Below are 206,716 nucleotides of genomic sequence, written 5' to 3'. Positions count from 1 at the left end.
TTCATAGCAAATTTAAGGGTAAGTTACAGAGATAGCCCCAAAAATTCTGCCCCTACACATGCATAGCCACGACCATTATCAATATCCCTCACCAAACCACCAAATGGTACATATGTTACAACTGATGAACCTACATTGACGTATTATCACTCAAAGACAATAGTTCACATCAGAGTTCCCTCCTGGTGTGTACTTTTTATGGTTTAGACAAATGTATAATGTCATGTATCTGTTATTGTAGTTCAGAGTAGTGTTACTGCCCTAAAAATTCTCTGTTCTGCTCTACATACCCATGAAGCAATATAAAGATATAGATATCTCTATATCTAGATAGATGATAGATAGGTATACTGCAATGAAGTACTACATGGTCCTGGATTTTCAAGCAGAAAAAATTACATTAAGGTAACATTCTATGGAATGGAAATAGGTGTCAGGAAAAAAAAAGAGAAATGAACAAGTGTTAAAAAATAACCTGTAGGGGCGCCTGGGTGGCTCAGTTGTTAAACTGTCTGCCTTGTTAATGGTCCTGGGGTCCTGGGATTGGTCCCGCATTGGGGGTCCCTGCTCAGCAGGAAGCCTGCTTCTACCTCTCCCACTCCCCCTGTTTGCGTTCCCTCTCTTGCTGTGTCTCTCTCTGTCAAATAAATAAAATCTTTAAAAAAAAAAGCTGTGTATTTTTGTTTGTATTGTTTTTAAAGATTTTATTTATTTATTTGATAGAGAGTGAGAGAGATCACAAGTAGGGAGAGAAGCAGGCAGAGAGAGGGGGAAGCAGGCTCCCCACCGAGCAAAGAGCCCGACGCGGGGCATGATTCCGGGACCCCGGGATCACGATCTGAGCCGAAGGCAGAGGCCCCAACCCACTGAGCCACCCAGGCACCCCGTTTGTTTTTTTTTTTTTTAATGGATGATGATGGATATCAAATCACTCAGTATTTCCAGTCCATTGGATAACTTTTTTTTTTTAAGATTTTATTTATTTATTTGACAGAGACAGCAAGAGAAGGAGCACAAGCAGGGGGAGTGAGAGAGGGAGAAGCAGGCTTCTCTTAGAGCAGGAAGCCCAATGTGGGGCTGGATCCCAGGATCCCGGAATCATGACCTGAGCCAAAGGCAGATGCTTAACAACCGACCCACCCAGGTGCCCCCATTGGATAACTTTAAAGGAGTGATGTTACAGCTTTATTCTAAGATGTACACAACAATCAAGCAAAATTATTGTGAGTATACATATTCAAAAGAGTTTGGATATTACTGCATTGAGGAGAATAATTATGCCACAAGGCAAAACAGTCCAGTGCAAGGAAGCAGGCTCTGGGTTGTGAGGCTTTAAAGAAGTGCCTGATCCAAACCAAATAATAATAATAATAATAATAATAATAATAATAATAATAAATAAAAATGAAAACCTCTCAGTTACCTAAAAAAAAAGAAAAAGAAGAAATGTCTGATCCTATGCAAGCCTATTTCTTCATATGGATAATAAGGAGGTTGGATTTCACGTGTGCTGCTTCCTGTTTCATGAGTCACTAACCGGGTGCGTCTGGCCATTTGGGATATAATGTGTCTACTAATAATTACACCATTAGCAGCAATAATAAGACCCACTATGACTATTTGAGCAGTTAATGTGCACTTACATGCATCATCTCTATAACCAAATGCCTGCCCCTCTCATGCGAGGAAATGTATGTTATTTATTCTTCCATCAGTCACCAGTGCCTACCCTATGTCAGACCCTGTTCAGGGCAATGACAGAGAAAGGAAAAAATATGTGGCTTCTGCCCAACAAAGCTCACAGACAGGAGAGCCAGATTCAGATTCAAAGACAACCAACCCTGATAAAGGGCCAGACAAAAGTACTAAATACAAGTGCACAAAGCCAAGCTGATTAGAGCTCAAAGAGTGGCGCAACCATTTCTGACCAGGGGATTGAAGTATTTTGTAAGAAGTTACGCTTTGGGAAAAAAATGAAAAAGAAAAATTTGATAAGGGAAGAGCAGTCCACAGACAGGGCAAGGTGTGTGTGCAGAAGCCCAGAGGCAAGAAAATACAAGTCTCTTCAGAGAAAGGCATGTTGGCTAGAGCACAAGGAGAAAGGGGATGTGGCAAGAAAGGAAGGGCAAGGAAGTGGAGATCCACGTCATCAGGCCCTGTGTGCAGGGTAGAGATGGGTGGGGCGCTGACCAGGAGAGGGGGATGAGCAAGTGTACCTTTCAGAGAAAGACCAACCAGCCACGCTATCAGCATAGGAGTATCTGAGCCTAGCAAGGCAGGGTAAGAACGGTGCCTCTCTGGCGGCAGAATGGATGCCCGGATGTCAGCACTACATGAGGCTAAGTCATCAGTGGGAACAGGAGACGAACGCTTCAGTCCATTCACAGCAACTAAGTAAGTTAAGTAAGCCCAGGTTAGACGAACTCAGGCTACAAACCATGTCTTGATTCCTGTCTACAATCAAAGAGAAATTGTGAAGCCACACAAAATCAAGTTTTGGGCCATAGTCCTGCTAGAAAAGGGGATAGCTCTAACAACAACAAAAAAGCCTATTGAAAATACTTCAGGGGCACCTGGATGGCTCTGTCGGTTAAGTGTCCAGCTCTCGGTTTCAGCTTGTCATGATCTCATGGGTCGTGAGATCAAAACCCCATGTTGGACCCTGAACCCGGCATAAAGTCCGCTTGGGATTCTCTCTCTCTCTCCCTCTGCCCCTACTCTCCCTCTCAAAATAAATAAATAAATCTTTAAAAAAAAATACCTGAGAAATCTGAATTCAAAATCTACTTTGGAAATTTGTAAAATTTCCTAATTTTGATCATTGAACCTGTAGTTATGTAAGAGAATGTCCTTGTTCTGGGGAAAAAAAAGAGGGAGAGAGAATGATGATGATGATGATGATGATAAAGAAGAAAGTGGTAATGATGATAGGACAAAATGTGGAATTAGTGAATCTGAGTAAAAGGTATGTGAGAGTTCCTTGTTCTGTTTTAGTCTTGCAACTTTCCAATAATTTTGAAATTGCATCCAAATAAAAAGAAAATAAAAAATGTCAGGAATACATTTCTTCTTTTAAGATTTATTTATTTATTTTGGGGGATGGGGCAGAGAGAGACAGAATCTCAAGCAGAGGGGCACCTGGGTGGCTCAGTGGGTTAAGCCTCTGCCTTCAACTCAGGTCCTGATCTCAGGGTCCTGGGATCGAGCCCTGCATCGGGCTCTCTGCTCAGCAGGGAGCCTTCCTCCCCCTCTCTCTCTGCTTGCCTCTCCGCCTACTTGTGGTCTCTCTCTCTGTCAAATAAATAAATAAAAGCTTAAAAGAAAAAAGAATCTCAAGCAGACTCACACCAAGTGGGGAACCCATCATGGGCTCACAACCCTGAGATCAGGTTGCAAGCCCAAACCAAGAGTCGGACACTTAACTGAGTGGGCCACCCAGGTTCCCACGTTTCTTAACTCTTTTTATCCTTAGCACCTATCACAGGATCTTAACATTGTTATAAATAAATAGTAGTTTATCTCTTAAGTTTCTATTCTCTGCTAGACATAGTACTAGGGGTTATAGATACATTATTTCTAATCATGCAGAGTAGATATTCCTATTCCCATTTTACAGATGAGGAAACTGAGGCTCAAGAAGTTTAGTTATTTGTTAAGAAACAGAGCCAGGGATTCAAAGCCCAAGCTTTTTCTGCTATAGTTTAGTTAATGTTTGCCGAGTTGAACATGAGATACATTTGAACAATTAAAGTCTAAGGTACATATAAATTTAAGAGACTTTACAAATTAATACAAAAAATAATGAAATGCTCTGATCAAAAACAGCACCCTCATCAATAGCCAAAGCTAAATAGTACATGTTGGAATACTATGCAACCAATTTTTCAAAAGAATTAGGTAAATACACTGCCCTTAGGGTTGCCAGGTAAAGAAATAACATATAGGAACATATTTAAAATTTGTTAAAGATTTTTATTTATTCATTTGACAGACAGAGATCACAAGTAGGCAGAGAGGCAGGCAGAGAGAGAGAGAGGAGGAAGCAGGCTCCCCGCTGAACAGAGAGCCCGACATGGGGCTCGATCCCAGGAACCTGGGATCATGACCTGAGCCGAAGGCAGAGGCTTTAACCCACTGAGCCACCCAGGTGCCCCTACATCTTCTATTTTTAATTGCTATATCTAGCAACCCTAAATGCCATGGAAGGATGTCTGCCTTTTAGGTGAAAAAAATAAGCTACTTATATAGGTAAATAGTACAGCCCCATTTTGGTTTAGAAAAATGTGTAAGTATAGGAAAATGTCTGGAAGGATATATGTTGTAGTGTTAACATTCCCTCTAGAAAATGGAATTAGGGTATGTAGAGGAGACATTGTTTTTACTTTCTATGCTATATTACATATATTTTTATTTGAAATCTTTATTGAGATAATTATAGACTAACATGCAGTAATAATAAGAGAGAAAAGATCCCTTCTCTGCTTTGCTCAGTTTCCGTCTAAATAAGGGAAAAAACCTCTTTTCTTCTGTGTTACTACTCACACTAAAGTAGCACTCTGACACCAGCTTAATGTTCACAACTCAATCCAATTCTGACACCATCTACCTGGGGTTAGCATTAGACAACACAGGTTAAGGGTTCAGTCCCACAAAACTACACCCACTTCATTTGCCCATCTGGAGTCCAGACCAACTTTCTATAAATCGGGAGTTCCCATGACCCCTCGTCAGGTTTGATAACTTGCTAGAGCAGATCATGGAACTCAGGAAAACAGTTTACTTACTATATTACTGCTTTATTCTAAATGGATACAATTTATGAATGGCCAAACGAAAGAGGCGCATGGGACAAGACATGTGGGAAGGGGCTCAGAGCTTCCATGCCCTCTCCAGGAGAGTCACCCTCCCAACGCTTCGATGTGTTCAGCAACCTGGAAGCTCTCTGAATGCTTGGCTTAAGGTTTTCTATGGGGGCTTCACTATGTGGGTATGATTGATTAAATCACTGGCCACTGATCATTAACTCAACTTCCAGCCTCTCTGCTCTCCCTGGAGGTTGGGGGATGGGGCTAAAAGTTCCAACTCTCTAATCACAATGTTGGTTCCTCTGGCAAAAACCAACCCCTCGGGGCGCCTGGGTGTCTCAGTGGGTTAAAGCCTCTGCCTTCAGCTCAGGTCGTGATCCCAGGACCCAAGCCCTGCATTGGGCTCTCTGCTCAGCAGGGAGCCTGCTTCCTCCTCTCTCTCTGCCTGATGCTCTGCCTACTTGTGATGCCGCTCTGTCTCTCTCTGTCAAATAAATAAATAAAATCTTTAAAAAACAAAACAAACAAAAAAAACCAACCCCTCCATCCTTAGGGGCTTTCCAAGAGACTCCAGCCAATAGTCACCTCATTAACATATAAAAATACACTTACCACCTCAGAGTTCCAAGGGTTTTAGGAGCTGTGTGCCAGGAAAGGGAGAGAGGGGAAGGCAGACAGCAAATTTATATTTCTTATTATGCCATATTCCCAATGGTAACATTTTGCAAAACAAATTCATCCAAGGTGTTGCATGTATTAATAGCGTGTTCCTTTTTATTGCTGAGTAGCATTCCATGGTGTGTTTGTATGTTTATACATTTATATGTATGTATATACACATTCACATGTTGAAAGACATCTGGGATGATTCTGGTTTGAAGCTATTACAAATAAAGCTGTTATGAACATTTGTGTGAGGGTTATTGCATGCATTTTTAAACTAATTTTTAGATCTAAAAATAATAGACTACATAAAAATGTTAAAACATCAACATGACAAAAAAAAAACACACAAATAAAGAAAAGCAAGCCACAAACTGGGAAATATTTACAACTTATTCATAGACATAATAAACTAGGAGCTGAGATTACCTCTGGGGAGAACTGACTGGCTAGAGGAAAGAAGACTTCTTTTTCACCACTTTGGCTCTGTACTGATAAACTTCATTGGTGCATCTGTACTGTGTGTCAGGACCCACAGCACGGAGGCCACCCCCGTGGTGAGGCCCATATCACAAACCTAAGCTTAAATGGGCCTGCACTTAGAGGAAACACATCGTGGCAACCTAACATACAGCAACCCCAGTCCTCCAGCTCAGCTTTAGCTAGCTCACCTTCCCCAGGAAAACGGGTCCTGTTAGCCTTACAACGAAATCCCCAGCCTTCTATCCAGTCATGCCCCTGTTTCCGTGTTGCCGCTTTTAATGCTCTATAAAATCCACTCTTGGCCCAGAGCCTCACTGCTGGTGAGGCTCTGTACTCCCCCAATCCATGGATTGTTTTCCTTTGCACAGAGAACATGAAGCTTGTTACTGAATTGTCTTAGTTTTGTCATTTGACAGTGCCTTTTGAATTTTATACCAAACTTGTCTATTACCTTTTCAAAGCTGAATTGCTTTTTAAAGTAATACATGCATTTTTAAACTTTTGCAACAGATGTAATTATTTCGAATTAAAAAATTTACAAAATGATTTTCTGGATGAAACAAGCTGTATGCTGTGATTTCAGAACTATATAATCCTCTTCCAAAGGCCTGGGGACATGCACAGGAGGTGTTTCCCTGATGAAATTAGCGAGAATGAACAAAAATCTCGGAATCTTGCCCACCCCAGGAGCTAATGCGTATGTTGTGACAGAAATAAAGATGGTTCTGCAAATCTTTACTGGGAGGGCAGGAACAATAACCCAGAAAACTAAACAGTAGGTGATGGAAGTGGGCAAAGAAAGGGACCTACATGGAACAATGAGAAAAAAGGGTCTTCTTTTAAGAAATGGACACTGTAAGGGAGGCTGGCTGGCTCAGTCCATGGGCCATGCGACTTGTGATCATGGGGTCATGGGTTTGAGCCCCATGTTGGGTGTAGAGATTCGTTTTTTTTTTTAAGATTTTTAAAAATTTATTTATTTGACAGAGAAAGAGAAAGAGAGAGAGAGCACAAGCAGGGGGAGCGGCAGGCAAAGGGAGAAACAGGCTCCTCACTGAGCAAGGAGCCAGATGCAGGACTCAGTCCCAGGACTCTGTGATTATAACCTGAGCTGACGGCAGGTATGTAACTGACTGAGCCACCCCAGCATCCAAGGTGTAGAGATTATTTAAAAAAAAAGAAAAAGGAAGAAAAAGAAACAAGAAAAAAGCAAGCAAACAAGAAAGAAAAGAAATGGACACTGAATTCAGTCCCTAGAAATGGAGGGCTTGTCACCAGGGAGAGACGGAGCAAGGCAGCAGAGAGAATTCCCCAGGTCTGAGCCCTTTCAAAGGTGGCAGGAGGGGACCATGTCACAATAACATCCGGGCACCTGGCCTCACTGGAGGCTTGCATCCTCTAAACAACCTTCTGGGAGCAGAGAATGGCCAGTTCCTGAAGGTTTGTTGTTCTCATGGGAATGAATCCACAGGCTCTGGTTTTCCCTAGTAGTCTTCTGGGAGTTTAGTGACTATGGTGAGCACCCCGAAACTGGGGTCTTCTGAGTGTGTGAAGCCTGAGCTATAACTCCCAGGAAAATGCACACTTTGCCTCTGTGGTCACACAGCCTTATCCACACACTTCAGTAGTCCCCTGAACACCAAGACTCAGAGCCAGCTCTTCCCAAGTTGCTGGAAGACTCAGTAGTACTGGAGGCCAGCGATCATGTCTGGGAGCCTTCTCCCAGCCTGGCACACAGTAGGAACCCAATAAACTTTCTTCTTGAAGTGGAACGTGCTTGTGTATCTGCAAATCTGTGTCTGCGTATCTGTGTGTGTGTGTCTGTGTGTGTGTGTGTGTCTGTGTGTGTGTCTGTGTGTGAAGGCTTAACTTAATTTTGAGTTTGAATTCACCTTCTGCCAAAGGAGCAGAAACTTAATCTCAGGCTTTTGGAGTCCACCCTACAATTTCTCTTCCACCTCATTAAGATGATGCAGGTGAGGACCTCACCTTCAGTCATCTGCCCATGAGAGTGACCATCACTGTTTCTCTCATTCCTGACAGCCAAAAAGACCCTTCTGGCCTGGAAGCTCTCTTCCCTTCTCTGCCATCTGAGAGTGTGAGAATCAGACTCCTTCACCGGAGTGAAAGACTCCCCAAGCTTCAACTCTGCCTCATGAGTCTCTGTCCAGAAGGCAGGCCTTGTCCCTCCATATACCAAGGTCTCTATCCCCACCACCTTTGTCTTTTCTTTCTCCCAGCTGCAGGGAAACCTCTTCTATGTTTGAGGGTGGGATTTGGGAAGCCCTGCTCTCAGACAGATTTTGTCTATTCTTGGAGTCTTCTCTATTTATGGAAGGGCATATATTTTTGGACACCAAAGCAAGAGAGACTCCTTTGATTTTTCTTTCATCTCTATCACGTCCCTTTCCTAGGAACATAGATGACCAAAAAGGCAGCCCCTTGAATGGAAGAAGGGTAGGGGAATAAGTTGAGAGGAGGGTGATAAAGCACATGGTAAAAGGAATACAGTTAAACATCTCAAAAAATGGTATTCCAGAACACACAACAGCTCACTACATTTTTAATGACATTTAATGACACGTGAGCGAATGAGCATTCACACCTGCCAGAGAAAAAATTTATCTTGCATTGTGTCCCGGCTTCAACCCTGCTGCCATACTGATGAGGGAGCAGAAGGCTGGCTAAGGACAAAGCAAAAGCTGGCACCTTGCACCCACTCTCCACCCGCTCCCCTCGTTAATATGTGTGACATTCCTCAGGCACCCCTGGCTGCCCTAAAAGAAAAACAAATAGTTCACTGGGGCACCTGGGTGGCTCAGTGGGTTAAAGCCTCTGCCTTCGACTCAGGTCATGATCCCAAGGTCCTGGGATCCACGTCAGGCTCTCTGCCCAGCAGGGAACCTGCTTCCTCCTTTCTCTCTGCCTGCCTCTCTGCTTACTTGTGATCTCTGTCTGTCAAATAAATAAATAAATAAATAATCTTAAAAACAAAAACAAATAGTTAACTTGCAGAGATCACAATCCTGCAAGACAGGAGTCTCCCTTGGTTTACAAATGTCCTAACAATAGCCCAATTTCCAGAGGCAAATAACTCAGTTCCCCAAGCCCTAATGTTGCCCTCCCCACCATAAAAACTGAAGGAGGCTGAGGCAGAAGGAAATGTAAATAAAGTTAAATTTCTTCTAAATCTAAATCTCACTAACAAGGACACTTGAACCTCCAAAATAGTGTCAGCGATCATTCCCAAGCATATGACCCACTGATATACATCCAAAGGGTCTCATGAGAAGATTTTTTACCAGTAATAAATAACCTTTCTCCCAATAGCTAGCCTCCCAAGGTCCTGGAGACCTTGCTTCCAAAATTCCTTAGAGACTAACATCACCCCCTTTGTCCACACCTGCCCAACTCCTGTGTATATAATCAGCCACTCCTCAGGATAGCTGGGCAGCATCTCCATCTGCCCACGGGTCCTGTCCCTGTGCTTTAATAAACCACCTTTTTGCACCAGAGACGTCTTAAGAATTCTTTCTTAGCCGTCGGCTCCAAACCTCACCCCACCGAACCTCACCTAGGTTCTAGAACTTCATTAATACTGTGTATGCCCGAGAGCCACAACTATTAGAAGATGTCGTCTATGGTAACGGAGCCCACAGATCACCCTCCTTGCGTACAAATACATCTTGAAATAGCTTTCACTCCCAGTTTGGAAGCTATGCATGCTGGCCAGGATTCCCATAATCCCTGAAGCTGGGTTGGGAGATGGAAAGCCCAACCTGTTCACTCTGAGGGGAGTTTCCAAGTTAAGGTGAGACAGCAAGTTCAAGATCAGAAAGTTTTCGGCCAGAATGCTGGAAACAGATGGATTGCTGATCAGACACCTCTGGGCCTGGCTGCTCTGCCTCTGTTGTGCAACTGTGATACCTGCTGGAGACCCCTCCTTGCCCTGAGTTTGTTTGTTTGTTTGTTTCTTTCTTTCTTTCTTTTAATTTATTTATTTGACACAAAGAGAGAGCCCAAGTAGGCAGAGAGGCAGGTAGAGGGAGAGGGGCAAGCCGGCTCCCCGCTGAGCAGAGAGCCCGATGTGGGGCCCGATCCCAGGACCCTGAGATCATGACCTGAGCCGAAGGCAGAGGCTTTAACCCACTGAGCCACCCAGGTGCCCCCATGCTGAGTTTCTTGTAGCAAAGCTTCCTTAACTCTGCCACCCCTTGGCAGGGCCAGCAGAGGACTCTGTGTAGAACCGAAGTAAAGGACAAACAGGAGGGCTTAAGCTAAGAGTGAGCCATGTCCACCGTAAGAAGGCTCACTGGAAATTCTTTAAAACCCCCAACTCCAGGGCCAAGATATCAGCATTCCCTTGAGAAGGGCACTGTAGAGCGCTCAGGGGATCACAGTAAGGTCACATAGCTTCAGCCCCCAAGGCTGGGAGAAGCCTGTATGGGCCATGGAGCCTTTGGAATCAGGGCTGGGATTCCAAGGCTCTCCAGCAAACATCTACCAAACACTTGCTGTGTGTGAAGAAAGAGATAAAAGTGATGCCACCCAACAAATGTTTAGTGGGCTCCCACAAGCCCCTGCTCTCACAAAACTTCCCTTCTAGGAAGAGACAGAGAACAAACACGTGAACACATAAGTGATTTCATTTCAGAACATGACACTTGCTGGCTAAGAAAACTAAGCAGGGACAGGGATTGGAAAGTGACATGGAGGGAGAGTCACTATTACAGATAGGGGTCTGAGAAGGCCCCTCTGAGGAGATGACAGGAGAGCAGAAATCTTCAGGATGAAAAATAGCTGCGTGAAGGTTGAAAAAAAATTCCACACAGAGGGAGCAGCAGAGACAGGTTCTGAGCAGGACAGAGCTTGGCATGTTCAGAGAAGGTCGGCATTGTGGGTGCAGAGAGAGCAAGAAGGCAGGTGGTTAGGTGGGGGGGGGGGTGGGAGCCTCCAGATGGCATAGTATTCTGCAGCCCATGGGAGCCCTTCAGATTCCATTCCAGGTGTGTGGTAAGGTCAACAGATGAACAGAGGAGTGAAATGACCCGATTTACATTTTTAAAAGACCAGAAGGCAACTGTGTGGAGAACTGACTGGAAGGGAGAAGAGTTTAAGTAGTAAGACATGTCAAGAAAGCTACTGCTGTCCTGGTAGAGGACAGTGGCTTGGGTATGGGTGGCAGTGATGAATGGCAAAAAGCTATTGGGATCCTGGATATATTCTGAAGGCAGACCCCACAGGACTTGCTAATGGAGTGGATCTTGGGGAGTGAGGAGAGGAGTCAAGAATGACTCTAGGGTTTTGAGCTGAGCACATGGGTGAATGGTGATGCCATCAACTAAGTGGTAGGTAGTATATCAGGGTGGGTAGGAGGAGGCCTAGAATCAGGAATTAATTTTGTGGTGGCAGGTAGGCGATTAGATATGTGATTCTGGAGCTCCGTGGTAGGTAAGGGCTAGAGACTTGGGGAGTCATCTGTGCAGAGGTGGCATTTAAGTTCCAGGACTAGATGAGATGAATAGGAAGAGAGTAAAGAAAGAGAATAGGTTTGCAAATTGAATGCTAGAACATGCCACCAAAACAGTGGTCAGGAGGAGAAGGAGTGGCTGAGAATGTACAAAGGTCAACCATGTCTGAAACAAAGCCTAGGAAGGAAGTGCTTCAACCAGGACATCAGAAACAGCTCTTGCACAATCAGACCTTTAACTACAGAAAACAACCTGATGGTTGCCAGAGGGGAGAGCGGTGGTGGATGGGCAAAAAGGAGGAACGGGAGTGGGAGGTACAGGCTGCCACTTATGGAATGAGGAAGTGACAGAATAAAAAGCATAGCACAGGGAATATGGTCGGTGATGTTGTATTAGCCTCGAAGGGGGAGAGATGGTAGCCACACCTGTGGGGGTTGCAGCACCATGTGTATGAGGCTATCCAATCACTATGCTATATGTTTACACCCAAAACTAATGTAACATTGTGTGTCAACTATATTCAAACAAAAAATTTTCTTTAAAGCTACTAGTAGATAAGGGTGAGGACTGAGAGTTAACCCCTTGCCTAGGAAAAGTGGAAACTGGTAACTTTTCAGTGAAATGCCAGGGTGCTTGCCTCACTGAAGTGGACTGAGGAGAAAATGAGAGGGGAGGAAGTGAATGAAGAGCATTAGAGAATCCCCATGAAACAGCCAGTGCCCTCAGCCCAGGGAGGGGGGGAACAAGGGTTGCTTTGCTTTTGCTATTTCTTTGGGTTTTGTTTTTTTAAGTAGGCTCCATGCCCAGTGTGGAGCCCAGTGCAGGGTTCGAACTCACGACCCTGAGATCAAGACCTGAGCTGAGAATAAGAGTCAGAGGCTTAAATCAACTGGGACCCTCAGCTGGGATTTTTTTTGCGATGTCTTTTTTTTTTTTTTAAGATTTTATTTATTTATCTGAGAGAGAGGCAGTGAGAGAGAGCATGAGCGAGGAGAAGGTCAGAGGGAGAAGCGGACTCCCCGTGGAGCTGGGAGCCCGATGCGGGACTCGATCCCGGGACTCCGGGATCATGACCTGAGCCGAAGGCAGTCGTCCAACCAACTGAGCCACCCAGGCGTCCCTTTTTTTGCGATGTCTTAATGAAGGTGCTAGTGACTGGGGTAGGTAGAGGAAGGATACTAACAGGGAAGCTGAGACTCCCAGGGAACAGAATAGAGGGAAGTGTTAACACCCCGAGGCCTGAGGGAGAGAGGAGAAAATTGTATTAACTGTAGCTAGGTGAGAAAGCTTTTGAAGTGGGCCACCTGGAGCGGAAGTTGTAGCTATGAGGGAAGTAGCCATTGAGAAACACTGCAAAGTAGGGTAGAAACACAAAGAATAAATTGGGCTGAACTCAGTGGGAAGCCATTGGAAGGCACTGGGTCAGACAGCCACAGAAGCCAGTTTCCCAGAACAGAGATGGACAATGGTTTGGTGTGTGGAAGGGAACAGGACAAACAAATAAGAATCAGCACAGGTGTAACCCGGGGGTGAGGGGACAGCAAGCACAGGCAACTCCAAAACAGATCAAAAGGGAAAGCAGGAAGGTGCAGAAATCGTTAGGAAAACAAACCGAGACCTCAAATCTCAGCCTCACCACTGTTTTACCATGGACACAATGATTTAATATTCTTGGGTATTGTGAGAATTAAATGAGATCACGGATATAAGGTTCCTCGACTCAATAAATTGTAGCTATTATTAGTTGCTATAAAAGCACTATAAAGACACAGCATTCGTTTATTTTAAAAGAGGCTTTTAAGTATCATATTTAAGAACTGTGGTAATTTAATAATGTTTCAATGACAAGAACAAGTCCAGCCTTCTGGCACCTTACATGAAAAATGTTCTCTTCTTTTACTGCTTGAACCTATGGCTATGTGTGCTGTTACCACTCGGTGGCAGCATACCCCAATCATGGATTCCATTGTTTGGAGGGATAACTTCATTTAAAAGACCATGGGTAGAAAGGCGCAGACACTCTGTATATCCTGAGGAAATGCACAGCATCACCCATGAAGAAGCCTTGCCAAAAAAATCAAACCTGAATTTGAATAAGGTTCTGGATCTAACTACCAATATACAGAAAATTGAGGAAGAGGGGCACCTGGGTGGCTCAGTCCGTTAAGTGTCTGCCTTTGGCTCAGGTCATGATCCCGGGCTCCTGGGACTGAACCCCACATCAGGCTTCCTGCTCAGCAGAGAGCCTGCTTCTCCATGTCCCTCTGCCTGCCGCTCTGCCTACTTGTGCTCTCTATCTCTGTCAAATAAATAAATAAAATCTTTTAAAGAAAGAAAATACAGGAAGAGACATTAAACAACTTCATGAGGTTATGAGCAGTGAGTGAGAGTATGGAAAATCTCTACCAGACAAAAACCTTACCTTCTTTAAAAAAAAAAAAAAAGCTGGAAGAGGACTCCTCGGACTAAACAAGACTGAAGAGACAAATTAACATGTCACAATAAAAAAGCGTTGCGGGGGCAATGGGGGAAATGTGAATGCTATCTGGAGATCGATGCTATTTAATAATCACTGTCAGAGGCAGGTCCAAGATGGCGGAGGAGTAGCAAACCTAAATTTCATCCAGTCCCAGGAGTTCAGCTAGATAGCTATCAAACCACTCTGAACATCTACAAACTCAACAGAAGATCGAAGAAAAGAATAGCAGCATCTCTATGAACAGAAAAGCGACCGCTTTCTGGAAGGTAGGACGTGCAGAAGAGGGAATCTCAGGCGATATATGAGCAAATAGACTGCGGGGAGGGGAGGGAGCCTCCATCAGCCACTTACCAGCAAGTGATAGAGTAGAGAAGCTTGAAATTAGAAGTTTTAGACATCTGCTCCAGTGAGGGATGTTGCTCTGGTGGTTAAGCAGGGGGTAGAATGCTCGCTGGGAGAGAGTGGTCCCAGGACCCTGGGGTCCCAGAGAGGCTGGGGGTGCATGAGTGTGGCAGAGCTTCCAGGTATCGGAGCAGGGAAGCCAGCTGCAGAGACGGAGCCGAGGAATAGGCTTTCAGCTCAGGGTTCCCTTAAACTGGGATCCCCGGCACAGTTGAACCACTGCTTTTCAAGCACGGACCCCACCCGTGGCAGATCTGGGGAGACCCCCTCCTTCCTCCTCTGAGGGAAACAGCGCAGGAGCACATAGCAGGAAACTGCTGTGTTTGGAGACTCCAAATGGGGCCCTGCGCTGGAGATAGAAACCGGTTACGACAGAGCCATAGAGCTTGGTCACAGGCTGGGCAAACATGGAGTGCAGCTGAAGACTAGGGAGACGGGAGTGATTGACTGCTTTTCTCTGAGGGCTCACTGAGAAGTGGGGCCCGAGCTCTCAGCTCCTACAGGGTCGGAGATTGGGAGGCCACCATTTTCATTCCCTTCCTCCAAAGCTCTACGGAAAGCATTCAGGGAACAAAAGGTACAGAAACCTAATTGGAGCACATGACTTTGTCTGGCCCCTGGCAAGGGTGGTGCAATTCTGCCTCAGGCAAAGACACTTGAAAATCACGGCAACTGGCCCCTTCCCAAGAAGATCAACAAGAACAGCCAGATAAGATCAAGTTTACTGATCAATGAGAACTGCAAAACTCCAGTGCTAGGGGAATAGAGCACATAGGAATCATGGCTTTTCCCCCATGACTTTTTAGCCCTTCAACCTTAATTTTTTAAATTTTCTTTCCTTTTTTCTCTTTTTGACTTTTTTTTCTTTCCTTTTTCCACTAATTTTGTATCACTTCCTTTTTAAAAATCTTTTTAAATTTTCATTTTGAATAGTCATATTCTATCTCTTCATTGTATTTAACCTTATTTTTTGTATGTATATAAGTTTTTCATTCTTTAAAATTTTGGGATGCCGTTTCTTCTAACAGACCAAAACATATCCTAAATCTAGTATATGGCTCAGTTCTATTCATCTACCTGATCACATTCTTTCTCTCTCTCTTTTTTTCTTCTTTTCTTTTTTCAACCAACTTCTTATCAGTTCATTTTTTAAAATCTTTTTAAAGATTTTATTTATTTATTTGACAGACGGAGATTACAAGTAGGCAGAGAGGCAGGCGGGGGGAGGGGGAGAAGCAGTTTCCCCACTCAGCAGATCAGCAGAGAGCCCGATGCAAGGATCTATTCCAGACCCTGAGATCATGACCTGAGCCGAAGGCAGAGGCTTAATCCACTGAGCCACCCAGGTGCCCTTAAAATCTTTTTTAATTTTCATTTTTAAATTCATGTTCCATCCCTTCATTGTATAAGTTTTTCTTTCTTTACAATTTGGGGAGGCAGTTTCTTCTAGCAGACCAAAAACACACAAAATCTAGTGTATGGCTCTGTTCTAGTCACCAACCTGATCATATTCTTTTTTTTTTTTTTTCCATTTTCCCCTGGTTTTGGGTATTTTCTGATTTGTTTAGTGTATATTTTTCTGGCGTCTTTGTTACCTTTTAGCATTTTGCTCTCTCATTCATCTATTCTTCTCTGGACAAAGTAACAAAATGGAAAAACTCACCTCAAAAAAAAGAACAAGAGGCAGTACTGACTACCAGGGAGCTAATCGATATGGACATTAGGAAGATGTCAGAACTAGAGTTCAGAATAACAATTTTAAAGATACTAGCTGGGCTTGAAAAAGGCATAGAAGATACTAGAGAATCCCTTCCTGGAGAAAAAAAATCTAACCAAGTCGAAATCAAAAAGGCTATTAATGAGGTGCAAGCAAAAATGGAGGCTCTAACTGCCTAACTCAAAAATGAAGCAGGGAGAGGATTAGTGATAAAGACCAAATGATGGAGAATAAAGAAGCTGAGAAAAAGAGAGATAAACAACTACGGGATCACAAAGGGGAGAATTCAAGAGATAAATGACAGATTAAAAAAAGATCTTTTTCTTCTGGGTAATTGGAATCCCAGAAGAAGAAGAAAGGGGGGGCAGAAGATATATTGGAACAAATTATAGCAGAGAACTTCCCTCATTTGGGGAAGGAACTAGGCACCAAAATCCAGGAGACACAGAGAACCTGCCTCAAAATCAATAAGAATAGGTCAACACCCTGACATCTAATAGTAAAACTTACAAAACTCAGAGAAAAAGAGAAAATCCTGAAAGCAGCTTGGGACAAGAGATCTGTAACCTACACTGGTAGAAACATTAGATTGGCAGTAGACCTATCCACAGAGATCTGACAGGCCAGAAAAGACTGGCATGATACATTCAGAGCACTAAATGAGAAAAATATGCAGCCAAGAATATTTTATTCAAGTAGGCTGGCACTGAAAATAGGAGAGATAAAAAGCTTCCAGGACAAACACAAACTAAAAGAATTTGCAAACACCAAACCAGCCCTAAGGAAATATTGAAAGGGGTCCTCTAAGCAGAGAGTCTAAAAGAAACATAGACCAGAAAGGAGTGCAGTCAGTAACAGTCACCTTACAGACAATATAAAGGAACTAAATTCATATCTTTCAATAGTTACTATGAATGTAAATGGGCTAAATGCCCCAATCAAAAGACACAGCATATTGGATTGGATAAAAAAGCAAGATCCATCAATATGCTGTCTGCAAGAAACTCATTTTAGGCCCAAAGACATCTTCAGATTTAAGGTGAGGGGTTGGAAGTCCATTTACCATGCTAATGATGCTAATGAACATCAAAAGAAAGCTGGTGTGGCAATCCTTATATCAGACAAATTAGATTTTAAACCAAAGACTGAAATAAGAGATGAGAAAGGACACTATATCATACTTAAAAGGTCTATCCAAGAAGATCTGACAATTTTAAGTATCTATGCCCCTAACATGGGAACAGCCAATTATATAAACCAATTAATAAAAAGGTCAAAGAAACACATCAACAATAATACAATAACAGTAGGGGACTTTAACACCCCCCTCATTGAAATGGAGAGATCATCTAAGCAAAAGATCAACAAGGAAAGAAGGAATTTAAATGACACACTTGACCAGATGGACTGCACAGATATATACAGAACATTCCATCCCAAAACAACAGAATACACATTCTTCTCAAGTGCACATGGAACATTCTCCAGAATAGATCACATCCTGGGTCACAAATCAGGTCTCAACTGGTACCAAAAGATTGGGATCATTCTCTGCATATTTCAGACCACAACGCTTTGAAACTTGAACTCAATCACAAGAGGAAAGTTGGAAAGAACTCAAATACATGGAGGCTAAAGAGCAACCTACTAAAGAATGAATGGGTCAACCAGGAAATTAAAGAAGAATTTAAAAATTCATGGAAACAAATGAAAATGAAAACACAACTCTTCAAAATCTTTGGGATGCAACATAGGCAGTCCTAAGAGGGCAGTATGTAGCAATACAAACCTTTCTCAAGAAATAAGAAAGGTTAGGGAGCCTGGGTGCTCAGTGGGTTAAGCCTCTGCCTTCGGCTCAGGTCATGGTCTCAGGGTCCTAGGATCGAGCCCCACACTGGGCTCTCTGCTCAGCGGGAAGCTTGCTTCTCCCTCTCTCTCTCTCTGCCTACTTGTGATCTCTGTCTGTCAAATAATTAAATAAAATCTTAAAAAAAAAAATAAGGAAGGTCTCAAATGCACAACCTAACGCTGCACCTAATATAACCCTAGATCTAAAGGAGCTGGAGAAAGAAGAGCAAATAAAGCCCAAACCCAGGAAGAGAAGAGAAATAATAAAGAACAGAGCAGAAATCTATGAAATAAAAATCAAAAGAAGAGTAGAACAGATCACTGAAACCAGGAGTTGGTTCTTTGAAATAATAAGATTGATAAATCCCTGGCCAGACTTAGCAAAAAGAGAAGTGAAGGGACCCAAATTAAAAAAAAAAAAAATCATGAGTGAATGGGGTACCTGGGTGGCTCAGTGCATTAAGCCTCTGCCTTCGGCTCAGGTCATGGTCTCAGGGTCCTGGGATCGAGCCCCGCATTGGGCTCTCTGCTCAGCAGGGAGCCTGCTTCCCCTCTCTCTCTGCCTACCTCTCTGCCTACTTGTGATCTTTTTCAAATAAATAAGCAAAATCTTTTAAAAAATAAATTAAAAAATCATTAGTGAAAGAGGAGTGATCACTACCAACACCAAAGAAATACAAACAATTATAAGAACATATTATGAGCAACGACATGCTCGAAGAAATGGAGACATTCCTAGAGACTATAAACTACCAAAACTGAACCAGGAAAAAATACAAAACTTGAACAGACGCATAACCAGCAAGGAAATTGAAGCAGTCATCAAAAATCTCCCAAAAAACAAGAGCCCAGGGCCAGATGGCTTCCCAGGGGAATTCTACCAAGCATTTAAAGAAAGGTTAATATCTGTTCTTCTGAAACTGTTCCAAAAAATAGAAATGGAAGGAAAACTTCCAAACTCATTTTATGAGGCCAGCATTACCTTGATCCCAAAACCAGACAAAGACCCCACCAAAAAGGGGAATGACAGACCAATACCCTGACGAACATGGATGTAAAAATTTTCACCAAAGTCCTAGCCAGTAGGATCCAACAGTACATTAAAAAGATTTATTCCTGGGATGCAAGGTTGGTTCAACATTTGCAAATCAATCAATGTGACACATTACATTAATAAAAGAAAGGACAACAACCATGTGATCCTCTCAATAGATGCAGAAAAAAACATCTGACAAAGTACAGCATCCTTTCCTGATCAAAACTCTTCACAGTCTAGGGATAGAAGGAACATACCTCAATATCATAAAAGCCATCTATGAAAAACCCACAGTGAATATCATTCTCAATGGGGAAAAACTGAGAGCTTTCCCCTAAGATCAGGAACACAGAAGGGATGTCCACTACCACCACTGCTGTTCAACATAGTACTAGAAGTCTTAGCCTCAGCAATCAGACAACAAAAAGAAATAAAAGGCATCTGAATCAGCAAAGAAGTCAAAGTCTCACTCTTTGCAGATGATATGATACTTTATGTGGAAAACCCAAAAGACTCCACCTCAAAACTGCTAGAACTCACACAGGAATTCAGTGAAGTGGCAGAATATAAAATCAATGCACAGAAATCAGTTGCATTTCTATACATCAACAATGAGACAGAAGAAAGAAATTAAGAAGTTGATCCCATTTACAATTACACCCAAAACCATAAGATGCCTAGGAATAAACTTAACCAAAGGGACAAACAATCTATATTCAGAAAACTATAGAATACTCATGAAAGAAACTGAGGAAGACACAAAGAAATCGAAAAATATACCATGCTCATGGATTGGAAGAACAAATATTGGGGAAATGTCTATGCTACCTAGAGTAATCTAACATTTACTGCAATCCCTATCAAAATATCATCAGCTTTGGGGCACCTGGGTGGCTCAGTGGGTTAAGCCGCTGCCTTCGGCTCGGGTCATGATCTCAGGGTCCTGGGATCGAGCCCCGCATCGGGCTCTCTGCTCGGCAGGGAGTCTGCTTCCCTTCCTCTCTCTCTGCCTGCCTCTCTGCCTGCTTGTGATTTCTGTCTGTCAAATAAATAAATAAAATCTTTAAAAAAAAAAATATCATCAGCTTTTTCCCTAGCTCAAATAATCCTAAAATTTATATGGAGCCAGAAAAGCCCCTGAATAGCCAGGGGAATACTGAAAAAGAAAACCAAAGCTGGCGGCATCACAATTCCAGACTTCAAGCCCTATTACAAAGCTGTCATCATCAAGACAGTATGGTACTGGCACAAGAACAGACACTCAGATCAATGGAACAGAATAGAGAGCCCAGAAATGGACCCTCAACTCTATGGTCAACGAATCATCGATGAAACAGGAAAGAATGACGATTGGAAAAAAGTCTCTTCAACAAATTGTGTTGGGAAAATTGGACAGCCACATGGCAGAAGAATGAAACTGGACCATTTCCTTACAGCATACACAAAAATAGACAAAATGAATGAAAGACCTAAATGTGAGACAGGAATCCATCAAAAAATTTTTTTAAGATTTTATTTATTTATTTGACAGACAGAAATCACAAGTAGGCAGAGAGGCAGGCAGAGAGAGAGAGAGAGAGAGAGAGGAAGGGAAGCAGGCTCCCTGCTGAGCAGAGAGCCTGATGCGGGGCTCGATCCCAGGACCCTGGGATCATGACCTGAGCTGAACGCAGAAGCTTTAACCCACTGAGCCCCCCAGGCACCCCATCCATCAAAATTCTTGAGGAGAACACACCCAACAACCTCTTTGAACTCAGCCTCAGCAACTTCTTTAAGATTCTTTTTTTATTTACTTGTCAGATAGAGCGCACAAGCAGGGGGAGTGGCAGGCAGAGGGAGAAGCAAGCTTAATACACTGCAGTATAGTATAAAAATGACTTTTATATGCACTGGGAAACCAAAGAGTTCATTTGACTCACTTTATTGCAAGATTCACTTGATTGAAGTGGTGGGGAAATAAATCTCAACATCTCCGGGGTACGACTGCATCTCTTCTTAAAGAGGTAATACTAAAATATAGGTGTAGTGAGTGATAGGAACCTGAGATTTACTTCAAAATAACTGGAGTGGGGGTAGATGAAGAGGAGACAAAGACAAAATTGGCCCTCAATTAATTACTGTTGAAGTTGAATAATAGTGCTTAGAAGTACATTATATCTTGTGTTACGAACCGTATGTTTGTGCCTCCCTGAAATTCTTATATTGAAACCCTAACTCCTAAGGCCATAGTATTAGGAGGTAGGACCTTTGGGAGGTAGTTAGGTTTAGAGAAAATCATGAGAGTAGAACCCCCACTTTGGATTTGTGCCCTTAAAGCATGGAAGAGACACCAGTTTCCTCTCTCTCCCATGAGAGGATACAGCAAAAAAGAAGAGTCTGCAAGCCAGTAAGAGGGCTCTCACCAGAACTGGACCATCCTGGCACCCGGATCTCAGTCTTCCCAGCCTCCAGAACTGTGAGAAATCTATCTCTGTTGTTTAAGCCACCCAGTCAAGGTACTTCGTGATAGCCACACATATGTATGGCATTTGTGGTCTGCAGACCTGAGTGTCCCAGGGAACCTTTTCTAGAAATGCCGAGTCTCAGGCCCCACTGCAGATCTACTGAGTCAGAATCTGCAGTTTAACAAGCTCCCCAGGTGAATCACAGAAACACTAAAGCTTGAGAAGCACCAAATTAAACGATTCTTTCTGCTTTTGTGCATGCTTGCAATTTCTGCTACAAAAACAAAGAAATTATGAAAATAAAATTGATATGTATAGGAATATTACATCAAAGATGCTCTTTAAATATCAGTTGGGGTGAGTTGGTTGCTGCCCAGATGGCAAATATTTCTAATTTTTTACCAATCATAATTATATCTTAAGTGCCATGTATTATAATTAAAAGTATGGCACATATCAACATATTTAATCTTTGCCCAAAAAAGCCACTACAGTAACCATTGTTACAGTTTTCAGATGAATAAATCAAAGTTCAAAGAGGTCAAATGACTCATCTAAGATCCCAGAGCTCTTAAGTGGAAAAACCAGACTCCAAACCTGGACCTCTAACTCCAAAACCCATCCTCTCTCCACCGTTACACCATAATGCTGGGAATTAAAATGTGGCCTAGGCATTTGTGGTTTATTTTTATATAATTTGGTCTGGGTTTTAGTCTTTTATATGTCTCTAAAAGAAGTTTCTTCTTATAACAGGGCCTGTTAGGCTGTGCTGACTTTTACTGCCCGCTCTGAGCTCTCCTGACCTTCTGCTGGGAAAACAATGCAGCTCTGGCTTTTAAATCTGACTTTATTCAGAAGAAAATTATCTCAGCCCTTGGATTTATCTCATTCATAGGATCCTGAAACTTCAGCACTAAAATGATTGAAGCATGAGAAAGGTTATCAGTGGTTCATGAATTTGTTTGTACATTGAAATCACCTAGGGAGGGATGCCTGGGTGGCTCACTCAGTTAAGCATCTGCCTTCGGTCTGGGTCATGATCTCCGGGTCCTGGGATCGAAACCAGCATCAGGCTCCCTGCTCAGCAGGAAGCTGCTTCTCCCTCTCTCTCTCTGCTGCTTCCCTCTGCTCATGCTTTCTCTCTCTCAAACAAACAAATAAAAATCTAAAAAAAAAAAATTTTTTTTTAAATGACTTGGGGAACTTTTAAAATTCCCAGTGGCTGGGTCAAACACCAGGCCAATTCAACTAGAATCTGTGAGGGATGGACCCAGGCATGGGGTCCCTCGGCAATCTCAATATGTAGTCTAGTTGAGAACCCATGACCTAGCAATTCAGAGCAAGGTTCTTATTTTACAGGACTAACTTTCCAACATGAATATAAAAACTTACACATCAAATTTCAACCACATATTCTGCATCACTCCCAAAATTCTGGCAAGTAGACTGTAAAGCAAAGACTGAGTAAACTTTGCCACAAGACCGCCTTATATAGCTGAGCCATTTCCAGTGATCACGATATACATGCAAACTGCAATTTAGAAGACCCTGGTCAGCAGGCCTCCGGGCCAAGATTGGACTCCATATCAACATATCCATTCCAGCTGGAGAAACTGGATCTACAAAAGGAATTCTGAAGAAAGACCTGCCAAGCCCATTTATTCAGTTTATGAAATTCTTTTGACCCCTCCCATGGCTGTCCTTCGTACCAGACCACCCATGTGCAGAACGCATCTCACAGTAAGCCTTCCCAGAGACTGGAATCAAGCCACAGCTGCAACAAGAGTACTAAAACCTAATATAATCCCGAGTCCCCTGCAAATCACAGGTACCATTTAGGACCCCAATAGCCTGAAGGGGAACCCCTAAGTTTTCACTGCTCTGAGAAGTAGCTTGGAAAAAGAAGTGGCATCCATCACTAAGAGATGCCCACAAGGAAGTATTCTTGGAGAACTATGTGGATGTGCAAGGTGAATAATGCTAGGACTGTGTGAACTAGGAAACCACAGAGAGAATCCTGCTTATAGGATTCTGGGTCTTCCTTACCTTGCTTGCAATGGTGGTTTGCTGGTGCCTACCAGGAAGTTCTTCCTTCCCTCCCATTCTCCTTCTCCATCATACAGTGGTGATGAACAGGTAGAATCCCTAGAAAGGCATTTTCATGGCCCAATGAATGCACAGACATGAATATGGGGACCTGTCTGTACTAAGAAGGAAGAATACAATGAGGAAAGCAGCCCCTCTATAACAATACACTACAAAATATCATGCAAGCAAAATCTCAGTCATCCAAAATAGTTTTAATATTTTATTCACCCACAAAATACTGAAATGCTTTTGTAAAGACTCAAAGTATTTTATTGGACAAATAACCATGACGTCTTTCAAATAAATGTTATTACTCTCTCAAGAAGCCTTTTAAAAAAAGCAAGATTTATTACTTTGGAAAAATTGAAACATCTACAAGAGTGGACAGAAAGTATAATGATGGGAGTCTACTGGGAGGGAGCCAAGGCCAGGTCACCTTCACGGGTCCAGGAATGATTATACATTATAAAACAGGTGTTTATACTTTTTATACTTTCACAACAGTTGACCACCAGCTGACTGCATAGGATCTCAAACTTTCTGCTAGAGTAGTCCCTATATCCCCACATTTCCCCTAAAACAAACAACCCACATTTATTAATGATACATACAGCAAGCACAAATCTCAGTTCACATATTCGTATTTCAAGAAGTGAAACTTTATTCCAAAGAAGACATCCACATGGCTAGCAGGTATATAAAAAGGTTTCAATATCACTAATTATCAGGGAAATGCAAATCGAAACTACAATTACATATCACTTCACATCTGTTAGGATAGCTATTATCAAAAAGTCAAGAAATAACAAATGCTTGTGAGGATGTGAACAAAAGAGAAAGCTTGTTTACTTTTAGTGGGAATATAAATTGGTACAGCCATTATAGAAAAGCATGGAAATTCCTTTAAAAACTAAAAATAGGGGGCGCCTGGGTGACTCGGTGGGTTAAGCCTCTGCCTTCAGCTCAAGTCATGATCTCAGGGTCCTGGGATGAAGCCCTGCATCGGGCTCTCTGCTCAGCGGGGAGCCGGCTTCCCCCCTCTCTCTCTCTGCCTGCCTCTCTGCCTACTTGTGACTTCTCTCTCTCTGTCAAATAAATAAATAAAATATTTTTTAAAAACCCTAAAAATAGAACTACCATATGATCCAACAATCCTACCTCTAGGTGTATATCCAAATAATTCAAATCAGAATCTTGAAGAAGTATCTGCACTCCCAGGTTCATTGTGGCGTTACAATAAGCAAGATACGGCAACAACCTAAGTGTGTGTCAACTGATGCATAGATAAAGAAAATGTGAGATATATATGTACATATATAAATGTTTACAAAATGCATAACGGAATATTAATCACGCATTGAAAAAGGAAACCCTTCCATTTTCAACAATACGGATAAATTTGGCACACTTTATGCTCAGTTTATTTATGAAATAAACCAGAAACAGAAAGACCAGTACTGTATGACCTCATTCCCATGTGAATCTAGGAAGTACAATTCACAGAAGCAGAGAGTATATTGGTGGCTGCCAGGGGCTAGGGGGAGGGGAAAATAGGGAGGTGTTGGTCAAAGGGTATAGACTGGATTGTAAGATGAAAAAATTCTGGGGATCTAAGGTACAGCATGCAGACTACATTTACTAATACTATAGTGTACACTTGAAATTTTCTGAGAGTAAATCTTAACTGTTCTCACCAAAAAATAATAATAATAAAACAATAATGAGGAACCTATGTGAGGTGATGGATGTAGTCGTTAATTTATTATAGTAATCATTTCACAATGTATACTCTAAGGGCCTGTTTAGCCAGAGCGGCTCCATCTGGTTAAACAGTGATTTTGTTGTTTATGCAGTAAAACTTAATCTGACCCTGACCCCCCTCAGGGAACTTACTTAAAAGCAAGTCCGGGAAACCAGTCCCAGGTAACAAAGCCCAAATACAAGGGTGGGTCAGGCCAGGTGGAGGCATCCAATCAGTGGAGTGCACATACTATCTCCCTAGCTACCAAGGAGCGTGAGTCCCGCCTTTTGGGCACCAATTCTGACCAAGGTGATAGGCTAGTTCAAATATCTATAGGGTGAATTGTAATTCAATTGGTCACTTATGTGTGACCTAGCATGACTGTGCAGCTTTCTCTGTGCATTACAATCTCATTGACCACCTATGTTGGCCAGGCCCAACCACATGGCCTTTGCCCTTAAAAGCTAGTCTGTAAGGCAGAGAGAGGTCACCTCTTTGCAAGACCGGTCCCGGCCGGTCAGTTTGGTTCTTGATGCTTGGCGTGAAATAAAGCTTTGCTTGACCTTCGCTTTGTATCAGTCTCGCTCCTTTAATCACGGACCCATTATTGGGGGACCTTTCATATACATGTATCAGATCATCCCATTGTACACCTTAAATATATACAATTTTTAGTTGTCCATTATGCCTCAGTTAAGCTTGATGGGAAAAAAGAAGTTAAACTTTATTTTTTCCTGTACCTTCACTTCTGTTATTTCTGTAGTATGGCGAAAACCAATCTCACTCATTTGGGGATCCTGCCTCTTTCATCTGTGTGGCTTCTAAGTGTTAGCATCACTGAAGCGTGCTTCTCCCCAGCTGGTCTTCAGGCCCTGTTCCAAGCTTTGCTATCACATCTTCCTTTGATCCCAATCATGTGACTTTGAGCTCAGCTCTCTTCCAGCTACTTCTGTGCCCCTGTTAGGTGTGTGGGATCATTCGGCAATGCTAGGCAGAGTCACAGGACTTCAGGCTGCGGTCTGAAGCCCTGCCTGCCTGGCTTCTCCCTGCTTTAGCACCACCTGGGGGAATTGCTCAAATGCCAAGTGCTGGGCCCCACTCCCAAAGCTTCTGATTCAGGGTATCTGGAGTAAGCCTTGGAGAATGTACATTTCAGGCAAGCTCCCAGGTGACGCTGATGCTGTAGGTCTGAGAACCAGGCTCTGAGAACCTGGCACGTAGATTTACCATGCAGCCCCTCTCTGGGGCTCTAACCTGGAAGGAGGTCAACCCTCTACCTTCAGATTGCCCAAACAAATCGTAAGTTCTGTTATGTACTACTATTCTAGCCCTGCAGTCAGCTAATCTTTTCTGTCAAAGTCCAGATAGTAGATGTTTTAGGCTTGTGGGTCTTAGTTTCTGTTGCAACTACTTAATTCTGACACTAGAGTACAAAAGCAGATATAAACAATATGTAAGTAAATGATTATGCATATGAAAGAGTGATTGTTCCAGTAAAACTTTATGGAAACTGAAATTGGATTTTCATATGATTTTTCATTGTAATTTCATATAATTTTTTTTCTCATTTTAACTTGTTCCATCATTTAAAGATGTTCACAGTTTACACATTGTTTACAAAACAATCAGTAGACTGGAATTAGCCCATGGGAAGGATTTGGACTATGGATCAGAATTTGCTGACCTGGGGGCGCCTGGGTGGCTCAGTGGGTTAAGCCGCTGCCTTCGGCTCAGGTCATGGTCTCGGAGTCCTGGGATCGAGCCCCGCATCGGGCTCTCTGCTCGGCAGGGAGCCTGCTTCCCCCTCTCTCTGCCTGCCTCTCTGCCTGCTTGTGATCTCTCTGTCAAATAAATAAATAAAATCTTTAAAAAAAAAAAATAAATAAATAAAAGAATTTGCTGACCTGTACCCTAGATTATCACTTCTGCATAACCTTTTCCAAATTTGAAGTCTGGCTTTTTGGGGGATGGAACTTGGTAATTAGTTACAAATACATGCGATGTCTCCACATCAGCTTAAGACAAGAAATAAAGAGAATTCTTATATATTTTAACTGTTGAGTGAATGTATCTCAAATTGTGACGGTGAAGTCCTCATTTATTTCAAACATGATTATTATAGTTGAGATGAGGGTTTGAGAAAATCATGAAGCCGGTAAAGAAGAGTAATTGATCATGGTCCGTATTCTGCAGTTTGATGCTTTATACTGATAAATGAATTAAAATCTCTAGCTTCTCCAAACAATTTAGCTATTTGAAAAAGTAGTTTAAAATGTTTCATAAATCAGCTTGATGGTTTAGCAAAAACAGGATAGCAGATGCCAGTAACAAATGAATGTCTTTCATTTTAGACAAGTGATTCTCAACTCTGGCTGCATGTTAGAATCATCTGGAAAGCTTTTAAAACTCCCAGTGCCCAGACTGCACCTCTACCAGTTAAATCAGAATCTCTGAGGAATGAGAATTCCATAGGTGATTATAATTTGTATCCGTGATTGAGAACCACCACTGTAGTATAATATTCAGAATTTCTGCTCTTTGTCCAGATGCACTGTCTCATATCCAATGCCAAATGACACAATTTGCAACACTTGCATAATCCTATGTAGCTTAACTCCAGAGTACATTCAGATGCTTTGAGTATAGACACCTGGCCTTGAACCTGTGTGCCAGGGCCAGGTGAATTCCAGGTTGGCTTCTGGATCCTGTGTCTGTAACCTTGGCAACAAAGAATTTTGCAGGTTCAAATCAATTTTGAGAAATAGGGACACCTGGGTGGCTCTGTTGTTAAGCATCTGCCTTCAGCTCAGGTCACAATCCCAGGGTCTTGGGATCGAGCCCCATATCTGGCTCCCTGCTCCACTGGGAAGGCTGCTTCTCCCTCTCCCACTCCCCCTGCTTGTGTTCCCTCTTTTGCTGTCTCTGTCTGTCAAATAAATAAAATCTTGAAAAAAAAAAAATCAAAAGACTTGAACAGACACTTCACAAAAGAAAAGATATGAATAAGCACATGAAAGATTCTCGGTGTCTTTAGTCATCAGGGAAATGCATATTAAAACCATAATGAGAGGGTGCCTGGGTGGCTCAGTGGGTTAAGCCGCTGCCTTCGGCTCAGGTCATGATCTCAGGGTCCTGGGATCGAGTCCCGCATCGGGCTCTCTGCTCAGCAGGAAGCCTGCTTCCTCCTCTCTCTCTCTCTGCCTGCCTCTCTGTCTACTTGTGATCTCTCTCTGTCAAATAAATAAATAAAATCTTTAAAAAAAAAAAAAACGTAATGAGATACAATTTCACACCCACTGACAACTCCAAAAGACTAACAATACCAAATATTGGCAAGGCTAGAGCAACTGGAACTCTCATACACTGCTGGTGGGAGCATGAAATGGCATGACTTCTTAGATAAACCGTTTAGCAGTTTCTTATAAAGTTAAATATTCACTTGTCCAATGACCCAGCAGTTCCACTCCTAGGAAATAAAAAAAAAAAAATGCCCGCTAGGAATGTTCAAGAATGTTCTTAGTAGCTTTAGTCATCATAGTTAAAAACTGCAAATAACTCCAATGTCCATCAACAGGGAAATGAATAAATGAACTGTGATACGTTCATACAATGGAATGCTACTCAACAAGAAAAAGGAACAAATGATTCATGCACACAAGAACACAGATGAATCTCAAAGTTGAGTGAAAGAAATATGACACAGAATGCATATGGTGTATTCCAATTATATGAGGCTCAAAGAGAGGCAAAACTAGGTGTGCCCGACTGGTTCAGTTGGTAGAGTGTGCAACTCTTGATCTCAGGTTTGTGAGTTTGAGCCCCGTGTGGATGTAGAGATTACTTAACAATTAAAAATCCTGGGGTGGGGCGCCTGGGTGGCTCAGTGGGTTAAGCCTCTGCCTTCAGCTCAGGTCATGATCTCAGGATCCTGGGATCGAGCCCCGCATCGGGCTCTCTGTTCAGCAGGGGGCCCGCTTCTCCCTTCTCTCTGCCTGCCTCTCTGTCTACTTGTGATCTCTCTCTCTGTCAAATAAATTAAAAAAAAAAAATCCTGGGGTGCCTGGGCAGCTAAGTTGGTTGAGCATCTGACTCTTAGCTTTGTTTTGTTTTTTAAGAGTTTATTTATTTGACAGAGAGAGAGAAGGAGAAAGAGAAAGAGCACAAGCAGGGGCAGGCGCAGCAGAGGGAGAAGCAGACTCCCCACTGAGCAAGGAGCCTGACTCGGAGCTCAATTCTAGGACTCCAGAATCATGACCTGAGCTGAAGGCAGACGCTTAACTGACTGAGCCACCCAGGTGCCCTGACTCTTAGATTTGACCCAAGTCGAGATCTCATAGGTTGTGGAATTGACACCCACTGCCCCCACCCTGGCTCCACACTCAGTGGGGAGCCTGCTCGAGAATTCTCTCCAAGCCCCTCCCCCCACTATGTGCTTGTGCTCTCTCTCTCTCTCTCTAAAATAACAAATAAGTCTTAAATAAATAATCTTAAAAATAAAATAAAGAGAGGCAAAACTAACGTATGGTAACAGAAATCAGAAAGTAGTTGTTTTCTGGGGATGGGGAGGCGAGGTGCACAAGGATTGACTGGAAAAGGGCAGAGGAATGAAAGAACTTTTTGGAGTGATAGAAATATTCTAAAACCTCATTGAGGGGTGCCTGCGTGGCTCAGTGGGTTAAAGTCTCTGCCTTCGGCTCAGGTCATGATCTCAGAGTCCTGGGATCGAGCCCCGCATCAGGCTCTCTGCTCAGCGGGGAACCTGCTTCCCCCTCTCTCTCTGCCTGCCTCTCTGCCTGCTTGTGATCTCTCTCTCTCTGTCAAATAAAGAAATAAAATCTTAAAAAAAAAACCACCACCTCATTGGATTGGTAATTAGGTGAATCAGGTGAATAGTATTGTCAAAACTATATGCTTAAGATCTACGCCTTTTATTCTATATAAATCATACTCCCATAAATTAGATATTTAAAAATCATATGAGAAGAAGGCTGGAGGATCTATGACCACATGGTTGATTCCCCTTTCCAGGAGGCTTCTTGGCTTTGGCTGAGGTGAGAATGAGCACAAGCTCCGAAGAGCACGTGACCACAACTAGTGCCCCAGTGCCTTCTCCCCCTAGGGTAAAGGCTCAGAGGTGACAAAGTGAAGGAGACTTTGGAGAACATCGAGTAGTCTTGTTTGGTAGCCCTGCGGTTCTGCTGGAGGGTGGGGTATGTGAAGGAGACTTTGGGAAACAGAAATGTTAAGGAAACCCTCGAATGCCAAGAGGAAGTGTTGGATCTTTATGTAGGCAGTCCTCTGGAGGTTCTGAATGGGGAATGCTTCTCAGATAAATGCCTTCTCTTTGAGGGTTTCACTGATCCACTTGCGATTCTTTCTTTCTTTTTTTTTTTTTAATCAAGTGGGCTCTGCGACGTGGGGCTCAGTCTCACAACCCTGAGATCATGACCTGAGCCGAAATCAAGTGTCATACTTAACTAACTGAGCCATGCAGGTGCCCCAAACCTGCGATTCTTTCTCAATGCCTTCTGGAATCCAGAGGAGTGCACAAAACCTGTTAGCAGAAGCTCCTCCTCCTGGACCCTATCAAACTCATCACCTTAGTCCTCTGTTGATGACCAGAAGCATGAAGTCAGCTGTTCGCTTTGGATTCAGACTTGTTTTATCCTTTCCTAATTCCAGGGACGTACTTTCATGGACGTTTTCCAGAATAGCTTTCTTTCCAGCCCTCACTCTTCATCTTCAGTTCACTCCTCACACTCTGCAATCTTATTTCTCATGCCACTATCCTCCTTAAAACACTCTCACACAGAACACCAATTCTAGTAGTTAGAACTCTGTATTCATTTATCTATCACCGTGGAACAAACGAGCCTAAAACTTATTTTGCGTGAAAACAGTGATAATCATGTATCATCTCTCACGTTCTTTGTGGGTCAGGACATGAGACAAGGCGCCCCCAGAATGGCTCTGCAGTGTCTCTGCTCTGCACCGTCTCTGGTCTTCACTGGGAGATCTGAAGACTGGAGGCTGGAATCATCTGAAGGCTCAGTCCCCCACATCTCGGGATAGATTCTGGCTCCCGGCTGGCACCTTAGCTGGGATTGTGGCTTACAGCTACATGTGCCATCTCTAAGTGGGTTAGGCTTCCTCAGAAGGCAGTGGGTGGGTTCCAAAGGCAAGTGTTGAGAGAGAGAAGGAGTGAAATGGAATCTGTACCTTTTTATGCCTTAGCTTCGGAAGTCCCAGAGCATCACCATGCCATCCTCCACGGGTTAAGGCAGTCACATGCCCCAGCCAGACTCCAAGGATGGGAACCCAGAACCCACCTCAGCGGGAAGGGTATCAGTCACATCGCTCACAAGCTCATGTGTGCTGGGATAAATATATTGATGCAGCCATCTCTGGAAAACACAATCCGCTGCAAACTCTCCGTTTCGAGTTACAGAAAACCGAAGACCGACTAGCTTGAACTAAGAGGAAGTTAATTGACTCGCATATGTGAAAACTCCAGGGGTAGGGGTGACTTCAAATAAGGCTTGAAAAGATCTCAAGCTCCATTACCAGAATCTGGTTCCTCTGTTCTTCATCTCTGAGCTCAGCTTCCTCCCTGCTAGCTCGCGTCTCCGACAGATTCTCCCTTCGTGGTGTCAAGATGCTACCACAGCTCAACCTACACATCATCTCTTGCTCAGTTACTGCAGGAAGAGAGAAGTCTGCTTCTCTGATGGTTCACACAAACGTCCTAGGAGCTGAGTTTCTCTGGCTCTGATTGTCCTGACTTTGCTCTTGGGTCCATCCCCGAGCAATTTGCCAACATCAAGGGCAATGTACTGTATGAACTGCCCTAGGCCTGAGTCATATAGCTGCCTCTGGAACCACAGGCAAGGTCAGCGTCACCATCACAGGTCTTCTTCAACAGAGACTGCTTCAGCTACTAGGGCAGAATTTACATCAGGGATCTGTATTTCTCACATCACAAAATGTCTGGGATCATATAGCTACTGGTGTCTGTCCCATGTTTCAATGATTCAGGGCTGGTTGGAGCTGTGATTCTCTTGATCTTCCCACTTTTTTTGAAAGATGGATGCCCCAGTTCTAGTTATCATGTCTGTCTGGATATCATGTCTCTTTTGTGCCCTATATCACATTGCCACTGCTTGCTGTCAGGTGGTTGGGAAAGTGAGGACAACTGAGAAGAGGGGTGGGGATGGTGTTAAGTTATCCAGCCCATTGCCGGCCATGTCAGCCCCTGGACATGCAGATGTGGTCATAAGAAGGGACGTCTCTTTCATAGAAAAATTGGAGTGCACTTACCATAAGAAAGCTAATGAGATGCTGAATAGCAAATGTAAGATATGACCACTATCTCAAGGTCCTTTCTTTGAATTCTGCAAAAGTCTTTTCTTTCTGTGGGAAGTATACAGGAAACCCTAGTGACCTCATACTAGTAATCGGCAAATTCCATAGTAATTTTCTTATTGGCTCTCTCTTTTGCATTTGATCATTCCTTTCATCTACAACTCATTGCTTCTTCATTAAAACTGTTTCCCGGGGAACCTGGGTGGTTCAGTGGGTTAAGCCTCTGCCTTTGGCTCAGGTCATGATCTCAGGATCCTGGGATTGAGCCCCACCTCAGGCTCTCTGCTCAGCAGGAGCCTGCTTCCCCTTCTTTCTCTGCCTGCCTCTCTGCCTACTTGTGATCGCTCTCCCTCTGTCAAATAAAGAAATAAAATCTTAAAAAACAAAACAAAAAAAAAAACTGTTTCCCTTGCAGGACACCTGGGAGGATCAGTCAGTTAAGTATTTGCCTTTGGCTCAGGTCATGATCTCAGGGTCCTGGGATCAAGTTCTCCTTGCTCAGCGGGGAGCCCGCTTCTTCTGCCTGCTGGTCCCCCTGATTGTACTCTCTCTCACTCTCTCTGACAGATGAATAAATAAAATCTTTAAGAGAGAAAAAGAAACCTGTTTCCCTTGTTTCCTTGTGACACTGACCTCTTTGGGCTGTCCTTGAACTTCTCTGACCCATGATCTGTGCATTCAAGATGCCCTTCTTCCTCCCCCTATTCCACACCCACGGACCCACCTGCAGCCAGACACTTTTCTTATTCTGTCTACTCCCTTCTCTTTGTCATGTTTCTTAATTTGACTGCGCAGTTCAGGTATTTTCATTCTTATTTCTAAAGGAAATTTAAGGTTGTTAATCTTCTTGTAAGTAGAGATTTGGCATATTCCTACGAACTTTGTTATGTAGTACTCTCCCTTTAGTAAATATCTGAATAGAGTTTGCTTTCCTTGAGTTTATTTTGTAATATGAATAATGCATATTCTGCTTTCTTTTTGTTTGCACTTGCCTGTTGTCTTTTGCTAAAGGTTGTGTTTAATGTTTCTGCTCATTCATATGTTGCACACACTTGACTTAAATATACACGCTTGACTTCCATCTAGTACACACGTGGACCCTCTTGATTCTCCATGTTTATTAGTTTAAATGCCATAGCTGCACACCCAGAGATTTCTGAACTTGTGGCCCACAACTGAAAGAAGTTTGGATGCCCTTGATATACTTTATGGCAGAGATATTGAGGGGACTAAATCAGACAGGGTTCTCTGGTTGCTAGCAAGAGAAACCAGCTCTGGCTAACTTTAAGAAATATATATGAGCTAGTTCACAGAAGAAAAGGAAAGGCTGAAGAACCAAACCCCCCATCACCTGCAGGGAAACATTCAAATTCATTAAACATGGTAGAAATATTCTTTTTTTTTTTTCTTCCCTAAGCAAAACACTGGTCTAAGCACCAGAAAATCAGTGGGGGACATAATGGACACAACTCCTGCTTTCAAGACATATATGTCTAACATGGATCTAGACCCAAGACTAGGTCTAGTCTAATGGCCTCTTTTCCTGCCGCTTTCCAATATGCTCCTTAAATACTATAGTTGGGGGCGCCTGGGTGGCTCAGTGGGTTAAAGCCTCTGCCTTCAGCTCGGGTCATGATCCTGGGGTCCTGGGATCGAGCCCCACATCGGGCTCTCTGCTCATCAGGGAGCCTGCTTCCCTTCCTCTCTCTTTGCCTGCCTCTCTGCCTACTTGTGATCTCTGTCTGCCAAATAAATAAATAAAATCTTTAAATAAATAAATAAATAAATACTACAGTTGTGCATTCCTCTGGTGCACCAGGTTCTTTCCTTAATGTTTGCACAACTTCTATTATGCTGCTCTTTCTGCCTGTGATGTTCTCTCCCTCATCTTTACCTGATGACCTTTTATCCAGTTTTCAAAAATCAAGCCAAGGGCACCTGAGTGGCTCAGTGGGTTAAGCCTCTGCCTTTGGCTCAGGTCATGATCTCAGCGTCCTGGGATCGAGTCCCGCATCGGGCTCTCTGCTTAGCAGAGAGCCTGCTTCCCCCTCTTTCTCTGCCTGCCTTTCTGCCTACTTGTGATTTCTCTCTCTGTATGCCAAATAAATAAATAAAATCTTTTTTAAAAAATCAAGCCAAATGTCGTCACCATTATGGGGTCAATAAATGACTCCCACTCTTTCCTTGCTCAGTTGAGAACTATTTCATATGTAGACAGAGGAATTGGCTGATTGAGATAAAACTGTCATTTTTATCATTAACAAAGTCTGGGTTGGAGGGACACCTGGGTGGCTCTGTTGGTTAAGTGTCTGCCTTTGGCTCAAGTCATTATCCCAGGGTCCTGAGATCGGGTCCCACATTGGGTCCCTTGCTCTGTAGGGAGCCTACTTCTCCCTCTCCCTCCACTTCTCCCTCTTCTTCTGCTGCCACTCCCCCAGGCACCCAGTGATTCTCCTCTCATGGTAGTCACTCCTTCCCACAATGAATAAGTTGAACTGTATAACCTATAGGATATTATGGTAATGATGTAGGGTGACTTCCAAGAAGAGATCATAAAAGACAGTGTGGCTTCTTCCTTGCTCTTCCTTGGATTGCTTGCTCTGGAGGAAGCCAGCAGCCATGTTGTAAGGGTACCCAAGCAGCACTATGGAGAGGTCCACATGGCAAGAAATTAAAGCTTCCTGAGCAGCTCTGTGAGGGAGTCCAGTGTAAGGCCAGCATCTTTTTAAAATTTTTTTAAAGATTTTATTTGACAGAGAGAGATCACAAGTAGGCAGAGAAGCAGGTGAGAGAGATAAGGGGGAAAGCAGGCTCCCTGCTGAGCAGAGAGCCTGATGCAGGACTTGATCCCAGGACCCTGAGATCATGACCTGAGCTGAAGACAGAGGCTTAACCCACTGAGCCACCCAGATGCCCCTAAGACCAGCATCTTAACTGCAAGCTCATGAGAGACCCTTTGCCAACCAATAGCTCATGCTTTGCAAACTGTCTGGTTACTTAGCTGCCTCTGTGTTGGATTCTGAGCTCCTAGAACACTGAAACTTGGACTTGCTCATTTAAGTCTGTCCTTATCACAGCAGGACGACTAAAGGCTCAGTGAAAGTGTGTTGGATGTACAATGGTTGCCCTCTAATCATGAATGAATGAGGAGAGGGAGATATTCCCAGGGTCCTTTAAGTCAAAAGGCACAGACTTCATCTACAGGTGTTTCTGAGAAAAGTAGACCTAGGTCTCACAATAGCAACATGCAAGAGACTACTTTCACATGGACTAGGAAAGACTGCCAAACCCTCAAAACAATGGGCTGGGGGCATTGTCTGGTATTTCACTGATATACATCCATTTGTGCCCCCATCTCCATGCTCCAGACTTCTATCATAGGGCTCATCCACCCACCCCAGTCTAAATTGTATAAACTTGGGTGCCTGGGTGGCTCAGTGGGTTAAGCACCTGTCTTCAGTTCAGGTCATAATCCCGGGGCCGTGTGCTTGAGTCCCACATCAGGCTTCCTACCCAGTGAAGAGCCTGTTTCTCCCTCTCCCTCTGCCCCTCTTCCCTGCTCGCGCGCTCGCTCGCACGCACACACTCTATTTCTATCTCAAATAAATAAATAAAATATTTTTAAAAATAAATTATATAAGCACTTTTCTGGGGTGTTTGACAAGGAATGAAGGATTTCTGTAGTTTCTCAGTAATTACTCTTTAAATATTAATAATTGAATTAAGGACAAAAAAGGGAACACTAAATGTAAGTATTTACTAATACTCTGCCCTCTCTCTTTACCCTCAAAGCAGGAGCATAACAGAAGCTGAGAGCAGGCCAGACTGCTTTCCAGGAGAAGGAATGGGAGTAGGAAAGGGGAGGAGGTAAAGAGGTAGAAGCTGGTGATGGGGAGAGATAGAGGAGATGAAATGAACTGTCACCCTGAAGAGTGGAGCTGTGAGGAGAGAGCTTAGCAATGAGAATTTTCATGAAATAATCGTATGTTTTGTGATGAAATTCCCAACTTGTTTCCAAGAGCATTCAGTGAAGATTTCATAGAGTCCCATTTGTATTTCTCCTAGATGAACCAATGATCTAATTTTGCCCTCAAAGTGGCAAGATACATTTCAGTTAACTAATAATTTTATTTCTACAACTAGTAGCAACACATTTTTAAAAAAATATTTTATTTATTTATTTGATGTGGGGCAGGAGGGATATGGAGGCACGTGTGGAGAGAGCACACAAGCCCAGGGAGGGGCAAATGGAGAGGGAGAAGCAGACTCCCCTGTAAGCACAGAGCCTGACCTGGGGCTCAATCCCAGGACCCTGAGATCATGACCTGAGCCGAAGGCAGACATTTAATCAGCTGAGCCACCCAGGATCCCCTCTCTGAAAATTTTTAAATATAAATCTTTAGGGTTACTAGCTTGTGGCCTATCTCTACTAAAATGGGCCAAATAAGAAAAGATAAAATTAATGTCATTTGGGAGTTCCTGGGTGGCTCAGTGGGTTAAAACCTCTGCCTTAGGCTCAGGTCATGATCCCAGGGTTCTGGGATCAAGTATCCCATCGGGCTCTCTGCTCATCAGGGAGCCTGCTTCTCTATCTCTCTCTGTCTGCCTCTCTGCCTAGTTGTGATCTCCGTCTGTCAAATAAGTAGATAAAATCTTAAAAAAAAAAATTAATGTCATTTGGTCAGAAAAGTTTAAGCTACTTGGCTCTTGATGGGGGGAGGGGAAGGAAACCAGAGCAAGGACAGGGTTTGTTGCAAAGCTTTTGTAAAAACTTGGTTTCTTTATTACCCAGTTTATATCCTTTTAGGTCTGTAGTTCTCTAACTCAGCTGCTTCCCTGAAGGAAACTGGGTACTGGCTGGGGATGACACAGTGAAATCATAAAGAAAAGTGCTCAAATTTTAAAGATAGGCTGTGTTCCAGCTGAGTGAGGTAACCAGAGCTGTTCTGGGCTTCCTTACATTTCCAGATACAGCAATTTCTGGGACTGGTTCCTATTGGGGGTCCAGGGGAAAAAACTATTTCTTAAATCCTTCCACCTGCTGAGTACACACTTGCTGAATTCTGGGTTCTAAGGCCAAAGACAGCTTGAGAATGGAGGAAGGGCAAGACTGGAAGGTTGGGATTCCCAGGCTCAAATAACTTCAGTGCAGGAAGGGACCTTAGATAGCATTCTAATACAAATTTTATAAATCCTTTCTTTCTTTACATTACAAAATTAAGATAAACTTGTGGTAACAGATTGCTAAAAATAGAAAGCAGACACTCCTTCCTCTCCCGCTTTCATTTACAGATGGAGAAATGAGCTCAGGGAGGGAAGTGCAGAGGCAATGTCATCTAGTTAGAGTGCAGGGAAAGTTTTCCTGGAGCCAGACACTGGGATTGAGCAGGATTGTTTCCCATAGAAAGGGAAGAGGCTGGAATGTTGAGGAGAAGGTTTAGTCAATTATCTCTTTTTAGATCTGAGAAAAGACTGGAAGAAAAATAAAAAGACCAGGGCTGATTTTTTTTTTTTTAAGGTATATATATGTTGAGTACTTATTGTGGTACTGTGCTCAGGGTTTTATTTTGTTTTTGTTTGTTTGTTTGTTTTTACTTGAGTCTTATCACTCCCCTAGAAGGGAGGTTAGCTATGCTTATATTAAAAATGAGGAAACTCAGAATCAGGGGGTTAATTAACTTGCCCAAAATCGCACTGCTAGAAAAATGGAGTAACTAGAATCCAGGTCTCCATAACCCTCAAGTTTCAATCCCACATGTCACCTGTGTAAATTAAAAAGAGGTGCCTCTACCTCTGGGCACATGAAGCCTTGTGCCAGAGCTCATGGGTGTGGTGGGCACATTCTGCAGCACTGCTGTGTGTGCTGCGCCAAGCTTAAGGCCCTTAACCACTATGCAATATGGTTTATCAAGAAAAAAGTGACATTTTCATTATGATAATTTTGTACTAATTCTGCAAATTCTCTGAATTTTTATTCTGACGTGAGAGAATGGGGAATGGAGTACCTGTAAGATGCAGTACAAGAAAAGGGAGGAGAGTCATACTGCTCAGACACAGGGGCACCGTATCTTTTCTTTTTTCTTTTCTTTTTTAAGGAGGCGAGGCGTAGAGGGAGAAGGAAAAAGAGAATCCCAAGCAGGCTCCACACTCAGTGCCTCAGCATGTAGCTGATGTGGTCTGAATCGCACCACTCTGAGATTTTGCATGACCTGAACTGAAATCGGGAGTCTCCCGCTTAACTGACTGAGCTACCCGGGCCCTCCCACAAGAACACGCTATTTAGGTCACCCATGGAGTGAACCCTGGAAATCTGGGTTCTGGGGCTCTCTTCCACCATAATCTGGGTATTTGACTTGGGTCTTGGCTTTCACGGTGGTACAAAGAAGGGATTGGACCAAATGAATTCTGAGGTTCCTTCCCGCTCTGAGGTCTCTGGTTCCAAGAATAGACAGAGATGCCCAATGAGGCAATGTTTTAAAATCAGCCAAAAACTTAACAAGCAAAGAGAAGAGTCTCATATGAAGAGTTGAAGACGGGCAGACTACAGAGATCATTTAATCTAGTGTCTGAAACATTGAAAAATGGCATCTAGTCTCTGCGGCAATAAGCTCTTCCTCTTTGAGACAAGCTGTATCATCGCTGGCCAGTTCTGATGGTTAGAATTTCTAGTGAGTCACAGTTTGTGTTCTGAGACCTAACTGTGCCATGGGGACCATAGAGCCCATATTAAAGGCTTTTCTTCAAGATAGTCCTTCAGATATTGGAAAACAGTGAATATATCTCCCCAGAGTTCTCTCTTCTCCAAGTTAAGTGTTCCCTGGACCATTATTCATCCCTTAAAGGACATGGTGTTACATCCCTTGACCCAGGCTCATTCATTCAACAAACATTTGCCAAGCATGTAAGTGCCACGTTCCATGGGGAAAATTGGGAATATACAAGGTGAAGGAGACACAGTCCCCGCACTCAAGGGGTTTACTATCTAATGGGAATGACAGACAAAGAAGTCCCTAAATCATTCATTCCACCAACCCTAGTAGAAGGTGTGTAAGTGTAGTGGGGGGTCTAAGAAGGAGGCAGTCAAATCTACCCAATAGGTTAGGAAGAATTTGTGGAGGAGGTGAGACTTCTGTCTCTGTAGGTCCATACATAAACCACTTTATCTTCCTCTTCATCCAAGGACTTTACCTCCTTCTGCCTTCTTTTCTTGGCATTTCTCTAACACATCCTGTTAGAGTGTTATGTTTCAGGAAATTTTTTAAAAATATATTCATCTGCCACCTTAGAAATGTTTTCATAAGAAGAGAATCTAGCAGCTTGTGACAAGAATGACTATTTCAGCACATAAAGTCTGAGATAATTTCACCAGCTCCCATTCTTCTTATAGTCTCTCCAGCCTAGCTTCCTCTCTTTCACCATTCTTCTCTTTTTCTTCCCCTTTCCTCCAGGATGTCTCTCAGTCTCCCTTTCAAAGCATTTTTACATTCATGGTTAATCCTCACCACACAGACTTTTTGTAAACTCAGACAGGTTAAAGGACATGACAGAGAGCACAAGCTGGGGACTAGCAGAAGCAGGATTTGAACCTAGCTTGTCTGATAAGTATTCATATTCAGTTACAGGAAAAGAGGTCACAGGGTTTCTGTCTGACTCTTTGTTAATGCAAGAGTACATATTTGAAAATATAATCATTTCCAAGACACACTAAAATCCAGGTGTGACTCTCCCACCTGGTTACCCTCTATCCTTCTTGAATAAAATATAAAATATCCTCTCCTAACTGCTTTTAACCTGTTTTCTGCTATTCAATCATTGCTTTCACATTAAAAAGTTGTCTTCTCAAAAAACAAAACAAAACAAAACAAAAAGTTGTCTTTTCATAATATCCTGAGCAGGTACATTTGTCAAAGTCCTTTATTTATCTTAGAGGATGCCGTATGATATAATAAACACAATGTTTCCTAAAATTTGGTAATCTGCATACCACTTTCATTATTTTTACTACATTCTTGTACTAGTTACATTATTTTGAAAAATATTTTAGGGGCGCCTGGGTGGCTCAGTGGGTTGAGGCCTCTGCCTTCAGCTCGGGTCGTGATCCCGGGATCCTGGGATCGAGCCCCACATCGGGCTCTCTGCTCAGTGGGGTGCCTGCCTCCTCCTCTCTCTTTGCCGGCCTCTCTGCCTATTTGTGATCTCTGTCTGTCAAATAAATAAATGAAATCTTTAAAAAATAATAATAATAAAATAAAAAAAATTAATTTCAATTCATTTACTTTTTTTAAAAGATTTTATTTATTTATTTGACAGAGAGAGATCACAAGTAGGCAGAGAGGCAGGCAGAGAGAGAGGAGGAAGCAGGCTTCCTGCTGAGCAGAGAGCCAGATGTGGGGCTGGATCCCAGGACCCCGGGATCATGACCTGAGCGGAAGGCAGAGGCTTTAACCCACTGAGCTACCCAGGCGCCCCTTCACTTACTTTTTTAATCTAGATTTTTTTTTTTTAATTTGACAGACAGAGATCGCAAGTATGCAGAAAGGCAGGCAGAGAGGGGAAGGGAAGCAGGCCCCCTGCTGAGCAGAGAGCCCTATGCGGGGCTCGATCCCAGGACCCTGAGATCATGACCTGAGCCGAAGGCAGAGGCTTAACCCACTGAGCCACCCAGGTGCCCCTTTAATCTAGATTTTAAGGGAAAGGGAAACTTTAAATCATTATATAATGTCCCTATCCATAATACCAAAGTTTGATGTGTTTTTATGTTTTCTAAACATTAAAATAAATGCATAAGAAGCACCTGGGTGGCTCAGCCTTCAGCTCAGATTATGATCCCAGAGTCTTGGGATCTAGCCCTGTGTCAGGCTCTCTGCTCAGCTGGGAGTCTGCTTCTCCCTCTGCCTGCTGCTCCCCCTGCTCTTGCATTTACTCTCTCTCTCTCTCTCTGCATCAAATAAATAAAATCTTTTTTTTAAATAAAAATAAAAAATAAATAAATGTATAATTATTAGTATCTATAAACATTTGTTCCAAACTACTTAAAATAATCTCAAGTGCATGTCAGTGAGATCAGGGCTGCAGTGTGCAAAACTCTATGGGTGCCGTTTACCTCATGGTCATGTCAGAGCTGTTCAAAGCTGTGGTTGGACACATTAACCCTGCCTGAGGTAAACCTTGGAAACTTCAAGAAATAGTGGAAAATTGGGGTGCTGGGTGGTTCAATTGGTTGAGTGTCTGACTCTTGATTTCAGCTCAGGTTATGATCTCAGGGTCAGGAGATCAAGCCCTGTGTCAGGCTCCCCGCTCAATGCGGGGTCTGCTTGAGATTCTCTCTTCCTCTCCCTCTGTCCCTCTCTCAGTTCACGCACACACATACACACACTGTCTCTCAAATAAATAAATAAATAAATAAATCTTGAAAGAAAAGAAAAGAAACAGTGGAAAATAGAAAGAGTACTTAGCAAGAGCCTGTAAACCTCGGCTCAAGCCCTGGCACTGCCCCTGGTTTGTGGTGTGACTGCAGATAGATCCTTTGGTCTCTCTGGACCCTGGCTGCCAGATCTGAAATTTGAGGGGGATGGATGAGAAGAGCTATAAAGCCTCCTTCCAGTTATTATAATCTTTCTTTTGAGTAGCTTTAGTCATTTTGGATATCATTCTGAGGCTTTCCCTTGCTTTTAATCCCAGAGGAAAACCTTGCTGTTATTGTAATTCAGCCAGATACAGTGGGTACTTACAGACTGAGGAAAATAATTTCCTTTTCTCCTATACTCAGGAGATAAGATCAGGAAAATTTTCCAAGATAGGGATCACATTGGGCAAGAGGGCAGCTCTGGGGAAAAGTGTGGGTTTCATGTTATGGTACAAAGTCAGATGTTATCACTATGGTTATAGATATTGACATCTGTGAACTTTTTTTTCCCTCTTGACTAGAGAGTAAACTCTTTGAAAGTAGGGGATGAAATCCTCATAGTACATTAATGCAGTAGGATCTCAGCTGTTGCTTGAAAATGGGAACAGAAGGGGAAGGAGAGAAAGGAGAAGGGAGAGAATGGAAGAAAGAAAGGGAAGAGAAAAAGATAGGCCTGGAGGGCTTGCCCTTTTATTCCTTAGAATAAGCTAAATCATTTTAGGGACACCTGGGCGGCTAAGTTGGTGAAGTATCTGACTCTTGGTTTTGGCTCAGGTCATGATCTCAGGGTTGTAAATTGAAGCCTCTCCCTCAGGGGCTCCTGTCTTCTTCTCTTTCTACTCTTCCCTCTTCCCTCCCCCACCCCCAGGCTTATACACTCTCTCTCTTTCTTTCTCTCTCTCTCTCTCTCTCTCTCTCAGATAAATAATTTTCTTTTTTTCAAAGGGGTGCCTGGTGGCTGAGTTGGTTAAGCTTCTGTCTTCTACTTGCGTCATGATCATAAGGTCATGGGATGGAGCCCGAGTTGGGCTCCCTGCTTCTCAGGGGATGTCTGTTTCTCCCTTTACTGCTGCCCCTCTTCCCACTCGTGCTCTCTCTCTCTCTAGAATAGACAAATAAAATCTTAAAAATAAAATAAAATAATGAGCTAAATCATTTTGGCTCACCACAGAAGTAACAGCTAGATGTAAAGGAGGATTATTTCACTATTTCTGTATCTTGTGTTAATTTTCAAGAATGCATTATTTCACACAGTAGAAATGGCACATAGGATGTTTTTCTAATCTTTTCACCGTAGTTAAGACTATTTTGAGATTTCCCTTATGTATCTTTGATCTGTTATTCATAAATGTAACATATTTAAATGATTTAAATGCAATGCTAATTATTGTATATTTTTATTAATTCATTTATTTATTCCAAAAATAATTTTTGAGCCCCTACTATGTGTCATGGCCCATGCTAGACATTGATAAAAATATAATGATGAATAAGATATAGTTCCTGGGGGTGTCTGTGTGGCTCAATGGGTTAAAGCCTCTGCCTTCGGCTCAGGTCATGATCTCAGGGTCCTGGGATCGAGTCCCGCATCGGGCTTTCTGCTCAGCAGGGAGCCTGCTTCCCACTCTCACTCTCTGCCAGCCTCTCTGCCTATTTGTGATCTCTGTCTGTCAAATAAACAAATAAAATCTTTAATTAAAAAAAAAGATATAGTTCATGACTCAAAGTTTTTATAAGCTATTTTGGGAGAACACAGGTAAATTAGAAAAGACCCTTGACATTTGTGAATTACTATTCATTGTTTCAGTTATCCAATTCACAAACAGCCTCAAAGATCCATGACATGAATTTCATTGTAATGAGAATAATTATACTGATCTTGTGGGCTGTTGAGAAGATTAACTGAGATAATGCATTTTTAAACACCCAGCATGAATTTGAATCAAGAGCACTCTAAGAATCTTGTACAGGAGGGACTCACTTGGCTAGACAAACCAAACAAAGCGTGAGCAAATGGGATGGGCTGCAAGGAGGAGGGAAATGAAGGTAGAATATCCCTCTCTCCAAATTTGGGGAAGAGAAAATATTTCTTGTAATCAATGAAAAAGGTACATGAAAGCAGCTGCACAAATTGTGAAACATAAGTCATAGTCCAAGTTCTTGTGTGGCACTATTTTTTTAGAAATTACAAACTATTTATCAAGATTGAAAAAGAAAAAAAGAAAGATTGAAAAGAAAAAAACATGAGCATGCTGGTGTAAATCCAGTGACAATCACTCCTCCTGCCATCTCCACCTAGGTGACAATCTGCTTCCCTTCTGCACAAATATAGTTGTTCATATCAAATTGCACAGTTTGCATCACTTAGAACACAAATTTATGATGCATCTTTGGTTTTCAATCTTTGTTAACTCTGATGACAATGTTCGAGATTGTCAAAAGCTTTTTCATTTTTCCTCCCTGGTCCCTTCTCAGTGACTATGTTCAGAGCAGCTTCTCTTCTCTGTCTGTCTCTGTCTTTCAGCTTGTATTGTTTTCTCCTGCTATTGTCTCTTTGCCTCATTAGGTTTTGTGAGGTTGGTCAAATAGAATTCGTCTCAGAGACCGGACTGTCCTGGGGTGTTTTGAAGGTTCAGGACCTTGGACAGCAATATGGGGGCCCTCCCCATTTAAACATTCTCATCACGCTACACCTGTGCAACCAATAGTGAGCAGTAGTCATAAATGTATATGTCAGGGACCTGCCATAAGACTCAGTTTAGTAAGTGTTATCCTAGCAGAGTTAGCAAAGTGTTGTAGGAGAACCAAGAAGGGAGAGATTGAATCTTCCTCAAGATCCTGGGAAAGTTTCCTGCAAAAGATTACAGGATACTAGGACCTGGGAGAATAATACTCATAGTATCCACCTGTTTGAGCTAAAAGGTACCTCAGCTGTCATTGTATACAATTTTAGTTTGAAAAAAGTTTTGCCTAGTGTATCAGGATTAAGATGAACTGGGGGGAGGGACAGAAGGAAAGAATCTCAAGCAGTCTCCCCACTGAGCACAGAGCCTGATGTGGGGCTTGATCTCAAGGCCCTGAGATGATGACCTGACCGAAAGCAAGAGTCGGATGCTCAACCCACTGAGCCACCCAGGGACCCCCTAAGTCAGCCCTTTTTAAGTAGATGTCCTGGAAGTTAGACCCTATAACTTCCGTTCACATTTTACTGGTCACTCCCTGCTGCAAGAAGTTTGGGAATCCAATATTTTAGCGGCCCATAACAAAATGAGAATTCTGTTAGGAAGAAAGAAGAGGAGAATAAATATTAGATAGACAAACTGTAGTATCTGTCACATTTAATAAACTCTGGAAGGGAACTTGCCTCCTGTGTATCCCAGAGCTTATCTCAGTGAATGAATAAACCGCACTTCAGAAAAGTTGCAAAGTCTCCAATTCCTTATGAAAGTTTCTTCCCATTATACTCTATTTTCCAGAATTTCCACTCACTGGTCCTTATTTCTCCTCTGAAGTCACCCTGAGCAGGTCTGCCTTTGTCTTACATGACAAACCTTCACATACCTAAAGACGCTTCTCATGTTCCATCTCTTTCCCAGAACAGACTGGGCCACCCAGGAGTCTCTGCCTTTACATATCTCAAGACAATGACCTTCATCTTTTCAGCCATTGCTGTACAATCTCCTGGATTCTCCTTTCCAGTTTGCTTCCTGGCAGAAATTTTGTCCCAACCTGGAGCCAGGAATTAATTAATCCGTTCCAACCATAAGTAGAACCTAATTTCAGGTGCTGTCTAGACTCCATACTGACTAAAATAAAGCCTTATAAATTATTTTATTAAATTCCCTTGCAAATAAACCTCTTACGGGGCACCTGGGTGGTTTAGTTGTTAAGCATCTGCCTTCAACTCAGGTCATGATCTTGAATTTTTTTTTTTAAAGATTTTATTTATTTATTTGACACAGAGAGAGAGAGAGATCACAAGTAAGAAGGGAGGCAGGCAGAGAGAGGGGGAAGCAGGCTTTCCGCTGAGCAGAAAGCCCGATGCAGGGCTGGATCCCAGGACCCTGAGACCATGACCTGAGCTGAAGGCAGAGGCTTTAACCCACTGAGCCACCCAGGCACCCCATCAGGTCATGATCTTGAGATCCTGCCCTGTGTTGGTCTTCCCACTCAGCAGGGAGTCTCCTTCTCATTCTGTCTCTGCCCCTCCCCCTGCTCATGCTTTCTCTCTCTCTCAAACAAATAAATAAAATCATTAAAAATGAATAAATAAAAGACGACAAAAAACCTCTAACAAAGTAGGTGGGGGAGAAAAGAGAGACATATGAAAAGTAAAACACCATCCCCAAAGTTGTCACTTGATATTCACAAAATATTACTTCCCTGTGATTTTATTTTTGTTTTCTTTTAAAGATTTTATTTGTTTATTTGATAGAGAAAGATCACAAGTAGGCAGAGAGGCAGGCAGAGAGAGAGAGAGGAGGATGCAGGCTTCCTGCTGAGCAGAGAGCCCGATGCGCGACTCGATCCCAGGACCCTGAGATCATGACCTGAGCCGAAGGCAGAGGCTTAACCCACTGAGCCACCCAGGTGCCCCCCTGTGTTTTATATTAATAGCTCTTGGCATAAGTTTGCCCTTCTCTCTCTGCCTACTTTTGATCTCTGTATCAAATAAATAAATAAAATCTTTTAAAAATTTTTAAAAATAAAGATTTTATTTATTTCCTTGATGGGGGCCAGGGTGTGGGGAGAGAGCACAAGCAGAGGTAATGGCAGGTGGAGGGAGAAGCAGGCTCTCCTCTGAGCAAGGACCCCAATGCAGGACTCCATCCCAGGACCCCAGGATCATGACCCGCGCCAAAGGCAGACACTTAACAGACTGGGCCACCCAGGAGTCTCTGCCTTTACATATTTTATGAATATATGCACCTACCCATGTAGCCAATAAAAGACCAAGATACAGAATTAAAAAAAATTTTTTTTTAGTATAGGGGCACCTGGGTGGCTCAGTGGCTTAAAGCTTCTGCCTTCAGCTCAGGTCATGATCCCAGGGTTCTGGGATCGAGCCCCGCATCGGGCTCTCTGCTCAGCAGGGAGCCTGCTTCCCCCTCTCTCTCTGCCTGCCTCCCTGCCTACTTGTGATCTCTCTATCTCTCTGTCAAATAAATAATTAAAATTTTGAAAAAAAATTTTTTAGTATAGTTGACATATGTTACATTAGTTTCAGGTGTACAAATAGTGATTCAACATCCCTATATGTTATGCTATGCTTACCACAAGTATAATTACCATCTGTCACCATATAATGCTATTACAATATCATTGCCTATTTCCTATGCTGTACCCTTTATTCCCATGACTTATTCATTCCATAACTGAAGGCCTGTATTTTCCACTCCCTTTCACCCATTTTACCCATTCCTTCCATCCCCCCTTCCCTCTGGCAACAATTAATTTATTTTCTGTATTTATAAGTCTGATTCTACTTTTTGTTTATTTATTTATTTTGTTTTTTAGATTCCACATATGAGTGAAATTATATGATATTTGTATTTCTCAATCTGACTTATTTCACTTGGCATAATACCTTCTAGGTCCTTCCAGGTTATCTGGATGACAAGATCTCACACTTTTGTGGTTGTATAATATTCCATTATGTATGTGTACCACATCTTTTTTATCCATGCATCTATCAATGGACACTTAGTTTGCTTCCATATCTTAGCTATTATAAATAATGCTGCAATAAACATAAAGGTACATATAACTTTTCAAATGAGTGTTTTGCTTTTCTTGGATAAATATCCAGTAGTGAATTATTGGATCATATGGTATTTATATTTTTAATTTTTGAGGAAACTCCATACTGTTTTTCACAGTGTCTGCACCAATTTACATTCCCACCAACAGTGTATGAGGATTCCAAGATAAAGAATATTTATAGCCCCCTAGAAGGCTCCTGTGTGCCTCCTTTCAGTGAATATTCACTCCTCAATGACAGCCACTATTCTGGTGAGTTTTGCCTGTTTTTGAACTTTAGATAAGTGGAATTATCCAGTATGTATTTTTTTTTTGCATTTGACTTCTTTCCTTTATCATTACATTGGAGAGATTCACTCATGTTGTGAGTAGCACTGTTTTGTTCTTTTCTATTGCTATGTCCATTGTAGCAAATGATTTCAATATCATTTTAATTTGAGTCCAATCTATAGCCAAGACTGAGAACTCTAGAGTCAGAAAAAACAGCATTTGAATCTTATCTTCAGAACTATTTGACCTGGGTTTGCTCCTGAAATGTCCACTCTCATAGTCATTGGGCTCAATTAGCTACTGAGTTTCAGTTCATTACTATAGCCCTTACTGGGCATCACATTAACTCATCAAGGTCAAGATAAGAAAAAGCATGCCAACAGAACAGTGTCTGGTACTTCTCTTCAGTAAGAGTTCTTGTAGTAATCCAATGATTAGCTTTCTTTTGCCACCTCCCCACCCAAGGTGACAGCTCAGGTGCAAGAAGTTAAGATCACATCAGTGAATGTGGTGACAACCTTAGTTTAGAAATGACCTTTTTTAAAAAAAATTTTATTTATTTATTTGTCAGAGAGAGAGAGAGAACAAGAGAGCAAGCACAAGCAGGGAAAACAGCAGGCAGAGGAAGAAGCAGGCTCCATGTGGGACTTGATCCCAGGACTCTGGGATCATGACCTGAGCCAAAGGCAGACGCTTAACAATTGAGCAACCCAGGCATCCCTAGAAATGACCTGTCTTAAATAAGAATCAATATTTTGTGTCCTATGGGCACAGCTTTCAGGTTCCCTGCGGGAGATGAGTTTATTGCACTCAGGGAGATCCAAAGCCATGACTTCCTACCAGGACTTAAATACCTTGACCCACATGCACTTTACCAATCAGGAGTTATTTTTACCATAAACAATGCTGCCTAATATCATAGCCCTCATTGCACCTTTATTAGATTTCTGGGGAGACAGAACTATAAAGTTAACCCGAGTTTGTCCTAAGAGAAGGAGAAAGGGAAAATGCTTTATTCATACTCCCCTCAGATGATACATTACCAAGCAGATTAAGTCTGAAAATGTCTCTGCTCTTTGAGTCAAAAACAGTATTTGGCATATGAAAATGCTTAATAGGTGTTTTCTAATGAGTAAATTATGACAAACATTGAACAACATTAAAGAGTTACATTCATCTAAAACAAAACACAATGACTTGACTTTTATGTTACCTAGGTGAGTCTTAATTTCTCCTAATTCCTGCTACCTCTTTTGTGAAATGGAAATAAAAACTTTTCCCGGGACGCCTGGGTGGCTCAGTTGGTTAAGCAGCTGCCTTCGGCTCAGGTCATGATCCCAGCGTCCTGGGATCGAGTCCCGCATCAGGCTCCTTGCTCGGCAGGGAGCCTGCTTCTCCCTCTGCCTCTGCCTGTCATTCTGTCTGCCTGTGCTTGCTCTCTCTCCCTCTCTCTCTCTCTGACAAATAAATAAAATCTTTAAAAAAAAAAAAACTTTTCCCATTTCATTGGGATTGTTACGAGAATTAAATGAGATACTCTACGTAAAAGATGTTACAAACAGCTATGCTTAATCCTCATTATTACAGATGGAGAGAAGAGGTCTAGAGAAAGGGAAAGGGATTTGTAGCAGGTCACATAGGGCGGTGGAACTGTCCAGGTCTCCTGACTCCAGACCAGTGCCTGTCCACAATACTATGCAGCCCCTTTTCCCAGGTTGTTTCACCCAGTTATCGTTTAGGAGATCAAAGATATCACACCAATCAGGACTTTTGTCCGAGAGAGAAGACTCTTGTGAAAGGCCGCTTTTCACTGTAGACTGCCCACCCATCCTTCCTTCGCAGGACACAGTCCACTCATGGGCACTTTTCCTGGTGTTAAGAGTGAAATTAAGATTTTCTCCAGACCGTAAGAAAAAGTGAAAATTATGTTCTCAGCTTGCTGCTGACTAGCAGAGGAAGGGCAAACAGAACCTCTAAGCATTCATTCTTGAAGGCTCTGACTCCTTTTTCCTTTTCAACAGCCACTGCAAGGAGGGAGATAGGAAAAGCAATGTGATCAGAATGTAATGAAAGAACAAATCTCACTGGGAGTTAAATACCATTGTTTAAAAAAAAAAAAAAAAAAGTCACCATGGGCAGAAGCCCAAAAATCAGAGGCTTCCCCCAGTGTTCTTTGAATCCATTTTTTTTAAGCTGTTAAAAACACCCTTAAAATAAACCTGCCATCTTGTGAGGACAGGAAGAAGGTTACCCGTCTTTCCATCACCATCTGCAGGGCTAGCTCAGCTTTAGGCTTCCTTGAGCCACACTCCCCCGCCTCCAGCCTGTTCTTTACAACATGGCAGGGTAGGGTTGATTATAGTCTCTTTCCCTAACTTAGCAAAATTCAGTGACAATTAAAATTTGAAGTGAATCGAGGAGAGGCTATATAATAGTTCACTTCACAATACATTTTATTGTTGCAATTTCATATCCTCTAATGAGTTCCAACATTATACTTAGCCACTTGTATTGATCGGGATCAATTTGGGTCGGGTCAGTTTATGAGTTGGGTCAGGGTTCAGGCTGCTTTTAAGATTAGAGCTTGATCGGCTACTGGGGTCACGGCTCCTATTTTGGTTGAGATCAGGGTTTACCCTGTAGCTGTGATCAGGCTCAGTCCGTGGTGGGCTATAAATATAGTCTGTGATTACGGTAGAGACCTGTCTGTGATTTGCATGTGGGCTCTGTCTGTGCTGGAATCAGGTCTTAGCCTGTGATCAGATTTGTTGGTGGTAAGCACTAGGATTCAATCAGGGGTTGGAGTCAGAGCAGGGCAGGGCTCTATTCCAGCAAAGAAGGGCAGGAAGTGCTGGTCAGAAGTACCGAGTCCATTGAGGAGCTGTCAGACCAGAAGACTGAGCAGATGGGGGAACCAGAGAACTCATTGTTAAAATAGACTTGGTGACCGCCAACAAAATGGCCTACATTAAAAGAACTGACAATACCAAGTGTGGGTAAGGATGTGGAGCACCTGGAACTTTCTTATGTTGCTGGTAGAAGTATAAACTGTAATACTGTGTTGGACACTCTTGGGTAGTATATATAAAGACAGGTGCATGTATGTAGACCATATGGATCAGTACTTCCACTCCTGGAACTGACAAACAACTGCTATGCACAACAGGGACAAATCTCATGGAATAGTGTGAAGCAAAAGAAGCCAGACACCCAAGAGTTATGTTATGATTCCATTTATAAGGGGTTCAAAAACAGACAAATTAATCTATGAAGATAAGTGCCAGATAGAGGTTACATTTGGAGGGGGTATAGATGGGATGGAGCATGAAGGAGCCTTCTTTTTTTTTTTTAATTTTATTTATTTTTTTGACAGACAGAGATCACATGTAGCTGGAGAGGCAGGCAGAGAGAGAGAGGGGGAAACAGGTTCCCCGATGAGCAGAGAGCCCGATGCGGGGCTCCATCCCAGGACCCTGGGATCATGACCTGAGCTGAAAACAGAAGCTTTAAGGCTTTAACCCACTGAGCCACCCAGGTGCCCCATGAAGAAGCCTTCTAACAAATGGTATGGATGCCTGGGTGGCTCAGTTGGTTAACCAACTGCCTTTGGGTCAGGTCATGATCCTGGAGTCCCAAGATCCATATCCATATCCATAACGGAAAAAAAAAAAAAAAAGACTCTTTCCCTCTCCATCTGTCCCTCTCTCTGCTCACTCTCTAGCTCTTTTTCCAAAATAAACAAATAATATCTTTTTTTTAAGAAAAAGATGGTGCAATCTATGTTTTGAACTGGATGGTGGTTACATAGGTGAACAAATGTAAAAATTTGCTGAGGTGAACATTTCATATATGTACATTTTACTACTTGTAAGTTATACCTCAATGAAGAAAAAAGAGAGCAAGTGAAACCATATAGAAGTGTAGTTGGCTAGGGGCACCTGGCTGGCTCAGCTGATGGAGTATGTGACTTTTGATCTCAGCGTGGTGAGTCTGAGCCCCACACTGGGTGTAGAGATTATTCTTTAAAAATATATACATATTTTTAAATATGTACATATTTTTAAAACATGGTTGAGGGATGCTTGAGTGGCTCAGCTGGTTAGCATCTTCCTTTGGCTCAGGTCATGATCCCAGGGTCCTGGGATTGAGTCCCACACTGTGCTTCTTCTCCCTCTGCCTGCCACTCCCCGACTTGTATTCTCTCTTTCGCCTTCTCTCTGACAAATAAATAAAATCTTAAAAAAAATAATTGTGGTTGAGGGGCACCTGGGTAGCTCAGTCGGTTAAATTTTTTTTTTTTTTTTTTTAGATTTTATTTATTTATTTGAGTGAGAGAGAGAGATCACAAGCAGGGTGAAGAGTAGAGGGAGAAGAACACTCCCCACTGAGCTGGGAGCCCAATGTAGGACTCAATCCCAGGACCCCAGGATCTGCTGAAGGCAGATGCTTAACCAACTGGGCCACCCAGGTACCCAAGTGCTCAACTCTTGATTTCAGCTCAGTTCATGATCTCATGGTTGTGAGGTAGAGCCCTGTGTCAGGCTTCACGTTGGGCATGGAGCCTGCTTAAGAATCTCTCTTCCCCCTCCCCCTCTGCCCCTCCCCTTTCCTCTCTCTCCTTCTCTCCCTCTTAAAAAATTTTTATTTTAAAACACCTGGGTGTCTCAGTTGGTTAAATGTCTGCCTTCAGCTCAGGTCATGATCCCAGGGTCCTGGTATTGAACCCTACATCAGGCTCCCTGCTCAGGGAGCTCCTCCCTCCGCCTCTGCCCCTACCAGCCCCCCGAGTCTCTCTCCTCCTTTCACCCTCTCTCTCAAAGAAATAAATAAAATCTTTGAAAAAAATTATTTAAAAAAATGTAGTTGAAAAAAATTGTCTAAAGACTGGTTGGAGAATTAATTCCACAGTTATGACTACTCTGCCATGTCAGTTGTAGCATCACTACTGTGGCTTGTTGAGCCTGGGAGTGGACTTGGACGGTGCCGGAGGTGAGAGGCTGCAACCTTTGAAGCAATAAGACTGGTCAATGATATAAAAAAAAGCCACACACACGGGTGCCTGGGTGGCTCAGTGGATTAAGCCTCTGTCTTCAGCTCAGGTCATGATCTCAGGGTCCTGGGATCCAGCCACTCATTGGGCTCTCTGCTGAGTGGGGAGGCTGCTTCCCCCTTTCTCTCTGCCTGCCTCTCTACTTGTGGTCTCTCCCTCTCCCTGTCAAATAAATAAATAAAATCTTTAAAAAAAAAAAGCCACACACTTGGGAGTCAGAAGTCCTGTGTTTGGATTTCAGTACTCTGCTTAGTATCTAATCCAGTGGGAAGTACTGGTGTGTTGTGATCGGTTGTAAGGTACACCACAAATCATTCATTGGTAATTATAAGCCACTGAAGCTTTTAATAATTTTCTCTTAATTCAATTCTTAAGACATGCATTTCGTTAAAAACAAATTAAGTCTTACAGAACGGTATACAGTGAAAAGTCCATTTTGCTCCCATCCCTGACTCCAAACATCAGTTCCTCAGTCTCCCTCTTAAGAGTCAGCCATTGTCATTGCCTCCTTAAATACCATTCCAGAGATAGTCTATGCATATTCATGAATTATTTCCTTGAAGAAAATCAGAGCAGACTCAAGGTACGCCTGACATTATGTTACTTGCATACTGAATATTTTATTTTCAGAATGGGATTAAGTTTTTGTTATAAAAAAACAATACATGCTGGGGCGCCTGAATGGCTCAGCGGGTTGGGCCTCTGCCTTCGGTTCAGGTCATGATCTCAGGGTCCTGGGATCGAGCCCCACATCGGGCTCTCTGCTCAGCGGGAAGCCTGCTTTCCCTCCCCACTGGCCCTCCGCCCCCACCTCTGCCTGCCTCTCTGCCTACTTGTGCTCTGTCAAATAAATAAATAAAATCTTTTAAAAAAAAACATGCTTATTTAAAATTGCATAAAGTAAAAAGTGAAATCTCCTCCACCCACTGTATTGCTTCTTACTCCTTAATTCTAGAATCAACCACTGTTAGCAGTTTCCTGTGTGGCCTTCCTGACAACTGTATGCATGTGTAAACATACATAGAATATTACTATAAATGGTAAATTTGCAATCTGATTTTTCCATCAGCAATACATCAGAGATATCTTCCTACATCAACTACATATGGCTCAACTTACCCTTTTTTTTAAAAAAAGATTTATTCATTTATTTGAGAGATAGAGAGCAGAGGTGAGGCAGAGGCAGAAGAAGAGAGAGAATGTCAAGGCAGACTCCCTGACACAGGGCTCTATCTCAGATTGTGACCTGAGCTGAAACCAAGAGTGGGCCATTCGACTGACTGAGCCATCAGGCACCCCTCAACTTACCCTCCTTTTTTTTTTTTTTTTAAGATTTCATTTATTTATTTGACAAAGAAAGACAGTGAGAGAGGGAACACAAGCAGGGCGAGTGGGAGAGGGAGAAGTAGGCTTCCCATTGGGCAGGAAGCCCACCGCGGGACTTGATCCCAGGAACGCTGGATCATGACCCCAGCCGAAGGCAGCCGCTTAACCACTGAGCCACCCAGGTGCCCTCAACTTACCCTTTGTAATGGCTACAGAGCATCAGATATTTTCCACTGGGAGAGAAAGGGGTAAGAATGGGGAAAGAATTACCCATGGTATATGTCCATCTGAAAAAATCATCTGTCATATGTGTCCCAGAAGAAAAAGTATGGAAAACCACTGACTTAACCCATCTGGGTCTCAGTTTCCCATCTGCAAAATGGAGACAATAATGAGATCCTGACCACCTCACAAGATTGTTGTGAAGGTTGCATAGAGAGGAGAATGGGTGACAGAGTACTTTGAAAACTGAGAAGTGCTGTGCTTCCTGGAGGGGAGGAGCGATCCGTTCCACACTCTAAAGCCTACAACCAGTACTAATAATAGTTTTTTCTGCCCTCCTTCTCCAAATGCATTGATCATCTTTGCATAATAACTGTGAACATTTGCGGAGTTCTTTGCTAGCCATTCTTCCAAGATTTATATATGATAAGGGACACCTGGGTGGCTCAGTCCTCAAGCCTCTGCCTTTTGCTCAGGTCATGATCCCAGGATCCTGGGATCAAACCCCACATCAGGCTTCCTGCTCCCCAGGGAGCCTGTTTCTCCCTCTCCCTCTCCTTCTCCCTGCTTGTGCTTTCTCTCTCTCTGTCAAATAAAGAAATAAAATCTTAAAAAAGAAAAAAAAAAAAAAAGCCAAGCTCCTCAGACTGGTGTTCCAGGACTTCCTTTGTCTAGTCAAATAACATTTGGAAGCCTTTGTCTTATACCACAGGAACTTCTAAAGTCAACTTCTTGGGGCCCCTGGGTGGCTCAGTTGTTAAGCTTCTGTCTTCAGCTCAGGTCAGGATCCCAGCGTCCTGAGATTGATCCCCATAGTCCTGGAATCGATCCCCATATCGGGCTCTCTGCTCAGTGGGAAGGGTGTTTCTCCCTCTCCAGCTCCCCTGTGTCTGTGTTCCCTCTCTCGCTATCTCTCTCTGTCATAAATAAATTAAAAAATAAAATAAAAAATAAAATAAAATAAAATAAACTTCTCCATTATTTCATATCTATCTAGGAGCCTGCTATGGGTTGACTTGTGCCCCCCTCCAAAAAAAAGATATGTTGAAGTCCTAACCCCTAGTACCTCAGATCATGCCCTCGTTTGGAAATAGAGTTGTTACAGATGTTAACTAGTTATGGTGGAGTCACACTGGAGTTGGGTGGACCCCTAATCCAATATGACTGGTATCCTTATAAGAAGACGGCCATATAAAGAGACAGTGAGAGTGCCATGTGACCATGAAGGCAGAAATCGCCATTATGCAACTGCAGGCCAAGGAAGGCCAGAGATTGCCAGTAAACCACCAGGAGTTAGGAAGAGGGAAGGAACAATTCCCCTACAGATTTTGGAGGGAGTGCGACCTTGCTGACAACTTGATTTAGGACTTGTAACCTCCAAAGCTTTGAGACAATAAATTTCTGCTGTTTTATGCCACCTGATTTGTAATACTTTGTTACTACAGATCCAGGAAACTAATACAGAGCCTCAGCCATTTAACCCCCACACTGCAGATCTGGGCCCAAGATGAACCAGGCCTTCTTTCGCCTGTCCTATTCCTGGTGTCTTAGCTGGCCATAATGTCCTTGGCGGTCCGCTTGTGACAATCACACCAATGACATTCCCCCTTCTCTTTAGGCCGGCAACACACCAGTGGTCTGTTTACTTCCCGGCATGCCCTGCGCTAGGCCAGCCAGGTTCCCTGCCCCCTGCCTCTTCCTGGCTCAGGGCCAGCCCGGCCCCTCTGGGGAGACAGTAGATTGAAGCCCCCTTCTGGGTTGCCTAGGCGACAGCGCCGTCTGAGTGCCCTGGAGCCAGGCAGCTGTGGCTGCAGGGAAGGGAGGGACCAAGGGAAGGGTGTGGGGGGAGGGGAACTGGGGGAAAGACCCAAGGGTAGTCCTTAAAAGTGGCTCTAGTACAAACCCAGAAGGTGAAATTAAAACTGCAGCCTTGCCATAACCAGAATTATAAAGCAACATGTAAGACTTGAGATGGAGAGGAAAGACTTTACTCGGGGAATTCTATAATGGAGCTCGGCTCTGTGAGTCTTTGACCAAACCCCATGCAAACCTATGCTTTGAGGCCTTTTGACAGCATGAAAGATCAAAAGATAACAAAATTCAGGCAAATGGGGACTGGCACTTTGTACAGCAAGGGCAAATCCTCTATAAACTGCCTTAAGCTGCACAGTAAATAAAGAAAAGGATGCTTGTGATTTTAGCTTAATAAGCAATGCCTGCTGCATGCAGGGAAACACGCAGGGTGTTAAGTATGTGGGGTGGGAGTACAGGGAGGACCAAGACCTTATACTTGCCCTCCAGCATCACATAGTCCTTCTTTATATTATTACTGCAGGAATGGGCTTTTCTAACAGCATCCTGGAACTCTCCAAGGTAATTAATTCTTCTTGGTCCATGGGGTTATATAGGACTTCAGGGAGGCATGGGACTCCGTCCTAATCCATCAGGTCATCTATGACATTGTCCTGGCCACAGATGGGTACAGAGGTGAGCATGTACCCAGTCTCAACCAATGACAATATTGAATCTTTTGCTAGAATTGCTGAGAGGAATACATGTTCTCTCTTCTGGGCTAGAAGCTACAATCACCACCTTGTTACTGCTTAGAACCTATATGAAGCCAACATGGCGGTGAGCAAATTGGGAGGAAAATTGGGAGCTGATGATGTCATTTGAGCCCCTGAATCAAGTCATGCCAGACTTGGGGCACCTGGGTGGCTCAATTGTTAAGTGTCTGCCTTGGACTCAGGTCATGATCCCAGCTTCCTGGGATCAAGCCCCACATCAGGCTCCCTGCTCAGTGGGAAGCCTGCTTCTTCCTCTCCCACTCCCCCTGCTTATGTTCACTCTCTTGTTGTGTCTCTCTCTGTCAAACAAATAAAGTAAATTAAAAAAAAAAAAAAAAAAGAAAGGCATACCAGACTATCCTAGATTTGGGGGTATAAGAACCAATAAATTCCAAGTTTCTTAAGGTGGTTTATGTTCCTTCCACTTCAAAAGATTCAATGGGGTGCTTGGGCAGCACAGTCAGTAGGGTGTCTCTCTTGGTTTTGGCTCAAGGCATGATCTCAGGGTTGTGAGACTGATCCCCACCTCAGGCTCCATGCTGAGCACAGAGTTCGCCTGCGACTTTCTCTCCCTTGCCCTCCCTCTCCTTTCTCTCTTAAAATAAATAAGTAAATCTTAAAAAAAAAAAAAAAAGAGAGAGAGAGAGATTCAATAAAAGATATATTAGGAACTCTTTTTAATTGGTTAATGCTTTCCATTACCTATGTAAAATATGCCAGTTTATGCCTCTGTATCCTGAACATTCACACCCAACAGGCTGTTTTCTGCTACTTTGCCCTGAATTTGTTAATTGTATTTATTTCTACAATTATGTTACTTAATTAAATATTAAGTAAACTGCAGAAATACAAGTGCAAAAGGAAAGACAGTTCCCACTTCTATGAAAACTAAGTTAAATGTTTTCAAAAGACTGGGTAAAAAGTGAGTATTTAAAAATTACTTTGGGGGGGCGCCTGGGTGGCTCAGTGGGTTAAAGCCTCTGCCTTCAGCTCAGGTCATGATCTCAGAGTCCTGGGATCGAGCCCTGCATCGGGCTCTCTGTTCGGCGGGGAGCTTGCTTCTCCCTCTCTCTCTGCCTGCCTTTCTGCCTACTTGTGATCTCTCTCTCTCTGTCAAATAAATAAATAAAAAAAAAAAGTTTAAAAATTACTTTGGGGGCACCTGGGTGGCTCTGGTGGTTGAGCATCTGCCTTTGGGTCAGGTCATGGTATCGAGCCCCATGTCAGGCTACCACTCAGAGTGGAGTCTGTTTCTCCCTCTCCCTCTGCCTCTCCCCTGCTTGTTCTAAGTCTCTCTATCTTTCTCAAATGAATAAACAAAAAAAAATTTTTTTAAATAAAAAGTAGGGCGCCTGGGTGGCTCAGTGGGTTAAAGCCTCTGCCTTCAGCTCAGGTCATGATCCCAGGGTCCTGGGATCGAGCCCCACATCAGGCTCTCTGCTCAGCAGGGAGCTTCTTCCCCCTCTCCCTCTGCCTGCCTCTCTGCCTACTTGTGGTCTCTCTCTGTCAAGTAAATAAATAAAAATATTTAAAATAAAAATAAAATTAAAAAATAAATAAAAATTACTTCGGGGGGCACCTGCGTGGTTCAGTCGGTTAAGGATCTGCCTTCAGTTTAGGTCATGATCTCGGGGTCCTGGGATCAAGCCCTGCATTGGGCTCCCTGCTTGGCAGGGAGTCTGCTTCTCCCTCTTCCGCTCCTCCCACTCATGCTCTGTCTTTCTCTAGAAAGGAAAAAAGAAAGAAAGAAAGAGAAAAAATGTACCTTAAAAATAAAAATGACTTTGGGGTTAGATATGGATACATACATAGTTAAAAAAAAATGAAAATAAAAACATGGACGAGTTTTACACTTGGCTTTGGAGGAGTCTTTGGTTCTTTTTCCCCTCTAAAGAAAAATGGAAAAAATACACGATGCATATTAGGTGAGAAATGGGCCATTGGTTGTTTCATGAAAAGCCTGGCAGCTTCCACCTGGGACAATTGGAACAGTTGCTCTGGAGGAAGCCAGGTACTAGGTAAGAAGTCTACCTGGCCTGAGACCACAATGTTAGGAAGTCCATGCTAGTGGCATTGAGAGTGAGATGCCCTGCTAACCCCAGCATTTCTAGCCACATCAGTGTAGGTGCCAGCCAAGTGGCGAAAAGCCATCTGGGATATCTAGCCTAGGTGAGTTTTCAGATCACTCCAGCCCTTGCCTCCATCTGACTGCAACCTTATAAGAAATTCTAAGTGAGAACCACCCCACTGAGCCGAGTCTACCCATGGAAGCACAAGAAATAATAACACATTTTTTGTTTTAAGCCACTTTATATTAGTTTGTTTTGTTATACTACAGATAACCAGTCTCTTGTGGATGAAAGGCGAGAATCACAAGAAAAGGGAGGCAGCCACTAAAGTCAAATACCATAAAGAGATCACGGAGGATGAGAAAAGACCATTGTATTTCACAATTGAGAAGTCAGCATTGTCCTTCAAGCATTGCAGTTTCAATAGAATGGTAGGGGCGAAGGCAAATTGGAAGTGTTCCGTAGGGCAAGTGAGTAGTAGGAAACAGATACAATGACAGATTCGTCTCTCCTCTTTCTTTTTTAATGGTTTAACATTCACTGATGATTCTTACCTGAATCAATTATCTCATTGGAGATGGCAGAATGGAGAATTTCTAATTCTATCAGTCCTTCTACATTTATTAGCTGACATTCTTCTGCAAAGAAGAGTTTTCCCTCATCAATTGGGGATGAACCTAATTTCTTCCTAAAATGACACATTAAATGCTTCATTCTTTCTCTTTAATTACCAGTTACCTGACAAAAGAGTTAGTGTCACAGTATTTCCATTGATGGTAAATGAGGTTCCCCCCCCCTTTTCTCTCTCATTCTCTCTTTGAGTATCATTATGGACTCATGTGTGGACTCATGTATCACATTTTTTCAATGTGTTACAATCAATTACAGACTAAATTAGTCTTTAAAAGAAGCAATGAAGGATAGGGCTAAGATGTGATCAGAAAATTCCTGGAAGAATACAGTGGTTAAAGAAACACACACACACACACACACACACACACACACACACACACACATCCTTATCAATGATCAAAAAATGAAAATCAGAACTATATAAAAGAGAAAAAAAAACTATAAAATATTCAGTTCTGGTACTGGATGTATAACCCGGAGAAATTCTCACATAGATCTCATAAGGGGCGTGTATGAAGATATTCACAGCATTGTTGATTTGGGTTGTGAGGAGCAGTTTGGACATCCATAACTGGAGAAGTCCTTAAGCAAAATGTGGTGGGTGGAGTACTATTCAGTAGTTAGAAGTAGTGGGCCAGATCTTAAAAACCTGTTACTGCAAGGAAGAACAAAAAGAAAAATATATGTATTTTATAATATTATTTATGTAAGAAAAAATACATGAATCTAAAATAGTAATACACATTTTAAATAAATATCTACAAATAATAGTTTTTTATTTCATTTTATAAAATTTTTTTTTAAATAAATATCTACAAACCAAAGGATATATGCTTAACATACTGGAATGATTTCCAGGGGTGAGAAAAGGGAATGAGATTAGAGGATATGGATAAAAGTGAATAATAACTAAAATCAATGTGAGAGGCTTTGTGAGTGAATAATAGGATCAAGTCAACCCCCTATATTTAAATAAAAATAAATGATTACATAAATAAATTGTGATAGTTGTTCTGGAAAGGAAAACCTTTAAAAACATTGACCTAACAATTTTTTTTAGGAATCTAGCCTAAGGAAATAGAAACTTATGCTTATTAGCATTATAACAGGAAGAAAAATGGTCAGCCTGTGTTTTATTGCTCTCATCCACAGCCTCCAACGTACATCCCCAGGTGTTTCAGGGAGGAGTCTGGAGTGTTTCACAGTGTTTGTGATGTGCTTGGAACAAGTAGAGGCATGTGATATTGGGGGTTAAATGCATCATCTCCTGCTCCAGCTCCTTCCATATGGCTCTGCTATATATCCACTGCCTTTGCTGGGAATGGTTACAATGGTCATTGAGTTCTGCCATTTCTGGAGTCCTTCAATTGCTAAGGCTCCAGAATGTTATTCTGTACTGTAGCTGAGACTAGCTGGCTCTTCTTTTGATTTTACACACTATTAAATTTTATTGTGTGTTACAATTTTTCTGGAACTCTTTCGTTGTTTTCTTATCTTCTTCCTCTACTCCTCCCCCTCCAGAAAAACAAACAAACAAACAAACAAACCAAAAGACAAAGCAAAAAAGAACACCAGCAAAGCATGCTGGAAGACAAACACAAATAATAGATGTGCTGGGCTTAAAAGTGAAATGAGAAATGCAAATCGAAACCACAATGAGATACCACTTCATGCCCAATAGATGGCTGTGTTTAAAAAAAAAAGAGAGAGAGAGAGAGAAAGAGAGAGAAAATGACATGTGTTGGTGAGGATGTGGAGAAATTGGAACCCCTGTGCATTGCTGGTGGGAATGTAAAATGGTGCAGTTACTGTGGAAACCAGTTTGGTGGGTTCTTCAAAAAGTTAAGTATAGAATTACCCTATGATGCAACAATTCTCCTCCTAGGTGGAATTGAAAAGAACCGAAAACAGGGACTCAGATACTTGTATGCCAATGTTCAGAGCATATTATTCACAATAGCAAAAAACAACATAAATGTCCATTGATGAATGAAGGAATGAAATGAATGAATGAACGAAACATATATATATATAGTGAAATATTATATATTTATAGTGGAATATTCACTTTAAAAAGGAATGAAATTCTGATACACACTACAACATGGTTGAACCTTGAAAATAGTATGGTAAGTGAAATAAGCTAGACACATAAAGACAGATATTGTATGATTCCATTCATATGAGGTACCTAGAATAGGCAAATTCATAGAGACAGAAATTAGAATAGAGGTACCAGGGACTGGAGGGGAAGAGAATGGGAAGGTTATGGATTAAGAAGTACAGAGTTTCTTTCTTTTTTTTTTTTTTTAAGATTTTATTTATTTATTTGACAGACAGAGATTACAAGTAGGCAGAGAGGCAGGCAGAGAGAGAGAGGAAGGGAAGCAGGCGCCTTGCTGAGCAGAGAGCCCGATGCGGGGCCTGATCCCAGGACCCTGGGATCATGACCTGAGCCGAAGGCAGAGGCTTTAACCCACTGAGCCACCCAGGCACCCGAGAAGTACAGAGTTTCTGTTTGGGTTGATGAAAAACTTCTGGAATGGATAGTGGTGATAGTTGAATACCTTTGTGACTATAACTGCTATCGATTGAATTGTGTCCTGCTTAGATTCATACATTGAAGTTCTAACCCTCAATGTGATAATATTTGGAGATGAGGCCTTTGGATGATAATTAGGTTTTGAGGTCAGGAAGATAGAGCCCTCAAGTTGAAATCAGTGTCCTTATAAAAAGAGACACCAGAGAGAGAGAGACAGCTTTTAACAGAATCTGACCAAGTTGACATCTTGATCTTGGACTTCCAGTCTCCAGAACTGTGAGAAAAAAATTTCTGTTGTTTAAGCCACCAGCCTATCATATTTTGTTATGGCAGCCCAAGCTAAGACAGAGGTTAATGCCATTGAATTGTATACTTGAAAATGGTTAAAATGGTAAGATCTATTATGTATATTTTACCACAATAAAAAAATAGAAACAAAAAATGAAATAGGCAATTCTGTTATCTTGCCTCTCCTTTGCAAATCTCTAGATGCCAGTCTGGGAAAGACATTAGTAATTGTACAGCAGTGACTGTTGTCCAACTCTCTCAGCGCTTCTGCCTTATATGGATGAGGAAAGAGAGGATCACCACAATAAACTGATTTAACTGGGGTCATAGTTCTCTGTTCCTCACCATGTATACCTTACCTTCAAGAATGGCACTACTATCACCTAGCTGCCCAAACCAAAAATCTTTCTCATCCTTGATTCTCTCTCATCTTCCTCAACAGCTACATCTTGATGATTCTACCATCTTAATACATCTGTATTCCTACCATCTCTGCCTCAATTTAGGTCACTGTGGTCGCTTGCCTATTAGCTTCTTAGCTGGTTTTATTGCTTCTCTTCTTGTTCTCCTCCCATCTTTTCTCAGAGTCTTTCCAAAATCCAATCAGATTATTTTATTCTCCTACTAAATCTTTCAATAGCTCCCTTTACTTACTTGGGTTAAGTTCAAATGCCTCAGGATGACATTCAATACTCTTCAAGGTCTTCTGGTCTCCCCTTAACTCTCCAGTCTGGTCTCTTCTCTCCACTTATCACCCAGACTGTGCTCCAGCCCTATTAAACTTGTGATTCCCTCAACATTCATACTCATTTCTCTTCCTGATCATTGCTAGAGAATGGACATTTGCAGAGATAAAGGTCACAACACACATGGATATGGTTCTTTCTTTCTTTCTTTTTTAATTTTATTTATTTATTTATTTGAAAGATTTTGTTTATTTATTTGACAGTGACAGAGATCACAAGTAGGCAGAGAGAGGAGGAAGCAGGCTCCCTGCTGAGCAGAGAGCCCGATGTGGGGCTTGATCCCAGGACCCTGAGATCATGACCTGAGCTGAAGGCAGAGGCTTTAACCCACTGAGCCACCCAGGCACCCCTTTCTTTCCTTCTTTAAAAAAAAAAAAAAAAGATTTTATTTACTTACTTGAGAGAGAGAGAGCATGAGCAGGGGGAGGAGCAGAGGGAGAAGTAGACTCCCACTGATTGGGCACCTGACATCAGACACCAGCACTGGGCTGGCCTCCAGAGGTTGATCCCAGGACCCCGAAATTATAACCTAGCTGAAGTCAGACGCTTAAGAAACTGAGCCACCCAGGAGTCCCTGTGGTCCATTCGCTCTTTTGTACCCCTTAACTGGTGGGGTGAGGTGGCCCCAGGCCTAACCCAGTCCTCTCTCTTGTTTCTTCCTGGCCTCCAAGGCAGCCTCAATGGGGTCTTTTGGTTACTGGATTAAACTGCTTGCCTGTCCCCTTTCTTCCAGGGCTGGTGGGAAAGGCATTTGACCAAATTGGAGTTTTAAGAGTTGAAACTGGGATTTGGGCATTGGGGTGTAAATAGGCCTCATTTTTTTTTTTTTAAAAGATTTTATTTATTTATTTGACAGAGAGAGATCACAAGTAGACAGAGAGGCAGGCAGAGAGAGAGAGAGAGGGAAGCAGGCCCCCTGCTGAGCAGAGATCCCGATGTGGGACTCGATCCCAGGACCCTGAGATCATGACCTGAGCCGAAGGCAGCGGCTTAACCCACTGAGCCACCCAGGCGCCCTCATTTTTTTTTTTTTAAGATTTTTTTTATTTATTTGTCAGAGAGAGAGCACAAGCAGGCGGAGTGGCAAGCAGAGGCAGAGAGAGAAGCAGGCTCCCTGCTGAGCAAGGAGCCGATACGGGACTCGATCCCAGGACTCTGGGATCATGACCTAAGCCAAAGGCAGCCGCTTAACCAACTGAGCCACCCAGGCATCCCTAAATTGGTCTGATTTTGTTCAAGGATGCTGAGACCTATTAAAGGAGAGATGCATGCCATAGTTTATGGGCATTCTACAGAAGGCATTGGGACTAAAGCCCCAACTAGTAATATGTTACCTGCCATGAGAAAGTGAAGGATAAGATTCAGGAAATACTAGGATCCTGAGATCAAGACCTGAGCTGAGATCAAAAGTTGGACACCTAAGAACTGAGCTATCCAGGTGTCCCTGACCAATTACATTCTTAAAGTCTTCCCGGTCCACTTTCCTCAGGCTGTTTCACCTGGTAAACTCCTCATCATCCTTAAGCTATTAATTTTTTTTTTTAAGATTTTATCTATCTATTTATTTATTTGAGAAAGAGAGAGAAACAGCAAAAGAGGGAACTCAAGCAGGGGGAGAGAGAGAGAGAAAGAAAGAGAGCGAAAGAGAAACAGGCTTCCCGCTGAGCAGGGAGCCTGATGCTGGGCTTAATCCCAGCACCATGGGATCATGACCTGAGCCCAAGGCAGATGCTTAACGACTAAGCCACCCAGGCACCCCTAAGCTCTTAACTTCTAAGAATTGATCTCACCATCCTCCAAGGAGACTTGTAAACTCTTTGAAGTCTGGGCCTATACCTCCTTCATTGTATCCCCAGGGCCTGGCATTGTTGATGACTGAAAGATCGTACCTAGTGACTGTCAAAGCAGAATTTAAAATGTCCGTTGCCACAAATTCATCCACACGTCCTTCTCATGGGGCCAGCCTAGCACTGTAGCACTGTGCCTTGTCAACGTGTAACCTGCTCTCTCTCTACTCAGTTCCCGGTTGGTGATTGCGTGTGGGGAAAGGCTGAGGATAACGCTTTTTGGAAACGATCTAGTCAGCAGTTAAGCTGCACCCTCACCCACACGGCTGTACTTAACAGCACTCCTAGCACGTGGTTGAGTTTTATTCTGCTCCTCTGTGGCTTTGATATAAGAGTAAGAAAAACATGAAAAGGAAATGGGTTCAGTATCCAATATCCTATCCAAGGAGAGGAGGGCCGCCAAGAGGGTCATGAATCTGCAGAATTCTTCTCTCTTAGAACACCGTCAGCACAGCTCAAAAGCCTTTCCTCACCTCCTGGCCTCTCTCTGAGACTAGGCCCAGCTGGGTTAGATGGTTTCCTGTAAGTTTTTTTTTTAACAAGGGCGTTTAAAGTAAGAAAGAGGAAGAGAAAGTCGGAGGAAGGGGTAAGGGGCCAAGGCCGAGCCAGGCCGGCTTCTGCTTATAAGTCAAGATGGGTTTCTAAATTCAGAGAAGGCAGCACATCTCCCTCCATCTCTTTCGTTTCTGCCTCTACTATCCTCTCTGGGTCCGTTGATTTATCACTGAGACACAACTCAAGAAGGGCAGACAGTTTCTTTCCTAAGTGTCTGAAAGGGAAAAAACTTTGAGCAAACAGCCAAAAGAGGGAGGAGGGTAGAGAGGAGACTGGCTATAGTGTGGGGAAGAGAAGGAGGGAGGCCGAGGAGGCACTGGCCGCGCACGGGGAGGCCAGCCGGCGGGCGCGCCGGCAAGCTACAGCTACCCGGGCCGATCCCCTAGCAAACTCGCGGGCGCAAATACTGGCGCCAGAGGCAGCCGAGCAGCTGAGCCCCAGGCGCAGCGGGGCCTGGGTGGCGCGGGGCCGGGCCCGGGAGGCCCGAGTCTGTGCCCGGGAGGCGGACCGGGGGCGGGGCCGCCCCGGGAGCTGGGTTCTCTCGCGGGCGGCCCTTAGTCTCCCCGCCTCCGCTAGCGGCCGCGGCAGAGGATGCCCTACGGCGCCGCCTGTCCTGCCCCTGAGCCGCGGCTCATAAGCCGGCTGCCCATTGGCGGCGGCGGCGCGGCGTCTCCGCCCCCTCCGCGTCCCCGCCCCCTCCGCCGCCGCCGCCGCCGCCGCCGCGGCTTCCCGGCTCCGCCTCCTCCCCCTCCGGGAGCCGCCTCCGTCGCCGCCACCGCCGCTGCTGCCGCCGGCCGGGGCCCAGTCAGCGCCCGCCGCCGGAGTCGAGTCGCAGTCGGAGCCGCTGCCCGCGGCCCCGCCATGAGCGGAAGCGCCGCCGCCGCGGTTGCCGCCGCCGCCGCCTCAGCAGCTGCGGCCGCCGCGCACTTCCAGCCTCAGTCGTCGTCTCCCAGGCCGGGCGCCGCCGAGCTCGGGCCCCTGCGACGCCCGCGCCCCCCGCCGCCGCCGCCCCGGCCCGAGCCAGCCGCTGCCGGCCGCCTCAGCCCTCCGGGCCACGGGCCTCTCCGGGCGAGCGCCCAGAGTGGCGGCGCCTGCGGCCGAGCGCCGGGAGCAGGTACGGGGTCCAGGAACCGGCTGGGCGGGGAGGGGCGTGGGTTGGTTTTGGGGGTGGGGGGGCCAGAGGCTTGCGGTCCAGCAGCCCGACCCGGCGCAGGGGGTGGAGCGTTGTCCGGGTCAGCTTTGTCCGGCCCCGGAGCCCCTGTGAGCCCTGTGGCCCCGTCGCGCCGAGCGGCTCACAAAGCGTTTTCCCACCCGGTGCGTAGCCCCCTCCCTTAGGGTGGGCAGGGCAGGACCTCTTTAGGTCTCCGCTTGGCGGAGGAGGAAACCGAGGCGTTCAGGGGAAGTGACTTGCCCAAGGTCACGTAGCCGGTGAGAGTCGTAGCCTGGCTAGGACCCAGGGCCACCCCGAGCTGGCGCGGGCCCGGAGCAGGGGTCTGGGAGGAGGAAGAGCCCCTAGCCGCGGAGACCCGAGAGACATAGATCCGGAGGAGGGGGCGCTAGGCCCTGCTCTCAGACACGCCCACCCAACGCTTTTTAGGTAGGCTTAAGAAATGGGATCTCTTGCGGGGTGGGACAGAGGAGCTGGGGCCGCTTTGGGGGCTTGGTGGTACCCTGCGGAGCCGATTTGGGGAGCCTCAGGGGGAAAGAGTCGTATGGGGGGGTGTAGTCTTTGGGAGAGGGCTTTCTTGAGTGAATGGGGCAGAGCTTCGGAAACTTCTCATCGTGGGGACCGTTTGGTCTCTGCCAGGCCACCATTGCCCGGACTAAACCAATCCAGCTGAAATTAATAGGAGGGAGGCCTTCCCGCTTTTGTGGAGACACCCACAAGGTGTCTGTTTTCATGAAATTGTCCAAGTTTTGTTTGTGCCCCAAACAGAAGTGCGTATAAGGCCCTAGTAAAAAGCATTTCTGCTATAGAAGGCCGAATTAGTTTTTTCCCGGGTGGTCTGGATCTGTCACCCGTGGAGAACCCCTAGAGAACAGCTACCCCAAGCGTGAAGGGGGAAGGAGGCGGGAGGATTGGGACAAGTCACCCGCCTGCCTGGTATGTTAGGCAGGGCCCTATACTGTATGGGACTCCCATTTTTCTTTGGGGGCGGGTGCCTCAATGTGTGGTTTTGACTGTGGATGCATCTTGGAAAGGGAAGGAGAGCACTTGGAGTTCTAGAGACAGCGAGAGGAGAGCAATGAAGAGGTTCCTGTGGCGCTGGGAAATAGAAGCTGTAGAATGGGGGAAAAGAAGATATTTAGTCATTGCGGGGGAAGGGAGATGAAAGGATTTCCGAGGGGAAGGGGGCAGTGTCTAGTCCTGAGAAAAGTTGGGATGTTTCAAGGAAGGAGTCAAGGGTGATGAGTTTGCAAGGAATCTGTTTAGAGGTGGATGGTATCGTAAAGGTTGAGTAATAGGTATTGGTCTGCAACAATCACTTCATTTTCTTCTAGTAAAGACAGTTGTACTTTCATATAAATGTTTTAGCCTTCTCATTCCCCACCTCCTATTCTCTCTCCTGTTCTAAGGCTGTTGGCTCTCAGTATTGTCTTGGAAGTAAGGCTTGACAAAAGAGGAAAGGGGAAGACTAATTAGCAAACGCATTAATTAGGGCCCTTTGTCCGAAATGATTCCTTGTTTAAGTCAGCTGTTTTCTTGCTGCCCTCCTGCACTTTGGCTTTCCAGCTGTGGTGGCTGTTGGACGGGTGCTGTGGAATACCTGCTGTGATTTAGACAAGATAGGTTCGATTTTTCTTAAAAAATGGAGGAAAACCTATTTGATAAATATGTATAAAAACATGAAAAATTTCTGGTCAAAGATTTTAATCAGGAAAATGCAAATGGAAACAATATTGAGGTGCCATTTCACACCCTTCAGATTGGCAAAATTTTAAATGCTGTGATAACCAAGTGTTAGTGACCTTGTGGGGAAATCAAAAGTTTATTTCCTGTTAGTGGGAGTGTAAATGAATACAACCACCTTGGAGAGTAGTGTGGTGGTGTGTTATTGGAGAGCTAATACACCTACTTACCCAAAATGTCTGTTTCTGGCTCTGAGAAATCCTAGTACAAGTGTCCAAGAAAAGAAGTATGAAAGAAATATAAGCATTCTCCTTGCAGCTTAAATGGCCACCAAGCACAGGAAGTGCATAAATTGTTAGATAGTCCCATGCACTTGAGTCTTAACAGCACTGAAAAATAAACTATAGCCACATGCATTAAAATGATGGATTCTCACAAACATAATATGGGGTGGGGGAACAGGTTACAGAATTCTTTTTTTTTTTTTTTAAAGATATTATTTATTTGACAGACAGATCACAAGTAGGCAGAGAGGCAGGCAGAGAGAGAGGGGGAAGCAGGCTCCCCACTGAGCAGAGGGCCCGATGCAGGGGCTCCATCCCAGGACCCTGAGATCATGACCTGAGCTGAAGGCAGAGGCTTTAACCCACTGAGCCACCCAGGCGCCCCCAGGTTACAGAAGTCTTAACAAAATGTTTTCACTTTTATAAAATCTGAAAACATGCAAAATAATGTTGTTTGTGGCTATGTGCATATATGGTAATAGTATAAAAACATGCAACAACTAACACCAAATTCAGAGTAGAGATTATCTCTGGGAACAGAAGACAAGGAATGAGATTGGACTGGGGTACACTGAGGGCTTTAATAATATCTAATATTCTATTACTAAGAAATCTGAATCAGATAATTGCAAATTAGGATTTGCTTACTTTGGGTGTAGGGTCAGAGATTCAGTATCTTATTTTAAATATTTTTCAGATGTTTGAAATATTTCTCACATGCAAAAAATTTGCTTGTTTATAGAGTGCAGGATTTTTGTCTCATGATGATGAAACTCTTGCTACAGACTCCGGTCCAGCACAGCCTGGTAGGCATGCAGGCTGGTGATCCTTTTCTCACCCTTTTCTGACCTGGGAAGCCTGGTATATTGCACTGGATGACTTTTATTTTGGAACTGCTGATAGGCATGGAGGATTTCTCAGTCTTTATAAATTTTCTAGTGGACCTAGGTCAGCAGTTTGAGCTTTGTCAAAATATAAGTGCCCCAGGACGTTCAGTCTTTCCTGTTGTAGGGAGAGCCCCAGAAACCTGATTCTGAAAAAGTTCCCCAGTAGATTCTGATGCCCACTAAAATTTGAGAGCCACTGCCTTCAGCTCCTGTCTCTGGGCTGTACTCCATCTCAACTTTGCCCTTTAGGCTACCTTCTCTTGCCCCTCCTGCATGACTAGGACTAATTTGGGCCCATGTGATACTTAGCTCTTTTGTAGGGCATAAAAGAATGATAGGGTTGGAAGCTATTGAGTGTTAAGTCCTTTATAATGGGGACATAGTCCCATAGAGGACTAGACATAGTCCTCTTATTTTCATGCAGGTAGCTACGGGGCCCACTGCCCACCAAGGCTATTTATCAGGTTTTATAAACTTTAACCACTTGTGTCACAATATGGGGTTTTATAATTAGGATGGGAGCAAAAAAAAGGGGGGGGTCTTACAGAAGGAAAACCCAGCAAATTCGGAGAAAGGAAACCCCCAACAGTAAATGTATGTGATGGTGCTTTTTTCCACAGATGATGGTGATTGTTTTAGTGCTTTAGCTTATGACATTGATTTAGATTTCAGCTATTGAATCTACGTTCAAAGATTAGGGTCTCAGATAACAACTGATTATCCCCCTCAAGATGGAAGAATTTCCTTTCTCCAAATTTGATAGTTTTACTTCTCTGCCAGACCCTTTTTGCTCTAGTCCTGATATGTTTAGGAATGAATTTATATTCAGAGATGTGAGGACTTGTGGTAATGAGATCTGTGAAATGCCTGCTTTGGAAGTGCAGTGCTTGTCCAGGTAGACTGCCGCAGGGCTGCTGTGCTGGGTTGTATGGGTTGTGCCCAACCTGAGGGTCACCTGTTTTGTGTGGCTAGTGGGAGTGGAAATTCATTTGTGCTCCACTTACCAAATGAGCATTTTGTAGGGGTGCCTGGGTGGCTCAGTTGGCTGAGTGTCCGAGTCTTGGTTTCTGCTCAGGTCCTGATCTCAGAGTTGTGAGATTGGTCCCTGCATCGGTATCCAATCTTAGTGTAGAGTCTGCTTAAGATTCTCTGTCCCTCTCCCCCTGCCCCTCCCGACCCTGCGCGCTCACTCTCTCTCCCTCTCTATCTTTGTCTCCCTCAAATGAATTAATAAATCTTTAAAAAAAAAAAGTGCATTTCTTGTGGAAATGTGTCCCCTCTCTGAGGCAGAGAGGGGACACATTTCTAATTCCCATCAAGTGCTTCATGAACTAGCATGGCCTTGCAACTTTGGAAGGCTTTGTCCCAGGCAGCTTTGTTGGTCCATGTGTAATGAACTGTGCCATCCATAGTTAAGGACTTTGTGAAGAGGGCAGGTCAGTTTTGGGCTTTGAGCTCTGAGAGTTTTGTCCATGTGAACTTTTAAATGGAAGGAACCTACCCCGCCCCCCGCCCCGGCTTTTCATCACCCTGTTCAGTTGAACCAAGATTCCAGCTTAAAATTGTAAAATTTGTTATGGAGCTGGAGAAATAGGCTCAATTTTGAAAATACCGTTATTTATGAAAAGACAGAATGAGAGAAATATTAAAAGGACAAAAGCGTCTGGTAATTGAAGATGAGAAAGTAGCTATGCACCACATTTGTTCTTGCATTCTTGGAGTGCTCACTTTGAGGGGGAAATACAATGTTTTCTTCTTCCTATTCCCCCTACACTAGCATTCCTCAATTTCTTAAGACCTGAGGCTTTTTAGCCAATTTTGAAAATATTTACCCATTTGTATTTTCCATTAAGTGGTTGTTTACACTTCCTGCTGTTTTATTTTTTTCTTGGAGAGAGAGGAGGAGGGTAGTGCTGAACTAAGGACGCGACTGGACTTCCTACTGCTTTTGCAAATAATGGCAGTGTGTTTTTCAGAACTGTTGTCATGGAAGAGTGCTGTTCTGTGGACTCAAGGGAGAGGTACATTTGAAGTGGTTTCTGTTGTCTTTTTTATTATCATTTTTAAACAAGATCGAGGGTGATGGTTACAGAGTTCCATTGTGCTTTTGCTGCTGTCTTGAAGGAGTTTGTTTTTTTTTTCTTAATATTTTATTTATTTATTCGACAGAGAGAGATTCAGGGAGAGAAGGAAGGCAAGCAAGGGGGAGTGGGAGAAGGAGAAGCAGGCTTCCCGCTGAGCAGGGAGCCTGATGCAGGCTCGATCCCAGGACCCTGGGGTCATGACCTGAGCCAAAGGCAGATGCTTAACAACTGAGCCACCCAGGCGCCTCAGGTTTTTTTTTTTTTTTTTTTTTTTTAAGAAAATCTGCTTAAAACTAAAAATGTTTAACAAAAATAGTCTTAATGCCCACACAAGGAAAATAAACCGTTATCACCTATGGGCCTTACCCAAAGCAGTTTGAATTTTTTTTTCCCAGTTCTGTTTAAAGGGGTATTAGTACTATTTTAGGGACGGCTTGGAACAGTTAACTGGAGTGATGTTGGGGAGGTGGAGGGTGAGAATGATGGGATTATACTGGAGTTTTATCAGTGACTGCCTCCAGTCTTGATATGGAAAACTATCACTGTATTGTCTGCTTTTGTGATAAAGTATGTGTAGAAGTAAGGGAGAGATTGGGAGTTTTGATATATGTAATGATTTGACCCCGTTGAAAGAAAAAGCAGAGGAAAGAAGTGGTAAGAGGAAGAAACGTATGAGAGTAGCAAGCAATTAAATAGGACGTTTTGTAGTGCTTTTGGAATGTTCTTTGAGTTGAAAGTTACCTGTCCGTATCCATTCTGCTTTAGCACCTTTGGTTTTAGTGTGTGAAGGGTGCTTACTGATCTTCACGTGAAACCTGTTTTATTGTCATGGAGCTGGAAAGTGAGCAGTTTTGAAGACTAGGCTGAGGTGGGAGGCTAGGCTAAAAGTAAAAACAAGTATCCATTTTGTAATTGCTTTTGTAAGTAGGAGTTGAGACTCATAATTAAAAAAAGTATTTTTCATTTGGCTTTTAGGCTATCTTATTTAAAAATTGTTCTAATATATTTGTCTTCCTATGTAGATTTTTGTTGCTGCCTCAGTACATATTTGAGCACCTACTGGGTGCCACAATCCCAGTACCAACCACTGGTCCATGGGGGTGATGCTTTCATTTTCCAAGACTTTTTCATTACCTGAGGCGCTGCTTCAGCTTGTGCTTTCTTTTCTCCCTTTTATCATGGCTCCTTCTCCCTGGTCTTTGGGCTTGGTGGAGGTCCACCTATCTGTCGGGTGATCTCACCACATGTGAGGGGTGCAGAGGCCTCTCAGAACCTTTTGACTGGGCGTCCTTCAGTAACACCCCTCGAACAGTTTTGAGCTAGACTTGAGGGCCATCATAGCGGCCCCACCGCCTCTTCCTTCTCTGCCGCCTGTGTTGCCACCACCCACCCTTCGCTGTGGAGCCTGGAAGGCGCCCCCCTCACCCCCAATCATACAAAGAGTCTTTGTGCTCGGAGGATGTTCTAAAGGCGGGATCACTGCAATTATAATTCCCCAAGCACAACCAAGTAATGGGGGCAGGCAGGGTAAAGATGGTATCCAAGTTCTCGTTGGTAGGGAGAAGTCAGGCGGGGATTAAAATCATCTGGAGACAGTACCGAAATGGATAATGGAGCGTTGTTGGTAATGCTGATGGGAATGTGTTTAATTGAATGCATTTCAGATTTTTAAATTCTAATACTTGAAAGATACTTGAAGCTTTAAAAAGCAAAAGACAGCCTGAACTTTTTTTTAGTTATTTTTTTAATCTAAAATTATAACAAAATTACTTTAGAAGAAGGTATGTAGAAATCACAGTCTACTTTGCTTTATGTTTATGTTGCCAGAGTGACTGATTGCCCAAGAAAGCCAAATACATATCTTACTTACTATCCAGGGGGTGCTCTTACTAATCCAGCTCTTTTTGTTTATTTCTAAAAGTAAGCTCTGACTGACATTTTTGGGAAGCTGATTTTCTCCTTCCACCGCAAGAAGAAAATCAGTGCGGGGAAATGTGCTTAATAAACTCTTATTATCAACCATCCTATGTCATGATGTGCTTCCAAGCTCTATTGGTAATCTCTTAGTGAAGACTTTTTTCTTACTGTGTCTTTTTCTTTTAAAGATTTTATTTATTTATTTCTCTCTCTCACACACACACACACACACACACACACAGTGAGCACAAGCAGGGAGAGCTGCAGAGGGAGAGAGAAAGAGAGAGAAGCAGGCTCTTTGTCAAGCATGGAGCCGGATGGGGGACTCCATCCCAGGACGCTGGGATCATGACCTGAGCTGAAGGCGGACGCTTAACCGACTCAGCCACCCAGATTCCCTTACGATGTTAACTATTAGTATATTACTCTGATTAGTGTCTCAAACAGACTTTTTTGTTTTTCTAAAAAGAATTGCACCAGACAATTGACTGCAGAGGTTATCTTTAGACTTTAGGATAGTGGACTTCAGTCCTCTCCAGGTGAGGGGAGAAGATCCTTTTTGTTGTCATGGTTAGCATTGACATCTGTGCTGAGTGAAGCAGCCAGGGACTGTGTGTTCCATATGGAAAGCTATAGGTACTGTAAGCTGGCCCTTCATCTAATTACTTGTTGGAGTCAGGTCAAGAGTTGGACACTTATTTTTACTGTTTTAGTGTGATTTTTGTCCTGTTGGAGGAAATCTCCCTTTTTTTATTGACAGAAGTGTGCAGTGTGATGATTGATAAATAAATACATTTTGAAATGATGACCACAGTCAGGTTTATTAATACAACTATCACCTCATATAGTTACTTTTTTTTTTTTTTTGTGAGAATGTTTTAGCTCTCTCTTAGCAAATCTCAAGAATATGAGGTATTATTAACTTAGTCACCATGCTTTACATTAGATTCTCAGAACTTTTAATTGAAGACTTGTGCCTGTGACCAGCATCTTCCCATTTCCCTACTTCCCAGATCCTGGTAACCACCATTCTGCTCTCTTTCTGTGAGTTGACTTTTTAAATTAAAAACTTTTTTACTTTTTTGTTTTTTTTAAAGCTTCCACGTATAAATGAGATAGTTCTGCATTTATCTTTCTCTGGCTTATTTCACTTAACATTATGTCCTCCAGATTCATCCATGTTGTTGCAAATGGCAGGATTTCCTTCTTTCTAATGGCTGAATAATATTCTCTTGAACATATATTCCAAATCTTCCTTCATCCATTAATTTGTTGGACACTTAGGTCCTTATCTTAGCTGTTGTGAGGAACACTGCAAAGAATTTGGGAGTACAGATAGCTTGAAGAAATCTACCTTAAATTAACCTTCACATAAGACTACTGGGTAGTCTATTACAAAGATATTGCTGATTCGATCCTTAGAAAAGACTACTAATTTGACAGCCAAATTTTATGAGATTTAAAAATAAACAAGGATTGGGGCACCTGGGTGACTCAGTGGGTTAAAGCCTCTGCCTTAGCTCAGGTCATGGTCCCAGGGTCCTGGGATTGAGCCCCTCATTGGGCTCTCTGCTTCAGCGGGGAGCCTGCTTTCTAGTCTCTCTCTGCCTGCTGTTCTGCCTACTTGTGATCTATGTCTGTCAAATAAATAAATAAAATCTTAAAAAAAAAACAAACCAAACAAGGATCCATTTTATATGCTTTCAATGAAAAGTAAGGTTGATCTCTCACTTCTCACCCACATTCTACTATTGTTTGATTTAGGCAAGTACCTTGTTCAGCAGTGACTTCATTTTAGCTTAATTATAAACTGTTATTTGGCTAGTTCATTTACTTCATTTATAATATTTATTTACCTTGGGCAGTAACCTCTGACTTCTTACTTCACTGCTCTCTAGTGGCCACTGAAAGTAATGGTAAAACGTTTATTGAATGCCTACTGTGTATCAGGCAGTGAGGATTTCAGATACAATTCAGGTAGTAAACAGTGATAGATTCTGACCATATGTTAGCAGAAAAAAATGCATTTTGGGGTATGCTAACCCTTAATAAAAGGGGAGAGAACATCAAAATTGCATTAATAATAGTGATATATAACCATGATAATTAATGTTTCTAAAGCACAGATTTAACCAGACCATAAATTTACGTGGTTTCCTTCTAAGTAGAAGAAATATTTTTTCATCTGGCATTCAAGACCAGCATAGTTGGGTCTTTATTATTTCAATCTCTATTTTTCCTCATGAATATTATTTTCCAGGGAAATGGGATGCCCTGTTGTCTATATGTGTATCACTTTTTGACTTATTTCTTTGATTTTTCAGCTTGGAATGCCTTCAGTTTTTCCAAATCCCACCTTTTTTTTAATATCTAGGTGTTTTTTTTAATATCTAGGTGGTAGTTGTCATTTATTGTGTGCAAAGCTCTGTTCTGAGTGCTTACCTGGATTAATTCATTTAATTTGTGCTAGGGTCCTTTAAGGTTGATGCTATTATTATCCTTATTGTGCAGATGAAGAAACTGGAACACAGAGAGGTTAAATACCTTGCTAGAGATGATGCAGCTATTAAGAGTGTTATCTGGGATATGAACTCAAGCTGTCTAGTTCCAGAGTCTATATTTTTAGCCATCATGCTTTACTGGATCTCTCTCTCTTTTTTTTTTTTAAGCAAACTTAGCAGTTAGTTTTGGTAATAAGAGGTTGAATATAAGCAAAGGTGATCACTGCTTTAGCCACTGAAAGGAATTTGCAGTCTTTAGTTTTTACCTTTGCTCCTGAGAAATATACTCCTCTCTTTTTTTAAACTTCTGAATTATTGCATTAGGATTATTTAATTGGTTTTTTAAAGTCATTCATTACTTTTTTACATAAGGAGTAGGAGTACCTGCATTGGTGGGTGGATCCACATTAGAATAGGCATATTTAAATCCCTTCTTAGAAAATCTCTTATGTTCTATGATCCTGAACATTAAGGTTTTAACTGAGTACTTGTTTGAACACTTAAGCGGATAAAAACATACTTAAGGGAAAATTTGGCCCTACTCGGAGGAACTTCGGAATCTCACCTTTTTGTGGATATGGATATCTTCCCACCAAATATCGCAAGAACGGATGTTAGACTTCTTTTTAGTCTTTTTTTTTTTTAGCCTTCTTAATTTCCATAATAAATTAATTTGTCACAAGCTAAAGCATAGACGTATCTATTCAGTAGCATAGAATATGAACATTTCAGGTATTCGTTTGGAGATGCTAATGTGTTGGGTTGATGCTGTCTGAGACAGTTGGATTATTTGAGGAAGATAATGTGGCATTGTGGTTACCAAAGGAACTACTTCAAAATTGGTTGGAATGCTTGTTAAAAATTCTGTGTGTAGGTGACTTAGAATTGGAACTTGAGATTGAGTAAATTTCCTTATAAACAGTTATAGGTGATGTTTTTAATATTGTTTGATTTATATTGTAGGCTTAATAGGCATTGGTGGGCCATCAGTTTAGAAAATGTGCTGTGGGAAAATGAGATTCTAAGGTCAAAACCAGGTACAGTACTTACAGACTTTTGGAACATGGCCTGTTTTTGAGTGGAGCACTGCCAACAGTCTTTCTCTCCTATTTTGCTTTTGGATACCTAGAAAGGAAGGCGGAATTCTTCACTTTTCAAATTACTAAGCGATATGGAATTAATTTATCAGAGGAAGATATTCTTTCTATTCAGACGGGATAAAGACTGGTTAATCCACATAACTGAGGAATTTCCACTCATTTACTTGTTTGGGTTTCTTTAAAACCCTTAGTTTCAGAACCAATCAAGAGTTATGTTTGGGAGCTCCAATGGAAGACATTATTGTTGACTATGTTTGCTATATGTCAAGAATGAGTCATGAGCTCTTGTGATTTAATTATCCAGTTTTTTTTTAATTGTGCGTGTATTGTTGAAAACAAATTATTTCTATTTTATGATATTTTTGAGCCTTAAATAGAAGCTACATTGTGTGCTAAAAAAACAAAACCAAAAAACCAACAAAGGCGACGAGTCAAAAGATTTGCCTTCTTAAAATGAATTTGTGTGCAACTCTTAATGTTATTAATCTCTATGTTAAGGTCAAAACGAAAGTCAGAATTTGACTCTAGAATGTTTAGAGTCTATACATACTTTGAATCTTAACTTTTGGTAGAACAAAATCTTCTAAAAAATGAACTCTCTGATTCAACTGACATAAGTGATTTTATTTTATTTTATTTATTTTTTTAATAAATTTATTTATTTACTTATTTGACAGTGATCACAAGCAGGCATAGAAGCAGGCAGAGAGAGAGGAGGAAGCAGACTCCCTGCTGAGCAGAGAGCCCGAAGTGGGGCTCAATCCCAGGACCCTGGGATCATGACCCGAGCCGAAGGCAAGGGCTTTAACCCACTGAACTACCCAGGTGCCCCGACATAAGTGATTTTAATTTAACATAAACAGTTTTTTGGGGTGGGGAGCGAAATCAAACTAGTTTTGCCATACCAAACTCTTTCTCTAGCACATTGGAGATGTGAATATGTTTCCTTTTGAAGTATAATTATTTGATAGAATAGTTAGGTTATTTTTCCTGGTACTATGTAGTTAAAATCCCAGGGCCTAAATTCATTTTAAAGTTTGATTAAAACTTTGTTTCTGTGGAAGAAAAGTTACCAAATTGAAAAGGGCCTTCGAGGGACACCTGGGTCGCTCAGTTGGTTAAGCATCTGCTTTTGGCTCGGGTCTTGGTCCCAGGGTCCTGGGATTGAGTCCTATGTGGTACTTACTCCCTGTTCTGTGGGGAGCCTGCTTCACCCTGTCCCACTGCTGCTCTCCCTGCTTGTGCTTACGCTCTGGCGCTCTCTCTCTCTCAAATAAATGAAATCTTAAACAAAAAGGGGTGCTTTCAAAATTTTAATTCCAAATTGAAAAGGGGCTTTAGAAATCTTGGAATTAAAATTGCTTTTAAGGGGGGAGAGGCAAATCAAATTGGATATGGGCCCCACACAATTGTCTGTGCTACTTGCTGGGTCAGGAAAGCTCAGAGAGGGGGCCTGTGTTGCAGTAGGGCAGGGCGTAAACCTGGTAGGAACTAGAAGTGAAACTGGAAGTGCCTTTAAAACAAAACAAAACAAAACAAAACAAAAACCACAGCAAAAAATCCAGATTGTTGTATTAGATGGAGTCAGGCTGGATTGAGCAGTGAGACTGTGATTCTCAAGCACAAATGTGTATGTAGTACCCCTTGGCAGATTTCCTGATTAAGTCAACATGTTTGCATTTGACTTAGGACAGACCTTAGTCCCAATGGAGGAAAACGAGAGAAGAGCAAAGGGAGGGGCTGAGGCAGGGGCTTTAAGGTGCGGGTTCTGGAAGAAAATTAAAAAAAAAAAAAAAGAAAGAAAGAAAGGGGAAAAAAGAGAGGAAGAAGAAAAGAAAGAAAAAAAAAAAAGAGATTTCTGAGCCTTTGAGAGAGATAGCAGGAAGTTAAAGGTGGAATTCTGGGGACATTTTCTGCTCCCCACAAGCTGTATGGAGGTAAAAGGCTGTGGCTTGGAAGTGGTGGATAAGTAGATTTAGAGTTGCTGGTAAAGATATCTTTGTTGGAGCAGAAAAGATGTATCACTGTGGTTTGTTTTAAAACAGTAGAACTCACTACAATGTTAGCAATACAAAGGTAGCGAGTCTTTTTTTTTTTTTTTTTTTACAAAGGTAGCCAGTCTTACATAATTTTATTACGCCTAGGGTTAAAACTGAAATTCACTTATTTTAAAAGAAAAATGAGAACTTAACAGTTGACTTACAGTTGACAGGAGCATTACATTTCCAGGGTGGTTTAATGGGAGTTATGTGCCATCCATCACAAACAAAAGTTGACAGTGCTAACATGCTCTGGTTAACTAGGGCATGCACTACTAACGTTTTTCCCGCAGGAGTGATAGGTTCAAATTCAAAGACATTAGACATTGCTCTTTCTGCTGGCCTCTCCCCTTCCCATTCCCAGAACCATTTATAGATGCTCTCTGTGGATGGATGTGTGTGTGTAGTATGGATTGAGATTGGGCTCATGGCTCTGAAGGTGTCCAGCATCTCTCACACTTTAATGCATCACCTGGGAATCTTGCCAAAATGCAGATGTCTAGCAAGGGCACAGGTGATTGTGGAGTAGCTTGGAGTAGCCAGGAGGTGGAGTAGTGGTTCTCAAACGTAAGCCTGTGTGATAGGCATTCGAAGGGCTGGTTAAAAGAGACTACTTGGCCCCACCTTCCTGAGCTTTTGATTCACCTCACTAGGGTGGGGCCTGATATTTTGCATTTTAAACAAATTCCTAGGTGATGCTAATGCAGCTGGGGAGAGTATATTTTGAGATCTCTTGAGGTAGAATATAATTAATATTGAGAATCAAACCATCTGTCTTGGGTCTTGAACATTATTTTATAACTGAAAATGGTGAAGAAAAGTTTGCTAAGAGTAAATTATTAATACTGTTCATGGTGAAATAGGTAATGAGAATGAAGGAGTGCCCTTGCGATAACCACCACCGGGTGTTGTAGGAAGTGTTGAACCATGGTATCATACCCTTGAAACAAATACTACAGTGTATATTAACTAACTGGAATTTAAATAAAATTTAAAAAAAATGCTGTCCATGTTAGGCAGATAACACCTCATTAAATAATTCTGTGTTTTATTGTGGTGAGTATATGTCTCTGTCTAGAAAATAGCCCCAGTAGACCCAGCCAAACGGTAAGAAAGATGATTACTTCTGGAGAAGGATCCAGCATTATGGAGGATGGGATTTTAGCTTTCTTTATAAGGTTTTAATTTTTGCTGAAGAGATTGTATTTCTATTTATGTAATTAATTTTATAAAAAGGGATAAGAAACTGGGCCAGATAGCTTCACATTTACTTTTCCAGATTTGTCCACCCTGTTCCACCTGGCTCTCTGCCCCAGGGAAAGAGCTCCCAGATCCTCTGGCTTCTACCGGGTTCAGCCTTAGGAGATTTGAAGGGAAGGAGAATGAAGTCAGAATACTTATCTCTTCTGTTCTCGTGCTAGCCTGCATTTTATTACCTGGGTTTTAGGAATCACTGTCTCCTGTCTTTTTTGGGGGCCAGAGCAATAATTGTCCTCATAGCTCTTCTACCCTCTCTGATTTTTGTAGGCCTCACCTAATTTAGTAATTACTCCTTTTACAAACAGACCCCTTTCAGTTTATTCTCATTTGAGTTTGTCATCTCTTTTCGCTATTGGAAGCCTGAGTGATGGACCCTCTAGTCCTATTCCTCTCTTTACTGTATTTTCCTGTTTATTTAACACCCACCCCACCCTATCCTCTCCACTATAATCCCAGGGGTAGTGACAGTACTATATTTTGGTAGGTGTAACCTTTCAGACAATTTCTGTATATAGTGTGGCTCTGAAATACATACACACATTTAACATACGAGGAATCATACTGCATTTCCTATTGAATAAATACTTTTTCATACTACATTATGACCATCTTTTTTTTTTTTTTTGAGATTTATTTATTCCAGAGGCAGCGCAGGGGGGAGGGGCAGAGGAAGAGGGAGAATTGAGCTGAGCTTGGAACCCTGAGATCATGACCTGAGCTGAAATCAAGAGTTGGATGCTTAACTGACTGAGCCACCCAGACATTCCGCATTGTGACCATCTTTCTATATGAGTATAATCTACCTCATTCTTAGTAGCTGTACACCATTCCATTGTATTTGGTATGCACAAAGTACAATTTAAATAGTTCCGTATATATTTAACATGATAGTTTATTTATTATTATTATTTTTAAAAGATTTTATTTATTTATGAGAGACAAAGAGAGGCAGAGGAAGAAGCAGACTTCCTGCAGAGCAGGGAGCCTGATGTGGGACTCAATGCCGCGGGACCCTGGCATCATCACCCGAGCTGAAGGCAGCTTAACAGCCACCCAGGCTCCCCTTAACATAATAGTTTTAATTATATACTGGATTTCCGTTAGTACTTGATCTGTTTCTGCATTCTGTTCTATTGATCTGTCTCTGTTTTGGCACCATTATGATACATTTTACTGATTGTAGTTTTATAGAGCTGAATTCTTGGTAGGGCAAATCCTCATAGTTATTTTTGTTTTGGAGAAGATTTTGGCTTTCATCGCATACTTTTTTCCCCTTCCAGATAACAGTTTTTAAAAGTATTTGTTAGGATTCCTTCTGATCCCACTGATACCTTAATTGGAAGTTTTGTAGTTTAATTTGCATTTGTCAATGTATTTCACGTTCTTTTTGCTTTTGACAGTGGGGCATTTTCATCATATTTCTGGAGTTTTGCTGATGTTAGAAAAAGCTGTTGGTTTTGTATATTTATTTAAAAACCTTCCTATTTCCTAAGCTCTTGTAATAGTTTTTAGTAATTTTTCACAGATTTTTCTTGGATATTCCACTTGGACAACTTTATTATTGGTAGAGATTGCTAAGTTAGACTCCTTTTCAGTATTTTCCTCTTTTTTTTTTTTTTTTTTCCCCTTGTTTCATTGGCTGGGCTCTGACATTGGGAAAAATGTCATCTACTTGACTTTAATGAGGCTGCCTCAGGTGTCCTTCACTGTTCATTGTTGGGCTGACTGTGGGTCTGAAACCTAAAAAGTAAAAGGAGAATTTTTATTTATTTAGTGTTTTTCTTAGAAAGGATAAATTTATCAGATGCTTTTCAACTCAGTTATCTGTCTGTTGGAGATTGTTTCTTTCAACCTATTTATGTGCTGAATTATATTAATCAGTTTTCAGTATGGAATTATCTTTAAATTTCTGGAGTAAATCTCATAGTACTAGATTGATTTGTTGGTATTTAGGGCTTTGGTATATATTCAGAAGGGGGAAGGCCTATAATTTTCCTTCCTTGTGCTATCCTTGACATCAGGATTTTGGTACCATGGAAAAATGGTATTTTGGTTGGAGGAGTGGGAACCATTTCTGTCTTGTTTTTTAGTTTATTCCACTCAGGTTTCTTATTTGTTGTGTGTTTGAGGCAAGGTGGGGGGCAGGTATTCAGTTTTGGTGAATTAGATATTTTTTGTAGAAAATTAAATTCCTTTTCCAGCTTTAAAAAAAGTATGAGTTCATTATGTTCTTTTTAAATTTTCCTCTGTAAATACGATTTTATCAGCTTTCTTAATCTTTTTTTTTTTAAGATTTTATATATTTATTTGACACAGAGAGAGAGAGAAATCACAAGTAGATAGGCAGGCGGAGAGAGAGGGGGAAGCAGGCTCCCCGCTGAGCAGAGAGCCTGATGTGGGGCTGGATCCCAGGACCCTGAGATCATGACCTGAGCCGAAGGCAGAGGCTTTAACCCACTGAGCCACCCAGGCGCTCCTATTCTTTTTGATTAGATTAAAATCTGTCTTTGTCTATTTACTCATCTGTAAAATAGGTATAATGAAAATAAGTTAATATATGTGCCTTTCCACATAGTAAGCAATCAAATGATGGTCATTATTTTTAATTTTTTAAATTTTTACTTATTTTTAGAGAAGGAGTGGGGAGAAGCAGAGGGAGAAGGTGAGAGAAAATCTTAAGCAGACTCCCCAACTCTGGGCTAGATCTCACAACCCTGGGATCATGACTGGTTCCCAAATCAAGAGTCAGACACTTTACCGGCTAAGCAACCCACGTGTTAGGGTTACTGGTTGTTATTTTTTAAAAAATGGTTTGTCTTTTATTATTTTTGTATTTTTCTGTGTTTTTGTGTACTGATTAAGGAATTTATTTATTTATTTATTTATTTTTTAATTTATTTGACAGAGAGAAATCACAAGTAGACAGAGAGGCAGGCAGAGAGAGAGAGAGAGAGAGAGAGAGAGAAGCAGGCTCCCTGCTGAGCAGAGAGCCCAATGCGGGGCTCTATCCCAGGACCCTGAGATCATGACCTGAGCTGAAGGCAGAGGCTTAACCCACTGAGCCACCCAGGCACTCTCTTTAGTGTCTTTATTATTTTTAGACGGCTTCTAAAATTTCAGTACATCTATGCTTCTCTACTTTCACTTATATTACATATTTTGAGAATGATTTTCAGAAATGTTTTATGTAGTTATATAGTGAGACTTGCAAGTTATTTAACTATTTATTTTTAAATATTTATTATTGTTATTATTATTATTTTTAAAGATTTTATTTATTTATATGACAGACAGAGATCACAAGTAGGCAGAGAGGCAGGCAGAGAGGGGAGAAGGAGGCTCCCTGCTGAGCAGAGAGCCTGATGCAGGGCTCTGTCCCAGGACCCTGAGATCATGACCTGAGCTGAGGGCAGAGGCCTGACCCACTGAGCCACCCAGGTGCCCCTAAAGATTCATTATTATTATTATTATTATTTTAAAGATTTTATTTATTTATTTATTTGACAGATCACAAGCAGGCAGAGAGGCAAGCAGAGAGAGAGGGGGAAGCAGGCTCCCCGTTGAGCAGAGAGCCCAATGCTGGCCAATCCCAGGACTCTGGGATCATGACCTGAGCCGAAGGCAGAGGCTTTACCCACTGAGCCACCCAGGTGCCCCCAAGATTTATTTTTTAAAAATTGTTTTTATTAACGTAGAATGTATTATTTGCCCCAGGGGTACTGTTGTGTGAATCATCAGGCTTCAGATTTCATAGCACTCACCATAGCACATACCCTCCCCAGTGTCCATCACCCAGGCATCCTATCCCTCCCACTCCTCTCCCCTCCAGCAGCCCTCAGTTTGTTTCCTGAGATTAAGAGTCTCTTAGGGTTTGTCTCCTTCCCCATCCCATCTTGTTTCATTTTTTTCCTTCCCTACGCCCCACAACCTCCCACCGTGCTTCTCAAATTCCTCATATCAGAGAGATCATATGATAATTGTCTTCCACTGATTGACTTATTTTACTCCGCATCATACCCTCTAGTTCTATCCAGGTTGTTGGGTTTATCTGTATTTTTAACTTGTTTGCTTTTGCCTTCCATTCTTAGCTATACAGTAAATGGAAGTCAGTTCATTTGTTGTGTGAGTTTACAGTTCCCAGGATCTGTTTCCATATTTTTTTTTAAAGATTTTATTTATTTATTTGACAGATATCACAAGTAGGCAGAGAGGCAGGCAGAGAGAGAGAGAGAAAGCAGGCTCCCTGCTGAGCAGAGAGCCCGATGCGGGGCTCGATCCCAGGACCCTGGGATCATGACCTGAGCTGAAGACAGAGGCTTTAACCCTCTGAGCCACCCAGGCACCCCTCCATATTTTTTTATAATATGTGAGTAGAGATCTGTATGATTGATAAGCCTGATAAGACATTTCAAAGGTGTGATTAAGGTTTGCATTTCATTGGCAGAATCCAGAGCTTTGTTCCTCTTAACTGATAAGGAGTTGCAAGGTCGTGTTTTTCATTTAGTTACCTTTCCGGGAAGCACAACCTGAGGTTGGGAGTTTGTAGGAAAAATGATGTAGTCTGTTTCTTGGTGATCAGAGAGTGACTTGGTGATCAGATGACTCGGGAAACTAGATGGACAGAATGGAGTGTACAGTTCTATTATTTGGAAGGATCATCATGTGTATTGCCTTTGTTTAAAAATAATATGTACATATCTTCATATTTGTGTAATTTATGAGTACCACTACTTTCTCTGTTACCCCTTTGAGTTATTACAAGTAATTTTTGTATGGTGTACTTTGCTTTACCCAAAAGGGAAACAAACAATTCATTTTGAAATCTGAATGGAAATACTTCTTTTTTTATTTTTTATTTTTTGTTTTTTTTTTAAGATTTTATTTGTTTATTTGACAGACAGAGATCACAAGTAGGCAGAGAGGCAGGCAGAGAGAGAGGAGGAAGCAGGCTCCTTGTGGAGCAGAGAACCCTATGTGGGGCTCGATCCCATCCTGGGATCATGAGCAGAACGCCGAGGTTTTAACCCACTGAGCCACCCAGGCGCCCCTGAATGGAAATACTTCTTGAGGAATCTACAGGAGATGGGCCACAGGATGATATTAATGTGAATTTTCCAAGGCCTCGGGGCCAGTATTCAATTTCATGGGCCCAGAAACTGGGCTTTTCCTGCATGTCTGTAGGTGATCAGACTCACACTGTCTATAGCAGAAGATTTGTATCCAAACTGAGAGTACCAGTTTATAATGTGAGATTTCGAATGACTTAAATACAACAAAATAAATGAGTGTCTGCTTTGTACCAGTCCTGCTTACTACTGGGTATGCAGTAGTGAACATAAACAGGTAAAGCCTCTGCTCTTTTTTTAATTAATTATTTTTATCAACATATAATGTATTATTTGCCCCAGGGGTACAGGTCTGTGATTCATCAGGCTTACACACTTCACAGCACTCACCATTTCCATATAAAACCTCTGCTCTTATGGATGTTATAGTCTCGTGATGTGAGACAGACTATAATAAATACATAACATGTCATGAAGATGGTTAAGTACTAAGAAGATAGAGTAGGGCAAGGAAAGATAAGCAAAGCGTGAAAGAAGTGGGTGCTATTTAAATGTTGGCCAAAGAAGACATCTTTGGAATGGTGATACCAGCTGAGACCTAAAGGAAGTGAAGAGTCGTCCTCTGCGAGGGCAGAAGCTCTGAGGCGGGAGGAGCCCTCCGGCTCCCTCTCTTCAGGGAGCCAGAGAGGAGGAGCAGAGTGGCAGGAAGTGGGATGGTCACCTTCACCGTTATACAGACTTGTTGAGATGAGATTACTGAGCAGATGAGTGATGATATGATGTAACTTCCTTTTTAGCTGCAGAGCTGAGAATGGTCTGTAGGTGAGGGGAAGGGTTGGAGTAGGAAGAGTGGTTAGGAGGCAGTTCTGGTAGAGCAGAAGATGAAGTGATTCACTGGCTTCTTGGTTATAGCTGGGATATGTGGGCTAAGTCAGAAACAGGCTGCTTGCTGTGGAGTCTGTCACCTGTCAGCCCTCGTCGTCAGCTTGACCCTTTCTTCTTCCTTAAACTGCTCTTGCCAAAATCATCAATGATGGTGAGTTGCAAACCAATGGACCCTTAGGCCACATCTCACTGAGCATCTGACCATAATACTCCATAAAATTGACTCCTTTTTTTTTTTTTAAAAGATTTTATGTATTTATTTGATGGACAGAGATCACAAGCAGGCAGAGAGGCAGGCCGAAAGAGAGGAAGGGAAGCAGACTCCCTGCCAAGCAGAGAGCCCAATGTGGGGCTCCATCCCAGGACCCTGGGATCATGACCTGAGCTAAAGGCAGTGCTTAACTGACTGTGGTACCCAGGCTCCTCTATGATTTAGTTTTTAAAAATTTTGTTTATTTATTTGAGAGAGAGAGAAAGAAAGACAGCAGAGTAAGAGAGAGAGAGCACGAGTTGGGTAAAGGGCAAGAGGGAGAGGCAGAAGCAGACTCCCTGTGGAGCAGGGAGCCCGATGTAGGGCTTCATCCCGGGACCCTGAGATCATGACCCGAGCTGAAGGCAGATGCATAACTGACTGAACCAGCAAGCAAGGAGCTTGCTTCTTTCTCACCTCCTTGTTTCTGCTCCCTCTCATTATCTGTATCTCTCGCAAATAAAATCTTAAAGATAAAAAAAATTACTACATTTGTATCTTTGGAGTAAAAGCACAATCACTGGGTCATAGGATGGTTCTGTTTTCAACTTTTTGTGGAACCTCCATCTCTCTCTCTCTGCTTTCTCTATTTCTTTCAAATAAATAAATTTATATATTAAGATTTTATTTATTTATTTGACAGAGATCACAGGTAGGCAGAGAGATAGGCAGAGAGAGAGAGAGGAGGAAGCAGGCTCCCTGCTGAGCAGAAGGCAGAGGCTTTAAACCCACTGAGCCACCCAGGTGTCACCCAGGTGCCCCAAATACATAAAATATTTTTAAAAAGTAGATCATAGAGGAGCCTGGGTGGCTCAGTCAGTTAAGCCACTGCCTTCAGTTCAGATCATGATCCCATGATCCTGGCATCAAGCCCCATGCTGGGCTCCCTGCTCAGAGAGGAACCTGCTTCTCCCTCCCTCCCTCCTTCTCTCTCTGCCTGCCATTCCCCCTGCTTGTTCTCTCTTTTTACCCTTCTCCACATCCTCACCACTGTCTGTCATTTCCTGACTTGTTAATTTTATCCATTCTGACTGGTGTGAAGTGATACCTCATTGTGGTTTTGATTTGTATTTTCCTGATGCCAAGTGATGGGGAACATTTTTTCATGTGTCTTTTGGCTATTTGGATGCTTTCTCCAGAGAAATGTCTGTTCATGTCTTCTGCTGCCCATTTCTTGATTGGATTATTTGTCTTTGGGTGTTGAGTTTGGTGAGTTGTTATTTTTCTCCTTCTTTTTTAAGATTTTATTTATTTATTTGACACAGAGAGAGAGGAGGAGGGAATACAAGCAGGGGCAGAGTGAGAGGGAGAAGCAGGTTCCCCGCTGAGAAAAGAGCCTGATGTGGGGGCTTGATCATAGGACCCTGGGATCATGACCTTAGCGAAAGGCAGATGCTTAATGACTGAGCCACACAGGTGCCCCTGATAAGGTCTTTATAGATTTTGGATACTAGCCCTTTATCTGATAATGTTGTTCGCAAATATCTTCTCCCATTCTCTCCATTGTCTTTGGTTTTGTTGAGTGTTTCTTTTGCTGTGCAAAAGGAAGTTCATTTTTGCCCTTGTTTCCCTTGCCTTTGATGATGTGTCTAGGAAGAAGTTCAAAGAGGTTGCTGTGTGTGTTCTCTAGGATTTTAATGGATTCCTATCTCACATTTAGGTCTTTCATCCATTTTGAGTCTGTTTTTGTGTGTAAGATGGTGTAAGGAAATAGTCCATTCTTTTTCATGTGGCTGTCTAGTTTTTCCAGCACCATTTATTGAAGAGACTGTCTTTTTTCCATTGGACATTCTTTCCTGCTTTGTTGAAGATTAGTTGACTATAGAGTTGAGGGTCCCTTTCTGGGTTCTCTATTCTGGGTTCTCTATTCTGCATTGATCTGTGTGTCTGTTTTTGTGCCAGTACCATACTGGCTTGATGATTACAGCTTTGTAATAGAGCTTGAAGTATGGAATTGTGATGCCGCCAGCTTTGGTTTTCTTTTTCAACATTCTTTTGGCTATTTGTGGTCTTCTCTGGTTCCATACAAATTTCAGGATTATGTGAGTTGGGAAAAAAGTTGATAGTATTTTGATAAGGATTGCATTGAATATATAGATCACTCTAGGTATTATAGATATTTTAAAATATTCTTCCAATCCATGAGCATGGAACATTTTTTCATTTCTGTCTTCCTCAATTTCTTTTATGAGTGTTCTGAAGTTTTCTGGGTACAGATCCTTTGCCTTTTTGGCTAGGTTTATTCCTAGGTATTTTATGGTTTTGGGAGCAATTGTAAATGGGATCGACTCCTTAATTTCTCTTTCTTCTGTCTCATTGTTAGTGTATAGAAATGCAACTGGTTTCTGCGCATTAATTTTATATCCTGCCACTTGGCTGAATTCCTGTATGAGTTCTAGCAATTTTCAAGCCACAGTTTTTTCCATCAATAATGGCTCCATCAGTTGCTTAAACTGGGAACCTAGGAGTTATTTTTGGCCCGTTGTTTTACTCTCATGCCCCTCCCCCACATCCTTCACCAAATCATTTTCACCTTAATCAAAAATATATCTTGTATCCTTTCATTTTTTTCCCCCCTTTAATTTCTTTACATCAAAACCATCTTGTCTCTTCCCCAGAACTATTGCTTAGAGTGTTTTAGTTGGTCCTCCCCCTTCTCTGGTTTCCCTCCCATTTTCTCTGGACGACAAGTTTTTAAAACAATGGGTCATATAGCTACTTAAAACCATTTCTTGGCCTCTGCTGGACTTGAACTTACCCAGAATTTCCTTTCTTTTACAAGCTGTTTTCTGTATATAGAGTACTCTCTGCCCTTTGCTCAGCTTCTACTCATGTGTTAGCTCTCAGCTTTCCTCTGAGGTTTTCCTTGACCACCTTGTCTGAAAGAAGGTTCAGCCTCTCTCTTCTCGCATTGCGCACTGTTTTCTTTTCCTCTTGTTACACTTTGTAATTATTTAGTCATGGAATTACATATGTGGCTCCAGGCACCTGTCCCTCTGCATCTGGCAAGATGGTTGAGTTTGTCCTTTAGCAGAAGAGTTTGGTCTTGATTGTAATTGATACCAAAAAAGGTGAATTCAGAAGAGGCTGCAAATAATTTTATACTTTATCTTGGGTCAGTTCCCAGAAGCCCGTTCTCTTTTGATGTTCCTTCTTCCTTGCTTTTCTTTATCCCTTCCCTTTCTATTCTGATGACCTTCTTTTTGTCCAAGACAGGGAAAGTCTTTGACAGCTTGTGTTGAAGCCCAAGTTGATTTGTCCTGCTCTATCCCATAAGGTAGTTTTGGATCATCATATTCTTTAGAACTGAACATTTATAGGAGAGACCAGACCTCTCTTAAGTGGTCATCTTTCCTAATAAACTTTTTTTTTTTTTTAAAAGATTTTATTTATTTATTTGCCAGAGTGAGAGAGCACAAGCAGGGGGAGCAACAGAGGGAGAGGGAGAAGCAGCCTCCCAACTGGGCAAGGAGCCGGACTCGGGACTTGATCCCAGGACCCTGGGATCATGACCTGAGCCAGAGGCAGATGCTTAACTGACTGAGCCACCCAGGCATCCCTCTCCTAATAAACTGTGATGTGTCATCCTAATGTACCTCTTTGTGACCAGGAATTTGGTATTCAGAAAAATTGAGGGAATGAAGGGGAATAGGGTTCCCCTGTCCCGCTCCTCCCGGATCCACTTTAAGTTTTCTTCCCTGCTTCCCATGCAAGCAGCATGAGCAGATAAATCTGTCCCTGATGTTCACCATCGTGATGTACCCAGTGCTTCTGTAGTGCCTGGCACTTAATAGCTGCTCACTATATATGCACAGAATGGAAGTGGAACAAAAGCAAATTCTCACCTTGTGAGAATTTCACCTAAGTGATGGGAATTGATAAAAATCTCTAGCTATCAGCAATAGATGCCTGTAGTATCCAGAACATTTATGTGCTCCCCTTGCTCCCTGAGACTGTCTTTCTTCTGGGTAGAGCTAGACATGACCAGAGTTTGGTCTCAGAACCTGTTTCTTATTGCTGATTGCCACCTTCAGGTGGCCCTTTGTTTCTCTGTATGTGCACAGGTCGCTGATAAAGCTGGTTGCTTCTCTCTGTCATTAAGTCTTCTTGGGCCTAGTAAAAACCTGTTTCCTACCACTGTTTAGATTTGTTTCATTTTCCTAATCAACCCTTGTGGTGGTGGTGGTGGGGGTGAGGTGTTTTGGGGCAGGAACACGTGGACATACACACACTTTGTTGTTAACTGCATTTAGTCCATAATGTACGTGTATATAATAGTTTGATTGAACCAATGTAGGTAAGTTTTTTGTTGTTGTTGTTCTTTGTTCTCTGAATTTCCTGTATGCTTGCTTAAATTTTGGATTAGTTTTAGTTTCTTTTTTATAATGGTCACTTTTGCTAGAGAAGTAAGCCATCAGTTTTGCAAACTGAGAGCAGCCTATTTATATAATACTTTCCACTACTTTCTTTGCTAGACATCCACATGGAGTTCTGAGGAAGGTGTGTGGATAATTAACTCTGTGTGCTTTTATCAAACAATTATGCTGTGCCTGTAAATGGGAGACTTGGAATTTCTAGTATATTTATTGGTCATTACTGTTTTTAATCCTCAGCATTGCCTTTTAGGCAGTTGACCATCATCTTAAGAAACCATAAGAAAAAAGTTTTTAATTACATTTTTTTTAAATTTTTTAAAGAAGATTTTATTTATTTATTTGACATACAGAGATCACAAGTAGGCAGAGAGGCAGGCAGAGAAGAGGGGGAAGCAGGCTCCCTGATGAGCAGAGAGCCCAGTGCGGGGCTTGATCCCAGGACTCCGAGACCATGACCTGTGCCAAAGGCAGAGGCTTTAACCCACTGAGCCACTCAGGCGCCCCTTTAATTACATTTTTAATTTAATTACATTTGTCATCTCTAATTGGAGGCACTGATTTTGGCCTTGAGTACAGTTTCAGATATTAAGAGACATGGTTTTGGTGAAGGGATTTAAGTCTCTGCCTTTTACATTAAAAAAAAGTTTTTTTGCGTTAAATTAAAAAATTTTCCCCTAAAGTTTTAGATGGCAATATCCTAAAAATACATAGGTATAAAATAGCATTTGTGCTATTGTTACCAATTATCATGGAGAATCTTGTGTTCAAAGATTCCCTTTTTTGTTTGTTTTTTTTTAAGATTTTATTTATTTGTCAGAGAGAGAGGTTGAGCAAGAACACAAACACGCAGAGCAGCAGGCAGAGGGAGAAGGAGAAGCAGGCTCCACTGAGCAGAGAACCCGATGTGAGACTTGATCCCAGGCCCTTGGGATCATGACCTGAGCCAAAGGCAGACACTTAACTGACTGAGCCACAGAGGCATCCTGTGTTCAGAAATTTCCTAAGTAATCTTCCTTCATTTTCTTTTGGAAGAATACTGCAATTAGTTAAAAACTCATTCTTAGTTTTGTGCATGGTGGAGGAAGATAAATATGAAGATAAAATTTTTCAAGTTCACACACCTCTGACGTGAACAACTAATAGTATTTAGTGGTGGTGGAAGGAAAGAAGTATTTCTGTGTAAGCAGCATACAGTGGTTAGAGTTAATATTTTATGTGGTCTATATGTGATAGAGTATAGAGTAAGTTCTGTTTCTCCTTCTTGCTCTCTTTCATGCATCCAGGGTATTAAATATAAAGGAATTCTTCAGTATCCGAAAACACTAAGGAGATTTGTAATCAAAGCTTATGAAGCCACAATAATGGATTTATTCTCAAAATATTAAATACTCAAGAAACTGAGGGCAATACTTTAACATAGATTAGTAAATTTAACCTAAGAATAACTTCAAGAATAAATACCTATTAGAACAGAATGGCTAGTGTGAAAAAGAGAAGTAGCAAGTGTTGGTAAGTGTTGGCTCGGTCAGTTTAACGTCTTAGGATCCCACGGTCCTGGGATCGAGTCCCGCTTCAGGCTCCCTGCTCAGCGAGGAGTCTGCTTCTATCTCTCTCTCTCCCTGCTGCTCTCCCTGTTTGTGCTCTCTTGTGCTCTCTCTCTATCTGGCAGTAAATAAATCTTTAAAAAAAAAAAAAAGGGGTGTAGAATAAAGGGAACCCTTATGCACTGTGTGTGGGAAGGTAGATTAATGCAGCCACTGTGGAAGACAATGAATGATCCTCAAAAAATTAAAAATAGAATTAGCATATGGTCCTGTAATTCCACTACTGGGTATTACCCCCCACATGTGAAAATATTATTTTGAAATGATGTAGGTACCCCTGTGTTTATTGCAGCATTATTTGCAGTAGCCAAAATACAGAAAGAACCTGTGTCCATCCATAGCTGGATGGACTAAGAAGATGTAATATACATACAGTGGAATATACTCAGCTGCAAGAAACCAATTTTATCTTGCCATTTGCAACAACATGGATGGACATAGTGGGTATTATGCTAAGTGAAATAAGCAGCATAGAGGAAGGCAAATACCATGTGATTTCACTTGGCATGTGGAGTCTAAAAAACAAAAACAAACGACTTTTTTAAGAGTTTATTTATTTATTTGACAGAGGGGGAACACTGTCAGGAGCAGGAGAAGCAGGAGAAGTAGGCCTCTCTCTGAGCAGGGAGCTCCATGTGGAGGTCAGTCCAGGATCCCAGGATCATGACCTGAGCCTAAGGCAGAGGCTTAACGACTGAGCCACCCAGGTGCCCCTAAACAAACTTTAAAAAAAAAAAATTGCATTTATTTATTTGAGAGAGAGAGAGAGAGAGAGAATGCATGCATGCATATGCGTTAAGTGAGCCAGGAGAGGGGTAGAGGGAAAGAAGCCCAAGCAGATTCCTGGCTAAGCGCAGAGCCCCCACATGAGGCTCGATCCTGTGACCCCAACAGAAATCAAGAGTCAGAAACCCAACCAACTAAGCCACCCAGACACCCCTAAACAGATTCTTAAATATAGAGAGCAAACTGATGGTTGCTAGAGGGGAGGAGTGGGGAAGGGGCAAAATAGGCGAAGGAGATTAACAGGTACAAACTTCCAGTTATAAGATAACTAAGTTGAAAAGTACAACACAGGGAATATAGTCAATAATGGGGTAAAGTTGTATGGTGGCAGTAACTATACTTACTGTGTCACTGTGTTATACACCTGAAACTAAACATTGTTTGTCAACTGTACTTCAGTAATAAGAAAAAAATTTTGCCGAAATTAAAGTAATTTCAGGGAGGATTGGATCATGAATGCTGGAAGATCCTTTACCTTAGGGACTTCCCTCTCACATTGTCACCCCTTCCCCCATCTCTTCATTGTGTGGCCATGGAGGGCAATCTGGCTTTCTTATAAAATAAATATATATATATATTTTTTTTAAAGACTTAATATTTAGTGGCTCGTGGGTGGCTCAGTTCTTTAAGCAGCCAACTCTTGATTTCCGCTCAGGTCATGATCTCAGGGTCCTGGGATCGAGTCCCGTGTCAGGCTCCCTGCTCAGTGGGGATTCTGGTTGTCTCCCTTTCCCTTTGTCCCTCCCCCTCGTGCTCTCTTTCTCAGTTTCTCTCAAATAAATAAATAAATCTTAAAAAAAAAATTTTATTTTTAAGTAATCTCTAGATCCAACATAGGGCCAGGTGCCACTAAAATATCTTGGTGTTCTGTGGCCAAGAGACCAAATATGGCAATATGCTGCTTGGAAGTTGTAGTGAACTTACTATATATGGTAGACTTTTCTCCCCGGCTTACCACCACGAAGCTTCTGGTCTCTCAGGAGTACTACTGTGTTGAGGTTCTGCATTCCAGAAAGGTTGGTATGTGTGGAGAGAGCAGACCCTTGACCATTGGTGTTGAGCATTCTGCAGCCAGCAGAGAGCTGACCTGCCTTCACAGCCTGGAAACTTTGTTTTACTAAAAGTCGTGATTCTGAACTGATAAAGCTATGTAGATCTTCTGTCCTAATACATGCACGTATGCACATACATGAAGAATTTTATATATGGTTTTAGGAGTTCATGGACATCCTAAAGTCCATTGATAAATTTTTAAGGGCCTGTGGACTCCATTTTGAGAACCTCTGCCTTGGGGACACCTGTCTGGCTCAGTTGGAAGAGCACCAGGATCGTGAATTGGAATCCCACATTGGGCATGGAGCATACTTTAAAAATAAATAAATAAATACATACATACATACATCATAAATAAATAAATAAATAAATAAATAAATAAATAAGAGAACCTGTGCTTTAAAGATTAACATCAACAAAGTTTCCCATAAAACTTACACATAAGGGTGTAGAGCTATTCCAAACGAAGGCTATTTAAATTACTATTAATGTCTGCGCCCATTTACAGACTCCCAAAATCTCATGGTGAGCAGAGCTCCATTGAAAGGATAGGTGCATGTCATTCTCCTAGAACTCAGTAGAGAGAAGGTTAAAAATTAATAATATATCAGTTGTCAATTAAATGGTTTAAATTCATGCAGAGTCTTTTTCAAGCACATCTTACTCTGAGCAGTTACTTGGACATAGTATGTATAGTTCCACAAGATAGTTTTATCTTATGTTCGGTTTAAATGAGATTGATTCCTAGGAGTACAGTGCCTTACTGTTCTGGAAGAAAGCAAGCTGGTCCTACTTTAACACAAGTTTCATGAGCAGAAATCATATTTTAAGGTTTCATTGTCTTATTCCTGGAAGGACTGTTGTCCATGAATTTAAAGAATTTGGGTAAAATTAGTCTGCCTTAATGGTTTTATCAGCTTGTTTCTTAACTGTATGGTGATCTTACAGGTTGTGAGTGTTGATGTAAGTAGTGCAAAAAGCACTTGGGCTAGAGTACAGTAGATCTGACTACTAATAGATTTCTGCCACTAAATAACCTTGTGACTTTGGGTAGGATCACTTAATCTTCCTCAGCTTTACTCGTCTATAAAACAGGGAGGTTGAACCGATTGCTAAGTTTCTCATAACTTACACTTGTAAAACACATCCACCATTGAACAGGTCAGTACAGTGTTCAACACAGTCCAGTCTCTTGGCCTTAGTAGCTGACAATGTAGGATGTAGCAGTTCTAGAACCAAAGAGGTGGTGCGTTTGAGCTAGTCAGGAACCCAGAAGCAGTGGGTATTCATTCATTCCAGTCAGTAAGTCCAGTAGGCTGAGAGCTAAATGGCAGGAAGAGGCCAAGAGAAACCCTCAGGCCAGGAGGAGAGGCAGTTTTCTTGGCAAGTTAGAGCCTAGGACAGATCATTGAAGAGAAAAACCAAGAGTTTGGCATTCAGGTAAGCAGATGTCTAGTTCTGCCTTGATTCTATAGTAGCTGGCATCAGAGTTTTTGATAATTGATGTTAATGGTGGTTGTATATAAGAACAATTTTTCATTGACTTGGGTTTAATGTTTTATAAAGCAGAGGACTATATATTATATATTGGAATAATATCAGGAAAGATGGTTGAAATAAAAATTGTTGGATCAGTTGTTATCCAGAAAGTTCGTCCAGTGGAGCTTTTACTCCCTACTGGTACTAAAAAATTTCGAAATTACCGGGCTGAATTCTGCGATCTGGTCAAATGGCGATTTATGAAACCGGGAAAAAAACAAAAAAAAGGAAACTGATTGGAGTTTTAAACTTGACTTGTTTCTTTCTTAGTTTCTTTCCACTACTGATACTTGAAAGTTGGCTCCTTTGTATAGTTTATATTAAAGAAACAAAACCTTAATTGAGGTAAAGTACAATTACTACATTTGTAGCTCCTTTGAACTTATTTCTGAATACATGCGGAAGTTGAATGCATATAATTTGATTTTTCACATTTGTAGTTAATGAGTTTTAGATGGATACAACACAGAGTTTTTGCTAACTAGCATAAAAATGTAACCTTGAAAATCTGCTGTTTAGTTACTAAAAGGATTTAAAATTAACATATAGGGGCACCTGGCTGGTTCAGTTGGTAGAGCATGTGGCTGTTGATCTAGGGATCCATGTTGTGTGTAGAGAATACTCTCTTTAATTAATTAATTAATTTAGATTTCATTTATTGGGGCGCCTGGGTGGCTCAGTTGTTTAATATCTGCTTTTGGCTCAGGCCATGATCCCAAGGTCCTGGGATCAAGCACCACATCTGGCTGCCTGCTCTGCGGGAAGCCTGCTTCTCCCTTTCCTACTCCCCCTGCTTGTGTTCCCTCTCTCCCTTTGTCTCTGTCAAATAAATAAATAAAATCTTTAAAAAATAAATTTATTTATTTAAGAGAGTGAGCCTGAGCACGGGGAGGGTAGAGGGAGAGGGAGAAGCAGACTTCCTAGTGAGTGGGGAGCCTGACGTGGGGTGTGATACCAGGATCCTGAGATCATGACCTGAGCCAAAGTCAGATGCTTAACCAACTGAGCCACCCAGGCACCCCAGAGAATATTTTAAAAATTAAAAATAAAAACATTAATGTATAATTGATACTTTTATTAAGCATAACATGTTTTCAGCTTTAAAAAAATACTTGAAGATGGGGTGTCTGGGTGGCTCAATCAGTTAAGTGTCTCTTGATCTCAGCTCAGGTCTTGTTCAGGTGGTGAGTTTAAGCCCTGCATTGTGATCTTGGGAAATAGCCTCCTGTCAGGGCTCTCTGCTTAGTGGGGAGCCTGCTTGTCCTTCTCCCTTTGCCTGCCACTCCATCTGCTTGTGCTCTCTCTCTCTGTGTCAGTGAATAAAATCTTTTAAAAAAATGTACGAAATCTATATATTTGTGATACTGTAGGCACGTTTTTAATATTTATTAAACAACATTTCGAAATGTACAGATGGGGAGAAACTAGTACAATTAACCCCTGTATACCTATCATGCAGGTTACTGGATTATGACAGTTTTATTTCAGTTACACTTCCATTCCCCCCATATCTATCTATATCTACCTTGAATTATTGTGAAACAATTTCCAATTTTGGGCAGCCATGACACTCTCTAGCCACTTGGTGGCAGTATACCATAATTTCAAAGTTATTAAGTCTTTGGGGAATATAATCCTAGAAAATAAAGCACAGGGGATGGGGAGTTATTGCTTAATGGTTTCTGTTTGGGGTAATAAGAAAATTTTGGAAAAAGATGGTTACACAATGTAGTGAATATAATTAATGCCACTGAATTATACACTTAAAAATGGTTAGGATAGTAAATTTTATGTTGTATGTTTTGCCATCATAAAAAGAAGGACAACCTCATGACCACTTTTGTTAGCATATAAATACACGAAGAAATTTAGTAATGTGGTTCTTGTGAAAAGAACTAATATGTGTTTGTTACACTGTCACCTTTTTGGGGAGAAAGACCTGGACCAGCCTTTATTGTTTATTTTTATAAAAAATATTTTACTTATTTATTTGACAGAGAGAGAGAGTGACAGAGAGGGAACATAAGCAGGGGGGAATGGGAGAGGGAGAAGGAGGCCTCCCGCTGAGTAGGAAGCATGACGTGGAGGTCCCTGCCTCAGACACTAACGACTGAGCCACCCAGGCACCCCCTGGACTAGCCTTTAAATCAGTGAGCTTCCAGAATTACTTTGAGCAGCAAAACCATGATAAATAAAACATTAAATTGGAGCTGCTGAGATATAATGAGGGGTCTTGGAAAGCTGCTTCCATCTAGTTGAGCAACCGTCCCCATTCCCATACCATTTTAGGGCTCCTAAGTGTCTTAAACTGTGGCAAATCCCTGTGCAGCTCCTCATAAACCAAAAAGCTAGTATTTGTTAGAGTTACGAGTATTTGTAGAGGAGATCTAGGTATCAGGTTTTTTGTTTTTTAAGTAGGTTCCATGCCCACCATGGAGCTCATCATGGTGCCTGAACTTACGAGATCAAGACCTAAGCTGAGATCAAGTCAGACGCTTGATCTCAGTCACCGACTGAGCCACCCAGGTGCCCCTCAGTTGGGTGTTTTAACTGGTCTGAGATAATCACATGCTCAGACCTTTTTTTTATAGGGGGAAATATAGGCACTTTCTGGAGAACATTGTAAATTATAAGAAAGCATGCTTAGTGTTCTAGATGTTCTGAATATCAGAGCTGGAAGGGATCTTGCATTATTTAGTTCGACCTGTTCTTTTTAAAGATGTGAGAACTGAGTTCCGGAGAGGTTGGCTTGCATGATACCGCCCAGCTAGTCAGCAGTAGGGCTTTGTGCTGTGCCACCACTACTTGATAGCAAAAGGATATCAAAAGAAAATGGCTCTCTTCGTATGTCTAGAGATAGGATTGGTGTTCATTCTGATTTTATCCTTTTTTCATGTTCTTTTCCTGATCATTGTGAGGTTCAGTTATCAAAACCAACCTTTGGTAACCAGAAAATGAAGTCCGCTAGAAGATTCAGTTCTTCTGAGAAGCCTGCTCAGGAAGGTTTTGCTATATTTGATCATTTCAATTTGCATTTGTACTTGCATAACACTTTAGTATAGTTTATCACAGTGAACACAGATCTGATAGCTGCAGGGACATGGTTTGGGGTAGCAGATCCCTGGCCTCAGCTTCAAGATCTTCAGCCCTTGCTCTGCCATTAACTTTTTGTAGGCCTGGGGCAAGTCACTTCCCCTCGGTGGACCTTAGTTATGTGCTCATTGTAAACTGGTAGAGAGAGATTTGCTGGGTCATAAAGGTTCCAGCCTTTCAGAGCTGTTGAGCTGTATGTGGGTTTCAGTATTGCAGTGAAGAATCACCCTCTTCCATGCTGTTAGTTAAACAGAATTCACAGGGTAGAAGCTGCTGCTCTTGGTTGCCCATGACAGTTAATGCACATAAGTGAAAACAAACCCAATTACAGAGTTCACATGAGTGAATTTTTATTTAGGTCTCTTAACACAGTTAATAAATTTGAGTGTTGAAATCTCAGGCTTCTTCTTGGCCTTCATCCTAAGGTCATTGGATTTGAAAAGAAAATAGAAAGCAAATGGTAGTTGGCAAGACCATTTCCTTTCTGTTTACATTTCTGTTACTTATTCAGTAGTTATTTTGAATACTAAGTATGCTAAGAGGGCTCAAGAATTCAGAATCTTTTTTTTTTTTTAACATTTTATTTATTTATTTGACAGAGAGATCACAAGTAGGCAGAGAGGCAGACAGAGAGAGGGGGGAAGCAGGCTCCCCGTTGAGCAGAGAGCCCCATGTGAGGCTCGATCCCAGGACCCTGAGATCATGACCTGAGCTGAAGGCAGCGGCTTAACCCACTGAGCCATCCAGGCACCCCAAGAATTCAGAATCTTAAAAATTTGTATTTTCTTTCCGGCTTTGGGGACGTATGCCTCTCCTTAGTCATCTATTTTAGCAGGTCATTTGTTACTAAAACATTTACTAGCATCACATTACCAAATGCCTACACATCTAGGGCTTGAGGTTGGTGGCAAATTTGAATCCTTTGGAGATAGCAAAACTTTTAGTTAGAAATTTATCTCCTGGATTCATAACGAGTATCATATCTTTCCATTCAGAAGTGTTTATTTAATACCTACTATGTGCCCAGTGATGCACTGGGTTCATTATATTAAAACATGTTGTAAGGTGTGGCTTCTGCTGTCAACAAGCTCTTGGTCTAGAAGGAGAAGCGAAGCAGTTTGATTTTTTTTTTTTTTTTTTGACATGTTATGCATAGGTCTGTGGCAGCAAAGAGGAGTGTGTCTCAGTTGTGCTCTTCAGTCACAGGGATGGGACCCTGGACTCAAAATTTCTAGCTACACTTAATCACAGGAGCTTCATCAGTCTAACTTGATGTGCATTTAAAGTTAATGAACAGGTTTTAGATTATATTTTTATTTTAATACAGAGAAAAAAGTTGTTTCTAAACCATTTCCTTATTCTGATTTTTTTTTTTTTTTAAGGCACGGGACGATGAACAAAGCATTTCATGTAAACTGTTGTACTGATTTCATGTTGTCATTCACTTTTAGAGATAGTCAGGAAAACCCACACTGTGTATGTGAGCCCTATATATTGACTCCTTGCCCTCAAATTCCAGGAACAGAAAATAACCCTTCATGTGATGAAAAATCAATTTAACATTGGCAGAGTCTGTACTTGAAGGGCCAGAAGTCCTGCCTGCAGGCTTTTAGCATAGTTAGGACTTCAGCAGGGCTAGCCTACAGAGACGCTCTCTAACCTGAGGAGAAGGTCCAGTTTTTCGTGCGGACCTCACAGAGCAGCGGGAGAGTTTTAGCGCATCGCAAAGCTTGGTAGGCTTCCCTGTGCAAGAGCCAAAACTTCGGGGGAAGGGGAGGAAGGAAGACAAAGATTAGATTAGAGCGGAATGAGTGTGGGAGAACTAGACAATTCAGTTTCTAAGTGTTACAGTAAGTGGGACTGGCTCTCATGTTCCATCTCAAGGTGAAGTGCTCAAGCCTGGATGAGAGTTGAAAGGGAGAAGAGTTTCAATATATCTTTTCCTAGGCTGTCACTTCAAGTGACATGTTGAAGCTGTGAGTTGCTTTTGTAAAGGAGAGTGTTCACTGCTGGTATTTTGCTGTTTTGTGACACTCGTTGAGATCAGCTGACACTCCGAAGTACTAAATTGAAAACCTGGATTAAGGAGCTGTAGCCCTGCTTTCACAGAGACACATACCTCCATGCTTAAGCAGAGTCTTTCACCAGCTGGTTCTCTCTCTCACCCTCCCCAGGTCTTTCTGGTCCATGGTTTGGTTCTTCTGTCTTAGCGTGGGCTGTCTGCTTATACTGCCTTTCATCCCAACTCCTTAATTTATTCTCAAGCATCTTTGTACCAGTGTTGTAGGTTTTATTGCTTTGATACATATGGCTAACAATGATCCAATTTCTTTCTTTTTTTTTTTTATAGATTTTATTTATTTGACAGAGAGAGATCACAAGTAGGCAGAGAGGCAAACAGAGAGAGAGAGGAGGAAGCAAGCTCCCCGCTGAGCAGAGAGTCCGATTCGGGACTCGATCCCATGACCCTGAGATCATGACCTGAGCCAAAGGCAGAGGCTTAACCCACTAAGCCACCCAGGTGCCCCTAATGTACCTACTATTCTTAGTAGTAACTGTTTCCTGATCTTACTAATAATCTTACTGTAACTGTTTCTTGCTTTGATTATGCTTTGGTAAATTAAAATATATTCCACACATAATAAAAGGAAAGTTGGATGTAAATAAATCTAATATGATAATTTGGAATATGCTATGTAAGTATTTTTTTTTAAAGATTTATTTATTTAGGGGCACTTTGGTGGCTCAGTCATTTAGGTGTCTGCCTTCAGCTCAGGTCATGATCTCAGGGTCCTGGGATTGAGTCCCACAGTGGGCTTCCTGCTTAGTAGGGAGTCTTCTCCTCTCTCTCTCCCACTGCTCATTCTTTTTCAAATAAATACATTTTTAAAAATTAAAAATTTTTTTTTAAGTAATCTCTATATCCAATGTGGGGTTCGAACTCCCAAGCCCGAGATTAAGAGTCACACACTCCTCCAGTCAGGTGCCCCTAAAATATGCTATATAAGTCTATTATTATTATTTTAATAATGGGGAGGCTTCTTTCAGAAAAGTTGCTGACTGGTTTAGGTCTTTCCAGACTGAATTGAGATCTTCCTTCATTTGGATTATCAGTTAATGTCAGCTGTCCCATTAAGATGATTTGGCTTCCCCAGATATTTTATAATGTACTTTCCCAATATTTTACTTTTCTACCAACTCTTCATATTTTTGGCACCCCCTTCATAAAAACAAAACACCCTGCTACCACTGAGATGTGATAAAAGCCTAATTTCAACAAGATTCCTCCACAAAACTTTATTACACAATTATGAATACACATGCAGACACTGTCCTTAGCATTAGGAGCTGACAGCATCATCTGGGAAGCTTAACATTTAAATGAATTGTTTTGCGATTTTGGAACCGGTGATATTTTTTAGGAAATAAAAATCTCCAAGTTTTGGTAGCTATGAAAACACAGAGTTGCAAAGTACTAGATTATATTTGCTGCCTAGAAAATTTTACTAAGGCCAAGGCATCAACAGTTGTCTCTGAATATTTAAAAATCAGAACTGATGGTTAACTATTGTTTATTTTTCAAATTCAGCTTCTCCCTCTGAATGATGCCCTGTTATCCAGCCAGCAACTATATAGATTTCAGAGAATAATATAAATTACTAATTTCATCCCACCTACTTTCTTTTCTTTTCTTTTCTTTTTTTTTTAATATTTTATTTATTTATTTGACAGAGATCACAAGTAGGCAGAGAGGCAGGCAGAGAGAAAGGGGAAAGCAGGTTCCCCGCTGAGCAGAGAGCCCGATGCGGGGCTCAGTCCCAGGACCCTGAGACCATGACCTGAGCGGAAGGCAGAGGCTTAACCCACTGAGCCACCCAGGCACCCCTCCCATCTACTTTCTGCTTTTGTTTTGGAAGGTATATAATTCTTAGGTACAAGTTAAATCTCTCAAAAATTATGACTCTGGTGTTTGCCTCATATTTCAACTTGCTAACCTCAAGTGTATTTAAGCATTTGCTTCATTTTACAACCATTGTAATTTAGAGTAGGACTGGTCTCTTTTCTAAAATTTATTTATTTGAGGGGCACCTGGGTGGCTCAGTGGGTTAAAGCCTCTGCCTTCGGCTCAGGTCATGATCCCAGGGTCCTGGGATCCAGCCCCACATCTGGCTCTCTGCTCAGCAGGGAGCCTGCTTCCCCCACTCTCTCTGCCTGCCTCTCTGCCTACTTCTGATCTGTCAAATAAATAAATAAATAAAATCTTAAAAAAAATAAAATTTATTTATTTGAGAGAAAGAGAATGCATGCATGTGTGAGTGCACGAGTGGGAAGGGCAGAGGCAGAGGAGAGAATCTGAAGCAGACTCCAGGCTTAGCACGGGGCCCACTGTGGGCCCGATGTCATGATCCTGAGATCACTACCTGAGCTGAAACCAGGAGTCCGATGCTTAACTGATTGTGCCGCCCAGGCGCCCCTAAAATTTATTTTTTTGAAGAGATAATAGATTTATGTGGTTCAGAATTCAAAAAATGTAAAAAAGCATGCAGTAGAAAGACTTTCTGAGGCACTGGGTGGCTCGGTCAGTTCTGCCTTCTGCTCAGGTCATGGTTCCAAGGTACTGGGATTGATCCAAGCCTCACATCGAGGGGCTTCTCTCTCGCCCGCTGCCTGCTGCCCCACCTGCTTGTGTGTGCGGTCTGTCTCTGCGCCAAATAAATAAAATCTTAAAAAAAAAAGACTTTCTTTGACACCTGTCCTCCAGCCTCCTACTTCTTCCTAGACCTAGAGACATTTGGTGTAATCAGTTTCTATACATCTGTACTGCCCCATCTTTTTTACACAGTGGTGGTCCACTATGCTTTCCACACATGGCCTTTTTTCCCTTAACAGTATACAGTGGAGCTCATTTTTTATCAGTACATAAAGAACTTTCTTCCCCTGCCTTTACAACTTTACAGTTGTAGAGTGTTCCTTTATTGATAGACATTTAAATTCTTAAAATCTTAGCTTTTACTCAGTTGACCAAATATTTATTAAGTACCTGCTGTATGCTAGGCACTGTTCTTTGCACATAGGATCACAAAGTATAAAGTAGAGGGAATTAACTACCTTCATGGAGCCAGTTCTGATCTTGGGAGACATGTAATAAATTATGATGCATAATTTGTGTCTATATGAGTTTGCCTGAGTGCTAGTGTATTTGTAAAATGAACACTTAGAATTGGAATATGTGGTTTAAAGGATATGTGGCTTTTTTTCCCCCCATTGGCAAATTCTCTTTTTAGAAAATGTACTTGTTTACATATGTCTTACTAGCAATTTTTCAATGCCTATTTTTTCATACGTTTTCCAACACAGTTTCTTATCAAACTTTTTGATATTTCTCAGCCTGATGAGTAAGAAAGGTTTGTCAGTGTAATACTCATTTGCATATTTCTTTGAGAAAAGCTTACTGTTTGTATAATCATTTTTTAGGGGTTCTTTGTAAGGTCTATTCTTTAATACTTTATTTAGTTATTTATTGCTTTATTTATGACCCTGGAAAAATGAGAATTTTTCTTATCAGTCCTTTTCATATTGTCAGATATAATGTTATATGTGAATATCAGTGTTGTGCCTATACTAGAAATCATAGCAGTAATTAATTTAACCTCTCACTTTTCTCTTAGGGAAGATGTTAGAGATTTCAAGTGTTTTAGCCCCAGGATTTGAATTTATAAGAACTGAATTGTAAAATAAGTGTATTATGTTACTGTGTTTGGTTAAGATGATTACCCATGCTTAGATAGGTGTCTGGCATTTTCTACTCAGTGGCTGAAATAGTATTTTTTAAAAAATTTTTTATTTTTTGGGACGCCTGGGTGGCTCAGTTGGTTAAGCAGCTGCCTTCAGCTCAGGTCATGATCCCAGCGTCCTGGGATTGAGTCCCACATCAGGCTCCTTGTTCGGCAGGGAGCCTGCTTCTCCCTCTGCCTCTGCCTGCCATTCTGTCTGCCTGTGCTTGCTTTCTCTCCCTCTCTCTCTGACAAATAAATAAAATCTTAAAAAAAATTTTTTTTTTAAATTTTTAACTAACATATAATGTATTATTAGCCCCAGGAGTACAGGTCTGTGAATCTCCAGGTTTATATACTTCACAGCACTCACCATAGCACATACCCTCCCCAGTGTCCATGACCCCACCACCCTTTCCCTACCCCCCGCCCCCCTGAAACAGTATTTGTTGAAGTTTACCTTTATCCCTGTAAAATGGGTGGTAATGAATAGACAAGAAAGTAAAGACTTGGATTAATTAATTAAAGATTAAAAAAAAAAGAGTATTTGAGAGGCAGGCAGAGAATATAAGCAGGGCAGGGAAGAGCAGAGGAAGAGGGAGAAGCGGACTTACTGCTGAGCAGGGAGCCTGACGTGGGGCTCAAACCCAGGACCCCTGAGATCATGATCCAAGCAGAGGCAGATGCTTGACTGACTGAGGCACCCAGGTGCCCAAGTTCTAAGACTTTTTTTTTTTTTTTTTCAAAGTAATCTCTGCACCCAATGTGAGGCTCAGATTTGCAACCCTGAGATCAAGAATTGCATGTTTCACCAACTGAGCCATGCAGACACCCCAAGACTTGGATTAGTTTAAAGTTGAGTGAGAGTGCCAGGAAACACTAGTTAGATTATTTATTTTACAGTGCAAGGAATGGATTGCATTCAGGCCATGTTTTTGTTTGGATTCACAATTTCTTTATTCTCTTTATGTCCCCTCACAAAGAATAAGGAGATGCTCTGGAAATTGAATCTCTCCCCGCCCCCACCCCCTTCCTATCTGAAGTCCTATTTTCACTCAAAGTAAAAAGTGGAACCATTCCCTTTACTACTTAGCCTCTTATTAAAACTTAAGAAAACTGATCTAATCAGTCCCTTCCTCCTTACTCTTCCTGTAGTCCCCAATCTCTCACCTTTTTATTTTCTTCTGTCTTCTTTTTCTTCTTCTTCTTTTTTTTTTTTTTAAAGATTTTATTTACTTATGTGACAGCGAGAGAGAGAGGGAACACAAGAAGGGAAGTGGGAGAAGGAGAAGTAGGCTTCCTGCCAAGCAGGGATCTTGATGCAGGGCTCTATCCCAGGACTCTGGGATCACGACCTGAGCCGAAAGCAGATGCTTAGCAACTGAGCCACCCAGGTGCCTCTGTCTCCTTTATTAACTACTCCTCATCCCTTCCTGTATATTTCATTATTCAAAAAATTTTATCTCTTGGTCATCTGCTTTTCTCTGGCTACAACTTCTTAAGAGATCTTACCTATTTCTGAAATTTCAATGACCATAATTTTGATTCAAATTCAGATGTGATGGGGTGCCTGTGTGGCTCAGTGGATTAAAGCCTCTGCCTTCAGCTCAGGTCATGATCCCAGGGTCCTGGGATCGAGCCCCGCATCGGGCTCTCTGCTCAGCAGGGAGCCTACTTCCTCCTCTCTCTCTCTCTCTGCCTGCTCTCTGCCTACCTGTGATCTCTATCTGTCAAATAAATAAATAAAATCTTAAAAAAAAAATTCAGATGTGATGTAATTATGTTGGAGGACTGAATGAGAGGGGAAGTATAGAATAGGAGGGATGGAAGAGTCTTGTAATAGTAGCATGACAGAAATTCAATAAACAGTTCATAAAATTGATAACCAAGAAATAGTCATATAAGCATGTTACTTAGAAAAATTGATTAGTACTAAAGGAAATACCTTAAAACATTTGAGAATACTTGCCTCTGTGAAGGGAGCCTGGGGATAGGGCAGAGGAGTTCTTTTTTCATCATAAACCATTTCATTATTTTTTACTTTTTTTTTTTAAAGATTTTATTTATTTATTTGACAGAGAGAGAGATCATAAGTAGGCAGAGAGAGGAGGAAGCAGGCCCCCTGCTGAGCAGCTAGAATGTCACGGAATTATTGACTGGGAATTCATCTTTGTAGAATAGGTTAAAATATAAGATGAACTATAAGAGCAGAAACTTTGTCTTATTTATTTATTCCCATGTCCCTGGTGCCTGGGATAGATCTGACATATAATGGAGGTTTGATAAATATTGACTGAATGAAGCAACTGCAGAGATAAAATTTCTGGAGTAGGAATGAGATTAGAACCTTCAGGATAGAAGGCAAGTGCTCTCTACTGAGCTATAAGCTCCAAAGAACAAGGAATCTTGCTTGCTTTTTGCAGTGTCTTATACACAGGTGTCTGGCACAGAGTAGGTACTCAGAAATGGCTCAGGGCTCTCTTTAGAGTGGACCATTCAAGACTTAATAGCCCTGAGTATAAGAAGAAAGCATAATTCCTTTCCCGGTGTCTTATTTGATCTGTCTACTTGTAGTCTACTTGCTTCTCTTGGTTGATTCCTTTTTGTTAGGCATAAAATCAGACTTACTTGATTGCACAGTTTTTATTCAGTACTTTTTTAGTAGGGTCTACTGTGAACAAAACTTGGCATTGGGCTCTACACAGGTAATAAAGATGAATAAAGGTAAATCTCTGACTCTGGAAAATATAGTCCAGCAGGGAAAATAGAATTTATCTGTATTTAACTATTATATATGAGGCGCCTGGATGGCTCAGTGGGTTAAACCTCTGCCTTCGGCTCAGGTTATGGTCTCTGGGTCCTGGGATCGAGCTCCGCGTTGGGCTCTCAGGTGGGGAGCCTGCTTCCCCACCCCGCCGCCCCCGCCTGCCTCTCTTGCCTACTTGTGATCTCTGTCAAGTAAATAAATAAAATCTTTAAAAAAACTATTATGTTTGAGACATATTATGAGGTGTAAGCAGCTTGAATGGGAGAAGGAAGGAAGGAAGGCATAATTATATCTCACCGAGGCTGGGAGGGTAGAGGGAGTGACTGTAGTATAGGTCAGAGAAGGGAGGGAGATGATGAGGAAGGCTTTTTTCCCTTTCTTTCCCATTTTCCTTTTTTCTCCCTTTTTCTCTCTCATTTTTGCAGTTCCTTTCAACCTTCTTTTGTTTCTGCATTTTGCCTGTCATGAATTGGGAAATGTACTCCATGCTAGAATATGAAAGAAAAATTAAGGAGCTTATGATCTGGTTGAAGATACAGACATGCAACCAAAAAATTACAGTATGATGAGTGCAATGAGAGAGTTCTAGCAAAAAGTTAAGGAGTTAGGCAGTGTCTCACAGGCAAATCAGCAGCCTTGTTTGAACAGAAGTGTTAATTATTTACCATTTCCTGCATTGTTATGGGCCAGGCACTGTGCTGTGAGCATTTTCATACATTTAATCTTAATAATAACTCTCAGAACAACTCTAAAGTCTATGTAAGTAGATTTTATTATTCCCACTTTATGGATGGGAGGTATATGATTTGTTAAATGACTTGCTTAAGATCACATACTTTAGTAAATGACTCAGCTGTGTCTAAGCTTGGCTTCAGTGGTCCTTCTACTCAAGAAACAACCAGAGGAATCCTTACATACTACTGGTAGAATTGTAATGTGATGGCAGCCACTTTGGGAAACACTTTGTCCGTTTCTTAAAAGATTGAATAGAGGTACCATAGGATCCAGCAGTTCTACTCAAGAGAAACAAAAAGAAACATCCACACAGAAGCTTAAATAAGAATGTCATAATAGCGTTATTCATAATATTACTGAAGTGGAAACAACCCGTATAACCCATCAGTTGATAAATGGATGAGCAAAGTATGGTTATCCATATACAGGAATATTATTTTGTTATAAAAAGGAATGAGTTGATACGTTCTGAATATGGGTGGAGCTTGCAAACAAGGTGCTAGGTGAAAATCCATTACAGAGACCACCTACTTAATGATTCCACTTACAAGAAATGTCCGGAGTGGGCATATACACAAATTAGATTAGTGGTTGTCAGGGGCTTGTAGAGGGAGAAAATGAGGTAATGGCCTTGGATTTCTTTTCAGAGTGAGAAAATGTTCTAAAATGGATTGTGATGATGGTTGCATAGCTTTGTGAATATACTAAAAAATTAATTTTACACTTTTATGAATGAATTTTATGGTATATGAGTTGTATCTCAATAAACCTGTTTAAAACAACCCGACACTGAGATTTAATTTTCTGCCCTACTTAGCTAGATGTAATAGTAAGATCTTATTGTAATAGTAAATAGGCAGCTGATCCTCACAGAGTAAGATTTTTCCTCACTTGTTACTTACCTAACATTAATAGTGTCTTAAAGTATATCATCTGGTAGAGCCAGTAGTAAGATTTAAGTAAGATTTCTAAAAACAGTGCAGTCTATTTTGTTAAGTTCACTTGGAGAATGCTTACAACATTGAGAATTGGTGAATAAATCAAGTTGGGTTTAAACAGTTGGGTACTTGAATCTTTGGAGCAGAAATGCGGACCTTGTTAGTTGGTTGTTAAGACTCAGAAGTCTCTTAGCATATTTCTTTGCAGCTGTGCCATGAATCTGCTATCCCAGTAGTAATTGTGAAGGCTATTGTGAGTGATGTGATTAAAACCCAGAGACGTCGTATTCCAAAATTTAGCAACCTCTGGGCCAAGTATTGGGTAAGATGCAGTATGTTTTCATGTCATGCTATAAAAATCAGGTACTTAAAAAAAAATTCTGCTAGAGTGAAAGGAAAAGACCCTAAAAGAACAGTAAATGGGAGCAGAACCAAAAAAATTAGACTTTAGTGCTGAGTGTGTCTTTTAGACAGTAATTATAGTGACAGTTACTTAAGAGGTATAAGCAGGAGAAAGCGCCTAGCATGTGAGTCTTGATCTCAGGGTTGTGAGTTTGAGCCCTGTGTTGGTTGTAGACATTTCTAAAAATAAATAATAAAACTTAAAAAAAAAGTACAAGCAGGATTCTTGGGGCTGGATTTTTTTTTTTTTTAAGTCTACCTGTCACTCTTCGTGTAGGATGAACAAAGATACATGTTTAGTTTTATATGCTTTGTTTTCTTTTTTATATTACTGATTGAGTTCGGATGATTTTTAGCATCTGTATCAATTATTTGGATTGTGGTGGCTGGTAGGCTACTTTAAGTTTTCAAAAGACTGATTTAGAAGGGCTGTTAATGCCTTTACAAAACAGGACCAGGTTTCAGAACTTCAGAACAAGCAATTAAACACGTGTAGAGGCCTATGTGCAGGGGCCTATTCCAGTGTCCTAAAGGATCTAAAAGCAATATAAGACTGTTTATAGGTTGGTCTCAACTGCCTTCTCCAAGGTACTTTTCTCAGAAACCATCATGGGTTTGGACTGGATCTTATTAACAAAAGGAATGGAGTAAAAATATTTGTCCCTACACGTATGCTAACAATTGATTCTTAGCAGAGCAGAGTGTCTTAACAGTTGCCACCAAGCTATTTTTGTGAACAGGGTCTCAAAAGGAGAAAGAAGAAAATGGGATAGTTCGCCTCAAGAATGCTGTTCATGGTCGTGAGGGTGCTCCTGGAATTCTCTGGTTGTCTTTGCAGAAATGTCTGTTCCTGTCTTCTGCCCATTTCTTGATTGGATTATTTGTTCCTTGGGTGTTGAGTTTGGTGAGTTCTTTAGAGATTTTGGATACTAGCCCTTTATCTGATATATCATTTGCAAATATCTTCTCCCATTCTGTCAGCTGTCTCTTGGTTTTGTAAACTGTTTCCTTTGCTATGCAGAGGCCTTTTATCTTGATGAAGTCCCAATAGTTCATTTTTTGCCCTTGATTCTCCTGCCTTTGGCAAAGTGTCTAGGAAGAAGTTGCTGCAGCTGTGTTGGAAGAGGTTGCTGGATGTGTTCTCCTTTAGGATTTTGATGGATTCCTGTTTCACATTTAGGTCTTTCATCCATTTTGAGTCTATTTTTGTGTGTGGTGTAAGGAAATGGTCCAGTTTCATTCTTCTGCATGTGGCTGTCCAGTTTTCCCAATGCCTTTTGTTGACGAGACAGTTTTTTCCACTGGATATTCTTTCTTGCTTTGTTGAAGATTAGTTAACCATAGAGTTGAGGGCCCATTTCTGAGTTCTCTGTTCTGTTCTACTGATACGTATGTCTGTTTTTGTGCCAGCACCATACTGTCTTGATGATGACAGCTTTGTAATAGAGCTTGAAGTCCAGAATGGTGATGCCAGCAGCATTGTTTTTCTTTTTCATCATTCCTCTGGCTGTTTGGGGGCTTTTCTGGTTCCATAAAATTTTAGGATTATTTGAGCTGGGAAAAAACTTTATGATATTTTGATAGGGATTGCATTAACTGTCTAGATTGCTCTAGGTAGCATAGACATTTTCCCAATATTTGTTCTTCCAATCCATGAACGTAGTATGTTTTTCCATTTCTTTATGTCTTCCTCAGTTTCGTTCATGAGTATTCTGTAGTTTTCTGAGTTCAGATTATTTGCCCCTTAGGTTAGATTTATTCCTAGGCATCTTATGGTTTTGGGTGCAGTTGTAAATGGCATCGACTCCTTAATTTCTTTCTTCTGTCTCCTTGTTGATGTGCAGAAATGGAACTGATTTCTCTGCATTGATTTTTTATATTCTGCCACTTTACGGAATTCCTGTGTGAGTTCTAGCAGTTTTGGGGTGGAGTCTTTGGGTTTTCCACGTAAAGTATCATATCATCTGCAAAGAGTGAGAGTTTGACTTCTTTACCAATTCAGATGCCTTTTATTTCTTTGTGTTGTCTGATTGCTGAGGCTAGGACTTCTAGTACTACGTTGAACAGCAATGGTGGTAGTGGACATCCCTGCCGTGTTTCTGATCTTAGGGGAAAGCTCTCAGTTTTTCCCCATTGAGAATGATATTAGCTCTGGGTTTTTCATAGATGGCTTTTATGATATTGAGGTATGATCCCTCTATCCCTACACTGTGAAGACTTTTGATCAGGAAAGAATGCTGTACTTTGTCAGATGCTTTTTCTGCATCTTTTGAGAGTATCACATGGTTCTTGTTCTTGCTTTTAATGTATTGTATCACATTGGTTGATTGCGAATGTTAAACCAATCTCGCAGCCCAGGAATCCCCTCCTTTTTGGTAGGGTCTTTGTCTGATTTTGGGATCAAGGTAATGCTGGCCTCATAAAATGAGTTTGGAAGTTTTCCTTCCATTTCTGTTTTTTTTTTGGAACAGTTTCAGAAGAATAGGTATTAAGCCTTCTTTAAATGTTTGGTAGAAATCCCTTGGGAAGCCATCTGGCCCTGGGCTCTTGTTGGAGTTTTTTTTTTTTTTTTTTTTTTAAAGATTTTATTTATTTATTTGACAGACAGAGATCACAAGTAGGCAGAGAAGCAGGCAGAGAGAGAGGAGGAAGCAGGCTTCCCACTGAGCAGAGAGTCTGATGCGGGGCTCGATCCCAGAACCCTGCTATCATGACCCGAGCCAAAGGCAGAGGTTTTAACCCACTGAGCCACCCAGGCGCCCCTATTGGAGATTTTTGATGACTGCTTCAATTTCCTTGCTGGTTATGGGTCTGTTCAGGTTTTCTATTTCTTCCTGGTTCAGTTTTTTTTTTTTTAAGGATTTTATTTATTTGACTATGAGAGAGAGAGACAGCGAGAGCAGGAACACAAGCAGAGGGAATGGGAGAGGGATAGTAGGCTTCTTGCTGAGAAGGGAGCTGAATGTGGGTCTTGATCTCAGGACCCTGGGATCATGACCTGAACCAAAGATGTTTAATGACTGAGCCACCCAAGCGCCCCCTTCCTTGTTCAGTTTTGGTATTTTATACATCTCTAGGAATGGATCCATTTCTTCCAGATTGTCTAATTTGTTGGTATATAGTTGCTCATTATATATATATATATATTTTATTTGTCAGAGAGAGTGAGCGAGCACAAGTAGGGGGAGTCGCAGGGAGAGGGAGAAGCAGGCCCCCTGCAGAGCAAGGAGCCTGATACAGGGCTTTATCCCAGGACCCTGAGATCATGACCTGAGCTGAAGTCAGTTGCTTAATGGACAGAGCCATATATCATAATGTGTTCTTATAATTGTTCGTATTTCTTCAGTGTTGTTTGTGATTTCTCCTCCTCCCAGCTTCGTTGATCTGTTCTATTCTTTTGGTTTCTATTTCACTGGTTTCTGCTCTAATCTTTATTATTTCTCTTCTCCTGCTGGCTTTAGGCTTTAGTTTCTGTTCTTTCTCTGCTCCTATTAAGTGTAAGGTTCGGTTGTGTATTTGAGACCTTTTTTGTTTCTTGAGAAAGGCTTGTATTGCTATATACTTCCCTTTTAGGACCGCCTTTGCTAAACCTTTCCCAGAGGTTTTGAACAGTTGTGTTTTCCTTTTCATTTGTTCCCATGAATTTTTAAATTCTTTAATTTCCTGGTTGACCCATTCATTCTTTAATAGGATGCTCTTTAGCCTCCATGTATTTGAGTTCGTTCCAAATTTCCTCTTGTGATTGAGTTCCAGTTTCAAAGCATTGTAGTCTGAAAAATATGTAGGGAAGGATCCTAATCTATTGGTACTGGTTGAGACCTGATTTGTGACCCCAGGATATGAACTATTCTGGAGACTGTTCCATGTGCACCAGAGAAGAATATGCTTTAGGGTGGAATGTTCTGAATATATCTGTGAAGTCCCATCTGGTCCAGTGTGTTAATCAAAGCCCTTGTTTCAAAACCTTGTTGATCTGCTTTGGTGATCTGTCCATTGCATTGATGGGGGTGTTAAAGTCCCCCACTATTAGTGTATTATTATTGATGTGTTTCTTTAATTTTGTTGTTAATTGCTTTATATAATTGGCTGCTCCCATTAGGGGCATAAATATTTACAATTGTTAGATCTTCTTGTTGGATAGACCCTCTAAGTATGATACAGTGCCCTTCCTCATTTCTTATTACAGTCTTGGTTTAAAATCTAATTTGTCTGATATAAGGATTGCCAACCCAGCTTTCTTTCAATGTCCTTTAGCATGATAAATGGTTTTCCACCCCCTCATGTTAAATTTGGTGTGTCTTTGGGTCTCAAATGAGTCTCTTGCAGATAGCATATTGATGGGTCTTACTTTTTTATCCAGTCTGATACCTTGTGTGTTTTGATTGGGGCATTTAGCTCATTTCCATTCAGAGTAATTATTGAAAGATAGGAATTTGATGCCATTGTATTACCTGTAAAGTCACTGTTATTGTCTCTTGTCTCTTTTCCTTTCTGGTCTATGTTTGTTTTTGGGCTCTCTCTTTGTTTAGGGGATCCCTTTTAATATTTCTTGTAGGGCTGCTTTGGTGATCACAAATTCTTTTAGTTTCTGTTTTTCCTGGAAGATTTTTATCTCTCCTAATATTTTGAATGATATCCTAGCTGGATAAAGTATTCTTGGTTGCATATGTTTCTCATTTAGCACCCTGAATATATTATGCCAGTCCTTTCTGGCCTGCCAGGTCTCTGGATAAGTCTTCTGCCAGTCTAATGTTTCTACTCTTGCAGGTTATGGACCTTTTGCACCATGAGCTTTTTGTCTCTGAGATTTGGGAGTTTCACTATAATATGTTTTGGTATGACCTATTTTTACTGATTTTTGAGAGGGGTTCTCTGGACATGGATGTCTGTTTCCTTCACCAGATTAGGGAAGTTCTTGGCTATAATTTGCTCCAGTATACCTTTGGCACCCCCTCTCTCTTTCCTCTTCTTCTGGGGTCCCAGTTATTCTAATATTGTTTCTCTTTTATGGTATCACTTATCTCTCAAATTCTCCTCTTGTTGTCCAGTGGTTTATCTTTCTTTTTCTCAGCTTTTTTTTTTTAAGATTTTTAAAATTTATTTGACAGGCAGAGATCACAAGTAGGCAGAGAGGCAGGCAGAGGCAGAGAGAGAGAGAGAAGCAGGCGCCCCGCCGAGAAAGGAGCCCAATGCGGGACTTGATCCCAGGACCCCAGGATCATGACCTGAGCCAAAGGCAGCTGCTTAACCGACTGAGCCACCCAGTCATCCCTCTCAGCTTCTTTAATCTTTTTTTTTTTTTTTAAAGATTTTATTTATTTGACAGAGATAGAGAGATCAGAAGTAGGCAGAGAGAGGGGGGAAGCAGGCTCACTGCTGAGCAGAGAGCCCGATACGGGGCTCAATCCCAGGACGCTGATATCATGACCTGAGCCGAAGGCAGAGGCTTAACTCCCTGAGCCACCCAGGCGCCCCTCAGCTTCTTTAATCTTAATCATTTTGTCTTCTATATCACTAATTCTTCTGCCTCATTTATTCTAGGAATTAGGGTCTCCATTTTAGTTGCATCTCATTAAAAACCTTTTGATTTTTACTTGATTAGATTTTGGTTCTTTTATTTCTCCAGAAGGGGATTCTCTGGTGTCTTCTGTGCTGTTTTCAAGCCCAGGTGGTATCTTTATAACCATTAGTCTGAACTCTAGTTCTGACATTTTATGCCATCTTATGCCCATATCGATTAGGTTACTGGTAGTACTGTGTCTTGTTTTTTTTTTTTTTTTTTTTAAGATTTTTATTTATTTATTGGAGAGACAGAATAGTGAGAGAGAGCAGGAGCAGGGAGAAGAAGGAGAAGCCTGCTCCCTGCTGAGCCAGGACTTGATCCCAGGACCTCAGGATCATGACCTGAGTTGAAGGCAGGTGTTTAACCCACTGAGCACCCAGGCGTCCCTCCTGCTCTCTTTTTTCAGGTGAGTTTTTTTACCTTGTCATTCTCTCCAGAGATGAATAGATGAACAAGAGAACCAAAGAATACAACGTCAACAAGAACCCCAGAGGAATATACACTAAACAAATCAGAAGAGTCATGAAACCAAAGAATAAAATATAAAATAAAATAAAACAAAAAAGATAATATGGGCCCAGCATGCTTCTGCTGTGCTACTCTGCTTAAAAAAAGATAATATAATCAGACACCTGGACAGAATAGAGCAATACACTGGATATGTGTATTGGTACGTGGATATGGATACACACAGGAGTGTGTATATTGGTCCGTTTGTTAGAAAACTAGATCTCAAAATTATAAAGAAAGAGAAACTTATATATGTAAAAATAAAATTAAATACAGTGAAAGGATAGAATGTAACTGTAAAAATGAAAATTAAAAGGCAAGAAAAAAGAAAGGAAGAAAAAGGAATATAGACAGATGGATAGAGCAGGGCAATATACTATATCCTGATGTATTTTTTTTTTTTTTAGAAGAAACTACACCTCAAAATTGTAAAGAAAGAAAAACATATGTATACAAAATATAAAAATAAAATACATTGAAAGGGTAGAGTGTAACTCTAAAGATGAAAATTTAAAAAGACTTTAACGAAACAAAACAAAAAAAAGAAAATGAAGGGGGAAAAAAAAAAGAATATGATCATACAGGTGAAGAGAATAGAGCCATACACTAGATTTTGGGTGTATAACTGGTCTGTTAGAAGAACTTGTATCCCAGAATTGTAAAGAAAGAAAAACTTAGATATATAGAAAATTAAATTAAATACAGTGAAAGGATAGACTATAACTATAAAAATGAAAATTTAAAAAAGATTTTAAAAAGTTGATAAAAGAAGAAACTGGTTTAAAAAGGAAAGAGGAAAAAACATTGAGAGACTAAAGAATCATGGGGGGAAAAACATGAATTCTATATGCTATTTTCCCCTAGTGATAGAGTTTTGCAGTTCTCCGTGATCGGTAAGCTTGGTCTTGGCTGGATGTTCTTGCTGATCATCTTGCGGAGGGGCCCGTCGCACTGATTCTCAGGACTGTACCCCGTTGCCAGGGGCCCAGGCTAAGTAATCTGTTCTGGTTTGCTCTATGTGGCTTTTGTTCCCTGAAGGGTTTCCACACAGCTTTAGAAGATGAGAATGAAAATGGCAGCTTCTCAATCTCCAGCCGGGAGGCGAAATCTTGGGGCCCCACTCTTCAGTATGCCCTCAGAGAAAAGTCAGTCACTCCTGTCTCCCTGGTCTCTGTCCATACTCCGTGCTCACCCAGCCTGTGACCAAGTGTTTCTGTCTCACACACAGGACCCCCTGTTGAGTCTTCAACCGCTGTAGACTCCTTTGGTGCACTCCTGCACATCTCCTCCCAGGCTTGCTGGGCCCTTGCTCAAAGAGCAGTCCACCCACTGACCATGCCATGGTTTGTGGTTTATGGCAACCCTGAGCTGGGAGCCCATTTCTGGGCTCGCTGATTGCAGCCCTCTTCCTGCCTCCAATGCCTGGGAACTCTGTTGCACTCAGGTACCCCCAGTCTTCCTGTGACCCTGAGTATCTTTAGACCACACTGTCCCACCTAGGCTTTCGTCCCTGCTTTGCTTCTTGAGTGCCTTTCTGGCAGCTACTTGCCTCACTGGAGCAGTTCTGAGAGTTCTGATTTTGTGCTCTCCTGCCGTATCATTTTCTAGTGCCAGCTGATGGAGGCTCCTTTCCTCTGCAGTTTATCTTCCCATATATCGCCAGGGATTCACTTCTCCACACCTCCTACCTTGCAGAATGTGTGCGCTTTTCTGTTTGTGGAGTTGCAGCTATTTTCTTAGATTGCTAGTTGAGTCCACAGGTGTTCAGAGTGAGGTGATAGCTATCTAGCTGATTTCCTGGGACCAGACGAAACTAAGGTCTCCTACTCCTCTGCCAATTTGGACCTGCCTCAGACCTTCATTTTTATTTTATTTAGTTTTGTCTTTTTGTTCAACTTTTTATATTTTATTTTTGTTCAATTTTTTAAGAGATTTATTTATTTGAGAGGGAGAGAGTGAGAGCACATTAAGAGGGGGGCAGTGGGAGAGGGAGAGAATCTCCAGTGGACTTCCTTCTGAGGGTGGAGTCAACACAGGGCTCAATCCCCTGACCCTGAAATGACCCTGAAATAACGATCTGAGCTGAAACCAAGAGTCTGTTGCTCAACCAACTGAGCCACCCAGGAGCCCCCTTTTTTGTTTCCTTTTGAGAGCATATTTTACTTATTTATTAAAAGAGAGATACTTTATTTTTTATTTTAAACTGTTAGGCTTTGACCTAGTTAGTTCCTTGTTGGCAAATGAATACATTAATAAATTCAAGAGTGTAATTTTTACTTATTTGGGGGGAGGGGCAGAGGTAGAGGGAGAGAGGGAATAATAAGCAAGCTCCATACCCACCTTGTAGCCTGATTCTAGTCTTGATCTCGCAACTCTTGAGATCACGACCTGAGCTGAAATCCAGAGTGGGACACTTAATGGACTGAGCCACCCAGGTGCCCCAAAAGTGCAGTTTTTAAAAATAGCCCTTTCAGCATAAAGTGTTAGATCTGGAAAATTCTTTATGAACAAAAATCTAAACAAGTGCACATTTTACTAATATTTTTATTGAAGTACAGTTGACATACAACGTTGATTTAGTTTCAGGTGTATAATGATTTGACAAGTCTCTGTGCTATGCTCTGCTCACAAGTGTAGCTACCATCTGTCACCATACAATGCTGTTACAATGCCACTAACTATATTCTTTGTGCTGTATTTTTCATCCCTTTGACTTTGAAACTTCTATTTTTTTTTTTAAGATTTTATTTATTCATTTGACAGAGAAATCACAAGTAGGCAGAGAGGCAGAGAGAGAGAAGGGGGGAAGCAGACTCCCTGCTGAGCGGAGAGCCCGATATGGGACTCGATCCCAGGACCCTGAGATTATGACCTGAGCTGAAGGCAGAGGCTTAACCCACTGAGCCACCCAGGCGTCCTGAAACCTCTATTTTAATTAAAACCCTCAAATCTTCATTTCTGAGGTGACAGGCAGCTGGCTATTGAGTCTAGGAAGTTTTAAGAGGAGCCCACTTTATATGTCTGCATTAAATAATGCAAACCCCCATCTCAGATGTATGCACTGAGGAATAATCCTCACAGTGCTCAAAATGCCACACTTTTATTACAACTTAAAGAGCTACCCACCTTTCAAGATAAGTGCATCCTTCACCCAAGTCTGTGTAGTTTGGTTTCGTGGTTTAATGCGTCTTGTTTTTTATGTCCAAATTTCACGGAGTATGCTTATGTCTCAACAGTGTTATTCTGCTGATGTTTATATAAGAAGATTGTTGTATTTCACAAACTCAGTATAACCTCCCCCCTCTCCTCGAAGCAGTGTGTAGAAGAGTCTCACTTACATTCCAGATATCCTTTTTAGAACTTGTCATTTGGAAAATCATGCTGAGTGTCAACAAAGGGGAATCTGAGTTCCAGATAGGCCTGGGACTAAAGCCATTTTACTGCCTACAAAGAACAGTGGTCTTTGGCAGTGTTTTATGTGTATTATATTGTAGTATAATTTGCTGTGTGTGTTTTCTGTGTTTTAATTTCCCCTTTTAGGAAAGGAATTGTGGCGGGAGGTAAGATCAGACAGGTATAGGATAGTCAGGTCATATGGGACCTTGTAGATGTTTAGGTATAAGGGTATAAGGACTTTGGATTTTATTTTGTGTGAGAGAAGGAACCAGAGTTTTCAGAGGAGGAATGACAGGATCTGTCTGAACATTTAAAGGGTCATTCATGCCATTGTATAGAGAACATATTTGGTGCTGGGGGTGGTAAGGAAAGTTCATAGGGAAGGAGTAGAGCTAAGGAAACCGGTTAAACTTTGCTTCAGTCTGCGCTTTAACTTAGGTAGTAGCAGTGGAGAATATATGAAGTAGTTATCTTTCAGGCATATTTTGAAAGTGCCAACAGGATTTGCTAATTGATCAAATGTGGGATATGAGTGAAAGAGAGGAGCTGAGTATGATGCCAAGGGTTTTGGCAGAGTAGCTGGTGAATAGTTTTATCATTTACTGAAACTGGAGGAGGGGTAATTTTGGAGGGGAAGATCCAAGAGCTCAATTTTGAGCGTGTTATGTGTGAGATGCTAGTTGGACATCTAAGTGATACTGAGTAGAAAGGATATAGAAATCTAGATTTCCTTGCCATGGGAGGTGGGGGAGTCAGGGTTTGGGGATATAGCCATGGGACTAGTTGGGATCACAAAAGGAGTAAATATAGATAGAAAAGTGAAGTTGGAGGATTAATCTTTGGAACATTCCATAGAAATTGGGGAGATGAAGAGAATCTAGCAAATAGGACTGAGATGTTGGCAGTCAGTAATGTGGGACGTTTCCATGAAGCCAAGTGAGGAAAAGGGTTTCAAGGAGAGTAGAATCAAGTGAGTCAGTTGCTGTGAATAGATCAAGAAAAATGAGGATTCAGAATTGAGTACTGGATTTTTTTTTTTTTTTTTTTTTTAAGTAGGCTTCACACCCAGTGAGGAGCTCAGTGCAGGGCTTGAACTCAGAACCCTGAGATCAAGAGCTGAGCTGAGATCACGAGTCAGCCACTTAACCAACTGAGCCACCCAGGGCCACCTTGACTAATGGATCTCTGGTAGTGTGGTGGTCTCTGGCAACATGGCAAATAGTGTCTTTGCTTTACATCACTACCTACTTCTGTGGATTAAAGCACTAGCTCACATTCTTGGCGGTTGCTCTGAAACTTCTCTACTTCATTTCAGTGTTTCACCTTTGACCTCTTCATGTTCCCTAGTTCTAAACATTGGGCTTCATACCCTGACTTTAATCTTCATTTCTTTCCTTTTTTTTTTTTTTTTAAGATTTATTGATTTTAGAGAGTGAGTGAGTGTGTGTACTTGTGCGGCTGCGGGAGGGTGGTGAGCAGAGGGAGAGAAACTTAAGCTGACTCCCCACTAAGTGGGAATTCTGATGATGGGCTTGATCCTACAATGCTGAGATCGTGACCTGAACTGAAACCAAGAGTCAGATGATCAACTGACTGATCCACCCAGGTGCCCCTAATCTTCATTTCTTTTCTCTTCCTTCAGGTTCCTACATTTTTTCTGACTCTCCTCAAGATGTTCCATGTCTCTTTTCCCTTACAAAGCTTCTGATGTGGTTTGTTCTCCTGGGCCCAGCAACTTTGCTGGCTGAAGTAGGATTTTTAACTGTTTTTGTTGTGTGTCTTGGACTCCTTTGGTAGTCAGATGAAGTTTATTAGGCCCCTTTCCAGGAGAATATTTTTAATTGCATAAAGTAAAATGCATGAGATTACAAAGAAAATAAGTTATGCTGGAATGTGGTTGTCAAAACAATGAAAGCTAATTTGCAGTAAAAGTACATTTGCCTCTTTATTAATGCATTTAGATAACATATTTTAGCAGTGTTCCTAGTAGCTATCATAAATTCAAAATAGTGGTATGTGTGGAAAAAACCCCACAAAACCTCAGAGTATTGATATGTGTGACATTTCAGTATACGTGCAACAACTATTACATGAAAATATATGTGGTTTTTATTAGCGTTGGAGTCACGAATACTGTCAATACTACTGTGATTTGTTGCTAGATTCATAAGAGAATGAATTTTTTCTATTTGATATTAAGTTAATAATAAAGTTAAAATTTTATTCCCATAAAAGTCTTGGGTCCCAAGTTAAGAACCTAGAGTGAGAACTGTAATGTTGGTATTCGCAGACCGTTGAATGGGCCACCAGGTGGAAGAACAAGCCTTGTCTGCCTGGAAGCATACTGTCACTTTGGCCCCCTGGCCCCTTCTCTGCCTATGGGTGGCAGGGTAGGTTCATGAGCCAGAATAATAATTTTGTAAAATGTCTTTGAAAAGAACCAGAACACTCATTGTAAGCACTGTCACTAATACAGTATGTTTGGTTTATTCTCTACTAGATTCTTTCTCAAGTTTCAAAAATTGGCCCCCTTGTTTTTTCTTTTGCTGCTGTGTACTTCTTTTTCTGATTAGCTTACCCATAGCTGTGTTAAGACCTGTTTTTATTCTTCAGGAATTCAGTTTGAGCAGTCTGTCTACATCTTTGTCTTATGGGGCAGGGGAAGCTGGTAGTTTTGTGCATTCTTTCACTTCTCGGATGCTTCTGTTTTCCAGTAGTAGCAAAGGATTGAGTTCTGATATTCGGGGCCAAAGGTCAAAGAGAAACCCTGCCCATTTTAAAATTGGTTGTATGTTTTCTAACTGTTGAGTAAGTTCTTTTTTTTTTTTTTTTTTTTTAAATTTGGCAGAGAGAGAGCACAAGTAGGCAGAGAGGCAGGCAGAGAGTGGAGGGAAGCAGGCTCCCCGCTGAGCAGAGAGCCTGATGATGCGGGACTCCATCCTAGGACCCTGAGACCATGATGTGAGTCGAAGGCAGAGGCCCAACCTGCTGAGCCACTCAGGCGTCCCAAGTTTTGAGTTCTTAGAATACTTCTAGATACCAGTCCTTTACCAGACATGCATTTTGCAAATATTTTCTTCCAGTTTTGGCTTTTTGTTTGTTTGTTTATTCTCTAAACGTCTTTCATAGAGCAGAAGTTAATTTTAACTAAGTCCATCTTACCAATTTTTTTTTCTTTCATGGATTATGCTTTTGCTGTTGTACCTAAAAACTCATTGTTAAACCTAAGGTCTCTTGGATTTTCTCCTTTGTTATCTTCTCTAAGTTTTATAGTTTTGTGTTTTACATTTAGTTCTGTGATCCATCTTGAGTAATATCTGTAGAAGGTGTTTATTTGTTTGTTTATTTTAAAGATTTGGTTATTTGAGAGCCCACAGGCCAGGGGAAGGGGGTAGAGTGAGGGGGAGAAGCAGACTCCCTGCTGAGCAGGGAGCCAGACATGGGGCTCAGTTCCAGGACCCTGAGATCATGACCTGAGCTGAAGGCAGGAATTTAACTGACTGAGCCACCCAGGTGCCCCTATTTTTAATTTTTTGAGGAGCCCCCGTACTGTTTTCTATAGTGACTGTCCCAACTTGCATTCCTGCCAACAGTGCATGAGGATTTTTTTCCTCACATCCTCACCATTTGTTATTTCTTGAGTTTTTGATCTTAGCCATTCTGACATGATTTTCTTTTTATCAGCACGTAATAATAATATATAATCTACCTTTAAATGAGTCTTAAAAAGTTATTTCAGTAAGTATGAAATAAAAAATGTTTAATATTTTAAAAAAATGTGTCAAAGTTTAGTTGGTAGCATTCTCAGTTGCACATGAAATAGTTGGACATCTGAATTGATGGCATGGTAAATTTAAGGAATATGGTAGGTAGCAGTGGGATATCTTAGGTTTACCAGACTGGTAAAACCACTGTAGGTCTCACTTGGTACCACTTTCTTCAGGAAGATTTAGGACAGAAACTATAAGTAAGATAGTGAGAGTCCAGGAACACCTGGCTGGCTCAGTTGGTAAAGCATGGGACTCTTGATCTTGGCGTTTTGAGTTCAAGCCCCACATTGGGTATAGAGATTACTTAAAAATAAAATCTTAAAAAAAAAAAAATAGTGGGAGTCCTTGCAGTAGTCCATGTAGCAGTTCATATTTTCCAAAGTGCTTTTTTGAAATTTAAATTCCTATTTAAATTTTGGTGCTGTAGAGAACTCCACAGGCATAGTTTCTAGGATCCTCTGCAAGGGACATGCCTTCATTACATGTCACCAGACCCAGAGAAGCTCAAAAACCTGGCTTCCTACTAAGTGTCTGTTGTACTTCTAGTCCAGATGCAGCTTACTAGTTTGGCAATTTCCATCATAAGCAATGTTCCCAAGTCACCTACATGGCATATTGTTTTAATCAGGTTAACAGGGATTATCCCTAAGTCAAATTCTCATGCTTGAGGAGAAGGGATTTTGCTCACCTGAGGTAGATAGTCATGCCTGCTAACCTTTTTTTTTTTTTTTTTGGCCTGCTAACTTTTTTTTTTTTTTTAAATTTTATTTATTTATTTATTTGACAGAGATGACAAGTAGGCGGAGAGGCAGGCAGAGAGAGAGGAGGAAGCAGGCTCCCTGCCGAGCAGAGAGCCCTATGCGGGGCTCGATCCCAGAACCCTGAGATCATGACCTGAGCCGAAGGCAGAGGCTTAACCCACTGAGCCACCCAGTCGCCCCTGGCTTGCTAACTTTTTATTTGTAGTTTTTGTTTTGGCTATCTTTCAAAAGGGTTTTCTTACTCCAAGATTATATTTCAAGTCTGTATTTTCCTTTTTTTCTTTTAGTCTGCACTTTCTTTTAAAACTGACGTCATGTTTTTTTTATATTTGCCTATATCTTTGAGCCACCATTTTCTGTATGGTATGACATAGGAACCAAAACTTTTTCAAATTAGTTGTTTTAATCGTTTCTTGAATAACCATTTGTTTTCCTATTAGTTAGAAATATCGCTATTAAAAGCAGTTATTATTAGGAGATAGTTCTTCAAATTAACAAATATGTCTATTAAAATACATGCTTTTAAGGCACTAACTTATTTGTAATCGTATATGATTGTGTATTAGATTGTATTATCTGTATGCTAAGAATTTATAGGGCAATCTTTTTTCCTCAAAGAAAGTTTGTGTAGTCTGAAGATGGGTATATATCTTTCTTTCTTTCTTTCTTTTTTTTAAGATTTTATTTATTTATTTGAGTGAGAAAGAGAGAGCATGAGAGAGGAGAAGGTCAGAGGGAGAAGCTGACTCCCTGTGGAGCTGAGAGCCCGATGCAGGAATCCATCCCCAGACTTAGGATCATGACCTGAGCTGAAGGCAGTTGCTTAACCACCCAGGCGCCCTCTAGAAAGGTTTGCCTTATTAAAAGCTGTTATGCTGAGTTAGGTGGCCTTTGAAAGCTAAACTGCTCAGTATAGTAGAAAATGGTGAATAAGGAGTTTGAACAACGAGAGCTAGTTTCAGACCCACTTCACTGACTACTACTTTGTTCAAGTCAGCCTCTCTGTTTTGTTTTGCTTAATTAAACTGTGTGAATAATAACCCCTATCCAGCGTACTTCTGAGTATTGTTGAGGATTAGATGGGGTAATAGATATAAAAGCACCTTTAATTGGAAAAACAGTTTAAATGTAAGGACTTATTGCATCTTAACTTTTCCTCCCTTTTTCTTGTAGGTAGTGTTGGTGCTTCTTTTCAGTTCCAGTCCATCCATCACGACCACATTTGTCATGATGACAGTGACAAGGTGAGGTCTGTGTTGATGTCTATCATGGTGAAAATGCATGCTGCCCTTATATTGTTGGATTCATTTGCATAACTGTGGACATAGGGCCAGGAGGGTGTGTACAATGTTGAAATCCAGGGTCTTCCTGGTTTATGTGTCATATTATTAGACTGTTCTAGAATACTTGGGCATAATTTTCAGGTGGTGGGCTGGACTCTTGATAAACTCTTCATTTTTTTTTTTTTAAGATTTTATTTATTTTTATTGGACAGAGAGAAAGAGAGACCACAAGTAGGCAGAGAGGCAGGCAGAGAGAGAGGGAGAAGCAGGCTCCCTGCTGAGCAAAGAGCCTGATGCGGGGCTCGATCCCAGGACCCCGAGATCATGACCTGAGCTGAAGGCAGAGGCTTAACCCACTGAGCCACCCAGGCGCCCTATAAACTCTTCATTTTCTTACCCTTCGTTCCTGTCACTCCGCTTCCTTTTCTTGCACAGATAAGGATTATCTTAGTATATGAACAGGTGCTCCCAACACTGCTAATTATCTCAGGAATTTATGTCTGTTTCTAGTTTGAAATATCTTAGCCATTTCAGTTTGGTTTGTTTTTGTAGTTGATTGTGTTTGGTTATGCTTTCTTCTCATACTTTTTTTCTCTGTATCCAAAACCCAATTTAATGGTGAGGATTGAGAACAGAACCTGTTTGTTTCATGCCAAAGAAACCTGCTTTGGGCCCCCTGTTTTTGGTTTGTTTTTAAAATCAGGTCCAAACCGTTGGTAGTTTTGTTTCATTTTGGTGTTTTGTTTCTTCTGTAAAGAAATCTGATCTTGGGGGCTTTCCAGTACTCATCAGCGCCCTTGATGGCCTAGCCCTTGGAGTAGATACTAATGTGGGCTTGGCGCTTGGAACATCTGGCTGCTGATGTTGGATGGGCTTAAATTTAGTCTTTTCCATCATCAGTTTCCAGTGGCTTCCCTCCCATTTCCTGTGTCTTACATGCAGGAATGTATCACTCCCTTGGTAGTTTTCCCAGGCAGACCAATCCAAGTGATCCTTTTCTCTGCTGTTTTAATCACGATCCTCCTCCCTCATCCTGTTGGAGCTAGATCAAGAAGTTGGTTGGTCATTGGGATTTTCCAAATGGCTTTCTTTGTTCTGTGCATTGATCTCTCTGTCTTTGTGAGTTTTGCTCAGACAGATTTCAGTCTGTTTACAGAGAGAGAGGTATGCTTTTAGCATTCCAGAGTCTCTTTTATTATTATAGTAATCCAGAGGCATGGATTTAACTTTTAACTTATTTTAGAAGCAAGCCACTGAAAGAGATTATACCAGACTATACAGTTGGTGCTGTAAAATTCAGTATACTCTAGATTGTAGATGGGAGCATGGGAAAATGAAAGCTGATGGAGGGAAAGACAGAATCACTTTAGGCCCTTAATATTGCATACATTTGTGCTTTGTAATTGTGAAGATGTTTTTGGGTTAAGTTTTCTTTACCCTGCTTATAATATGCCTTTCTCCGTTTGTTCATTTGTGGTGGTGATGCCAAACTGTGCTCTCTTCTGTCTCTAGGTTCAAGGGTCTGGAGATGAGCTTTCTATCCACCTCTACGAAAAACTTGGCAGCTACTTTAAAGTGTATTTGCTCCTAATTTCTGAATCTTTGTATGACCAATTTTGTGCTTTTAGGAGATGAGATTTTTTCCAAAATATGTGGAGAGAGGGAAGAGAACTTAAGGACTTTGGTCACTTGATCAGCCCAGTTCTCAAAGAATTGTGAGAAACTGCTCTTCCCTTTCCTGCTTGCAGCGTGTATACTAACGATTGTTTCCCAGAGGGAAATGGAGAGAATGGATTTGTCTTTTTTGTTTTTTTTTAAGATTTTATTTATTCATTTGACATAGAGAGAGAGAGATCCCAGGTAGGCAGAGAGGCAGGCAGAGAGAGAGGAAGAAGCAGGCTCCCTGCTGTGCAGAGAGCCCGATGTAGGGCTCGATCCCAGTACCCTGAGATCATGACCTGAGCCGAAGGCAGAGGCTTAACCCGCTGAGCCACCCAGGCGCCCCTGGATTTGTCTTTTGGCTATGTATTTATACTCAACTGGTTCAGTCAAATGTATTGATTGGCATCTATGTGGGTAGGCACTTAGGAAACAGATACCAGAATACAAAACAAAGATTGCTGTTTTTCATGAGTGTACAGTCTAGCTGGCGAGCAGACAATAAAAATAAACAATATGTAAATAATAGACTATGTTAGAATAAGTGCAGTGGATTAAAGAAAATGTACAGCAGAATAAGTGGGATGAGAACCACAAAGAGTTGGATAGTACAGAATGCAGCTTTGAGTGGGATCATCAGGCATTATTCTGGGGAGGAAAACAGTGTGCTTAAAAATCAGATCTTTATGTTTGCCACAGCTGCTGACTTCTTTCTGTAACAAAATGAACCTGCTACCCGATACATACCACTTGAATGGGTGTGCACACATAGACACTCACACATACATTCTCTCACTTTGAGAATTGAAGGGATTATAGGCACAGCCAATTCAACCCTCTTTTTGAAATAAACTTGGAAGCTGTGACCCTACTGGAAGAAATGACCTGTTCAGGAGTCACCCTGTAATTCTGGGTCTAGAATACATCTTCTATCCCCTGTACCATTCATGTAAAATATTTGCTTAGCTATTCTGATTGTACAGACTGTCAAAACACATGTTGATGCCTTGCTTAGTATCCCCGCTTTCAGGCATGATCCATTTCTCAGGTCTTCTGGGAACCAAAGGTGATTTTTCTTGAAAGTTGCCTCAATTTAACTAATCTGTGTGTGACTGGGGATGGAACCAGGGGTGAGATGAATTAAAAATTTTTTAAAAAGACTTTATTTATTTATTTATTTATAAGAGAGAGAGCACAAGCAGGGGAGAAGAAGCAGGCTCCCCGTTGAGCAGAGAGCCAGATTGGGGGTGGGGGTGGAAATCCCAGGGCTCTGGGATCATGACCTGAGCCCCAGGCAGACACTTAACCAGTTGAGCCACCCAGATGTCCCGAGATGTATTAATTTGTAGTCTCAATGGTACACTTTCCCAGAGTGGCCTGGAGCACTCCCAGGAAGGCTGATCACTTGAGACAGGGAAATGGGAGAATTCGTTCTAAATTGGCATGTATGTGAACAGCTACTCAGAGCAGAAGTCTTTTCTAGACAAAACTTTCTTATGCTAGCCTTAAGGTCCATTTGTCATGGAAGAAGGCATCAGTCCAGTTTGTGTACGGATAATGCCATGCAGACTACTTTTAGGGAAGGTAAGAAATGTGTTACTGGTTCTTTCATGATTGTATACTTTCTTTTAATCTTGATCTTTTACATTTTTTAGTTTTGTTTTTTTTTAAAGTTACATGTTGGTTATAAAAAGATATGTGGCTCTACTTTTAACCCCTCTACCCAGAAGTAACAATTGGAATTTAGTAATAACAATAGTAATTGAAGTTATATTTGTATAAAATATCTTTCATTTTTGTTAGTAGTGGCTATTAGTATATTCAGAGTTGTACAACTATCTCCACCATCTAATTTTAGAGCAGTTTTAATATTCCTCACTCAAAAACCCATACCCATTAGCAGTCACTGCCCATTATTCCTTCTGTCAACTCCTGGCAACCACTGATCTTTATGTTTTAATGGGTTTGCCTGTTCTGCACATTTATATGTGGAATCACGTAATATGTGGCCTTTGTGTCTCTGGCTTCTCTCACTTAGCATGATGATTTCAAGATTTGTCTATGTTGTAGCATGAATCAGTCTTCTTTTTTATGGGTGAATAATATTCCATTGTGTACATCTAACACATTTTGTTTATACAGTCACAAGTTGATAGATCTGTTTTCTTATTTGGGTTATTATGAATAACACTGCTAGGAACATTTTTTGTTTAAGTACATTTTTGTTCAGTTGGTCACAGGATATATGTTTACATTTTGAAGATCTACCAAACTGTTTTGCAAAGTGGCTGCACCATTGTGCATTCCAGCACATGCATGAGGGTTCCACTTTATTCACATTTGCATGTTTACATCCAGTACTCTCCAGTAGTCTTTCAAATTGTAGCTGTGGTATACAATGTGCGACATCTCAGTAGTTGTTCATAATGGACATGTTTTAATTTCTGTTTCTCTGATGACTAAGTATGCTGAGGATTTTTTTGTATGCTTATTGGCCATTCCAAATCTTATGGTCAGTTAAAAAAAATGTCAGTTAAAGAGCTCTTTTAGGGGCGCCTGGGTGGCTCAGTGGGTTAGGGCCTCTGCCTTTGGCTCGGGTCTTGATCTGAGGGTCCTGGGATTGAGCCCCACGTGGGGCTCTATGCTCTGCGGGGAGCCTGCTTCCTCCTCTCTCTCTGACTACTTGTGATCTCTGTCAAATAAATGAGTAAAATAAAATCTTTAAAAAAAAGAGCTCTTTTATTTTTGGAGATTTTGTTTATTTTTTTAAGCACAGGGGCAAGAACAATACACAGAGATTTATTTTATAAGAAAACTCACTGTCTGCATTCTCTTCATGGTTAAAACTAAATTGCTCTGATTATCTTTGACTATGTAATTAATGACCCTAAAGTTGATTTGGTATAGAACACTTGTATCTTTCATGATTCTGGGTTTCCTGTGCTCAGCTAGGTAGCTCTTGCTTCGGGTTTTCTCATATGGTTGAAGTCAGATGGGGGCTGAGGCTGGTGTCATATTGAAGTCCTCAATCGCATGTTAGATGGTTGATGCTGGTTGTCAGCTGGTACTTCAACTGGTACCCTTGGCCTGAGCACCTAAATGTAGTGTGGGCTTCCTCACAGCTTGGCAGCTTGATTGCAAGAGTGACTGCAACAAGAGGGCCAGACAGATGCTGTTATGGCCTTTTATGACCTAGCTTAGAAGTCACAAAGCATCACTTCCAGCATAGTCACAGGCCTGCCCAAATTGAAGAGGTGGGAACCTCAGTCTCACCACTGGGGAGTAATGTCAACATAAGAAGAAGAGAATGAAGGGTGGGAGAATTTACTATGTATGGTCATCTTGGGAAATATAATCTGCATACTATATATACTTGAACATCAGTTAAAATGGCTGCATAATGTTCTATCATAAGGATACATGGTAATTTATTTAACCTGCCTTTAATTGTAGAGCTTTAGGTCATTTTAGAAAGCTATTATGCATTTATTCATACAGTGTATATTTATTAAGTGCCTACTATGTGCCAGACACTGTTGAGTCACCAAGATAGAGTGGTGAGAAGATGAGCAAGGAAGGTTCTTGTTCTTCTGGTGCTTATATTTTTGTGAAAAGGGCAGAAAATGAACTGCATATGTAAATCAGTAAATAATCAGATATTCTTAAGTGCTGAACAATTAATTGGCCAGTTGGCTACTCTGGGTGTTAGCGAAGGCCTTTAAGAAGGTGACACTTGGGGCACCTGGTGGCTCAGTTGGTTAAGTGTCTGCCTTCAGCTCAGGTCATGATCTTAGAGTCCTGTGATAGAGCTCTGGTTGGGCTCCCTGCTTAGCGGGGAGTCTGCTTTTCCCTCTCCCCCTCCGCCTTACTTGTGTGTGTGCGCTCTCTCTCGCTCTCTCTTGCTCTCTCTCTCTCTCAAATAAATAAAATCTTAAGAAGAAGAAGAAGAAGGCGACACTTAAGCTAAGTTCCGAATAATAGGAAGGAACAAGTTGTAAAAATTTGGGTCATGAGGGGAGCATCCTAGGGAGAGGGAAGGGCTAGTGCGAAGGCCCTGGGGCTAGAAAGATGTCCAAACAGAAGGAAGGCTGATGTGTACCAGCAAGGTTAATGAGGGTAGAAGGGTATGAGATGAGGCTGAAGAGACAGGCACAGGACAGGTCATGTAGAAAATTTGGTAAGCCAGGGAAGGTTTAGTTTTTGTTCTGCCTGTCACAGGAAGCCTTTGGAAGGTTTTAAGTGAAGGAATGACATGGTCTGGTTTTTATTTTTAAACATTCCTTTTGCTGCTATGATGAGATTTTTTTTCTAACTGTGGTAAAAATACACCTAGAATTTACCATCTTAATCATATTAGGTCTGGTACAGTTCAGTAGTGTTAAGTACATTCACATTTTTGTGCAGCCAATCTCCAGAGCTCTCTTATTTTGTAAATGGACACTCTGTATCCATTAAGTAGTAACCTCTTGTTTTCTCCTGCACAGCCCCTGGCAACTACCATTGTCCTTTCTGTCTATGAATTTGGGTGCTCTATGTACCTCATATAAATGGAGTCATAAAATATTTGTATTTCTTTTTTAAGATTTATTCATTTGAGAGAACGCAGGAGCATGCGCAGGGGGAGGGGCAAAGGGAGAGAATCTCAAGCAGACTCCCCTCACAACCGGGAGATCACTGCTAGAGCTGCAACCAAGAGTACGATGCTCTTCCGACTGAGCCACCCAGGTGCCCCATATTTGTCTTTTTGTGACTGGCTTATTTCACTTAGTGTTGTCAAGTTTCGTTCATGTTGTTGCATGAATGTTGGAATTTCTTTACTTTTTTTTTTAAGATTTTATTTATTTATTTGACAGAGATCACAAGTAGGCAGAGAGGCAGGCAGAGAGAGAGGAGGAAGCAGGCTCCCTGCTGGCAGAGAGCCTGGTACGGGGCTCGATCCCAGGACCCCAGAATCATGACCTGAGCCGAAGGCAGAGGCTTTAACCCACTGAGCCACCAAGGCGCCCCGGAATTTCTTTACTTTTAAAGGCTGAGTAACATTCCATTGTATGTATGCAGCACATTTTATCTATTCTTTCATCCACAAATGGATACTTGGGTTGCTTCCACGTTTTGGCTTTCGTGAATAATGCTACGAGGAACATAGGTGCACAAATCTCTCTTAGAAACTCTGCTTTCAATTCTTTTGCGTATATACCCAGAAGCAGAATTGCTGCATCATTTATATTTTTATGGTTTTGAGGAACTGCTATACTGTTTTCCAAAGTGGCTGCACCAGTTTACATTTCACATCCTTGCCAACATTTGTTATTTTCTGTTGTTACTGTTTTTAATAGTAGCCATCCTGTTGGGTGTGAGGTCATATATCACTGTGGTTTTGATTTGCCTTGTCCTACTGATTAGTGATGCGAAGCATCTTTTCATGTGCTTATTGGTCATTTATCTTCTTTGGAGAAATGTCTGTTCAAGATCTTTGCCTGCCCCCTCCCCCCCTTCAGAGAGAGTACACAAGCAAGTTGTGGGGGTGTGGGAGGCAGAGGGAGAGGGAATCTTAAGCAAGCTCCATGTTCAGTGTGGAGCCCAGTGCCGGGCTCGCATGACCTCAGACAGAGTCAGATGCTCAACCGACTGAGACACCAAGGGGCCCTAACCTTTGCCCATTTTTAAAATGAGTTTTTATTAACTTATAATGTATTATTTCCCCCGGGGTACAGGTCTGTGAATGGTCAGGCTTACACATTTCACAGCACTCACTGGAACACATAACCTCCCCAGAGTCCATAACCCAACCATTCTCTCTCTCCCACCCCCCACCCCCCAGCAACCCTCAGTTTGTTTTGTTAGATTAAGAGTCTTATGGTTTGTCTCCCTCCCGATCCCATCTTTTTTCATTTTTTCCTTCCCTATACCCCAAACCCCCCATCTTGCCTCTCAAATTCCTCATATCAGAGAGATTGGTTTTTGTTTGATTGTAGGAGTTCTTTGTGTGTTCTCTATATAACCCCTTATCAGACAGATGATTTGCAAATACTTTCTCCCATTTTAGAGGTTGCCTTTTTACTCTGTTGGTTGTGTCCTTTGCACAAAAGTTCTTATCTTGGGGGTTGCCTGGGTAGTTCAGTCAGTTAAGCATCTGACTCTTGGTTTTGGCTCAGGTAATGATCTCATGGGTCATGGATTGAGCCCAGCTCAGGCTCCCTGCTCAGCAGAGAGTTGACTTGGGGATTCTCTCCCTCTACCCTTTTCCCTCCTTGGGTGTTCATCTTTTTCTCTTACTGCCTGCGCTTTGATGTCATAGCCAAGAAATTATTGCCAAACCCAATCTCATGAAGGTTTTCCCCTATGTTTTTACCTTTGAAGTTCTATAGTTTTAGTTCTTAAGTTTGGATCCTTCACTCATTTGAGTTAATTTTTGTATGATAGGGTAAGGTAAGAGTTTATTTTGCATTTGGATATCCAGTTTTCCCAACACCAATGCTGAAAAGAGTGTTCTTTTCCCACTGAATTGTCTTGGGACCCTTTTGACCCTTTGGGGCTCGTTTGAGCATGTACACAGGGATTTATTTCTGGGCTCTCTATTCTGTTCAGTTGATCTATGTATCTGTCCTTATGCTGGTACCACAGTGTTTTGATTATTGTGCTATGTAATAAATTTTGAATGATGTATTTCTTGAGCCTGGATTACTAGAGTAGAATTGAATCAAAGGATTCGAACAATTTTTTCAGCCTTTGTCTTTTTTTTTGCATATTTTTTTCACACATATGCATCAGTTTATGCTTCCATATGAGAATGCTTGTCTCACTTCCTTTTCACATTGAAAGCATCCATAATGTCAAGTTACTTTGTGAATGATTGTTGAAAAATGGTTTCTAATTGTTTTAATGAGTATTTCTGTGATTACCACTGAGATTGTAGAACTCTTTATATGTTCATTTGTTCCTTAGTCACTTACTGCTTTTTAAAAAAATTTGTCTTTCACATAATTTTCTCTTCTTTTGGGGTGTTCCTGTTTTCCTATCACTTTGTATAGGAACATTAATCATCTGTCATTCGCAAAAAATGTCCAAGCTTTTAATTTTTTTTTTTTAAACAGATTTTATTTATTTATTTGACAGACAAGTAGGCAGAGAGGCAGGCAGAGACAGAGAGAGAAGGAAGCAGGCTCCCCGCTGAGCTGAGCAGAGAGCCCTATGCGGGGCTCTATCCCAGGATCCTGGGATCATGACCTGAGCGGAAGGCAGAGGCTTTAACACACTGAGCCACCCAGGCGCCCCCCAAGCTTTTAATTTTTAATGAAGTTTTTTCCCCATTCAGAAATTTAAAATTATTTTGGGAGCAAGTCTATTGGTATAGTCCTTGAGAAATGTATTTTATTGCTTAGACTTTTGGGAAATCTGTCTCCAGAATATCTTCAGATATTTCCCTACATTTTCCTAAAGTTTTAGAATTTTGTATTATGCTTTCTGAGCTTATATGATATTATGTGATGCACTGTGTTTTTAAATAGATTCTCTCTGCCTTACTGTGCAAAAGTACTTTGCCATACTGTGGAATATCTGAGGTGATTAAAAATACATTGTAACGATAGGTATTTTGAGATCATTGTTATGTGGCATTCTTATCTTGACTTTGGGTATGTCATTGTCTGCTAAATTTAATTTTTTTTTATAAGACACCGTTATAACAGGAACAAGTAAGCAGAGGAGAGATAAATAAACTTCTGGGGGAGCTTAAATTTTATATTTGCTTTATAAAGGTTGTCCTGCTTTAAGGGTTTTTATTTAAGGTGATCACTTCTGTTTTGTGTGAATCTGCTCAGGTAACGCACTTTCTTCTTTAACGTAAAGTGAGGAAAAGGCCTGTTAAATGTGGCTTGGGCCGGAGGGCAGGGTTTGCAGAGATGTGCCATGTATCACAATGCCTGTGCAAAACCACCCTGGTTAGTTGGTGTCTTCAGTGTATGTCATCAATGGATGCTACCAGGAGGACACTAGCATTTTCAGTGAGCTGGTCACATTTCATGAATGCAGGGTAGAAATCAGTAGCCGGGGGCATCATCTGTGCAGGGTATCAACTATGCAGTCACATGAGCTCCACCAGCATTCCCTGCGGGAAATTCTGTTTTCCATTAAACATGGTGAAAGGTACAAGATAATCTTGTGTTTTGATCTGCTTAGAGAACATTCTCATGTTCCTTTCATCTTGACCAAAGTGAAGGTGCTAGTTGTCTGTGCTTTGCTATTTCTCAGCCAGTGCTTATATTATTATTTATTTATTTTCTTGAAGCACTTACATAAGTATGGTCCATGTTTACTGGCTTTTGGGGTCATATTTTACTTCAGTGTCTAATTCTTAATGATTTGAGTCCTTGTTACTTTCAGCTGCAGGTGACCAGCTTTAGCGGACCTTCCTCTCCAGGTGTTCCTGGGTCGCCATAGGTATCTTTTCTGGTGGCTGCTTGCCCTCCTAGCTAGCCCTTTGACTCAGGACCTGGTGGTCACCAGCTTTTCTAAGTGCTGCTACTCTCACTAGTGTCACTTTGTCTCCAGTTTGGGCTCACTTCCTAGGCTTTTGCATTTAATAAGACCATAGTAAAGGGTCAGGGTTTTAATAGGGAATTAAAACAAAGAGAATTTAAAGCTGGTTATGAAATATGATTGTTCTCTGAGTATCCTGGCCCAAGTTTTGGTTTCAGAGTTGCTTTCCCTAGTCCTTGGCCTACTGCAGAGAATGAGTTAGCCTATCTTTCCTCAGGGGATGCCCGTAAACACTGCTGTTTCCTCTTCAGAGTTGACTGCTATCATTTACTGTTGGGTGGAGTAAAACTTGGCCCAGCTTTTTAGGAGGCAATTTAGTAACATTTCTTGAAATTAAAAAACAAAGGCCCTTTGAAACAGCAATTGCACTGTTAGAAATTTACCTTTATTGGGATGCCTGGGTGGCTCAGTCTTTAAGTCTGCCTTGAGCTCAGGTCATGATCCCAAAACCCTGGAATCGAGCCCCGCCTCAGCAGGAAGCCGGCTCCTCTCTCTCTCATTCCCCCTGCATGTGTTCCCTCTCTCGCTGTCTCTCTCTGTCAAATATATAAGTAAGAAAATCCTTAAAAAAAAAAAAAAGAAAAAAGAAATTTACCTTTATGAACACATTTTCTTTTTTAAAGATTTATTTCTTTATTTGAGAGGGAGAGAGTGAGGGAGAAGCAAACTCCCCTCTGAGCAGGGAGCCTGATGGCGGGACTGGATCCCAGGGCCCTGGGATCGTGACCTGAGCCAAAGGCAGATGCTGAGTCTCCCAGGCGCCCTTGTGGATGTTTTTTCAAACGCAGGCCAAACTGTATATATGTATGAAAATAGTCGTTGGATCTTCATAATACCAGAACACTGAAAAAAACCCTTAAATATAATACTTCATGTCAAAAATAATAAATGGTTGACCCCTAACAATGAAATAACAGGCTTTTGTTAGATCTGTGTGTGGTTAATTCTTTTCATTGCCTTGGTCTGTCCAGTGGATTTTTAAAAACTATAGTAATTAGGCTATGATATGCCCTGAGATTGAGCTGCGGGATCAATTTCGAATGAGAGTCATAGCAATTCCAGTTGTTCCCAAGATGCGCCCTATTTGCCAGCACAGAATGAGCAAGGCGCCTTTAAGCTCTCTGTTTCAGAGGGTGTACATCAAGGCAGGTCATGCTCCGAGTCCGCTCTTTCTCGTTTATACTGCTCCAGAGATTGAATATGCTATAATGTGCGGTGCCTGCTTTGTCTGCACCCTTGCCTCTCCATTTCTGGCTTGATCTCGGTCTCTATTTGTCTTATTTCTGACTCGGCTTATCTTGGGCACTCAGGTTTATTTACTCATCTGTCGTGAACTCTTTCCTCACTGATGGCCTTTCACCTCATTCTGCTTTTTAGCCCCTTCTCACCTTCACTGCCTAAAGAACTGTCACTAAGAGCTGCACCTTCACTGCACTAAGAACTGTTCAGTCCCTGGTGTATCTTACGTATACTGTGGGAACAGCAGTCTGCCCACTCCTCCATCCCAAAACTGGCTATATTGGGGGAGGCTTTCAGTAGATGTGGGTTTGGGTGCACCTCTTTCTGGTCCTCTCTCTCTCTTTTTTTTTTTTTTTTTTTAAAGATTTTGTTTATTTGACAGAGAGGGATCACACGTAGGCAGAGAGGCAGGCAGAGAGAGAGAGGAAGGGAAGCAGGCACCTTGCTGAGCAGAGAGCCCGATGAGGGGCTCGATCCCAGGACCCTGGGATCATGACCCGAGCCGAAGGCAGAAGCTTAACCCACTGATCCACCCAGGCGCGCTCTCTCTGGTCTTTGACAGCTGCTGATTATTAACCTTTTCAGTCTGACAGGTGGTAACACTTATGGGTAAAAAGTGCTTATGCTGATGTTTTGCATTAGATCACATCTGTTTGTGAATATAGATAATGTGTAGCCTGAAGAGTGCTAGGCCACTACACCTTTCCACTATGTAGCTTCATCTTATTAGATCCTTTTAGCTGGTTTTAGTGGAAAGATGGAAACTGTGAGGGAGGAGGGTGAGCAGAGCTAGCTTTAGGAAATTTTGAAATTTGTCTCCTCATTCCTCTCTTACTACCAGTTCTACTTGTGTGTCTCATTTCTTCCTGGGAATTTGTCCGTTGAGAAAAACATAGGATATACCACTGCTATGAAATGTCACGTATCATTAATTGAACTATTGAGTGCTTGCCAGGTACTAGAACCCTTGCCAGAATCAGTGAGACTTAGTCCGTGGCTCCAGGGAGTTCACTCTCTAAAGGGCAAAAGACTCAAGTAAATACATATTTACATGGCAGGGTGATTAATGTTATGTTAGAACACAGAATACAGGCCACTAACTCAGCAGTGGTGGTTGGGGTTGGAGTGACATTACAGTCAGGAGACTTGGCATTGGATATGATGACAGCACAGCCCTATTCCTGACAGTGTTAACAGTGGGAAACTGCCTCTTCATTATAAAGGTCATGGACTCCCAGCAGGAAGGCCATTCTCTACCCAGCACCTTTTTTGGCAGGTCCCAAAAGTGTATAGCATTTTTTTTTCCCCTCTGTGTTTGTGGTTCTTCAGCATCTGGACAAGTGATTCTTTATCTGCAGCTCTTCATTCATGTGTTACAGCATTTTAAAATAAGAGATGCCTTTCCTTCCTTTTTTGTGTATCCTCTACCAGCCAGTATTCTTCCACTGCAGACATCAGTGATAACAAACAAAAGAAAGATGGGACCTGCTCTTGAGGGGCTTACAGTTTAATGGGGAAAACAGACATTAAGTAAATACTGTAAGAAGTTGTGATAGAAGTATGTATGTAAAGGAACAAGAAAACCTATAGCCTGAGTCACTTCTCTTGTATAAAGGTCCTTCAGATAATCATTATGTTTAGATAGTTTGTGCTGTCTTAGAAATGCAAAATTGAGCACCAAACCAAATTTTGTGTTTGTTTCCTATTTGGTAGACTATTTAACTACCACTTAAGTAAAATTTATTTGTGCTTATTGTTTATGCAATGTGCTCAAAAATGGATTTCCAGCAGTAGAACTCTTCAAATTCACAAGATTGGAAGTTAGTTTTCTAGAAGCAGATTGTGACTTTCAGTATGAAATCTTTCTTAAGTCTATCCTAATGTTATAGTTGTTTTTCCTTTGTTAAAAATAAGGAAAAGTCCAGGCACCTGGCTGGCTCAGTTGGTGGAACATGAGACTCTTGATCTCAGAGTTGTGAGTTTGAGCCCCACAGCGGGTATAGCGATTACTTAAAATCTTTAGGGGCACCTGGGTGGCTCAGTGCGTTAAGCCTCTGCCTTCGGCTCAGGTCATGATCTTGGGGTCCTGGGATGGAGCCCCATATCGGGCTCTCTGCTCAGCAGGGAGCCTGCTCCCCCCCCAAATAAAGAAATAAAAATCTTAAATAAAATAAAATCTTTAAAAAGTAAGGGAAAGACACTTAATTCTAAGTTCACTTGGCTAACCAGCAAATTTTGCCAAATTTTTAAAGAAGGCATAACACCATTCTTGCAGAAACTATTCTAGAGAGAAAAAGAACACTCCCTGATTCATTTCTAAGGCTGGCATAATCTTTGTAACAAAACTTGACAAAGACATTATAAAAATGGAAAATAACAGCTATTCTCATTCAAGAACACAGATGTAAAAATCCTAACCAACATGTTAGCAAACCAAATCCAACAATATATAATAAGGATAATAAAAGAAAACAGGACTTTATTAGGAATGCAAAATTGGCTTACCATCCAAAACCAGTCAATGTAATTCACATATTAACAGAAAAATTATATGATTATCTCATAGATGCAGGAAAATTTGATAAAATTAAATATTCCTTTATGATAAACTTTTGATAATTTAGAAATAAAAGAGAACTCTCTAAAGGAATCTGCAAAAAAACCCCAAAAAACTATTGCAAACATTATACTTAATGGTGAAATGTTGGAAGTTTTCTGTTTTGGGAATAAGACAAAAGCGCATGTCTCATTGTTTCTATTTAGAATTGTGCTAGAAGTCCTAGCCAATGCAGTAAGACAAGACAAAGAAAAGGAAAAATGTGTTGGAAAGAAAGAAATTGAGTGGTCATTATTATCTGCCAGCAGGATTTTTATGTACAGAAAATTAAAAAAGATTAAGATAAACTGTTAGAATTAATAATTACATATAATTATATTGTGGCTATATAATTACACAATATACATGTATATAATTAAATAATTTCTAGAATTGGTAATTATATATAAAACCTTGAATAACCAAAGAACAACAAAAAAAAGTAAGACTTGTATAGAAAATGTACAGCAGTACTGAAAAAAACGTTGATGATGCAGATAAATAGAAAGATGCATCTTGCTCATAGATTGAAGATCAGTATGTAAAGATTCATCTCGAAGATCCAGCCCAACCCAGTCAAAACCTCAGCTCTTATTCCCGTGTATTAGAATGGTAGGTCACCAAGTAGGTACCCCAATGACCAGACATACTTGTTTGTTTGTTTTTTTTTTTTAATTTATTTGACAGACAGAGATCACAAGTAGGCAGAGAGGCAGGCAGAGAGAGCGGAAGGGAAGCAGGCTCCCTGCTGAGCAGAGAGCCAGAATGGGGACTCGATCCCAGGACCCCGAGATCATGACCTGAACCGAAGCCAGAGGCTTTAACTCACTGAGCCACCTAGGCGCCCGGCCAGACGTATTTGAAGGAATTTTAATATTTTCCTATTTAGTAAGCATTGTTTAGTGTATTTTTATTTTAGAAGTAAGGTGGCTTAAATTACTTGGGTACCTCAGGAGGAAGCTTTTAGTAGTCATTCAGTTTTTCTGTTGTGAAAATTGATTTTAAAGAGCAGTCTTAGAGTCAGAAGTCTCAAAAAGCTCTTGCGACAGTCACTTACTTTGCCTGCAACTATTGTGCTGTCCCTAACCATATATAGCTATTTAGCCCACTGAGCCACCCAGGTGCCCCCATATGTAGCTATTTAAATTAATCCTGGTCAATTCATTAGATGCCCTAGCCTCATTTTGAGTGCTCAGTAGCCACATGTGGCCTCCTTTTAGATGGTGCAGATACTGACCATCTCTCTCTTTTTTTTTTTTTTTAAGATTTTGTTTATTTGACAGAGAGATCACAAGTAGGCAGAGAGGCGGGCAGAGAGAGAGAGAGGAAAGCAGGCTCGCTGCTGAGCAGAGAGCCCGATGCGGGACTCGATCCCAGGACCCTGAGATCATGACCTGAGCCGAAGGCAGAGGCTTAACCCACTGAGCCACCCAGGCGCCCCGATACTGACCATTTCTGTCACAGAAAGTTTTATCGGACACCACTCCAACAAGACTTTGCACTTTTTTGAAGAGTCACCAAATAAAATTTAGGTGGACTGGGGTTGAGCAAGTATTCTGTTACAATTTACCACCTGCCACATTGGGTTGTCAAAGTGGCCCAGCTTAAAGCCTGTTTCACTGCTTAGGTGTTTATTAGCAAGATGCTAGCTCATCAGATCATCAGATACAAGAACATCAATTGAGAAGAAATGGCAGCATAGATTTCAAACTGTCCAACCTTGACTTGTGGGATTATTGTTTGCATCTAGGGGGACATCTTGGGTTAAGCCCTAAGATCCCAGGTAGCTAAGATCTTAATCATTTGAGAAGTTTTCTCATGGAGTTTGCCTCACAAAGGATTGGCTGAGGCCCAAGGGGATTCACATTAAACTTAAGGATGGAAACCGTGAAAGACTGTAATAGCTTCTTGATGCTGAGACTCAGCACTTGATGAAGCTGGCTCTTTTGATTGGAGGGCTCTCAGATGGTAATTTCCCTTCCCTTTCCCATTTTTTTTCTTCCTTTCCTCCTTTCATCACACAGCTAATACCCAAGTGTACAAGAAAAGTGGTTTCATAGTGGTCTGCATTATATAAGAAAACTTAGGCAGCTGAGGTTCTTCTGGAAGCTAAGTGAATCTGCAGCAGTAGTTGGGAAATTACAAGGGACTCAAGTTAGGAACCGATTGCATTGGATGCATCTAAAAGTATGATTGGGATTTATGACTGTGTCATGGAAAAAGAAAAACCTTTACAATTTGGTTGTAATCATCTACAGATTGGCTGCTTTGGAAGACAGGGTGCTTTGGAAGGAAGGGTCTGCTAGATAAAAGGACTGCGTAATGGGAGTGTAGGGTTGGGGGAGGGGATGTGTTTATCGGTACCTGTTACAACATTCTAACTTCTCTATGTCCAGGAATTGTAAAAGCTTGGGATTTATTGCTGGAACTTTGATTCAGAGTTGCTAAGCACCTGCTGTTGTGTTTCAGGCTGTAGGTTTGGACCTTGGGTTTCCAAAGCCAAAACAAAAGAGAGCCAGTGCTCCGTCTTATCGATACAGGAGACAAATGTACACAAATAATTACCATATAGTGTTATTCATGCGTATTTAGAAGATCTTTGAACCTCAGTTTAGTCTGATTCCTTAATTTTCTACTGCAGGCAGCTAAGGCCCAGAGCAGGAAGGAGACTGGTTTAAGTAGTGCCAGAAGTAGAACCTGGGTGTTTTGCCGATTGGACTACCCTAAAAGATGATCACCATCCTTGATGGCATCAATCAGTTTCCTATCTGCATAAAGTCTGCTTCTTGCGTAATGCCCCCTTGATGGCCTACCTTTCCTCAGATACCACTTGGCTGTCTTTTCCTTGCATTTATTGTGCTTCTATGGTATGTCTGTCTTCCCTTTTAGATCTCGAATGTGATCAGGACAGGCAGCTTGCCGCTGTGGTCTTTGTACCCATCTCATTTCCAGTCCTTAGCACCGTCTGAGTAACTGTCAGGTTTAATTAAGCCTTAGAGTTGGACACGTTGGGTTCCGACCTCCTTGCTTCTTTGTGAGACAACTTCGACTAATTACCTTCTTCTATATCAATAAAAACTCCACTTCTGGGTCCACATGAATACATATTACATTTGGAACTGAGTGAGGTCAGTTACTGTTAGACTGCCTAGTTTTGGAGGGAGGGAGGCACGCCCAGAAGCCATACTTAAGGGAGAGAAGATGTGTACGAAACTGGGATTCCAGGATCTGGTTCAGCAGCTTGTGGCCTTGCTGGGCGCCAGGGTTGAGAGGCGGGCCGGGGCGGGGCTGCGCAGGGGCGCTGTGCGACCTGCTCTGTTGCCGGAACTAGTCGCGGTCGCGCGCCCGGACGCGCGCCCCGCCCCCTCCCCCGCGGGGTGGAAACAAAGGGGGCTCGGCGCGCGGAGCCGAGCCTGGGGGAAAGGGGCGGAGCGTTTGGTGGTCTCGCGCTTTGTGCTTGCTAGGTTTGTTCCTGTCGGGGGACGAGGTGGGGAGGCGGGCAGCGACCTCGAACGGAGAAGTGGGAGTGCCGCGTGCTCGCGCATCTTGCGGCCTGGCGGCGAGGGGCGTCGCCTGCGCGCGCAGCGGAGGCTAGTGCGCCGGCGCGGCACGCCGTGTTCGCGAGCACCGAGGTGGGGTGCGGTGGGGCGGGACGGTGCCGCGGCCCCGGCTGTTAGGGCCCGGGGGCGGAGAGGATGCAGCCCCCGAGGCGTTAGCGGACTCTGTCAGCTCTGAGTGTGCAGCTGTTTCCTGACGCGGCCCGTGTGATGGTGCCGGGAGGAAGGAAGCGCCGTGACAGCGCCTCGGTCGGAGCCCGGGTTCCGGGGGTGAGGAGGCCCGGGGACGGCGGAGCTGGCGAGCTGGCCGCTGGCTGGGCGAGCGGTCACAATAGGAGGCGGTGGCCCGGCAAGGAGCCGCGGGAGCAGCCCCGCAGGGCGGAGCCTCTCCTCGCAGGTACTGGCCGCTGCGGTCGTTGGTTCTCGCGTGAGGGCGAGACGGACCCAGTCGCAGGCCGTTGGGAGCCTGCGGGGGCCGCTCCCGGCAACAAGGAGGAGGTGTGGTTGCCCGGTGCTTGGCGGGGCGCGGCCCGGCAGCCCGGCGCTCTTTGTTCCCGGGGCGGCGGCGTGGAGGTGTGGGTGCACCCTGCGGGATCGCCGGCCCGCCGTTGCCTGGCAGATGGTCTCTCTCGCGCGCGCTCTCCTGTTTTGCCGAGGCGCAGGTGAAATGATGTCACCCAGGAGAACGCGGAACCCGTTCGGAAGGGTCCTTTCGCGTCCTTCTGTTCTGCGGGTTTCTGGACAGGCTGCGTTTTGTTCTCAGGGGATGGAAGTTCTTCTTTTCAGGGCTGAAGAATGAGAGAGGTTGGTTTTGAGCCAGGAATTTTTCAAATTATTGAGAGCTAAAGAAAATAAAGTTTTTGTTTTCGTGTCTAGGACCTGTAAGAGACATAGTTTCTTCTTTGTGCTACAGAAGTTGGGTATGCTAATTCTTCCACTATAAATAGCAATGAATACTTAACATATGTCATTGCTGGCATCATGTGATTGCCTTCTCTTATGTGGCGCACTTAACTGAAAATTTAAGTGTATGCAACTCATATTCAATCGGGTTGTTACTTTAGAATTGCAGACCTTTTTGGGATCGTGTTTGACCTTGATTACAGGTGCTATTGTTAATACATTTATTTCAATTCCTTTCAATAATAAGCAGCCCTGGTAACTAGGCTCAAAATAAAAATACATTCGCACAGGTTTTGTGAAATAAAAACTTTATAAAAAATCCAAGGACAGTTGGGAGCAAAGTAAAATTTTTCCTGTCTTCAGACAACATACTGGAAAGGAAGAACTAGGACTTCTATAGAAATAACACTACAAGACCAAACACAGATGTTAGATGAGTTACAGTGCAGTTGGGACATAGTTGCAGTTAAAAGATGAAATTACTAACTGGATTTTTAAATGAGAATTGTATCTCTTCACATACTCCTTTCTCCATTTCTTGCTGTCTTGTAAACTTATTGGAGAATATTTCTTTTACTAAATCTTAAATCTGCTCACTACAGGAGTTCATTTTTAAGTTCAGTTCTATAATTTTCTGTGAGACTTAACTCTAAGAGATTTGGTAGACTTTAAATCAATAGTTAAGTAAATTTTGCCACAAACTGGCCTTGTGGGCCACAGGGCTTCATCTGCAAAATATGAAAGTTGTATGTAAATGATGTCTGTGGTCCTTCCACCTGTGATATCTTCTCTGATACTGGAAGGTAGTTTGTCTCTGTATTTGTTGAGGTTTATGTACCCATCCTGTTTTTGTAGCTGAACTAAGTTTGCAAGTATTAATCTGAGTAAATGTTGAGAACCTGACTTTTGAGGGAGGGTAGACATAAGATGGCATAGTAAGACATATAGTTAGATGTAACTGAATCTGTTAGCATCATAATGTGGAGTGTAGATCTCTTGTCTCTCTGCCAACAGCTTTGGATGAACTTTTAATTAGATTGCCATACTTAATCTGTGCTCATTTTTACTTTTTTTCAAGGTTGCGGGTGGGAAGTATGGATGAGAAATCCTTGAATAAAAATCTCAGATGATTTGTATGGAAAGATTTTTGGTCAAGATTATCTTTGTCTTCTAGTCTGTTCCATCTATTTCTCTCTCTGCTGTCCTGGTTTTGTTTAGTCCACCTTCATTTTGTAATTCACTTCGCTAGTGTTTGTGTTGTGTCTGGGTCTATTTACTAGTTTTTAGGTTATTTTCCTATTAACCACATAAATCAGGCATGTGTTTTCACTTTTCTGCTTTGGTTAACTCATAGCTTTATTTTTCTCTGGAGAGAGTATACAGATTGTAAACACATTTAAGTGTAGTTTTGGTCTAGTTCATTCATTCAGCAAATGTTAAATTCTTGAAGTGACTGCCTTTGTGGAGGAGATGAAGCAAATGCTTTAATTCTGTATAGTAAATTAAAAAGTGAGAAATTTGAGCAAATAAAGGAAGAGGGACCATTTGCAGTCTGATTTTTTTTCCCCCCAGCTCTTATTATTTCATTTCATGTTCCTTTTTTAAGGACTTCCGCACCTTTCCTTCTCTGCTCTCTATTAGAGGGCACTATTCCTCGTTTAGTTCTTGGTGAATTGCCCCTTATAAGACTGATCCTCTTTGAGGGCAAGAATAATTTCTTTTTCCACATGTATTCATAGCATCTAGTACATAGTAGACATGCAAAATATTTGAATTAATTATGAATTTTATTTAATACGAATTGTAAAGAGCTTGGTCACTTTGTATCTTTTCAAATACATGTATATTTATGTATATATATCTTTCATACTGATTTGGCCTGGTTATAGTCTAGATACTTTGCAAATCTGTGTAATTTTTAGCGATAAATCTTGAAATCTTGAAGAGGTAATTTTAATTGCGATAATAGATAATCTTAATTGTGCTAAGAAGTTACCAGCCTAAATAAAATTATTTTAGATGTACTTCCTTGCTGGGAGTATCCGTGTGCAGGCATATCTAGATGTGGAAGCGAAAGAAAAAAAAATATTAAAATAATTTGTACCTCTTATTTTTTCAAGCCTTTATGTCCACCTTCTCAGTTGATGTTGTGGTTGGAGACCTCCTTAGTTGAATACACACTCCTGCCCCCTTCTGATTAATTTATGGGACTGTGGAACCTTTCAACTATTTTTCACCAAACCTCGTTCACTTTTGCTCCCAGAAAGACATGAAAGGCAAACCTTGTTTGCCTTAACTCAGAAATGGAAATAAGAGTTTGTTTTAAAAAGTGATTGTCGGCGCCTGGGTGGCTCAGTGGGTTAAGCTGCTGCCTTCGGCTCAGGTCATGATCTCAGGGTCCTGGGATCGAGCCCCGCATGGGGCTCTCTGCTCAGCAGGGAGCCTGCTTCGCATCTCTGCCTGCCTCTCTGCCTGCTTGTGATCTCTCTCTGTCAAATAAATAAATAAAATCTTAGAAAAAAAAAATGATTGTCCCAGTGCTGAACAGCGATGATCCTTCTTCAGTAGATAGTACCAGTTCTTATATGGTTTAAGGCTGCATGATGATCTATCAAGGATGTTACCATTATTTTACTTAGCAAATATTTATTTGTTAAACATTTAGGTTATTTCTAGTTCCCATTTTATTTTATTTTTAAAGATTTTATTTATTTATGTGACACAGAGAGGGACAGCAAGAGAGGGAACACAAGCAGGGGGAGTGGGAGAGGGAGAAGCAGGCTTCCTGCTGAGCTAGGATCCCTATATGGGGCTCGAGCGCATGACTCCCGAGATCATGGCCTGAGCCGAAGGCAGCTGCTTAATGGCTGAGCTACCCAGGCACCTCTCTAGTTCCCTTTTTAAATTGTTGGTACTGTGTTGAACATGTTTGTGCATGGAGCTTCTCCCTTATTTTGGGGTATTCACATATTGGCATATAACCTGAGGATTTATCAGATGAAAGATTACTGATTCAGACTGTTCAAATAATAAAATCTACTTAATTACTTTTCAGGAGATTAACGTTGCCATTGTGGAAGCAGTGAGAATATGTGGATTTTTAGATAATTTGGATTTGACCTTTTCGTTTTTTGGAAAACGAGGAAGACTCAGAGGAGTCAACACTAAGCATCTGACCCTTCATCTTTTATTTTGGTGGTTTTGTTTTTTTCTCTTTTCTAATAGGCTGTGACTTGAGTGCTTTTGACCAGTTGGTATGCTGCTAGTAACAATGAACAACTTTTTTTTTCCTCCCCCCCAAGTAATGTGGTTGTTTTGGAGAAGACTGTTTGGCCTTAGAGCAGTTTATTTTGAAGAAATGCTGTCCTAGAGGTCATGTACCTACATATTCTCTACCTCACCTTTATGAGAAAAATGTAAATGAATGAAGAAGGAAGCTGCCATCAGAAGTGATTTTGGAGGAAGCGAGTTCTGGGACAATATCTGGACCCAAGTCCTATGTTATTTTTAGCACCATGACTGATAATAATTAGACTCTTCAAGACAGAGGTTAAATTGTTGGTTATATTATGGCTTACCACACAGGGAAAGGCCACATTACACAAAAGATGGCCTAAAATAGTATCTCATTAGTGCTTAAAAGGTTTAACTTTTCTCTAACTTTAGTCTTGTAAAACAGGTGCTTTTCTCAGTTACGCTGGGTGAATTAATCATACAGTTATATGTAAATAGATAATAAAAATGGAGTGTGGGGAGTTGCAGATTAATCAGCTTTCAGGGATGTTTTCTTGGCAGGACTTTTTAAACATAGGTTGCATTCTGAACAGAGACTGAAGTTAACTGTTGTCTTCATAATGTTCAACAGTTGTCAGGTTAGAGAAGAATACAGTTGTATCAGTTTCCAGATACGGTATACCTTAAGTAATTTTAAATGAGGAAGATTGAGGAAAGTAGAGAGTTAGCTCAGAAATAATTTACAAGGAAGTACTTTTTGAGTACTTAAAATAGCTTTAAATAAACTTTGTGGAATAGTTTTTTATAATCCAGTTAGATTACAAAAAAGAATGTTCCTTTTTTGTGGTTTTTTAAAGAAAAGTAATCTGTGCACCCAACATGGGACTCGAACTCAAAACCCCAAGATCACGAGTCGCACATTCTTCTAACTGAGCCAGCCAAGTGCCCTAAGAATGTTACTTTTAAAATTCTTAAAGGTGTTTTAGTGGGTTGAGCATGAATTTTAGAGCCAGATAGACTTAGCTTCAAATTATGGCTCTGGTATGCATGAGATATGTGGCTTTTTTTTTTTTCTTTCTTTCTTTTTAAAGATTTTATTTGACAGAGATCACAAGTAGGCAGAGAGGCAGGCAGGCAGAGAGAGAGGGAAGCAGGCTCCCTGCTGAGCAGAGAGCTCGATGTGGGGCTTGATCCCAGGACCTTGAGATCATGACCTGAGCCAAAGGCAGAGCCTTAACCCTCAGAGCCAGGCGCCCAAGATATGTGGCTTTAAGCAAGACTTGCCGTGTGTAAAGATGAAAGAGCCAGTTCACTTCCTAGCATGAAGTTAGCTATTACCAGATTTTAAAAACAGCTATATTGCTTAGATAAAAATGTCTTAATTTCTATTTTGATGATACAAGCTCTTCATCAAATTAATACAGTTAAAATTCTGGAGAAACTTTATTCAGGTGTGGTACAGCAATTTCCATTCTTTTTTTTTTTTTTAAGATTTTTATTTATTTATTTGACAGACAGAGATCACAAGTAGGCAGAGAGAGAGAGGAGGAAGCAGGCTCCCTGCTGAGCAGAGAGCCCGATGTGGGGCTCGATCCCAGGACCCCAGGATCATGACCTGAGGCTTAAGCCACTGAGCCACCCAGGCGCCCCTCCATTCTTTTTGATAAATACAGGCCATACTTGCTTTCTCTTGTGTATAACAAATTACCACACATTTAATACCTTAAAACATGAATCTATTATGTCACAGTTTACATGGGGTTAAGCTGCAGGGCCCTATGTTAGGGATTTTACCTGTCTGATGCTGCAGTGTCGTGAGAGGTTTGATGTCCTCTTCCAAGCTCACTGGTTGTTGGTTCAATATGGTTCTTGTAATTTTAAGACTGAATTCCCCCCATTTTCTAGCTAGCTGTCAGCTGGTGACTTTCTCAGTTCCTAGAGAGTGTCCTCATGTCTCTGCCACATGGCCCTGTTCGTATGCCTTCTGACACCATAGTAGTGACCTGCAAGGCCAACAGAAGAATCTCTTCAGGAAGGGTCAGTATGTCTTTTAAGAGTTTTCTCTAAGTCAGGCTTACCCTGATTAACTTGAAAATCAACTGACTAGGGATTTTAATTACACTTAAATCCCTCCACTTCAGTGAATGGGTTCATAGAATCGGTTATATAATTTAACCTTACCATGAAAATGAAGTCCACTCCCTCTATAGTCCTGCCTACACACCATGGAGGGAGGGATTATACAGGAGATGTGTACCAGAGGTGGGAATCTTGGAAGCCTTCTTAGAATTCTGCCTTACATGGACACACAAAATTACTATATTTGATTTTACCCAGTGGGCGCACCTGGTTTCAAGTCCATCTATCATTTTGTCCTGGTTCTTTATTAACTACAGCATTCGAATATGGCTTTTTTCTATTGTATTTTTTGTCCTCCCTTTTTATAGTCAAATGGAGCTTTTGACCGAAATAAATTGTTGTGGGTAGGAGAGGAATATGCTTGAAAATACTAATTTATGAGCACAAGGGCCAGGGTTTGCCAGAGTTTTGTTTTTGTTTTCTTTCATATATATGATTGAAATCTTAAGTTTTCAAAGGAATAAAGAATTAAGGAGAGGAAACCTGACTCCCTGATCTCTGTTTGCCAAGCTAGCCACTATACTAGCAGTTACAGAGTGTGCTGCTCAGGCAGACTGCTTCAGGTATGATTGTTGAAGACAGGTGAGCTTTCTAAAACACTTTCAAAGGTACCTTGCAAATTACAAGCTTAAGATTACAAAAAGAATATGAAACATATAAAGGAACAGACTGTTTTAAGAGAAGAGAATTGCTTTAAAGTGGTAAAAGAACTCCTTAGATTGAGTGAGGAGTCAGGAATGTGAAATACACTTCTTCCTATGAAATCTTTCTGCATGTCTTCAGATAAACTCAAAGGTCCTACCTCTGTTCTAATTTTTGCCTGTATCCGGGCATTTAAAACATCATCCTATTTTGCTGCTTTGCTACCCCCTCCCCTTAAGTAGAATAAGCTCCTTGAGGGCAGGATCCATATTTTGTGTTCTTTCCTAATGACTCTTGACTTGGAGGAGGCAGTCGGTAAATATTCCTTGATTCTGCACTTCATACTTCATCGTGGTAAAGAATATTAGCACTTTCATACTTGTAGTGCAGAGATAAGCTTTAGCTCATGTTGAAGATGCTTTATGTAGCAGTAGTAATGAATTCTAAAGTTAACGGCTCTCAGGTGATTTGTTTTTACTCCTAGGAAGGTGTTTGAAAATAATAGTCTTACCTCTTAATGAATATAGCTTAATATATTAACCAGCAGGCCTGGTTATCTATTTACCAGGCTCATGGCAAACCAGAAACAATTTATAAAGGGGCTAAGGAAGGTTATTAGAGAAGTATTATTAATATAATTAGCATGCCACTTCATGATCTGTCTCTGCCTTCCTCTCTGGTTACTTCTGTACTGGATAGCCAAACTGAACATTTTGCAGTTTCTTGACTACACTACTGTCTTTTGCCAGTTACCTCTCTGTAGCATCCAGTGCCTAGCATTATCATAGAAATTGAATATTGTAGAAATTGTATATTGTACAGTGATTTGCTTTTGTTTCTTTTCATAGCATACACTTCTTGAAGGTGGGAAACCATGCCTATCTTCTTAATTCAGTGCTTGTCACAGAATAGACATTTATATGTAAGGGAATGAATGAGACAGTGAAACTGAAAACCAAACACATGGTTTAAAGCACATGGTCTTCAATGTAGCGGTAAGCAAGTTCACAAACCTTAATTCCCAAGGGTAGTTCAGTCCACAGCACAGTGGTACAGGTGATGCTCCTGATGTCCATGATTAAAAATGCTGCAGATTTAAGTTTATATTACACACAAGTTTAAGGGAATTGACCTGTAGTCAAGTCAAGCATATAAAACATGCAGTCATTTGCTTTGGGTCTTATGATCTTATTCTTTATTCTTAAGGTCACTAGGTTTGTGTTGAATAGAGCTGAGATGTCCACAAACTCTTCTTTTTTATACGTATGGTCCTTTTAGAAGGTTTGCTACAAATGTTCTGAAATCTCTTGTCTTCTTTGCAAGATCATACAGAAGGTTAATTAAAAAACAGAATGAAAAATTATTAATCTTAGTGAAAATGGACAGTAATCTTTCTGTACTTAATACATGATTTTACCTCAGGTTTTCTTTTCTTTTCTTTTTTTTTTTTTTAAAGATTTTATTTATTCATTTGACAGAGACCACAACTAGGCAGAGAGGCAGGCATTTAGAGAGGAAGGGAACCAGGCTCCCCGCTGAGCAGGGAGCCCGATTTGGGGCTCGATCCCAGGACCCTGGGATCATGACCTGAGCCGAAGGCAGAGGCTTTAACCCACTGAGCCACCCAGGTGCCCCTACCTCAGGTTTTCTTAACATGAAGTCTCATCTGTCCTTTAGAACTTTAGAATTAATACCAACAGAAAAGATATTAATAGATATTATTATGGGAAACATAGGAAGGACTTTGCATTTTTGAGCAGTGCTGTTTTGTCTTTTAAAAAAGTTTCTGTAAGAGAGATCTGTTGCCAGAGGCAACCTTTGCCATCCTTATATTTGTTTTCATGTTTAAGATTAATTTTTAATTTCTTTCCAGTCTCTGCTAACACAAATACCTAGAAAATCCAGATTGTCCTTCATAGACATGATTCTCCACATTGGTGCAGCTAGCCATGAACTATCCTTTTCTTCTCCCTCTTTTTCCCAGATATCTCCCGGGGCCAATTCAGCACCTCTACCTGGCCATCCTAACAAGGTGATTTGTGAAAGGGTGAGACTTCAGAGCCTGTTCCCTCTCCTCCCAAGTGATCAGAATACTACCGTTCAAGAGGATGCTCACTTCAAAGCTTTCTTCCAGGTTCTTATATATTTACCCTTTCCATACGTAGGGCTGAAAGTCACAGATACATTTTAGGTTGTCTCTAGGAAGGCTTAAAACAGATTTCTCAATATCTTCTTTTCTGTTGTATATGGGAATAAGTATTCTTCTTAGAGGACTTCTTCAACATAACTTTTCAGCCAGCTTTTCTGAAGAATGTTTGTCTTCTCTTGAGCTGCTGTTTATTATTTGACAACTTAATACTCTTGTTTTTTGATCTTTGGTCTTAATCACTTGTCTTAATAGCCCAAGTTCCATAGGAAAGTAGAAGATATTACACATACATGAAGTTGTGTGGGAATGGAAAAATGGAAGCATGCAAGATATTTTTTAAAGCCATCACTGTTTACTTGCTTAGTGCCCAGAGTTTGATAGTGATGTATATTTCAAAAAGAGAACATGGTAGCTTGTCTTCTATCACTTTTGATACCTGTAGGTAAAATGTGATTAAAATTTTTGTTACTATATATGAAATGAAAATAAATTAAGGCAGGGACTATCATTAGTTTATTCACAAGATTGCTAGGATGTGCTCACATAAATTACTGGCAACTCAATTTCCAGCCCATTGTTCCTAGAGAAGCATGTTTTAGTAATGGAAGTCAGTATTAGTATTACCAAAAGGAAAGTAGTTAAACAGTTGCTTCTGGATATTAGGGTTGTGGACCAAGGCATAGATTTGTATATGTGTATACAAATCTGAAGTAGTGAGAGCCCCTAACCAAAGCTTGGACTTTTTGATAGAACCGGCTCATTTTCTGTTTATGTGGGAGTGGTAGGTTGGGGCTTAGGACTAGTTCTGAAAGAAATGCTTGTTTGTGATACGTTAAATTGGAGATGTGAAATTTCTGAGAATAGCTTTGTAGGTGATCCACGGTTCTTGAATGTGATATTCCTTGTTGCAATTTGTGCCAGGTCTTCCCCTTTGCATGTATTGTCTTCTTTGTTTTTAATCCTCCTAATAACCCAGTCATAGATTGTTTTCTAGATGAAGAAATGGGCTCAGAAAAGCTCTCTGAGATGCCCAGTTACAGAGCTAGTTAGTGGCAGAGACTCAAATTCACCTTTTGCTATTTCTTGTCTACTATAACATACCACCTTTAGATAATAGATATTTCTGTAAACAGTATATGTTAAGAGATGTAGTTATCTGTATTGAATTAAATGGAATATTGACTACCATTTTTGGTACAGGATTGGTCTGTAATAGCTTGATATTTAGTATTAAACCAGTGAAGCTAAGGAAGATAATTGACTTACTGCTTTCACTGCTGCCACCAGTAAACAGTTATTTGATGTTTTCTTTGTTTTCCATACTTCTTTGAGTCTGAGACATTAACTCAATATTAACTTTAAACTCAAGGAGTTGTTGGCATATGCAATAGATTTAAACATATGTTTTGAAAACAAAAAGAGCCAGTTTCATTTGAGTGTTGCAGAAAGGTGAAAGGTATTATTGTCAAATTTTTATTTATAGCCCTAGTTAAACTTAAATCTTAACTTTTTTCTAACTTTAAAACAAGGCCCTCAGTGTACTTGGCTCCCAGGGAAGACTGGAGATTTTTCTCTGCCCACTTCCTCACCTACCATACTGTTGCACATGAAGCAAAGTAAATCCTTCTCACATCCCCTTTGAGATACTGTCACATACCTTCAGCTAATTCTGATAGTACAATCAGGTATGATTTCTTGTTCTACTTCTCTCATTCTTAGAAAACTTAGTTGCCACATGAAAGGGAGAAATGTATACATTTCTTATCCTGGGAGTTATTCTTTTTATGTGTTAGGTTTTCATTTCTTGGCTCTCCCCCAAGTTCTTTCCCTCCCAGCCTTTTCTGCTTTTCCTTCCCCTCGGAAAACTTCATTTTAAACAGATTCATCTACCTCTTGCATTTTTTTTTCCCTTAAAGCATCCTCTTTATTCCCTTATTTTAGCTGAAACCAGTCTCTCCTCAGAGGTATTATTTTCCCTGCAATCTTGTATAGGAGTGAAAAAAAAAAAAATTTGATCCCTTCCCCCCAAGCATGGGAATTAAGTATGCATCCAGTAAGTGGGATGGTCATTGAGGAGAAGGAAGGTGTTTGATACTCTCCTGGATCCCTGTTTCCAACCAACAGTCATCTTTGAACAAAAATCTCATCTGTTTTTGAGCTATATTTGTTATAGCTCAAATATAGTTATTTTTGTTCTTGTTTATTAAAGATCTTTGTACTTTGCTTGTTTTATATTACTTTTAAATTTTATATTACTCAAAATCTTTCGAAATTTGCATGCTTTTTTAATTTTCAAAATTACAAAATATTTCATATATGAAAGTTAAAGTATAAAGCAGACACATGTATAATTTATAGATTGATTGATTTATTTGACAGAGAGAGAGAGAGATTTCAAATAGGCAGAGAGGCAGGCAGAGAGAGAGGAGGAAGCAGGCTCCATGCCAAGCAGAGAGCCCGATGCGGGACTCTATCCCAGGACCCTGAGATCATGATTTGAGCCAAAGGCAGAGGCTTAACCCACTGAGCCACCCAGGTGCCCAACAGACACATGTATAATTTAAAAAACACCATCTATCCTAAGTCAACCATTACCAATACTTTAGAAGTATTCAGATGACCTTCCGTATTACGTCTTCTTGCTGTCCCTACCTGTGCCTTGGGTAAAACTGAATTTTGGGGGCGCCTTAATATAAATAGTATCATACATTGTATTTTTGTCATTTTGAGATTCAGCATTGTTGGTGCATGCTGCCATGTAGTTGACTCATTTTCCTTTCAGTATTTCATTTAATATGGATATGCTGACGTTAATGTTATCAAGATTTGCATGCTCTTTGTGATTGACATATCTAGTAGTTCACAGTTTTTTACTATTATTACAAGCATTGTTGCCATGAATATTCTTATATGTGTTTCTTGGTTGATACCATTTGATTTTTTTTTTTTTTTTTAAAGATTTCATTTGAGAGCGAGGGAACACCAATGCGGGGCAGGGGCCGAAGAGGGGGAGGGAGAAGCAGACTCCCCACTGAACAAGGAGCCCAGTGAGGGGGCTCGATCCCAGATCCTGGGATCATGACCAGAGCCAAGGCAGATGCTCAACTGACTGAGCCACCCAGGTGCCCCTCAGTTGATACTTTAATTTCTGTAAAAGTGATGGCTTTGTATATTTATTATTCTGGATTTTCGCACAGAAGAGGTATAGATATAAGCACATTTGCATCTCTATTAAAATAAGTCTATATTTAACATTAGAATCAAAATACCTCCTATAATTGTTCTAGAAATTTAAAGTATAATTAACATTTAGTAAAATTCACCCTCGTAGAGTACAGGTTAGTGACTTTTGACAAACGCATACAGATGTGGAACTACTGCCACAATCAAGATATTAGAACAAATTTGTCTCCCAGAAAAATTCCCTCTTGTTTCTGCTATCTATCCCTTATAGTTTTGAAATTAGTATCTAATGTGCTATCTACCAATTCATTGATTGTGATCGAAGATAGGGTGCTTTCATAAAACAGGTACATTGTGGAGAATTTTGATTTCATGTCAAGCACAACTCTTGATTTCGGGGTGTGTGTGTATGTGTGTGTGTCCTAATGATAGCTGTGTGATACTTCATTTTGTAAATTTATGAAAGTTAAGTAGGCGATTGGAATTTTCATAATTTATACACAGAAATAGGTTTCTGAAAGAGAAGACTGTTGTAAAAAAAATTGCTCCAGCAAAGTTAGAGACTTAATAAAAATTTCAGCCAAAATAGCAGAATTTTATGATTTTAGAAACCATACAGAGTTATCCTAAATTCATAAGACAGATTTTCAAAGAAAAGACGGGGAAAACTTTATTGAAAATTGTTGTAAGGGACAATATGCCATAATAGATACTAAATCTTACTATAAAGAAATAGCTCCATGTCAGTGGGCTGTTTGTTTTTAAACATGGTGGATGTTTTTCAGTCCCCGTCTTATGGGACCTCTCAGTTGAGTCCTTGTGAAACTCCATTCTACTAGCTTTTCTCATGACGTTCCACTTTCCTCTCATTAGCTGCTCAGCGTAAAGTATTAAGAGTTGAATATTGGGCTTCCCTTTCTCTGTATAAATTATTTGGAGAAATTCTGTCCATGCCTGTAACTTCATTAACCTACCATCTATCTGTATACCAAAAACTAAAATTTCTGGTCTCTGAGCTTCAGCTGTCTGCACAACAGCTCCATCTCAGAGGTATCTCAGGGTATCTCAGAGGGATCTCTTGATTTCAGGTTCTTAATATCTTCTCCGTTTTCATGTTTATGCTTCAGGTTTTTGTTTGCTTGTTTGTTTTTAAGATTTTATTTATTTACTAGAGAGATGGAGATCACAAGCAGGCAGAGAGAGGAGGAAGCAGGCTCCCTGCTGAGCAGAGAGCCCGATTCGGGGCTCGATCCCGGGACCCTGGGATCATGACCAGAGCCTAAGGCAGAGGCTTTAATCCACTGAGCCACCCAGGCACCCCTGCTTCAGGTTTTTTATTTTAACCATTGATTTGTCTTTACAGCTTAAAATTATTATAGTTACAGATTTATGATGCATAAAATCTAGTGCTTTCATGAAATTAATATACCATTTAGAAACAAATTACAACATCAAGGTAAATAAGTTTTTGTGAACCAGTAGTATTTTGTGTAATTAAAAATTAAGAAAGGGATGCCTGGATCCTTCAGTCAGTTAAGTATCCCAACTCTTGATCTCAGTTCAGGTCTTGATCTCAGGGTTGTGAGTTCAGGGCCCGCACTGGGCTCCACACTGGGCATGGAGTCTCCTTAATTAATAGGATATTCATATGTCATTTAAACTTTAGCCATGTAGGCCTCCCTAAACTCCCTTAGGGAGGCCTAGAAGATGGAATGCCAGTTATGGCCAATGATAGTAACATTGTATTTTCACACAATGTTAGATTCTGTTCATGATGAGACTGCAATGCTATACCACTAGAGTACCTTTCTAAGCACTCAGTGCACATAAAAAACTATTTTTTGGCCTTCCATGAAAATAGAAAAACTGGGGGGCCCCTGGGTGGCTTAAAAGGTTAAGTCTTTGCCTTCAGTTTGGGTCATGGTCTCAGGGTCCTGGGATCAAGCCCCGCATCAGGCTTTCTCTGCTTAGTGATTTCTCTCTTTGTGTCAAATAAATAAATAAAATCTTTAAAAAAAAAAAAAAGAAAAGAAAGGAAAAAATACCACAAACTGGGATCATATAAAAAAGCAAACTTCTGTTTTGTTTTGTTTTTTAATGCATGCTTTTGAAAACACAATATTGGAAGCCTTTCCCCTCCCCCCGCTTTTTAAAAAGATTTTATTTGTTTGACAGAGATTACAAATAGAGAGGCAGGCAGAGAGAGGAAGGGAAGCAACCTCCATGTTGAGCTGAGAGCCCGATGTGGGGCTTAATCCCAGGACTCTGGGATCATGACCTGAGCTGAAGGCAGAGGCTTTAACCCACTGAGCCACCCAGGCGCCCCTTTTTCCCCCCTCTCTATGTGTAAAGTAACATCCCAGGAAAATGTGCTTTTAGTCTGGTCATGAGTTTAGATTTTATTCTGTAATCTTTTGAACTGAGGAATATCAGAGTTGTGCGTTAGAAAATTGAAGTCCAATGTAAGATGTGAAACAGGACTATGCATTGTGTCATTCAAGGGCAGTGTAATCATTCAGCTGTCTTCAGTTAGTCTTAACTAATAGAAACACATCAATGTAGATATAGTTTAAACAAAAACTTCAGGTTGTGGAGAACTAAATGAGAGAATGTATAGAGATCATTTTATAAGTCATATTGTGTGATTCAAATATGAAACTGTTAATTTCCTGCTTTCCCCCTGCTTATATCCTTCCTTTGCAAAACAAACAAACAAAAAAACCAAGCTTGTCTTGATGGTTATTCTTTATTACCAACTTGCTTTATATGGAGTGTTTTAGTTTTCTAGGTACTTTAACATCTATTATGTAAAATGAATGGAATTCAGTGTTTTCTCTCTCTGGGTCATTTAAATTTAACATTTGTTTCTTAATTGTGAAATGAGAATATTATTGTTTGCCTGAGATAGTTAAGGCAAGTGGAGAAGGTCTGGGTGTTTATTATTTTTTAAAATTTTTTTCTTTTGAGAGAAAAAATGAGTTGGCGGGAGGGACAGAGGGAGAGGGAGAGAATCTTAAGCAGGCTACTTGCCCAGTGTAGAGCCCAATGTGTGACTTGATCTCAAGACTCTGAGATCATGACCAGAGCTGAAATCAAGAGTCAGACATTGGGGGTGCCTGGGCAACTCATTTGGTTAAAGCATCCGGCTTGCTTAAGATTCTTTCTTTTCCCTTTGTTCACTTCCTTCTTTCTCTCCCTCTCTTACGGGAGGGGGGAAAAAAAAGAACCAGACACTTAACTGACTGAGCCACCAGGCATCCTGAGAAAGCAAATTTTTCTTATGGAGGGTTTATCCTTAGGGACTTTTCCCAAGAGAGTCCCTTAACTTGTCTTTGTGGTTCTCAAAGCATAGTCCCAGGCCAGGTGTAGCAAGCATCACCCAAGATCCATTTAGAAATGAAGATTTGTGGGCCCAAGAACCTGGTGGTTCTGACATATGCAGAAGTGTAAAAACCACTGGCCGGGTTAAAGGAAGTAGCGCTCCAGATTCTGCTGTGCATTTACCTCTGTCAGGAATCCTTATGGTAGTATAATTCTGAACCAGTTTCTCTATTCTTTTTTTTTTTTTTTTAACATTTTATTTATTTATTTGACAGAGAGAGAGAGAGATCACAAGTAGGCAGAGAGGCAGGCGGGGGGTGGGGAAGCAGGCTCCCCGCTGAGCAGAGAGCCTGATGTGGGGCTCCATCCCAGGACCCTGAGATCACTACCCGAGTCGAAGGCAGAGGCCCAACTCACTGAGCCACCGCTTAGAAGTTCATAGGCAATATGGGTAACGAAAAAATTGAACACTAAACTTGGTGTGAACAGCTAATCTGTGGTTTGAATTCTCAGGGGAGAAATCTCTTCTCCAGCTCCCAGTCCAAACAGAGTAGATATGTTTTCTTATTCTCCATACCAGTGAGCTTTTTCTAGTCTTCCCTTTTTATTTATTTTTAATTTTAAGTAGACGCCATGTTTATCATGGAGCTCAAACTCACAACCTTGAGATCAAGAGTCCCATGTTCTACCGACTGAGTCAGCCATGGGCCTATCTAGTCTTCCCTTTTATTGCAAATATAGTATTTGGAAATTTTGGCCCTATGTAAGGCTCTGAGTGAGTGATAAGGACGTATCTTCTGTGTCCTGCCCCAAGATAAAACAAAACAAAACAATCCTGGCTTTCAGTTTTCCTCTTTGTTTTTGGTCCTTGGTAATTTTTCCTTTTTTTCTGAGTTCATCATTGCATTTAAAACCTATTTTGGGGGGGGCGCCTGGGTGGCTCAGTCATTAAGCATCTGACTTTGGCTCAGGTCATGATCCCATCGTGCTGGGATCTAGCCCCGCATTGGGCTTCCTGCTCTGCGGGAAGTCTGCTTTCCGTCTGCTAGTCTCCCTGCTTGTGTTCCCTCTCTTGCTGTGTGTCTCTCTCTCTCAAATAAATAAATAAAATCTTTAAAACCTACTTTTGTTGTATTTAAGCCATTATTTCTGGATGTTATTTTGTTATGATTTTCATATTTGGTCCATGATTTTGTCAAAACAGAAGTCTTTATTTACTAAAGTTTAGAATACTTACTACCCCCCCCCCTCCCATAACTACAATGGTGATCTTGCATGCCTTGTCTAGGTTGATTATAAAATTGAAAACCAGTAAACATTCTTCATAGTGTTAGGAATAACTCTATGGTCATTGCAGAACCTAGTAGCATGTTGGCCTGTGGAGGAGACCTAATTACATTTTATACCTGTTCTACTCAAAGAATGCACTAGATGACAGAATGATACAGATTTGTTCTCATCTTTGTTTTTTCTAGACTCTGATTACCTTTTATACTTCCTGCAACAGAAAAGCCATGTGCTTAAGTTCTTGGGGCGCCTGAATTAAGCTGCTGCTTCCTGTTCAGGTCATGTTTCTGGAGTCCCAGAAGGAAGGCCCCCCCCCCCCCCAAGGCTCCCTGTTTGGTCTTTTTGGTGAGGTGTGTGCTGCTCCCTCTGCCCCTCACCCTGTTCTCGTGCTCTCTCTCAAATAAATAAATACAATATATTTTTCATTTCTTAAAGACTTTATCTATTTAATTGACAGAGAGGTAGAGACAGACGGCATGAGTAGGAACACAAGCAGTGGAGGTGGATGATGGAGAAGCAGGTTTCCTGCCAAGCAGGCAGCCCAATGCGGAGCTGCATCCCAGGACTCTGGGATCATGACCTGAGTCGAAGGAAGATGCTTAACCAACTGAGCCACCCCAGGCATCCCTTTCCTCAAGCATTTTTAGCATCTTTTTTTTGCTGAGTGAAGTCCCATACTAATGTAATTCTTGTTTTCTTTGTAGGTTATTCCCTCTTTTCTGGAAACAGGATATTTTTGGAGTTCCATAGAGTACTAAAATTGAGGAGGAATGTGTTGAAATCATGTTGTATATAGTAAACTTACTATTATTTCCCTGTCTTTTTTTTCCCCCCCCTGTCTTTAAATACCCATTTTGGTTTTGTTACTTTGAGTAAAAAAGGAAGACTTACTACCCTAGTACTAAGGAATAGCTCATTTCCCACTCTTTGTCTCTCCTTACTCCCTAATGTGAACCTATCACAGCACAAAAAGAAGAGATGGGAAACTTTCCTAGTCACCTTTGCTTATCTCCTTAAAAACAATGCATTTGTTGTAAAATAAGAAGAGGTTAATTAACATCACTGAAAATATGTAAAGATTGATGGCCCAAGTGCTTCTTCAGGTCATTTTTGTGGGTCTGTACCACTTCCCTCCTTTTGGGGCAGTTAATTTTTAAAATCCAGAGTTCCATATCTTAGCTTGATTTAAGCTTTGGAGTAGAGGATATATATGAAGGCTAATGATCAGATTGGTTGCTAGCATTTGGTAGTTTAAAAAATCAGATTTGTTTTACCAACTGGAGATCACTTATTTCTAGTGCTTGTGTGTATGTAGGAGTTTGCCAGGTCTTGATCAGTCGGCTTTTTAAAATCAAAATACCTGTGTTTCATTGCTTATTTTTTAAGTTTTAGGATTATTAGAGCATAACTGATTTTTTTTCCCTAAAATCAAAGGGCAAAAAGCATTAAATTTTTTTTTATTTTTTAAAAGATTTTATTTATTTATTTGACACACAGAGAGAGATCACAAGTAGGCAGAGAGGCAGGCAGAGACAGAGGGGGAAGCAGGCTCCATGCTGAGCAGAGAGCCCAATGAGGGACTCAATCCCAGGACCCTGGGATCATGACCTGAGCCTAAGGCAGAGGCTTAACCCACTGAGCCACCCAGGTGCCCAAAAACAAGCATATTTAAAAAAATTTATTTTTTAATTTATTTATTTGATAGAGCATAAGTAGGCAGAGCAGCAGGGAGAGGGAGAACCAGGTTTTCCGATGAGCAGGGAATCCGGGGCTCGATTCCAGGATCCTGGGATCATGACCTGAGCGGCAGGCAGCCACTTAACTGACTCAGCCACCCAGGTGCCCCTAAAAACAAGCATATTTTTAATAGCACCATTAAATCTATGGAGAAAATAAGGTATATCTTTGTAGTTCTGAAAACTATTTTTTTTTGTTTTAATTAAAATGACAAATTTGAAATAAAATCTTAAATACAGAGGGAAGATGACATTTTTGGAATACCTCTGCAAAATAACTTGGAAAGATCAGAAGTAACCATTTAACAGTTTGCTTTATTCCTATCAGTTTAACCAGTTTTGTTTTATATGCTTATCTCTTAAAAATTTAATGTTGTAGTATTAGCCCTATATACTCTTTTGCTAATGTTTTGATTTTTTTGTGCTGGCAACAGGTGCCAATTATTTTGCAACCAAATTAGAACTTGAAGGAGTAGATTTGAGATAAGAGAGGTTCTCTTAGGAAACACATAGCCCTCACCAGACATTTGGTTAATTTGTAGTTTTGACAGTTTTTATGAGACTGGATTGGAAAATTGACTTGTGTGGGGAATCCTAGAGAGTTGTAATTCAACTAAGATCCATACCAGTTTTATAGCTAATAAACAATGCTGTGACCCTTGAAAACTCAACATGAAACAAGTACAGGTTTTGAATTATCTACCACTGTTTATCTGGAACTCCATGTCTTCCCCAAATGTTGTAATGTTCTAGTTAAGAACTGATGATTTAGATAAAGGGACGACTGGGTGGTTCAGTGGGTTAAGCTTCCAGCTCGGTTTCAGTTCAGATCATGCCTTGTAGTCACAAGATCCAGCCCCATGTCGTGCTCTGGATCAGTTCAGACGCTACTTCAGATTCTCTTTTCCTTTCTCTCCTGCTCATTTCTCTCTCAGATAAATAAATAAGATCTTTAAAAAAAAAAAAACAAAAACTGATGTTCTAGATTAGTTGACGGTTTCTTTCTTTTTTTTTAAAGATTTTATTCATTTATTTGACAGATCACAAGTGGGCAGAGAGGCAGGCAGAGAGAGAGAGGGAGAAGCAGGCTCTCCACTGAGCAGGGAGTCCAGTGTGGGGTTCCATCCCAGGACCCTGAGATCATGACCTGAGCCAAAGGCAGAGGCTTAACCAACTGAGCCACCCAGGCACCCCTGGTTTCTTTGTTTTATGTAAATGTTGTTTTATCTCTATAACCCTTGTTAAAGAAAATTAATGGCCTTAACAATAGGAATAAAAAAGCAGAAGAGTGTTATTTAGAATCAAATCAAGGGCCTACTTGAATTATACCCCCTCCTCATTGATGTCTTAGATGAGAATTGACCCTTAAAAGAGTAGCTTAACTGATGGGGAGCATAGTGGAATTGCTCAGTTGCGTTGGGGTTTTAAAGAAATGGTCAGGGAGTGCCTGGGTTGCTCATTTGGTTAAGCTTCTGACTCTTGATTTTGGCTCAGGTTGTGGAATCAAGCTGGTGTTGGGCTCACACTGGTGGGGAGTCTGCCTGAGGTTCTCTCTCTCCCTCTTCACTGCCGCCTACACCCCAGTACCAATGCTCTCTCTAGAATGAATAAATAAATGTTTAAAAAAAAAAAAAAAAGGTCAAGTTCCATACAGTTGCTTATCACCTTATTGTATATCTTATATGTTGATGAGTTTTATGATGATTTTTAAGAAACAAATTTTACTTTTCATTTGATAGTTACTTTGTATCTCCCTTCCCTTACCTAGAATCTTTGTTCTTTAAAGATACTTAATTTGGGTTGACAACATATTTTCCCTCTCCGTTACTCTCTGAGGTAAATATATTTAAACACCTATGCACATACAGTAATGCAAAATACTTAAAAGGTTTCATTAAGTTGATTTTGTTGCATTGGCAGAGTGAAGATAGTCCGAGTCCCAAGAGACAGCGCCTCTCTCATTCAGTCTTTGATTATACATCAGCATCACCAGCTCCCTCACCACCAATGCGACCATGGGAGATGACATCAAATAGGCAGCCCCCTTCAGTTCGATCAAGCCAACATCACTTCTCAGGGGAACGATGCAACACACCTGCACGCAACAGAAGAAGGTTAGTTGATGACAATGTATTTCTTAAATTTTCTTCCATTGGTAGATTTATGAGATTTTTTTTTTTGTAATGTCAGAAAGCATTTTTTTTCTACGGGCATTTTATAAACACATCAACACATATGTACTCCTACACTCACACATGAAAAACATGACACATTGTTTAGACTCCCACACTAGAGCATCAGAGTTCATTTAGCTTGTGGTTGATAGGTGAAGAAATTGAAAGAGGCTAAGGTGATTTATCTAAAATGAATCCATACTATTATATATGAATTCATCTACTTTATGGTTTAAGGCTTTGTGTGGGCTAGCCTGCAATTCTGATTACAGAAAAATACATTTTATAGTTCCAAACTATAAGGAAATATGGAGACTCTAGAAATGAGCTACCTCTTTTTCACTTCATACCTATTTCTTTATCTTTAAGGCAGTTGGGAGCTTAATTAGGTTTCTTATAAAACTGTAGAGCCTGTGGTATGAAAGACTGACTGAGGTTTTACTACAGTGCTCAGTCCTCTCTGTCATAGTACTTGTCCCCTGGCTTTCCTTAGAGCAGTGTATTTCTTCTGAACTTCTTCCTCTTCAGTTGTGGCCTGAGCTCATAACATTCCTTCTTCAGAGAATTGTGTATCCTTGGAGTGAGACAGGTGTTTGCATGTCCAGGATGTCGATAATCTAAGAAACATTGAAACTCTTGAGTTAGGAAGGTGTTAAGGACTGAAAGTTTGTGTCTCTTCAAAATTCATATGTTGAAGCCCTAATTCCCAGTGTGGCTATATTTGCAGATGGAGTCTCTAAGGAAGTAATTAAGGTTGAATGAAATCATAAGGGTAGGACCCCCAATCCAATAGGATTGGTGTCCTTATTAGAAGAGACACCAGAGAGCTCACTCACTCTGGCATGCAAGGACACAGTGAAAAGGTGTTCATCTGCAAACCAGAAAGAGAGCTCTCACCAGAAACCCATCATGCTGACACCTTGATCTTGGATTTTTACTCTCCAGAGCTGTAAGAAAATTAATTTTTGTTGTTTAAGTCACCTGGTGTGTGGTGTTTTGTTATGGCGGCCCTGGGAAACTAATACTGAAGGATCTTAAAACCACCATTCTTGGGATGACTGGGTGGCTCAGTTGGGTAAGCATTTGCCTTCAGCTCAGGTCACCATCCAGCTTCCTGGGATCAAGTCTGGAATTTGGCTTCTTGCTCATCAGGGAGCCTGCTTCTCCCTCTTCCTCTGTGTGCATTTTCTCTCTCTGACAAACAAAACGTTAAAAACAAAATAAAACAAGGAAAACACCATTCTCTGTTCCAGATGAGACAAAATAAACCTGTTTCTGAGTTATATTCTGTTGACACACTAAAGCTTTTTGATTACTTGGTGCATTTCCCCCCAATTTTATTTAAGTTAAAATAATGTATGTCAACCCAGGTAAAATATTTTATAGCTGTTAAACACAATAGTATGAGACAATATGGTTGTTTTTTTCAAGCTTACAGTCTGAGCACCTATTGTACTCTTTTCTATTGTTTTATGATGAAATGTGTCATACAGTCAGAAGAACATGTAAACCAAGCATACACTTAAAAGGATAACACACGAGTGTACCAACACTCAGATTAAAATAGAACATTGTTAATAATTCAGAAGCCCCTGTTCATCCTTCCTAGAGGATAAACCCTGTTCTGTGATTGACATCATTCCATTTTTAATATTTTTTAATACCTAGGAATGTATTTTAAAACAACATGATTTTAGGTTTTGCTGGCTTTACTTTCATTTAAATGTATTCTTCTTTGACTTTATCAAGTATTCTATTTTAAGATTTCATTTATTAATTTGACAGAGATCATAAGTAGGCAGAGCAGCAGGCAGAGAGAGAGAGAGAGAGAGAAGCAGGTTCTCCATTGAGCAGAGAGCCTGATGCGGGGCTCGATTGCAGGACCCTGAGATCATGACCTGAGTTGAAGGCAGAGGCTTAACCAACTGAGCTACCCAGGCACCTCTCAAACATTCTATTTTTAATGTGGACAGCAGTAGTTCATTTATTTTTACTTGGTATAATCTTACATTATATTGATACCCCATTATTTATCCATCTATTGAATAATGGGTATGCTCAGTTTCTTAGTATTATATAGAGTATTATTAAGAACCTTTATTAAGGTTCTATTCTATTCTGTTATTAAGAACAGTTCTGGTATACACGTGGAAACATTTCACTAGCGTGTAAGCTTAGGAACACAATTGCTGGGTCATAGATAAGCTTTTGATCAGAAGGGGAATGTCAGAAGTGTCTATTTCCAGATGGTAGTAGTAACTAGTTATGGGTTGTTAAATTGAAGAGAAGCATCATGCTCTAAGCTCATGGAAACACAGAGTGGGGAGGACAGGAGGAAGCACTTACCTAGAAAAACTGACTTACAGGCTTATTCTGCTCAGCAGTGTGTGTTATTCCTTAACCTCATTCTCCATTAGGTACATTATTATAGGCTGGCTATAGGCTTAGCTGCCAGATTGCCTCCCAGAAGAAGGCTATGCAAGCAGATACAATATTCAGCAGCAGTCTAATAGAATTTAAGATACAAAGATGAGCGCACAAAGTGAAAGAAGGACACTAAACTCTAAAACAACTTTAACAGTTAATAGAACAGACAATTTTTGAGTAAGTATAACATGAGAGAGATGCAAGAGGATATTCATGAAAGTCAACTAGAAACCTGACTAAAGAAAAATTTAGAAATCAGGAAATGTGCAGAAAAGTTGTCCTAGTTTCTGGAAGATCAAGTGGAGAAATTTTCCCAGATACAGTGTAAAAGGCAAAATGAAAAGTGTGGATAAAAATGTTTAAATATAGAGACAGAGCCATCGGTTTTAAGTATGTCTAATATTTTCACACGGAGACAGTTGACCTTTTTTTTTTTCCTTTTAAGATTTTATTTATTTGACAGCACAAGCAAGGGGAGTGGCAAGCAGAGGGAAAGGGAGAAACAGGTTCCCCACAGAGCAGGGAAAGTCCGATGTGGGACTCGATCCCAGGACCCTGGGATCATGACCTGAGCTAAAGACAGTTGCTTAAGCAGGCACCTTGAAGGGACCTTTTTTTTTCTTTACATCTCAGAAAACATTCCTTCATTTTTTCACTCATTCATTTATTATTTTTATTAACATATAATGTATTATTTGCCCCAGGAGTACAGGCCTGTGAATCATCAGGCTTACACATTTCACAGCACTGATCCAGCACATACCCTCCCCAATGTCCGTAACCCAGCCACCCTATCTCAACCCCCCCGACCCCTCAGCAGCCCTGTTTGTTTTGTGAGATTAATAGTCTCATACGGTTTGTCTCCCTCCCGATCCCATCTTGTTTCGCTTTTTCCTTCCCTGCGCCCCACAACGCCTCACCCTGCCTCTTAAATTCCTCATATCAGAGAGATCATATGATAATTGTCTTTCTCCGATTGACTTATTTTGCTCTGTGTAATACCCTCTAGTTCCATCCATGTCATTGCAAATGGCAAGATTTCATTTCTTTTGATGGCTAGATAGTATTCCTGTGTGTGTGTGTTTGTGTGTGTGTGTGAGAGAGAGAGAGAGACATCTTCCTTAGCCATTCATCTGTTGATGGACCTGAGGGACCTTTTTAAGGAAATAATGCAAAACCATTTCTCAGAATTTAAGAAACACTGAGTGTTGAACAAGATTTTGGTGAACTTGCAGAACATACACCAAGAATAATAAAAATTCACAAATATTCCGAGACAGAAACTTTGAGTTCTGCCAGCTGATTTATCACTTAAGTATAAAGCCAAAATATAATTGCATTTCAAATATTAAGAAACCGAATTGACTGCAAGAAATCCTCCCTGAAAGAATTGTTAAAAATTGTACTCTCTTCCAGAAGTAGAAGAGTGAGTTCAAGAACTAGGATTTAAGACCATTGGTTAGCAAAGGAAATGAAAAAGACATACTATTAAGTCTGAGTAAAGGCCTGTTGTTTAAAAAAGAAAAAGAAATTCAGAAAAGATCTGCACATGAGTTGGGAATAGAGCAGAGAAGAGTTTACTTTCTGCCTATCAGGAATGCTGAGTAGATCTAGGTGTTGTTTTTTGAAAAGTGAAAGTATATATTTAAAAATTAAGGGTCATCACTAGGAGAATAGAAATAAGGAATGTATAGCTTCTGTAAAAAAAACAGATTAACAACACATATAGGAAACTCAGTCTAACAAAAGGCAGGTAAAAGGACAGAACAGTCTTGTGGCAAATGATACACCAAAAATAAAAGGAACAAAATATAGAGAGCCCAATGCGGGACTCGATCCCAGGACGCTGAGATCATGACCTGAGCTGAAGGCAGAGGCCTAACCCACTGAACCACCCAGGCGCCCCAAGTCTTTTATATATTTATTTTTAAGATTTAATTTTAAGTAACCTCTACAGCCAGCTCAGACTCATAACCTGAGATCAAGAGTTGCACGCTCCACTGACTGAGCTAGCCAGGCACCCCCATACAACAGTCCTTTAAAATATTTGTACAGATACAGGGGTGCCTGGGGGGCTGGGTCGGTTAAGCATCTGACTCCTGGTTTCGGGCTCAGGTCATGAACCTCAGGGTTGTGAGATAGAGCCCTGCATCAAACTCTGTGTCAGGCATGGAGCCTGCTTAAGATTATCTCCCTCTCCCTCTGCTCCTCCCCACCTCCCCTAAAAAAATTAAAGAGGAGATATGACAGCTGTATGCAATAATGAGATCCTGTATTGGATTTTCAGCAGTGAGGGGGCATAGTTGGAAAAACTAGTGAAATCTGAAATATGCTCTGTTTAATTAATAGTACAATACCAAGGTTTATTAATTTTAGTAATTTTTCCATGGTTATGGAAGATACTAGGATAAAGGAAAGCTGGGCAAAGGATATGCAAAAAACTATACTAAAATTATCTCAAAACATTTAAAAAAGTGAGTACTAGGGTGGATGACATCATAAATTCAGTGAAATACAGTATGTAGATTTTGAAGTAAAGATAAGTACATTTTGCAAAAAGAAATATTGAAGTTATTGGAGGCAGTTAATGAAACAAGAACCTGGGGTGTTTATCAGGAGCACTATTGAAGAGTTAATGTCAAAGAGGAATGTTGTTGTTCTCTTTAAGACTGGGGAGTTGGGAATGAGAAGAAGCAGATTTAGAGGTAGAGAGGTGACCTGATGTGTGCAGCTGTGTCTGGAATGGGACTCTTTGGCCTCTTTTGCCCAGTGTAGAGTACATTTTGTTTGTTTGTTTATTTAAAAGTTTTTATTTATTTGAGAGAGAATGAGAGAGAATGCGAGGGGCAGGGGGCAGAGGGAGAAGCAGACTCCCTGCTGAGCAGGGAGGAACCTTATGCCAGGATCATGACCTGAGCTGAAGGCGGTTGGTTAAGCAGCCGCCTTTGGCTCAGGTCATGATCCTGGTGTCCCAGGTGCCCCTTTGTTTGTTTATTTTAAAGATTTTATTTGAGAGAAAGAGCTTGAGAGGGCACAAGCAGTGGAGAGGGAGAAACAGCCTGCCCATCTCGCAGGGACCTGATGCTCGGGGGGTCATGACCAGAGCTGAAGGCAGCCACTTAACCCACTGAGCCATCCAGGTGTCCCTGTAGAGTACATTTGAATGAGGCTGCTTTTTTGAATTGCACTAGTGCTGAGCCATTATAAAAAGCAGTGGAGATGAATTGTGGAATTGTAGAGAATGGAAATCTACTCACAATAACAACTTGACAAAATTTGTGTTAAACTACATAGATGACTAAGGTGTAGGGGGAGTAAAAGTGGTTTCCTTCATAACCAGTCTTTTAAAATTCTGTATATTATAGGAATATTTATGCTGACGATATCTCAATGATTTCCATTTCTAGCATTTACTGAGTTACTATTATATTTGCAGTTGTAAACAAATGTTCTTCAGTTATGTCTTTTCTACTTGATATTGAAAAAGTCTCATTTTGAGTATGTAGGAACTCTTTCACCTCGATTTTTTTTTAAACTGAAGTATAATTGACACAATGTTTCAGATGTACAGCATAATGATTTGACAGATATGTTACACTATGCTCATCATAAGTGTAGCTACCATCTATCACCATATAATATTATTACACTGCCATTGACTATATTCCCTATGCTGTACCTTTCATCCCATGACTTATTCATTCTGTAACTAGAAGCCTATACCTCTCATGCCCCCTTCACTTATTTTGCTCTCCCTATCTCGCTTCCCTCTGGCAACTACCAATTTGAGGAACTATGTATTTCTGTATATCTTATATATCTTAGCTAGATAGACTAAACATGAAGTGGCCATTAGACATACATGGAATATTGGTAAGATATACACTTAAAATTTATATGTTTATAACATAAAGAGAGCAAAATAATGGGTTAAGCCATGTGAAATTGCTGATATTCGACTACTTTTGCCTTTACAGAAGGCAGTTTCATATAATTAAACAAACAAAAAAAAGGACCAGTAGTGGGCTATTGATTTCTAATATATTTGCAGAGCTGAATACTAATTTTGTAATTTTTTTTTTAAAAAGTTGTTTAAATTTGGTTTTAGAGCTGATGGGGAACCAGAGCAATTATTTAATACTCAGGCTTTTGCCTTAGCATAAACTGATGTATTGCAAAGAGAGACAACACAGAATCTTTATGGATCACAACAGTAAATATTAATAATGACTTTCTTGACATTTGATATATTATAGTCCTCCTGTCAGGCGCCAGAGAGGAAGAAGGGATCGTCTGTCTCGACATAATTCCATTAGTCAAGATGAAAACTATCACCATCTCCCTTATGCACAGCAGCAAGCAATAGAGGAACCTCGAGCCTTCCACCCTCCGAATGTATCTCCCCGTCTGTTACACCCTGCTGCTCATCCACCCCAGCAAAATGCAGTAATGGTTGACATACATGATCAGGTATAGTAACAGAATGTCCAGAAAATACAGATGCTAAAGATTGGTGGCAGTTTGTTGAGGTGGTTTTTCATTGTAAATTTCTTTTAATTTTACCTAAAAGGAAGCAATTTTTCCTAAACTGAAGCTGTTTTAGGTAAGTTCATTCTTTTTAAATTCTACATAGCTTGAAAGAAAGTTGAACTTTAGAAAATTAGGAGCAAGGTCATGAAAGCTCAGAATGGTTTCATGTATTGGTTGGAAATCACTGATAACAAGATTAATAGGAGAAAACAGAAAGTTGGTGGTTTGAATACACATTTCTGTTTCCCTCTCCCTTCCTGTTCTGGATAATTCAGTAGGCACGACAGTTGAGTACATCTTTGTTGGTAGGTATCCATGGGTCTCCAAAGGGATGACAGGTAGATGGCTTATTCCCTTTGTTCCTGCCAGGAGCTGAGGGACTATTTGAGAAGAGGGCTTGTCAGACAGAGCCTGAGAATCAAGACCAGAATTGTTTGGATTTCTTATGGAGTTTCTGAAGTCAGCAGTAAAGTTGCTGAATTTTAAGGATAAGGAAAAATTCGTCTTTCAAGTTTGTAGATAGAAAAGGAAGGAAACTCGAACTGGCATTCATTTTTTTCATCTGCAGTAGATGATAGGAAACAATGAAAACACTGTATATTGACAATTGAAAGAAAATATGATTTCTACCAGGCACCATCTTCTGTCAGACATGTTCTATCCTAGTTAAAGAAACACTTCAAAAAATTGATCATACAGTAAGAAGTTCTAAAAAGAAAAAATTCTCTAGACCACATTCTTTGTGGTCATAATCTGATAAAATTATAAATCATAACTTGAAAAGTAATTTTTAAAATGACACTGAAATGTTTGAGGCAAGATTATAATTGAGGAAAATTAAAGGAAATACCATCAAAGTCAGATATGCCTAAAGCTGTTGTCTGAGAAAATTTTATAAACCTTCATTATTTATTTTAAAAATAGAAAATAAATGAACTAATTGCTTGAGTAATTAGGGAAAAAATTACCAAAAGGAATGAAAAGAACAAATTACCAGGAAATATAATTGAAATTAACAATATAGAAATTTATTTAAAAAGAAGCAGCACAAATCCCAATCCTGGTGCTTTGAAAAATTGGTAAGAATAACTAGCGCCTTGTGAGCTTGGTTAAGGTGAAAAGAACCAAATATATAAAGGAAGTAGGAATGATTAAAAAAAAAAAAAAAGACCTATATCCATACACATAAGAAATATTCAAAGAATTTTCTTCAATTGTAAAATGAAAACACCTATTTCATAAGGGTTGTTGGGAGAACTAAGAGTTAATCTATTCTGAGCACTTAAACTAGTAACAAATGGTAAGCACTCAATTATTATTTTGCTGTTAGCTATTATAATGAAATTCTGTGTATAACTGAGGGGACAGAAAGAAAATACGAAGTTCCTAGAGGGTTTTATGCTTAGCGAAATAAGTCAGAGAAAGACAATTATCATATGATCTCCCTGATATGAGGAAGTTGAGATGCAACATGGCGGGGTTGGGGTAGGAAAAGAATAAATGAAACAAGATGGGATCGGGAGGGAGACAAACTGTAAGAGACTCTTAATCTCACAAAACAAACTGAGGGTTGTGGGGGTGGGATAGGGAGAGGGTAGTGGGGTTATGGACATTGGGGAAGGTATGTGCTATGGTGAGTGCTGTGAAGTGTGTAAAACTGGCGATTCACAGACCTGTACCCCTGGGGCTAATAATACATTGTATGTTAATAAAAAATTAATTTTTTAAAAATGCAAAAAAAATATGAAGGTCCAAAAATTGACCCAACAATAATAGAAATTTGAATTACCACATAAGTGTAAAAGCTACTTAGAATTTTACCATTGAAGGGACACAGTGATAAGATGGCTTCACAGATGATTTTTCTAGTTTGTAAGGAACGCTCATGTAATAATATACAAATGATTTCAGGCTTTTCTTAAAACCAAAAAACCAATTTTTTTTCTAATTATTTTATGAAACCCATGTAATTTTAATATCAAAAGTAAAGATAGTAATCCCCAAAGAACAATAGAAAACTCTAAAATACAAAGGATTTTCTAAATAGATGTTTAGAAATACCTAGCAGCATATCAAGAATAATAATAAAGGTTTATTCCAAATAAGAGGATAGCGTAGTACGAAAATATTCATAGTACATCAACAAATAATAGGAGAAAATAATGATTTTTATCAGAAGATGAAGTCAGTTAAAATTTAACAAAAATTAATAAGAAAGAACCAAAAGGAAATTACTTAAATATAATAAGTAAAATTAACAGCAAGTATCCTAATTGGCCAGAGATGAATCAGCAACTAGAGATGTTTGCTGTCCATTTTTATTTAATGTTACATTAAAAGTTATACCAAATGGAATAAGATAATGTAGTTAAAGGTATAAAACAGTGAAAGAAATAATTGTATTTTTCTCCTCACTATGTAATTGTAGAAGAAAACACAAACTCTAGTTTTAAAGAATTTAATATGGGGCCCATATGCAGATTAAATGTATAGATGTGTCTAACTTATATTGATCACTTCATGAATAGATATGGTATATCCATACAGTGAAATAATAATTCACTAAAAGGTGGAGTGAAGTACTAATTCAAGCTGCACTACTTGGATTAACCTTGAAAACATGCTAAGTAAAGAAAGTCAGTCATAGAAGGCCACATTTATATGAAATGTCTAGAATAGGTTAAATCCATAGAAATGGAAATGAATTGTTTCCAATATTGTTATGGAGGATAAGCCAGGACAAAGGAAAGAAAAAGAGTTTGAGAACAAGAAAAGAATAAATAACACCCATCAGTATTTGCAGATGAAATGATCATATGCATAGAAAAGCCCAAAGCATCTTAGATAAGCTAGTAGAATTAAGAATTGAACAGATTGGTTACCAAAACACCTATAAACAATCAGTTGTATTTTTCTTTTTTTTTATTTTTTTTATTTTTTATTTTAAAAGATTTTATTTATTTATTTGACAGAGAGAGATCACAAGTAGACAGAGAGGCAGGCAGAGAGAGAGAGAGAGAGAGAAGCAGGCTCCCTGCCAAGCAGAGAGCCCGATACGGGACTCGATCCCAGGACCCTGAGATCATGACCTGAGCCGAAGGCAGCGGCTTAACCCACTGAGCCACCCAGGCGCCCCCAGTTGTATTTTTCTATACCAGAATCAAACATAATAAAAAATACTTTTCAAAGATATATTTACACCAAACAACCAAGATTTTTTTCAACAGGTAAGCCATGGTGATGAGGGGAGATGCAAGTGGCAGTTAACAAACTTAGAGATATTCCAGTTAATTGTAATATGTAAACTATTTTGGATTCTGATTAAAAATTTGATACTGATGCATTGGAATTTTGAACAATATTATTTCTAAGGATCTTTTTCTCTCTCTTTTTTTTTTTCTTTTTAAAAGATTTTTATTTATTTGACAGAGAGATCACAAGTAGAAAGGCAGGCAGAGAGGGGGAAGCAAGCTCCCTGCTAAGCAGAGACCCCGATGCGGGACTAGATCCCAGGACCCTGAGATTGTGACCTGAGCCAAAGGCAGAGGCTTAACCCACTGAGCCACCGAGGTGCCCCAAGGACCTTTCTCTTAAGGGAGTTTGAAAATGCTCTTGTGGTTAAGTGTTTGTGTCTTCCAGAAATACATAGTAAAATATTTATTAAAGGATGGGTTCCTGGGATTTGCTTCAACAAAATACAGGAAAAGGAGAAGTTGATGGAAATGGATTGGCTGTGGTTTAATGGTTTTGGAGGCTACATAATGAATATGTGGGCTCATTATACTACTGTTGAGTGTGTTTGAAATTTTCTGTAATGTTCAAATGAAAAAGTATCATTGAAAAATCAAAATAATATGGAGGAAATTATGAAGCAATCTTAATAAAAGATGCCCAAGATTTATGTAGAAGATTGTAACACTTTGTTAAGGCAGTAAACCTATCTAAATACTGAAGGTTTGTCTTGTAAACCTTTTTGTAAAAACTGCCCGTTGTCAAAACTGACATTTGGAATATGTAGAAATAGCAGAATCTCAAGTAAATTTCCAGGAAGTTTTAGGTGTAACTTGAAAAGCTGATTCTGTCATTTCTGTGGCATTTTATTAAGGGCCTGGAATTATCTTAGGGTAGGGGAAAGCAGGCTACTGCTGACTGTTTCTGTAGAGTTTTACTGGAATGCAACTATGCTTTCTTATTTATCATCTATGGATGCCTTTTGCAGAGATCAAGATGCCCACAAGCCTAAAATACTTTCTGACTCTTTAAGAAATAGTTGGCTGACGAGTGCTCGGGTCTAGTTGCTAAGACCAAGTAGTTCTCAGAGTATGTGCTAGATCATCTGGCCAGCAACAGCAGCATCATCTACACATTTGTTAGGAATGCAGGTTCTCAGACTATACACTAGACTTACTAAATCAGAAACTCTGGGTATGGGACTCAGCAACCTGTTGTAACCCAAGTGATTCTAATGCCAGAATAATTAAATGGGCTAATGAAATAGAACATAAAGCCCAGAAATAAACCCACACATTTATGGAAACTTTAATGATATATGGCTTCAGATGAGTTGGAAGAAGACAGAATTTTTTTTTTTTTTTTTTTTTTTTTTAAATTTTTTATTTATTTATTTGACAGAGAGAGATCACAAGTAGACAGAGAGGCAGGCAGAGAGAGAGAGAGGGAAGCAGGCTCCCTGCTGAGCAGAGAGCCCGATGCGGGACTCGATCCCAGGACCCCGAGATCATGACCTGAGCCGAAGGCAGCGGCTTAACCCACTGAGCCACCCAGGCGCCCAAGAAGACAGAATTTTTAATTAATAGTGCTGGGACAATTGGGTACCCAATTCGTCTTCCTAGATACTAATTTCTTTTTTTTTTTTTATTTAAAGACTTTTTTTTTTTTTTAACTTTTCATTTATTTGACAGAGATCACAAGTAGGCAGAGAGGCAGGCAGAGAGAGAGGAAGCAGGCTCCCCGCTGAGCAGAGAGCCCGATGCGGGGCTCAATCCCAGGACCCTGGGATCATGACCTGAGCCGAAAGCAGAGGCTTAACCCACTGAGCCACCCAGTCCCCCCCGCTAGATACTAATTTCTAATAAGATAAGTAAAGCAGGGGTGCCTGGGTGGCCCAGTGGGGTAAGCCTCTGCTTTCGGCTCAGGTCATGATCCCAGGGTCCTGGGATTGAGCCCCGCATCGGGCTCTCTGCTCAGCGGGGAGCCTGCTTCCTCTCTCTCTGCCTCTCTGCCTACTTGTGATTTCTCTCTCTGTCGAATAAATGAATGAAGTCTTTAAAAAAAGATAACTAAAGCAGCATGGATTTGGCTCAAAATATAAGTGGGAACTTACTGAGTGGAGAAATATGCTGTTTATTTTCATTTAGAAGAGAAAAGTGTATCTTAATAAGTGGAACAAGTGTTGCAAGAAAAAATTAGAATCCTACTTCACACTGTAAATAAAAATAGATTTTAGTTAGAGATAAATGTAAAAAATAAAAGTATTAGAAAGTTTAGGAATATATATATATGTATAACCTCATCAAGAACTATAAATTTGTATTCAGTATCATTAAAAGGTTAATGAAAAGATACAAGACTGGGAAAATAGTTTTGTTAGAATGACAAGCAATAGATTTTTATCTCTAATTAAGCTCTAAATGAATGTGACCGAAAACCTGATAGAAAATGGTCAGGGAACAAAGGATAGTTTACAGAAAAGGAACTCTGAATGGTTAATAAACCTGTCATAAGGGGCACCTGGGTAGCTCAGTGGGTTAAGCCTCTGCCTTCAGCTCAGGTCATGATCTCACGGTTTTGGGATTGAGCTCAATCCCAAAATCCGCATCCGGCTCTCTGCTCGGCAGGGAGCCTGCTTCCCCCACCTCTTTCTGCCTGCAGTTTCTGCCTACTTGTGATCTCTCTGTCAAATAAATAAATAAAATCTTTAAAAATAAAAAAATAAACCTGTTATAAGATACTCACCTTCTCTAATCAGAGAAATGCAAATTTAAAACAAGCATGTTAATACTATTTTTTGTTGTGTGGTTTGTTTTTGTTTGTTTTTTTTTTCCCATTCTTCAGGTAGGTAAGCACAATTGTGACACAAGTACATCTACTTTGAGTGGAGATGCTGGGAAATGGTTCCTATTGTTACTGTTAGGATTGTGGCTTACCCAGCCATTTACGATACTGTAAAATTCACCCTTTTACCCAGAATCCCTCTGAAATAAATGAAACTACTAGTATGTATGGATATGTATTCAGTGATCTTTTTTTACAGTTGTGTTTACAGTGGTGAAAGAGTGAAAACAACTTGAATATCCCATTAGTGTATCAGTGATAGAAAACTGTGTTAAGTGGGTGTACTTGAAATGTCTGGCTTGTATCAAAAAGAATGAATTGACTTTAACTCCCTTCAAGACATATCTACAGTATTAATTGAAGAAAGTAATTTGCAAGCTATATCTCATTTATGTTAAGGGAAAAAAATTAACGTAACAATTTGTGGATAATCTGTATATATTGATATGCCCATGGAAAAAAGATGTTGAAGGGTTATATATTATTAACATTGTTTGTCTCAGGTAGGATAGGAATCAGACTGGCCAAGAGAAAAGGAAATTATTTAACCTTTTAAATTCTCCTTCACGTGTTGTACTAGTTGGATTTAAATTTTTAAAAAGATTGCCTGTTGGATGTGGCTAGGTATTAGACGATACAGCTTTCATGTTTCAAAGTTTCCTCAGAAAAGTTTTCTCTATAAAGCAGACGAGAAGAGTTAATACAGCAGTTCATTATTCTCCTGGACTTTTCAAGTCTTTTTGAGGGTCAAGTTTTGTCTCAGTTCTGTGGGTTTTATATATTATTCTTGAAACAGTCAGCTGTCCTGTACAATGATAAAGAATATTCTGGTTGAAGCCTTTGGAGAAGTGCATTGTGAAATTCTGTGTAGCTAAGAGAGGAATCCATAAAGGCCTAGATTTTAATTTTTAATAGTTGATTTCTTATTCAAACACCTGAAGTTCTAAGGTTGCATTTTTCTTTCCTACTAGCTCCATCAGGGCACTGTCCCTGTTTCTTACACAGTAACAACAGTGGCACCACATGGGATCCCACTCTGCACAGGCCAGCACATCCCTGCTTGCAGTACACAACAGGTCCCAGGATGCTCTGTGGTTTTCAGTGGACAGCACCTCCCTGTCTGTAGTGTGCCTCCTCCAGTAAGTCTGCAATCCCCTTAGAATGGCTAAGTGTAAGCAAACAGAATTAAAGAGACTGCTCTTTGGAAAAAGCTTTTCATTTTCAAATAAAAAATGCAATTTTATTGCAACAGGAGTCTCAAAGCATACTTAAAATAACGATTTAGTAAAGTTAGCTTTAAAACTTGGTGTATTTTCAAATTAAATTACACATATTTGAATATCCTGAAGAGAAAGCATGTATCAGCACTGTTTATAATTAAACCTTGATAAAGGTTGGATTTAGGGTACTAACATGGGATATTAAACTACTTAGGAAGTTAGTGTCAGAGACTTTAGTGATCAACAGTAATAGCCTCAGCACTTACTAGATTTTACAAGCACTTTGAGTGCTTGGTCTTACTTATTTCTCACTGTAGGAAGCCCGTGGTAACAATGGTATCCCCATTTTCTAGATGATGAAATTGAAAATGACTTAATGTCACAGAGACAATTAGTATGAGAGAGCAGTGATTCACACCCCACTTCCTTCTGCCTCTTAAGCTCATGTTTTATCCTTTAATCCACTAACCCCCAGTCTAACCTCCTTATTTCACAAATGAGGTCACTGAAATCCAGAGAATTTAAATGACTTGTCTGACTAAGGTTTTCAAAGTAAAGCACTTTCCTGAAACTAAATATAATCCTAATATCTTTATTTGAATATGAGATTAAAAGGAACACAGAAATACCAACTCTAGTTTTAATTTATTAATTTATCCCAACCTTGATTTCTCAGTAATGGATTATGGGATCAGTGTGCTAAATTAGCAGACTAAAATATTGAGAGACATAACATAAGGGACTTAGCTATGGGTTGGGCTCTTAGTAAATATCAAAATTCCATAAATAAGAAAATTTCTGTAACATTGAAAAGGATAGGTTCTTGGACAGGAAAGCAGTAATATCTGGTTATTCAGTCAAGTAGAAAGGAGCTTCCTCTTCTGTGCAACATTTTTCACTCCATTTCATAGGTATCAAAAAGCTAGAGAGGAAGTTAGGTGTTTTGACTTATGTGCCAGAACTATATAAAATACAGAATAATTACTAGTATTTTACTGATAAATGCAAAAATACGCTATAGTTTCATTGTCAGTGTAGGTCATTAAGACATTTTGGTATGATTTTGAGCGGGATATGGCAATGACATTTCAATCTCAATGTATAGGTTTTTAAGAATATATTATTACTAGTTTTATATTAATAAACAACAAATAATGGTTTCTTTTACAGATGCTTCAAGCATGTTCAGTTCAGCACTTACCAGTACCATATGCCGCATTCCCACCCCTTATTTCTAGTGACCCATTTCTTTTACATCCTCCCCACCTTTCTCCCCATCATCCTCCTCATTTGCCACCACCTGGCCAGTTTGTCCCTTTCCAAACACAGCAGTCACGATCGGTAGGTATCTACTCTTATGTCTTTTATTTTCAGAGAATGTATAGACCTAAGAGGCAGATTAATTTGATAGCTGTTATTTGTTACCACTTAAAAACTATAATTTAGGCATTCTTCTGGTTCTTAAAAGAATTAGGGAATTCACAGATAAATAAATTAATATAAACATGTTTACCTAAAATTATCTTGGTTGCTTAAGTTTTTCTAGTTCTTTTATATGTCTCTTGTATAATTTAAAATTGTTCCTTCATGTCTGCAATCCTTCTGGAAGTAAATCTGAAGAAAAATTCAGTTCTGTTTTTTCCTTTTATGTATTTCTGAAATGGTGGAAAATGAAAGTATTATAAAATAGTTTATTTATACTTGCTATAATAATTACTTTCATTTAGGCAAGTAATGTAAATTTCTTTGTTTTCTGGGGTTTTTTGAAGTCCCAATTTTCTTCTATATTCTGACGAAAAGATGAGGTCATCTGTTAAAATACAGTTAATTTTGTCTTGGGACTGGAATTTAGCTGAGAGGCATATTCTTTTGAGGGGTTGGGGTTTGAGGGGTTGCAGCAGTGGAAGGGAGGGCACAGGAAGGAGGCCCAGATGTTTTTTGGACAGGCCAAGTTAACCATCTGAACTATCAGGCATTCAGGGTGAATGGGAAAGAGAACATATGGAATGATTAGGGGAAAAGATTTTAAGTCCTGTGAAAGGAACTTGACCATGTATCCTAGAGGAACCTTAACCATCCTTTACCCAGGATTTATGCACCGTGCGGGGTCTCAGGTAGAGGAGAACTTAACCTGGATGCTCCTCTGACAGCTATAGAAGCCAATTAGGACAAAAGTTTGGCTTATCCAGAAAGGTATAACTACTTCTATAAGAAAGTCTTTATTAGAATCATGGCAGGATTGGGCAGGATGTTCTTAGCTTCCAGTACCTGATAATTCAAGGTTAAAACAAAATTTTGCCATCACTTACGTTTGAGTTTGGTATCCTTTAAAAGGTCCAGTCACATAGCCAGATCACAGCAGCTCAGGTTCACTTGTGTTGTCATGGTGTCAGCGGTTGGGATTTCTCTCAGCGTATATAAGCTCCCAAACTAAAGTGGAATTTTGTTTGAATAGTGAATAATGTGTTGATAATTGTCTAACTGCAGAGGAAGTTGGACTAACATTGAAGAATACGTGTTCCTAAAGGAATCAGATACGCAAAAATATGTACATAAGTGTTCATAGTAGCATTACTCCTAACATCAAAAGGTGGAAAGAGTTCAAATGTCCATCAACTGATGCAGTGAATCTTTTTTAACTATAAAAAGGAGTGAAGTACTGATACACAAACTACAAAATGGATGAGCCTTGAAAACATTATGCTAAGTGAAAGAAGCCAGACACAAATGACACAAACATATGAAATGTTCCAGGATAGGCAAATCTGTAGAAATGGAAGGTAGATTGGCAATTGTCCAAGGATTGGGGAGGACTGGGAAAATGGGGTAGTGGACTCCTAATGAGCACAGGTTGGGGGGTGGAGGGATGAAAGTGCCATGGAATTAGATAGTGATGAAGGTCATACAACTCCGGTGAATCTACTTAAATCTATTGAATTGTACCCCTTAGCAGGGTGATTTTTTTTTTTTATAGTATGTGAATTATATCTCAGTAAAGCTATTGTCAAGAAGAAACATACTATGTGCTTTGCTTTCCTACATTGTCTCAGTGTTCATAGCATGCTTTTGAAGTAGGCAGTGAACCTTTTAGTCCTCTAGATAGTATGAGGTTCATATGAAGTTATTTATATAAAAGTCACATGGCTCATTAGTGACAACAACAAGAGTCTAATACTGAAGCCCATAAGTCTTCTAATACAGCATCATGTCTGCTCTATATGATCCCACCCATTTAGCCCTGGTTCTGATTTATAAATATACACATGCTCAGTTTCATATGTTAAAGATGTCTGAAGTGTCTGAAGATTTTGTGAGGTCAGTGTATTATGACTAAAAAGGAATTTTAACTTCTATATAATTACTTTCCATCTCCTTTTTATGAGACATTTCAAATAGTAAAATGTTTATTGGAAATGTTTTAACAACATGTTTCAGAGATTTTACTGTAGTCTGTATGTCCACATGTATAAATTTAGATTGGTATAAACATCAAGAAATAAATGACCTTAAAGGTGTTTGGGGGAGGTTAATTTTTATTATTATGAAACATAGTATGTCTAAACACTGGTAGTATATTAATATATTAGTTTGCTCTTTTCCTCCCTCAGCCTCTGCAAAGGATAGAAAATGAAGTGGAACTCTTAGGTGAACATCTTCCAGTAGGAGGTTTTACTTATCCTCCATCGGCCCATCCCCCAACATTACCTCCATCAGCTCCTTTGCAGTTCCTAACCCATGATCCTTTGCATCAGGAGGTGTCCTTTGGAGTAGTAAGTTTTCAGTCATGTTATTAATCTATTACTTGCTCTGATAACTTGTTTTGAGTTCTGTTTCTATATAACTCTGCCTGTTTAGAACTTTAAATGTATTCTTGAAAGCGTTTAGTTGGAAAATTGTATTTAAAACTACACCTAAGTGTATTTTTTTTTTTAAGATTTTATTTATATCTAAAGAGGAAGAGAAAGTGGGTGGTGAGGGAGAGGGGCAAGCAGATTCCATGCTAAGCTCAGAGCCTGGTGCGGGACTCGATCCCATCACCCTGAAATCATTACCTGAGCCAAAATCAAGTCAGATGCCCAACTGACTGAGCCACCCAGGTGCCCCAGTCACTAAGGAATATACTTAAGTGTATGGTTGTTGTTTTTTTTAAGATTTTATTTATTTATTTGACACAGAGATCACAAGTAGGCAGAGAGAGAGGGAGAAGCAGGCTCCCTGCTGAGCAGAGACACCCCCCCCCCCATGCGGGGCTTAATCCCAGGACCTTGAGATCATGACTTGAGCTGAAGGCAGAGGCTTTAACCCACTGAGCCACCCAGACGCCCCTTAAGTGTATGTTTTAAACTAGTTGTATTTATGCTAACATTTAATAAATACCAAATGTTACTTACTTAAATACTAAGAAATTTTGTAGGTTTTTTAAGAAGAGAGACTATTAGGCAAAATAAATAGTTAAAAAGGTAGGGTGATCTTAAATTGTTTTAACTTTTTTCCCCCTACAGCCTTATCCTCCATTTATGCCTCGGAGGCTCACAGGACGTAGTAGATATCGATCCCAGCAGCCAATACCACCTCCCCCCTATCATCCCAGCTTACTACCATATGTGTTGTAAGTTCTGTTTTTCTCATTTTAGTGAATTCTGAATTTTGATAGCCTTGACATTCTCCTCCTTTTATGAATATCTTCTGTGTGATACACGATTTAGGGTGTGTTAGAGATTTGTTTTTATTTAATGTTAAGGGATTGGACTGGGAGACTGTGTAAGGGTGGAATAAAGAGAAGAACCAAGAACAAGGGAGAAGTGGGAGAGGAAGAAATTTGTGAGCCAGAAAATAGGTCAGAAGATTTTAAAAAAAAATCAAAAAGTAGAAAAGTTTACAATTTTGCCTCTCTTACAGCTGTCATCACTAGCTACCTTTGAATTTCCAGCTTTTTAAATTAAGATTTTATTATTTATTTGAGAGAGAGCGTGCGCGCCCGCATGTGCATGTGCATGTAGCAGGGAGGGGCAGAGGAATAGGGAGAAGCAGACTCCACACCAAGTAGGGAGCTCATTGTGGGGCTTGATCCCAGGACATTGGGATTTATTTCTGTGCCTTAGAAATACTGTTAGGATTAAGTTTGTAACAGATGCCCAAGTGTTACACATGATAGTTTTTAATTTGTCTCTCACTGAGTGAAGTTCAGAAGTGGGCGGTTCAGGGATTGTTAGCCCAATAATTAAGGAATGGTTCTACCATGTTCAAAATTTTATGGCTTTCTCTACATGATTGAAGATGGCTCCTCGGGTTCTAGCCATTATATCTACACTCCAACTAGCAAAAATGAAAATGGATCTCTCTGCCTTCCTGCCTAGTTTCCACTGGCCAGAATTCAGTCTCAAGTCTATAATTACCTTCTAAGAAGACTAGGAAATGTTTTTATACAGAGGGCAATGCTCCTATACCACACTTTTTTGATAATTGTAGCTATATTAGAAGTCTTAAAAATCAGATAGTATCAGAACTTGGCTCTTAAAATTATGTGAAGTCTTAAGTGATCCATGTAAAGTTTAAAATCAGCAAATCGGTTTCTACTAAAATATAGTTTGCTGGGATTTTGGTAGGGGTTGCATTAAATTTATAGATCAATTTTGGAAGAGAATTGGTATCTTCTAGTCTGCTTAACAGTATATTTCTCTATTTGTTAATTTAAAAAAATCTTCCTGGTTGTAGTATTTTTAGTTTTTAATTATATAGGTCTTGCACGTGTTTTATTAAATTATAATCCCTAATATTTCATGTTTTTTATGCTATTGTGAGTTGTATTTTTTTAATGTCAGTTTTATTGCTAGTAAAGTCCTTTAAAGGGTTGCCACTGATTAACACTGACCATTCTTTATTCTTCTAGCATTAACCTTGTTCTTCCCATCCTATTCATTGAAGTAGTGTACCAGTGTATCAATATTAGTGTTGGTTGTTTTCACTGCAGATCAATGCTTCCAGTGCCACCTGCAGTGGGCCCAACTTTCAGCTTTGAATTGGACGTGGAAGATGGAGAAGTAGAAAATTACGAGGTTAGTAGGTAAACTGAGTTTGTTTGGGTAGAGTTATATGCATAAGAAGTATTCTACTCATTCACCTAATTAAACATGCATTTGATAAGTCCTTTGTATGTTTCACAACATGAATATATCAAAAAAGTGGTCAGCATCCTTGGGATATTTCTACACGTACCACACACCTATGATAATAAGATAGGCTTGGTGCTATATTAGAGTTACATAAAATGCCTTTGAGAGAATGTAAGTGGGAAACAGTGAATTGTGATTTGGTGTGAAAAGATTTTTTGGAAGCACAGGTGTTTGAGTTGGTTCCTAACGGATGGAATAAAAGCAGCTTCATACATGAGATTGAGGTAGGGAAGTGCTGGATATTCTTGAGGCATGACATAAAGTTGGTGGCTTAAGTGAAAAGGAGAAAATAGAGATTTGATTGAAAATCTCAGCTGGCTGTTGAGTATGTGTGCCCTGCTAGAGACATAATTTTCACTGTTGGGAGGAAGGAGCTGCTAAATGTTTTGGTTCTGATGGCATCAGATTCTACCTTTAAGAGTCAAAACTGCTAGTAGCATAAAGGAATAGATGGGAATGGTTAGACATTAGTGGGAGGAAAACTTACTAAATAGGTTGGGTAAATTACAGAACCATGCATTCTGAACTATGGGAACTGCAAATATAAAAGAGTAGATCTTGAGAGACTTTTTTCTTTATTCTTAAAGTTTTTAAATGTGGTTTAATTTGAGAGACTTAACACTAGAATCAGCAGGACTTGATTGCCAAATAGTTTGTGGTAGTGTCGGGTGTGCACAGGGGGCTTGCAAAAGAAGATGCTCTGCAAAAAAGATCGCAGTAGTTCATGAAGAAGGCAATAGCAGGTCAAGTAGCTTATATTTCACATACTTATATAATTTTATATATAATATATAAAATAATATATTACTTGAGGTTACGAATGGGAGGTGCAGTTTAGGGGTTGGAAGGCAACTTTGTATTGTTGATTGTAAGTGACAATGTGACTTTTTTTTTTTTTTAAATACTAGTTAAACCTTTCTCACCCCAGCTTTACTTGGTCTCTATACAATGTGAATAGAACCTAGGGACAGGGAAGAGACAAACATACACATACAATCTTAAAGCACCTTTGGTGTGTTGTTGTTTTTTGTTTGTTTGTTTTGTTTTGTTTTTAAACACACGTGGAAGAGATCAGGCCAAATACTATATTCTTCTGTAGTTTTCAAAATGCTCTTATGTCATTTTCCTTCTATCTTATATAATCACACTGCACTGTCCTTTGGACTCCAGTTCCAGATTTCTAGAGAGAGAAAGGGGCTGTGTAATAATTTCCTGGTTTCGTTTCTACACTGATGATGTCAGTTTCGTGCAAAGGAGTTGGTTATCCTTTAGGTATTGTATACTAAAATTAAGTCATAAGTCATGTTGCTGAAGAGGACAGCTCCTTGTTGAATAGATAGATCATGTACCCATCAGTGGAAAAAACAGTGATACCATCCCAACATAAGAAAAATATTTTGGGATGCCTGGGTGGCTCAAAGAGAGATGAAAATTGGCTCCTATTTCCCTTTCTAGGCCCTACTAAACCTGGCAGAGCGACTGGGAGAGGCTAAGCCTCGAGGACTGACTAAAGCAGATATTGAACAGCTTCCTTCTTACCGGTTCAATCCTAACAATCACCAGTCAGAACAGACTTTGTAAGTACATTTTTCTGACATCACTCGGAAATTTCCTTTTCTACCTTTATAAAATAAAAGCTTGAGAGTCAAAGATAACTTGATAAAGATAAATAGTCTCTATTGCATACTCCAGGCCTGTCCTATTCTGTAAGTTAGCCAGTAGTCATGTGAGGCTGTTTAAATTAAATAAAAAGTTAAGTTTCTTTATTGCACTCACTAATGAGTCTGTTGTTAGAAGATGTAGAACATTTCTGTCTCTAACAGTTCTGTTCGACAGTCCTGTTCTAGATTTTTAGGTTGCCTAGAAATTTTATGGTTTCTATTTCTAACTTCAAAATATTTTATATGAGATTGAAGAGCTTATACATGTAAAGGTTGAGGTTTTTACATAAATATTCTCCTTATTATAGTATCTTTAAGGACAACTTTATGGAGATACAATTCACGTGCAAAATATGCAATCAGTGGTTTTTAATATATTCATAGAGTTTTGTGACCTTCAAATTTGCAGTCTTCAAATTCAAATGTACACCATTTCTCCACGCCAAAAAGAAACCCCTTACCTACTAGCAGCCACTTTCCATTTTTCCCCAATCCTATCTATTCCAGCATAGCTTCCCACTAATTTACTTTTTTATCTCTGCAGCTCTGCCTGTCCTGGACATTTCACATTAATGAGATCATACAATACATGCTCTTTTATGTATGGCTTCTTTAACTTAGCATAATGTGTTCAAGGTCCATTATTTTGCTTGTATCAGTACTTCATGCCTTTTTATGGCCAAATAATATTCTGTCGTAAGGATAACACCAAATATTGCTTATCCTCTTCCTCAGTTGATGGGACTTTTGGGTTGTTTTCATGTTTTGACTAGTATTAATAATACTGCTGTGAACATTTGTGTACAGAATTTTTCTGTGGATATGTTTTCATTCCTCTTGGGTATCTAATAGATCATATGGTAGCTTTGTTTAACCTTTTTTAAAAAGTTTTTATTTATTCATTTATTTAAATAGTCTCTACACCGAACATGGGACTCAAACTTAGAACCCTGAGATCAAGAGTCACGTGCTCTTCTGACTGAGCGAGACAGATGTCTTTGTTTAACCTTTTGAGAACTTACAATTTTTTCCAAAGTTGATACACAATTTTACATTCCCACCGGCAATATGTAAAGTTTCTCCATATCCTCTCCAGTGCTTATTACTATTCTGTTTTGATTCTAGCTGTCCTAATGGGAGTGAGGTGGTATCTTACTAAGTGTACCTCCATTTCCTATATGGCTAATGATGTTGGACTATTTTAGTATGCTTATTGGCCACCTGTGTATTTATTTTCTTTGGAGAAATGTCTGTTAACATCCTTTGTCCATTTTTAAATTGTTGTATTTTTATTATTGAGTTGTAGAGGTTATTTATATGTTATACATACAAGTTGTTCCCTTATAAGATACGATTTTCAAAAATACCTCCCATTTTGTAAGTTGTCTTTGCACTTTCTTGATGGTATCTTTTGAAGCACAATTTTTTTAAATGTTCGATTTATCTACTTTTTTTGTTTCTTGTGCTTTGGTGTTGTTTCTGCTAAACCATTGCTTATTCCAAGGTCATGAAGATTTACCCCTATGTTTTCTTTTGGCAGTTTAATAATTTTCAGCTCTTAATTTAGGCCTTTGTTTACTTTTCAGTTAATTTTTGTATATCATGTGAGGTAGGGGTCCAACTTCATTCTTTTGTATATGGATGTCTGATTGTTTCAATACCATTTGTTGAATATTATTAGTGTCTTCAGTATTAAGACAAGCTTGGATGTTTAACCAGTTTTCTTGATGATCTCTCCATAAAGTGAAACATTCTAAATGTCTTAATATCATGATTTTTTCAGGATATTGATAAATTATTTTGTCTTGAAATTTAAATGACAGTTTGAAAAGTGAGATGATAAATGGTTTTTCTAGGTTTCATTAGTCATAATAAAATATAAAACCACTTGGATTTATGGTTAAGTGATCTTTTTTGCTTTTTTTTAGGTGTGTAGTATGCATGTGTGATTTTGAGTCAAGGCAGCTACTTAGAGTTTTACCCTGTAACCACGAGTTCCATGCCAAGTGTGTCGACAAATGGCTTAAGGTAAAGTGATGGCATCTGTGAAGAGAATAACATTGAATTTTCTTTTTTGTTGACCACAGTTTTATGTAAAGTAAGTCCCTTGTTCTGGTGGAGGATGGATAAGGAGACAAAATTTTCAGTGATGTCTGCAAATAGAAAAGGCCAGTAAAAATTAACTAGAGTCATCAATGTGGGAGTAATTGTGCAAACCTTAAAAATAGGTTATTTGTCTTTAATCATCAGTATATCCTTTCTAGTGGTATATATAGGGATGAATTCTGAACTTGTTGGGCCAGTTTCATCTAAGAGTTTAGAAGGGACTTCCTTTGTTAGAAATTTACATGGGAAATGAACCATTAGTGCTTTTATTTTATTTATTTATTTTTTAAAGATTTTATTTATTTATTTGACAGAGATCACAAGTAGGCAGAGAGGCAGGCAGGGGTGGGAGAAAGCAGGCTCACTGCTAGGCAGAGAGCCCAATGCGGGGCTCGATCCCAGGACCCTGAGATCATGACCTGAGCCGAAGGCAGAGGCTCAACCCACTGAGTCACCCAGGGGCCCCCACTAGTGCTTATATTTAATCCTGATCATTTTTCTGTTCTGTAGGTATGAAAAACCTACAGAAACAAAGGACACAAATTCCGTATTTTGTACTGGTAGAATAAAAATATGATGCAGTAAAATAATTTTAAAAGGGTCAACTTTATTGTTTTTTTAAGAGTATTCTGATTAGGAGATAAGACCAGTGATTTAGATAAGGTCACAGTTTGGTGAGGAAGACAGATGAGTTAAAACAGAATTAGTCCTCTGTATGAGCACAGAGTAAGGGTGCCCACTTTAGCTCAAGCCGAATCCAGAAGGCAAAGATTGTTAACTTTTTAAAAAAGTATTATATGTGCATGGCCCTGCAGTGTAGAACGGAGATTGATAAGAAAATAGCAGATCGTATATGGCTGATTTCAAGAGTGGCAAGAGAAGAGATAATTCAAAGATAGGGCCAGTGACCGGCTTATTGTGAAGTCACAATGTGTGTGAAGGAGTGTGGACTTGATCCTGGAAGTGATGTGGAAGCCTATGACTGAGATTGTGTTTTAGGAAGATGACTGACCACCATTTGGAGAATGGAAAAGGAGAGAGATTTCTGAGAGACTTTGAGAAGGAATGGTGATGTTCTGAGCTAGACAGAGAAGGAATACTGGCAATTGGATGAAAAGAAGAGAACTGATTCGAGAGCTATTATAACGTACAGACGGGAGTATTGGGTGAATAAAGTGTTTTAGAAAGAGAGCAGGTGATACTTAGTTTTGTGGCTTTGGCAACTCAAAGAACAGTGGTGCCATGTGTTGAGAGGGCATTTTAAGCTAGTTACTAAGTCTGTCTGAACTGGTGATAGGTAATCTTGTCTATATGTTGAAACAGACATAATTAAAAACAGTAATTCATCGACTACTAAGTCTTTGAGTTTGTAGGTTCTTTTTGTTTTGTTTTTTTTTTTAAGATTTTATTTATTTATTTGACAGAGAGGTAACACAAACAGGGGGAGTGGAAGAAGGAGAAGCAGGCTTCCTGCTGAGCAGGGAGCCTGATGCGGGGCTCGATCCCAGGACTCTGGGATCATGACCTGAGCTGAAGGCAGATGCTTAACGGCTGAGCCACCCAGGCACCCCTGTAGTGTATTTTTTTTTTTATATTTTATTTATTTATTTGGCAGAGATCACAAGTAGGCAGAGAGGCAGGCAGAGAGAGGGGGGAGGCAGGCTCCCTGCTGAGCAGAGAGCCCGATGCAGGGCTCGATCCCAGGACCCTGAGATCATGACCTGAGCCGAAGGCAGAGGCTTTAACCCACTGAGCCACCCAGGTGCCCCTGTAGTGTATTTTTTTTTAAAGAGATGAAATGATTGCTTTGCATCTTTTTAAAGGAATTAATAATGTAAAAACTATGGGAAATAAAAATAGCTCATTGTGTTTAACGTGTTACATTGTAAAATCACAGTTTAGACATATTTTCTCTTTTGTATTTTAGGCAAATCGTACTTGCCCAATCTGCCGAGCTGATGCTTCAGAAGTGCATCGGGATTCAGAATGACCAACCTAAGAGCACAATTTTAGTTTGGGTGTTCCTCATCACATGTATATACGGACTATCCATTGAACTTAATCTGTGTGGCTTCCAGCCCTCCCTTTACCAAAAGGGTCAATGGACCTTTCTTTGCACTGTGTGACTTAATCAACTATAAAAGCTTACAATTAGTCTTCACAATTATGGGATTGTTATACTAACCGTGTGATTGGAACTCCAAAGACTTTTTCTTTAGCTTAATTTTGTGTGTGCACTAACATTCCCTGGTTTTTGTGTGATCATTCCGAGTGTTGCTGCAAGATTACAGTGGACGTGATCTTTTAGCATGTGCTTTTATAAAAAGTGGTAGCTCCAGATGATATAGCAATCTACCTTATATAGAGCCTTCAGAAACTGTGAGTGGAAATGAATGCAGCGTATGACTGTTGATGATAAATGTATCTGTGTGTGAGAGAGAATGCGCAACTACTTGTGTGAGGGCATGGTAGCTAACGTGTGTATGAGATCCTATATACCAGCATGTACCAAGAATGTGTGTGTAGTTTTAATTATGCTGCAATGTATAATCTGGTGTGTTATTTAAACAGCACTAGTACTGTACACTGGTTTTTTCCCTTGTGTTTGCTGTTGCACACTGATTGCTAAGGGTGCATCAATGATAAGCATTGAATACTCCATCCCTTCCCTCCCAGTGAATGGAATGAGAAAAGCCTTCTTCCTTTGCTTCAGGCAGCTGTCACCTTCTCTTTGTTGGTGGTCCCAAGTGGGTCACTTAAGAAAAAAAGTGTAACAGATTTCTCACTCCATGAACCTGATTTTTTGATTCTGTTGTGAAAAAAAATTTTTTTTTAATCTCCAACTTACTGTTTCCAAAAAGAAGGTGCAATATCATACATCATCAGTTAGCAATATTAGCATTTCAATCAGTGATTTGAATGTTGATACTTTCTTGTTTTTTCCTTTACATTTCCAGTAAGTTTCTTACAGGAAGTACCTGTGATTTTTTTTTTTTTTTTTAATGTTTAGGTTTGTAGTCTATTCTGAAGATTTTTGAGTAATATATTTCTAAGAATATCGCTGGTCCCATTGTCTCACCTCCTTTACTTCCACCAGAACAAAATCTGTTAGCTAATTCAGCTTGACTTTTGATATGTTCTTTGTTAAGCGCTCATAGGCAACTAAATTCTTTTAAGAAATTCTGTTTCTGTTTGTACTGATTCACCTGCCAACCTCCAATTCTGAAAGTTGTCTGGTTCTTCCTTCAGTAAATGTGCTTCTCATGGAAACCCTCATTTCCAGGATGGATCAAGTGCTGTGACAGCTCGAATTCTTAGACCTGATGTGCTTTGATGTTTCATTGCTTTTTAAAAATTTTGTTTGAATGAGAAAAATTTAATATAACAGGTCCAGAATACTTGCAGTATAAATGAAGATTTGATTTTTGTATAAAAAAATAATGCTGTAAAACAGGAATTGACCTTCATTTAGTTGATCTGAAATAATACATAGCTGTGTGGGGTTTTTTTTTTATAGGTCCATTGAGCATCATCTAGATTGTTTAAAGTCATTTTTCCAGCAGTGTTTTGGTTCCTCCCTCCTTCTTTCATTGTCTTCAGCCTTGTCTGCCTCTTCCTGCAGTTGAGGTCATTGCTTTGTTTGCAGTAGTGCAAGCTGCCTAATCCCAGTCAGAACTGTGATGACTTGCTGCCAGCCTCACTCAGCTTTCAGTTGGCTCTGTGTCCGTTTTCTACTCAGACAGTGTTAACTACTTGTTACTGCCATGCTACTTGCCTTCCCTGAAGTCTCTATAAGCTCATCCCAGCTTAGAGTTCAGTAAAGTCAGTTCTCACAGAAGCACAATTTTGCCCTTTTCAAGACACTGTTGCCTCTATCTAGTCAGACAAATAGGATTTTGCATACTTTCTGTTTGCCCCAGTATTTGTCAGTGCATCAGAAATACATCTCAATAGTGCTAAAGTGCACATGTTACTTTTCAATCCTTAGGATATTCCCCACCTGTTCCTGATGAATAAAAAGTGTGTTGAAGACCAAAATTATTGGCGTAATAATCAGCTACATTACAAATCACGTATAGTTTGATCTTTATTTTTTTTAAGTATAAAAAATCATGTTTAAAATGGCAAAAGCCCATCTTATACATAGACTCTTTTATATAGCTGCAAAAAATTTATATCTGTACAGATCTAACATAACACTACTACACTCAGTATTCATTTTATTGAAGCATGCAAGTAAAGCACTTTTTCTAATTTATATAGATACCTAATTAACAAGGCACATTGTACTAATGACTAGGAAAAGTAGCTCTTTTGTCCTTCCCTCTGACGATGAATTCTTGTCATAATATCCCTTTTCCAGCAAATTTTTGAGAGGCAGTTGGCAATTTAGGAGGCAGCAGGGTCTATTTTGGTAAAATCCTGAAGTAATGTTGCACTTTTGTGACTGATCTCTCTTTGGGAATGTCTTTGCATGGGGCCCTTGGAGATGTGTACAGATTTGCTTATTAAGTGGTTAGTGTGTATTAGGAGCATATATGCATGTGTTCTGAACCAGCTCAGACTAGCCACAGTGAGCAGCTTCATGGCTAACAAAAGAAAGAATAGTTGCTTGGTGCCCAGCTGTTGTCACCTTGAGCGATATACCAGATAGCAGGCAGGTGTTGGTTTGTTGCCTTCTTCCTCTTTTCTCCTAAAACAGTATTGGCTTTACCACCTTAACTCTGCTGTGGGGTTTTCATTTTGTGTTGTTTTGCATGAATTATCATCTTTGAATTTTTTCAGCCTCCCCAACCCCCACCACCATAGAACAAAACAAAAAACAAGTCAAGGCCTCCAGGTATCCAGATCTCATTAGGATTTTCTGTCCTGAATTTTTTTGAGCAAAATCTGGAAAATGTGAAAGCATATTTAGATTTTATACACTCTCTGAAATGGGATTTATTAAGATTCTTAAATTGGGCCTCTTATAGTATTTTGAATGAGATCTACCAACTCAAAGAGAATATTTTTCACAGATATCTTTAGGCCTTCTTTAGAAAGCTAGTTTCCCCCCTGTGGTACATTTGGTTACCTCATTTTGCTGTTTGTTTCAGATTATGAAAGCTTACAGGGGTGTTTTTTGGAATCATTTGCTGAGTCATTTCCTCAAATCCTATTCCATTGTATCAGTTAACATATAGTTTTAAATGTACGTATTATAAATATCTGTAACCAAATCATTTGAAGGCTTGATAAATTTTTAACAAAGTTTGTACATTTTTTATGAAAGTTACTAGTAATGCTTTACTAAGTAGTGCAATGAATTTTTATTTTTAATCCCTGTGCCCAATTTTGGAGTTGAGAGGGTTGTTGGTAATAAATGTATGATGTACACCTAAAACATTTTGTTGCGTTTCGTGTTACTGTGTTAAGGAAGGGGTAGGGTTGAATGTGCTTGAAGGGAGGGTTGTAGGGGAATTCCTGCAGGAGGATGGACCTGTTGAGCTATTTGCACCTATATTCAATTTTTAGGCTATAATACAGATTTTTACTGTATTTTTAATCATCCTAGAAACACAAAAACAATTAGCATTATAATATACAGAACAGAATTCTACTCTCTAAAAAGCCAAGATAGGGGCGCCTAGGTGGCTCAGTGGGTTAAAGCCTCTGCTTTTGGCTCGGGTCATGATCCCAGGGTCCTGGGATCGAGTCCCACATCGGGCTCTCTGCTCAGCAGGGAGCCTGCTTCCTCCTCTCTCTCTCTGCCTCTCTGCCTACTTGTGATCTCTGTCTGTCAAATAAATAAATAAAATCTTAAAAAAAAAAAAGCCAACATAGCTGAATATAGCCACACATGTGGCATAGGTTTATTGAATAATAGGGCCATATAGTAGGTAACAAGATTTCTTTCTATATGTGTTAACCATAAGATGCAGGAAATAAGATAACAATAGATAACTGGGCAAATTGGTCACCATTAGCTACAGCTTAGGTCCAACTTACTGTCAACATAATGGGGAAGAAGACCCTCTGTTATTTTCCATACATGTGTGTGTAATCCCTTTTCTTTGACCAAAAAGGAATAAAACACATGTACTTAATATATCTATGCCAGCCATCTTACTTGAGAAGGAAAGTTAGAAACAAAACAAAGTCGAGGCTGAAGAATAGATTTCCCTCCTCTTCCCTCTCTCAGGGCCTGAGAGAAGAGGCTGCCCTCTGACGCTCCAGACCATAACTATTAGAAGCATCCAGTGAAATGACCAAGTCCTGATTGTTTCTCTCATTTTCCCAGCATACTGGAAAGAATGCTTGTTTTGGACTTTGAATGCTTCCAGAAATCCAAACCTTGTGCTGTCTTATGGCAGAGGCCTTTGCTACCCTCAGTGTACACCCATGCAGGTGCTCATGCCTCCCTACCTGCAGTAAGGTGGAGGCCTGCACAGCTATGTGAGCGTTTGAAATGTGGACAGTCCAAATTGAGATGTATTGTACATTTATACATTGGGTTTCAAAGACCTGGTTTGAGGAAACAAAATGTCAGTACTTTTTACACTAATCCAAAGACCTTTGAAAGGCCTCTAAGGAAGCACAGGCCCTGTGGCAGCACTTAAAAGCCATGGCAGCCCTGGGTTCTGAGTCACTAGGTGGAAAAGAGCTGTCCTAGAAAGCCTTTGGAATCAGATTTCCCGTGAGCAACAGAGACCCTTAAATAAGATGTGCAGTGTAGACTTCTACCAGGACTTCATCTTTGCCCATTTATTCCCCCCTTTGACAAATCTTTTTCTTCTTAAATTCTTAAGTCACCTATTGAACCTTGGATTTATCAGTTGTGTCAGTTAAAGCTCACTGGCTACCATTATTTCTTAATAGATCACAAAACCTGATTTGTACCAAAGGAAAAAAATTCTTGTGAATGTTTGTGATCATTGCTCTTAAGTGTTTCAGGTCTCTTGTATGTTACAGATTACTGAACTACTACAGACTGCTGTCAGAAATATAATGAGCCACAATTGTAATTAAAGATTTTTTTAGTTACCACATTAAAAAGTAAAAGGAAACAGTTGAAATATTTTTAATACATTCTACCAAACCAACCCAAAGTATTTCAGTATGTGATTAGTATAAAAATTAATGAGATGTTTTACGTTTTCTTATACCAAGTCTTTGAAATCCATTGTGCAGATTTACAGCACATCTCTGTCTGGACTATCCACATCTGAAATGTTCAAGTAGTTACCGGTGGATGGTGGCCTTTACGTTGAACAGGACAGGTCTAGCTGGGATAATGCCAGGTTATCTGGTTTCCAAAGAATGAAACATTACTCCTGATACCTTCAAGACTTAACATTCTACCATTGCATACCTTTATAAACTATAGTGTTGTTAGCAGTGTTTGACTCTGTATAGTTGAATGTAATTTTTGCTATATTCAGTACTTAAACAGTAAGTTTATAAGAAGCTGACTTAGTTGTGGTGAACATCATGTATAGTGGGCCTTGATAACATTCACAAATAGTTTCTTCTCAGTACATTCCCTAATCGGACATTTGCTTAGCACTTTCAGGATTCACAGCAATTTGAAAGATTATTTGCCGATCAGAGAATTGGGCATTCTGAACAATTGGGAGTAGGAAACTTCCAACCCACATTGAGATGATGGGGTAGATTCCTACTGATGTTGCCTTACAGTGCATATGCTCTGAACGTCTTTCATGTGGCCCTCTCTGCCTCCCAAAATGACAAGTGGGAAATACAGGAATAAGAAAAACTGAAGAAAGAAAAATAAACATAGTGACAGCCAGGGAAATTGAAGGTCACCTTATGGTCTGAAGTCCAAAAATGTGCTGTAGAATCAGTATGGATGTTTTCCCATTATAGATGAAGGGAAGTGAATTGTTAAGTAAAAAGGAAACCACTTTCCCTTCAAACATCTGATTCTTGCTCTACACATGGAAACAGTAGTGGCAAGTTTTAATAAGACCTGTAGCCAATACCCAGCATCTGCCAGTACCCATCAATGTGTCCAGTAAACATGTTCACAAGCTGCTTTTTTTTTTTTTTCCCCCCACAGTCCATCCTTAATAGTAAGCTTAAGAAATTTGCAGTATGGGGCGCCTGGGTGGCTCAGTGGGTTAAGCCACTGCCTTCGGCTCGGGTCATGATCTCAGGGTCCTGGGATCGAGTCCCACATCGGGCTCTCTGCTCAGCAGGGAGCCTGCTTCCCTCTCTCTCTCTGCCTGCCTCTCTGTCTACTTGTGATCTCTGTCTGTCAAATAAATAAATAAAATCTTAAAAAAAAAAAAAAGAAATTTGCAGTATGATGGCCTCTCTCTTCCCATTACCGCAGTTCTTTCATGTTTGGATAAGAATAATTTTTATATTATCCAACCTTATTGGTAGTTACCACTTATAATAAGGGTTCCACAAACAAGGTAAGATAAAGCTTTTGACTATATAAATTTACCCTAGTAAAGACTGATGTTTGTGTTGATGGAGCAGGCATGTGGTATCCATGTGTTCTACGTGGTTCTTTTTCTCCCCTTCTGCTTTTGGACAATGTTAATACTGGGCTTAAGCTAAATCAGAGGGAAATAACCTTGACCATTGTACCAAAATAAGGCCAGCGTTCCCAAGAAAAAAATGTAATGCTATCTGGCGATTCAGGCATAGACTGCCCTTGTTTTGATACTAGTAAGGAGGAAAATAGATTGCATTAACTCTTAATTCGAGAATTTCTAAAAAGAAATTTGAACGATCTTTCTAATCCAAGCTACTAGGCTTCAGTTTGGGAGACAGGTCAGAAAGGAAAAAGTGATGGGATACCTGCTTGACTCAGTGGGTAGAGCATGTGAGTCTTGATCTCAGGGTAGTGGGTTCAAGCCCCGCATTGGGTGTAGAGCTTACTTAAAAAAAAAAAAAAAAAAAAGTACAATTTCTCTTCCCCACAAAATGAGAGATTGAGGTCTTTCCTAAGGCGCGTTCACAGCCCCCAAGGCTGCGCCCCACAAGCCTCTGTGGAGCAACAGTTTCTGCCAGGCAGCATCAGAATCAGGAGTCAGGTAGCTAGTGTGTCCGTTTCCGAGGGCTGCCGAAAGAGGTTAACAAATTTGGTGGCTTAGAACAAATTCTTACTGTTCTGGAGGCCAGAAGTCAAACATCAAGTGCAGGGTTGGTTATCTCTGGAGGTTCTGAGGGGCAATCTGTGTCTCTCCTTGGAGTTCTTTGGCTTGTAGGTATGTAACTCCACAGTGTCTGCTTCTATCTGCACGTGGGTCTTCACATCTCCTCCCCTGGGTGTGTCTGTGTGTTCATCTGAATGGAAGGGCACACATCTCTGCATAGAGGTCAACTGTATGGGTACCTTAGAAAAAACCAGATTTGTCCCATCTCGGGAAATTATTTGAATCTGTTCCAACAAATGAACACAAAACTCCAAAATTTATCATAAAACAATGACTAAAATATTTTGGACCCAGAAAATGTTAGAGGGATCTATTATTTTATCTTCAACAGTCAGAAGTAAACCTCAGTTGCTCTCACAAATTGATTCAGAGTAGTGAGGCTCCCTAGTATATCCATGAAAATATGTTAACTGTGAAAGTTAACTATATATGTATCGTTGGGTAAGTGAGAAATTAGCAATGTTTTTTTAAAGGGGAATCAATAAATAGGAACAGGTCTCTAACCTGTGTCTCGTCCCATATGTACAGTTTGATCCATCATGTTTTTTTGCTGAATCAAAATCTGATAAATATTGAGAATACTATCGTAACTAAAAGAAGCCAGACAAAAGGCCGCATATTGTGCGATTCATTTTTGTGAAATGTCAAAGGCAAATCTATAGTGATAGGATTAGTGGTTGACTAGGGCTGAGGGGTTGGGAAGCTGGGAGTGACAGCTAAAGAATGTGGGGTTTCTTTTTTGGAGTAATGAAAATATTATGAAATTGTGATGGATGCACCATTGTCTGAATATATTAAAACAAACGCATGCACAAAAATCCATGCATGAGAATATTCATAGCAAACTTTCATCACTCCAAACTGGAAACAACCCAAATTTTTGTCAATTATTGATGAATTATGGTTGAGTTTTATAATGTTTTTTTTTTAAGATTTTATTTATTTGACAGAGATCACAAGTAGGCAGAGAGGCAGGCAGAGAGAAAGGGGGAAGCAGGCTCCCTGCTTGAGCAGAGAGCCCGATATGGGGCTCTATCCCAGGACCCTGAGATTATGACCTGAGCTGAAGGCAGAGGCTTTAACCCACTGAGCCACCCAGGTGCCCCGATATAATGGTATTTTAATACAGCAAAGAGAATGAAAATTATGCACAGCAACATGATGTATCTCATCAAATATATTGAGTAAGATGTAAGAGGATATATACCAATTATTCCAATTATATGTATATGCATATATTATATACATAACTATATAGGTATACATTCCAATTACAGAAAGTTCAAAAACAAGTGAAGTGGACCTATGCTATATGAAAAAGCGTGATAGTGATTATCCTTGGCGTTAGAGGTTACAGTTACACCAGAAGATGCAGAGGGCATGATATGGGGGTACATCCAGTCTATCAGTAATTCTGTTTGTTGATCTGTGCTTAATGACATAAGTACTTCACTTTGAGAAATTTGTTGTGCTTTATGATTTATTGAGTTCTCTATATGTATAATTTTATAAACTTTATTTTAAACAATAAGCAGTAGGTCCCACTCTGACCTTTTTGAGAGAAGTATAGCTCTCCAACACATAGGGGCAAATGAATTTTTAACCGTCTTGAAGGAGCCATACCGGGTACATTGATACTCCAGTGTCACATATTGCATCCCATAAAACCTAAACAAGCTAAAACCTAATTCAGACAGCTCCACCCCTCCATGTGTGAGAGCAGGAGTAATTTGAGAACATTACCTTCATGCTAATAAAAGATAAGTTTTTATGCATGACATCCACAGCAGAGGGCACTATTGTACACAACCAAGTTCCTAATAAATGCTGCATTAAATGTGCAGGTCAAGATTGATGTGGTTATAAATATCCAAAATGTGCCTTAATGTTGCTTTTATTTACAGAAAGCATACATAAAAAATCTGTTTTCTCAGAATAGTACAGGATCAAGACAGCTGAGAGACTCGCTCCTTTAACATTGCATTTGTTTCGTACCAGGTAGGATTTCTAACAGTTTTAACTGGTTTTTTTTGTTTAATCTATGGTTGGTTGGTTGGTTTGGGTTATATTCTAAAATGCAATTTTTTTAAAACCAGGCTCCCTTTATATTGTTCAAGATCAATTCATAGATAGGAACTAAACTCCCATGCTCCTTCCACATGTAAGCATGTAGGACGGGGGTGACTATCTCTGCCGAGACCTGTCTGCCCCCACCAGTCTCAGGTTTACTGGTGGCTTCTTAAATGCCGAGTTGAATGAACACCTTTCAGTCTTAGTCTTGCTGGACTTCTCTGTGGTGTATGACATCGCTCATTTCTCAGAGTTCTGTGCCTTTGGCTTTTGCGATGTCTCCCCACTCAGCCCTCCTTGTTTCTCTGCATTTCTTCTCCTCTGTCTCTCTGAGTTTCTTTTCTTCGGCCTGCCCCTTTGCTGTCAGAGCTCCCTAGGATGTGTCTTCACCCTCTGGTGTTCCTGTTCTGCATATTCTCATTGGAGTGAGGTGTCCTCCTGTTGATTCAATGGGTCTGTCAGTTCTCATGATGCACTTTTCGTCCCTGCAGTCCCAGCTTCTCCCTGGAGTTTCTGCCTGCCTGCCCAGCTTCCTACTGGACATGTCCTCCTGAGCCTCCCCTCCCGGGTATCCCACAGGCACTCAATCTCAGTGTGTCCAAATACAAGCTCCTCACATTTCCCCCAAGCTTGTTTCTCCTCCTGTGTTCTCTATTTCTGTTGCTGCCCCACCAGCCAGTGAAATACCTAGCCAGAATCAGGGAAGTCGTCTTGACACTCATCTCTGGCCTCTCTGAATTAATCACTTGTCCCTTTGTCTCCCCTTCCTCCACAACTGTGGTTCAGTTTCCATCATCTGCCTTTTTAAGATCTTGCTTCCAGGCTTGCATCTCTCCTACCCACCCTCTTACTCAGACCTCTCCACAGCTCTCCCAGTGAGTCATTCAAAATCTGGCTCCCTTCACCACCTACCCCCACCCAAAGTCCCAGACCCTTCAGTGGCTCTTCATTGCCTACAGAACAAAGTCCAGTCTTATCTCCAACAACAGTGCTCCAAAGTCTGCTCCTAATCATGGTTCCACTCTCAATGCTCAAGGCCCCTTTCCCACTGTCTTTCAACCTCTGGTGGCACCAACCAACTTGTGGTTCCCCAGACACACTGTGCTCTTTCTTTATATTTTCTCCTGCAGACCCTCTGCCTGGAAGGCAGCTTCTTCTCTTCTTTCCTCACGACAAAGCAGGCATCACCTCTTCGAGGAAATCTTCCCTGATCCCATTGCGCTGGGTGAGACACTCCCCCGCTCCTCCTGGCACAACCTGGTGTGTTACTGACACTTGTTCTTGTGGGTTCCCCACTGGCCTGTGAGCATCTTGAGCCGGCACTGTTGGGTATCTTTACCTTTAGGGCCTAGCACGAAGTCAGGCATGGGATAGTATTTCCAGAAACATCTCTTGAGTGGAGGAATGGAGAATGACTCAGCTTGAATGGTGAATAGGCAGCTGGTGGAAACAGTTACCCAAGAAATGAATCTTGCAAGAGGAGCAGGTTTTGACAAAAATGGGGACAGGAGAGGAGAGTGTGTGTCAAAGATGAGACACCCTGTGAGGTGAATACACATATCCAGGTCTAGAGCTCCCGAGAGAAGCTTGGGCCCCGTTGAATTGTATCAGCTAAGACAAGGCTGACTTCAGGAGGCCTCAGAAGGAAGTCTCCTCAGGGCTGGCTGGGGAGCCAACTCCACCTTCTTCCAGATCTGGGCCAGGTTCCATATGACTATGGATGGGGGAAAATAAACAGACACTCCTTTGCTGAGACGTGCCAGAGAGAGGCCGCTTAGGCTGCCTGTGACTCTTCCAACCACAGCGAACTGCCCTTCCTGGGTTTGTGTATTGAATGACAGGTTCAGGTCACCCGGGAGGGTGAGAGCTGCACCCCACACACCAAATGGACGAGGAGGTCACAATCAGGAACGAGCCCCAGCCTGTGCACAGAACACAAATGCCATCAGCTTCTTGCCTACACAGGGTCCCACATATGTTTAGAAAGGGCCTTGCTTGTCCCCTGTGGGATGGCTTGTCGTGACTCTTCCTAGGAATCCACTACCCAAACCCAACACGGAACCAAAGGCATTTGCTGGAGGAAATGCACCAGAATTTCATTGCATAGCAATGAGGCAGGAAGCCCAAGTTCCAAGGAACAATTTCGTGAAGGTCAAGGGCTCTCAATGCCACTCTGAATTGTGCAACAAACAATTGCAGGGGGTTGGACAACACACCTGGGAAGAAGGAAGAGTGGGCAACCAGCAGAAGCGGGCTCACAACGCGTTTCCCGGTGACCTACATGCGGCTGTGAGATCCTGACTGAGCACACAGAGGTCACTTATCTGTTGCTGGTCTGTAAAGAACATACTGCCTCAGTGTCATCCACTCCACTCGTCGTGACCTTATTATTTGACACCCACCCGGAGTGGGTCCAGCGGAACAGCCATTTTTATAACTCACTCCCCCTCTGTGTCGATGGATGTGCTGTCTCCAGGATTTTGTAATTGAAGGAGAAAGAAAAGGACAGTGTCTTCAGTGGCCACTTGTTCTGCCTCAAATCTTGTAGAAGCAGAAAAGGTCTGTCTGCAGGAAGAGGAAACGAAGCAGAAACCCAGAGAGGAGCAGAGATGAAAAGGGAATCCTGATGGAATCATTCCCTGATTCTCGTCCCACCTGCATCTCCATGCTCTGCCTCTGGGAGACACCTTGGATCCTTAAACAAATTCCCTGTGTTCTGAGTCCGCCTTCTCAACTCCAGTTCTCTGAGAATCCTCCTACCGGGAACATGCCACTAATTCCCTGTGTGCCACGGGTCAGTTGCTTAACCTCTCTGGGCATCATTTCCTCATCTCTCCACTGAGGGTCATAAGATTCTTCACAGGATCAAGGGAACTAAATAATTTAGCACAAGTGAAAGTGCCAATGTTATTGCCACCCACATGGCAGGCCTTTCCCGTTTCCTTCTTCTCTAAGAAACCAAAGGCGCCCCCTAAAGTTTTGGAGGGAAGATTCTGGGGTCATTCAGCTACTATGTGAAAAATCTGTTCTTTCACCCGCTAAAAGAGGACTAGAGCCTTCAGTGCTTCTAAAACAAGACACAGCGTCTTTCTTTGGATTCGCTTCTGGACTTCGCAGGTCTAGACATTTTGTCTGATGAACACTTCTCATTGCCTACTGGTGTCCATTCTCTCACTCCTCCTCTGACATTTCCCAGCCATCCCTCCCCCATGCAGCCCATGCTTGGAGGAGGGAACTGACTTTGGTCCTAGATTCAGGGTAGGCCCTGGCTGGGTAAAGTCAGTGAATATATTCCATGTCCCTGGGCAAATCAGGGTTTTCAAGAGGCCACCTGGTCCAAGCAGTGCACATGAAACTGACCCTTACTTGAAATGTTAGTTCAGAGATGCTCTCTGTTCCTCTGGATGTAAAGAAGGAGGTACATGTCCCTCTTAGCTACTGACCGTCCTCCTATAGGCATGAGGGAAATTAGCCTCAGGTTGAAGACAACCCCATGAAGGCAAAAGAGAATTTGGAAAGAAACAGGCTCCTGATGCCATGAGTGGACTGTTTTTATCTATCATCTGACTATGTGAGCTAGCAAAACCCCTGTTCAATTGGCTTTTCTATTACTGGTGAAACAGTATCATAACAGATGGAAACAGGCAAATGTCTGCGGGGGTTCAGAGCTCCATAAAAACAGTGCAGTATTTCAACAGGAATAGTACAAGTATCTGAGATGATAGACCATTACTCAGATCTTTTCCCAAACCCTGGAGTTTTCAGCCAAGGACCTCACCAAGATGACTCTGCCAATTATCTAGTTTTAGCTGTTCTCCAGTATTTACCAGATTTGTCTCTCTCCTGAGACTCTCTGGCACTCGGAACTCAGCATGTGTAGACCCGCCCTTATCTTCCTGCCTGAACCCCTCCTCAGCCTTTGGTGCTCTCAGAGCTGCTGATGGAGTCCAACAAGGCCAGCTGTCATCCATGCCGCCACTTCCTCACACCTCTCTCCTATCAGTCCCAAAGTCACACTTCCACCTCTCTGTTCTGCCCCTTGTTTTCTTTTTTTTTTTTCTTCATTACCTTCGTTTAGGCTTTCTTCCTTTCTCTCCCAATTACTAGTCTGTTGGATCATACTTACTGCTTTTTCTGATGGATTTTTTTTTAACAGAAAAAATACCCACCAAGCAAACTAAGTGACAAGGAGGGGACAAAACTGTATATAACACGTGTATCCCCTACTCTTCCTGAAATAGTCTTTGCAGAAGTGATTTTTGGAAGTGGCGTGATAGTCCGCTGTATGCGCTTCAAGATGTATTTAATTGTTTCTCTGTTATTGAACAATTTTTTAAAAGATTTTATTTATTGTTAGAGAGAAGGAGAGAGAGCACAAGGAGGGGGAGCGGCAGGTAGAGAGAGAAGCAGGCTCCCTGCTGAGCAAGGAGCCCAGTGCAGGGCTTGATCCCATGACCCTGGGATCATGGCCTGAGCTGAAAACAGATGCTCAACCAGCTGAGTCACCCAGGTGCCCCTCAGCAGCTAATTTAAAAGCCTGCCTGAGGTAGGTCTTGAGACTGTGTGTGTGCATACACACACACACACACACACACCAGCCCAACGTCCATCACTGAAAACTGGTTAAATAAACGGTGGCATCTGTGACTGGACATTGAGGTGGGATTCTCTCCGTCAGTGTTTCATCTGAGACCCCCAAAGGCTGAGACTACATAATAGATGCTTAGTTCCCCTACAACCCGAGGGAAGGTCTGGACCACACACGTGGGACATGCTAAGATGTCCTGCACCCAGCTTTGCGGGTGTTATTGCTCACCTCTGTCCTGCCTATAAAAGGCCAGCAGGCTCAGGAGTTCTTGGAGTGCCCAAATCTCCTCCACCCTCCATCACCCACTGTGGGTGGAGCTGTGTGAGAGAATCACTCAGGAGATGACTGGAGGACTCACCTGTGCCCCTGGACTCTGGGGGACAGAAGGCACGCCACCTCCCTGAGAAGGGGGGAGGCACAGGGTGAGGAGGGGCTGAGCCGGGCTGCACAGGCAATAGTGACCTCCCACCAGCCAGTGCTGGACAGCACATTCGGAGAGCAAGCTACCCAGAATATTAACAGTGACTGCAGAGGGGAGTGGAATTCGGGGTTGAAAGTAGTGGAAAGGAACTCTCTGATGTTTTAATCTAGGGACTTCTAGATTGCTCAAATAAAACATGTTTACATGCTACAAAAAAAAAGGAAAGAAGGAAATAAGGAAGGAAGGAAGGAAAAAAAGTACATATAATAAACAGAACAGTCAATTGTTTCCTTTAGGAGGCAGTACTAGGAAAATACTTGCAGCAATTTTAGATTTTCATTGTGTTTGAAATTTTTACAATAAACATGTTTTATTCTTAGAAGCGGAAAAATGTCCAAACAGCACTTAATAAATGAATGCATGCATGAATGAAAGAACAAGTGAAAGCCACCATTCGAGCCACACAGAACTCCCAACTCGTCGGGTGGGACTGTAGCTCCCCTGCCGCAGAGGGCCTGTGGCACCAGTAGAACTCTCCGTTTCTTAGACTGCCCACACCTGGTGGGGAGGGGACATCCAACCAGGACTGCAGACTGGTCTGTGTTCAGGAGCAGCAGTAGTTAACTTTCCAACAGGGAAACTGAGGCACACTGGGAAAGGAAACTCAAGCAGAGGGTTAGTGAGAGGCAGGGTAGGGCTGGGACCCAGGTGTCCTAGTAGCTGGCATGATGTTCTTTCCATGAGTAGTGTTCACGTGGGTGGTAGCCAACAAGGGGACTTTTCCTCCTCCACCCTCCTCCAACCAGCAATGCAGCAACCCACCTGTTTGCTCTTTGGTAAGTAAATGAGATTGGCGAGGTTTATTGTTTGCCTTTTTTTTTTTTTTTTTTTTAAGATCTAGGAAAAAGAGAGCATTCTTCAATTACTGTGCCCCTGTAGAAACCTGGAGGCCCTGTAATGACGGCAAGTAACTTCCCACACTCTCCACATCTCCTTACCTACACATAAGCTGCAGGTGACTGGGGAAATATTTCTGGAGCAGTAAATCTGATGATAGAGCTAGAGCTTTGCTATCCCCAGGGGTCGGATCTTAAGCTATCCATACCAGTTCCCAGCAGAGCCTCTCTCCTCTTTGATCTGAGCCCCTTCCTCTCGGCTCCTGGCCTCACTCTTCCATCCCCCAGGACTGACCTGGAGAAATGGGCTCTTCCCAGAGTTAATGTGTCCTTGAGGCATGGCCAGACTCCACAATAACCTTCTTAATGAAACACGGAAATGGCAAAGTTTGAGTGGGTGTTTAGCATTGAGCTTTGGCTCATACACTCCGTGATCAAATAGCAGTTGTTCTCAAAGTCCTCAAACAAAGACCATAAAGTTCTCATCTTGACCTTCTTGAGGAAAGACCTTTTGGGTCTGGGAGTTCTTCAACAGGCCAGGCAGCTGGCAGGCAGGTGTTAGGAGCCGGCTGGGAGTTTTAGGCAGACAGCTGCTGAGGGAGAGACCGCTGAGGGGCCGGGATGCCCGAGCCTCCGATGGTTTCAGCTCTAACTTATGTGCTTAGATTTGGTTGTACCACGAGTCGGGGGATGGTGGTGGGGAATGTCAGCAGTGACTTTCCTTTATGTCTCCTGGGCCCTCCGCCTATTTTCTCCCACGTCTCCATCCTGTTCTCTGTTGGCTCTTGATCAACTGTCCAGGGCAACAGACATGAGCAACAAAGGGCTTTGTGTCTTCTGAAAAGGATGTTGAAACGGAACTGAACATGCCTGTGTTTTCAGAACCTCCCATCTGCTGGCCACTCCTCTGGGTTCTTAACCTTTCTGTGTGCTGTGAGCTCACTCCTTTGGCAGGCTGGCCAAGCCTGTGGACTGCTTTTCAGAATGCTGTTTCCAGTGCCTAAAATAAGTACAAAGGGAATCGATCAAATTGAAATATAGTCACCAAAATATAAACAAATCTGCGATATGGAGAGTAAATGCTACTTTAGTAACGCATTGAAGGACAAAATCTAGCAGTAGGTCTAATAATGACTATGCTTTTGAAGAGGTGATGAATGGAAGTGATAATTCACAGACTCTGCAACAATTGCAATGTGCTATGAAACATAAGTGACTCTGGCAGGTGACAAAGTCACAGGTCCCCTGCTACACCATGGTTTGTGGCCCACGTGCTTAACCAAAGAAAAATCTAAATTGTAGTTGGAAAAGCAGGGAAGCAGGCTGTCATCTTTTCCTTACTTAATATTTTGTAGGCCCTCTCCGTTCTCTCTGGGGGAGGCTGACTGGGCCTCCAAGTCAAGGCCACAGCCTGTAACAGGCTCTTTGCCTGGTAGCACTGGCCTGGCGCTTGCAGCCAAGCCCCCACCTTTACTCTCCCCGCATCCGCCCGTAGCGCCCCACCCCCGTCAGCCTCTCCTTGGTGCTCTTTCCTCAGGGCTGGGGGGAATGTTTTCAGATTTACATGACTTGGCAAGAGGCGGGGATTGTACGGAGCTCCCCCAGTAAACCAGCTGGTAGATGGGTGATGTCAACCTCCAAACCCAGGTCTGTCAGCACTCAAAATAGTGTTCTTCCCACCAGGCCCCAGGCATCCATGAGAACATTCCCCCAGAAGAGCGATGACGG

At 40.9% G+C, this 206,716-nt stretch overlaps 1 protein-coding gene across 12 annotated transcripts; it reads left to right on the top strand.

The window, feature by feature from the left end:
• The first annotated feature begins 66,821 nt into the window (after nt 1-66,821).
• On the top strand, nt 66,822-190,668 carry RNF38 (ring finger protein 38). 12 transcript variants are annotated; one of them, XM_032860588.1, is made up of 13 exons: nt 66,822-66,934; nt 125,185-125,255; nt 151,786-151,833; nt 163,398-163,591; nt 170,335-170,548; nt 177,655-177,822; nt 179,074-179,244; nt 181,512-181,673; nt 182,406-182,512; nt 183,875-183,959; nt 185,532-185,653; nt 187,666-187,765; nt 189,771-190,668. In XM_032860588.1, the coding sequence occupies exons 4-13, from the start codon at nt 163,485-163,487 to the stop codon at nt 189,831-189,833; spliced, it is 1,299 nt and encodes a 432-aa protein (XP_032716479.1). In that variant the 5' UTR covers nt 66,822-66,934; nt 125,185-125,255; nt 151,786-151,833; nt 163,398-163,484; the 3' UTR covers nt 189,834-190,668. The 12 variants fall into 12 exon arrangements, with proteins under 12 accessions (XP_032716479.1, XP_032716478.1, XP_032716480.1 ...); XM_032860587.1 differs by having other exon boundaries at nt 151,786-151,935; XM_032860589.1 differs by lacking the exon at nt 151,786-151,833.
• The last annotated feature ends 16,048 nt before the right edge of the window (nt 190,669-206,716 follow it).

The sequence above is a fragment of the Lontra canadensis genome, unplaced genomic scaffold (assembly GCF_010015895.1).
Source record: "Lontra canadensis isolate GAN:19392208 unplaced genomic scaffold, GSC_riverotter_1.0 scaffold19, whole genome shotgun sequence".
Classification (NCBI taxonomy): domain Eukaryota; kingdom Metazoa; phylum Chordata; class Mammalia; order Carnivora; family Mustelidae; genus Lontra; species Lontra canadensis.
This window is presented reverse-complemented; position numbering and strand designations above follow the sequence as displayed.

Bases quoted from the DNA above. Each gene is read 5' to 3' on its own strand.
- RNF38 (XM_032860590.1), top strand. The intron at 182,513-183,874 runs GTAAGTTCTGTT...TTTTCACTGCAG, and splicing joins AGCTTACTACCATATGTGTT to ATCAATGCTTCCAGTGCCAC. The intron at 187,766-189,770 runs GTAAAGTGATGG...TTTGTATTTTAG, and splicing joins GTGTCGACAAATGGCTTAAG to GCAAATCGTACTTGCCCAAT.